Source organism: Dreissena polymorpha, chromosome 10 (assembly GCF_020536995.1).
Source record: "Dreissena polymorpha isolate Duluth1 chromosome 10, UMN_Dpol_1.0, whole genome shotgun sequence".
Lineage (NCBI taxonomy): Eukaryota > Metazoa > Mollusca > Bivalvia > Myida > Dreissenidae > Dreissena > Dreissena polymorpha.
In genome coordinates, this window is record NC_068364.1 from 2,820,562 (window position 1) to 3,108,919 (window position 288,358).

Below are 288,358 nucleotides of genomic sequence, written 5' to 3' on the forward strand. Positions count from 1 at the left end.
CAAGACGAGTTTTTGTACATTTTTTTTCTTATTTTCCTCTGAAAACGTATTTTTTTCTTAAAAACTCACGATGCTCCTTTAATTCGTGAAACAAACGCATTTATTCCGTGAAATTTGCCAAAACGCATCATATCTCACTAAAAAAAATGATGATTTTCTATAAATACAGCACCTTTGTGACTAGGCCTGGTTTTGCGTTTAGGTCATAATACACCAAATAGTTTCCCTATATAATTCAATGTAAAAGCGACAACTTTGAGCGAAAATAAATGCAACATTTTGCACATAGAGACCCCCATAACCATACCTTTTCTTAAAGGCCATTCTAAGCGGAATCGATTTATGCAATAAAAAAGATATGTCATGTACAATGCAAGAAAGAACTTGACACAAATCAAAATCGACTGTTTTTGCAACTTTTTTTTTCGGCCGTTTCTTAGTGGAATGTAACCTTTTCTAGTGCAATGGTTTACTATAGTCTTCAAGTGTATCATATTTCAGGGATTCAGTAGTGAACACCTATTCATGCCCTACCATTATCTCCGCAAGATAACACCTGAATAATGGTAAAAAGTGTAAAACATGCCTTCCTGTCAACTATGATATTTTTTTAGAGAGTACAGCCCTTCATGAAGCGATCATTTAGTGTATTGTAACCTATAAGACAACGTTTACTGTTAACATCGCGAAAAATAAGCACTTCTCGATACTTATAAACCTATTTTCTATGTGCATGCCAATTTTCAGACCGATCTTTCGCGTAGAAGTGCTTGAAAATGCATTTTATTATAACGCCTGATAAGCCATGTGGCTTTCGCGTTCGGAGCTTTGATTTATAACGGGCGGTCAGGCGTAAAACGATTACCCTAAATAATTACAATCGGTCAAAATACTGGAATATTGTTACAAGCTATGTAGAAAAAGAAGTAAACAACTATTAAAACGTGTTCATGAGCTCTTTCAGCACAAATTGTTGCGATTTGAGATGCTCAAGACGAGTTTTTGTACATTTTTTTTCTTATTTTCCTCTGAAAACGTATTTTTTTCTTAAAAACTCACGATGCTCCTTTAATTCGTGAAACAAACGCATTTATTCCGTGAAATTTGCCAAAACGCATCATATCTCACTAAAAAAAATGATGATTTTCTATAAATACAGCACCTTTGTGACTAGGCCTGGTTTTGCGTTTAGGTCATAATACACCAAATAGTTTCCCTATATAATTCAATGTAAAAGCGACAACTTTGAGCGAAAATAAATGCAACATTTTGCACATAGAGACCCCCATAACCATACCTTTTCTTAAAGGCCATTCTAAGCGGAATCGATTTATGCAATAAAAAAGATATGTCATGTACAATGCAAGAAAGAACTTGACACAAATCAAAATCGACTGTTTTTGCAACTTTTTTTTTCGGCCGTTTCTTAGTGGAATGTAACCTTTTCTAGTGCAATGGTTTACTATAGTCTTCAAGTGTATCATATTTCAGGGATTCAGTAGTGAACACCTATTCATGCCCTACCATTATCTCCGCAAGATAACACCTGAATAATGGTAAAAAGTGTAAAACATGCCTTCCTGTCAACTATGATATTTTTTTAGAGAGTACAGCCCTTCATGAAGCGATCATTTAGTGTATTGTAACCTATAAGACAACGTTTACTGTTAACATCGCGAAAAATAAGCACTTCTCGATACTTATAAACCTATTTTCTATGTGCATGCCAATTTTCAGACCGATCTTTCGCGTAGAAGTGCTTGAAAATGCATTTTATTATAACGCCTGATAAGCCATGTGGCTTTCGCGTTCGGAGCTTTGATTTATAACGGGCGGTCAGGCGTAAAACGATTACCCTAAATAATTACAATCGGTCAAAATACTGGAATATTGTTACAAGCTATGTAGAAAAAGAAGTAAACAACTATTAAAACGTGTTCATGAGCTCTTTCAGCACAAATTGTTGCGATTTGAGATGCTCAAGACGAGTTTTTGTACATTTTTTTTCTTATTTTCCTCTGAAAACGTATTTTTTTCTTAAAAACTCACGATGCTCCTTTAATTCGTGAAACAAACGCATTTATTCCGTGAAATTTGCCAAAACGCATCATATCTCACTAAAAAAAATGATGATTTTCTATAAATACAGCACCTTTGTGACTAGGCCTGGTTTTGCGTTTAGGTCATAATACACCAAATAGTTTCCCTATATAATTCAATGTAAAAGCGACAACTTTGAGCGAAAATAAATGCAACATTTTGCACATAGAGACCCCCATAACCATACCTTTTCTTAAAGGCCATTCTAAGCGGAATCGATTTATGCAATAAAAAAGATATGTCATGTACAATGCAAGAAAGAACTTGACACAAATCAAAATCGACTGTTTTTGCAACTTTTTTTTTCGGCCGTTTCTTAGTGGAATGTAACCTTTTCTAGTGCAATGGTTTACTATAGTCTTCAAGTGTATCATATTTCAGGGATTCAGTAGTGAACACCTATTCATGCCCTACCATTATCTCCGCAAGATAACACCTGAATAATGGTAAAAAGTGTAAAACATGCCTTCCTGTCAACTATGATATTTTTTTAGAGAGTACAGCCCTTCATGAAGCGATCATTTAGTGTATTGTAACCTATAAGACAACGTTTACTGTTAACATCGCGAAAAATAAGCACTTCTCGATACTTATAAACCTATTTTCTATGTGCATGCCAATTTTCAGACCGATCTTTCGCGTAGAAGTGCTTGAAAATGCATTTTATTATAACGCCTGATAAGCCATGTGGCTTTCGCGTTCGGAGCTTTGATTTATAACGGGCGGTCAGGCGTAAAACGATTACCCTAAATAATTACAATCGGTCAAAATACTGGAATATTGTTACAAGCTATGTAGAAAAAGAAGTAAACAACTATTAAAACGTGTTCATGAGCTCTTTCAGCACAAATTGTTGCGATTTGAGATGCTCAAGACGAGTTTTTGTACATTTTTTTTCTTATTTTCCTCTGAAAACGTATTTTTTTCTTAAAAACTCACGATGCTCCTTTAATTCGTGAAACAAACGCATTTATTCCGTGAAATTTGCCAAAACGCATCATATCTCACTAAAAAAAATGATGATTTTCTATAAATACAGCACCTTTGTGACTAGGCCTGGTTTTGCGTTTAGGTCATAATACACCAAATAGTTTCCCTATATAATTCAATGTAAAAGCGACAACTTTGAGCGAAAATAAATGCAACATTTTGCACATAGAGACCCCCATAACCATACCTTTTCTTAAAGGCCATTCTAAGCGGAATCGATTTATGCAATAAAAAAGATATGTCATGTACAATGCAAGAAAGAACTTGACACAAATCAAAATCGACTGTTTTTGCAACTTTTTTTTTCGGCCGTTTCTTAGTGGAATGTAACCTTTTCTAGTGCAATGGTTTACTATAGTCTTCAAGTGTATCATATTTCAGGGATTCAGTAGTGAACACCTATTCATGCCCTACCATTATCTCCGCAAGATAACACCTGAATAATGGTAAAAAGTGTAAAACATGCCTTCCTGTCAACTATGATATTTTTTTAGAGAGTACAGCCCTTCATGAAGCGATCATTTAGTGTATTGTAACCTATAAGACAACGTTTACTGTTAACATCGCGAAAAATAAGCACTTCTCGATACTTATAAACCTATTTTCTATGTGCATGCCAATTTTCAGACCGATCTTTCGCGTAGAAGTGCTTGAAAATGCATTTTATTATAACGCCTGATAAGCCATGTGGCTTTCGCGTTCGGAGCTTTGATTTATAACGGGCGGTCAGGCGTAAAACGATTACCCTAAATAATTACAATCGGTCAAAATACTGGAATATTGTTACAAGCTATGTAGAAAAAGAAGTAAACAACTATTAAAACGTGTTCATGAGCTCTTTCAGCACAAATTGTTGCGATTTGAGATGCTCAAGACGAGTTTTTGTACATTTTTTTTCTTATTTTCCTCTGAAAACGTATTTTTTTCTTAAAAACTCACGATGCTCCTTTAATTCGTGAAACAAACGCATTTATTCCGTGAAATTTGCCAAAACGCATCATATCTCACTAAAAAAAATGATGATTTTCTATAAATACAGCACCTTTGTGACTAGGCCTGGTTTTGCGTTTAGGTCATAATACACCAAATAGTTTCCCTATATAATTCAATGTAAAAGCGACAACTTTGAGCGAAAATAAATGCAACATTTTGCACATAGAGACCCCCATAACCATACCTTTTCTTAAAGGCCATTCTAAGCGGAATCGATTTATGCAATAAAAAAGATATGTCATGTACAATGCAAGAAAGAACTTGACACAAATCAAAATCGACTGTTTTTGCAACTTTTTTTTTCGGCCGTTTCTTAGTGGAATGTAACCTTTTCTAGTGCAATGGTTTACTATAGTCTTCAAGTGTATCATATTTCAGGGATTCAGTAGTGAACACCTATTCATGCCCTACCATTATCTCCGCAAGATAACACCTGAATAATGGTAAAAAGTGTAAAACATGCCTTCCTGTCAACTATGATATTTTTTTAGAGAGTACAGCCCTTCATGAAGCGATCATTTAGTGTATTGTAACCTATAAGACAACGTTTACTGTTAACATCGCGAAAAATAAGCACTTCTCGATACTTATAAACCTATTTTCTATGTGCATGCCAATTTTCAGACCGATCTTTCGCGTAGAAGTGCTTGAAAATGCATTTTATTATAACGCCTGATAAGCCATGTGGCTTTCGCGTTCGGAGCTTTGATTTATAACGGGCGGTCAGGCGTAAAACGATTACCCTAAATAATTACAATCGGTCAAAATACTGGAATATTGTTACAAGCTATGTAGAAAAAGAAGTAAACAACTATTAAAACGTGTTCATGAGCTCTTTCAGCACAAATTGTTGCGATTTGAGATGCTCAAGACGAGTTTTTGTACATTTTTTTTCTTATTTTCCTCTGAAAACGTATTTTTTTCTTAAAAACTCACGATGCTCCTTTAATTCGTGAAACAAACGCATTTATTCCGTGAAATTTGCCAAAACGCATCATATCTCACTAAAAAAAATGATGATTTTCTATAAATACAGCACCTTTGTGACTAGGCCTGGTTTTGCGTTTAGGTCATAATACACCAAATAGTTTCCCTATATAATTCAATGTAAAAGCGACAACTTTGAGCGAAAATAAATGCAACATTTTGCACATAGAGACCCCCATAACCATACCTTTTCTTAAAGGCCATTCTAAGCGGAATCGATTTATGCAATAAAAAAGATATGTCATGTACAATGCAAGAAAGAACTTGACACAAATCAAAATCGACTGTTTTTGCAACTTTTTTTTTCGGCCGTTTCTTAGTGGAATGTAACCTTTTCTAGTGCAATGGTTTACTATAGTCTTCAAGTGTATCATATTTCAGGGATTCAGTAGTGAACACCTATTCATGCCCTACCATTATCTCCGCAAGATAACACCTGAATAATGGTAAAAAGTGTAAAACATGCCTTCCTGTCAACTATGATATTTTTTTAGAGAGTACAGCCCTTCATGAAGCGATCATTTAGTGTATTGTAACCTATAAGACAACGTTTACTGTTAACATCGCGAAAAATAAGCACTTCTCGATACTTATAAACCTATTTTCTATGTGCATGCCAATTTTCAGACCGATCTTTCGCGTAGAAGTGCTTGAAAATGCATTTTATTATAACGCCTGATAAGCCATGTGGCTTTCGCGTTCGGAGCTTTGATTTATAACGGGCGGTCAGGCGTAAAACGATTACCCTAAATAATTACAATCGGTCAAAATACTGGAATATTGTTACAAGCTATGTAGAAAAAGAAGTAAACAACTATTAAAACGTGTTCATGAGCTCTTTCAGCACAAATTGTTGCGATTTGAGATGCTCAAGACGAGTTTTTGTACATTTTTTTTTCTTATTTTCCTCTGAAAACGTATTTTTTTCTTAAAAACTCACGATGCTCCTTTAATTCGTGAAACAAACGCATTTATTCCGTGAAATTTGCCAAAACGCATCATATCTCACTAAAAAAAATGATGATTTTCTATAAATACAGCACCTTTGTGACTAGGCCTGGTTTTGCGTTTAGGTCATAATACACCAAATAGTTTCCCTATATAATTCAATGTAAAAGCGACAACTTTGAGCGAAAATAAATGCAACATTTTGCACATAGAGACCCCCATAACCATACCTTTTCTTAAAGGCCATTCTAAGCGGAATCGATTTATGCAATAAAAAAGATATGTCATGTACAATGCAAGAAAGAACTTGACACAAATCAAAATCGACTGTTTTTGCAACTTTTTTTTTCGGCCGTTTCTTAGTGGAATGTAACCTTTTCTAGTGCAATGGTTTACTATAGTCTTCAAGTGTATCATATTTCAGGGATTCAGTAGTGAACACCTATTCATGCCCTACCATTATCTCCGCAAGATAACACCTGAATAATGGTAAAAAGTGTAAAACATGCCTTCCTGTCAACTATGATATTTTTTTAGAGAGTACAGCCCTTCATGAAGCGATCATTTAGTGTATTGTAACCTATAAGACAACGTTTACTGTTAACATCGCGAAAAATAAGCACTTCTCGATACTTATAAACCTATTTTCTATGTGCATGCCAATTTTCAGACCGATCTTTCGCGTAGAAGTGCTTGAAAATGCATTTTATTATAACGCCTGATAAGCCATGTGGCTTTCGCGTTCGGAGCTTTGATTTATAACGGGCGGTCAGGCGTAAAACGATTACCCTAAATAATTACAATCGGTCAAAATACTGGAATATTGTTACAAGCTATGTAGAAAAAGAAGTAAACAACTATTAAAACGTGTTCATGAGCTCTTTCAGCACAAATTGTTGCGATTTGAGATGCTCATGACGAGTTTTTGTACATTTTTTTTCTTATTTTCCTCTGAAAACGTATTTTTTTCTTAAAAACTCACGATGCTCCTTTAATTCGTGAAACAAACGCATTTATTCCGTGAAATTTGCCAAAACGCATCATATCTCACTAAAAAAAATGATGATTTTCTATAAATACAGCACCTTTGTGACTAGGCCTGGTTTTGCGTTTAGGTCATAATACACCAAATAGTTTCCCTATATAATTCAATGTAAAAGCGACAACTTTGAGCGAAAATAAATGCAACATTTTGCACATAGAGACCCCCATAACCATACCTTTTCTTAAAGGCCATTCTAAGCGGAATCGATTTATGCAATAAAAAAGATATGTCATGTACAATGCAAGAAAGAACTTGACACAAATCAAAATCGACTGTTTTTGCAACTTTTTTTTTCGGCCGTTTCTTAGTGGAATGTAACCTTTTCTAGTGCAATGGTTTACTATAGTCTTCAAGTGTATCATATTTCAGGGATTCAGTAGTGAACACCTATTCATGCCCTACCATTATCTCCGCAAGATAACACCTGAATAATGGTAAAAAGTGTAAAACATGCCTTCCTGTCAACTATGATATTTTTTTAGAGAGTACAGCCCTTCATGAAGCGATCATTTAGTGTATTGTAACCTATAAGACAACGTTTACTGTTAACATCGCGAAAAATAAGCACTTCTCGATACTTATAAACCTATTTTCTATGTGCATGCCAATTTTCAGACCGATCTTTCGCGTAGAAGTGCTTGAAAATGCATTTTATTATAACGCCTGATAAGCCATGTGGCTTTCGCGTTCGGAGCTTTGATTTATAACGGGCGGTCAGGCGTAAAACGATTACCCTAAATAATTACAATCGGTCAAAATACTGGAATATTGTTACAAGCTATGTAGAAAAAGAAGTAAACAACTATTAAAACGTGTTCATGAGCTCTTTCAGCACAAATTGTTGCGATTTGAGATGCTCAAGACGAGTTTTTGTACATTTTTTTTCTTATTTTCCTCTGAAAACGTATTTTTTTCTTAAAAACTCACGATGCTCCTTTAATTCGTGAAACAAACGCATTTATTCCGTGAAATTTGCCAAAACGCATCATATCTCACTAAAAAAAATGATGATTTTCTATAAATACAGCACCTTTGTGACTAGGCCTGGTTTTGCGTTTAGGTCATAATACACCAAATAGTTTCCCTATATAATTCAATGTAAAAGCGACAACTTTGAGCGAAAATAAATGCAACATTTTGCACATAGAGACCCCCATAACCATACCTTTTCTTAAAGGCCATTCTAAGCGGAATCGATTTATGCAATAAAAAAGATATGTCATGTACAATGCAAGAAAGAACTTGACACAAATCAAAATCGACTGTTTTTGCAACTTTTTTTTTCGGCCGTTTCTTAGTGGAATGTAACCTTTTCTAGTGCAATGGTTTACTATAGTCTTCAAGTGTATCATATTTCAGGGATTCAGTAGTGAACACCTATTCATGCCCTACCATTATCTCCGCAAGATAACACCTGAATAATGGTAAAAAGTGTAAAACATGCCTTCCTGTCAACTATGATATTTTTTTAGAGAGTACAGCCCTTCATGAAGCGATCATTTAGTGTATTGTAACCTGTATGCCTCGCTACGACAACGCTTTAGCGTGTATGCGTTTCTCCCAGAAGACGTATCGGTTATCTCTAAAATGCGAAAGTCATAAGGTTGTGTTGGAATTAATAGGTTCGAGTCAGAAGAGAAATTCGCAAATTGAATACTTTGTTAGGGGATTTAGCTGAAACGACGTTATTATGCACCATCTTCTACTTGATCTGTATGTTCTGTACTTTGCAGTGTATGTTATGATTTCCATAAGCGTGTGAAGGGGGCGGAACATATATTATCATGGTATTTAACTCCTATGACCATGCAGACGTATCTTTTGCGTCTTGTAGCAGACGTACTTTGAAAAACTTGTGACATTCGTCATCATCATCAATGTGTCTACTATTTTCGAGCGGTAATGATGTCTAAAAGAACATATCCATATTTCAAGCTGCAATTTGATAAAACTGTTACTAGAGTAAATCTGCTAAAGATATATATTCTTGACATTAAGGTGTTTATTTTTAAATACAGAGTCATGGAGTGTCTGGATATTTCATTTGAGGAGGAGGCATTAACAACGGCACAACATGATACGAACAGCACAGTCGACATGGTAATGCACATTATTATTATATAATTAAATTCACGACTAGGCCAAAGCAAACGATCGAAATTGAAATTCCATCTATAAGACGACATTTGAACTTGGCAGACGTTGTGAAATGTCTTAGTATAAACGAGAGTCTTGACCCTTCCCTTCAAAGTACACTCGAGAGCCTAATGTCGTCGGTCTCAATATAAATGACGTATCTTCAGCTTGTGACAATCCCTTATACGTTCTTTTGGATAGAGACCGACGATAGGTTTTTATCATACGGTACTCTTTATCAAATAACAGTCGATTCTCGTAATCTCTCACTCGCTTATCTCGAAACTCTGCTTTTGTCAAAGAAAATCCCATGTCCCAACTTCGATCCTTCTTTATCTATACAGATTGTGATTTTTACATTGTATATATCAAAGCGATTTTCTTGAAAATCGGTTATCGCCAACTAATGTTGAAATGAATTTCATGTTCGTATACATGATTTTACCTGTAACGGCCGTTTGGTGTGGATAGTAGGACCCAAATCCGCAATTGCATAATCAATGTGTTGTTGTAAAGGTGTGGAAGTGGGTATCTGTCACAGGTTATTGTTTACTGCGTACATTACGACCGGTAAATTTACATCTTGTTGAACTGCGGCTACTTTCGGTTTTCCTTTTTCTGTTTACGTCTGCGATTTTTCTCGAATGTTTATCGCCAACTCCGGATATCTCCAACTATTTTTTCGTGTCCTTACAACTTCAAGATAATGAAAGTCGACTGTAAATCAAATCATATTGCATGCGTGCAATTACATAAGCATCATACTTGTAAAAGAGGCCATTTGCAGGTCTTTACCAAATAGGCTCCACATTCACACGATTTGCAGGATACGACTTTAAAAGTGGAGTTGAATCATTGTGTGAAAAATGTCTTGTTTTTTTACAATGTTTCCCTACTCCTTTCATTGAAGGGTCGTTTAAATTTATAATGAACACCTTCGCCCCTGTTACAATTTCAACAGACTGTTTTAATCAGTTAAATTATACTGTAGATAGCAATTTGAATGTGAAGTGCGATAATACGATGACGACAGTACGATAACGCGATAGTACGATGGCGACCATGCGATAATACGATGACGACAGTGCGACAATATGATGGCGACAGTGCGATTGTGCGATAATACGATGACGACAGTGCGACGATACAATGGCGACAGTGCGATAGTACGATGGCGATTTTGCTGAAACGACGTTATTATGCACCATCTTCTACTTGATCTGTATGTTCTGTACTTTGCAGTGTATGTTATGATTTCCACAAGCGTGTGAAGGGGGCGGAACATATATTATCATGGTATTTAACTCCTAACACCATGCAGACGTATCTTTTGCGTCTTGTAGCAGACGTACTTTGAAAAACTTGTGACATTCGTCATCATCATCAATGTGTCTACTATTTTCGAGCGGTAATAATATCTAAAAGAACATATCCATATTTCAAGCTGCAATTTGATAAAACTTTTACTCGAGTAAATCTGCTAAAGATATATATTCTTGACATTAAGGTGTTTATTTTTAAATACAGAGTCATGGAGTGTCTGGATATTTCATTTGAGGAGGAGGCATTAACAACGGCACAACATGATACGAACAGCACAGTCGACATGGTAATGCACATTATTATTATATAATTAAATTCACGACTAGGCCAAAGCAAACGATCGAAATTGAAATTCCATCTATAAGACGACATTTGAACTTGGCAGACGTTGTGAAATGTCTTAGTATAAACGAGAGTCTTGACCCTTCCCTTCAAAGTACACTCGAGAGCCTAATGTCGTCGGTCTCAATATAAATGACGTATCTTCAGCTTGTGACAATCCCTTATACGTTCTTTTGGATAGAGACCGACGATAGGTTTTTATCATACGGTACTCTTTATCAAATAACAGTCGATTCTCGTAATCTCTCACTCGCTTATCTCGAAACTCTGCTTTTGTCAAAGAAAATCCCATGTCCCAACTTCGATCCTTCTTTATCTACACAGATTGTGATTTTTACATTGTATATATCAAAGCGATTTTCTTGAAAATCGGTTATCGCCAACTAATGTTGAAATGAATTTCATGTTCGTATACATGATTTTACCTGTAACGGCCGTTTGGTGTGGATAGTAGGACCCAAATGACCCAAATCCGCAATTGCATAATCAATGTGTTGTTGTAAAGGTGTGGAAGTGGGTATCTGTCACAGGTTATTGTTTACTGCGTACATTACGACCGGTAAATTTACATCTTGTTGAACTGCGGCTACTTTCGGTTTTCCTTTTTCTGTTTACGTCTGCGATTTTTCTCGAATGTTTATCGCCAACTCCGGATATCTCCAACTATTTTTTCGTGTCCTTACAACTTCAAGATAATGAATGTCGACCGTAAATCAAATCATATTGCATGCGTGCAATTACATAAGCATCATACTTGTAAAAGAGGCCATTTGCAGGTCTTTACCAAATAGGCTCCACATTCACACGATTTGCAGGATACGACTTTAAAAGTGGAGTTGAATCATTGTGTGAAAAATGTCTTGTTTTTTTACAATGTTTCCCTACTCCTTTCATTGAAGGGTCGTTTAAATTTATAATGAACACCTTCGCCCCTGTTACAATTTCAACAGACTGTTTTAATCAGTTCAATTATACTGCAGATAGCAATTTGAATGTGAAGTGCGATAATACGATGACGACAGTACGATAACGCGATAGTACGATGGCGACCATGCGATAATACGATGACGACAGTGCGACAATATGATGGCGACAGTGCGATAATACGATGACGACAGTGCGACGATACAATGGCGACAGTGCGATAGTACGATGGCGACAATCCGACAATGCGATAGTTCGATGGCGACAATGCAATAATACGATGACGGCAGTACGATAACGCGATAGGACGATGGCGATAATGCGATAATATGATGACGACAGTGCGACCTTACGATGGCGACAGTGCGATAGTGCGATGGCGACAATGCGATAATACGATGACGATAGTGCGACAATACGATGGCGACAGTACGATAACGCGATATTACTGGAAAATGGCAGTCTGCAGTAACTGCAAACTGCATGGGCTATGTCCTGAAATGGATACAGAAACTTCGTTGAGTAACCTATACATTATATTTGTACTTCGTTGCACTCCCAATACATACTCTGTGCGAAACCTATACATAACGCGACTTGTAATTTCCTTCGAAACAAAGCATTTGAATAATTAAATTATATGTTCGTAACCTGTTTTGTACTTTAAAATGTGTTATGTATACCGAATCAAAGTAACATGTAGTTTTATTTAATTTAAGTTACTGTAATTGGCTATTTTAACAGAATAACCACCTTATGCATTGCTTCAAATCAAAATATTTCGATTTAAATAGCTCAAAATAAATGTAAAAGTTGCAACTACGCGCATTTGTTATTAGTTTGTTATTGAAAATGTACAAACCATTACTGGATGCTCCGTTCTCTAATCCATAAATACCAGAAAAGATGAAACTATCCTGATTAAGTAGTGTATTTACACAATGTTTTCGTAGTAAAACATATACCCGACGTCGAAGAGTCCGCTACGCTTTGACCTCGTCAGCCCCCAGTGTCAAAGCATCGGAAATTAACGTCGCTTATGTTATCCAAGTGTTTTCATTGTTACTGGAAATCGCCAAATCAGGCATTGACTAGTTTAATTGTTTGCATCTGTTTCACGAAAAAGCAAAAAAACAAACAACAACAGGCATTGAATTGTAATCCTATTACACTCTGAAAAGTGGAATGCAATATATTCACAAATCTTTTTATACGAAATGCAAACGGCGATAGAGATTTGCCGTCCCTCCGTACGTCTGCTTTTTGTGTCGCGTGTAATTTTAAAAGTGTAATTACTGGAGTGATGAAACTTTATAAACATATTGATAAGCATATTTGCCTTGCATATGGGTATTTTTTTCTTTTACAACGTGACTTATTTATAGTTTAATTAAAATTAGTTTTTAACATATCATAGTTTTATATGGTACATATGCTTACAGAGGCCTGCGAAAGCTCTGAAAGGGGAACAATACTAGCGTTGTGAAGTGAGTAAGCAAGAAAGGGTAGCATCCCTTAATAAGTATTTATTTTTTGTCAAAATAAGTAAAGGTTGATACGCGAAAGTGCATAATAAATATCAAGATATTGTTTACTTACACTAACAAAAACAGCATAACGTACAGATTCTGTATATATATCGATATTGCACTAATAAATGTATGAAAACAAAAGTGAAACTATGATGAGATAACAATCGTGCGTCTGGGCTTAAAACCGGCAGGCGGGACTTCCTCGTGTCTTTTTTTTTATATAATACAATTTAAAAAAATCAATTACTGTTCAATGCGTTGTTAAAGAGCTACAGTATATGAATCAATTTACAAACGGACAGACTACCAAAACAATACGCACTCAATGAAAATATTTCTAGTGGTCGCCCTTACTTCAGTTAAAAGGGCCTTTTCACAGATTTTGGAATGTATTGAAGTTTGTCATTAAATGCTTTATATTGATAAATGTAAACATTCGATCTAAAAAAGCTCCAGTAAAAACAATAATAAATTTTAAAAAAGAAAAAAAAGTAACCCTCAACCACTGACCCCTGGAGTCCTGGGGTAAAAGACAACCGCTTAGACCACTCGGTCATCCGTGCTCATACAATGAGGGATGTATTTTATACTTTATTTATCCCACTTTTACAGCGAAATCGGTTGATTAAAGCCCCGTTGATTAAATTTCATCTATAATCAACGGCAAGGCTATAATCAATGGCACGAAATGACGTCATCAACTGCCGAACCGGAACTACTTTTTCCCACGCACCTCGTCACCTGTATTTGCCAAGTGCATCAATAATAAAAACAATCTCAAATGTTTGTCAATCTTAATGACCTTAAAACAAAGGAAAGTAGCAAAAACGAGTTTTTTGTCATTTATTGTCATTAAAACCTAGTATTAGGTAAATTTAACACTATGCAAATAGGTTCTGTTGTTGTTGCTCCCCTTTGAAGAAGTCAGTTCGAGTTGCTCCCCTTTGACCGTAGAAAACAATCGTCTGGACCAAGAAATCCTGTGTTCATTTACAAGCTGTACTCGGATATGCGTCCATCTGATTTTTCTTCAAAGCATCTTTTCTACCTGGTAATACGCACAAATGACACTGCATCCCGGTGATTCTTGCGTCAACAATTGGGTGTCAACAAGTTAGGTCAGATGCTGAAGGCCATGGCAAAAGACGCCGGCTTTCTCAAGCACAAGAGAATATCGAACCACTCAGTTCGCAAATTACTGGTCCAAAAACTTCGAAATGCAAACATTCCACCCACTGAAACCATGGCCATAACAGGGCACAAAAATGTCCAGTCCATAACCAATTATTCCAACATATCTGTTGAACAACAGCAAAAGTGATCATTCTTGCTCAGTCCAGTAAATGTTACAATCCAACAGATTCCTCTTGTTTACCTTCATGCACCGAAACTATGGCCGAAATGCAGCCCAGACAACCACTGTCTACCGTCGAACAAGTTGATCTTGATGTTCGCCCCACCCAGTCACTTCACCAGCAAATGTCTTTCTCTAGTTCGAACAACTTTGCCTCACAATTCTTTGGTGCCACTTTCAACATTCAAAATGTTAATGTATATAATTAGCTTAAATCCAAGTAATCTTTGTTATTTCGTCACGAAATAACCACATATTATAACAAAGAAGCAAATATTGTGCACCTCGTGATCGACTCGATAGTTTGATATCGAAAGTGAATTGTGTGTGGTGTTAGGCTACGTTGTAAACAAATGTAGTTCCTTGTATATAACAACTTAATGTCATATTGATATCATAAAACTTAAAGATTTGCAATTCAATATGATTAAAATTGTAATTAATAACGCTCGACACTTTGTTACAGAACGATATTCTGATTTAAAAAAATGATTATTTGATCAGCGGTTATTTTTGGAACGCGGAGTAATACACTGACCTTGGTTACACTACAGTCATTATCAAAGTACGACAAACACTCATGAAAACTTATTTTGTTTAAATAAAAAAGGTTTACTGAATAAAAAGTGGGATAAATAGAATAATAGGTTAGTGTTGATTATAGATCAGGTTTATCATGCTCGGCACGAAAACGAAAAAGCACTCGCCAAGGCTCGTGCTTTTTGTTTTCTAAGCCTCGCATGATAAACCTGATCTATAATCAACACTAACCTATTATTCTCTATATAAGCAATTCTCGTAGTTTCACAAAATGTAACGACAACAACAGAACTCTCCAAATTATTCAATCGTTTTGCATTGCAACGCTTTATAATTTTCAGGGTTATGAATCGTCAAAAGATGCATATAATTGATATTTTAGAGCATGGTAAATGTTCAGTATTACTGTTTCCTCACAAATATCATAACTTATACGAAAATTGGCGAATCTGAAACAACTTTTTTAATTTTGTCAATTTACGTGGAAAGGCCCCTTTAAACTTGAACACCTATATTAAACACACATCCAAAATGTTTTTGTACTTCGTAAACAAAACAAAACAGCTGTGGCGTTTTCGCGGCAACGTCTGTAAACAATGTGTACCGCAGACGTGTGCATCACAGACGTATTGCGTCATTCAAAACTACGTGTGTTTTTTAGTTATTAATAATTTTCTGTCATAAATCACATAGCATTAACGAGTCAAGTCGGAGCCTAAATTTCCCAATAAAATAAGCAATCTTGAGTATAAGCTGAACACTAACAGGCGAGACTCTATCACGGACCCCCCCCCCCCCCCCCCCCGCTGAAATCTGCACTGACATCATGAGCTGAACTCTCACTTACACGGAATACGACCGTATAATAAAGGCAATAACTGTAATGCACAAAAATATCTAGACAGATGTGCATACTTATTGTGTATCATACACAGTTATTGTTATGAACAAAGCATCCATGTTATATCACGTTGCATGATAAAACTCTGGAGGTTATGTACACAGGCTCGGTGGGATCCATATTGGCATCGATAAGTCAGTAGGAAAAACAAGCGCATCTGCCGTCACATTATGACAAAATAAACATGCACTTGTTTTACAGAGGTACTTACAGTCAGATTATACATGCAGCATTGTGCATAACGGCAAAGTCCCGGCAGCTCAATTAGATACAGTATAAGTTTACATGTATAACTATCTTATGTAGTACAAATGCATCAATTGATGAAATGTATATGTAGTCGTTTGTCTTGAACACTTCACACAAGGTTTAGGAGCGTGACTACGTCACACATGCAACATCATTTGAGTTACAGTAAGAGCTCCTGTTTTTTCATCACACTGTTGTTTTCAAACTGTTTTTATGCTCTTTTTAACTATTTTTTTTGATCCGGTAGGAAAAGCATCACGATCATATAGATATATCAAATATGAGGTTTGGAAAAATGGTAAAGGACGATTTAAAAAAATAAAACTTTAATATGAATGCTTGAAACAACAACGTTACAATGTCGCCTCATTGATTCGAAAAAAAACACACACTTAAACGCACTTAACATTATTTTGCACTTCTTCTCCAGACACACTGCCCAGATGAAATAAAATAAATAGTTATATTGAAACAATATCAGAAATATAATGCAAGTTTACATGCTCTGTTTTTTGTGTGTTTAATATTAAACATTGAAAACATCCATCTAATCAATTTTGCTAACGAGTGACATGGCGCTGTATTACATTTAATCACGCAAATAATTATTATGTTAAAAGGTAAAGTAAGTGCAAAGACCCAAACAGTTGTTGTTTTTTTTCCATTGAACCGATTGACCATTTTGTGCCGAATGTAAACATTTTTTTGGTTATCCATAATGGCTATTTAATCAATTTTGCTGAAGTCCCTGAAATATTCATTATTTTCTCCATTTGATTATATTCGCTAATTTAACTTTAAACTAAAAAAAACATATCAAAAGTTGGGTTTATAATGGCCAAGAATGCATATAAGTCGTGTTCTGGGAAAACTGGGCATAGTGCATGTGCGTAAAGTGTCGTCCCAGATTAGCCTGTGCAGTCCGCACAGGCTAATCAGGGACGACACTTTCCGCCTAAATTGGATTTTTGCTAAGAAGAGACTTCATTTATATGAAAAATGTCGTAAAAGCGGAAAGTGTCGTCCCTGATTAACCTGTGCGAACTGCACAGGCTAATCTGGGACGACACTTTACGCACATGCATTATGCCCAGTTTTCTCAGAACGCGACTCATATAAACACGTGAACATGCACGTGATATATAGGCTATTATGACATCACACAGCAGCAATCAACTTTTGTGAATTGAGTAAAAGGGACAATTTTGTGTTGGTATAGAATAGTTCTTTAAAACGTTATTTTCTTATACATATGAAACGTATTGTTTGTATATTGTCGTTTGCAAAAGATGAATAATTGTATTAGACTTGATATTCGGCATTTTGTGTATAAAAATAAGTTCGTTTACAGATCTACGTAATAGATCGCATTGTTGAATTGTTCCGAAACGCCGTTGTCGTTATAAAAAAACAATAGCCTCTTACCCTTGTATTTAAATGTTTTTAGAAACAAAACTAATATATTTGGTATAGTCTAAAATAACAATTAAATCAGAAAAAAGCCCTCATCAGGATTCTAACCAAGAACCATCGGAAGCAAAAATAACGCGCTACTACGATAGCTTGATTGGTCATTTTCGGCTTAGGTTCTACTTAAAGTACCCGGGTACTCTTTAGTAGATGTATACTAAATGTAGCCCGGGTATGGAAAATATGATTAAACAAAACTAAACAAAATCATAGAAATATTTCTGATAATTAACGTCTTTTAAACGCTATATTTGTAATCATTATACGAGTACATACATTTTGTAATCGACGAAAAGCGTTGCATACGCGTTTTCATTATTAAGATTTCGATTGCTGATTATCAATAAAGGAAAATTATTTGTTTATTACATTTTCCTCAGTAAGATGTTGTGTTTAGCTTGTTTAATATAATGTGTACATTCTTTTCCGAATGTATGACACTTATTTGTATAACCGTGTTATTTTGACAAACTGTGAACTAAACACTTTGTTTATGTTAACACATTTGTTGTTCCCGATAAACAAAACGGTGAATCAAAAAGTATTTCTTATCTCCAGGATCGTGTTTTTGCGTGTCAAGGACAAATTGCGCGAACGCCTACGTATGTTTTGTTCAAAGTTGCCTACCGGTATTCAGTGTCTGCGTGTCAACGTCGATCAATGCTAATTCATGCAATACGGTAAACAAAATAATTGTGAACTGGTTAAGAGCGGCTGATCTTTCTGCTGAAGTAGTGTTCGGTTAACGAAGTATTGTAAAATGGTTTCCGGCACAGATCTCGAAAAGTGGACACACACAGATTTTGATACAGGGACGAATATCCCGGTCATGAACTGTTTTGAAGCGCTCAGAGAACGTTTACACCATTCTAATATAAAACGGCATATACTCGTAAAGAATTAGTTTCGTTATTTGGACAGTCATGTATTGGGGCCAATCTCTTTCAAGACGGTTACATTACATTCAGTTCAGTATAAAGAATTTCAGACTACTCCTTGCACGTGCATATGACACATAGACACACATTTTAACCAGTTACAATAACGCGTTATAATCCATCTAGCAGAATATCAGGGTCATTACTTGGTCACTAAATCGTCCGGGGAATACATAATGGACCATCGATAAACATTGATATCACAGTATTAATTTCCATATAAGAAAACAAACACTTCCATAATAGTATAATGTCATGATAAGACGAAAATCGTTTACTTATCTAACCACAAATGTTTGCCGTACTCGGTCAGATCGTGGGGAAATCATTCCTGAAAGCCTTAATATGCTACTACAAAATGTCAATTTGCTATAAATAACACAGTTCGATTTCAATTTTATATCGAAAAGTATTCAGCTTAGATTTTCCATTTACAAGTAGCTATTAACTTTGTAAACACTTGCGTCATGCGAAAATGTGTCTTATGGCATATGCGTCCAGCGTAGCGAGTCAAGCAGTCTGGTCAGGATATACCTAATAAGACCACAAGACCTTTTTTGTGTGATTTTATAGCTTATGACCGAACTGCGCACGCTGACCGGAACGACATAAAACCCATTTTCGCCTGAAGCGGCTCTGAAAGTGTAAGTTGAATGTGTCGAAAGAAAACTGCGTGTAAATAAAATAGTTACATGTCATTTTCTTCGTGTTTGAAAAAAATAACTCATAGTAACCATGTGAGGACACATATGATGTGATCTCCGGTGATATATTTTTTTTTATACAAACAATAGTGTGTGGTTTGAATATTCGTGCACTTAATAACAAATTTCATGCGGTTTGTATGCGACTAACAAGTGGGAAAAAACAGCAACAATTAAATCATTGTTTTCAATTTAATTATATAAATACATTTTTTGTTACTTTAATTCAAAGTCAAGATGTACGCCGAATATCTTAAAAAGCGATATTTCTTGTTTACAATATATACGATGCTAATTGCTAATTCCTGAAATATTGTAAAAAAAGGGATTGAGATAATGCGTGTTATTAATTCAATTAAACCGTGTCTAAGAAATGTATTATTATTTTGCTCTAGTCATTAAACCATTGAGTAATTAATTAGCAATGATATAAAAATTAAACGAATGCATACTCTCCTTTTTTACTTGTTCATTTGATGAACGATGTTATTAGGTTAATTCTTATTTTCCTTAATGATAATTACCCAGTAATTTCGAGCTTTTTGTGAGGTTAAGCATTCTTTGTATCAGGTTTAAATCCCTAGTACTGTATAGGCTATAAGTGACTTGTTTTTAATAAGAGGACGGTGTCTGTATATAAGAATGTTTAGAACTGCTGATAATGTTTTGGAGTATTAGGTTTGCTACACAAGATCATATTCGTAAAATAAACGTATAAATGTGAGGAATGGTATGCAACAATGTGGAACATTACTTGTGTAATGTTGTGTAATTATTAAAGCAAACGAAAAAAAAAGTTTGGCCGACCAACAAACTTGTTGGTGGAAACAATCAACTTATTTTGGCCTGATAGTATTGCCGTTTGAATGGTGAATTCTACAAAAGCTGCATCATGTTGATATCTTAGCATTGACCTTTAAGTTTGCCCTTTAAGTTAGGGCCAAAGGCATTGCACGTCGCAACCCATTCTCCTAGCAGAGTTGTCGTTCGTGCCTCAACATAACGAACCGCAGTGTAAGAGAGTGGTCGCAACAATGCTTTGAACATGCATGGCAAGTTTCAAATATGATGAAATTACATTATCATCTAGCTGTATGATGCTCATATTTGAACATGGATTGATAAACATGAGTACATTGAAAAACGCTAGCTATCCACACCGTCCGGGAACATAGGGCGTCACGACTTGATAACGATTGTTTGCATTGGCAAATCGAACACGCTTAGGTTGGGTCGATTTCATCATCGTGTTTGCAATGGGTCATACAGACCATGACCTAGTGACATCATCGTCTATATATAGAATGCGATTTAATTGGTTACCTTTGACCCTATATGACCAATCGTGATACTTCATTTAATCCTGGAAGCCTCCGTAAGATAGATAGCGATTAACGCTCGATTAACGCTATAATCGTCTGCAGATCCTGACATTAAATCTTATTTACTAAGACACGAACGTTAACAAATATTTTCACGATCGCTGTTTACATTTGCATACATTGTGAGATTTGGAGGTAAATAAACGTTTAGTTTAATTTAATTTTGGCTGTGAAGCAAAGCAGGAGTATAAACTGATTGATTTAAACTTTACGGGTAAAAATGTCGGAAGAAATAATGTACAATCAGCAAGTTTGCGAAGAGCAGACGAAATACAGTGAGAATTCGGATAGCGATATTTCGGATAAATTGTTTAATGAAGAAATGGATATTGAGGAACATGATGTGAATTGTGGAAACGAGGAATGCATACTTAATGGACGATGTAATACAAATGATCTTCCAGCTCCTTCCACGTTGAGTGATCTGATTGACGGTTTGCATAAAATCTTTGCACACCAGAAAATCAATGTTGATTTTGTGCGGAACTATATGTCGATGTATAAAAGTAACCACAGGGACTGGAAGAAGTTTGCCAAGTTTGATCAGCATAGGTAAAGAACTAAATGTATAATATATTTAATAATTAAATATGCTTGCAAATCGTGTGATACATTACAGGGCCCTCAATCTATTAAAGGGATCTTTTCACGCTTTGGTAAATTGACAAAATTGAAAAAAGTTGTTTCAGATTCGCAAATTTTCGTTTTGGTTATGATATTTGTGAGGAAACAGTAATACTGAACATTTACCATGCTCTAATATAGCCATTATATGTATCTTTTGACGATTTTAAAACCTAAAAATTATAAAGCGTTGCAACGCGAAACGATTGAATAATTTGGAGAGTTCTGTTTTTGTCGTTAAATTTTGTGAAACTACGAAGATTGCTTATATAAGGTATAAAATACGTTTAGAATGTGTTCTCGGTGGAATAGCTCAGTAGGTTAAAGCGTTTTTACTTCAGGAATCTGGCAGGACTCCAGGGGTCACTGGTTCGAAACCTGCTCCGGGCAATGTTCTTTTCCTTTTTTTAATTTTATTCTTGATTTTTTACTGGAGCTTTTACGATCCAATGTTTACATTTATCAATATAAAGCATTTAATGAATAAGTTAAAAAATGCCAAAATCTGTGAAAAGGCCCCTTTAAATCTGCCGCCGAAATTCGGCGGCAGTACCCCACCTGAAAAGTATACTTTTTTCCCCTTTTGGGGGGAAAAATTCCCCCTTTAAAAAAAATAAATATTTTTTTTATAGAAAGATGTGTCTCATTATTATTATATCTCAATTTAATTTTTGCAAACATACTAAATTATGAAAAATGCAATGAATATAGTGCAAACATGTACAAATGTAATAAAGAGAGAGTAAGTAAAAAATCCCCCTAAAAGGGAAACGCCGTGAAAATTCCCCCTCCTTAGGGCTGCGGACGCCTTCCCCCCAAGTAGTGTGAGGGCGCTGCATTATTTATGCAAAAACAGTAAAGTTTGTCAACCAGTTCCGGATAATCAGCAGTTCTGATTAATTTGTATTTAATTTTCCATTATACCCCAATAAAAACAAAATGATAAGTGTAAAGGAATAAATTCATAAAGTTTTAGCAAGAAAGTGTTTGTAATATGCTTACAGGGGGGATAAATGCAGCTAAAAGTTAACCGGAACTGATTGAATGAGTAATGTTTTGAAATGTGCATTCGGATTTAGAAGACTTATTTATTTAAAAAAAAACTTTTTCCTGATTGAAAATAAATGCCTTGAAAATGTTTTGATATACTAATTCTAAAAGTTGAATGATTTTTAATAATTTTCCAAATGGTGAGCTTTAATTGGCTATTTTTGACAAAAAACTGCATATGCTGTCTGGCCTAACCTGACCTGTTATCATGCAAAATAAATGTTACCCTTTACGTTTACATCTTCTCGCATTGACACTATATCCCGAAAGAAAATATTGTGGTCAAAAGAATTAACTTTTTTTGCCAGGTGATTCTAAACTGGTTGACTGACTGTACAGTAATAGTTCTACATGCATATAAACAGTGCTTTTCACAGGTTTTTTCAAATGCCCTGTGACAGTTGGGGTGGGTTTGGGAGGGAAGTTTCCTTCATACTTTGATTTTTTCTTTATGCATTTCTTTTGTCAAATGATGATATTAGGTGCGAATAACAGCAATAAAATGATTAATAAAGATAAATCTTAACTTTGTTTTAACCCTTTTGTGCTTAGATACGTAGAATCCTGACTCAATACTGATAGATTCTCCTATACATCTGTATGAACTGGATCATTAACAGTATACTTAGGCCAGAGTTTTTTGATCTTCTGTTTAACGTGAGCGCCGTATCCAATTTTCCGAAAAGTGAAATAAAAATAAAACAGAAAAAAATATTTTTTTTTTATTTTTTTTTCTCACGGAGTGTATATTGATGATATTGATGTAATCTAGAGTCCGTGGTTCTCCGTATCCAAAAAAGTGGTCTTTAAAAAAAATATATTAAAAGAGAAATGTTTTATCTTATCATGCATATAAATTTTATTTCACTATTATTTCATAATGTTAACTAAATATGCTGAGAAATTTATGAGAAGAAATATCGCAACCGAGTCATTTCGGACTACTTGCACCGATATGTGTGTGTTTACACTGCGGATACGTCAAACATCATGAATATTCATGAGATTGACGTCATCTTGTTCACGAATGATTGGACTTTACTACAATGTTTTCGAAATTGACGTAGGACCACCCTTTGTCGAGATAATAGTACCCGACTTTGACGTTGAATAAAATGACTAAAAATTTCGAACGTAGTTCTAAAAACTTGAAAGTCTAACTTAAATAACTAAAATTATTGTCCGCAAATGAGAAATAGGTATCCGCATCCAACGGACTTATCTTCTTCTATAAGGTGGTTTAGGGCAGGTACCAGCCATGCCTAGCCAAGACTTCCTTACCCCAGTCCAGCAATCTAAACGCAGAGTTACCCCTAAGACTTTCTCAGACTTAAAAGCAGATGACATCGTTGAAAATTGCTCTAGCAAAAAACTATGTGCTTCATACAAATCAAGTGTTAAACCCTACTATATAAATACTATTTTTTCCCTAAGACAAAAATAGAGTGGAATAATCTAGAAGAAAGTTAATTGCGCGCAGACACAATTTGCAGTTTTAGGTCAACTGTCCCACAGTGTGACGAACCTGACTCGCCTCTCTACCATTGTGCCGATGCCGAAGGTCCAGGCAAAGTACCCATCCAGAACCAAGCAAGTTGAAAAACCCAGTTCATTGACAAATGGAATCATCATTGAAATATTCAACCGCACAAAGAAGAATGGTTATACCTTAAGACATTTTGTAGAAATGCTCTGTATGTTAAATAATGACTGTAAGAATGTGCTAGCTCCCATCAACTCAGACATCAAAAGTAAACATTGTTATTGAGTGTTAAAAGAAGTTAGTAGTAAGAAGAAAGCTCATAGTTTTTAAACTGTTGAACAATTACTGAGAAAAGACTTTAATGTGTGTGTAAAAATGAAAACTGTTTAAACAATTGGTGAGTCAGTCGACTCAGTGCAAACTGCTAATGGCTCTGTGCAAATATATGCCGTAGAAAGAGGAAGGGTTATTTCTAATTAAAGGAACTAAAAAAATAATTCTCTAAATTGTCCTTGAATGTTTTAGTATTGAAATATTGAGATTTTATTTTATTTTGTTTTATTGAATCCTAGCATATGTAAGCACTTTAAATTATTGCAGTTTACTTGTTTAATGTAGTATTGACTTATTAAAGATGTTCACCATTTACATGTAAAAGCACATGTTGTGATGTTATGCTTTTCGACAATATATTTATGGAAAAAAATTTTTTTTCACTCAATGACAATTAGGGTACTATACCCATTTGTGATCAAGAAAATAATTCTTTTATGGTAATCTACAGGAAAAATGCGATCAATATGCCAAATTTCAACTTTGTACCATGTACCGGTATAGAAAAAAATACAGGAAAAAAACAACAAAAGTTATAAAAACGCGGATCTGCGAATGACTAACAACTTGAAAGCTTAATATAAGGGAAAAAATCACCAACATTGCTATTTTTCCTAATTTTCAAATTACCATACATGTACCTTTGAAAGAAAATGAGATAAATTAAAGGCCCTATAAAGGTGACAAATCCAATTATTATGCATATAAACTTGCCTAATTTTTACCGGATTTCAGTTACTCTTGCATAAAAAATGCTAATAACACAGCTGAGGTGCAATGTTGTCAAGAAGTATTGAAGATATACCCGTTTCATAATTGAAAGAACTGTTAACAACTTTGCAACTAACGTGATGTGTAGCCCCAAAGCGGTGACGTACGTATGCTAAAAATTGTCAAAAGAACATTCACTTTTAATTCTATTTAATACAACTTTTTACCAGCAAAAAGTAACAAATAAGATCACTACAAACGTTTTGACCATTATTAGAAAAGACATACTTTGTGAGTGATACCAGAAAACATTGAAAATCAACGATATATTTTTGGTGACCTGAGTCACTTTCACTTTCCCGAGTAAACAGCGATGTAAATAAACTGATTGATTGTAAACACGATTGACTTGGAGGACACTGTATTTTGAGCTCAAAACAAGTTGTATTGCTCATATTTTTATGGTAATGTCCAATAGCATATACATATTGTTTTTTGATAACCTTTATATATAAAATACGGAAAAAATATATAAAAATCGGTAAATAATTATAGATCTTCACCTTTATAGAGCCTTTAATAATTCAAACTGATCTGATTCTGAGCAGGATTTAATGAGATCTCTAAGTTAGTTAGTATCAAAACATTTAAGATTTTGTGAGTTAAAATTTATATATGGGTTGCTACATGTACTTAAAACATTTAACTTCTTTTTATGTTTTTGAACTTTTGAGACCCCTCACACTTTATACTTACTGGGGACTGTCTGGCAATACCTAGCAAGTTTACATGTAGTTTTTTTTAACTGATTTGAGTAACTTTCAATAATAAAATATTTTGATATTTATTATTTTATTTTTATTTTTTTTCCTATGAAACTTTTATGGGGTTTTATTTATATTTATTTTTCCTCCTCCTACTAAAACTTTCAAAAAAAATCCAGAAAACAGAAAATAATTAAACTCTGGCCTTAACGTCTCTAGTTTATCCATAACTGAAAAATTTCAAATTATCACAATTTTTTTATGTTTATTTAAAGTATCAAGTGAATTTTGGCAAATCATTTTGTTAAGATTAAAGACTTGATGAAATTGACTTTGCATTGTTGCCAGAAGGGCTAGTTTCAATTCCTGAAAATACACTTATCATGACATTTCAAGTTTATTTCAAAATTCAAGCTTTTCAGGGAGGAACTATGGTGGCACTGATAAAAATGAAAAATAAAATTTTCATGTTGTTTAAAATGCATATTGACAGTAAACATATGTGTCATATGCTTGTTTTTAAAGCAAGTTAATGTTTATACTCATTTTCAAGAAAAAAACATGGCAGAAATAGAATATTGATTCGTCAATAACATTACCGGGTATCTGTATTTTATAAAATTCTATATGGATTTATATACTATAATCAGATCTTGAAGCAGAAAACTGACATTGTGATGTCAGAGATAAGCTTTCTGTTCTTCGCACTCTTGTCTGCAAAATAGGCCTAAAAGTGATGATCTGATAACAAACATGCCCTTATGGCATATTTCCACTGGCTAAATCTGCTCCAATAAGTGGACTGTGACTGCCATAAACTGGCTGCTCAATAGAGCTGATTTTGTCTCTTAAAGGGACTGTCAACCACGAATGACGAAAAAATAAAAGTTCTAAAATACCGTAGTTTTTAACAATTATTAGTTTATATTGATTAAAATTTCACGATTGGTATATTACATTACTTCAAAAAAGTTAATATTTTCAGGATATTTGGAAATACAATTTCGCAATGTGAAATTGAAAGTACATCGTGGAAATAGGTGACATAACGATATACACAATATAAATAACGCGAGTAGATTGATCATTTTATATATAAAACATAATACAATTCACTACGCATGCACAATTTGCATTCCTAGGTTTACCATGTGACGATGATCATCAATCTACTGGCGTTATTTATAGTTAACTGTTTAAGTTACCTGGTAGACATACCCAGTAAAATTTATTACGGAATATACTGAAAATATGAAAAACTAACATCTTTTTTCAGTAATGTAATATACCAGTCGTGATATTTTAATCAATATAAACTAATTATTGTAAAAAATACTGTATTTTACAACTTTTCTTTCTTAGTCGTCGCGGTTGACAGTCCCTTTAAATAATTAGTACCCTGACAAAACTTTGGTTTGAAAAATCACAAACCTTGTAAAACTGTTGCAATTTATATGATCTTTTGGCCATTGGCTACAATGGGGATCGACAGCTGGAACTCTTACAAGGATCATTCCTGTAGGTCTTAAGACCTTATAAATATTAAACATTAAATACTTGTCATCTGTTTAAGCAAAACAAAATGATCTTCCTTTGATTGGTAATTCACTGGTATACAATGATTGCATAGTAATTGGTCTTAAAGGCAGAGTGATAGGTATTTTTGCTGGCATAGTGAATTGTTTTTAAGTAAGTGATTGGCTGTTAAGGCATAGTGATAAGTCTTTTTGGCTAAGTAGTTGGCTCGAAGACACAGTGATTTGTCTTTAAGGCACAAACAAAAATTTCAAGCATAAAAAGTGGTTTGTTGTAAAGACAATGTGACTTGTCTTAGCCCTTAACCGCTTAGATACCGTATTTTGATGCATTGGTATTCACTTAGAAAGTTAAATTTTATTAAAGATCTTTTTTACAAGGTTCAAGTTTTAAAGGCTTTATTTCTAACCCTTAGATACTGATGAGTCACTCGCAGGCTGTTCTGGTTTTATGCTGTTTACACATAGCCATTTTTAGCTGTTTTCGGAGAAAACCGGAGATAATTGTCATAGCCAGCTCGTCGTTGTCTTGTCGTTATTTTTGAAAGATCATCTAATAAATGACCACACCCCCACATTATACATCCCTCCCCCCCCCAAGAAAAAAAAAATGGTAACAAAAACCCACAAATATTTATTTATTTTATTGAAGGACAGTCCAACCATCCCTCTCAAGCTATTGCTATCAATAAAATCTTATTAGTTTGTTTTATGTCTTTACAAATGTTCAATAGATTGTGGAAAATATACCTGAAGTCAGAATCGTCTATAAAGTACAACTTCTTTAAACCATAACTTAAGGGATCAATATGTTTCAACTATGGTCCTCTTCAACTTAGAATATGACTATATTACCTTGACCTTATTGAATATGAACAATTTCCCCCATGATGGGTTACGTTATACTGTTAAGCACTGGAATAGTCGAGCGCGCTGTCCTCTGACAGCTCTTGTTTTGATAGTGTTCATATAATGCTATAAAAATGTACTGAACTTTATACTTGTATTCAGTCTTCAGGGGTTTTTCAGCACTGTCTGCGCCTCCGGACAACGGAGGCACTCCCAAAGCAGACGGACCCGATCCCAAACCGAAATTATATTTTTTTTCCGAATTTCCAAAAAAAATATTTTTTTTTTTTTTTTTTCAAAGAATGAAGTGTCTTATAACTTGTGTGACTAACCAGTGTTTGTTATGGTCAAAAATATTTGCTATAAGGTTTTGACTGTTCAGTTCTTATCACAGAGTGTAACTGTAACTGAAAAACAAAACTGCAGTACTTGAATTAACGTTGAACATGCCCAATATTGCATCTGTTTACTTAAAGAAGACAAATTAACAAATAAAAACAAATTTATTTGTTAAACCACTGAATTATTTAAGCATGATTAATTCACAATTTTTCTCAAATGTGCCGTTTCATCGAAACAAAAATTCCCAAAATGACCAATTTTGTCGATAAAAAATTCCCAATTTGGTCAGACTCCTTTTCCCAAAATAGGCAGAAAAACCCCTGGTCTTATTGTACCCAGTCTTCAAATAAGTACTGTTAAGCTCCAATAACTACCATATTTTGCAAAACTAGTTTCAGTGTGTAATTTAATGCTCTGCATTGATAATATGTCTGCTCCACATTGAGGCATAGAATTACTGCTCTGTTATTTTGTTTCTTTCTGAAATTGATATAAAGTAACAAAAGGCTTTACATAATTAACTTATGCAAATCCCAGCAAAAACTGATGCATACATATTTTATCCCACTGAAATGCACAATAAACAATGTTCGCAGATTTTAACTCAATAGAAACTGCAGATATCAAAAAATGAATAGAAGAAAAATGCACCCGAGCAGACTAGCTATGCGTAACCTTATGTTTTACTCATGATCTTGTTCTGTCAAGGTTATCATTTTTCCTTGTGAATATCTGGAAAAAAATATGCCCCCAGTAGGGTGGAATATAGCAGCTGGACTCTCAGTCAATCCATCCGTCCGGCATCTGTTTTCCGGAGGTTTTTTACCAAACACTTTCAAATATTGAGCTGAATTTTGGTATATAAAAAGTCTACCTACATGTACATGTACATGACTTACAGATAAAGTGTGAGTTTCATTCCAGTCCATTGAATTTTGGCAAAGTTATGGGCCTTGGCCTTAGAAATGTTCTCTATAATAACCGTTTTCCAGTGTGTTTTTTACGAAACGCTTTCAGATATTTAGCTGATATTTGGTATGTGAGTCTACCTACATGACTTACAGATGAGGTTTGTCCTGTCATTGATTTGAGGCAAAGTTTTGGGCCTTTGACTTAACAATTTTCTCTAAAATAGCTACTTTAAAGCGCAGTAAGGGGCATTGTGTTTCACAAACATAGATCTTGTTACTAAATCAGTTGGATAATCTTTATTATTATTTTGAGTTTTATTGTAGTTTTATACTAAGCTCATGGGATGTAAATCTTTAATTCTTTTACACATTTTTCCACTTGATAAAATAAGTAAACATTAAACCTTATTATACATAAACTTTTACATTTTCCCAATTTGAAATGTTGAAAATCTCAAAGAGTACAAAGAGTAAACTTGATTGATCCCTCGGAGAGACGTATAAGTTCCCACTGTGAATCCAAAATACCCAGCAAGCTGTTGCAGGGAAATATAAAAACAGCAACAATTTTGAGATAAATAAACAGTTATTAAAGTCCCACCATCTTGGGAAATGTTCCCCATGTAATACCCCATATGGCATTATATAGGGAATAAAACATTATACATTGTAAATGTCATCTGTTGCTGTGATCGAGCAGTTAAGAATTTTACTCATATACTTATTAAGTGTGGCACAAGAAACTTCCAACACCGTAAGAAATAGTTAAAATATTTAACAACTAGGATGTGGTGTCCATAGAGCAACCAGGATCGAGCCAGTGAGCTTCACTGCCCACATTTTGTACAGGTTCTACCCAGGATATGGACTCAAGGGCGTTTTTATAAGACTTACTGAGCTTTCAATACAACAGAGATGAAAGAAATAGGTTTAAAAAAATTCATACAACTAGTGGTGTGTTTGCATGTGTGGGGAGAGTTATTTTATTATTTTGTACTGTTATATGCAATTTATTCACATATATCACCTTATATTTTGCTCTGTGGATCCAATATTGCTGTTGTTTTCCTCCAGATACACAAGGAACCTTGTAGACGAGGGTAATGGCAGATTCAACCTGATGATTCTGTGTTGGAATGAAGCACAGGGGTCCAGCATTCACTCCCATGCCAACTCACACTGCTTCTTAAAGGTGAGTCAATATTCCTAGTAGATTGAACAAACATTAAATTTTTACCCTTTCCCACTCAGAAGAAAAGTGAAAATGGCTATGTGCAAACAGCATAAAACCAGAACAGCCTGGTGTTAAATTGCATTCGGTCCAGGTTTTATGCTCTTTGCTGCTCATCAGTATCTAAGGGTAAGAAATAAAGCCTTTCAAACTAGTGAGAAAGGTCTGTAATTAAAATGAACTTTTTAAGGGACTACAAATGTGTCAAATTACGTATCAAAGTGTTAACAGGTGAACCAATATGTGAAATTCTACATCTTTGTTTTAAATAGAGTTAGAGTTAAATAAAAATTAACGCTTGTTTGGTTGGTCTTAATTTTAATATTTTTATGCATCCCTTCGAAGAAGAGGGGGTATATTGTTTTGCTTAGTCGGTCGGTCTGTCCGTCGGTCGGTCCGTCCGTCAGTTGGTCTGTCCACCAGATGATAGCTCAGTCAAGAATGCTTAGGCCTAGGTTCATGAAACTTCATAGGTACATTGATCATGACTGGCAGATGACCCCTATTTATTTTCAGGTCACTAGGTCAAAGGTCAAGGTCACAGTGACTCAAAACAGTAACATGGTTTCCAGATGATGACTCAAGAATGCTTACGCCTAGGATCATGAAACTTCATAGGAACATTGATCATGACTGGCAGATGACCCCTATTGATTTTCAGGTCACTAGGTCAAAGGTCAAGGTCACAGTGACTCGAAATAGTAAAATGGTTTTCGGATAATAACTCAAGAATGCTTACGACTAGGATCATGAAACTTCATAGGTACATTGATCATGACTGGCAGATGACCCCTATTAATTTTCAGGTCAATAGGTCAAAGGTCAAGGTCACAGTGACTCGAAACAGTAAAATGGTTTCCTGATGACAACTCAAGAATAATTAGGCCTAGGATCATGAAACTTCATAGGTACATTGATCATGACTGGCAGATGACCCCTATTAATTTTCAGGTCACTAGGTCAAAGGACAAGGTCACAGTGACAAAAACGTATTCTTACAATGGCTGCCACTGCAACTGACAGCCCATATGGGGGGCATGCATGTTTTCCAAACAGCCATTGTTTAATCAGCAAAGTTGTGTTTTTTCCAGGTTATTGATGGGGCTGTAGAGGAGGAGCTTTTTCAATGGCCGACAGATTCCGAATCAGAACACGCTATGACGCCTGTACAAATTGGTACAGTCAAAAGAAACGAGGTCAAATATATGTGCGGTATGTAACCTTAGAGAAAGACTTTTTTTAAACCATACATGTAAAAATAGTCCATTTTTAGCTTTATTTAAAGCTTTATATACTTTATTCTATGATTGCATTTCTCCTTTTAATTCTGTTCCAATTTAAATCTTGCTATTCTGAAACTAATTGCTATTACTAGTATCATACATTTGACATACACATCACACTTTAACTTTTATGATTTCAGACGAACTAGGTCTTCACAGAGTCTCCAACCCAAGTCACACTGACAAAGCGGTTACACTGCACTTGTACTCTCCCCCATTTAATGAATGCACAATATTTGATGAGCGAACTGGCCACCAGCAGAAGGCACAAACAACATTCTGGAGTAAATTTGGGAAGAGGACCCCATTTGTGAGTTACATTTTTTATTTTACTACTCTTTACTTTTAAATATGTCAGTTTTAAAGAATGGTAACACATGAGAACTGAAAGCCAATTCATTGATTTCATACTAAGATGTACTTGATTTTTTGTTAGATTTTTTTAAAAGTAACTAAAACAGACTTATTTTTAAGACAAGATGTACTTTTGTGGAATTGATTTTAAAGTCTTTTAGCACTTTGATTTATAAACTTAATGAAGATGCTAAAGAAAACTATACATTATACCTTGTTTTATATATTTTGGCATCAAAGGAAGAATTTTAAAAAAATCTTTGATTGTATAGTTCATACTTTGGCAAGCAAAGCATCCAAAACAGCTGCCAGATGTGTGATAGTGAATGTTAAAACTTGTTGTATGTGTAAACATGAAAAACTGCACATTTCAAAAACAGTTCATTTTCTACAAATTCACTAATATTTTTAATAGAAGAAAAATGTATGTGATAGTTATCCTTTAAATGGAATACATTATCAGACTTTATTCAATGCAATTAAGATATTTTGTTGTTGTTTTTTGGTTTCAAAACTATTTTAGAACTTTTTTTTCTGGCTTTAAAGTAAGACATATTAAAGGCTTAAAAAACAACAACTTTTGATGTCAAATTTTCATGAAACATGGTCAGAACATTTCCCAACTGATATTGAGGCAAAATTTGAAACTGGGTCATTTTGGGTACAATGAAATAGAACCAATACATTTATTGTTTGGAAGTTGATGAAAGTGATAATCAGATTCACTTAACTGTTTTTAAAGGGAAAAACAGGCGGACAATGCACCATTATCGAAGCTGAAAACAACTAGAGGTCATGGGCCAACCACTAGATGTTCAAGTAAAAAAACAATGGTCAAAGGTCAACCACATGACTCTTGATGTCATGGTGAAAAAAAGACAGAGGTCACCAGTGAACAACTAGATGTACAAGAAAAGAAATCCAAGCTCAACAACTAGAAGGCATGCACAGTTCAGCTACTAAAAGTAAAATTTTGCCAACAAGTTGTCAAGGTTGTTCTCTTTTCATATTTTATCATCAATCAAAGGATTTGTGTGTTCTTGTTTTCAAAGGGATACCATCAAAGATTGAATGCCCATGTACATATTTACTGCTCATATACATAATGCTCAAAAATGATTATCTGTTATCTTTTACTTGCTATTTGGTGCAGCATTTGTTGTGTGTGAAAAACTTGAAAAGTGTGAATTTGATTTTTTATTCATTTTAGACAAATACTATCAATGTGCATCTTTAAAGTATGTTCATTATTTGGTCATTTTTTTGTCTTGTTTATTGCCTTTCATGTTATGATTTCTGACATAGGTTTGTTTGTTACTGCTTTTATTGCCTGTGATTTGTCAATGTATTATGCTTGTTATACTGTTATCAAACTGTGTGATTTTTTTTATTTAATTTCATAGTAAATAAGTGTATCGATTTTGTTAATCCTTTAATGTATTTTATGTGTAATGCATGGATTATTAAGAATAAAGAGTCAATACGTTTGATTTTTATTTATCAAAAGCAAATATTGCTGTATTCTGTATTTGTCATGAAATATTATTGTTACTAGGCTTATTGCAGCTGTAAAAGTATTGTAGATTTTTGGAAAATAAAATGTGCGTGTCCCACAACATAAGAAAACATTAAGCGTGAATTTTGTTTTGTTTCTATGTTGTAATAATGAAGCATATATTGATGTTAAGTTGATATATTGCATACATTGTGCATACGATGTCGAATTCAGAAGGATAATTACATAAGATAATACTAGTATGACGTCACGAAAATCAAGATCATTTTGCCGCATACATGAAACAAAAACTAATTAGTGTTCCGATATTGACTGTATTTTATTCACTAAACAATTATTCATTATGCCTGTCATTTTAGGAACATATTGACCATAAAATTCACTAGATGTTAGCTAAAACTTCACTCGTTATTTGAAATTGTGTACGAGATTGATAAGACGGGGTCCAGAGCACTGTATTTTCAAAGCTTTCACAACAAATTAATTTTACGGCTTAATTAACAGCTTACACAAATATAAGTATGACCAACATTTTGCTTTGTGAAAACAGTGCTTAATGCAGTCCGCACGGGAAGCGGACAACGACAGCGAGCGAGGCCTGGTATAGGGGAGATAACCATGGGTTATGGTTATGTAAGGGTTAGGGATCGGGCTAGGGTTAAAGTTAGGGTTAAGGCTAACCCAAACCCGACCCCTTACCCTATCCCTCTACCCCCCCCCCCCCCCCCCATGCGCATTACAATACCATGCCTCGCTCGTTGTCCGCTTCCCAGTCCGCACATGCCAATCAGGGACGACACCTTCCGCTCTTACCACATCTAACGCAACGTGTTTAGAATAGTTCGGTTATTTATCAGCAGATTTCACCAACTTTTGGAATGTCAACAGACAAGAAACAAATCGTTTGTAAAGTCTGTAAGCAATGGAAAAACAATCTCCGCGTTTAAATCCGCTATGGCTTACTTGACAGACATTTTAAGGCAAAGACGCGAACGATTTTATTCGTCATGACGCAACTGGTTTGTAATGTACTTTGATCTGTTGATAATATTTACATGATTTATCGTTACCGGTTTTATCCGCCCTTTTCAAGTTTTAATAAAAGACGGTATGAAAGGGACATAACGCACAATTGTTGGCAAGGAGAAATAGCATTTTAAAACGGTCTTTTCCCGCATATCACATAATATAAATTATATTAATTGCTTTTATTTTTAGGATTTAAAGTCAACCGTTAAATAAATAATTTTGTTTAAAGGGGCCTTTTCACAGATTTTGGCATGCATTGAAGTTTGTCATTAATTGCTTTATATGGATAAATGTAAACATTGGATCTAAAAAGCTCCAGTAAAATATAAAGAATAACATTAAGAAAAAGAAAATAAGTAACCCGTATCAGGGCTCGAACCACTGACCCCTTGAGTCCTGGGGTAAAAATATACCAATAAGACCACTCGGCCATCAGTGCTCATACAACGAGGTATGTATTTTATATTTTATACATTATATAAGCAATCCTCGTAGTGTCACCAAATTTAACGACAACAGAACTCTCCAAATTATTCAATCGTTAAAGCGTTGCAACGCCTTATAATTTTCAGGTATTTAAATCGTCAAAAGATTTATATAATGGCTATTTGAGAGCATAGTAAATGTTTAGTATTACTGTTTACTCACAAATATCATAACTAAAACGAAAATTTGCGAATCTGAACTAACTTTAATTTTGTCAATTTACCAAAACGTGAAAAGGTCCCTTAAGGGTCGCTACATTAACAGCACCGTAACATATAACATATTTTGAAAACATTACACCGTTTTTAAGCACATTATTTTACAAGATAACTGCCTATTTAACAATGAACTTAAAAAAATGACGGTAACGTCTTCAATACAATAAATCCGTTAATTATTGAACACATGTTACGCGTTTGTTATTTAATTTTGTACATATCGATTAATTGCTGCAAAGAGAATGGAGTTTAACAGAACGTGTTGGATTTTTCTTGAAAAAGTAACTACATAACAATATTTTTTAGATTGTATCGATATGGTCGAATCAGAGAAACAATGGACTTTTCATCAAACCTTTACCAACGGTAGGACATGTGTGCGACAAAATTGTCCATGTTAAAGTACAAACATTTATGTAACATGTCTTTTTGCGAGAAAATGCAAACAAAAATCATTTTGGGACTGAGGGCCGCAATAGTTACTACGATGCAACCTTTAATTGCACAGTTTATCATTATGTAGGGATCATTTCGATGAAGGGCCATATCAGGAAAGAAGCACCAGAGTGATTGCCCATGTTCATGCCAAAAATCGTTAAATTTTAAATTTGTCCAACATTATTTTTATTTCGATAGTGCAGAGCAAGCATTAAAAAAATATTCAAAAGCAGTCTTCATAGTACATACACAATATTCATTTCCCCTTGCAAACAAGACAAATACAAAACGGAAAAAATGGAATACACGGAGTCAAGTTTCTGTGACCGTAAAGTCATAGTTTGAAGTAAAAGGTTTGCAAATATATCTCTTTATAAAGCATGTCTATAAGATCTCATCTATGCGTCTTCTTGAACAAGGGCGTGCCCATAGGGTCATAATGGCCCACGTGTTACTGAAGTTACATGAACACGTTAATATGCTCCAAGTACAATATTACGTAATTCTTTAGAGATTTAATAGCGCGTGTACGATATCCAGGGCGTTTCTATTTTTAACTGGAACTCTCAGCATGACGTCACTCGTTTCAGACGAACATTTCGGAATCGCTCTGTGTAATGTACATGTTGCAGCTACACTGAGTGAGCAAGGTTAAATCTGTTTTTGAGATAAATAATACGCTCTCTAAGCCATCGAAAAGTGTGTACGTGGCTTCATGATTGCAGCGCTTCCTCTGAACCGTCAGAAAAGCCGATTGTGCAATGCAAATAAGTCTATAATCAGTTTTTGCTCTACGAGATATGGTTTCCTTCGCGTATTCTGCCCTCCCCTCCCCCTCAATAACAGCACATGATTGTCCACGAATAGAATACATATTTTATAAAATAAGTGTGTCTGTAAAATTGTGATACGTCGACTTGAATTGTACTAGTGCGTCAATCGTTTGAATGTCCTGTACCAAATTGTGCGTCACCAGTAGTTGACGTCAGTCGAACTTTAATTTAATTTAAAGTTTACTCCGCTTAGTATAAACACAACAAATATTCTCGCACTTAGAAGTTGTTGATATTTATCAAAGTTACCCAGGGCAATGCACTATAACATTATCCGATTAGCCGGATTGCTTCACTTCTGTCGAACCCGTGTTACACTTATGCAGTCTGTTTGCATTTGGTATATTGACATAAGGACTCGAAATATCAAACACGTGTTGCCATTGACTATCGAATACTATACTGAACAAAAGGGTTAATACATATGGTGTACGAACTGGTCCAAAACTATTCTAAACTGTCCGGGACAGTTTAGAAACCGTCCGGGACGGTTTGTAAACTGTCCCGGACAGTTTACTAAACTGTCCCGGACAGTTTACAAACTGTCCGGGACGGTTTAGGAAAGTTTTGGACCGTTCGTGCGCATAAACCGTCCGGGACGGTTTAAACTGTCCGGGACAGTTTAGTAAACTGTCCGGGACGGTTTAAACTGTCCGACTATGGTCTTAAGAACCTATGCCGTACTAAAATTTATGCCTGCAAACCGTCCGGGACAGTTTAGGAAACCGTTCCGGACAGTTTCCAGGAAACCGTCCCGGACCAGTTCGTACACCATAATATGGTGTACGAACTAAATACGTCGTAGATCAGTTATTGACCCGATATCTTTTAGAAATGGGACGAGGTTGATAACCTTGCGATCTATCACCGACACATAGATCTACAGGAAATATTTTATGAGGCAATTGTTTCGACATAATGGTTTATAGATGGAATGATACATAAGAAAACTTTGCTTCATTAAATACAGTACGCGTTTCTCTTATGCTGGTGAACTTCACTTTGTGTTTATGTTATTGCTTATATTAGATTCAGTTTTGTCTAGTTTATTTTTCTACATTTTATTGCGCTTGACTTGTTAAACCATGTATACAAAGTTTGAAATCTGGTGATGAATTGTTTTTCGTGGATTCAAAGACGAAGTAGAGATCTATATGCATATAAAATACTACCACAATAAATCATCTTTGGATATGCGCCCTAGTTGCGTTAAAAAAAATCTTCGACTCTCCCTTTTTAATGTATGATTATTTGACAAAGAAAGAAAGGAAGTTTTGACAATATGTTAATATACATATATTATACAAGTCAAATGACCTTTGAATGACGTTATTTAACGACTTATACGTATTAAATTGCTACTATATTAAAAGCTTAATTTTTGCAGCGATGATTATTAAATTATCGAGCGGAAATAACTTATGTTGGAATGAAATAAGAATACTGATGTACTTTTAAATGGACATAAAAAAATTAATGAGCATAGCGTTTTAATGTTCAAATAGTATAAGCTGTCAGATTCTTTAAAAAATCGTGAATGAATGTATATAGTGTATTTATAATTATACTATAAATATACTTAAACTCCAATGCACGTAACTCCGAGTAGAGAGCATAGCGAATACCGGCTTTCATGTTTTCGATTTTTGAACATCAGACTTAAATAGCAAAACTATGAAATTTTAAGCACTTCGAGATGAACGATAATATTTTAGAAAATCTAAAAATAGTGACAGTCGTTTTATTTCTTTACATTTGCTTAACCGAGTTAAAAATAATGATATTGAGAGGTATCATGTGTTTTGAAGGCGATTCCTATGATGACAAAACGACTATTAATCGGGTAAAAAGTTTCGCGAGGTCGAATTTGGTGAATTTTATAATTGACCTTAAATAGCAAAGGGCGTTTTAGTGTTGCAGTGGGCTTATCGTCATATTATTGTATTTATTGGAACACTTTATGGACATTACGTTGGAATATGGTCACGTTGCGATATAGATTAGGCATGGGTTGTTTACATGCCTGCACTAAAACATGGTATACATCGATAACAATTTAAATCAGGCCAAGAAAAAAACGTAATTTGTTTTCACATGCATTGTCCAAAACTTAATATACAAAGGTCGGCTTACTTTTTTGTTAACTTTTTTTACGCTTACCCACTAATAAGAATATGCAAATTTATGCAGAAATCTTCAAATTCTCCATATTACATACCTTTTTTTAAAAGTTACTTTAGTGAATATGATCAAAGACCAGCACAAATAAATAAATAAATTAAGAAACACTCAAACTGGAATATCAAAAAATGGTCGCTCAAAAAAAACAATTGGTCGGATTAAAAAAGAATATAACTTAGTTTACACCTTATAAAGACAATATAGACAACATATCGCACAAATGTTGGCAAGGAGAAATAGTGTTTTAAAACGGTCTTTTCCCGCATGCCATATATATTGATTGTTTTTATTTTAAGGATTTAAAGTCAACCCTTAATGGTATTTTTTTTACTTTTTCAAACTATGCTTGCGATATTTCACTTTTCAGTTAGGCTATTCAACGACAGAAACATAAAAGACCAACTGCTAGTCACATTCTATATATGCAAAATTAATTGAGCGGATTTGACAAAGTGCTGTAAACACAATCGGAAACGAAAACTTGAATGAAATTAAGGATCGGTACAATAACAACACCGTAACATAAAATATATTTTAAAAACATTCTATTTTAAACTATAAACCGTTTTAAACACATTATTTTCCAAGATAACTGCCTATTTAACAATGAACTTCAAAAAATGAAGGGAACGTCTTCAATACAATAATTCCGTTAATTATTGAAACACATGCTACACGTTTGTTATATTATTATGTACATATCGATTGCTGCAAAGAGAATCAAGTTTAACAGTACGGGTAGGATTTCTCTTAAAAAGTAACTTCATAACAATATTTTTAAGATTGTAACAAAATGGTCGAATCAGAGAAAATAATGGACTTGGTGCAATATACTTTTCGTCAAACTTTACCAACGGAAGGAAATGTGTTAGACAGAATGGTCCATGTTTAAGAACAAACATTTAAGTAACATACCTTTTTGCGAGCACAATGCAAAATAATCATTTTGGGGCTGAGGGCCGCAATAGTTACTACGATGCAACCTTTAATTGCACAGTTTATCATTATGTAGGGATCATTTCGATGAAGGGACATATCAGGAAAGGAGCACCAGAGTGATTGCCCATGTTCATTCCAAAATCGTTTAAATTTGTTTAACTTTCTTTGTTTAATTCGATATTGCAGAACAAGCATTCAATAAAAATACTCAAAAGCAACTTCAAAGAACAAACACAATATTTATTTCTCCTTGAAAACAAGACGCATACAAAAAAAGATAAAATGGAATAAACGCATTTATTTTTTGAATTATCACATATAACAGAGAATAGTCAAGTTTCTGTGATCGTAAAGTCATAGATTTATTTTAAATCAAAGACGAAGTACATGCGTATAAAATACCACCACGATTAATAATGCTTGGCTATACGCCCTAGTTGCGTTGAAATAAATCGTCGCCACTCACTATTTAATGTATGATTCTTTGACTAAGAAAGAGAGGAAATTGTGGCAATCTTTTAATATACATATTTTACATTGCCAATGACCTATGAATGACGCAACTTTACGACCAATAAGTATTAAATTGCTACTATAAATCTTATTTTATTGCAGCGATGAATATTAAATTATCGAGCGGAAATAACGTGTGTTGTAATGAAATAAGAATACTGATGTACTTGTAAATGGACTTCCAATTGGTTGCGATTCTGTTAGTCTTCTTTTAGAAAAACAGGTCGTTAGGTTGGAAGATTTCTGACAAGTTGAAAATCATAGTTATAAGTTAGCGGCATGACGGCGGGTGGCGTCATACAGTTTACATGGATATATCTTGATAAAACTTTAAATATTGCAAACTTGCATTAAGATATCTTTGGATTGCAATTGGGGTCAGTCGGATTAATGTCAAGGTCACTTTAACTAAATACAGGAAATCAGTTTTCACTCAATAATGGATGAATTGCACAAAAAAATTGTGGTTAAGTTACTTACATGCTAGCTTCCGATTGCTTATGAGGCCAATCTGGTCAAAGACAGGGTTTTTTTACGCAACAAAAAAAAACCCGGATTCCACCCTATATCTTGAAGTTTGAATTTAGGTATCGCACAGATATTTTGTGTTAGTAGCTTAAATGCATACGTTTTGGGTTGTTTCCAGTCGGATATAGATCACTGATACTTAATATATTTACTTACACGGTTTTCGATCACTGGCTTGAGTTTGAATTTGATATTGTTCTAAAATATATAATTTTTTACAACAGCATTTATGCAGCAATAAAGCCTATACAAGCTCATAGCCTACTTTATATATGCATTATCCAATTTATAAGTAATGTAATATATATGTGGTTTAAATGATAAATTAATGTCGAGATACCGTTAATCAAGAATACACTATAAATGTTTTACAGATATTTTATCTTAAACTGTAATCCTGTTTAACATTGAATAAGTACGCACTCCGTTAAGAATATATCGCGAAATTGTCGTATTTGTTTCGTTTAGCGTATTAAATTCGACAAACTAAATACGAAAATACACAAATATTAATTCGTATCTAATTATTAAATAAACAAAACAAAATACGGAAAATACTGCAGTTGTCCGCTCTTTGAATGTATTTAATATTGCAGTCACAGGAAATTAAGTTCGACTTGTTAAAGTAGGCCAATCAAACGGCCACTAAAAATACAAACATTTAACTTTAATTTTCTACAGAGGTGAGATTTAGCTTCTACAATGGGTGAGATTTTGTAAAAACATCATAGGCAGAAAATGACATTGATTTACAATCTATCATAACTTAAAACAATATTAACACAAACTCCACATGTGCTTAAAAAGATGAAACTTAGTTTTAAAAATACAGCACATTCATATAGGGTAACCCCCCCCCCCCCTTGAGTCGATTCTGTCATTTTGCCATTGAATCGGACATTTGTAATTGTGTTGTTTGCAAAGATCAGTTTTGTTTGTCATGATTTGGGACCTTATGACAAACTCTAGACCCTTGATACTCAAATTTAATACAGTTTCGAAATGGTCATTCAAATGTGCAATTTTAATTGTAATACCAATAATTTTATGTGATATCCACACACAAAAATGAACAAAACGTATCTGACAAGAAAATTGTGATATTCTAAAATACAAAGACGCTGTGATATTGCCAATGTTCTGAGGGATTATGCTCTAATCAACCAATGAAATAAATGAACGTGTATTGAATGGGGTCTGCTGTCGTTATGTATGTCATTTAAGGTAAAAAGCTGGGTTAAGCAGTTACGCCGGATAATGTGAAATAAGAATCTCAATAAAACTGTTTATTATTTGTTTTTTAAGTTTCGTATTTTATTTTCAATAAAACATAATACTTGTATAAACATCATAGCACAATGAACGAGTCTGCACAGATAATGGGGATTTCCAACTATAGTAAATACCTTGCGTACATGAACGGGATTTCTGCTGCACATCATATAATCATGTGCTATTAAAAAAAAGTTACTTCCGTTTATTTTGTGCCCGACTAACATTTGCACTTTTATTATAGTTTTTTATTCTTCATCGTTTTATGTGTTTTGATAAAAAAAGTTATAAGATCGTATATCCTCGCTCAAAAGTCCCAAAACAGTTTGGCAACACATCGATACCGACGAGTTTATCGTCTTCGATGAAGAGCCTAAAATGTGACGATTTGTCGCATGAATATCTGCACCGAATAATGGGAAATCACCGAATAGAGTGCATGTCCATTTATTGTCAATTTCTGTTCGAATTTGCGAAAACTATGCAATAATATAAAGCTGAGATTGCGCCAGTGTTCAGGCATCATTTATTCTGAAGTTTTTTCCCAGCTTTTTATTCATCAAAGTTTAAATTTCTCGTGACTTAATTACGGTAAGACTGTATTACCGTATGTATTAACATTTATGTTGGTTTCAATAAATGAAACATTACGTTGCTTTTATTTTAATTATTTTCAAGCATTCGCTAAAAACGATTTATCAAAAATACATACACACCCTTTAAGAGTCCATACGTTTTTACAGTACATTATCAATCAATCGAAACGACTGACACGAACTCAATGTTGCAGAACGTGAAATCCACGACAGTCAGCAAAATGGAACAATACCGGTTTATAAGTAGCGAAGTACATGCAAACACTTTTAAAACTGATACGTTTTTAAAGTACATATTCACTAAATTGAAACTGCGGACACAAACTCATTGTTGCAAAATGTGAACTTATATTAGTTAAAGCTTTGTTTCGATCATTTATCATAAAAAATATTGTCGAGTATTTTTCGTTTCGTTTTATTGCAACGCTGTATCACATGTAGGTCCTCGTGATTTAGCATGTCGCTAATCTAGGCTACCAAAAATAGTTAAAGCATCATAAAAATAACTAATATAGCGTGTTATGTTTGAATATGATCACCTGACAGATTCTTTAAAATACTGTCTGGTACGAATGTATTTAAGTTTTTGGATACGACTATGGTTCTCAGTACTTATTTTACGAGTGGCCCTCAGATTTAAAATACACCGCTGACTTACTTATCGGAAATCAATCTGAACGCATCGGACAGTGGGCTACACCGCACCGTCTCTCTGATGTACGAAGGCGGCCGTCATATTGGATTTGGAACTACTTTTGAAAACAAGATGGCGGCCCCACGGTTTCAAACCTGACGTAAAGAAGAAACATTAAATGTGTTGTTTGTAGCTCGTCTGTTTCAAGATTACATTCTTTAAATAATATTAAGTGTAAATCTGTGAATTCCCACAACATTATTACACTTGTTTAAATGTAAAAATTCCAGTATTGACAATGAGTACTCCTATAGTATTAATTATCAATAATGACTTCATGTAGGCAATATAAATTGCCGCAATAGTCTTTTGATGATTTCTGCTTTGGCAGACTCTTGGCTCAGATTTATTCTGAACGCGAATACTTTCAGCTATCCTATAAATATGAGGTCTATACATGTATACATCGGTAGATTACGTCTAATTATTTGGACTATGACATTAAGTTAATTTTAAATTTTCACGTTTTTGTAAATTGAGAAAATTTAAAAACAATGTTTCAGATTCGCATATTTTGGTTTTAGTTATGATATTTGCAAGGAAACAGTAATACTGAACATTTACCTTGCTCTAAAATAGCCATAATATGCATCTTTTGACCTCTTTTTGCACCTTTAAATTGACTGTTTTCGTTATAATTTGTGACACTACAAGGATTGCTTACATAAAATATAAAATACATCACTCATTGTATACGCATGGAAGGCCCAGTGGTCTAAGCGGTAGACTTTTACTCCAGGGGTCAATGGTTCTAGCCAAGTTGAGGGTTACTTTTTTATTTTATTTAATTTTATTCATGTTTTTTATTGGAGCTTTTTAGATCGGATGTTTACATTTATCAATATTGCATTTAATGACACAAATAATTTAGAAGAGTTCTTTTTTTATTGTTTGTGTGATATTTCAAGGAATGCTCATATAAAGTATAAAATAAACCACTGACTATGGAAGCACTGATGGCCCATTGGTTTAAGCGCTTGACTTTTACTCCAATGATCAGTGGATTGAGCCCAGTTAAGGAAGACTTCCTTTCTTTTTTTCAGCATAGCTGTTTAACCTCACTTTTGACCTTAGTTTACCTTTAATCATGACCAGTAAAATTCACATAAAAATTCCCGCCAGTAGGTCCCAAATGATTACATCCGAATTGTAGATTAGCTAATAATACAAAAATCACTGTGAACAATGGATGCATATCATTTGAGCAGAAATATGAATATATTGTATAGAACATGTACATGTTAATTACAATAAATTAAAAACATGATTAAAAACATTATCTAAACATTACACCGAAACGTTTTTCCATAGTTTAAGAAGCATTATAGCATTAATCACATGTCTCTAAAATTAAAAGAAGCTATTGTTTACATGCCGTAACGCTCACACTAAACACTACAAAAACACACACACAAAGTGTAGCAAAGGTAGACAAAGTCAAACACATGCTGCAAAGTCCAATAAACCCACTGTAACTCTTGGATTGCCTTTGTTATAACTTGTCTGGAATTATATCTAAACTACTGTAGACCAAATAAAAAAAAATATGTTAAAATCTTTGTTCCTCCTAAATATATTCCCCTAATAATCCCCTTAAATTTATTGAATAAAGGATACACTGGTTAACTTATTTGTGTTTTGATCTGACTTTACTTGTCTTTGTAGCCTTTGCTAGACTGTGTTTGTCTTTGCAGTGTTTAGTGAGACCCACTCTTATCTAAATTTGTAAACAGCATAGTTATACATGTCAATGTATCAAGTCAAAAAATGTTATTTCAAAAAAAAGATTTTTTTTTTTTTTTTTTTACTTTAGGAGGGGATTTTTTCTACAAAATGGGGGAAAAATATATACTATTTTTTAAGGATAATGGGGCCGAATATCGGCCCTGAAATTGCCATAAAAAAAAACACTGGTGTTGAGTACCGGTAAAGTTCAATCGTCCCCAATGTTTATATGTGAATATCTTTAACATTATATATATATATATTGTTAAGTGTTTTTTTTATGAAGCTAAACTTTTCAGCACATTATACTTTCTTGAAGAAATTTAAATGAAATAATCCCAGAACTTTCCAAGCATATGTTCTGTGTACATCTTTTTTTCTTAATCTGTTTCTTTTACATTGAAAATACTAGTTGGAAACTGTGTAGAGCTATGATTGTCCCAATTTTGTTATTCTTGTACATGATCTGATGAACATGACCATTCCAAAACTCTATTTTACTGTCTGTTCATGTCAATCTACTCAGTGCCTTCCCCAGGAATTTTGTCAGGCGCCCCGGGGCCGAGCGGGGGTGGGTTCGGGTTGATTTTTTTTTATTTAACGTGTCAATTCACGTTCTGTGGTGCGTTATAACTCAAAGAAAAACAGCGTCAAAAGACGTCATTTGGTGCACTATGACTCTTCAAAAAAAATCCCCCAGTCATTTAAAAATAGATTTTTTTTATATTGTTTATTGTTTTAAAACTTTTCCGCACAAATAGTAAAATCCCGACTCGAACGATTCCCCAATACATCCGTTTCAACCTGACTCTATTAATTTACTGTATACTTACTTTTTTCAAGTTTCTATTTATTACCCGATAATCCCGTTTACTCCGTTTTTATCAATCTCTTTCTGGTAATTATTTACGATAAAAGCTTTCAGGTATTTCTTTAACACAAACCTTGCCATTTTTTAAGTGACTATTTATAGATTTGATGAAATATTGCCTCTGAATATGGTTCAATCCCCTGACCTGTTGTGCGCTTGTTAAAACGCTCAATACACGCCATTTGTATGCAATAGACGCGACGTTGTACATGCTGCATAATTTTTGCGCTCTTTTTAATTGAGAAAAAGATTCGACACAAAATAAATTTGCACTGCTAATTTTAAGCAAAAATATTTAACGTTGCGGTAACATTTACATTCGGAAGTGTGTTTCGGATTAAAAACGCGTTAACATCGACTTACGGGAATGGGTTTCGCATTGCAAATTTAATTATTCCCATTTGAGATTTCAACAAATATTAACCGTTGCGTTATAAATTCAACGATAATTTGTTCAAACACTTTACGAGTCGAATAAATGTTTTGACGGAATTATGCATGAAATTCACGTTGTCCACGAGGATCACGGCCGGTTGCCATCATCAGTCTTCTAACTATCGATTATCGGACGAAACATTTACAAGTGTGTGTAATTAATTCAACGAAAATTTGTTAAAGCGCATAACGTGTCTAATAAATGTCAGAAAAACGAGGTGAATCAGTTCTATAAATGGACATGTTGAAATATACATGTACTGGAATTAAATAAATTGTTATCACATAATTGTAACCGGGAGTCATTTGCACAACTTACTCGCTATAATAATTAATTGTTTACCACTTGCAATTAATTTCTCGTATTAATTATGAGTCATAGGTAACACTTGTTTACAGTAAAAAGGTGTGATGATGATGCCCGAAACCGTCTTTAATGTTCTGTACTGTACTAATTACCGGTTTTATATTACTCAAATGGTACAACTTCTTGCTAATCAAGCTGCGATAAACTCTTACCGGTACTTCATGCCCGACGTCAATCAAAAATAATGGTCGACAGTTAACCCTGCCCTCATAAGCATTCGCATAACCGATTGGACGATGACCTTCACAGTTTGACGACTGGAAAGTTACCAGATACATCCTTTTCAGCATTTAAATGACCGTGTAATGTGGCTTGAATTATCGATACGCGCGTCATGCTATTCTCTTATCAGTGGATTATCCATTACCCCATGTGGTGTTTATGGCGATTACTTGTGAAAGTAGGTACCGAGTGCTCTTTTATAACAGGGAATATTGATACACTGATAGGGAAACCTTGATTTTTTTTGGACAATCTCCACTTTCTTTAACTGAAGAATACACTGATCGGAAAATTTCAAGCGCCCCGGGGACTCTGATTTCGAAATTCGAGCGCCCCGGCAAGGGGCGCTTAAATGGCCTGGGGAAGACCCTGCTACTGTCTAGTCAATTAATATTTCTGTGTTTTTTGTTTAAACTATTTGGGATTATTTTGATGCATGTTACATCAATTTAAAAGTGTTATTTCTTACCGTACAAGTAATCAAACGTTTTATCTTGTAAAATGTTGCAACTCGGCCCTGTTTGTTTATAAAGTTCATTGAACATTATGTAGATCTTTATAGTTAGTGCAGCCCAAAATGTCATATTTAGATATTCTCATTACTTTGCTACTTAATTGCTAGCATAAGAAACATACCATTGTAGTTATTTGAATATTTGTTTCGATTTAGTTGTTGCAGTTTCTTACCGCCTCACTGTCACATGTACCAACACATGTACTCACAGATGTGAATAAGCAAACACATTTTCAACGAGTTGTTGGGTTTTTGGTCCAGATTTTTATGGGGATCAATAATCTATTGAAATAAAAAAGGCATTTAATTGTTTCTATAACAAAAAAAGTTGTTTTAAATAATCTTTTTTTGATTTCAGGTTCAGTGCTGGTGGAAAAACATGAGTTCCTGATCCAGAGCAGCTTTAAAGGCGAGCCCTTATGATACATGTCATTATCAATGTGACAGTTGCCTTAAAAAATTGATGGAGAATAAATTGTTTTTAAAAAGCTTAAAACGTGTATTTACACATTTTGTGTCAAGACTTAATTAAACAATTAATATAGTTTACAGAAATAATGTAACCAGTATTATTGCTGTTAATTGGAACATCCTTATAGTGTAAGCAAACACACCTTTCTATATGGAGAGGAAATCCAGGTTCAAATCCTGGTGGGGATCCCATATTAACAGCAACTTAGATTATGTTCATATTGATTATACAAACAATACTTTTTGTTGTCAAAGTGTGTTGTATTAAATATGCAAATAAAATTTTCATTGATTTTTGATAATTTTCTCTATCTCACAAACACTTATGCAGTAATTTTGTTTTGTTTTACTTCATGTCATGTATCATTCGTATTAGGGCACCATTATTAGCTTCACAAGATATCAGATGTCAAAAACAAAGGCCCATAATTATGTCCTGGCAATTAATCATAATTATAAAACTTTTACTTTGAAAAGAAAAGGGTTCTTCTTTGTTTCTACTACAGAATCAAATAAAAACGTTATTTTTCGTACTATATTACAAAATCAGGATATACGCTGAATATCTTTTGAGCTCCACTGGCCAAAAACCAGCAGGGCTTATGTCATGGTCCTGTGTTCGTCGTGCGTGCGTGCGTCCGTCCGCGCGTTAACTTTTCCTTTAAACATCTTCTTCTCCTTAACTACTCGTCCAATTCTGATGAAATTTCTCAGGAATGTTCCTGGGGTGAACATCTTTCAAATTTGTCCAAATTATGCCCCTGGGGTCAAATTTGACCCTGCCCCAGGGGTCTCAAAATTGAAAATTTGCTTATATAAGGCCTATTTTGTGAAAACTTTCAAAATCCTATCGTCAATAATCATTGGGCCTAGGGCTATCACATTTGGTATGTCGAGACATCTAATAGTCCTCTACCAAATTTGTTCAAATTATGCCCCTGGGGTCAAATTTGACTCTGCCCCGGAGTCACAAAATTGAACATATGCTTATATAAGGCCTATTTTGTGAAAACTTCAAAAATTCTTGTCCATAACCATTGGGCTTAGGGCTACCATTTGGTATGTAGTGACATCTAAAATAAACCTCTACCAAATTTGTTCAAATAATGCCTCTGGGTTAACTTGGACCCTGCCACGGGGGGTCACAAAATTGAATAAACGCTTAAAAAGCGCCTATTTTGTGAAATCTTTAAAAATCTTCTTGTCGAAAACCATTCGGACTATGGCTACCAAATTTGGTATGCAGTAGCATCTTATCCTCTACCAAGTTTGTTCAAATTATGCCCTTTGGGTCAAATTTGACCCTGACCCGCGGGTCACAAAATTGAACATTATATACGCTTACATCTTGCTTATTTTGTGAAAACTTTAAAAATATTCTTGTCCTTAACTCTAGGACCTAGGGCTACCACATTTTGTATGTAGTGAGATATAGTAGTCCTCTACAAAGTTTGCTCAAATTATGCCCCTGGGGTAAAATTTGACCCAGCCCAGGGGGTCACAAAAGTATCAATGTGCTTAAATAGGGCCTATATTTAAGTATTTGCACATGCAGAGAATATTTGTTTCAGCCTTTTTTCAGCAGTGGAGCGATACAGGGCCATCATGGCCGTCTTGTTTAATAATTAAAACTAAAAATGGTTTAAAGCTTGTGTTTGACGTCCTTTCTTCTGGAAAGCAGAACTGTTTAGGCATAAATGACTACTCTTTTTTTGTTAGAATCAACATTGATGCATTATTACTTAAGCAAAGTTGAACTTTTTAAAAACTTGATGACTGGGGGACTAAATTTTTCATGTTTGTTGCTTACAATTTACTGAATATATAAATGTTAATGGTGAACAAATGCCATCTCTCTTTACAGGGAGATGGTGTTTTTTCATAAATATCCAGGTTTTTTTGTATAGATAAGACCACATAACATATTTATATAGTATAAAATGAATTCTGAGCTATACATCTATGATGATGACATTATGTGTTTCACTGTAAAAAAAAATACAGAGAAAATAGACTACAGCTGCATGTCACAAGAGTTGTTAAAGGGAATTTTGACATTATTGCCCCTGACTTTTGCCCATTTTGAAGGATAATCTTATAAAAAACTGATTCTTGGTTTAGCGTGCATAGGGGATGGAGGAGCATTTATTGGTGCCTTTTAAAAAAGTTGTTTCATATTGTGGAAAATTGAGTTTTAAAATGTATACACGATGCCTTATTAAATTCCAACAAAATCTTTGGTTTTTCATTTAAAAACAAGAGATGTGTTTGTCAGAAAAACAATACCCCCTATTGCGCCGCTTTGAAGCCATATATTTGACCTTGAAGGATGACCTTGACCTTTCACCACTCAAAATGTGCAGCTACATGAGATGCACATGCATGCCAAATATCAAGTTGCTATCTTCAATATTGCAAAAGTTAGGGCAATGTTAAAGTTTTCAGACGGAAGGACAGACAGACTGACGGACAATTCAAAAACTATATGCCACCCTATCGGGGGCATAAAAACTGTATTCTTAATTTGTTTATAGGTGTTATTGGTGTCTCCACAGTATTGGAATAACCAATTTACACTTAAGGCTAAAACAGGGCTGATCCATTATATTCACCACCAGGTTCATTTAAATGCTTACTGGGTCAAACATGCGGCGTGGGGATACGCGTCGGCCTCTGCCGCACAGTTGACCATATTTAGTTTTTTGGTTGCCCAGCTAGAGTATCGGTCTGGCCAGAATAACAACATCTGGAATTAAGTTGCCTAGGCTAAAATATAAAAAATATCTGCCAGAAGTACTATATGGTTGCCATCATCAAATGCACAGAAAGAATTGTTTCTCAAATTCAATCAAGCTCTCCACTTATTTCATCCTGCGAAACCCTTTAGGTGTCTCAATACTGGTAATAGTAAACCCCACTGAGGGCCATATGGCTTTTGTCTGTATACAGTTTGTGACTGCCTGGCTTGTCACTATGTTGTTTTTTTTTTGGGGGGGGGGGGATCTAAGTGGAGTTTACTATTTCTTATATTACACCGAATAGTTTTCCCTGTACCACTGTACAGTGTTGTACGATTGTTTATGGTATAGAACCTAAACATATGGATTAAATCTCAAAGTTTGTCGCCCTGCAGAACATCCGCAATGTTGTACCGGTAATTAATGCAATAAGAAGAAATACTGGTTCTTTAAGTTTGAATAATGGTATTGTTTATACTTCAAGAAACAACTAATTGGCTTTCTAAACATTTAATTAACATTTGAATATTTTGTATGTAATGACAACTAATGTTTAACAATAACATTGGTCCTTCTATATCTATATTATCAGTTAATATAGTGCAAATTTAATGGTGTGTAACCCGAACTATATTTTCGGTGTAATATCTTCCGCCTAGAGGCGTTAGACATATCCTTCCACCAAATACACCCGAGAGACGATCGCCGATATGGCGGAATTGTCCGAGGTGTCCCGATTGATCGGAAATAAGACTGACCATTGTTTTTAACATTGTAAGATATAATATTGAACAATTTAAACGCTGGGCGCCTGGCAGGTAGTTGATTGGAACCCATCGATGCAGCTTGCTGCGTGGTAGGTCAGAACGTGCTCGAACCTTCGAAATCCCGCTCCGTTATCACTAATCACCAGGGAGCGGATACGGTCGACATAATTTCACTAACAGTACTTGTATCTTTGTCATGCTTGTTATTCTACATGGGGTTGTTATTGTTATTTCATTAAAAAAATCCAAATATGCGCGGGCGATTTTCGGTTTAGGGTTACGCTGCAATTTGTTTCGGTTGTAATTATCAAGATGTATGCTGTTTGCATATAATAATATCGGCAGCAAAGGTCGAAGAGCGGTGATGGGAAAAACAGGGCTTATTTTATAATTGACATTGAATAGCAATGGGCGTTGTAATGCTGCAGTCAGCATATCGTCATAGTATAGTATTTATTGGCACACTTTATGGACATGACGTTGGAATATGGCCACGTTGCGATATAGATCAGGCATGGGTTGTTTACATGCCTGCACAAAAACATGGCATACATAGATAACAATTTTATTCAGGCAAACAAGAAAATGTCATTTATTTTCACAAAACATCGTCAAAAACAGGGTAGGTACGTGATGTTATGATTGAAACAATAAGGCTTTAAAAGTACTTGTTCATAGTTTGTCAAATTGACGATTTTAAAAACAATTGCTATAGATTAAAAAAGAATGTATACAGTATATGTCTTAACAAGCGAAATAGCATTCCTGACTTAGAGAAAAATAAATAAATATCGTTTCATGTTTGGATATTTATGATCCGAATCGGTTAACTTATAAAGCATTTGTTACGCTTTTCCTCGATAATATAGAAAATACACGTAGTAATAACACAGCATTTATTATTCGCCGTGGTAGCGTAGTGGCTTTTACTTTCGATGGTTCGGTGTTCGAATCCCGGAGTGGGAAATAACTTTTATTCAACTTATTTACTCGTCTTTTAATTAGTTAATACTATTAAAAACATTACAGATTTGTTAGCAAGCATATTTAAAGCCAAATTAACACTAAAAATCGACAGATATTGCGTAAAATATCTCGTAAAATAATGTTAACCCATTAAAATCACTCCTAATAGCGATAGCTAAAATTTTAACGCTAGATGAAGTGCGGTAACATTGATTCAAAAAGATACAAAATGTGACGCCGCTTATTCGTGTAAGATGTTTACTTATATACGGCATACCGTTAGGACCAACGTGGTAACACATTACAATCCAGAGGGCGACAATGCGATAGTACGATGGCGACAATGCGAAAGTATGATGGCGACAATGCGATAATACGATGGTGACAATGCGATAGTACGATGGCGACAATGCGACAACGCGATATTACGATGTCGACCATGCGATAGTACGATGACGACAGAGCGACAATACGATGGAGACAGTGCGATAGTACGATGGCGACAATGTAACAATGCGATAGTGCAATAATGCGATGATGACAGTGCGACAATACGATGGCGACAGTGCGATAGTATGATGGCGACAATGCGATAATACGATGACGACAGTGCTACAATACGATGGCGACAAGTGCGACAATACGATGACGACAGTGCGATAGAACGATAGCGGCAATTCGAATATTCGATAGTGCAATAATACGATGACGACAGTGCGACAATACGATGGCGACAATGTGTTAGTACGACTGCGATAATGCGATGGCGACAGTACGATATGACTATCGCATTGTCGCCATCGTACTATCGCGTTGCCGCATTGTCGCCATCGTACTATCGCATTGTCGCCATCCTACTATCGCGTTGTCGCCATCGTACTATCGAATTGTCGCTACGTACTATCGCATTGTCGCCATCGTACTATAGCACTATCGCATTGTCGTCCTCTGGATTTTATGTGTAACCACGATGGTATTAACGGTATTCCGTACTTATAATACTAATTAACTGTTTATGCTGGCCGGTTTTATCCGCATTTTGAAGTTGCAATTTAAGACTCTATTTAAAGTAAAGGGACACGTTTAATAATTTTCGGTCGTGAAATCTACTTTTCTAAAACTTAATTGCCCCGCATTTTTTTCAAGGTTTAAATTAAGACGAATATGTATTACTTAAAAATCCTATCAGGTAAAAAGAAAGACCTTTTTTTTTACCGCGTAAGGTCCAATCGAAATGTTTCCATTAAGATTTCAGAAATATAGTCTTTAGTACTACCAATGTCTTTAAATAATTTTAAATAAACGCAAGTAATTTCCAAATTTAATAAGAATGGTCCAGGAAAAAAAATTACAATCCTAGTGAAAGTGTTTGTGTCTTATTTGTTAAAAGATAAAAGAATATGATAGAGGACAGCAAAACATGAACCATAATTTTATCGGGAATAGCAAAAAAGAGTAGGGTCGGCTAGAAAAAAACAACAACAGACACCTGCTTAAATATATTCGACTAACCACTGTCTTAAACAAACAATCCCATTTTACAAATGAGCCTCACTCTAGGAAAACGGTGCTTAATTCATATGCTTTAAGTATCGTCACAGATTAGCCTGTGCAGTGCGCAACAAAATCAGGGACGAGACCTTCCTCTTATACTGGATTTTCGTTTAGAAGGGACTACCTTATTACTAAAAATTCCATTAAAGCGGAAAGTATCGTCGCTGATTGTCCTATGCAAACTTTACCATAGGCGCTCGATGGCAAAGATTTTATTATATTATTTTTTTAGTTACCCGTTATTATAATGCATACACATACTAAATCAATTAAAATCTTCCAACAAAACGTCTTAAAAAAAGATAGTTCGACTATGTAGATAGATATCGACAAGATAAGCCACTCGCCATTTTCTCAATTAACGGAAGTGCGCCATTACCCATAATAAAATCGCTGTCAGCCCGCTCGCATATAGAAATGCGCGCGCAGGCCTGGAACCTCGCTCTTTCTCTATCTACTTTCAGTTTCAACAGACGATGCGATAAATCCCTATAACTATTGTTTCATTCACTTAATGGGGTAATCAACAAACTATAATGTAAATTGCAAAACACATGAATCATTCCTTACCAATTTTTTAACCGGGAACCTCGCTCTTTCTCTACAACAACAGCCAATATGATGCTATAAATCCCTATAGCTATTGTTTCATTCACTTAATGGGGTAATCAACAAACTATAATGTTAATTGCATACACATGAATAATTCCTTACCAATTGTTTAACCGGGAACCTCGCTCTTTCTTTACAACAACAGCCAATACACACTGTGGGCGCCAGATTTAATTTTCGACGCGCTGATTTTTTTCTGGAAATCATCATGGCAGACGAAATTAAGTTTAAAAATGGGTAAGGAATGATCATAGATTGCACTGGTTCAATGACATAATACGTCACTCTACTCAACCACAACCAAATGTTAAACCAATATATGTGCTGGTTAAAGTAAATACCGACATTTTCATCAAGAACACGTACACACTTGATCCAGTAATTATTCCAATATTCATTATATGTGTTCTCTCTATGAACTCTATTTATAATATATGTAACACTTGTGAATCTGTATATCATACTGTCTATGCCTCTCATGGCCTAAGACGGGGGTGTGTACATTATTTGTTATTTAATTCATAAATTCTTTCTTTCATATTTTTCTTCTTTCCTTGTTTTTTCTTTCCGTCTTTCTTGTTTTAAATTAATTAATTTTCTTTCATTTACTTAGAAAGACCGCCACGCCGGCCATCATTAAAGCAAACGAAGTTTTTTTTTATTTTGTAAAATCGCGAAGAGCACAGGCAACTGTATTTGCATCCTTTTTATCAGTGGTTTAATACCACAGACACTGCAGTCGATTGTTTCTTGTCATTTGATATTAAAAGAACTACATAGAATTAACACTACAATATGTAAATGCGTGTAACGTTTGACTTATGATTGACACAACACCTGTATTTCAGGAAAGGTACGCGGAACCGGATATATACACGAGTGCCGCGCCGACAAGCTGTACAATGCACAGGTCGTGCAGTACATACCGAGAACCTTGCCGATACAGTCCCGGACGTATGCCATCCTTGACATTTGCTACGTTATGTTTTTACAATTTATTGCGAAATATATTTTACATTTATTTAAAATGATTGACGAGTGTGGTTAAGTGATGATACAGTCGCGTCGCTTATAGCGCAACACGCTTATGATTGTACTTTTTTTTCCAATCGCTTTCTTATTTTAAGATCTGAATAGGCCGCAACTAATTAATTGAATGTTCGTTGAGTTGCAAAATATATAATTCGTAAAATTAATTATTTTTTTTATTGTATCCATATGGTCCATTTGGCTCCCTTTTTTAAAGCAGAAGTGTTGTGTTTTCTATTTAGGTTCGGTTACACATACATATTTTTACGTCATAGACTGTTTATTTTTCATAAAAATTTTAATTGTTCAAATGGTCCGCAATTAATAAGCTTAATGCGTTGACAGAAATGTTCAACACACATATGTGCTCAATATTATTTCCATTCCACGCTTTGCGTTGGAATATGGCCACGTTGCGATATAGATTAGGCGTAGGTTGTTTACATGCCTGCACAAAATCATGGCATACATAGATAACATTTTTAATCAGGCCAACAAGAAAATGTAATTTGTTTTTTTTCACGAACAACGTCAAAACATAGGATAGGTACGTCTTCTATATTTCGGGGTCGGGTAATCTAAAACATTTTGAAATGATTTAAATAACAAGTTAAAAAAACAACTTGTTCATAGTTTGGTAAAATGACGATTTTCAAAACGATTTCTATAGATTAAAACATAATTTGTTGATCAACAGTATGTGTTAACAAGCGAAATTTCATTCCTGACTACGAGCGAAAAAAAATATCGGTACACGTTTTGATAATCATCCAAATCGGTAAACTAATACAGTGTTTGTCACGCTTTTCCTCGATCATAAAGAAAATTCAGTAGTACTAACACAGTGTTTATAATTCGCTGTGGCAGCGTAGTAGCTTTCACTTTCAATGGTTCGAATCCCCGAGAGCCATTTTTTGAATTAAACTTTTTTCTCGTCTTTTAATTAGTAAAGACTATAAAAACGTTAAAGATTTATTAGTAAGCATATTTTATGACATTTTTCTAAAATACGAAGTTCTGTGAACAAGTCCATTTAAGTCTTCAAATACTTTAGGCAAAGAAAGTGATCGATATTGGTCGTGACGCAGCTTATTTGTTATAAATTATAACTTGTATATATTAATATTAACTGTTTTTGCTGGAGGGTTTCATCCGCATTTTGAAGGTGAACTCAACTCAACTTTGTTTAAAGGTACATGCTTAATAAATTTTGGTCGTGAATACGCTTTTTGTGAAACTTGATTGTCCCGCATTTGTTTCAAGTATTAACGTAAGACAAATATCTGTTATTTTCAAAAAATCAGGTAGAAATACCCTGGTATTTGTTAACACCGTAAGGTCAAACAAACATATTTTCACTAAGATTTCAAAAATATAGAGTCCTTAGTACTACAAATGTTTTTATATACTTTAAACTATACAGAAGTAATATACAAATTTAATAAGAATCATCCACGAAATAATGTTTCGCAATATTCTTGCAAGATTCGTTCATTATTTGTGAAAGTTTAAAATGCGAATATGAAAGAGTGCAAAAAAACATGATCAATATGTCAATCGGGCATTGCAAAGTGTAGGGTCGGATAGAAAAAAAACAACACCAACAGCAATTTAGACACATATTATAATAGATTCGACCAAGCTGTTTAAAAAATCCTATTTTAGAAATGAGCCGCGCTTTGGGAAAACGGGCCTTAATGCAAGTGCGTTAAGTGTCTGCGGACTGCGCAGGCTAATCTGGGACAACACTTTCCACGTAAACTGGATTTTTCGCAAAGAAGAGACTTCCTTTAAACAAAAACACACACACACAAAACGGAAAGTTTCGTCCAATATTTGCCTTTGCCAACTCTTAACCGCATAACTGCAACGTTCAAGACTGTTCTAAAGATAAACAAGGTCTCACACATTTGGACTTACCTTGAAACGTGACACGTCTTGTTATTTTATTTACAGCGTACGGTTTTGCGGGTGTAAACACCTTCATCAAGCCTTTACTAAATCCGCCATCATATTTTTGAGGGTTTAAATAAAGACAGACATATCCCTCGCGAATACTTAACGGGTGAATCTATGTATCACACTATCTATGCCATGCATGTACCCCAGACGTGTTTTTTCTTGTGGCGGGGGAGGGGGGGGGGGGGGGTGTAGTGGTTGTTTTATGTCTTCCGGGGTTTGGTTGCTTCGTTGATTCGTGCGTTTGTTCGTTCGTAGTTCTTTCTTTCGTTCGTTTGTTCTGTCGTTGTTTATTCATTCATTTATTCATTAATTTGTTATATCTTTATTTTATTTTTTATATTTTATTCAATAAATCATTCATTTATTTAGAAAGACCATCAGGTTGACCATCATCGAAACAAACAAAAGTGTGTGTCTTTTGGTCTCGATGCCCACTGGCTACTGTATATATGGACATACTTTTATTTTTGGTTTTAAACCGCAATTCATTGTTTTTTAATCGTTTGTTATTATAAAATATACATGGAAATAACACGGCCTCATGTGCAAGCGTGTAACTGCTGACGTATGCATGACAAAACATGTGTGTTTTAGATTCGTATGTGGAACCCGAAGAAGCAAACAGCAATGCACTTACGCGGAAATTAATAAAAGATAATACATGTACGTCGCGCTGACAAAAAATGTAATCGAGAAAGGTCGTGCAGCATGCACTAAGAGCCAGCCAGATACTCACCCGGACAAATTGCATCCCTGACATTTGCACTCCTGGACACATGGGACAAACGCTATGCTTTCATTTATTGCGAAATATTTTATAAAAATAAACAATAAAATACAACTTTGAGTATTACATAAAGGTTAACATTATAGGATTAAAATAAGATAAATATATGTACTCTATTTTGTTTTGATGTTGTTTATTTTTTTAATTTCGAAGTCCAAACAATATTAATTTATGAGATCATCGTAAAACTGAAACCTATTTACACAGTGGAGCAACTTCAATGTTACGGGACGAATAACAGTTTTATTACATGAACTTTAGAATGTATTTGTTATTTCCCTTGGATTGCAATTTAAAATTACAATTTTTATCTTTGAGAGATCATAGGGATGATACAAATCGGGTTGGTCTGAGAACTCTCGCAGAGACTGGTAGGTTAGTTACTTGGAGAGAAGAGAGACGCCTTTCGATATTGCATTCAACAGGTCATAGGTGAAGGTCACATATTCTTGTAACATAAAATTAATTCGGAACAATAGTATTTGTATGTACCGTTGATATTTATCGAATCCATCTCATACGAAGACTTTCATTTGTGATCAAATACAACTTAGAACATATCTTGGTACCTTTTCCATATTTTTTGACTGAGTATGTAATTATTTCACGAAACATGTAATCCTCTTTTACCAGGAGTTTAATTACCAATACATTGAGATTTATACAGTGCAGATGTCTAACTGTTTGGGTCAGAAATCATTTAAAATTCATATTAGTTAAGGATGGTGGGTGCAGACGGGAGGGGGGGGGGTCATATATATTTTTGCAACTGTCCGTCTGTGCGTCAGCCCTGCCATCAGTCCGTACGTATGTCAGAGTTTTGACCATTGCGTAACTCTAAATGATTTTTTACTAGAGTGAAACATTTTAACGAACATGAAATTAAGTCAGCGCATGCCGGATATTCTGTTTCAGCTTTTATCGACACAACATCGTCAGAATTATGGTCATGTTTACCTCAAAAATAAATTTTCCAACTCGAAAAGTATTGTTGCATTTTCTAGCAAAGAAACTCGCGCAAATTTTTACACATATTTTTTGTCATAAGCGAATTGTTAAACAAAACAGACAACAATTTAAGATATTAATTTACTTTCATTTATTAAATTAAAGTTAGTAATTTTGCATATTGTAAGGTGTGTAATATTTTTGCGTTTGCATTTGTCAATCACTTTTATCGGCTTGTGTCAGGAATTATCCGCAAGCCAATGACAACTTCAGAATCAAGACAGTTTTGAGCAATACGCATTACTTGTGCAGTTTGTGTTGTTTTGTCAAAGTATGAATCAAATGTGATCATAAATAAAGAAATTATCGCAATTTAAGCAAAATTTATTAATTTGACCTTGAGAGCCAATGTCACTCAAATATCAAGGTCAAATTCAACTTTCCAGGTACAGTAACAACATGATAGTAAGAAAGTATTTGAAGTTTGAGAGCTATAGCATTGATTCTTTAGAAGTAAAGTGGATCTTAAAACATAAAAGTTGGTTAATGGTATATAGGTTAAGTGTGGGAGGAAATAAATACCAAGCTCCTGCTGATGGTTGGGATAAAGGTATTATAGGCGCAGTGTTGGAGGACTTGCATCTCGACCTCCTTCTTCCAGTGGTGTTAAGGCTATTAAGCGAAGTGTCGCAGATTACGCGTCTCCACGTCCTGCTGATGGTGAGGTTAAGGATTTCAGGTACAGTGTGGGAGGACAAAAATCCTGCTGTCGTTGGCGTTGAGTGTGTCCGGCGCAGTGTGGGAGGACATGACTCACTAAATTGTGCTTGTTAACCTTGACCCCAGTGACCTCAGTTAGTATCAGCTGTATGTTCTAATCAAACAAAAGTGTTGACACTTAGAGATAAACAAACAATTGAACATCTGTAATAATGGTAGGAAATGAAAAACACATTGACTTGTTAGATATTAAATAAAATTTCGAGATAAATGAAAATGCTTTATATAACATGAACAAGACAATTTACCAGATGAAGCGGACACATATTCAGATCTGTTGTCTGTTCATTGATCTTCCCATCAGGTAGCGTGTTTTTCCATTCATCGATTGTTTTGAATATCTCGCTGTTCTGTGGGCACAAATATGTGAGCAGTGCAATCAAAAGTACTAAAACGGCATGCCTTAAAGGAATATCTCTTTGGAATGAATATGTTTTACATAAAAATGCATTTAAAAATGTACAAGCAACAACTTCACAATACATTGCCAGTTCTTTTCTCGTAACAGTTAAAAAACACCAATTAACAATGATTAACACATCTGTACAGTTTATACTGAAAATATACAAATGATTACCCACATCATACAAATGTCTCAAAAGATGCAGCTCAAATCTTCTTACAGCTGAAAAACATTCATGGCAGTCTTCCCATTGGCCTCTATTTGTTCCCTCTATGTGACATATAATATGAGCACTAAGTTCACCATAATTAATAAATTTCTTGAAGCATGATGTCCACTTGCAACTGAAAGTCTGTGGAAGTAAACATTTGTATTGTTATTAAATTGCTTATTGAATATATAAGATATATATGAGTATAAAAACAAGCAATCATATGGTTTTTTATTTTTAAATATACTACTATGTTAGTAGTATTTGAGAAAATAAAAACAAATATCAGAATGGATTAACATCATTTTTTATATTAATTGACTACCTAAATTACAGAGGAAACAAGAGATGTGTTTGTGAAACCCAATGCCCCCTACTGTGCTTTTATGCCGCACAGCAGCTATTTTAGAAAAAAAGACATTTGACCTTGAAGGATGACCCTGACCTTTCAAAACTCAAAATGTGCAGCTCCATGAGATACACATACATGCCAAATATCAAGTTGCTATCTTCACTATTACAAAAGTTATGACCAAGGTTAAAGCTTTGGGACAGACAGACACACACAATGCCAACCAGACAGGCCAAAAACAATATACTCCGATCATTTGATCTTGGGGCATACAAATAGAAAATGGTCAATATATGAGATAATAATTTCAAACAAGCACCTTCCTCAAATTACCCTAACCACACATATAATATAATATATATATATATATATATATATATATATATATATATATATATATACACATGTGTATATAGAACATTAACAAGGTTATAATTCCTCTGCTTAAGGAACTTGCCCACTAATATTGTTTATTATAAGGCAGGAATATCTCACCGGTCCAGGGTTAAGTTCAACGTCATTTGAAAGAATAAGAAGAAGCTTTGAAGTGTCTACATCTTGTTGGGGCGTCTCGTCAGTGTCTCGTTGGAACAAGAAGTGGGATGGCACATTGACTTGATCTTCATTTGCGGCGTTGTCATCTTGTTGGGGCGTCTCTTCAGTGTCTCGGTGGCAATGGATGTTGGATGGCACGTTGATTTTATCTTCCTATAATAGAATAACCCTTCCTTTAATACAATACTTACTAGACAAACAAGACTATTGCCAAGCAATGTATGTCCCCTACAGGCTCCACCATTATCAGATTTTTTTGGATTTTTTTTCATTATATATATTTGTTGCCATAGCAACCAGAAATTTTGACGTAGGAACAAAATGAAATGACGTACATAATGTCCATATTGCCATATATCCGTGTTTCAAGAAACAATATGAAGAACTTTTAAAGTTATCGCAGGATCCAGAAAAAGTGACAGACTCACAGAATGACGGACACACAGAGTGCAAACCATAAGTCCCCTCAGGTTAAACTGTTAGGGGAGAAAAAGTATTATATTTTTTCATTCAAAATCATAGAGTATATTGACATAACATAAAGCTATACAACAATATGTGTTCCATTTAAAAACCTGATTGTAAAGTGTGTCAGGCCTATCAACTTTCCACGATGATTGCTTCCTTATAAAATGGTCGAGCAGGGCATCTTCAGATGAACAGCACACCATGCAGTTTGGGCAATTGTAGCAAGGGACCTAAAAAAAAACACTCAGCCTGAGGATTCTAATATCGCATCTAAGTAATATTTGTGAAAACCTCATTGAAATTGAAACAAAACAAAAACATGTACCACAATTGGTTCATACTTTAGAACATCTTTACATTATAATGAATTCAATACAGGCCCAGGCCTGGTCCTGAAAAGCTTGCACATGGAAGACTTACATACACCAAAACCCCGCTTAACAGGTTATTGGAGATAATCAATTATACCTGAATTGTAAGAATACCAGCTATTTAGACTAATTTTATAAGGTCCTTTGTGTTGTCTTTAAAGCTTGGTTTTACTGTATTTGTAGAACATCTAAATGACCATACATGAAAGGATGATTGTGTGTTTTAAAGGATCTTCTTGAACAAGTTTTGTTTATCTGACAAGGAACAATACTTTCTGTCATTGATTTACCAGTTTGTTCTTCTTTTTCGTCATGGTAGGTTTCTCCCTTTTAATCTTACCAGTCTTGACTTCCATCTTCATGCGTTTCTGAAAAGTTATGCTATCGGTCCATATTACCAGTACAAATGCTACAAATTACTACCGGTTATATAATTTGAAAAGCGCATACCTTTGGAGATGATTTGAAATAATGTGAATACATCCCTTTCATTAAATTCATTCTTTTTAATGAAAACATAAAATTTGTTTATAGCATTGTGCCATGCTATCAGATCAATTGGCATGCTACAAATATAGTGTCATATAAACAGGGCAATGATTGTCTTTCATGCTTGAACCAATTACTATATTATGATACATAACAAGGGACAAAATTGTCACAAAACCAGGTTTTCATTGTGAAAAAATATCTGATAAAGGGAGGCAACTCAAACTGAACTTTTGAAATGAACAAACAAAATTAACCCCCTTTGTAAGTTTGTTTTAAAATAAATCTATTTTTAGTCGTGGCGACCTTGACATTGGAGATATTGACGTGATTCTTTCGTGCGACACACCGTCCCATGATGGTGAACAAATGTGCCAAATGATATTAAAATCTCATAATGAATGATATAGTTATAGCCCAGACAAGGTCATTTATGTCTATTTTTTACCTTTGAACTCAAAGTGTGACCTTGACCTTGGAGATATTGACGTAATTTTTTCGCGCGACACACCGTCTAATGATGGTTAACAAATTTGCCAAATGATTTTAAAATCTCACAATGAACGAAAAAGTTATGGCCCGGACAAGCTTGTTCCGCCCGCCCGCCAGCCCGCATTCGCCAATCTAATAACCAGTTTTTTCCTTTGGAAAACCTGGTTAAAAATAGGACACAGATGGATCAAACACACATTCTGCCGATTTATATTAAAATCAAAGTAATGAAAATACCTATGAAAGAAATATTTATGTAACTTGTCAAGATGGAAAGTGTTAAAAAGTATGGAGCATATTGTCATAAAATTAGTACCAAGCATAAGCCATTCAACTTGTATGCAGGCAGGAAAACAGCCACATCTTCAGTAATGTCAAGGTAAACAAATCCACTGCAGCATGACCTTTAATGCATGGCGAAAAAACAGGATCATTAATGCAGTGTCTGTGAATGCACAATCATGTAAAATTAATATTCATTCAGGCTAAAAATTGCCATCCAGTAAAAAAGGGAAACTATGTCTGAACTATTTTTTTGTTTTCCTGGACAATATTGGACGACCACTAATTCCAATGACCGTCAATATAAAAGTAACAAAACGATTAAACCTATTTGACATGAAACTAACAAGAGAGTTACTGCAGTAATAGCATTCATGCAGCAAGTTTTAATATGAACAAGAGCACCGCATAACGGGTGCCACGCTCGGCTGCGAAAGCTTGTCAGATTTTTTTTTTAAAGGTCATAGTGACCTAGACCTTTTACCTAGTGACCCAAAATTGGTGTGGTGTGTAGAACTCATCAAGGTGCATATGAAGTTTCAAAGTTGAAGGTGGAAGCACTTTGATTTTAGAGCCAATGATAAGGTTTTAGCACGACGCCGGCGGACGACGAGCAGGCTATGACAATACCTCGGGTTTTCTCCGAAAACAGCCTCGCTAATAAATATTGTTCGTGTGTCTACAAATAAAGCAACAATGAGTGCCTTATGTTGCTATATGTTTATGTTGTATGTAATTCCATTAAGAAAGGTGATTTTTATGTAACTAGTTAAGAATGCATTACATTTATGTACATATAGGTAAACAACAGCTGTCACCATAGGATGACTTATGCCCCCTATAAACGCATGATAGAAGTTATGAGCTTTTTTCGAAACCTAAACACAGATTTTGAAACCTAAACGCAGACCCTAAGTTCAAGGTCAAAGTCACAGGGGTCAAAATTTGTGTGCGCATGGAAAGGCTTTGTCCATATACACATGCATGCCAAATATGAAGTTGCTATCCATGGTTCAAACAGAATTCTCAAACCTAAATTCAAGCACTTTTCAAGGCCAAATTTTCATTTTCAAGGCCGAGAACCGTAGGTTAGTTTCCTTAAAAAAGTGCATTTTCAAGCAAGTTTAACACAGTAAATATCATTTATTTGCTCAAACAAATTCAACTTATTCCACAATAACTCATACATGTTATTTCTAGTTATTACATACATGTTATCCATCCTTAACTCAATGAGTCTCACATACAGTTTGTCAACCAGTTCCCGATAATCAGCAGTTCCGATTAATTTGTATTTAATTTTCCATAATGCCCCAATAAAAACAAAATGATAAGTGTCTAAGGTATACATTAGGTAAAGGAATAAATTAACAAAGTTTTAGCAAGAAATCTTTTGTAAATAGCTTACAGGGTGGAAAAATGCAGCAAAAAGTTAACCGGAACTGATTGAATGAGTTATGTTTTGAAATGTGCATATGGATATAGAAGGCTTTATTATTTTCAAATAAGTTTTTTGCTGATTGAAAACAAATGCTATGACAATGTTTTGAAATACTAATTCTGTAAGCTGAATGATTTTTTAATAATTTTCCTAAGGTTGAACTTTAATTGGCTATTTATGACAAAAAACTGCATATGCCGTCTGACCTAACCTGTTAGCATACAAAATAAATATTACCCTTAATTTTTACATCTTCTCACATTGACACTAAATCCCGAAAAAAATATTGTGGTAAAACGAATAAACGTTTTTGCCGGGCGATTCTAAACTGGTGTACTGACTGTATGTATTTACTTTTTAAAGTTATTACAAACAAACACATTGCTTCTTAATTTCATGTTTTCTTTGTGGGTTTCCCCTTTCTCGTGGCTTTTCAAAGCGCTTTCCCCCATCCCCTGACATCAACGGTCTTCATACAGACTCGACAATGTGCTTTTTGAATGTCATTTGTTTTCTGTACCCAGGAATATTAAGTTAACCATCCTGGTTTGAAATGACACTTCCCCATTGCTGCGTTTTCACTCGCGAAAATTGATCACAATGGAGAACCTCTGACGTAGTACACATAATCTGTGACGTGTACACATAACGTTTCGTACTCAATAGTGTACGAAACTTATATATTTCGTACTCAACTTTTTGCGCGAAGGAATTTATGATAATTTTCGTAATATTTCCCTTAAGAACGATTTAAGATTATAATTAAAGCGATGATAGTACATGTAATTTTGAGCAGAAATAAACATTTTCAAGGCTTTTTTTACATGAAATAAGCACTTTTCAAGCACTTTTTCAAGCACTTTTTCAAGGCCAACCTTTGTTCAAGGGCTTTTCAAGCCTAGGACTCGTTTTCAAGCACTTTTCAAGCCCTGTGCGAACCCTGCTATCTGAAGTGACATAGAAGTTATGAGCATTTTTGAAACCTATACGTAAAGCGTGACAGACAGACAGACAGTCCGATCACTATATGCCCTCCTTCGGCGTCATAAAACAATGTGCCAGAAATTAATGACTTAAAGGATATAATACATGTAAATGTTAACAAATAGATTTTTTCAACGAAAGCAAAAACAACAAAACAAAATGCACCTAACAAGCTTCCTATTCCTTGATAACATGTATAAATCTGCATTTATTTACTGTGCTTTCCCTATCGGTATTTTATGGCTATTTATTTCACACAGATTTCACTACCAGTAACATGATGATGAATAAAAACAAGAGCACCGCATAGCAGGTGCCAACGCTCGGCTGCGGGTGCAGTTTCTTCTTTTTAAGAGTTCACAGTGATCTTGACCTTTGACCTAGTGACACAAAAAAGGGTGTGGCATGTATAACTCATCAAGGTGCAGCTACATATGAAGTTTCAAAGTTATAGGTGGAAGCACATAAAACATTGTGGCATTTCTTTGCCAACTGAAACAATTAACACATGCATGTACATGCAAACAAAATTGTCAACAATAACAAATGCACCAAACAAGCTTTATATACCTTGTGTGGCATTTCTTTGCCAACTACAACAATTTACACATGCATGTACAGGCATGGCATAAGTGCAAAACCTCATCTACCAAAGTTGACCATTTTGAAAAATAACAACAATTATATAATAATATGCAGAAGACAACAGAAAGGAAATATGTCCTAAAAATAATAACACTAATATGGTCTTTTACTTATATTTTACTTTCAAAATAGGTTTGGTTGTGGGGTTTTTTTCAACAAAAAAAACCTAGTTTTAAGAACCAGTAGGACATTTCCACAATGAAACAGTGAGGGTTATCTGAAATTAACGGTATTTTTTACCTTCTTTCCATATCTTTTGACACTTCTGGTTGCAGAACTCTTAGCTCTGGCTGTGACAACCTGAGAATAAATTGTGTGTGTGAAAATATGGAAAACAAAATTATATAAACTAACTAGTTTATCTTTTATACAATTACAGAATGTTATGTTCTGATATAACTGAATGGTTATGACATCAACTCTGTGGTCTGGCTTTCACACAAAGACATCTGTTGAACTTTTCATGTTTACCACTTAATGACAAACAATGCCTTAGATGATTAAAGGCATTGCTTTAGAAGTATAGGACCTGCAGTCCAACTATTGCCTTACAGCTACCAATAATGAAGGGCATTATGGTGCTGATCAGGGGCAAAAAGGCGAGGCTAAAAAAAGACATGACAGGGTGCCCAGCTTAACGGCTCTAGACATAACATTAATTTATAGGCTGTAACAAGCCATATGAGCAATCAATACTGGATTGCAATCACTTTATAAATGTTAATTAAGAATGATGAAATATCTGTACGATTAAATGCATAGAAAAGTTACCTTTATTTTATGTGTCTGAGGCTTAATGTCCCTAGGAACTGGTACTTCACTTGCATCCACCTTGTCTTGAATCTCTGGTTGAGCTCCCTACAATTTATTTAACCATAATACAGGTATTATACTTTTTTTAAAAACGGCTTATTTTATTCAAAAATATGAACATTACAGCAAAATCAAATTGTTATGAATATTTGTAGGTGGAAGCGCTTTGATTTTAGATCCTATGTTAAGGTTTTAGCCTGACGCGGAATTGCAGTTTTGTGCATAAATCACATTTGCTTATGGCTCATAAATGCAGTCCACTTTGTTGTAGCACTAAACTCACAGTCGGCACAATATCCGAAAAGAGTGCTATGGTGCTGTCATGCTCCTGAACCGGTACTTCCGTGGCTGAGAGAGCTGGCCATTCTGTAGGATCTTGAACAGCAGCCTCCACACACAGCTGGTTTGGCAGGTCGTCCTGTATGGATGCTAAACACCTCCTAGCCCCTTCAGCGCTCAGATGTAGTCCATCATGGGACAAGTACAGGGACTTCTTAAAATTAAATTTTGATTATAGATAGTTACCGTACCAATTTGTTTTAAACATAACTAAGATATTAAAGCAGCAAATTCAATGAACTGGTTTCCCTCAACGAATGAAAAAATATTTTAGTTTCAATCAATTAGAGTGTACAACTCTGAACTGACCAAAATGATCATCCTGACCAAACTTATGCAAGAACTACTAAACAAGAGCACCGCCTTGCGGGTGCAGACCGCTCATCTATTTTCTTTTTAAAGGTGAAGGGACTCTCATTTTCAATCACAAAGGAGGGAGGGGTGGAGTGAAGAGGGGTGCATTGTGTGGGGGTGTGGACATTTATTACATTTTCTTCCAAAAATGCGAAAAAAAAGGAAAAAAAAATCAGGGGGTGGGGGTGGGGGGGGGGGGGTGGGGGGGGGGATTCTTGGGTGCCATGGTTGGACGGTATTTCAAACATAAAATATTAAAAATAAATATTTGTGTTTTTTAACCGTTTCATAAAAAAAAATGGGGGGTATAGTGTGAGTCATTTGGTCATTTGTGATATGATCTTAAAAAAAAAAAAAAAAAAAAAAAAAAAAAATAGGGGGGGGGGGGAGGCACGGGCGATGGTTTAGGTGGAGTCTATTGTGGTATGTCAGGTAAGAGTTTTGTCAAAGTATCAATCAAATCTAATCATAAATAAAGAAGTTATGGCAATTTTAGCAAAATTTAATAATTTGACCTTGAGAGTCAAGGTCATTCAAAGGTCAAGGTAAAATTCAACTTGCCAGGTACAGTAACCTCATGATAGCATGAAAGTATTTGAAGTTTGAAAGCAATAGCCTTGATACTTAAGAAGTAAAGTGGATCGAAACACAAAATTTAACCATATATTCAAAGTTACTAAGTCAAAAAAGGGCCATAATTCCGTAAAAATGTCATCCAGAGTTATGCAACTTGTCCTTTTACTGTACCCTTATGATAGTTTGCGAGTGTTCCAAGCATGAAAGCGATATCTATGATACTTTAGGGGTAAAGTGGACCAAAACACAAAACTTAACCAAACTTTCAATTTTCTAAATTCTATAAAGGGCCCATAATTCCATCCAAATGCCAATCAGAGTTACATAACTTTGCCTGCACAGTCCCCTTATGATAGTTAATAAGTGTTGCAAGTATGAAAGCAATATCTTTGATACTGTAGGAATAAAGTGGACCTAAACACAAAACATAACCAAATTTTCAATTTTCTAAGTATAAAAAGGGCACATAATTCTGTCAAAATGCCAGTCAGAGTTACATAACTTTGCCTGCACAGTCCCCTTGTGATAGTTAGTAAGTGTTGCAAGTATGAAAGCAATAGCTTTGATACTTAAGGAATAAAATGGACCTAAACACAAAACTTAACCAAAATTTTCAATTTTCTAAGTATAAAAAGGGCACATAATTCTGTCAAAATGCACGCCAGAGTTATCTAACTTTGCCTGCCCAGTCCCCTCATGATAGTAAGTAAGTGTACCAAGTTTGAATGCAATAGCATTGATACTTTCTGAGAAAAGTGGACCTAAACGCAAAACTTAACCGGACGCCGACGCCAAGGTGATGACAATAGCTCATTTTTTTTTTTCAAAAAATAGATGAGCTAAAAAATGATAATACATGTTTATTTTTTAATTTCATTAACTTCCATATTACAGCACAGATAGATATCTTTAATTATGGGGCTTTACGTCTAGAGCTGAAACCAACAAAACGTGCAAGTGTACCACCACAAAGTAATACATCTATTTTAAAATTCATGATATTTCATGTAAAAGTTATTAAGAAACCAGTAATTGCAACAAAACTGCTCAATGAGTCAATTTTCACCAATTAAGGGGGCATATCTCTTGAGCAAAGAAGGATGTCTGAACAGAATTTGGGATTGGTCCACCGCAGTATAATGATGCATATACTTATTTTAAGTTTCATGATGATGAAATTCCATGCAACAGTTGCTGAGAAACTTCCTATTTCACTCTAAATCTTTCCCTATACCTGTTTAGTTGCTCCATAGTCCATGTATCTCACAGAAGGCACATGGTGACTCAGTTCCCACAGCATGCTGTTTGCGCTCCTTATCCACTGGCAGTAGTTCCTCAACTGTGCCCCTGAGAGTGGCCATCGGGGAAACATTCTCACATCAAAATCACGTGGAAGAATCTCGCAAAGCACCAGGTGTATTTCAGTGCACACACTGAATACAACATCAAGAATCTCTGTCACACAACTAAAAATAACAAGCAAATTCATTGAATTGATATACCCTGCCAATATGCTTCTGGACACAAAAGTGTTATATTTGACACTAAAGAAGCATTTTTTAAGAAACAAATGGCCATAACTCTGCTATTAACAGATGGTGTACGATGCCATTTGGCGTGCATCATCCTCTTATCCATATATATACTCATACCAAGTTTCAATGAAATCCGCCAAAGCACTTCCAAGATATGGCTCCGGACACAAAAGTGCTGGACGGACAGATGGTAAGACGGACGGACAGACAACCCCAAAACAATATCCCTCCTCCTATGGCGAGGAATAATAAGGTAATGGTATTAGTTGCTCATTGTATTATCTTCCCATCACAGACAATTATTAACAAGAGATGTGTTCGTCAGAAACACAATGCCCCCTATTGCGCCGCTTTGTATTATTTTTTTTTACCTTTGACCTTGAAGGATGACCTTGAACTTCCACCACTCAAAATGTGCAGCTTCATGAGATACACGTGCACACCAAATATCAAGTTGCTATCTTCAATATTGAAAAAGTTATGGCCAATGTTAAAGTTTTCGGACGGACAGACGCCATATATTTGACATTTGACCTTGAAGGATGACCTTGACCTTTCACCACTCAAAATGTTCAGCTCCATGAGGTACACACGCATGCCAAATATCAAGTTATATCTCCAATAATGCAAAAGTTATGGCCAACGTTGAAGTTTTTTTCCCGACGGATGGACAGACTGACACACATACTGACTGACAGTTCAACTTCTATGTGCCACCCTACCGGGGCATAAAAAGTTACAAACAACAGTAGAACTACAAAAATATTTGAGAAACTAACTTATTTTATTTCATTAAAATGCCAATCCAAAAGAATCTAATAAGAAAATGATACTAAGTTGATCAAGCTCATTTTTATTCATGCTGCTAAGCTGTTCAGTGGCGGATCCAGGGTTTCTAGTTAGGGGGTTGGTGTGGACATTCAATAATACAGGCCAATGTAAAAGCATAATGGTGTAGTGGATGTGGTGTCCGCCTAGTGATAGGGAGTTAGGAGGTTCTCATTATCTTCTCCATAAACACCAAGTTCTGGTTCTTCCCAGGAACAGACTCGAGTGTCTCGATAAGCATAGTGGGTTCGCTGCAATAAAGCTAAGGTAAATAGGTTAAATAAAAACTAAAACTGAAAAATTACTGTTCAACATACCGGTAGAATTCGCTATCCTTGCAGCAAACATCGTTAGAGCCAAGATGCAGGTACAATATGTCGTAACAACCTGACATCAGCTCTTGATGCAGCAGCTTTCTAAAGCCCTTCCGGTCAGACACATACTTTGCACCTGCATAGTAAAATAAGATCTCCCATTTGGAATTGGTTTTTCATTTGCAATAATTTTTCTTGAGTTGTCATTTGTTATTGAATATTATGAAAAATAGTCATCATCGCTATGTTCGAGACAAGCAAGCTTATCTTTGTTAATATTTATCTCACTTGTTTTATGTTGTGTCAAATTTCTGGATTTGCAATCTTTTTTCCCATTTTGGTTACAGCAGAAAGGGTATTTTTCTTGATTCCATAATACATGTTTTATCAGTGTAATAATATACATGACGTGTACATGTAAATACCATGAAACTGTTAGGGTAAAATATCTTTTTGGGTATTAAAGCAGTATTCAGTGGAGTTTTAAGCATTTCTTTAAAAACAAAAGATGCGTTTGTTGGAAACACAATGCCCCCTATTGCACCGCTTTGAAGCCATCTACATGTATTCAAACTTTGACCTTGAAGGATGACCTTGACCTTTCACCACTCAAGATGTGAAGCTCCATGAGATACACATGCATGCCAAATATCTAGTTGCTATCTTCAATATTGCAAATTTTGACCTTTGACCTTGAAGGATGACCTTGACCTTTCATCACTCAAAATGTGCAGCTCCATGAGATATACATGCATGCCAAATATCAAGTTGCTATCTTCAATATTTAAAAAGTTATGGCCAATGTTAAAATTTTCAGATGGACGGAATATTTGACATTTGACCTTAAAGAATGACCTTGATTTTCACCTTTTACCACTCAAAATATTCAGCTCCAAGAGATACACATGCATGAAAAAAATTTCAAGTTGCTATCTTCAATATTTAAAAAGTTATGGCCAATGTTAAAGTTTTCGGACGGACGGAATATTTGACATTTGACCTTGAAGAATGACCTTGACCTTCACCTTTCATCACTCAAAATGTTCAGCTCCAGGAGATACCCATGCATGCCAAATATCAAGTTGCTATCATCAATAGTGAACAAGTTATGGCCAATGTTAAAGTTTTCGGATGGACGGACAGACGCCATATATTAGACATTTGACCTTCACCTTTCACCACTGAAAATGTTCAGCTTCAGGAGATACACATACATGCCAAATATCAAATTGCTATCATCAATAGTGAAAAAGTTATGGCTAATGTTAAAGTTTTCGGACGGATGGACAGATGCCATATATTAGACATTTGACCTTGAAGGATGACCTTGACCTTCACCTTTCACCACTCAAAATGTGCAGCTCAATGAGATGCACATGCATGCAAAATATCACCGTGCTATGTTAAATATTGAAAAAGTTATGACCATTAAAGTGTTTGGACGGACGGACAGACTGACAGTTCAACTGCTATATGCCACCCTACCGGGGGCATAAAAACAATTATTTGGTACACAAAGCTTCAAATAAATATTAAAATTAGCAACCTTTTTTCCAAAGGCAGCAACAAACACTGCAGGGCTAGATTGAACTTTACCAATATGCAGTTGTTTACAACCATCGACAAAGCGGGGTTTGGGGGCGGTAGCCCCCGATACTAAAGAAATATATAGGATAAAAGGATAATAAGGTGTTGCGTAAGTTGTTATGTGTTAGGTGTTAAGGGTTAGGGAACGCTGTTTGATGTTAAGTGTTGCATACCGGTAAAGTTCAATCGTCCCCACTGCAGTATAAGACAGTAGCTAAAATAATTATGCCAACGCAAAAATCATCAAAAGACTATGGCGGCAATTTATATGGTATCGGGTCCGTTCGCCCTAGTTACACGTTCGCCCTGGGTTCGTTCGCCCTATATTATCATTTCCATATCGGGGTATGAACACAATGTACACAATATAAAGTGCATCATTTATTATTTTATATATAAGCTGTATATATTAAATTTATAAATTATTTGTACATTAATATGTGTATTATAATCATTAAGATTATGAGATTTTGAGTGTAACTTCTTGCGTTGTTTATGGTTCTTTCATTCAGCAATATATAACCACCGTCTGTCGGATTATCTATATTTTTGTAATCTTGTCGATCCCTGCATAGGCAAATAAATTGAAAATTCATATAAACATCATTAAATCTCAATAAAAACATCATCAATATTCAATTTACTAAACTGATCAATTTCCAATAATTCTCGCGTGTATTGCGCTGTGTGAAGTAGCAACTGGCCTTTATTGATCGTTGCCGATTAATTAAGAGATTAAAGAGATAATGGTCTGTGTTAATTGATTGATTGAGTGTCGTTTTAACCTAATTTAGTTAACATTGAGAACAATTACTAAATCATATAGAAATTAGTTATGTAGAATATGATTATTAAGTTGAAACTATTATCCTAAAGAGTATACTAAATATTGATGCATGCATAAATCATGTTTATAAAACAGAACTGTTATTATTATATTTTTTAGAAATTATCTTTAATATGATTATTAGCGTATGATTAAGTAAATAAACATAAATTATGTAAATGAAACAGAGCAGTATATTTTAAATTGTGTAGAAATTGGCCTCAAAGAAAATGTTCAATTATAATAAATACATTAAGGTATAAGATTATTATTATTTAATTATATAAATATTAAAATGGTAAGCAGCGCAACTTAAAGGCCAATTTCGTAAATTATGTAAACGGTCTCCAAACGGAGAGATAAAATGTCAATTTATATTATAACCTTAGTCGATTTCGTCCGCCTTTTCAATTAAAAAGGCCATTCATTGTATAAGCAAACCAAAAAGACCGATATATATGATAAATGACGTCTTCGGTGATAGGTTTCTCTTCCGCAATGAGGCCTATCATCAGGCCCAACGGAATGATGGTTTGCATTTCATATGCAAACAGTGTGAGGAAAGAAACTGGCCAGAAATCACCGACACCGATGCGGATGAAGATGAAAGAGCACTCACCAACACTGGCCAACAATCGAGGGGCAACTCAATTTACGAGAACGCTTCATTAATGATTATGAATTTCATAAAATGAGCTTAACTATATTATACTTGATTGCCATGTAAGATAATAGACATATTTCCAGAATGCTAACAAGAGTTCCACATTCTGGCGGCGTAGCGTGCGAAGTAAAAAAATGCGTTGTCACGGAACAGATCTACAGAAAGGCAGTGACTTCCGTCTATGCTCCAATGCGCACGTGCACCCAGCTGACCCGAAGCTTCCTCTTCGAGCGAAGTCTTCCACCATTGTACGTTATTGTAAATGAAACGTAATGTTTTAACATATTAAAATTATTCATTAAAACATGGGACGACAATTTCAGCTTTTATGGAATTTTTCGTTTAAATGATGTCTCCAGTTAAGTTAACTGCACAGGCTAATCTGGGACGACACTTTACGCACATGCATAATTCCCTGTAAAGGATTATCGTATTTATGTTTTGTTATAGGTCAAACAGCGTATCAAGGAACAGCCTCATGCCCGGGCAATAAAGGTGTAACATAAAGTTTTCATTAATTAATAAAATTCACACTTAGAGAAAATTACTGGCCTTTGACGGCTTTGTTACAAACACGCTTGCACGTTAAAGAGCACCGTCTTGATTTTCCACACATGCTGGCAAGTTTGTAGCTTAAGTTGCCATTTATATATTAAAATGTTTAAAAGATAACAAATTTCGTTATATTTATTGCTTCCCTGCTTTGATAATAAAATTTAGGGCGAACGGACCCAGGGCGAACAGGATTTAGGGCGAACAGGATTTAGGGCAAACAGAAATTAGGGCGAACGGACCCGGATTCAATTTATATTGACTATATAAGACAGTAAAAGGGGTAATATAAAGCAGCATGCCACAGAAACATGTTGGGTCTCACACTCAACTATAAACAGTTAAAAATTATTCACCAGATACGGGCAGAAAGTCAATCCTTGCATTTGGAGGACACGCAGACTTCAAACGATGGACATTGGAATCCACGGCAATAAGAACACGACACCAGACTAGCTGAAATAATTCGCGTTCAGAATAAATCTGAACGCTGAAACTCCGGTCTGTAAAAACCATAACGAAAAATAAATACAATATTATTATGGGAATTACAGTATTTACAATTGTATATATCTGAAATCTACCTTTTGTTTGACAAATATGAACTTAGATCACAAAAATTACCTGTATTACATTTAAAATCAAAGACATGGAGCGATCATTTTCTCAAAGGCAGCCATTTTAGCATTGTTGTTGTTGTTGTTATTTTGTACCATAGCTATTTCGTACCTTTTACTTTTGGGGTATTTTGTTACTGTCGATTCTAATATTTTGAGTTATAATAGTTATAATTCTTTTTTTGCTTCATCTTCTTACTATTTTCAATTTCATTTCTTACTGCAGGGTTTTTTCTCCACTTTTTGGGAAGATAGCCCATGGCTTTGGAATTGGGAATTTTATCGGTATTTGCATGAAATTGGGAAAATAAATTCATTAGCCTTTTTTTCCACACGAAAAGTCCACTGATTAGGGAAATACTAAATTTGATTTAACTCTTTATAATCATTCAAATTAAGAGAAAAAATCATATAATACTTTATTAGATGTAATTGAATTAAAATTGAGATAAAATACACATAAGACTTCTTTCTAAAAAAAAATAATTTTTTTTTTTTTTTTTTTTGGAAATTGGGAAATTTTTTCCACATTTTGGGAAAAAAGTATACTTTTTGGGATTGGGAACATAGCCGAATTTCGGCTATAAAATCGGGCCAAAAAAAACCCTGTACTGTTTTGCGCATATTGCACACTTAATTTTTGTGTTCGAACTCAGTTACAAACATAGTTGAATTTAACCTCCAGTTCAAGGGAGATAACATGAACCTTTTACTATACAAGGATTTATATTGGATGAAACAAACTCGAAATATAGTTTATTAACAGGTAAATTTCGATATATTTTGCTCAATAAATACTATTTAGGCAACGTTCTTTCATAATAGTCACAAATATTATATGTGTGTATTTAAATTCAGGAATGATGCGACCGAAATTCGTGTCGGAACTCTCGCTATTAAAAAGATAGAGTGGACTATTGACGCCAAAAGTCTGCCAAAGCAAAAATCATCAAAAGACTCTAAGGCGGCAATTTATATTGACTAGACACCAGAAATGTTCTTCACCTGAAACAGAATAAACAAAAGGCTTCCCGGCAAAGGACATCGTTCCACGAACCCTGGGGAAGTTTAAAAACTCAAAATACAACACGACAACAAACAAACGGCCGAATTCAAATACAATCCGAACCTGGATTTTCCAAACAAGTTTAACAACGTTCAGTTTTTAAATAGGTAACGTCGCGAAATCAAATTACAAATTCTAAACGAGCACTTACAAACGATTAAATGCCACGGAACGCGGTTCTCTTAAACTGAAACGTAGTCTCTGGTCAACAACAGCTGTTTTATAGTATGTAAGCTTTGGTCATTATAAAATACTGTCGAGAATAAAATTCTCCGTACTCTTTGAAAACCCTTGTTAAACAAGTTCAAATCAGAAAGGGAGATCACCACAACTTACTATGGAAGCGAGACAATTCACCCCCAAGACAATTCACCCCCAGGAGACAATTCACCCCCTAGACAATTCACCCCTGCTCCCTGGACAATTCACCCACAGATATTATTTTTGTTTTGTTTTGCTGTTTGTTTAGGATTTAGTATTATATAACGAATTTCTGTTTTATAAGGATAGTTATTTGTATTCTATTTAAATTTTATAAAGTTCTAATAAAAGCATAATAAGATGTTCTCAGAATTTATTTCTTTTTTTTCCATAAAATTACTTGCAATTAAAACATAACTGTGCTTTTTATCTATTGATGTTTGTTTTTATTATTAACAATATCTTATTATTGTTTTTATGTCATTAAATAATTAATTATATGTTTTTGTTTTATTTAAGATTGTTTTAAAACAGTTAATATTTGTAAAAATTGTATAAATAAATTATAATGGTATTGGATACAATATTTGGAAATAATCCAATGTTTTTTATTTGATAAGTTATGCAAAATTTCAAAATTTTCGTAATATCACTATATTTATTTTTAAATGGGAAATATAATAATAAAATATTCGTCACATAATCAGTCAACAAAGTAACAACACCTAAAACAACCTTTTTTCACACCACTAAAGGCAACAATAATCAGATAATCTGTCAGACGTTCAGAGCTGATGAGGGTACTGATTATCTAGTGGTAGATAAGGCTATTACTGATAGGGGTTGCTTAGAGATAAGGCTGTAGTATGGAGTGAGTTAACATATACTGTATGATTGAAAAGGACTTGAATTGAGTACAATTTTTGTAAAAAATACATTACATTTCAAAACATTTTTAGTAGGACCATACTAGCGGTATTATAGTGGTTTTAATAAATCATATAGTACTCGTGTATAAATAGCATTTTAAAAATAATAACAGAAAATGGTGTGAATTACTGGATTTGAAATGAATACTGATATTTGCAGATTTGAATATGTTGCAATAAACAACATTACAAAACACAACTTCTATCACTAATCCTTCAATGATAGAAAATCCAACAACTTAATGGATAATAAGAATACAAATACTTATTTTTTAAATGAAACACTTATGTTTGCAGGCAGTTAAATAAAAATAATTATCAAAATATCAGGTGAAAAAAAAATGGAATTTTTGATACAGGTATTACCAGGTAATAGAATTGCCCAGCCCAACATAATTATTTGTCAATATGTGTAACTGAAGTCTTTGTTTATCTGTTTTGACACTTTGATTAATCTATTTTGACACTTTGATAAAGCCTAGTCAGTGGTGTGAATGCTTGATTGTAATACCCATTAATGGCACGCTCCCAACCATATTATATTTCCTTTCTTTAATTAAGGTTTTCTTATCAATTAAACCATTGTATTTTATTAAATTAATTATCCCATCTTACATGAATTAATAAGTAATTCAAGAATTCAATCAAACTAATTAATCGACTTCAATATTTGACAAAGTACTAATAATAAAATAGTAACCTAATACTATTATTTAAAACAAATGCACATATATTATTCAAAATACTTAATTTATTTCAATTTTATATGTTGTAACACAGTTTATAGAAAAATATATGGTTGAATTGCATTTGACAAAAATCACAATGTCATCTTTCATTTACATACTACATTTATTATTTTCATGTCAAAATTGTGCTGCAAAGTCAAAATTATAGCCCCAAAATATCTGCTCACAACTTATTTTCAAATATGACAAAAGCAAATGACAATAAAATCTCATTAAAAAAATATGGGGGTGAATTGTCATGGGGGTGAATTGTCTTTGGGGGTGAATTGTCCAAGGAAATCAAATTCTGGGGGTGAATTGTCAAGGTGGTGAATTGTCTTGGGGGTGAATTGTCTGACACCCTTACTATAGCCTATCCTCTCCCCTGATTCAAGATCAGTGTTGTGATTGGCCACATGATTTGGGCGACCGTGGACCAACAGGCCTCTGTCAACTTGCCATTTCCGTCGCATATGGCGAATAAACAGGAATTGTTTTAAAACATTAAACAGTAAGTATCATTTAAACTCGGACTGTCATACATCGTGAACAGAAAATAAACAAGAAATAATTTAGTTTATCATTACCTACAAGCTATCTCATGTACAACGTGACAAGTGGATTATTGTGGATTTGTGGATTTTAAGGTAAGTTTTTATGCATTTAAACTAGCTAAAGAAACTTCAGCGTACATTTTATATAGTATTGACAGACCTGTACGCTGAGGCTAACCCCGTATCGAAAGTCAACCAGACGTCCAGAGTCAGAACATATTTATGTCACGCTATAAATCAAAGAAAGCTCATTTTCTTGGATACATTTCTACATTTATTGGTGAATGAATATAAAATACTGCATCGGGGATTATTTTAAGGTTCAAATGTTTCAAATGCATCTTACAATATACGAAAATAACTCATCAGTCTGAAATTCACGATTTTGACGCCATGGTCGCTTTGTCACGTGACGAGTTTTCATTTGGATACTTTCGTATCGACCTTGACATTATTTGCTGAAATTGTAAACATTACTTTCGTTTTATGAAATCTATTATTTGTGATAAACAACTTACGTCTGGTGGATTATAAGACTGATTTCAGTGTGAATCAGGTAGTTTTAAATAGTATTTACTTTGAGTTTGTATTTACACTACAATTTGTTTACAAAACAAGCCAGAATAATATAAAATACCGGGAAATGTCATTCTGAATTTGAAAACACTTGAGCGCATGGTATGTTACTAAAAATAGAAATAACGTCATATGACCGTGAACTCTCGGGAGATTCGCATTTCAAGTAAGTCTGTCACATCGCTGTTTTTCTCGATATGTAAAAGCAGAATATATACATTTTAAATGTTTAAGATAGTATTTTGTGAAAGATTATATATCAGTTAAATGTGAAAATTGTCAATCTTTCCGATCAAGTGGTTGATTTGGGACAATAATTGCATTTAAAAGCTGTTTTGGACCGGTCTTTATTAACTGTCAACTTTTCGGGAATATCTGGTTGACTTTCCTAATGGGGTCGGTCCATAACTATAAAGTCGCGCCAGTCAAAAATTATTAAAAGCGACATTTAAAGTTATGGTAGCCAGAACTACATTTAAACATGCAAGTTATTGTTTACAATTACCTGTTAAGATGGCGATTGTAGAAATTAGAAATGTAGAAATTTACGTGATATTTTTTTAACGTTAAGTAAATCTTTCAGGTACTATTTCACGTATGTTTATTGTTTGTACTTTTTGCGTGTTTCCTCGTCAACACTGTTGAAATCATACCTCATTCATCAACGCTTTTTAAACCTCTGACCAAGATCCTTTTTGTTTACTTTTTAACGATATTCCTACAAAAAATATTTCCAAGAGGGCGTTTCCTAAGAATTATTTAAATTGCAGAGAAGCAGGATAGTCTCAAGTGTGAGCGGGGCTAAAATTGTGTTATCGGTCAGGGACATGATAATTTTGGAAATGGGCGGAGTTAATAAGTGTTATCGGTCAGGGGTGTAATAACACTTACAAATATTGGGTGAGCGTCTCCAATGTAATTGTCCACTAGTGGCGTAATAAAATGTTCATATCAGGTCAGTAGGCTTTTGTATCAGTCAATGCTGGGAGGTACGTGATATTACACATGACCAACTATAAAGTCATCGTTTTTGCTAAAAACGGACCAGATTCAACAAAACAAACACAATTTAATACCAAGATGTATTTTAAATTAGTCACAAAAAGAAACAAAAACAGCAAAAAAACGTATTTTTTAAAGATTAAGTGCAGATGCTCATGACGTCATAATTAGAACGTCAAACGACATACAACATAATCCTTCCCGCTTACAATTCAGAGTCCCAGTGATAAAATTGTATTATATCTTTAAAAATGGGGGCACGGAGGTTTGATAAACGGAAAGCCTTGCCGTTATTTTATTTTAAACCTCATCTGACATATAAAAAAACGATTGGGCAGTAACCACTTATTCTCTATTTATCTTATCACCAATTGTGTAGCCTATGTATTTTTCAGAGATGAAATATAAAGAGCTTATATTAGCAGTTTTCTCATTATTGTTATTTTTAAGTTAAAACGAGTAAAAGAATCTATGCGTTCACTCAGATCATGGACATTTTATTACATGAAATGCAACTTTGTACTGTAGAACAAAATGAGTGTAAGCTCTATTATGATAACTATCATAATTATATTAGAAATGCATGTTCTAGTTCAAATTTATGTACATATGATACTAGAATTATTTATAATGTATAACAGGAAGATAAGTATCATTTTTGCAATATCGGCTTTGTTAACACGGATGGCTATTTCTTACGTCTATGTAGGCCTATAAATAACATAAAAACAGTATAAAAACGTCAATATATTACACAAACATTATAATGACATAGTGTATGGTAAACACATTAGTACACCTGGACCAACTTTGATGTCAACTTAATCGCGAAAGAACACATTTAACAACTGTACATGCATTTTCAAATAAAGAGTCATTATGAGTACACGTTTGAAAGTAAGACAAATAAATCAAACAAATAATGGTATCATCTCCTGGTCACCATGAATGTACAAAGTCTTTCATTTAAAGGTGCTCTGTTCCAGCTACCTGTTTCAACCGAGGGACGGACGGACAGACGGACATGACAAACCTATAGTCTCCTTGGTGAAACACCGGTAGTGGACAATAAAACGCTGAATGCAACAATCTCGTGCACAGCTACATACAAGGACATATGCGACAAACTTAAACGAAAATATCTTTCCGATTATGTTCTTGATTTGTTATTTGTAGATTTTTTTATTTACCATGGTAAAGAGTCAATACAGATAGAGACACAAGTTAAAATATATATAATATATTAAATAATGTGAATGAAAAAATGTACAATTTTTTATTTAAACTGGTATTATGTATGTTCGAAATCAAACCAACTTAAACGGGTTGGACTCGATCCTGCGAAATATGTACTTAAGTTTATAGATTAAAATGATGAAATCCGTTAAGCATGTTCCTCTGGCTATAACCTTGGGGTGTCTGAAACATAGGTCTTCGATGGGTCCATAGATGTTATAGCATATTAAAAAAATAATAACACCACATTATCTTATTCGTAGGTAAAAAACCAACGCTGACCATTTATCTACCAATGGTAGTTTCAATCAGACAATTATCGTAGATATGGTTTGAAATATTCAAAGGATTTTAAATAGGTCAGCTTGGTTTATACCGACAGAGTTTTGGATTTTTTCAAAATCTTGCCAATTTTCAGGAATAAGTATATGGCCCTCCGTGCCTGTCCTAGTGTGATGTCTAGTATGTGTTAGGGCCGTCCTATGTAGGGCCTTTCAGATACTACATAAGTATATTTTAAGACATTTGTTGAAATGTCTCGTTTAAAAGAAAATGTAAGCACTGTTTCACATTCCACAAAGTATAAATAAATCCATTCTGTCAATATTGACAAGTTAAAAAAAGCGACAAATACATTTGCATGAAAAAAGCTCAGTTCGCTAGCCGGACCTCGCTCATATCGCATAATATCAACACATTTTCCATGATTTGTGTTTGTTAATAGAGACGTAGAGAAGTTAAAGAGATGTTTAGAGATGTCAGATTGTGTATGTGTGTAATATCGATGTTCTTATCTCGTAGCTCTAAGAACCATTGATTTGTTTTCAGTTAAAAATTCTTTGGCTGTGCTTTTCAGGCAGGAAGATTCTTTCTTATGTGGATCCATTTTAGCTACACTGCATTTTTATTTATTTGAGAATTCTATTTATGCATTGAATAAGTAGGTACATGATTAGATCGTTGGCGAGGTAAGGCTGGCACAAGATTGGTCCGTAAAATGGAATGTGCATGCTCTTAGACATTAACACATGTTGCATCATCTGGCTGCGGTCTGAGTTGGCAATTTGCTTGTAAAGGCGTTTGTCTTCCTGCGCCGCTACCGTGTTCCATGCGCTAGACGACATTATATAATTTGTTTGCAGTGAAATTTAAAATGTCCAGTAATAAACAGTATCACATCATACGCACTGCACAAGAGCTCAAACTTGCTTTCTCTGATATATCTGTCTAAAGACAATTGCATAGTTCGCTTATTATTATCAAAATAACGTAATTTGTATCTGAGACTTACTAAATTATCCATATAATCCAGACCTATTTCAGTTTTGTTTTCAGAACACAAATGAAAATGACAGGCAACAGCAGGAAGATTTTGGCTTTCGGTGCTGGAGCCATATTGACAATTATCTTTGTAAAAAGAGTAAAGAAATGGTACATTGAATACCAGGTATGTGTTGCATTTATTTTAAAGTAATAAAATATCAGAATATCACAACAATTATTGAATTATTTAATACAATACCATTTTTTTTACTTTTTACATTCATAATATGCAGATAACTCTTCATATTAGCAATCACAAAATCAAGTATCAATCCATCAACAAACAAATAGTGGCAAGTTTCCATTTGTGTAATATTGCTTTGCATTTTAAAAAACATGACTTGCTTGCCTCACAAAAGGTGAAATATTATTCCAGAAATTGTAATGTGGTTTTGTGGTTTTTTATTGTAATAGTTCTATACTAAAGTACAATATTCATTATTGCAGGTTGGCAAAAAGATTCAGAGGAAGATACAGCATTGCGAGGCAGCTAGAGCCGAAGTGGAGGAGGTCTTACGGGAATGTGGGGTACTGAAATTACTCCATTTAGATGTGTCCAGTGCTTTACTCAATTACTGTTTATTTTCCATCGCTAGGGGCTGTGTATTGGTCAATGTTGTTGAAACATGTACCATGAATGTGGCGTTCTACTAAATGGTTCAGCTGCGATGAAAAAAGATGATCGCTCGATGAAAAACAGCACACAATTTCTTATAATATTAAAATATGTAGGTAAACATACATCCAGATAAGAGGGAATGAACCTGTATACATGTATATTTCCTTAAACCGCGTTTCCAATGATAACAGTTTATGTTCATATCACCGAGAATAGTGTGTACATACATTCACTCCTATTCTTCTGTATGTTGTTCAGATGACACTTAACCAGGCAAAGACGATTGTGGCATTACCATTTATGGAGCTACAGAGACAACTGCAGAATGGTTCCCTGTATGCAGTACAAGTCCTGCATGCCTACCAGATCATGGTATGTGGTGGTAACAATGCTTTATCTTTGACTGTATATAGTACAGGTCTTACTTTCCTACCAGATCATGAGGAGTGGTTGTCGCCGGCCTAGTCAGCCCTTCTTTGGTTAGTGACAAGCAACAAACTTGGTGGTTTCGTTGATTGTATTGTGTGCAGACTGATGATAGTATTATGATCTTTTATGATCTGCAACAATGCACAAATCTTAATATAACATTATAAATATAATTACATGATCAAATGGTAAAGTAGATAAGCCGTTAAACAATACAAAGAATACAAACGATATGACATTCGTTAATTGTATCAAATCAATAATAATAATAATAATAATAATAATCATCATCATCATCATCATCATAATCGTAGACATAATAATCATCATAATAATTATAAAAGACTGTTTAACAATTTTAATAGAGTTTACCAGCAGATATATATATTCATTCCTACATATAACGTTCGCACGAAAAAGGCGTCCGATCGTCAGTGTAAAGCTGGCGTATTTGAAAGTGGCGGCAAGGATTCGGTATCCCGTGCATAAACCGGTGTTAGTATAATTTGTTAGAAAGGCTACACCTAACTATTTATCAATGACTAACTAACTACAATAACTGACTAATAACTAACTACATATAGGTGGCATTTTGACGATATAAAATTATTACTCTATGACATAATCCCCCCCTATTTGAAAAATGTCGTCTCGATATTTAAATGAGTTAAAGTGGATTAAACGATATTGTTGAATTGTATAGATAAACAATAATGACAAGACATACGCGTGAAGTATGCCGATTTCATCATCTTATTTACAACGTTTTAATATATAAAACATACATTTAAGCACAATGAATCGACAACATTGAATAATAAATACTGCGTTACATACATGTTCATTGTTCATGTAACACATATACATTTCAGAATAATATATGATAATTTACACATGTAAGTTGATAAAAAGAATGTTTTCAATGTGGAACACATCGATCACTGTTTTTTCACATTAAAATATCACTAAAATCAGTCACTTCCGATAACTCACTTAACAAGTTTAGTTCCTGTAAACTCATCACTAGTGAACCGTTTTGGTGTGCGGCGTATCCGCGTTGATCTTCGTAATATTGGTGTTGTGTCGGATCTACCGTCGTCATCAGCTAGGGAAATGTTCCGTCTCCTCTGTGGGATAACGTATTTCTGAGTGGTTCCGGTGGCACTTGCCTCTGTTTCCGGTACATATTCGTTCTGTACACCTAGAGGAAGCATGAAATTTCGATGTAATCGACGGATTTGCCTCGCTCTTGGGTTATCTTTTTTGACGTCATAGACTGGGATGTCAACATTGGGCTGACACACCACAATATAAGGTTCATTTTCCCATCGATCGGCAATCTTCTGTTTCCCACGCAACGTAACATTTCGTACTAAAACTATGTCGCCGGGGACTAGTTTTGCTGCGCGTACCTTCAAATCATACTTCCGTTTGTTTATTTCTGCCGTTTTAGACGCAATTTCTTTTGCCTTCTGATATGAAGTTGTAAGACGTTGACATAATTTACGTGTATATTCATTTGCATATCTGGCATTGATATCGTCGCAATGGAGACACAAAAGAGCGTCAATGGCGAGTCTTGGATGACGACCGAACATAAGGAAATATGGTGAATAGCCGGTACTGTCATGTATAGTGGCGTTGTACGCGTGTACCATTGGTCCACATAATCTTTCCAATTATTCTTTTTGTCTTCTTCCAACGTACCCAACATATTCAAGAGTGTTTGGTTAAACCTTTCAACCATACCGTTTCCCATAGCATGATATGGTGTGGTGCGTGACTGGTTTACTTCTCCTAAATGACACAGTTTCGATATTAAATTTGACATGAAGTTAGCTCCCCTATCGCTGTTGATGCGTTCCGGAAATCCATAATGCACTATGAATTTATCAAACAACACACGCGCCGTTTTCTTGGCTGTTTGATTGGTAGTAGGATATGCCAGTGCATATCTCGTTAAATGGTCCGTAATCACAAGAATGTGTTCAAATCCAACCTTTGAGCGATCTAGACTCAGATAGTCTAAACAGATTATTTCCATCTGAGCAGATGTTGTTATATTTACTAGGGATGCTGATTGAGGAATTGCTTTACGCCTTATACATCTATCACAAGTTGCGACCTTGTCACGGATAAAGGTTTCCATTCCAGGCCAATAAAACCTTTGTTTAAACAGGGATGTTGTTCGGTCTCTACCTTGGTGCCCTAGATCGTCATGAAGTGCGCGAAACACTTCATCTCTCAGCGCTTCTGGTAGTATGAGCTGCTTGTAAGACTGATTTCCGACCATGGAGTCTCGATATAATACCCCTTGATGTAGTTCCAGTTTATTCCAATCTCTTTTATATCTAGCAACAGCTGAAGTAGTGCCCGAGGCGCGCAAAGCTGTTGGCCTGGTGCCTTGCTGAATGCATTTAATAAGATCAGAGATGACGGGATCAGTATGTTGAGTTTGATGCCAATCTTTGGAACCTAATGCATATGATTGCATCACTTCCTCGGGTATTGTAGTGGAACAATAGTAGTCTACTTCTGCCAATGTTACAGGGTTAACAATACTGAAAAAAATTATCTTCTACGCTTGAAGTCACACCAGAAGATAAAGCAGTGAAGGTTTCATGGTCAACCGTAAGACGACTTAGTCCGTCGGCGTCGGCATTTTGACGTCCCGCTCTGTAGCGTGGTGTAAAATTGTAGTTCGCCAGGGCTGCCATCCACCTCTGCCATGTGGCGTCTAATTTAGCCGTCGTCGTTACATACGTGAGGGGATTGTAATCAGTTACAACCTCAAATGTAGCACCATATAAATAGTCGTGGAATTTCTCTTTAACCGACCATTTCAATGCGAGAAATTCCAGTTTGTGAGCTGGGTAACTCTTTTCGGCAGGTTTAAGGAAACGACTAGCATAGGCGACAACCCTGTCTTTTCCATCTTGATGTTGGTACAGCACAGCGCCTAAGCCTTGTGAAGAAGCGTCCGTGTGAAAAATAAACGGAAGTTCATAATTTGCATAGGCGAGTACAGGCGGATTAACTAGCTGTTGTTTTAAGTTCACAAAAGCTTTCTGTTGCTCCTCTCCCCATACGAATTTCGCTTCTTGGTAGATGTAGCTTTTTTGTTGCTTTTGCTATTATTATGACCAATCAGCAGGTCATTCAAAGGTCTAGCGATTTTTGAGAATCCCTTTTAAATCGCCGATAATAGCCTACAAATCCGAGGAACTTCCTAACCTCTTTTACGTTAGTAGGTGTAGGCCAATTTCGGACGGCTTCTGTCTCCTCCTGGTCTGCACTTACCCCATCTGCAGAAACAACATGACCGAGGTAAGTGGTTTTGGTTTTAAAGAATTCACATTTGGATGGCCTTATTTTCAAATTAAACGATGCTAACTTCGAAAACACTTGGTCCAGTCGTGAAATATGGGAACTTATATCATTGGAGAAAATAATCATGTCATCTAAGTATATCAAACAGGCTCGTAGATTCAAATCTCCCATGCATCGTTCCATTAGACGTTGAAAAGTTGCCGGGGCGTTGCATAATCCAAATGGAAGGCGGTTGCATTCATAAAAACCGAGACCACCGACCTGGAAAGCCGTCTTTTCTTTGTCCTCTTCCTCTAGTTCAACTTGCCAATAGCCAGCTTTCAGGTCTAGTTTTGAGAAATATTTAGATCCAGAAAGTAAGTGTAATGTATCCTCAATTCTGGGTAAAGCATAGCTATCTTTCTTGGTTCTCTCATTAAGCTTTCGAAAATCAATACAAAATCTGATTTCACCATTCTTCTTACGGGCTTTGACACTATTGGAGGACCATGGGCAATATGATTCGCGTATTGCACCCAGGTCAAGCATTTCTTTCAGATGTTCTCTAACCTCGTTATAAACAACTGGTGGTATTCGCCTATAGAGTTCTTTAAATGGTTCATTGTTTGTAAGTTTGATTGTATGTTTATTTTCTGACGTATGACCAAGATCAGGTGGGGACTTCGGGAATATTGCGTTGTGTTTTTCAAACAATTGGTACACCTTGTTTTTCTATTCTTCTGACAAATCAGTATCTTCCAAATCAGTTCCATATGTATCTTTCATATTGGTTTTATTGTACATGTAAGCGTGTTCATCTGACTTTGTCTCCAAGGAAACAGACGCGTTTGTGGCATGTTCGAAAATAGGAGCTTCTCTCAACACTGTAATTTCTTCAAGTTTACATAAATTCTGCTTTGCCCTAATTTTGATTGGTTTAGATGTTACGTTACAAATACGAACTGGTATTCTGGCTGTTCTTCCTCGCTTATCAACTTGTGCAACCCTTGGACAAATTATAGCACTGTTGCTGTGAATATCATCTACTGGTTCTGTTACTGCTGTCTTTACATCTCTTGGTTTTCGAAAGAAGCCGGTTACTGTTCTACTTTCTCCGGGATGGGGAGTAATTGGTCTGGAAGCTGTCACTAGTCCAACATCTGCGTTGATAGACACGAACCCTGCTTGCCAAACATTACTCAATGTTGTGTTCTCAGCAACTGGTTTTAAGTCTCGTAATATGTTCTGTCCCAATAACACATGAGCTGTACTGTGGTATTCAACCACCGGTACGACAAGCAATATAGTAGACATAGCCTCTGTGGTAAATGCTGTTTCTATATTCGCAACGATGTATCATTTATATGGTATTTCGCTGCCGTTTGCACTTTTCAACGATAAGTTGAATTCGTCCATAGAATGTATATCTGGTTTTGGAGACATCATGTTGTAAAACACTTCAGTGATAGTACTGACCTGTGATCCACTATCAATTAACGCAGTAGTTTCGTGTCCATTGATTCTAATTTGATCTAAATTAGCGTCTCCTATCATTTTCTGTAAAATATCTTCAGGTGTGTATGGTTTGGGGTTGGGTTTAATACTGGTTTTTCCGCTCTCATCTAACCCCTTGATCAGAGCTTCTTCGAGTTTAAAGGAGTCTGGTGTGAATCTTTCTGTTGTGTATCGGTCTAAATAGTACCTCTTCTCGGTTCATATGTACGATTTCCAAGGTTAAATCTATTATTGTGTTGGCGGTATCCACTTCGGCCTCTGAACGTTGAGTTGTGTTGGTATCCCCTGTATGACCGACCTCTATTGTCATATCTAGATGTATCTCTTCTTTCTGTATCCATAGGTCTATGTCTTTCTTCTGTCAATGCATTGAGTTTCGCCTCCATCATCTTTATCTGTTCTTTAAGGTCATTCAACAGTTTTGTTTGCTCATCTATCTGGTGTACATTTATTTGTTGGGAAGTTTCCTTTGTTCATCTTGTCTTATCTTCTTTCTCAGTTCTTCAAACGTTATGTTCGATTCATAATACATTCGTGTTGCATTCTTGAGTTCTGTGTTCCTTAGGTATTTCCAAAACCTTGTTCGTAGCATTTGTTCCCTTCTGTATGTTTGTATTTCCCTCCTATCTATAGCCTTCTGTACCAACTCTTCTAGGCGTATTCCCCATGCAGAAATGTCTTCTTTTTAACCAGGTTTTCCGAAGGAAAAAACTGGTTATTAGATTGGCGAATGCGGGCGGGCTGGCTGGCGGGCTGGCGGGCGGGCGGAACAAGCTTGTCCGGGCCATAAATATGTCGTTCATTGTCAGATTTTAAAATCATTTGGCACATTTGTTCACCATCATTGGACGGTGTGTCGCGCGAAATAATTACGTCGATATCTCCAAGGTCAAGGTCACACTTTGAGTTCAAAGGTCAAAAAAGGCCATAAATGAGCTTGTCCTGGCCATAACTATGTCATTCATTGTGAGATTTTAAAATCATTTGGCACATTTGTTCACCATCATGGGACGGTGTGTCGCACGAAAGAATCACGTCAATATCTCCAATGTCAAGGTCGCCACGACTAAAAATAGATTTTTTTTAAAAACAAACTTACAAAGGGGGGTAATTTTTTTTGTTCATTTCAAAAGTTCAGTTTGAGTTTTTTCCCTTTATCAGAATTTTTTTTCACAATGAAAACCTGGTTTTGTGACAATTTTGTCCCTTGTTCTTGTTTAGCTTTGTAATATTCTTCCATGATGCATTCTCCGCTTTTGATATCTCCGTAATTACTTTCCAATGACTCTAAATTTTCATTAGTTGTGGCTGTAGGCTTTAAGGTTGCTAATACATTCCGGGATTTTCCACCAATTGCATTTCTAATTGCTTGTCTCAATACTTCTGTATTCTATATGTTTGAGCTGAGCATGCCTTCTATCTCTATCTTCCATTCTGGAAAATTGCTTGGTTCTGTAAATTTTGGTATATTTGGTTTAATCATGAAAGTTTGTTTGATGTCTTTGGTCTTACTGTGCTGTGGTTTATTTCGTTCTTGACCATAATCAAGTCATTCTTCATCCAATGAGCTCAAAACGCTATGTTTTTCGAATAAACTCTGGTCTAGTTCATATTTCTCTTGTTTAAGTGCCCTCAATGTGTCTTTATCTTTCTTTCTTTGTTTTTCTTGCAGCATGTCTTTCTGTTTTGTTTCGTTTAACTGCTCCTTTATCTGAATCTTTCTGACTGCTTCCCCTTCATCGACTTTCATTAAGTCAATTTGCTTCTACAAATTTTCAATTTCCATTTTATAGTGAATGTGACTCTTGTTGCCTTTGTTTATTATCTGATGAGAATAGGTTCTTTCTTATTCTCCCTCCATTTTAATTCTGTTCTCAGAATTCGCATGATGTTCTTCTTCATGTTTAATTTCCTTTCCTCTCAACCAATCTAATTCTTTGTCTACCGTGTCATTGCTTACGGCTGAAGAATGGTCAAAATATTCAAAATGACCCAGTTCCTTAGACATTGGCACAATTTGGTCGACATGTCAGTATTCATCAATTGGAATAGGTGACCGATCTGCGTATGTCCTTTCGATATGTCTCTTTTCTTTGTGTTCTATTGGATCGATATCCGAATAGAAGTTAGTATGCCCAAATGCTCCTTTCAATTCATCGTTGTCATATTCTATATCAATCACGGTCTCCTTTAGTCTTTGACTTTCAAGGTCTGAAGTCCTGCTTTGTGTCCTCAAAAGCTCACCTCTTACTTCTGTTCTATGTTCTTTAACAAATCTATGTTGTTCACCCTTTTCTTGTCTTGCTTGTCTCCTTTTTTCTATCAGCTCATTTCTTTGTCGTTGTTATTCTTGAAGTTGTAACATTGCTATGTCTCTGTCCCTTTGTTTTATTTGTTCCAATCTATTCTCATTTCTTCTCTCTAGTATTTCTCTTTCTTTCTGAGCAATCTCTGCCTTAAGCTCTTCTCTCCGGTGCAACCTTTTTTCTCTTTCAGTCAAGCGTATATGATCCATCTTTGTGAGGAGCTCTTTGCTTTTATCAAGTATTATCCTATATGTATATTTTTATTTATATATATATTTATTTATTTTATTTAATCATATGTCAACATTTATTAACACTTTAAATTAAGTGAAACTTAATTCGATATAAATAATTCAATTTCAAAATTTAATTTAATTTAAAAGAATTTTTTAATTAAGATTTCAAGTTACAAGTTAATTTAAAATTCTAAAAAAATAAATCACTCTTAATCTAATTAACAATGATTAAATTCAATTTCGGCTGACGGTTTTTATTAATATTACATCATTAAATTCAATGATTTAATTAAATTAATTCAATTTATTGAATTTAGTTAATACAATTTAAATAAATTCAACTAAATTATGATTTTATTTAGTTTAATACAGTCTTATATAGTTTAATTTAATTCAATTTTTATTTCATTTAATTTTAGTTAATTTAATTTTTAACTCAATTCATTAATTCTATGCAATTAAATTCTTTTTTACGTTAAATAATCCAATTATGACCCAGTAATCAAATTCAACTGGTGTTAAATAAAAAAAATATTTTGGTCTATATGTGTAAGAATATGTAGATCTATATTTTTTTTTTCTTTCGTGGAAAAATGTTGCATTAACTTTCTCCTGTATTAAGTTTATTTATTTAAACTTCATATTGAGCTTTATTACTGTCCGCATTAAAAGTAATTATTTTCCCACATGCATGGGAATTCCGTGTTATCCCGCAATGGTGAATACATATTTAACACATTCAATCATTGATTTTGGTAGAAAATTCCGTTTCAATGATAATTAAACCGGTTTCACGTTGAAACTATCGGGAAACATTGTGACAGATCGCGGATTTTCGTTCAACCGTTATAGTACACTGTGTGTACTATACAATTTTGAACATTGCGCGATGAGCGTAAAGAGTTGTAAAATTTGAAAAGAAAATTTTACGATAGAGTGTATGCGCAGTGCTAATGAGTATGTGCGAAGGTTGTTAATCGGACGCTGTGTATCGCATACAGCAATTAGCGGTAAGCAAAACAGTGACAAGTACTAGTACAGTATAAAGAAGCGAAACTCCAGCTGCTGGAGCAGTATTGAATTTTCATTAAAAAGAATTAGTTGGTCCTTTAAGGCAAGTGACCGATTGCCCAAACAGTACAAAACAGCACAATACAGCACAATACAAACCAACATTAACACAAAATACACAAGAAAATTGCTATTGTAAACGAACAATTTATTCAAATTTCAATCATTTTAAAATGATTGAAATGTTCCAATATTTATATATATCTTCGAAATATATATATCTTCAAAATACCACTTTTCTTTTTTTCTATGCACCAACTTTTGTACAACTACCGAACCTGAACTATTCTAGATACGGATTAATAAATACAAATTGATTGTGTGATGAGCCGTTAGTTTTCATGCAGGGACACTTGATATCCTAATATTAGTGCGGTGGCCTTAAGAGTATTTGCTTTGTTCAATAAAAATTTGTACAAAAATATAAATCACAATATACTCGTATATATACAATGCTACTTATATAAACTTCAGATAAATACCTTATTATGTAATAAACATGCACACTTTTATATTAATAATGAGTCAATAAATTATGAAGCACATACAAGTGTCTTAAGCACTCAATTTGCAACTAATATCAATGACCGATCTTCTATCCAACGGCGAAATTACGGGATCCTCGGGACAAGTGCACTATAGCGTGGTAATCAAGTTAATGTGTATTTAGCTCATTTGATTTAAAGCATGCTATGTGATCACAGTAATGAAACACACACCCGGGTCTATTATGTGTGTCCATGGACAGTTCACTTATAATGGCCATGTAGAATACCTTTCCCTAGGAGACTGTATTCTTTTTGCGTGCGTAGAACTCATCGACGTCTGGGAAGTCAAAACACGTTGGGCGCCATTGTCGCCGGCCTAGTCAGCCCTTCTTGGGTTAGTGACAAGCAACAAACTTGGTGGTTTCGTTGACTGTATTGTGTGCAGACTGATGATAGTATTATGATCTATTATGATCTGCAACAATGCACAAATCTTAATATAACATTATAAATATAATTACATGTTCAAATGGTAAAATAGATAAGCCGTTAAACAATACAAAGAATACAAACGATATATCATTCGTTAATTGTATCATATCAATAATAATAATAATAATAATAATAATAATAATAATAATAATCATCATCATCATCATAATCATAGACATAATAATCATCATAATAATTATAAAAGACTGTTTAACAATTTTAATAGAGTTTACCTGCAGATATATATATTTATTCCTGCATATAACGTTCGCACGAAAAAGGCGTCCGATCGTCAGTGTAAAGCTGGCGTATTTGAAAGTGGCGGAAAGGATTAGGTATCCCATGCATAAACCGGTGTTAGTATAATTTGTTAGAAAGGCTACACCTAACTATTTATCAATTACTAACTAAACTACAATAACTGACTAATAACTAACTACATATAGGTGGCATTTTGACGATATAAAATTATTATCCTATGACATGGTGGTAACAATATTTTTGACTGTATATAGTACAGGTCATACTTTCCTACCAGATCATTGTCAGTGATGGTAACAATACTTTATTTTAGACTGTATATAGTACACGTCCTGTGTGGTACAGGTGCTCCATGCCTGCCAGATTATGGTCTGTGGTGGTAACAATACTTTATGTTTGACTGTATATAGTACAGGTCCCCCATGCCTGCCAGATCATGGTCTGCGGTGGTAACACTACTTTTTTTTCAATTTACTATTTTTGAATGTATATAGTACACGTCCTGCGTGCCTACAAGATTCTGGTCTATGGTGGTGACAATGCTTTATTTTTGACTGTATGTAGTAAAAGTCCTACTTTCCTACCAGAGAATGGTCTGTGGTGGTAACAATACATTATTTTTGACTGTATGAAGTACAAGTCCTACTTTCTTACCAGGTCATGGTCTGTGGTGGTAACAATACTTTATTTTTGACTGTATATAGAAAAAGTCATGCATGCTTACCAGATCATGGTCTGTGGTGGTAACAATACTTTTTTTTGACTGAATATAGAAAAAGTCATGCATGCCTACCAGATCATGGTCTGTGGTGGTTATAATGCTTAAGTTTTTGCATAATGTAGTACAATTCCTGCATACCTACCAGATCATGGTCTGTGATGGTAACAATGCTTTATTTTTGACTGTATATAGAAAAAGTCATGCATGCTTACCAGATCATGGTCTGTGGTGGTAACAATACTTTATTTTTGACTGAATATAGAAAAAGTCATGCATGCGTACCAGATCATGGTCTTGGGTAGTTAAAATGCTTAAGTTTTTACTTAATGTAGTACAATTCCTGCATACCTACCAGATCATGGTCTGTGGTGGTAACAATGATTTATTTTTGACTATATGTAGTACAATTCCTGCATGCCTACCAGATCATGGTCTGTTGTGGTAACAGTGATTTATTTTTGAATGTATATAGTTCAAGTCCTGTATGCCTACCAGATCATGGTTAGTGGTGGTAACAATGCTTTATTTTTGAGTGTATATAGTACAAGTCCTGCATGCCTACCAGATCATGGTCTGTGGTAGTTATAATGCTTTAGTTTTTACTTAATGTAGTACAATTCCTGCATGACTGCCGTGTCCATTAGAGAGAGATCTTTTTCACGGAGTTGACAATTTACAGTTTTAAAATTTATTATCATGATTAGTTTTTATGTTTATTGTTATTTTTCTTATTATAGAATAATATAGAATAATAATAATAATAATAATAATAATAATAATAATAATAATTATTATTATTATTATTATTATTATTATTATTAATTATAATAATTATATTGTTATTATTATATTTTTAGAATTCCTCTTTTTGTATTATATAACTTCGCCAAAAACACTTCGGATAAAGACAAATAGCGGATTATAATGTCATTTCTGAATACTATTTAATAGCTGATATGTATAAATACTATATTGTGAACTCAGTTTTTTTGTTGTTGTAGGCATTGGAAGCAACGGACAGACTCAATTGTGTTACAGAGTGTTTGCCAGACGCAGAAGTAAGTAATATTAGATATATCACCACTGTAATGTCTAAATCTACTTACATGGCTGCCCGCTTGCGCAGTTGTTGATGCACGCGCTTCTCACCTGGGTTCAGTTTTCACTTTCGGTGCAAATGTTGGTGGTCACCATAATGAAGGGGTGAAGTTTTCTCCGGTTATCCGGTTTCCCCCCACAGCACAAGGAAGTGCCAAATTTGATCGTCTTTCAAATAAATAGCTCGAGACTGCAGCTATAATTTAAAACTTGCACCAACTTGTGTGAGTCTAGTAAGTTTATTATGTAGGCGTTCTGGGACAATATTCGAGTCCTACCATAATGGAGCCTCTGGCGCGAAAGAACATGATAAACTCCTAAATAAACATACCCACAATCATTTTATATGGTCAAAAAGCCGTCTTCTTTAAAACCGGGTGCTTAATGTTGTTGTTAGTGACTTTAGTCAAATAGTCAGAGATGACCGAAACAATTATCCCTTGCTTAAAGAAAGGTATTTTTACCCAAGGCTGATATTCTTTTGATCAAAATATACAGATGGAGTAACTCTAAAATAGAAGAACTACTCATTATAATGGAAGGGAATTTCAGTTGATATTAGGTTAATGTAAATGAATATTTTGTGTATAAAATACTAATGTATGCGTATAAATGACATTTCTATTTAAAATTCCAAATCTATATAATGCATTTGACTTCAATGCTTACATTTCGTTACTTCATTATAATAGATTTAATTCAGTATAATTAAATATATATGAGACAATGACAATTCAAATGAACTTTTTACATTGTAGCAATTTTATGTGTTGAATTTCAGTCGGCAAGTTACTTATAAATGAAACAAAGTTTATAAAGTAATGTTCAAACCTATCATTTAATTTCGGTTTTTCCTTTCAAGTTTAGTTTTAAGCAAGACCAATTATACATTAAATAATACAACAGTAATTATTAAAATTGCGTATGTCATTAAGCATTTGCTACTAAGCATTTAGTCTGACGTCAGCGACTCCATTGTTGAATGCCTAAGTGCAATTTACAACATGTTTTTTTACATATTAAAACATATTTGTAATTTATCACACGATACTTAGTAGGGCATTTAAACAAATGTTTTAAATATATATTTATTTTAAAAGACTATAAACCTTATAATATGAACTAATTCCTGAACATTGATCAAAATAAATAATCAAGTGTATGGTGGTATGAACTGCCTTAAGATAAGCAACTACTGAGAAGTTAAGTTCGAAAAAGATTTACTACTTGTTACGAATTTAATACTGTTGTTAATTATGTATTATTATAAATGTTTTACTAGTCTATTGCATAATAGTGCCAACTAGTGATATACGTTACATTTATCATGACTGGTCTATCTCCCAATACCTGAAAAACGTGTTTTTGTTGTTGCTGTTCTTGTTGAATACCTTCTTATGTAAATCATTATACATTATAAGTCAAGTTAACTTATATGTGCGTCGGGTCTTTCGGTGTTTCTCACTTATGCGAATTTCATCTTGATTATAAATTTAGAATGCAAAATATACACTTTTATATTCGTTATAACTCCTTGAGTTTTAAGTGAAGGTTAAATCTTGGTGTCAGTGTTGGGTACTTTTATTTTAGTGTGTCGTTAAGCATATATACTTTACACAGAAAAGCACCGTAAACGCTCTCAACATACGGGTCGGCTAGCTCATTTGGAAGATCGCTGGACTACAAATGCGAGGCTCGAGAGATTAGATTCCTTAACCGTCCACATAACTTTTGTGGGGATTTGTCTTGAAATAATTCTTGCGGCCATTTAGCCCTTACCTTTGATTCAAAAGGGGCAGTTGTCAGTTAATAGCGTAAGCCTGAGAACTTAATAGTGGTAAACCTCTGAAACTAGGAAAATTGTCAGTAGGTCAACACCGACCGCCGTGATATGAGTTAAATACTTAGAATCCGCCTAAAATAGCCTGACCCCCCCCCCCCCCACTCTAAAACACCACTGCTACTAGGGCTTGGCTATTTGTGATTTATTTATTAGTAAGATTTAGAGGGAGATGTGTAAATCATATCGTGTATGTGTCAAAATGAGTAAAGCCAAAGACAGAAGTTAAGCACGAAACATTAACAAAAGGCAATTACCATGTTATTATGGTATCAATATTTAAGGCTCTTGTACACTTAACTTCCTTTCAATAAAATCTATATGCCCTATGAAGTTTCATATTTATACCTATGATAGATTTCGATTTATGTCCTACACAAGCAACCCGAAGTTCAGAGGGAAAACATAATTCCAGTATAAACCCCCTCTTAAATTTGTCTTGTACTGGCAAAAGATATTAAAACGATTTTTATGTAGTCAACAATTACTTTTTTCTCGAACCTAATATGGTTATTATGCGGGATTTGTTCACAGATATTCGTAATTATTGAAAAAATGACATTAAATGAATGTACTAGCAAAACTGTTTGGAATAGTTTTGAATACTCATATTTACAAGTGAAAAAGATAAAGTATTAAAAAAAAATGAAAGCCTTGGGGTTCAAACCCGAGACGTCTAATTAACAAAGCGAGCGCGCTACCATTTTACCATGGTTTTGAATTATATGGTAGTTGAAACGCTATGTCGGTAATACATGTTTTTTAAACTATCGATGAAAAGTGTTACAAACTTCATATTATTTTTCCTACACGCGTAAAATGGGATTCCAACTGACACCTTCCCAAATCTTGAATTTATATAGAAGTTGTATAATACTTTCATTTATACATATCAAAATGAGTATACGTATGTAAAATAACACTCTCGGCTTAGAAAAATGTTTAAAAGACATGTATGTTAATTCATTAGCATCAATCGAAATAGTATGAAGTTTTAAATTAATACCTCTTTTAGATTTCGAGATATGCTCCTGACAAATTAAAGAATTATTCATTTATACACATGACATAGCCATTTATATGAACCTTAATTCTAATATTTACTTAATAAAATTTCTTTCCAAAATTTATAGAATGTCGATATTCTTTTAAGACACATTGTTGCCGGTAAATGAAATACTGTAACATATGTGGATAGATCTGATTGAGGATGTGTGCAGTGTACAAGAACCATAACTTGATCGCCTTATTTTAGAGTTATTGCCTTTTGTTAATATTCGTACTCTAATTTGTCAGGCGCATATCTCGAAATCTAAAAGAGTTATCAATTTATAACTTCATACGTAGGTTAATCTCATTGAGAAGGTTTTCGGTGCATAAGTACAATAACTATTGCTCCTCTAGTTTTAGAGTTATTGCTTTTTGTTACTCTTTGCACTAAATGTTGTCTGGAACATATCTTAAAAAGTAAAAGAGGTATCAACTTTAAACTTTATAGGTAGGGAAATATCATTTAGGGTGTGTGCAATGCACAAGAACCATAACAACTGTTATGAGAGGTATCAACTTTAAACTTCATATGAAGGTAGATCTCATTTAGGGTGTGTGCAGTGCATAAGAAATATAATTGTTACCTCCATATTTTTAGAGTAATTGCCCTTTATTTATTTTTTAATTAAGATTTAGTTCGGATCTTAGAAATATGATTCTATCACTTAAAAGCAAGGTAGATCTAATTGATAGATTTTGCAGTGCAAAAAAAACAACATTACTATTGCTTCCGTATTTTTAGCATTATTTCCCTTTGTCAATTTATTTCTTTTAAATTTTGAGGCATATCTTGCAACAATACGAGGTATCAATTTGACATTTCTTATTTAGATAGATCTCAATAATGTGAAGAGAAATGTACAAGAGGCATAACTCATGCATTCATAATTGTACAGTTATTACCCTTGTGAATTATCATGCAGCAATTTTGTCCAGGGTATATGTCGACTGTAATATGAGGTATCAAGCCGAAGCTTTATATGTATGATCTTGCATTGTTGGGAAACCAGTTCTTTAAACTTAACTGCTTATGCCTTCTGACAAAGCGGTATGCGGGGTCTTCCAGGCACGACAGCGACAGTTCTAGTGTATTATAGAAAGACTATTGTATGTCTTAACGGATATGTTGTGCAAGAATTATTGCTTCCGCTTCTCTTTTGTTGGAAGAAATTACGGGTAATTAAATGAATCGAATTTTCATTTATATGAACTCGATTTTGTTTGTTATTTGTACACATATGTTTATGATTATAGTCGATATTGTTATAATATATATTATGCAAATTACATCAAAGTCTGTTTAATTCAGGCTATTGCACAATCTCTGGACAGGTTGGATAAGAAAGGAGGACCACTTCATGGAATACCAGTTAGTCTTAAAGGTAATGTGCAATCATTCGTCCCCTTACATCATATTGAGTTTTATTTGACTTTTACAATTGGCATCTATTAAAAAATATATGCTTCGTCATTGAATTATTTGGTACATGCAACGTGCATATAACGTCGTTGATAAAATGTAAACACTATTTGTTGTAGTTAGTTTGCAACATTTTTCGTATATGGATATTCCAACATTGTTGGTAGCTATAATGACTAAGTGTCAATATTTATGTGCAACGTATTTTAGTAACTGAACATTTACAGATAGATAATCATTTTAAAATAAAATTGGTACTATTAAATAATGTCATTTGCACATTGCACACTCTTTTCAGAATTGTTTTTTTATATGTTATATTTATATTTATACCCGCACTTGGTTCTTTATTACGTATAATACATTTAGTATGTCAGGGGACCGCTACAGTGGAAGTATTCTGTAGTAAGTATCTACATACCATTTTGTTGTATTCGTTGCGACCCAGAAAGCTTCGAGCTCGCTGGCAACGACTCCTCATGCGGGCTGGGACATTGGCTCGAAAACTACAAGTCACAGGACGCGGTTATAATACAGGTAAAAACTACAGGTGTGCTAAGTTTGAATATTCACCGATTGGTTCGATCTATACTACTCACCGTTTCGTCGGCGTTAGGCTCTGGTTAAGTTTTGCGTACAACGTCCGCACATCTCTGTAACTTCTATAAGTATCGTATTTAACTTAACTTAAGGTCGTGTACAGTCACTGAACAAGGCCATTAATTCTGACTGTAAATTTAGTCGAACTATGCCCGTTTAGAACAAAATCACATTTACCCCACAATTGCAAAATACCACGAAATGGTCAAATTTACATTTAATTGAAATATATTTTCTAGTAGAGTAGACCTTCGCACACGTGCCATTATAAACATAAAATATCAGTAATGATTGAATTTTATCAATTGTAAAACGATTAAAATACTTAACAGCATATGTTGTCGTGTGTGATATTGGATAATATCGAAAATTATCATTTCAAAAAAGGTTAGGAGTTGTAAAAGTTTGTCGTCTTTTAAATCGGAAAGGTATATTGTTGTGGTCAATTAGACGTTCTTTTAGTTTGTGTGTTTTCATTTTTATTACAAACATTATGTTAAGTCAAGTCTTCAGCAATTGGTGTCCGTGAACTCAGGTGAGCGCTTAATCATGGCCCTCTTGTTTTTTTTCAATCATTTTATCGGTCAGATATAATATTCAAACTTTCTTTGTCAAGCTTTGCCGGTTTCACAGGTTTACTAGTTTAAAGCACGTATGAAGAAAACTGGGTAATCCAGTAGTTTAGCGTCGTTATTTTTTTCTTTTTAAACAGCTTAAAATATGGTAATTACTAGGGTTAGGGTTAGGGTTAGGGTTATTGTTAATTGTTACCCAACCTACCATAACCTACCATAACCCTAAACCTAACCCTAACCCTTACTCTAACCTAGGGTTTTTGTTCATTGTTACCCTAACCCTAACAATAAACCTAGGTTACTAAATACGGGATTCTTTAAAATAAAATAACGACGCTATACTACTGGATTACCGAAAACTGATAACTGCCCTCCTTGAAATACATGTAGGGGGTAATGCCCGTAAAATAATTTTATGACAATGTTGCACAACAGTCTTTACTAAATGAGTTAGCAGGACGCATATTGTGTCCGTAAGAAGACCAGAGTAAACATTGACCTTGATGATCGTTTCAGGTCTTGAAGGACCTAGGGGCGGTTCCTTTTGTGAGAACAAATCTTCCAGAGACCCTGATGCTGTACGTATCATATGTTATCAGTTAATGTTCCGCGCTTATTGAAAACTGTCAGAGATTTCTTTTTTCACATAATTAGTTTCAAGTGAGTGTGGGAAAGTTTTCATTTATGTAGTTATAATTATGTACAATTTATGTAATTATATTTGATTAGAGTATTATTTTACGATGAAATAATTTAAAACAAAATAGATGTAGTTAAAGAACTCGTAAGATCACGATTTGTCCTATCAAATCTAGCTGGTTTTATGTATTTAATAAAGACATTAATTCGATTGTACTACAGTTTTAATACTTTACTTAATATTTCACCCAGAGTCGTATTTAATGTGTGCTTTAAACCAATAATCAGATGATTTGCGTGGTGAAAAATGAATTTGATTTTTTTAGCCGGATTTTTTTCGAAAAAATCTCGGCTTATAGATTGATGTTGTCGGGCGGGCGGGGGGGGGCGGGCGGGCGGGCGGGGTGGCGGCGTGCTCGAAAATGTTAAAGTTCTTATTTCATGGTATAACTTTGGTATGCTTGGACCTAGAGTCTTCAAACTTGACATGAAGGTTGGCCAGGATTAACAGATGACCACTGGTCATTTCAAGGTCATTCATTTGAAGGTCAAGGTCACTGTGACCTTCAATATAAAAAATGTTAAAGTTGTTATAACTTTGGTATGCTTGGACCTAGAGTCTTGAAACTTGACATGAAGGTTGGCCATAACTAGTTAGTAACCACTGGTCATTTCAAGGTCATTCATTTGAAGGTCAAGGTCACTGTGACCTTGAATGTAAAAATGTTAAAGTTCTTATTTCATGGTATAACTTTGGTATGCTTGGACCTAGAGTCTTCAAACTTGACATGAAGGTTGGCCAGGATTAACAGATGACCACTGGTCATTTCAAGGTCATTCATTTGAAGGTGAAGGTCACTGTGACCTTCAATATAAAAATGTTAAAGTTGTTATAACTTTGGTATGCTTGGACCTAGAGTCTTGAAACTTGACATGAAGGTTGGCCAGAACTAGTAAGTAACCACTGGACATTTCAAGGTCATTCATTTGAAGGTCAAGGTCACTGTGACCTTGAATGTAAAAATGTTAAAGTTGTTATAACTTTGGTATGCTTGGACCTAGAGTCTTGAAACTTGACATGAAGGTTGGCCAGAACTAGTAAGTAACCACTGGACATTTCAAGGTCATTCATTTGAAGGTCAAGGTCACTGTGACCTTGAATGTAAAAATGTTAAAGTTCTTATTTCATGTTATAACTTTGGTATGCTTGTACCTAGAGTCTTCAAACTTGAAATAAAGATTGGCCAGTACTAGAAGATGACCACTGGTCATTTCAATGTCATTCATTTGAAGGTCAAGGTCACTGATTTTGATAATGAAATTGATGGAAACTTCAAACAATATGTTACTAATTTGCTAATAAAAAAATTGAGATCAAACTTTCCTAATTGTCAATTCAAGTTCATATTTGTGACCTTAAATGTTATTGTTGTTCATGTATATGCATGCATTCAAAACATAACACAAGGTTTGCTCATGCCTTGAAAAGTACTTACATTTCATTTTGACCTTTGAACAATATTTCAGTAATTTAAGTATTGCATTGACAAAAACACGAAAGGTACTTTCCTGTCATTTAAATAAAAAATCCGGCTTCAATGCGGTCATCTCCGACCGCGGAACTCTTGTTACGTGTTTATTTTCTTTTTCATCCAGTGGTGAGACTAACAACCCTATATTTGGGAGGACCTTACATCCCGTTGACCCCAGAAGAACACCAGGTGGATCCTCAGGAGGCGAGGCGGCCCTTATAGGGGCTGGGGCCTCAGTTTTAGGTATGATTTGTAAAATGTACGAGAGTTATGTAGATAGTATAGTTAATATAATTGTGCACTTTTTTTAAGTTTGGAATTTTATTCTTTGTATTTTTCTCAACATTTCTTTGTATGATACGATATACGTGTTTATTATGCCCCCCTTTGAAGAAGAGGGGGTATATTGCTTTGCTCATGTCGGTCGGTTGGTCGGTCCGTCCGTCCGTCCACCAGGTGGTTGTCAGACGATAACTCAAGAACGCTTGGGCCTAGGATCATGAAACTTCATAGGTACATTGATCATGACTCGCAGATGACCCCTATTGATTTTGAGGTCACTAGGTCAAAGGTCAAGGTCACGGTGACCCGAAATAGTAAAATGGTTTCCAGATGATAACTCAAGAACGCATATGGATATGATCATGAAACTTAATGGGTAGATTGATCATGACTCGCAGATGATCCCTATTGATTTTGAGGTCACTAGGTCAAAGGTCAAGGTCACGGTGACCCGAAATAGTAAAATGGTTTCCGGATGATAACTCAAGAACGCATACGCCTAGGATCATGAAACTTCATAGGTAGATTGATTATGACTCGCAGATGACCCCTATTGATTTTGAGGTCACTAGGTCAAAGATCAAGGTCACGGTGACCCGAAATAGTAAAATGATTTTCGGATGATAATTCAAGAACGCATATGCTTAGGATCTTGAAACTTTATAGGTAGATTGATCATGACTCGCAGATGACCCCTATTGATTATTAGGTCACTAGGTCAAAGGTCAAGGTCACGGTGACCCGAAATAGTAAAATGATTTTCGGATGATAACTCAAGAACGCATATGCCTAGGATCATGAAACTTCATAGGTAGATTGATCATGACGCGCAGATGACCCCTATTGATTTTGAGGTCACAAGGTCAAAGGTCAAGGTCACGGTGACCCGAAATAGTAAAATGATTTTCGGATGATTACTCAAGAACGCTTTTGCCTAGGATCATGACACTTCATAGGTACATTGATCGTGACTTGCAGATGACCCCTATTGATTTTCAGGTCACTAGGTCAAAGGTCAAGGTCACAGTGACAAAAGTCGTATTCACACAATGGCTGCCAGTACAACGGACAGCCCATATGGGGGGCATGCATGTTTTACAAACAGCCCTTGTTTGAAATAAGTTGTAAACGACAGTTAAATTTCCACTATAAAGTATTATTAAATATGTTAAACTGAAACTAAATATTGCGGCCATGTTGGTCTTTATCAGGTTTTATTCTTGCTTATGTATTGAATTGGAATACTATTTGGTATTCAAAATATTGATAATTTAGTATAAATGAGATTCCCAAACATATATTCGTAAACAAAACCCCTTACATTTTATTGCACAAGTTCGGCAAAATTGTCAATTGCAGGTTTTGGATCTGATATTGGGGGAAGTATTCGGATACCAAGTCATTTCTGTGGCTGCTATGGACTAAAAACTACGGGGGAAAGAATGAGGTAATTATACTTGGTCAAGGCGACCGTGTTTGCGTGTTTTTAAAGAAAGCGATATATTGTCGTTACAATTTTGTCTGTTTTAAAGTACCGGCAACTGTTGTTTTACAGTTACATATAAATATTCAAATGTGTATACAATTTTCCATTTGTGGTGTAGTGGAAAAATATTGTAAAAGTTTCTGCCTCATTGTCTTTTAATTATAAATTTTATTGAATTTTAACACATCTTTGATATTGTTTACCAGGCCGATGTTTACAGTGACTATTGCTTAATAAAATCCTTATCACACATTAATGCTATAAAACAGTTAAATATAACACAGAGTGAAATGACCGGTTGACGTTCACTTTTTTTCTCCGCTCATTCACCTCATATCTTGATATAAATAAAGCCCGTAAGTACAAAGTATTTAACAAAATATTATATGAAATATATAGGAGTCGCGTTCTGAGAAAACTGGGCTTATTGCATGTGCGTAAAGTGTCTTCCCAGATTAGCCTGTGCAGTCCGCACAGGCTAATCAGGGAAGGCACTTTCCGCCTAGACTAAATTTTTGCTAAGAGGAGACTTCCTTTAAACCAAAAATTCAATAAAAGCGGAAAGTGCCTTCCCTGATTAGCCTGTGCGGACTGCAGGCTAATCTGGGATGACACTTTACGCACATGCAATAAGCCCAGTTTTCCGAAAACGAGGCTCATAGGTATTTAATCTTTAGTGCAATCTTAAGTGTTTTATAAGATCTTGTTTTTTTCAGCCGTAAGGGGACTGCTTCTCTGTCAAAAGGCCAGACACTTGGTATGCATCTTAAAAATATGTTGGTTTTTTTTTTGAGAAAAAAATATCGCATTTCTAGTTATTCAATTAAGTAATTGATACGGAAAACAAATGCTCTTCGCAGGCAACGGCAAAATTATTAAGTTCGATACGTGATGACTTAATATAAAACAAAATACATGTAGTTAAATAACGTGATGACTTAACTGATTTATATTTATAACTGGTTTTCCTTTGTGCTTGCTTGCAATACACATCGGAAATTGTAAGTTTATGATTTATTATAATAAATGATCTTGCAGTATCGGGCACTGTTGGGCCCATGTCACGAGACTTTGATGGCATCTTGGAGTCCTTTAAGCACTGCCTTAGTGATCTGCACTTCGCTCTTGATCCCCAGGTGGCGCCACTGAAATTCAACGATTCGGTATGGTTGCTACGTTTACATTTATTATTAGAATTTGTCGATAGCCGGAGCGTTTGGTACCAAAAATCATATGCAGGTATCGATTTTGATACAGTAATTGCACAATTGAAGTTTTCCAAATTCTCCTGTTTCATTTTTTATATCTTTGGACAACGGAGGACGTTCATTATACGTTAGATGTGTTAAATTAAATAATATAATCATTTGTAACTGTATCTGGAAAACACAATATTTTAATTTGAACACTTTCATTTAAGCGTGCAATATTATGTAGATATTTTAGCACCACCTTTTAACACATCAATTATAAATGGATCAAGTTATCACATATACAAGAAAGTGATATTAACGGTGTGTAATTATTCGTTTAATATCGTTCTTGCAGTAAACATCTGCAGACACAGTAAGAAGATACCTATTGTATCAACATCGTCAAAATTTCTGAATAGCTCTAGTCCCAAGCTGTTGTCCAGTGGCAGTTATTAATTAAGTCTTAATTATCATCCAATGACAATAAGTATCTTTTAATAGCAACTTATGGTAATATATATTCCCAACTGTTGCAGCCATGAGGAAAAAGACATTTGTGTTTCTCCAAATGCTACTGTGAGGTAAACATGTCACGTAAATCTGTCGGCTATTGTTTGCATCTAGTTCTTAGTTCATATATATAACTAAAAAGTCAATATTAATTCAACCTAAATCCCTACTTCAGATGTTCAACTCTAAGAAGCCGCTCCGTATCGGTTTTTACGCTTATGATGGTTACTCCCGTGCTGTTCCGGCCTGCGAGAGGGCTGTTCTGATAGCAAAAGACACGCTGGAGCAACAGGGACATACTGTATGCTATTCCCCTATTGCGTTTGTTAAATCTGCAATAAAAATATTGGGGTTGACATTTATAATAATTTTATTATACATACTGGATTCGAATCAGTGTGCATTTCTGGCAAACTCAGAATGTTTCATCATTACTATCGCAGTGGTACCGGTTACTGTCAAGTCAAGAGAAAATGAGCGTATTTAACAACCGAATTTGTATTTCTTTTCAAATTATATAAATGAATAAATAATTATAAAAACTTATATTGTTTTATTGTACTAAGTGATTTTCATAAATTAGGATGAAAGTCATATATCGGTACAAAAAATACAATATATATTAAACATACAAGAAATGGTGGACAATATTAGTTGACATTTTTAAGTTGGTAGCCTTCACCCCTCCTGGCGTCATTGATGCCATACCTGATTTGTACATGAAAACTATACAAGGAGACCATGGGAAACAGTTCCTGTTACAGTTGTAAGTTCTTTAAATATATCCTTTTACTGTGTTTTAATCTTTAAATAATATTGTCTTCAATTTAGTTTAATTGTCTTGTCATATTGTGTAATTATAAAAGATGTTCTTGTCATTCACTGTGCGTTCTTTAGGCAAAAAGACATCGTTATTCCCGAACTGGCTAGGATAAAATTGTGTTGGAGTATTCCGGGCTGGATGCTTTGGTTATTATCATGGATTGTACAAGCCGTAGCTAAGGTACGAGTTTGGTTCAATTATGACTTCTCGCTTTGTCTCGACTATTCGCCGAAAAATACGAGCTATACTACTCAACAGTTTGTCGGCGCAAGTTAAGGCTAAAGTGCAACAACTCCATATTTCTATGTCTACTACAGGTTTCGCATTGAAGCTACAAAATCGTGTTATGCGTTATTATTTCTGACCAAAAGCCCAAAGCTTTAAAGTTATGTAAGGCCGTTTTTGTGCTTTGATAATTCAAGTTTAAGTTTGCGTGCAACAACTTTATATCTCTATATTTTATACAGATAGTAAATAGAACTTAAAACATGACTCGCTAAGGCCGTCCTTAAAAATGTGTTTGTTTTGGGATAATCCCACCCATTGCAAGGCAGGTGGATCGGTAGGTATGTGATTTTGTTTTTTATGATTTTTTTTTATATACGTAAGCCTTTTGATTTATACAAATTGTGAATCAATTTTTAAATAAATACAATTTATCTAAATGAAAAACAAAAACAACCAACAGAAGGTATTTCCAATTCTGAGAGGTGCATAGTAACTTGTAAACATCGTAACGTTACCAGTTATCAGTTAAACTAAACTAAGGCATCAGAATCTCAAAACATTGTTTATTGGCCAAGAAAATACAATTAATAAAAGTATGTATAGAGCTATAATGCATCGGCGTACTAGTAAAACAAGACCTATACATACATATATTTATTTATAAATCTTTGTTTTAAATAGTGGTGATGAAATATATGCCTTTCAATGAAAATGGAAAATGTGTTGAAAAAAAATAAGCTATTGAATCCTGCGATGCCAGACTGACTATACTTTCGAACTCAATGAACTAAAAAAAAAGGTCAAGTCGCTGCACAATTATAAGTATTTCGAAAACTGTGCCGGGCCGACGAGCAAAACTCCATCAGCCACCGTCTAGCTAACACTGTTATATTTTACCGTTATTTGAAGAAAACGGACGCAATTTTAATTGTGTGTACATCCACGATTTCCATGAGGATTACGCGACGTTGTACATTTAGCATTTTGTTCGCGCGCTTTTCTAGCAGACCAAAGGCTTAACACAAAACTCATGGGCATTGCAATTAGAAATAGAAATAGCGTTTACGGAATGTTGCATGAAGTTCACAATCTGACTCCTCCCACAGATGGATTAAATAAACAGCTTGATAAAGAGGAGCTATCTATGAAATGGTGTGCTGCTAATCGTAGATACAAACGCTAATATTTGTATTTTTTGTGTGAATTTGGCCAAAAAAATATGTTTTATCCAGGCCTCAAAAAAACCTTTTAGGTTGGCGCAATTTGATTGAGTCGGTCGGGGTTTCCCAAACAAACAATATTTTAAGGATGGCTTACAAAAAAGTATGCACTTAAAGCGGCAGAATAGTCGAGTGCGCTGCTGTAGTTTGTCTCTACACCAACTAAGATAATTTGTCAAAAGGAATGTATTGCAAAATATATGAAATAGAAAAAAAACAAGACGGAACTGACACACAGAATATGTCTCAGTTGCGAATTGTTGTTGCAGAAATCAGTAGAACAAAAAATCAATATGTAACAATTTGACAAAGCACGTGTTTCTAAAGCAAAACCATCATTCTTTATTATGCAGACTTAAATCCCATGCTTGAATATCGTATTGCAATATAAGTTGGAAAACGCATATTCATTATTACAATGCAATATAATACAATACAATACAATACAGTACAATGTAATACAATAAAATACAATGCAATAGATCTTTGTTGGCATATTTTTGCAGCCGTAGCAAATGGTGAAATCTGAATACCATTATTTCTAAAGTTCTAATGTTTGCTAAATTGAAAGTTCGCGGAATGATCAGCGTGACATGTTTTAAATTCCGATGGAAAATACTTTTAATTTGTTTATCTTAGGTTATCGGATTTATCAAATTAACTGTCGTGTATATCGTTTTGTCTGATCGTTTAAAGGCGACATATATGGGTAACCTTTGATTGCGGTGGTGCTTTTTTCAGTCTGTGCGGACAATTAATTGAGCGACGTTGTTTCAATCAGCATGAAGCAACTCAAGTTATGCTTCTTTCCGTTCGTTTGCACTAAATGCTACAGCAGCCAATAGGGTTTAAGATGTACATGTATATCATATGTATACTTTATACTTAAGGTAGTTATTCCTCACACTTATGTGTTAATACAAATGTTTTGTCAGGATCCGCAACTAGGACGAGCATTGAGAGCGCCTTTGCAATTAAGGTAAGTTACCTTAATGCAAGTAAACCGAGTAATTATGTCGTTTTAAATTAACATTACACTGCATGTTCTTTAACCCGACCAAGATAAATTTGCTAGCCTAACGAAGTAACAAAACAAGCATAAAACCGAATTTTATATTTCTGCATACCTTGTGATTACACATTTAATATCAATATTTTTACACTGTGCTGTTCAGGTGTGCTCTTTTGGTGCATATTGTAATGTAAATGTGTCCCGTTTGAACTGTCGGACAATATTATTTTGCTGCCCTTTGTTTGGACATTCTTTGTTATCGAAATTGCATTGTGTGGGTATTTTCTACGTTTTTTTTTGCTCCTCGACATAGTCGCTGCTTTGTCCGTCCGTCCAAATTCTAATTTTGATTGAATTGAGTTTGCAATGGTCTTAATTGATTTCCCCGATAATCTCTCTCGTCCTACTTGAACTCCGTCCGTCCGACATTCCGTCTATCCGTCCGTCACACTGTGTTTCCTCGCGAGATCTCAGACATTAATGATCCTAATTCGATGAAACTTTACATGCAGCAGCATCCTTATAATTATGGTGGACATGCACATTCTAATCAGGTCGATTAGGTACAATGGTTTTTCAGAGAGTTATTGCCGTTTGATTATAAATATATCATTTTCTAATGGATTTAAAGTTTACGCGCGAGATCTCGGGAGATTTTTATCTAATTTTGACGAAGCCTTATACACACTATCCTTAAAGGGTGGACATGCGGATATTATTATGTCGTTCCTGCTTCAGTGAGTTAACAGGGAGTTTTGCCCCTTGAAGAATGAATCGTTTCAACACAATTTCTTAAAACACTTAAGTCGTTCCGAGCCAATGATTTTACAGGGACTTATTGCCCTTTTATTAAAGGTAAAACAGTTTCTTTCTAATGAAGTTTTATGTTTCCGCGTGCGATCTCAAGAACTAATGATCCGAATTTGATGACATTTAATATGTGATATTTTTATACGTTTGACGTACGCATATTTTCAGGTCATTCGACATCATTGAGTTTTCAGTGAGTTATTGACATTCTAATGATTTTTTTCGTCGTGAGATCTCGAACACTAATGAATGATCCAAGTTAAAAATCTAAAAATCTAATATGCAGCTGGGCATGCACATATTTTCACATCATTCCGCTCGAATGTCAGGTCAATGCCATTGTTACAGTATATTGATGTTTCAATGAGTGATTTGCTTAATTTCTTGATCCCATGCTTTCAATTAACTCATACATTGACGAAGCGCATCATCGGGGGCATCCCTTAGTTTCAATGATATTCTTGGTTTACCTCATTGTGAGCTTTTGAGATCATCCTTTGTCCATATTTCGTTGTGCGTCGTGCGTCGTGCGTCGAGAACATTTTTATTGTTAACACTCTTGATGACTTTAATTTTCAAGAACGTTTCCTATAATGATATCTCGACGAGTTCGAAACTGGGTCTCGTGGAGTCAAAAAATGAGGCCATTACGTCAAATTATTAAACTAATCTGATGCACACCAAAGAAGTCACATTTTTACCCAATCATAATAAAACATGCTCAGAACAGACCTCCCGATGATGTATCGGCCTAATTCGAAAATGAGTCTGGTCCGTTGAAACCATGCCCGCGAGGAAGCGGGGCAGCTCTCCTTTTTGGCTATTGTGAAACCTTGTTAACACTCTAGAAGTGACCATTTTTTCCAATCATCAAGATACTTGCTCGGAGCATTTGTTTTAATAATATCTCAGCTGAGTTCGAAAATGGTTCCAGTTAGGTGAAAAAGATGGACGCTAGACGGCTGGGCAGTTTTCCTTATATAGCTTGAGTGAAACCTTGTGAACACTTTTACAGGCAGTTTTTTAACAATCTGCATTAAACTTGTTCAGAACATTTGTTCAAATAATGAAATCAGTTAAATTTGAAATGGTCCCAGTCGGTTAAAAACATCAGCGCCAGATGGGGCGCGGCAGTTTTCGGTGTCATCATGAAACTTACTCAAAACAATTAATTTTTTAATAATATCTCGGCTGAGTTCTAAAATGGTTCCAGAAACATCATGAAAGCTTCTCAGAACAGTTAAGTTCAGTATGGTCTCAGGTTAGCTATGTAAAGTAAACTATGTAAAATAATAAAATAACAATACTCGGCCATTTTAATATCGAAAGCGGAATGGTTGTTTCGTGTGTTGTTTTTTGTTAAACACTTCTTGGAATGATCGTTTTAAACTGTTTGTTGACTATAACGATTTATACGGCCGTTTTATATTAAATGACTTAAACAATTACAATTACAAAATGTGAACTGTAAAGCAAGAATAAAACAGGACAAGGTTATAATGTATACGGTTTCCAACATATAAAGCAAAAAACATAATGTAAACCATTGTAATTGTTTTTGTAATGCAAATTTCAAATAACAGTTCTTGTTCTATTCCCAACTGAATATGTAACACTGCAACACAAAGTTTTCTTTCTTTTCTTTGTAGGAGTATCTATGGTTGGTTCCAGCAAGCCTTACAACTACAGGTAAATTAAACAGAAGTTTGAAGACCTTTAACTAAGTTACATAAAAACAAACGTTCCACAATTTGCTTTCAATGGACGTCTTTTGCGTTCGAATTTAATTTTCTGTAACATCATTAATTCCGACACTTTTTTTAATATCAGACATAAAATGTTTCCCAAATATCTCTGAAAAGGTGCGCCTTTAATGTTGCTATATCGTTTTTTCAAGGAATTCAAAGACAAATTCCTAGCGGCGTGGAGGGAACAGAAACTAGACGCGGTCATCTGTCCAGTGGTAGCGACGGTTGCATTGCCAAATAGTGAAACCGTGAATGTTCCCAGTAAGATTGAATATATTTGTGTCGTGATATTTGTCGTATATGCAGTTACATTTTACATGTAACGAATATATATAGTCGTGACCATACATTATGATTTTTCACTTCTTTAGGTGCGTTCAGTTACACCATGCTGTATAATATTCTGAACTATTCTGCTGGCTCGATGCCCGTCACTAGGGTGACCAGTGATGACGTCTGCAACATGGCAAAATACCCCAACAAGACGTCCGAGAACAAATGTGTTATCAAGGTAATATAACAAAATATACACGCTTTACTTACACAAAGTAAAACAACATCAGAAAATTGAATGAACTTAATGAATCATATATGCTCCCGTGCTGATTTAATAACGCCAATTTAATACAGTGCAATTTATTTAATAATATAAAAAAACTAAAAATAAAAAAGCAGATTATTCTGTAGAAAACAGTTCCGAACCATTTGGTAACATTGCAGTTAATCCAATGATTGACAGTATTTGGTAGTTTAACATAATACACTTCTGTATACGGTTTTTTCTTTTATAAGTTTACAAATTAGATGTTCCTTATTTTGTAGTACATGCAGGGTACGGAAGGTTTACCTGTCAACGTGCAAGTTGTAGGCCTCCCGTACCAAGAGGAACTCGTGCTGCGCGTCATGTCAGAGCTGGACAAAAGTCTTAAAGCTGAGCAGGAGAGCTAGGTACATGACTTATACGAGATATGCGTGGGCGACTGTTGCTACCCGTACCTCGAGCAGAATTCAGCATGTATATAGTTATTTGAATACACCATGCTTACTTACGAGATATGCTTGGGCGATAGGTATAATGCGCAGATCTTTGGGGTTTATTTAACCTTTGTATAAGTAATATACTCTGTTATAACACTATAATGTTTTTGTATTCTTGTAGATAATTTATTTTATAATGCATTGATTGATGATGTGTGAAGTACATTTGTGCTTTTATTACTTTTCTGTTTAACTAACACTGCTATATTTAGGACCGGCGGCCTAAAACTAAAAATACTGAATAAAATATTGTATGTGCAACTAGTATATAGAACGTTGTATCGTTGTATTTAGTATGACTTTTAATATGATCATATACTTTGACTTTGGCATCCTATGAAATTATGTGTATAGACCGTTCCAGAATCGATAAATAACCGCCGCCATATTGTCAGTCACGTGACTGTCCGCTATTACACTACTGCCAACTTCTGCGAGTCAGCGATTCCACAAGCCAAAGACGTAGCGAATACCCGCTTCGCCGATGTCGGATAAATACATTACTTAATGAATAATTTTCAGACGATTGTCACATTTTTTGTTGTTAAATTGATTGTTTGTAGTTGAGATTGATTGTTACAAATAAAAAAATTAAAATGTTCTTGTATGTTTGTTTTGTGTGTCTGTGTAAACAAGTGGTAATCATCGGCAAAAATTTGCCGGTTCAGTCGCTCATATTATTTTGATTAGACATTTTACTTATTACTTGTTACAAACAATTCACGCATGTATTGTTGTGTTGATTTTAATAGCCGCAACATCAAGCAGATTATAATTATTAAAGATTCTCGCGCAATTAATTAACGCTAATTGTTTGAAATGGGTAAAACTCTATACTCTAAAATCATAACATATTGTATTAAGTATGGTACTCAGTTTTATATCCAGTAGGGATAAAGATATACATATTTCATAGTAAAAACACTCTTTTATTAATATTTCGCCCAAACGGGCTTTATCAAAGTTTACAAACACGAATTCACTACATAGTTATAACTGTTGTATACACCAATAAAGTAAATGTTTTATAACGTCAAATATGACAGGAAATGACGTCATGACGTCGTACTTTACCATGCGATATACAATTGCGCCAAAATACATAATATACATGACATTTCGTTGTATGGTTCTTATACTTTATCAGAAATTCATGCCCATTGTAATTTTCCAAATTGAATTTGATAATAAAAAGTATTACAATAACATCATATTGTTATATCAATAATAATAACTATATTAATGATAACAATAATTACTATAATAATAATATAGATATTTACTGTACCAACCTAAAAATAATATTCACAAACTCAAAATTCCTATTTTGTAGTCAACACTATTACTATAATATCTCAACACTAATTCTTATTGACTATATTTATCAACATTTAAACAAATTGAAATGATTAATAATTAATTATTTATAATAATTTTAATTCCAATCTTTTAAATGAAGTTAAATTCTAATGTATTGTGTTCATACATATGCACACATATATACGCATTCCTTCACACTTGTACATATTCACTCATATACCTGCACATATAATTACAGGTACACAAATAAACACCTACATGTGTACATACATACACATATACATATATATATACACACCCACACATATACTCATATATACACACATACATATCCACCCTCTCACATACTTACGCTCGCATGCACTATTGTTGGAGAATTATGCATTTTGAAAATAGTTATCGTTACTTAAACTGTCTACACGAATCTCGTATTGGCCTACACTATCGCCTATAATTCTGCCATACTAAATCGGAAGCTGCTTTTGTGTTAAGTCCATTTGGAACTTCTGTCTTTAACAATTGAATCCAGTTAAGTTCTTTTATCTTGCGGTAGTAATCCGAATTGTCTCTAATATTTTGTAAAACACATACTCCCATGTCTTCTACACTATGTTGTCCGGAGTTAAAATGCTCAGCAACAGGTTTGCTTCTGTGGTGCCTTGTATCTGCCTCATGCTCCTTTAATCGTTCTTTTAGTGAGCGTGATGTCTCCCCCACATAAACTATTTTGCCACACTGTATACAGTTTATTCCATAGATGACGTAACATGCTTCACAGGTCTGCCTTTTGCTAATGGTCACTCCACTCACCCCTCCACGGTTGTGCAACCCCCTTGTTAGCATGTCACACACTACACACTTTTTGGTGCATCTTTCTACTGGATTGACCTCCCTTGTCATAGTACGATTGGTTTTTTCATGCACTAATATATCTGCTATGTTCTTGTCTCGTCTGTATGCAACAATAGGCATTTCATTAAAAACTTCCTTCATTCTATTCGACTCGTGCAGTAGAGGTAGGTGCTTTTTCACAATATCGTGTATGCGTGGTAGTTTTTTCGAGTACGTAAGTACAAGTGGAACTCTTTTCATGTTTTTCTTTTTGTCTTCACTTGGTTTCAAAAGAGTATCCCTATCCAGCTTGTCTGCTCGATCAAATTGCCTGTCAATGATCTTTCCGCTATAGCCACGTCTACGAAGATAGTGTTTTAATTTTTTCTTATGGACCTGATAATCTGTATCTTTAGAACAGATTCTTTTCAGTCTAATGGCTTGACTATATGGAATGGCTTCTTTTGTTTTTCTTGGATGGCTTGATTTGTAGTTTAAATACATGTGCTTGTCTGAGGGTTTTGTGTATAAAGATGTTATTACTTTCCTATCTTCTATCTTCACGATAGTATCCAGAAATTCTATTTCTTTCCCACCAACTCTCATTTCTACTTGAATACTTTTATCAATCTGGTTTGCAAACATAAGGAACTCATTAAGTTTTTCCAGTCCATGTGTCCAAAATCCAAATCCATCGTCGATGTATCTTTTGTAAAAGATTGGTATGAACTCATTCTTCATTAGTTCTTCATCCCATTTACGCATATAGGCACATGCAAAATTCCTCCCCAACTTTGAGCCTATGGCAACTCCTTTTCTTTGTTTATACTCAGTTCCATTGAATGTTATAATATTGTTGTCAAGAACGGTGGTTATCATTTCTTCTATTGCTTTTGAAGGGATGGTTTTGTCTGTTCTAGTTTCAAGTGCCTCTCTACATGCCTCTAAGCCTTTTTGTTTAGGAATGGATGGATAAAGTTTGATAACATCAAAGCAGAAAAGCATTGTATTTTCTGGAATTTCATTGGGGATTTCTTGCAGTTTTGTCAGAAAATCTGTTGTATCTTTAATATAACTTGGTGTTGTTTCTACAAACTCATTCAACTCTTTCTCTGCAACTTCTGCCATGTTTTCTGTGGCCGTCCTAATGCCATTCACTATTGTCCGGTATGGATTGTTATTTTTATGGATTTTTGGATTTCCTTTTAACTTTGCTTCTTGGGGGTGTTTTGGTATTAAGTAATCTTTTAGTTCCTGGTCAATAAGGCCGTCTCTATATAATTTATTTGCTACCTTTTTAACCGCCCTGCTTGCTTCATGTTTACACTTTCCGTTGTTTTTTTCATAAGAATCACATTCATTCATTTCCTTCTCCAGATTTTTGATATAGTCCTCGGTATTAACGACCACAACTCCTGATCCTTTGTCTGCGGGTCGAATGATTATACTTGAATCATTCAGCAAGCTTTGTAAGGCCTTTGATTATTTGTCACTTATATTTGACTGAACTCTGTCTTTAAGTCCATATAGTATCTCTCGTTTTACCGCGTCAATATATGTATCAATATAAAGAAGTGAAACTCCAGCTGCTGGAGCAGTATTGAATTTTCATTAAAAACAATTAGTTGGTCCTTTATTTAAGGCAAGTGACCGATTGCCCAAACAGTACAAAACAGCACAATACAGCACAATACAAACCAACATAAACACAAAATATGAATAAAGCTGACTTTTTTCTCTCCCAGGTGTTGGTGTAAATCTACTTTTTTTCTTCATCCATGGTTTGATATTATCTTTTTCCTGATCATTTTGTTTATCATGGAAATACTCTTTAAGACGCATGCGTCTTTCCCACTCACAGAGATCGCTTTGCAGTTTTGTGATGTCATATTTGTTAGTTGTAGGTATGAATTTTAAACCTTTTGATAGAATTTCTTTTTCATTAAATGTTAAATCCCTGGAAGATAAGTTTATAATTGTTGAAAACTGATCCTTTGTTACCAAGTCTCTGTATCTTTGTGTGGATTGTCTTTGTTTATAACCTTCTTTTTGTCCTTAAAACATGCATGTTCCACTTCAGATGGTTTCGGAATTCGTACCATTTCATCATGCGATATTGTTTTGACATGGGGCTTTTCGGGAAGTTGTTCCATATCGAACCAGTCAAACTGAGACGTATCTTCAATTCGGTCATGTGATACTTTTTGTTTACTTTTCACTCTTAATGAATCAAAATGTCCATGTTCCATTTTCAAGAAAAAATATCGCTTTATTTTTGTACTTTTTGTAACCGGTTCGAAATTCAGAATTTGAGTTACACCGTTCGTTACGTTGTAGATCTGTACAACAGCTGAATATACCGTAGCCGCTGCATAAATTTCTGCTTCTGTAGCCCATGAAGACATTCTGCCATCTTTATGACTCTGATTTGTTATATGAATGTTGATGTCCTCATCTATATATACTGAATACAGATTGGTGTTGTTGTGCATATGGTCAACTATCTTATCTCGTATACATGCATGTTTCTCCACAGATCCATAAATGTCTAAAGCAATACATCTGTAAAAACAATTCCCATCTCCTGCTACATTTTTCACAATGAAATCATCTAATGAGTTATTAATGTCTCTGATGTCAAAATTAAGCATACGTGCCTTTTGTAATTTGTTTTGTTTCCGTTCATATAGACTCCTTTGTAAATGATTTGAGTTTTCATTATGAATATCAACATTGTTGCTTTGTAATTCTATTATCTTACTTGTAATAGCCTTTTCAGTAAGGGTAATCAACCGCAATGACGCATCCTTCTTGACTTTGGCACATTTTTCTCGAGTTTCCAGATCCATATCTATTTGTGGTTCCCATTGTAATTTAAATCCATTCGGCACTATTCCTTCAGTGAGGCACTTATTTAAGAAATCCGCATGTGATTTGTAACGAAGCAATTTACTCTGGTGCGATGTTAGGTTTTATTTCAGAATACATTAGGCTTTAAGCCCATGAGTACACAAACATATAATACACAATGTAGTAAACCGTGGTCAATGACATACAGGTATATATATATATATATATATATATATATATATATATATATATACTATTTTAGGCAATATAAGTTAACAATTTGTAACGAAAGAATTGGCAACTCTAAAGACATTCATATTCAAAATAAACAAATATTTTGAACATTTATATATTAAGGTAATTATATAATATGCATATTGTAAAGTCTTATCGTATTCAAAATAAACTTGAATGTTCTAACAATGTGAAAACATATATTTTTTATTGATTGACAACACATAGACAGTAATATGTGGAGAGAGGCTATTGATAATATAATTCAGTTCTCAATTTAGCTGCGTTAAAAATAAATGTTGCAAGATTTTTAATTGTTTTAGCGTTGTCAGTTTGTAAAAGTTCGATAAATTTTATCATATTTGTGCGATTCCAATAATATCTACGTATATATTGTTTTCTAAGACTATTAAAAACTGGACATTCGAGTAAGAAATGGAACTCATCTTCAAGAACGTTACAGTGTTTACATTTTCTGTTTTCATACGGTGTCTTTTCAGGCTTGTGCCATCGCCCTGCTTCGACTTCAAGTCTGTGAGCAGATACTCGTAAACGCGTAAATTCGAATCTTAATTTTGAAATATTTACAACATTGAGATAAGGCTGAAATCTAAAAATTCCGTAAATGCAATAATTTTTACCCCTTGTCGTTTGTTGTAACTCGGTTATCCAATTCTGAACGTATATATCAGATGTGCGTTGTTTAACAATGGATATAAAACAATTAACGTCTCCAACTCCCTGAAAAAACCATGCATCACCAAAACCTAGTGTATTTAATAGATGTTTAACAGATTTTACCCAAGAATTGTTTTCGGGATACATTTCGAGATCATGTACTAGCATATTATAAACAATTTTAATATATTTAACATCATCAGATTGTAATATTTTTATCCAGTATTTTAAAACACAAACAATCCGTTTATTTATAAGAGGGTAACGCCCAAGTTCCCCGTAAATGAAATTATTCTGTGTTTGAGTTCGGACACCCAGCACCTGTTTACAATAACGTAGATGTATTCTTTGGATTTGGATGCTATTGTTTAATCCCCAAACTTCACAGCCATAATTTAAAATTGGTTCGATAAGTTTATCGAATAATTCAAGACTATGGCTAACTGAGATATTTGTAAATTTCACCAAATTTGATTTTAACTTAAAAAGTGCTTTTAGGGCCTGCCCCGAAAGCGCATCATATGTTGCTGAGAAAGATCCCCCCGTTGTGAATATTACTCCAAGATATGTAAATTTATTAACAATTTCTAGCTCATTTCCATGATATGTAAACTTCAAATGTTTTCTATTTTGTCCCCCTTTTTTAAAAATCATTATCTTTGTTTTATTGATATTTACACAGAGTTTCCATTTCGCACAATACTCATCTAACAAATCTAATCCATTTTGTAAACCAACTTCTGATTCCGCAAAGAGAACAATGTCGTCAGCATACAACAATAAAAACAATTTTAACATACCTAGGTCAACACCTTCAAATTTGTTTAGCATAAAGTGTTCCTCGATGTCGTTAAGATACATTGAAAATAAAAAAGGCGATAATGATTCCCCTTGCCTTACCCCTAAAAAGCATGTAAACGATTCATGACTAATTTCGTTATTATATTTTATTTTTGATTTAACAACATTATACATTGATCTGACTATATTCAAAATTTTACCTCTTATGCCTAGTTTTATTAGTTTGTACCATATAATATCTCTCACAACAAAATCAAATGCCTTTGTAAAATCAATGAATGCCGTATACAGTTTCTTCTTTTGGTTTAAAATATGAGTTATTATACCTTGCAAGACGAATATATTATCAACTGTTCCCATACCTTTCCGAAATCCGGCTTGGGCTTCTATGTAAACATTATATTTGTCCCCCCAATTATGTAGTTCTTCATACTCATAAATCTTTTAGGAGTGTAATGTCAATACTCAGTTTTATATCCAGTAGGGATAAAGATATACATATTTCATAGTAAAAACACTCTTTTATTAATATTTCGCCCAAACGGGCTTTATCAAAGTTTACAAACACGAATTCACTACATAGTTATAACTGTTGTATACACCAATAAAGTTAATGTTTTATAACGTCAAATATGACAGGAAATGACGTCATGACGTCGTACTTTACCATGCGATATACAATTGCGCCAAAATACATAATATACATGACATTTCGTTGTATGGTTCTTATACTTTATCAGAAATTCATGCCCATTGTAATTTTCCAAATTGAATTTGATAATAAAAAGTATTACAATAACATCATATTGTTATATCAATAATAATAACTATATTAATGATAACAATAATTACTATAATAATAATATAGATATTTACTGTACCAACCTAAAAATAATATTCACAAACTCAAAATTCCTATTTTGTAGTCAACACTATTACTATAATATCTCAACATTAATTCTTATTGACTATATTTATCAACATTTAAACAAATTGAAATGATTAATAATTAATTATTTATAATAATTTTAATTCCAATCTTTTAAATGAAGTTAAATTCTAATGTATTGTGTTCATACATATGCACACATATATACGCATTCCTTCACACTTGTACATATTCACTCATATACCTGCACATATAATTACAGGTACACAAATAAACACCTACATGTGTACATACATACACATATACATATATATATACACACCCACACATATACTCATATATACACACATACATATCCAAAGTATGGTACTTTTAATACGCCTTCCATTATTTTTCTTGTTCTAACTGATATCAGATATAAAAAAATTGTTGTTTGGATTTAAATTTAATTTTGTGAGCTGAAATTATGTCTCGTACAAAAACCCCAACTTTTGGAAGAGTGATATTGATCTTGACGATCTTTTAGGAGATTATATGGAAGATGACGAGAAAGTGAATATATCTAGTTGAGTAGATTTTCATCTTTGGAATCATTTAACAGCTATAAACCAAAAATCTTAAAAAATGTATTTTATAGATTTTTGCAGTAACGCAAAACATATGGATAACGACGCTTGTTTAGTCAATTAATCGAAACGAAACTCCGAAAAAAAACACCTAAATAATATTTCAAAAATATATTATTTAGTGCCAAAAGAATTTATTAATACATTTATTGGCATCTTAAAAAAACGCGTCATTAGCATCAAAGTAAATATTATCTGAAGACTGAAAGGCCGACAATTTGACACAACAAAGAGCTCTATGCATAAGCCGTATTATTTTTTGCAGAAAAGCTTCAATAAATTACAATAGTAATACATCTTATTATACAAATATACTTATTAATGGCATAAGTACGTTAGTGTGATAAAAAGTGTAAGGGGTGCATTGAATATAAACGTACTACAAAGCCCTATTAAAAGCGAAGTGCATGACAGTATTTACATGTAATTTTAATTTGATGGGTTTTGTACAGAGAATGACGCTATTCAGGAATATTAACATACAACTGAAAAACACAACTTTACATGATGCAAATTGAACTGTATATTCATGTATATTGAAAACTCGTTACTAGTGAGTATGAGTGGCAAATATCTAACATTTTAACATACATATATCTATATACATAATTTGTTTTAAAACATTATTTACCCCCGTTGGTGTTAAATGTAATTTCTTGTTTTTATGATGTCGTTCGTGCATTGCCGTAACATTAAATCTTCATACGAAATGACGTAGTTTTAATTAACCGATACCCGCTAAATACGTTAAATGTTATGTTTTAAGGTAAATTTTATAATTATCAAATACTTTTTTTCATAAATTTAACCAGGGATTAAACGGGCTAGTATCTTTACGGTGTACAATTTCTGATATTCTATATTGGACATAACTTTTAATTTGTACAATCTGTAACATATCTAATGTACGCAACTGTTAAGTATGTCGGAGGTAAACTATTAAACCAAATGACTGCTTGATACCACCAGAAAGAGAAGACATGGTGGCATCATCAATTGTGTTTAATGACCAGACTGTCATCTGCCACCCAGTGTGGTTTATGACACCCCGGGATGACACCATGTTGTTAGTTAAGTCTGGATAATATCTGATCAAAACGAGATAATCGGATTATGCAGAACAAACGGGCAATTCAACACTGGAATGCAAAGGATTTCGCGATTTTAAGATTGATGCAAATAATCAAATGATAAATATTGCATTTAATTTAATTAAATGTTTTTTTTAATGTGTCAACGTGTTTCTTTTCCTAGACAAATACCAAAAAATGCACGTTTTCAAACATTTTTCTGTTATAACACTAGCTTAACATCTCCTCTAGCAGAAAAACTTTATTTCATACAATTTGCATGACAAACAAAAAAGTTTTACAAAAAGAAAGAAATTCATCCGTTGAATAATCGGCGCTCTCTTATATATGTTACCGGTTGTTAGGCAGTAGTGTAATGGCGGACGCGGAGAGTATTCAGGGGAGATAATTGGGTAATTACTAAATCCTGGAACGGTCTATACATATGCTAATGTTGTTTATTCTATGTTTTTACTTTGTGTAGTTCGTGTTCATGGAGAATTGTTCTGTTCTGTTAAAATTATTTGCATTTATCAAGTTCATACTATATCTGGTTTAAGCATACTTCCTCTGTCATTTACTGTAATTAATTGTAAATGGCAATTGATAAAAATGACATTAAGTAGTTTCGTCGGGCCTGGTCAGTTTAAATAATAAATTTAATTATCACACATCTAATATAATTTGCATATTTTCTGTAACTTGCAGCATTAACTTATAATGCGATTTAGAATCTTCTTTTATAAATATTCAGGTTAAACAAACCACTCAATATATAATATTTGAACAATTGCTTTTTAAGTTTCGGGTATCTGTATGTGTTATTGAATTTTTTCTGTTATAATTTGCTTAATAGTTACTGTTAATATTTTTTCGTTCTTGTAAATGTTATTTGAAGATTACTACAAGAATTCCTAGCGCTACATGCAGCTTTACTTTCTCGTTAAATAATAAATTATATATCCATCGCCGAGAAATGATGAAATATATTTTCAAGTCTTGCCTCTGTTAAAGATACTATGTGTTAATAAGTGATTGTGTTTTGTTTTTGCACATACAGTGACTTTTCGGAAAAAGGCCTCCGGCCACTTTATGTCAATTTCACAGCTCGTTAGTCTAATAACATAGAAATGAACTTCATTTTTCGACCGCTGTCGTCATGATGTATATTTTACTGCTGATTTTACCATTGGAAAGACTGATAAAAAATTGGATACTACATGTCAAGACGGGACTACAAGCGTCTGTACAATAATTATTCTTAAATGGAATCTAAGCACTGTCTTAAAATATATGTATTGAAAACAGTTGCTGTTCACTGAATATCGGTATTTGCCGTCTACCAGAAACTTCCCTAATGCTTGATGGATTCTTGGTAAGCGTAAAAGCATATTCGATTCAGCTGCCCTAAACAAATTCTTGCTAGGCGTAAAAGCATATTCGATTCAGCTGCCCTTAACAAATTCTTGCTAGGCGTAAAAGTATATTCGATTCAGCTGCCCTACACATATTAGAATAAATCACCGATGCTTAAGCATATTACTGCGTTTGTCAGATTTTTTTGCTCATCTGTATTGATGTTATTATTAAATTGAAAATACAGTGCACTGTGTAGCTATTGTTTGTGTTAAAACAATTGCCGTCAGCAAGAATTATCAACGATGTCAGTTAGAATGTGTCCACATAACGGGTTTGTTGTGGTTGCAATCTCGTCATTTTCACCTCCTCTTTGTGCCCGTTGTTTTTATGACATTTGGCTAAATATATAATTGGTTTTTGAAACACGTAAAATGTGTGCTTTCATGTCTAATTATCTTATTAGACTCCGTTTAAATAAGATGGTATAGTTCATCGATTTTGCCAGTTTCGTTTAACCGCTGGGTGCCTAGCAAAATTGAACTCAATAATATGTGTTGTTCTAAATAACGAAAGTGCATAAATATCAAAATATGAAGTGCGCTTAAACGTAACGGGTCTCTACTGGATCCTGGACTGTATCCCGAAGAACTAGCAATGTTTGTTTATATGTTGGTAGATGGTTGGTGGTTTACAAATGGTTAGATTAAACGTTTTCAAAATGATTTAGAATAAACCGATCGCCAAATAGCATATGGTGAAAGCCCAGTCATACATTTTGACCATAAGGAAATAACAAAAAGCCCTTTGTAGAGACGACGTATTTTTTGTATTGGTTTATGGTTGATGGTACACTTATTGCACAATAATAATCATACAAAATATACATACCAAAAGTTAAATATTTGGTGATAAACCAATCGGCCATTGACCTATGTGAAACAAAAAACCCAGTTGTTTTGGCCTATAGTTTTAACACACGTTATTCTTAGATGATGTACCGTTTCCGTGTCTACTGCAACTTTGACTGAATCCCGTCAGAACTTAAGTTCATAGTTTTATACATTAGTATGTGGCTAGTGGTGCATAATCTATATGAGAACTATTCTCAAAAGTATGGTGACTAATACATTGGCAAATGGTAAAAAGCTATGTGATACATTTTGGCATTAAGTTATTGGAACTAACTTAATACCGTCAGAACATAAGTTTGTAGTTTTATATATTGGTATGAGGCTAGTGGTACATTTTTGGCTTTAAGTATCTGGAACCGGGAAGTCAGTTTAAACCTATTTATTTATTTTGGCTCAGTTGCACCGAACGTCTAAGGATTGTTGAGATACTCTCGAGTCATTTTCCATGGTAGAACCACCACTTGGTATCTTTGAAGATTCCGAGAATGCCCCCAGATTAGGGATCGAACCAGGTTACTAATTTTATAACGTGGATGTACAAGATTGGTAAATATAGGCGTATATTTCACTTATTAATCGTGGTTATTAAACAAGACAGTCGAGAGCTTGTTATAATGTTCTCTATGTAAACTGAGATGTCTATCTTCAGTAGATGGGGCCGTATTTATTAAGTTGAAGATAACGCTATTAAAGTCTGAATACGATCATACATTATTTAAGACGCTTATCGTAGCTGGTAAATAGTAACTTAAATAATATAAATTCCGGTTTTGCTTTCTGAAACAATTGTTTGGCAAAATATTATATCAAACTTACCCCGCCATTAAGCAAGCGATCTGTTAAGAATAACGAAACGCTTCCATTCAACTTGACAGTCAGTCCATTAAAGGTCAACGTCTATGTCGTTGCTAAAAAGAAAATAACCTGACATAATGTTGTATATTTAATTGTAATGCCCATAACCTACTTGCGTAAGTTGTTTGGGATATGATGGCATGTTCTAAATTTTGATCGGTGGCACTTATAAATTCGGAAAATAATATTGTTTTGTTTTGTAACGCTTTGTCAACGCTGGCGTGTTAATAGCTGCATATGTTGGAAGGTCCACTACCTTCGGGGGCGGAACTTTATGGCCTAGTTCTCTTACAACTCGTCTCGTCGGTCACTGGGGGGCCAAACCTATTTTATTTTTAAAAATTCCTACCGGTCTCGGGTGAACATGTATCAAAGACTTTTGCTAGTAATCATTGTTCCAGCCTTGACACTAATATGCCAAACATAGTATTAAATAAAATCGATGTATTAAAGGTTTTTTTGTCCTTGAATAATATGATTATTTTTAAAATATATTATGTATCCTGCACAAGATTAATTCTATCTATAACAACACTTAACATGCATATTCATAATACAATTACCAAATTAATGTAGGTAAACGAATAATGACGGGGTAAATATTTTCACAATTGTGTAGAAGCATGGCTAAGATAAAGTGCTTGTTATGCTGTTGAAAACATGATTTGTTCCGCAAGACATCAGATCGCTGAAGATATATTACGAGCTATTTTCGCATGATGCAGGTCATCTGTAATAATTCATGACATCATATTAATGTTGAGCACAAATATCTCTGCTGAATAATATAAATATTGATTCAATGCATTACAAAGAAATGAAAAGAAAGCTACCGGTAACAATGATATAATTCTTTGAAATTGTTTAAATGTTATACATTTTAAGCCTAAAATGCACGGAAAAAAACGTACATAGGGTCTGACCAATACATTTTGGGAAGGGAGCATTTGTCCACAATCAAACGCGAAAGATCATTCCAGGTATTTTTTCCAGTTGGAATATCTCAAAATGAAATGCCAAGGTAAATGCCAATTTTGGACACCTAGCTCATCTTTGTAGCAAGGACATAGTATTAGTATATGAACCACGCTAGGGGAAAACTGGGATTAGTGCATGTGGGTAAAGTATCCGCTTGAATGTTTTTTTCGTTTAAACCATTTTAGTTGGAAAGTGTTGTCCCTAATAAGCCTGTGCAGGCTGCAGCTTATTCGTTATAAATGTTTACATATAATATTAACTGTTTATCCGCTTTTTGAAGTTGCAATTTTAGACTCTATTTAAAGGGAAACGCTTAATAAGTTTTGGTCGTGAACTCTACTTTTCTTAAACTTTATTGCCCCGCATTTGTTTCAAGGTTTAAATTTAGACTGATATTAGTTACTTTACAATCATATCAGGTAAAAAGAAATGCCTTTTTACCGCCTAAGGTCCAACCAAAATGTTTCCATTAAGATTTCAAAATTTATATTATTTAGTACAACCAATGTCTTTAAATATTTGTTTACTATACGCAACTAGTTTCCAAATTTAATAAGAATGGTCCAGGAAAGAAATATTCACAATCCTAGTGCAGGTTTTGTTTCTTATTTGTAAAAGTTTGATTAAAGAATATGACAGGACAAAAAAACATGAAAAATAGTTTAATCGGGAATAACAAAAAAGAGTTGGTCGGCTAGAAAAACAACAACATCAACAACAACAGACACCTGCTAAAATATATTCGACTAACCAGTGTCTTAAAAGAATCCCATTTTACAAATGTGCCTCGCTCTATGAAAACGGTGCTTAATTCATGTGCGCAAAGTATCGTCCTATATAAGCCTATGCAGTGCGCAGTGTAATCAGGTACGAGGCCTTCCGCATATACTGGATTTTCGTTAAGAAGAGACTTCTTTATAACTAAAAATTCCATTAAAGCGGAAAGTGTCGTCCCTGATTGACCGGTGCAAACCTCACGGGCTTATCTGTGACGACACTTTACGCACATGCATTAAACACAGTTTTCTCAGAGCGCGGCTCAATTTTTTTTTCGAACTCTAAACTGTATAACTGCCCCTATAAAGACTTTTCTACACAGAAACAAGGTCACATGGGTATCGGCTGACCTTGAAACGTGACACGTTTTATTATTTTATTTACAGTGTACGGTTCTTCTGAAAGCTTAAACAAATACATAAAGTGTATTTGTTGTAAAATCGATCATAGAGTGCACTGGTTCAATGACTTAATCAGTCAATCTCCTCGACCACAACCAATCCGAATGTTCAACCATTTATACTATATGTGCTGGTAAAAGTAAATACCGACATTTTCCTCAAGGACACGTGTACTATTAATCGGGTGATTATTCCAATATTCAATATATGTGTTTTCTTTATGAACTCTATTAATAATATATGTAACACTTGTGAATCTGTATATCATCTGTATACTGTCATCTGTATACTGTCTATTCCTCGCATGGCCTAAGACGGGGGTGGGCACATTATTTGTTATTTAATTCATAAATTCTTTCTTTCATATTTTTCTTCTTTCCTTGTTTTTTTTTCTTTCCGTGTTTCTTTTTTTAAATTAATTAATTAATATTCTTTCATTTACTTAGAAAGACCGCCACGCCGGCCATCATTAAAGCAAACGAAGTTTTTTTTTATTTTGTAAAATCGCGAAGCGCACAGGCTACTGTATTTGCATCCTTTTTATCAGTGGTTTAATACCACAGACACTGCAGTCGATTGTTTGTTGTCATTTGATATTAAAAGAACTACATAGAATTAACAATACAATATGGAAATGCGTGTAACGTTTGACTTATGATTGACACAACACCTGTATTTCAGGAAAGGTACGCGGAACCGGATATTTACACGAGTGCCGCGCCGACAATCTTTACAATGCACAGGTCGTGCAGTACATACCGATAACCTTGCCGATACCGTCCCGGACGTATGCCATCCTTGACATTTGCTACGTTATGTTTTTACAATTTATTGCGAAATATATTTTACATTTACAGTCCACTCTCGTTATCTCGAAGTCGGCGGGAACAAGAAAAAATATCGAGATAACGAGAGTTCGAGATATCCGATTAGGCGTTTTCAAAGAAAAAAAGTGACGAAAATTTACCTTGTTTTTAACATCTTAATACCTGCTAAGTGATCTAACTAAAGCCGTCACCGCTCTTTTCCTGATATATACGCGTTTTACGAGGCACGATTAATTTTGCTATTTAAATGCTTAAAATGACGTTTTAAGTATAACAGAACTGCATGAACACATGCAGTTATAATTTTTCTCAAATGTCGAGTAAACGACGGTGTATATACGCAAAAATATAACTCAATGCATTTTGGAATGTTGTTTGTAAAAACAATTAGTCTTTCGGCCTTTCGGCAGGCTGTGTATTAATTTCAGTTAATTGATGTTAAAGTGACACTTAAAGTGACAGGCCTTAATCAAGAGTTAATGGCTAACGACATTACACACGTGTGATCATTGATGCAATTAACGGATCAATTTCCTACCGCACAGTATCGGGAGCAGCCGGGCGAAGCGGGATGGTGAAGTATCAAAGAAAAAGTTTCTCACCTTTTGCCGACACTGGGAAAGTTATTCGCACTTCGAGATAAACCACAGTAAATACATGTTAAATCGGGACTCGGGACAAAAATTTATATCGACATATCGAATTATTCGACATAACGAAAATCGAGATAAGCGATGTTTATTATATAGATATAAAGAAGGAAAAAAAATGGGACATTGAGCTTACTTCGACATATCGAGAATATCGAGATATCCGATGTCGAGATAACGAGAGTGGACTGTATTTAAAATGATTGATGAGTGTGGTTAAGTGATGATTCAGTCGCGTCGCTTATAGCGCAACACGCTAATGATTGCACTTTTTTTCCAATCGTTTTCGTATTTTAAGATCTGAATAGGCCACAACTAATTGATTGAATGTTCGTCGGGTTGCAAAATACATAATTCGTTAAATTAAATATATTTTTTTATTGTATCCATATGGTCCATTTAGCTCCCTTTTTTAAAGAAGAAGTGTTTTGTTTTCTATTTAGGTTCGGTTAAACATACATATTTTTACGTCAAAGACTGTCTATTTTTCATAAAAATTTGAATTGTTCAAATGGTCCGCAATTAATAAGCTGAATGCGTTGGCAGAAATGTTCAACACACAAATGTGCTCAATATTATTTCCATTCCACGCTTTGCGTTGGAATATGGCCACGTTGCGATATAGATTAGGCGTAGGTTGTTTACATGCCTGCACAAAATCATGGCATACATAGATAACAATTTTAATCAGGCCAACAATAAAATGTAATTTGTTTTTTCACGAACAACGTCAAAACCTAGGATAGGTACGTCTTCTATATTTCGGGGTCGGGTAATCTAAAACATTTTGAAATTATTTAAATAATAAGTTTAAAAAAACAACTTGTTCATAGTTTGGTAAAATGACGATTTTCAAAACGATTCCTATAGATTAAAACATAATTTGTTGATCAACAGTATGTGTTAACAAGCGAAATTTCATTCCTGACTAAGAGAAAAAAAATATCGGTACATGTTTTGATAATCATCATCCAAATCGGTAAACTAATAGTGTTTGTCACGCTTTTCCTCGATCATAAAGAAAATTCACGTAGTACTCACACTGTGTTTATAATTCGCTGTGGCAGCGTAGTAGCTTTCACTTTCAATAGTTCGAATACCTGAGAGCCATTTTTTATTTCAACTTTTTTATACGTTTTAACTGTTTTTTGCTGGAGGGTTTCATCCGCATTTCAAAGGTGAACTCAACTCAACTTTGTTTAAAGGTACATGCTTAATAAATTTTGGTCGTGAATACAATTTTTGTGAAACTTAATTGTTCCGCATTTGTTTCAAGGATTAAAGTAAGATAAATATCTGTTATTTTCAAAAAATCAGGTAGAAATACCCTGGTATTTGTTAACACCGTAAGGTCAAACAAACATATTTTCACTAAGATTTTAAAAATATAGAGTCCTTAGTACTACAAATGTTTTTATATACTTTAAACTATACAGAATTAATATACAAATTTAATAACAATTATCCACGAAATAATGTTTCGCAATATTCTTGCAAGATTCGTTCATTATTTGTGTCGAATAGAAAAAAACAACACCAACAGCAATTTAGACACATCTTATAATAGATTCGGTGAAGCTGTTTATAAAATCCTATTTTAGAAATGAGCCGCGCTTTGGGAAAACGGGCCTAAATGCAAGTTCGTTAAGTGTCTGCGGACTGCGCAGGCTAATCTGGGACAACACTTTCCACGTAAACTGGATTTTTCGCAAAGAAGAGACTTCCTTTAAACAAAAAAACACACACAAAACGGAAAGTTTCGTCCAATATTTGCCTTTGCCAACTCTTAACCGCATAACTGCAACTTTCAAGACTGTTCTAAAGATAAACAAGGTCTCACACGTTTGGACTTACCTTGAAACGTGACACGTCTTGTTATTTTATTTACAGCGTACGGTTTTGCGGGTGTAAACACCTTCATCAAGCCTTTACTAAATCCGCCATCATATTTTTGCGGGTTTAAATTAAGACAGACATATCCCTCGCGAATACCTAACGGATGAATCTATGTATCACACTATCTATGCCATGCATGTACTCCAGACGTGCTTTTTCTTGTGGCGGGGGAGGGGGGGGGTGTGGTGGTTGTTGTATGCCTTCCGGGGTTTGGTTGCTTCATTGATTCGGTCGTTCGTAGTTCTTTCTTTCGTTCGTTTGTTCTGTCGTTGTTTATTCATTCATTTATTCATTCATTCATTCATTTATTCATTCATTCAGCATTCATTAATTTGTTCTCTCTTTATTTTATTTTTTAAATTTTATTCAATACATCATTCATTTATTCAGAAAGACCGTCAGGTTGACCATCATCAAAACAAACAAAAGTGTGTGTCTTTTAGTCTCGATGCCCACTGGCTACTGTATATATGGACATCCTTTTTATTTTTGGTTTTAAACCGCAAAAACCACAGTTCATTGTTTTTTATCGTTTGTTATTATAAAATATACATGGCAATAACACAGCCTCATGTACAAGCGTGTAACTGCTGACGTATGCATGACAAAACATGTGTGTTTTAGATTCGTATGCGGACCCCGAAGAAGCAAACAGCAATGCACATACGCGGAAATTAATACAAGATCATAATGTGCGTCGCGCTGACATAAAATGTAATCGAGAACGGTCGTGCAGCATGCACTAAGAGCCAGCCAGATACTCACCCGGACAAATTGCATCCCTGACATTTGCACTCGCGGACAAACGCTAGGCTTTTACACTTTAGTGCGAAATATGTTTACATTTTAAACACTGACTGGTATAGCTATAAGAAGAAACAATAAAACACAACTATGAGTATTACACAAAGGTTAACATTATACGATTAAAATAAGATAAATATATGTACTCTATTTTGTTTTGATGTTGTTTATTTTTTTAATTACGAAGTCCAAACAATATTAATTTATGAGAGCATCGTAAAACTGAAACCTATTTACACAGTGGAGGAACTTCAATGTAACAAGACGAATAACAGTTTTAGTACTTGAACTTTAGCATGTATTTGTTATTTCCCTTGGATTGCAATTTAAAATTACAATTTTTATCTTTGAGAGATCATAGGGATGATACAAATCGGGTTGGTCTGAGAACTCTCGCAGAGACTGGTAGGTGAGTTACTTGGAAAAAAGAGAGACGCCTTTCGATATTGCCTTCAACAGGTCATAGGTGAAGGTCACATATTCTTGTAACATGACATTAATTCGGAACAATAGTATTTGTATGTACCGTTGATATTCATCGAATCCATCTCATACGAAGACTTTCATTTGTGATAAAATACAACTTTGAACATATCTTGTCACCTTTTCCATATTTTTTGACTTAGTATGTGATTTCATTCACGAAACAAGTTCAGACATGTAATCCTCTTTTACCAGAAGTTTCATTATTGAGATTTATACAGTGCAAATGTCTAAATGTGTGGGACAGAAATCATTTAAAATTCATGTTAGTTCAGGATGGTGGGTGCAGACGGGGGGATGGGGGTGGTCATATATATTTTTGCAACTGTCCGTCTGTGCGTAAGCCCTCCCGTCACTCCGTACCTATGTCAGGGTTTTGACCTTTGCGTAACTCTAAATGATTTGTTACTAGAGTGAAAATTTTTAACGAACATAAAATTAAGTCAGCGCATGCAGGATATTCTGTTTCAGCTTTTATCGACACAACATAGTCAGAATCATGTTCATAATTACCCCAACAATAATTTTTTCAACTCTAAAAGTATGGTTGCATTTTCTAGCAAAGAAACTCGCGCAACTTTTTACGCATATTTTTCGACATAAGCGATTTGTTAAACAAAAACAGACGACAATGTAAGACAATAATTTACTTTTATTTAATAAATTAAAGCTACTAATTTTGCATTTTGTGACGTGTGTAGTATTTTTGCGTTGGTATTTGTCAATCCCTTTTATCGGCTTGTGCCAGGAATTATCCGCAAGACACTGATAACTTCAGAATCAAGAAAGTTTTATGCAATACGCATAAATTGGGCACTTTGTTACGATTATACGTTGTCACAGATACGTTCATTAACATTTCGAATCACGTGTTACATTTTTTTAAGAGTTCGGATACGTTTAATACATTTTTCGTGTGCAATTTTTAGGGTATATTTAAATGAATTCCAGCATTAAAGAGTGACTGAAAAAAATATCATGTACAAAGTCAACACATCATTCATCATTCAAGCCCCCAATACTTTTTCATTTGAAATCAAAACATGTATACACACAAGATGAACAATCTGAAAAAAATATTAGCATGTGTGCGCTAGGATAAATGAACTGCGTAAGGAATACCCGATTAGTAAAGACCGTGATAACCCATGTCTTCTTTCATGAACATGAAAATGAAACCAGGTTAAACAATGTCGAAAGACATGCATTGCGATACAAGCATCTAACGTCGTCTCTAACTGGGGGAAGTATACTTTAAAGAAGTTTTCACGTGATAATCATTATTCAATGACAAAAGGACATAATAACACATTACAGTATATTATCGTGTACATATCCTGTCTTTAAACATAGGTCAGGTTTTGAAAGGTGAAAATATTAAAACTCAAACATTTGTCGTTGTTTTTGAATTTTATTTTTTAATTAAAAAGATATTTGACACACAAACAAACGACACAAATTTCACAATTGTTATACATTTTTATCACATGCCACACCTGTTTCCCATGTAAAATAACCATTATATATTTTTTAAGAACACATGTGTCATACAACATTTTTAAGCGTTTTCATTGGCTTAGTTTTCGTTTATTGACCAATCGCATTTTGATATTTGGCTGAAATGACGTTGCAACGTCAAATGACGTCACGAAATGTAAACGATATTCGGGATTTATCATTATTTTTGCGCAAATATTTATTTAATTTGCTCATTTAAAAGCATGTGATAAAAAAGATCTGACACTCGTTGTCATATCATACCAAGATTTTATTAAACTCGTCCAGGAAATTCGTTAGTAAGCTCGCCAAAGGCTCGCTTACTAACGCAATTCACGAACTCGTTTAATAAAATATGGTATGACATCACAACTAGTGCCAGATCCTATATTCATGTGCTGATCGTCTGTCATGATATTTACAAGAAAATAAGACACATACATGATAAAACAACAATCAAATTGAAATTGGATAATTGCATCATAAAAGCTCATTCTTATACATTCATTCCATTCAGTGTATTAGTAAATACACAAAAAAAAATTCAATACCTAGATACACATAACAAATATATTTGTATTCTTATCATTGAAAGAATTATTTTATTATCAAGATTTTCGCTTATTACACTATGTAAAGGATTATGACAATATTGTAGTGCACCGCTGCCATTTAGTTGTACCCAGCCTATAGTTTAGCCGCTCTTGTCAGGATGGCTTCAAAACAACTGCGGTTCATGTTTTCAACATCTTTTATATGCAATATACCAAAAGTTACTAATATTATCGCATTATCGCATTATAAAGTGTTTCAAAAGGCACTTCAATGTAGACTTTAAACACGGATCTTATAACAAGTATTTTTTTATAGCGCAGATGAATTCTTGAGCTCTCTGGAGTTCATAAGACATTGGATGAATCATTTTTAATGTACTAAATACTGTATCCAAAGATGTAAAGTTAGTTTTAACTTGTAAAATAGCTTACCATTCTCAGAATGGAGAAGATCTGACAATACATATCTGATTTTTATGCCGTAATGAACGGAAATTTTGTGATCATGAAAGATACCAAATGTTGTTTATCCGCGCTATTTATACCTGTGTCGCTCAGCAACTTATGATTCTGCGTGATTCTGCGCACTAACCAATCAAAATGACTTAGGAATTTCCTCAGCCAATCAAATTGACTTCGGATTACAACAACCAATCAAATGCATTTAGGAATCCTAAATCCTAAACAAAGTTCTCTAGCGGTAAACATTCAACAATAATATTATATTTTAACTAGCAAAACATTGTATGAGCATATAAAGATGAGCAAAAGATTCTACATCTAACAATAAACAAATATACTTTTCTCTGACCTAAACAAAAATGCAGTTATGACAGAGAATAAATATTACGGTACAATATATCCGAAATATTTCAACAGCTGAAAATCGCTTTTAGGAATGCGAATTTTACACAAATAACAATACATATGAACATTCAACAACAATGAAATAGTGTCTTAAAGTAACTTGCAGTCGTATTACTATGATTATACAATGTTAAGTCACTTGGAAATGAATATAATCAAAAGATTCATTGCACGATAACGGCTGGACTAGCTTCATTGAAGTTCGGACATTGACAGTAAGTTTTAGCAAATACTTTTGGTTAATGATCTTTTAAATACACATGCCAAATCTTCATCTCAGTTTTTATGTGCTGTCCTTAAACTATATGTATAAACCTGATGAAGGAGTGATAGATGAGTGATTAAAATATTTAACAAATGACAATTTTTTACTTTTGAACTACACAACAATGAACATAGTAGGAGATACTGCAAGGCATTACATTATACAACTTAAAGTAAAAAATCTCATAGATGACCATTTTATTTTATACATATCAAAAGTGAAATGATCACAAACTGCTCAAGAATTGTTTAACGTTAGCTGTTGTGATCACCCGACGTCGTCTGTAGCGCGGTATGCGTCGTCAACTTCAAACTCGCTTACACTCCATAAAGTAATCCACAAACTAGGTAACCAGGTAAATTATTAGAAAAACCTGTTCATATATACATATATATAACAATATCTTTAAGGTTCTTAAATATTATAATAGCAAATGTAGAGTTGTTAAAAATATATTGTCTCCACCGGGATTGAAACCGGTAATGTTTGGTAGTCATATCGATACTATTTTCTAATATATATTCAAGACAAAAAATGATGTCAGTTAAGATTATAATACCTGAAATTCTCAAGGCACGTTGTCATTAGGTAGTTTGTAGCTATTTAAAGTTTGTACTCGGCGACGAAGCATGGTGTACAAGCATTCAAAATGCAAAGAATTACACATAAAACTTTATTTTACATGACACGCTTATTAAATCTACATAATAAGATGTTGTTATTTTTTAATTATACACGTCTATTGTTTGCTTAGAGCAAAGCATGGAACGTAGTTCATAAACAAAGCAAAAAAGACAGCGTTGTATAATAAAAATACAAATAAATTCGATAACTATCAAGTAAAATGCACTGAAAACCAATTAACTTAAAATATAATCAAGTAAAATGCACTGAAAACGCATTCACTAAAAATACGAATGTCTTCAAACGCAAATTCCGTAATATTGTGATAAGCAACCATTAGTGTCTTTCATTGTCTTGTTTTATGACGAATTAAAAAAAATGACATACTTTCTGAAAATGTTCAAGATATGAAGGATGACGCAGCAATATTGCATAAAGATATTGCATATTACAATACTAATGTTAAAGAAATTGGTGCATACATGGAAACATTTTTTCGTCACACAAAACCTCAAGCAGAAGTAAGAAATAACGCAATATTACTGATTATACAGGAGACGCTGAACAAAAAAAACTCTTACAAATTAAAATTTAAATGAACCACAATAGATGACATAACGGTTGAACGTGCTCGATTCTAATAACAGAGAAAAACTGAAACGTGTGTATTTGCTTAAAAAACACCTAGTACGCTAAACGAGATTATTAGAGAAAACATTACATTTATATGTCATCAACGTCATAATATATTTCAGGCTCACTTAAATCTCTATAGTAGGACAATGGCTATATCATACGGATACAAAGCATTTAACGTCAGCAGAGCAGTGAAGGTCGCAACCAAACACATATGATTCTTATTTTTCTATAACTACAATTTACACATACACGCACACAAGCACGCACGCACACGTACATATTTTTTAAATTACTTAACGTAAACAGTCGATCCGTAATTAAATGCATGTACATGTCATGTACACTTAAAAATCAGGAATTTATAAATTTGAGCTTAGAATAATAGTTGACTACATAAATAAATATACGACAAAAATTGAATATTGATCGAATTAAAAAAGCTTCGTAGACAAAGTCAGTTTTTGTTTCAAAGATTCATTATTGAAAGACACGAGTTCTATAACGTTTTGCCTATTTGGACTGTTTCTGTCATATGTTTACATATTAAGAATATAAAGGGTATATATTACTTAAATTGCAGAAGATTACAGACACCGCATGCCATTTGCTCAATATGTGTATGCTGGGGTTTAAATAATTTACCACTTTATATTCTTAATCTATTTAAAGATAATTGTCACCAAGACAGGTTCAATTTTTACTTTCTAGTATTATATACGTATGGTTCAAGTTCAAAATTTGGTATGTTTATATTTAAGTTGTATTTAAACGTTTGTTTGGTGTTTTCAATTTATGAGCTTCTCCACACATTTAACTCCATTTTTCCCGACTAGGAGGGTTGTTTATTAATGTTACTAGCCTGTTTTGCATTTCTTGGAAGGTTATTCTGCTGGAAGGTGTTTTTTCCCAACATTTAAGCATTAGCTGGTAGATACTATCCGGTGTGTTCTGGGGTGCCGGCATTCGGTAACCTAAAAATCGGACAGATAAATACATGAACAGTTTATCGATCTAATTCTTATCTAAGCGTATTTTAACTGAAAATAGGGAAACACAATAAAAGGACGTTAAAACAGGTAGGCGAAACGACCATCTTTTACTTTCTGTCACGAAATATTGGGGGAAAAACATAAAACATGTTTATTGCGAATTATGTTTCGTGTTATTTCTTAAAATTTGACCCAGCATTTATAAAAATATAACAAAATATGTACATTTCCAGAAAGGATATTTATTTCTGCGTTGAATAAGTTCATAGAAATCGCTGCACCATTAATGCAGTCATGGCTGCTTAAAGCGATGCATCCCGTTTTCAGGTCATTTTGCGTTGAATACCTTGTTATATATATTTGATAGTGATTTTTGTTTTCAGAAAAGTTGATTTTTCGTTATAGGTTACAATATACTAAATCTTTTTGGAGTGCAATGCTATACTCTCTAAAAACATGAACATCATTTATTTGAAGACACGGTTCTCTGTAGGGTCACTTGCCATGACTTTATTTTAGTATATTTCTGTGTGCATGTGGCAGGGAAAACATTGTTGTTTACTAGAAATTAACTCTTTTATCTGAAGATTGGAGACTACATAAGACTTTGACAGATGGCGGGAAACCCTCATGAACTGGATAGAAGCCGGTAAATAGATGGCCGTAAAACAGTGACTTTTGATTCGTGACGAGTTCTTTCTTACATACCGCGTGATCTATTTTTTTATTGCTTAAATCAATTCGGCTTGGAATGCTCTTCGAGAAAAGGTATGGTTATGAGGGTCTTTATGCGCAAAAGTTTGACTTTATTTTTCATTAAAGTTATTGCTTTTACATTGAATTTGTGTAGGAAATCTTTTGGTATATTGTGACCTTATAATTTGATTATTTATCATTCAAAATGAAGTTTTCACTAATTAATAATCATAGCCACACGCTAACCAAATGTGCTTTATAATACAATCAGAAAGACGGAAAATGTTTTTTTTCTTGTTCATACCTAAACTTTAATCTCGAAAATATTCCTAACGAATATTCTGATGTGAGTGAATTGCTAAGATATTTATACACCGAAGGTCCATCTTAAGTTTTACATAAGTATGTTGTTTATTTACGGAAACGATACGCACATATTGGAAAGCATAACAATTGCAACCATGGCCTTTATGATTTCAATATTTAACAGTATTAGCAATTTGGTTTTGAAATCATTACATATCTTTAGAAAATAGTTGACCGAAGATAAATACATGTACCTTCTTCAACTTTCTTCAGTGTTTGGGCATCCGTATATCCAAGATATGGCTCTGAACCATTGGATAGTATTTCCCACATCAATACACCAAAACTCCACACATCACTCATTGGGGTGAAAGTCCCTAAAAATACAGGGTTAACACTTTATAAGGAGACCGAGGACACGACGGAAACTTTAACTATGTTTATAAATTAAACAGCAGTTTTGTAGTATGAGCAATTTGTATTTCAAACTTGTCTTCAATAACTGCAAGCATGGCAATAAATATAAAATATGTTTAGTATATAATATGTATTCATTTAAACACAGCGTTTACATGTCACGTCACCCTGTTTAACTTATGAACAAGAAAACTTTTGAGATAATACTCGTCATTTCATGTACAGACCTAGTGAACCAGACGAGTTGTTCCGAGCCTAGAAATAATTTGCGGGGAGGTTAGATTTTTTTCTGACAAATTTCGTAAGTTATCTGAATAAAGTTAGTCTCAAAGAAGATGACCATTTGGAAAGTTAGAATATAGAATTAAATTTAAAATGTAAATGTCTAGTACAAATTTGCAATATTAAGAAGGTTGAAGACTCTTTTGTCACCTTTAATGTGCTTTGATGATGCCTTTTTTAAAACAAATGATTTTAAGGCAATGTTAAAACTTAAATTCATAAAAGAGGTTCCAGACTGTGTGTAAGTCTGTTCGCAAAGTTACAACATGTGATTTTGATGATACTCGAAGTCGTATCATTACAATTGTTTGATTGAAGTCTAAGATGTGTTGAAGATCCCAAAAACTAAAGTGTTTAATTAATCATGCAACAGTCACACTTGTGATTATCATTTCTTTACGGGTACTAAGACGCAAAATTTAAATACTGCCAATTGCTTAGAAGTCTGCAACGGAATAATCTCTACTTTTCTACTGTAAAAAATTATTGCATATATTGATGTGCGGTTTCTAATTAATGTGCATAAAATGTCAATAATAATCTTGCACAAGCCAAACTCCTTAAATGTCACTGAAACAATTTGTTTGTTCAACAAGTTATATATGCATGACGTGAGATGTAAACAGAGGTGTTTCTTTGGCATGGCTTTTTAAAATCTGAAACTGCATCATATTTACTGCAGCAGGTATTACCCAGCAAAGGTAATTGGCATTAAATACTATTATATTGCTTACAATGTATGTGCTGCATGCATGTGTTTAGAGTTTTGGAGTCCACAATATGTGAATCACAAACTTGAATTAATTACGGTTGTCTGTCTTAGCGACATACGTGTCAGAAATATAAAACATTTCCAAATGAAGTGAACACTTGTAACTTTTTGTATTATAAACACAAATATTTAAAATAATTCATTTGTAATATTTTAACACAGAGCAGTAAAGACATAAAGCAAACATCATTCAGTCAGATACATGTTACAAATATGGAGAATCCTTAATCATTAATATGGTTTTCTTAAAACAGAAAATCGAGTCATGTGCGTGTATACTTACAATGCGTGGCATGCACGTATAATTTGTTGATCAGAACATATATTTTGATGAAATATCTAATACAAAATTCATGCCAAACAATTTCTTTATACAAGTATTGGAGGCATAGTGGGAATGGTGTCCTCCAAGCAATGTGGAGGCCCTTGGTCTAATCTGACACTCTTAAAAATTTCTTGCTTAAAAAGTGCCAGTGCAAGTTCTACCGTTGGATAACCCCGAGATCGTCTTAACAAGTGTAAGGCTTTCAATACAACCAAGCTTAAATACATAGATTTAAACTCATGCTGTGAATATATAAATGGAACTTTATTAAGACTACAAATGATACATTACAGTTCAATGGATGGTATTGTGTCCGTTTCTGTTGTTGAGAAATGAGAAAAACTAAATTGATAATTCATCACTTTTAAAAGCATTATAAAGTTGATACTTACAATAATATGGTAAACATTTCAGTTTTCAGTTTAAGCAGAATGATACTGCAAGCAAATAACAATTTTTAATCAAGCACATAATCTTCTGCCCTGCATAATGTTGATTAAATTAATTAACTTGTTTTTCATTAACCATTTTCTGCACTTTACTATGGTGCTTCCATAAACCATAAACACATTAATTACATATTTCAGGACAATATTCCATCGAAAAATACTCAGGATGTTTTCAAGTTTTATTTATTTCTTATTAATCATAATAGTCTACTAATTAAAATCTCATTCAATGTAAATTACGATCATATAATTAGAGTCTATAAATCTCATAATAACAGACACATTATGAACGAGTATATCATATTAACACAATTATATATAAATGTGCTCATATTAAAAATGTGTTGAATTGAGTCTGTCATTATTATGTAGTATCGCTCTTGTTTCATATACATATGCCTACACTAAATAGTTGATGGAGTCGAAAATATAAAGATTCATGCACAGCCTGTCATCGATATGAATATTAATATATATATATATCATTAAATATAGTTTAGAATGTGATTAATATATAAAATTGGTCAACCATTGTACATGAAATTAAGGTCCACGCATGGCTGAACATGTTCACAAATCACATATGCATATACTTGTCACATCCATTCTTCAATAAAAATCCAGATGATAATAATAAAATACATAAATACAATAAAAGACCATTACACTTGCGAATAATTCCTAAAAAGAAAATCCATATTCAGATTGTTTAAATAATGAATTTCAAACATAGGAATACTGCGAAACTTTCTTTTTCAAATATGGGGACTGTCTGATACTGGACTTGTATATGTGCCTGAATTCTTTTTTGCGCAGTGCTTCGATTAATAAATAGTTCGACCACATTGAAATAGCCCTAGTTAATTTCATAAGCACAACTCGCATGTATCCATTGTTTAATATGTATGTATTCGGATTTATTTGTGCATGTTTGGATAAGTTACATGAGACCATTGCAGTAACATGGCGAGTTCAGTTCTTATGTCAAAGGTCTATGGGCAGTGACAATAGTTTGTTTACATATTAAAATATATTTTAATTTATCACGCGATACTTAGCAGGACATTTCAATAACACGTGAAGTTCGAACAAGAATTACTTCTTAAGAATTACTTCTTGTTATGAATACAATACGGTTCTATATTCTTTATTTGTATAAATGTTTTAATAGTCAATAACATAATAGTGGCTGCCGACTAGTGATACACTTTACATTTATCGGAACTGGTAGGTTAACAAATATCTTGTTTAATAAGCTGTGCCCGAGGTCTTCCACAATTCTTGAAATATCTCGTTTTTACGGAATACATTGATAGGTAAATAATTATTAATTCTGAAGCCTGTGTTATTGTATGTGCTTCTGGCCGATGTTTCGATGCATCTCACAAGATTTTAATCTTGTTGTAAGATGTGGGTATCATTCAAGTGTTTTGTTATCCACTTAATATACAATAGACAGAAAAGTATCATGGTCGCTATCAAGATACGGGTCGGCTAGCTCTTTTGGAATATTGCAGGGCTTTACATCCGAGGCTCTTGTGGTTGGATTATTGAACATCCCTCATAACTTGTATGGGACTTCGTCTTGAAATAGTTCTTACAGAGAATTAAACCCTTAACTTTGATTAAAACATGCAGTTATTAATAAAAAGCGTAAACATGAGCACCTTAAAGTCACTATCACGCTCACCAATACATACGGCTACTGTATTATGCTATACAAAAACATTCGACAACAAGTAGTACCATTCGATGGTTAATTAAAATAGGAAGACCCTAAAAACAAGTAACATTTATGTAAAAAGGTTATATTGCAAGCATTCGGCAAGTTTTAAGCATCTAAATATCGTTCCAAGATGTAATCTACTTTCGCTTTTGAGTCAGGATCGGATTCATTCGGGTTGCGTTCATTTGCTTGATTTATACAAGCCATTTTCGCATTCGCTAAGTTCCAGTTACCCAGAATTCATTTTGAGTTCACAGAATGATTATTCATGAGAGCTACGTCATGCTTCCGACGTTTATCGTATCCAATCTCGTGTTCGCCCGTAAATGTTCGGATATTTCACGGGAGATATAAATGGAATTATTTGTGGCCACAAAAAAAAAAAACAAGAGCACCGCCTTGCGGGTGCAGACCGCTCATCTATTTTCTTTTTAAAGGTGAAGGGACTCTCATTTTCAATCACAAAGGAGGGAGGAGTGGAGTGAAGAGGGGTGTATAGTGTGGGGTTGTGGACATTTATTACATTATCTTCCCAAAAAGCGAAAAAAAAAAAAAAAAAAAAAAAATCAGGGGGGGGGGGGGGTTGGGGGGGCGATGGGGGGGGGGGGGTTTGGGTGCGATGGTTGGACGGTATTTCAAACATAACCATTTTTTAAAAAAAAATGGGGGGGGGGTATAGTGTGAGGGTGTGGTGGTAATTTGTGAGATGATCTTAAAAAAAAAAAAAAAAAAAAAAAAAAAAAAAAACATTGGGGGGGGGGTGGGGTGGGGGGGGGGGGGGTGGGGTGGGGGTATAGTGTGAGGGTTTGGTGGTCATTTGTGAGATGATCTTAAAAAAAAAAAAAAAAAAAAAAAAAAAAAATAGGGGGGGGGGGAGGGGGGAGGGGGGGAGGGGAGGGCACGGGGGATGGTTTGGGTGGAGTCTATTGTGGTATGTCAGGTAAGAGTAGTTTCATCAAAGTATCAATCAAATCTAATCATAAATAAAGAAGTTATGGCAATTTTAGCAAAATTTAATAATTTGACCTTGAGAGTCAAGGTCATTCAAAGGTCAAAGTAAAATTAAAGTTGCCAGGTACAGTAACCTCATGATAGCATGTAAGTATTTGAAGTTTGAAAGCAATAGCCTTGATACTTAAGAAGTTAAGTGGATCGAAACACAAAATTTAACCATATATTAAAAGTTACTAAGTCAAAAAAGGGCCATAATTCCGTAACAATGACAACCAGAGTTATGCAACTTGTCCTTTTACTGTACCCTTATGATAGTTTGTGAGTGTTCCAAGTATGAAAGCAATATCTATGATACTTTAGGGGTAAAGTGGACCAAAACATGAATCTTAACCAAATTTTCAATTTTCTAAGTATAAAGGGCCCATAATTCCGTTCAAATGCCAGTCAGAGTTACATAACTTTGCCTGCACGGTCCCCTTATGATAGTTCATAAATCTTGCAAGTATGAAAGCAATAGCTTTGATACTGTAGGAATAAAGTGGACCTAAACACAAAACTTAATCAAATTTTTAATTTTCTAAGTATAAAAAGGGCACATAATTCTGTCAAAATGCCAGTCAGAGTTACATTACTTTGCCTGCACAGTCCCCTTATGATAGTTAGTAAGTGTTGCAAGTATGAAAGCAATAGCTTTAATGCTTAAGGAATAAAATGGACCTAAACACAAAACTTAACCAAAATTGTCAATTTTCTAAGTATAAAAAGGGCACATAATTCTGTCAAAATGCATGCCAGAGTTATCTAAATTTGCCTGCCCAGTCCCCTCATGATAGTAAGTAAGTGTACCAAGTTTGAATGCAATAGCATTGATACTTACTGAGAAAAGTGGAACTAAACGCAAAACTTAACCAAAATTTTCAATTTTTTAAGTATAAAAAGGGCACATAATTCTGTCAAAATGCACGCCAGAGTTATCTAACTTTGCCTGCCCAGTCCCCTCATGATAGTAAGTAAGTGTACCAAGTTTGAATGCAATAGCATTGATACTTTCTGAGAAAAGTGGACCTAAACGCAAAACTTAACCGGACGCCGACGCCAACGCCAACGCCAACGCCAACGCCGACGCCGACGCCGACGCCAAGGTGATGACAATAGCTCATAATTTTTTTTCAAAAAATAGATGAGCTAATAAAAACGAGCATTTTGTATCTCGTTAAATCAATTCGACCAGACAACATCTAACGTTGAAATTTTGCATTTTGCTAAAAGGAACATTGATTTGTTTATGGGTTAGCTTTATTTAACGAAATATTCGATATTATTGAGCGTGATTGTGACTTTAAACTGGTGAACCTGCTTAAACAGGAAAAGTTTGAGCAAGTCAACACTGACGCTGCGATATGCGTATAATACTGTCAAAACCGCCTAAAATAATCTGAACATCCCACATCCCCAATGCACGACTGCTAGTAGAAGGCATTTGTTATTTCCGATGTATTAGTAACATTTAGAAGGAAATTGTGTGAATGTGTCAACACGAGTAAAGCCGCAGACAGAAGTTGAGTATAAGGCAACAAAGGGAAATAAGCAAGCAATTATTGCTTTAATAGTTATTGCTGTTGTATACTGCATTTTTTCGAAAACAATCTATTAAACTATGACGTTTTATGTAGAAAACTCGGATAGATTTCGAGTAATGTCTTGGACAAGCAAAACGAAGATAAAACGGAATGGTTATTATGAATAAGCCCTGAGGTTTGAACCGTGATGTCTTATAAACAAAGCGAGCGCGCTACCACATTTAGAATGCCAGAATGTGTCGAATAAGTTGTTAGATCAAATGAGAGTTTGAACACACGACTACATTGTGACGAGATTTTTAATATTATGGTCTTTATTTAAAGATGGCAAGTGGACATAACGTAAACAGCACAGTATCAAAAAACAGAAATGCGCTGTATTCGATTCGCCTGTCACGTGTAGGCATGTCTGTTTTTACTTTTAAAAAATCTCTCCTGATATAGTTTCTGGAGTTTCATTGTTTACTATAGGTGCGGTAAATTTGAAGTAAACGTTTCGACAAAATGGCATCGACTTCATAAATGTTGATACAAGTAAAGCAATTTTTAAGTATATTTTATAGTAAATCCTATATAGATAGATCGCTGGTGTATAGACAAATAATTTTATCAACAAAGAATGACACTTTAAACTGTTGTGTGCGGGAGAGGATCGTTGCATCAATTGTTTAACCAATGTGTTTATTCGTTCATGTCACTTGCATCTTTTGAATAATGTTTTACATCTATGAAAAGTTAGTTTCACTCCTTTCAATATGCTTAGATAACAAAGATAACACAGATAATTGAATTCTCGTGTCGACAAACACATGTATTGAACGTCTTGTTTAGGATCCTTATTTGTCATCCTCATAACATTAATAATTTACCACATTTTTCAAGGCTTATAAAAGCAGTCGTGATTGGGAATATGAAGAATCCCTGAAAAAATCAACCCAACGAAATTATAACTCGCTGATTATATTTCCTTAATACAAAATTAGTAAATTTCTTACCTTGAACGACAGAATTCGAAACGCCACTATTTTGAAAAAAAAACTGACTTTTTTACGTGGCGGCTCCCTGCGTTATTATTATTCGCTTTTCAGGAGTCTTGTATACGTTCGGAGTAACGACGTTCATAACGAATCGCTAACCAACAAGAATCTTAACAATAGTTTCATACAGCTTAATTACAATAATCGGTTAGTTACCACCAGCACAAGGTGCCTGTACCACGTGATTGTGTATGCTATGTGTGGGAAAATCTAATGTAAACACTTCGTGGCTTCAGGTAACATTTTTCCACGTTTTCTCTATAACAAATATACATGTAATATATTTGCACCAAACAAAGACTAGTGCCCGGTCATAATCGATATTGATGTGCATTAAAAAGTTTCTGGTTTATCAGTAAAGCAATTTTTGCAAAAACTGAAACCGCGCACTTGAATTCAACATAAATTGACATGCTAAGTGTGGTATCTTTTAACTTAATCGTTAATATAGTTCATGATAGTGCTGTTTGTTAATCGAAACATACGGCGGAAATAGTAATTCTTAGCAGAGAAACACCACAATAAGTTTATTTGCTAGAAAACGCCTTATTTTTTATTTCATTGTAACTTATGCGTAATTGCTATGTGTGGGCCACAAAATGAAAATGCTATGTGTGGGATACAACTCTCAACATATCGATATACCTGTATAGTACTTTCCGAAAACATTAAAGAATAACAATTGAGTGTGCAATGCAAAGCCTTCAAAAATGTTTTTTATAGCTCTTTTCAATTCCAATGTCATGGCTTTTCTTTGTTACAGCAGCTCTGCATACATTGAAATTAATACACCCGGAACAAAGTGAAAACATTTGCAGTGTGGAGTTTTGGGTGGCTCTTCTGAGATCGAAGTTCGGACAATCCAAAATCAAGATATTGACCGTTAAAAGAACATGATTAAAATTCTTGTAAATTATTCAATGTAATAAAAAAAATTATATTGCTTATATTATTTAATTTTGTTTTAATCCAGGTTTTTCATAGTTTTGAACTTGAAAATAATGCTCCTGTATAAAATAGTTGTTAACAAGAGATGTGTTTGTCAGAAACACAATGCCACCTATTACGCCACTATGAAGCCATAATTTTGACCTTTGACCTTGAAAGAGGACCTTGACCTTTCACCACTCAAAATGTGCAGCTCCATGAACTACGCATGCATGCCAAATATTAAGTTGCTATGTTCAATATTGCAAAAGTTATGACCAAGGTTAAAGTTTTGACGCCGCTTTGAATCCATATATTTGACCGTTCACCTTGAAGGATGACCTTGACCTTTCACCACTCAAAATGTGCAGCTCCATGAGATACACATGCATGTCAAATATCAAGTTGCTATCTTCAATATTGCAAAAGTTATTGCAAAACTTTAACCTTGACTTTAACCAAGGTTAAAGTTTTGGCACAGAATGACAGACAGAATGACAGACAGACAGACAGGCCAAAAACAATATTTCCCGATCATTCGATCCGGGGGCATAAAAATATCAGGATTATGGTATTCGATTATGAATGCAAATCATTATAATAATTAAAACAATGATTACAGCATATACTCGGTAAAAATATTAACCTGAATTCTTAACAGACGTCCTTTTAAATGTTTATAGATACATTTTATGTAATTTATTGCCAAAAACAAGAGTTCCGCGGTCGGAGATGACCGCATTGAAGCCGGATTTTTGATTTAAATGACAGGAAAGTACCTTTCGTGTTTTTGTCAATGCAATACTTAAATTACTGAAATATTGTTCAAAGGTCAAAATGAAATGTAAGTACTTTTCAAGGCATGAGCAAACCTTGTGTTATGTTTTGAATGCATGCATATACATGAACAACAATAACATTTAAGGTCACAAATATGAACTTGAATTGACAATTAGGAAAGTTTGATCTCAATTTTTTTATTAGCAAATTAGTAAGATATTGTTTGAAGTTTCCATCAATTTCATTATCAAATGTAAGAAAATAAACTTAGATGAAATAATACCAGTGGTCATCTAAGTGTGCTTGCAAACCTTTACGTCAAGTTTGAGATTCTAGGTCCAAGCATACCAAAGTTACAACAATTTTAACATTTTAACATTTAAGTTCACAGTGACCTTGACCTTCAAATGAATGACATTGAAATGAATGACCTTGAAATGACCAGTGGTCATCTAAGTGTGCTTGCAAACCTTTACGTCAAGTTTGAGATTCTAGGTCCAAGCATACCAAAGTTATAACAATTTTAACATTTTAACATTGAAGGTCACAGTGACCTTGACCTTCAAATGAATGACATTGAAATGAGCAGTGGTGATCTTCTGGTACTGGCCAACCTTTATGTCAAGTTTGAAGACTCTAGGTACAAGCATACCAAAGTTATAACATGGAATAAGAACTTTAACATTTTTACCTACCAAAGTTATAAGAACTTTAACATTTTTACATTCAAGGTCACAGTGACCTTGACCTTAGAATGAATGACCTTGAAATGACCAGTGGTCATCTAAGTGTGCTTGCAAACCTTCATGTCAAGTTTGAAGACTCTATGTCCAAGCATACCAAAGTTATAACAATTTTAACATTTTAACATTTAAGGTCACAGTGACCTTGACCTTCAAATGAATGACATTGAAATGACCAGTGGTCATCTTCTAGTACTGGCCAATCTTTATTTCAAGTTTGAAGACTCTAGGTACAAGCATACCAAAGTTATAACATGAAATAAAAACTTTAACATTTTTACATTCAAGGTCACAGTGACCTTGACCTTCAAATGAATGACCTTGAAATGTCCAGTGGTTACTTACTAGTTCTGGCCAACCTTCATGTCAAGTTTCAAGACTCTAGGTCCAAGCATACCAAAGTTATAACAACTTTAACATTTTTACATTCAAGGTCACAGTGACCTTGACCTTCAAATGAATGACCTTGAAATGTCCAGTGGTTACTTACTAGTTCTGGCCAACCTTCATGTCAAGTTTCAAGACTCTAGGTCCAAGCATACCAAAGTTATAACAACTTTAACATTTTTATATTGAAGGTCACAGTGACCTTCACCTTCAAATGAATGACCTTGAAATGACCAGTGGTCATCTGTTAATCCTGGCCAACCTTCATGTCAAGTTTGAAGACTCTAGGTCCAAGCATACCAAAGTTATACCATGAAATAAGAACTTTAACATTTTTACATTCAAGGTCACAGTGACCTTGACCTTCAAATGAATGACCTTGAAATGACCAGTGGTTACTAACTAGTTATGGCCAACCTTCATGTCAAGTTTCAAGACTCTAGGTCCAAGCATACCAAAGTTATAAGAACTTTAACATTTTTTATATTGAAGGTCACAGTGACCTTGACCTTCAAATGAATGACCTTGAAATGACCAGTGGTCATCTGTTAATCCTGGCCAACCTTCATGTCAAGTTTGAAGACTCTAGGTCCAAGCATACCAAAGTTATACCATGAAATAAGAACTTTAACATTTTCGAGCACGCCGCCACCCCGCCCGCCCGCCCGCCCCCCCCTCCCCCGCCCGCCCGACAACATCAATCTATAAGCCGAGATTTTTTCGAAAAAAATCCGGCTAAATAAACACTTATCGAATAAATATTAGAAAATAGATAAAACATCATATATCGATGAAGCGAAGAATGGAGCGTTTTAATTCTGAATCATACGTGTGCATGCATATAAATTGACAGATATAATAAATAACCCGCTCATGACGATTAAAAAACGTCTGCGGGTAGAACCAAAACCTGGTGAGTACATGTCAAAGATGTTTCATCATTTCACAGTGACGAGTTTTTACACGATGTAAAACATGTATATATAATAGAGAAAAACTAGGATGCATTCAGTACTTTGATTACTTTCCAGAGGGGCCGTTTACATTCGAATGAATATGATCGCATAATCATAATTCCATTGATGTGCAGACAAAATATATTAAGTTTGGTAGGTAGCAAGGGTCATTTCCGACAGGACTGTATGCTGAAGCATTTTGCGTTTTTTGGTATGTAAGAATAAATATCATTTTTGTTATTACATAAAACAAGAATATAAATTAACATCATGTTAAAAATATTGTATCAACGTGACATAATTTGAGCATATGACAAGTTGTTTTGCTTACCAATAACAGATGATTTAAATAGTATAACTTTAACTATTTGAATTTGCATATCACACATAGCAGTATAATTTCGTGTCCCACACATAGCATTGTACTATTCTTAAAGGCTCTATAAAGGTCACAAATCCAATTATTATGCATATCAACTGGTCTAATTTTTACCGGATTTCAGTTACTCTTGCATAAAAACTTCTAATAACACAGCTTAGGTACAACGTTGTCAAGAATTATGGAAGATAAACCCGTTTCATAATTGGAAGAAATGTTTACATTTTTGCAACTAACGTGATGTGTAGCCTCAGAGCGTTGACATATGCTAAAAATAGCCGAAAGAAAATTCAATGTTAATTCTATTTTAACAACTTTTTACCAGCAGAAAGTAACTTATTAGATCACTACAAACGTTTTAACCATTTAGAAGAGACCTACTTTGTGAGTGATACCGGAAAACTTTAAGTCATCGTTATATTTTTGGTGACCTGAGTCACTTTCACTTTCTCTTTCGCGAGTAAACAGCGATGTAAATAAACTGATTGTTTGTAAACACAATTGACTTGGAGGACACTTTATTTTGAGCTCAAAACAAGTTGTATTACTCATTTTTTTATTATTATGTCCAATAGGATATATATATTGTTTTTTGATAACCTTTATAAATAAAATATGAATTAAATATTTAAAAATCTGTAAATAATTACATATCTTCACCTTTATAGAGGCTTTAACAAAAATAATCAAGATTTAAGGTTTCTAAAAACAAGCTTATTGCTGTGTTTCTATTGTACAAATTATAGGTTCCGCTCCACAGTTTCACAATATGTAATGCAATATTATTACATTTATTGGCGACAACAGAAAAATATACCACACATAGCTTGTCAAATGTAAATGCGCGGTTGCAGTTTTTGAAAACAAAACGTAATGTCCGCGCAAGATACTTCACGTATGGGTGTATTTTCATTATGATCGAGCACTCCTCTTTGTTTAATTGTATTAGAATGTCCCACACATAGCATACAATGTCACGTGGTATAGGCATCTTGAACATATGCATAACCATTTTACAATCGAGCGTATGGGTCTTAAAAAACGAATTGTAACTTAAATCCAAATGTTTGTAATTGTCAGCGGGTCTTTGCTTTTCTAAGCTGAAAGCCATGTTTGATGTATTGGTTATAAAGGACTGTGTTGATCCTCCCATTTGCGTGCGAGTCCAATGGTCTTGATTTAATTGTCATAGGTATTATTTTCATAACATTATTTAATGGTAACTTATTGTCCAAACGGCCTGAACATATGTAAAAAATAACTCATAGTTTTTAGCGCTTTGTTTTGTGTTTATTAACGCGTCATCGTCTGAAATTAGTAATGGTTAGATCAAATTTAAGTCTTCTCGGTTTAGAAGGGCAGAAGAAGAGCAGCGAACAAAGCGTTCTTAAAAACCCTATAAACGTGAAGTAAAATACAGATTGCATAAAACTGATTTTGATACAATAAACTGCTTTCTAATCGATTCAGTTGTTGATATATAGAATGAAAGAAGAAGCTCATCTTGATCGGCATTAAAATAACAGTTATCAATTATAAAATTGCTTATTTATGTTGCTAGCAGTTGTATTACGTCTAGTTCTCAATTTGAATACAAAATTATCAGCAAATAATTTTAACTTAAGCGTTTATTTATATTAACTACAATTACTTAATGGGGGTAGACACATCCAGCAAAAGGTCAGTGACAACATCAGCATAAGTTTTAGACTTACAAGACTTCTGACAAGTTCTTCTTTATTTAAAGTTCTAATGAATCTAACCACACATAAATGCAACATACAGTATACATATACATGTATATAGAATCAATTACCATTTTTGGCGGCCTCTGGTGCAGTCCACTTCATGTGCTCAAAAGGCATTTTGTATTCTCCATCCTCTCCATTCGTAACAAAAGGAGAGATCTTCACGACCCCATTGTACCAAACCAGACACTTCTTCGCTGATAGCTCCCTGACAGATGGAGAATCCGTATTCAATATACTTATACGAGCAATAAGTATAACAATCATCTGCTATGTTTCTTTTTAAATATCATATAAAATTGAAGTAAATAGACTTTCTACTGATACATTTGTGCTTTTAAGTACTAAAACACATATGTATTGCCGTATCGTACAGCTATTCGCATCAACGACGAGATATTTTCCGGTCTGAAATCAAAGCGCTGAAGGCGATACAGTTGTTCGCTCATTGAATGTATTGAATATTACTTAGAGTCTCAGGAAATGAAGTTCAACCTTTTTACGTATGTTTATCGAACGGCCACGACAAATGCAAACATCAGTATATGTTACTTTTAGTGGTCTACAGTGGTGAGAAATTTGCAAAAATATCAAGGAGGAAAATGACATTAAAATCTCTCATAATTTGATACAGGATTTACACAAACTCCACTTATGATCACACAGATGAAAAAGATATATTGAACGCATAGCTAAGCTGGCGCTAAGGAAAAAAGTAGTAGCCAAGTGTCAGAGTTACGACGGCTACCAGGTTCATAAGCTAATTTGCTCTATTCATACGTGTACCTGAAATTTAATGCAAAACGTAAAATGACATTGGAATAAGCAATTAAATCTAACAAAGTGGGCAATTTAATTTACTGTTATCACTTAATTTTACTAATAACAAGTTTGTTCGTACCCACCTACTATTCATTTCACTTCACTTGTAACACAATTAAAACCCAATTAAAATAGGCATTTCCTTGTAAACTTAATTTTATAGGGAAGTTTCATGCATTAAAGTTGTATAAACACTGAATTTGTTTTTGAAGATATTGGGTAATATTTGTTCGTTATTTTAAAAGTGTTCATTGTCCTATCATTTCTATATATTCAACGCACTTGTCATTTAATTATTTTTTTATTTTCAATCAAATAATACGTTTTACCATTAGACAGAATAACTGAACAATACGTGATCATGTTGGTTTATGCAAGATAACTTGCCTGGATGCTTTTGGTAAGTTGTAATAACTTCGGACGAACGTCTTATTGCAGAATTGTCGAATTACAATAATCGTAGAATACCAAAATATAAGTAATAAAATTGACATTTTTCTGTTCACATCTGAAATAATATCATGATTTCAAAATAACATGTTTGTGGTTTTTAATCAGCATTATTTTTTTGTTAACATGAGTTAGGGTTTTTTTGAGGACTTTTTTTTACATCTAACGAATGTCAGATATTCTGCAAAGACATGTAAAGAAGAATTTCTGACATAACAACTTTTTTTCTTAACGAAATAATCAGGAAAGGAACACACTTGAATTCGCGGAGAATTCACATACATTTTAGCTTATTCCATAAAAATGAATTTAATCTTCATCTTACTTCGACTGTCGTCAATACTATAATCATTATGTGCATCAACATTATTAAACGCTTTTTTACTTTCGACTATCAAAAATCATTTATAATATCACCAATATATCAATCAACCCATAATTGCAAAAACAGCCCGATATTTAAAAATCATTAAACATTAATAATAATCAATATTCATTGAACACAACATGATCGGTTTCCCACCTGTATATATAACCCTTCTCTGAAAGATATGCCATGCCGCTCGCAGCATCCAGACACATGATTGCTGCCAGCAACCGAGACTGCTTCTGACCGTTTTCGTTCAGGTATTTCAACAACGATCCGCCTAAATTTGACAGCCAATTTATAATAAAAATTATAAAATAAGTTTAAAAATAACATAATTTTTATGATACATAATATCTCCAAATACGCTGAAAAAAGTATTTATGACTTTATTTAATGCTCACAATATTAATATACATGTATTGTCGATCCGAATGGAAGGGGAATAAAGTAAGATAAAACTTGCGATTCGAATTGAGTAGCGTTAAGAAAGTTATGACAAAACCCATTTAAAATGACTACATATGTACCAGACATGTATTCCATTATAATCATCACAGGCTCTCGCTGGGCTACAATCCCCAAGAACTTAACGACGTTTGGGTGGTCAAACTGTTTTAATTTCAGTCCATTTTCTAGAAAAACCTTTCGCTGTTCAGCTGATGATGTATCTTTGCATTTCCTAACAGCAACTGAACGCTTGTATACACCCAAGAATACTTCATAGAATTGATTCTGCAAACATATCAAAGTATTTTTTAAAGCATTCAGATCGGCGAAGGGGGCTACAACAAAGGTGATTGTCATGATTTCCGTAATACAGTACCATCAAATGTTTCAGAAATCTTATGCATTGAGTAGAATCGATTGTTTTCTTACATCGCCAATATTTGATCTCAGTGTAATATGGGAGTTTCTCAGTTGCCAAGAGTCTCTCTGAATCGGGTTTGACAGGATGACTCCAGATGTACCCTGGATTGGTTTCTTGTTCTTCAAATAATAGTTCACGAGCTCAATAATAGTTTTAAACACGTCTCCTTGAAAATACCAGCCATTCTGTAAACGCAAACAAAATACGGCAAGTAATATTTTGCATACGAAGAACATACATTGATTTATTATCATTTCAATATGTGGCTCGAACATTCAAAGGAAACATCGAAGTTTAAATTGTATAGCAGTTAGTCGGGTAAACAAGGCCCTGTAAATAAAAAAAAGAAACCACAATTAAGCAAACTTCAGTAATTTTCTCTTTTCGGACACTTGATGCATACATTGAGCCCCAGTCCCATACAAATGCCAGATCAACACGTGTAGTTCCGCGTCGATCCTTGTAGATAACGGGACGTCAGGGAAGGTCCTTGGCGCTCCGGGAGGCAAACACGGTAGTTTTGGGAAGTACAAAACTGCCGTGTTGATCCATGACGATCCGGGATGATAGCACCATATGGGATGGTGCGTGTAGCTGCCGTGTGGGGTCCGGGGACAGCCGTATAGGATCCAGGGACAACCGTTTTTATGCCTTGGTTGTACATGTGCGTCCTTGACAGTCCGGGAACACATTTCAAAACCCTGTCCATCAAGGGCTGTGTAGGCATTTGTACGGTTGTCTTCTGTGCTAGCGACGAAGCAACATGGGCGATGGATGACCACTGAGGACAAGCTGATGCTGATAATATGCCAGCTTCTACTGCAAAAAGCTCAGGTTAAATATAGTCTCCTGATTGCAAACGCGAAGCTACGACAGATAAATAGAAAATTCGCGAAAAATATTTGTCTTAACCAGCAAATAGAATGAAAAGAAGAACCATATGGGTCAAACAAAGGCTCACCAGACGACCAGATCTGGTTGATTACGTACGACTGATGGGCGAACTCAAGACAAAATATGAACAAAGAATCAAACCAAAGAAGTTAAACTGCAGGATGGTTCAGACAGCTGGCATTATGTTTGCAAAAACATTGCGATACCTAACATCGGGGACAGCTACCACTGTCTAATGTATGGCTTTCGTCAAGCAGTTCGGCGACATTTATCAGTTGCATTACTATTTTGTTGTATTGTACAGGAAGCACATCGCCGTACATTGTACTCGGTGTGGTAGCTTCCTTGTACTACAACTATTAGCATTCCATAATCCTCATGGCCTTGTTCGACGCCGACTACAATTTAATTTGGGTTGAATAAGGCAGCAATGCATTTCCACATAGGGTTAACATTGAGCTAATCGGCCATGATGACCTTATTAGTCTCTGAAAGGACAAGGGACGTCTTCCTTTTTTCTTTAGGCGTCAGTTTCTGTGGGTCGTGTTGATGGTTGTTGATCTACACGTTAATGTAATGGCAATCTTGATCTGGGCCTCGAGCTTGGTTCTTCTTGTTTGTGCTGTTATTCATTGGTAGCGGATGCAGCTCATGGTGATCTTATGAGAACTGGAAGGCCCACTTTGGCAATAAGCATCATTTTAGGAGACATATCGACGTTTCTATATATGTATACGAGGTTACAACTTTGAGCTTTCATTGCTTAATGATGGAATCACCGAAAATCAACCTGCTTCCTACAAGTTATTGTCAGTCCGTCGCAGATCGGGTTTTGCCCGTATGGATGCCCGTGTTAGTCCGTATCTCTGCCGGGACTATCCGGGACAATCCGAGTGGGTGCCGTGTTGATGTTGTGTTGCTGCCGGGTTTGGTCCGTGTGGATGCCGTGTTGTCATCGGGGTGATGGTCTTTGGAAGACCGTCGACGCTCAAAAAGACCACGGATCGTCCCGGTTCTTGATCCGGTTGGATCCGTAAATGCCTCGTCTATCCGTGCTCATATGGGACTGGGGCTTTATCAAGACCTAGGAGCTATCGTGGAGATTTTTAATTCGTTTATGTTGATTTCGACTTTTATACAGATGTATTTCAAGTGTTGAATCTTTCTCCACAACAAAATGAAATATCTCTTCGCATCATAACTCTTACTCTTAGTCTACCAATAAATCTCAACCAAAAGCAATATTTATTAATTCATTAAAATCGTTATCGACATAATCAACTTGTGATAATTTTTAGCGCAAAAAGCTCATCACCGCATGATTATATATAAATTTAACTACTTTTAGCTGTATTTAAACTGTTTGCCCTGATAAAATGTATTGTATAGCGTCATCTCATCATGAATTATATACAATTACAGTACATTACCTTTTGAAAACGTGTAATACAATAAAATAAAATATAAAAAACGATAAATTAAAGACCTCTTTTATAATTTATTCCTTACAAAAAGCGGTTTATAAAATTTATTGATACCTCTTTTTTAATTATTTTTATGTGTTGGGGTGGAGGTCCTTTCCAAAACACCGACAGCACGTATTTCGAATCGGTTGGGTTATTGGTACTGCCCCGCACAAGGAAGTCACCGTCTTGGGTTAGCAAAGGCTCGATTTCTTTACGCGGTAGTACACCGAAAAACCAATTTTCTTTCGATAGCCTTTTAAATTCCTTGTCTGAACAACTAGACTAAACAAAATGTTAATATTAAGTCATTTGAATATTCCTGTTGAGCGTTAAACTATTTATTTCTTGTACCATTTGCACATGTTTGCTCTACAGTTAGAAACGATGATTTTCCAGAAACATTATCAGGAGGGAAATATTTTTTACATCCCCTTGTTTTTTTATCTAAGACAAGTGATTTATTACCTGTTCACCACATGAACAAACACGACATTTAAGATAATAAACGATTAAGCTGTTTCAGTGGTCAATGCAAAGTATTTGAGGTTTAAGCCGCGCATAAGCTCACTCAAAGCCCGGCATTAATCTACTAAAGGAAATGTGCATAGTTGAAAAAATACAATTAAACAAACGAAACAATATCACTTAAACATGATTAATTTTGCCATAAGCAATTAACATGCACCTAATCGCAGTGTTATTCATATGTAAAGGCAATACAATTGAATTTATATTTTATTAAATTGTGACTGAATTTCTTATTTGTTTAATGTGCATTTAGAGCATAATAAATACAACTTTCTGTGGCAACATTACATGAAATACATACAAGTATCGGCTAAATTCTTTTTAACACGATATCAGGACGTAGAATCATAAAATAGTAAATAAGACCTGGTTGATATAAATTGATGCCTGAAAGTCTTTTACAGCTAGGAGTAAAACATATACTGTTTCTTCTTAAAAGCGAGATATCCTACTCAATTGTTGGTCGAATCAAAGTAAAATAACCATATGTTGTTAAAAAAATCGATTTTACTCTCTAAATAAGCTTTATACCGATTTTGTTTCGATCACTTTGCATTCTTATTGTAAATTGTTTACGTGCTCTTAATTTTCATCAGTTAAATTGAGGGCAAATCATAAACATCACTGTCGGATTGTATTGCGCTTTATAATTAAAGTGTTTAAATGTTTATGTTTTAAATCCACTGTCTTCGCAAAGAATCATTAAGAAAGAAAATTTACCGATTTTGTAATATAATTAACTTATTAAACGGCCTTACATAACTTTAATTTATAGATACAAAAAGGCTATTTAACGAAGTGACTACATCCTTTTGTTAATTTCTTGTTTCGACTAAAATACTAAAGTTGGTGCCTTTCAGCAATTAATTTTGAAGCCAATGATTTCGCTTTGAATGCAGGTAAAGAGTTTGCTTTCAATACAGATAAAAATGTTAAACATTGTTTATAATTGCCGATAAGCGCTAAATGTTCACTATTTATGTTATGAAAAAGCTGAAAATCCCATATAATTGCTGTATTTACTTTTTGATATGCTTTTTATAGACAACAGTTTCTGCGTTTAGACATATTCTTATTGCAAATAATTTCATTTTGTACAAACGGCTGGTTATCGATGTGTATCTGTCGATGAGGCCGTATTGATCGTGTAATTTTCTGATTCCATGAGTCATTTGCAAGGATTATATCAACAGCATCATAATATAGTTTTACAAATCATAATTCCTAATAAATGCCTCAATTGAGCTGTGATGATCCGATTAAAAGTTTAAACCAGTTAACAATCTTGATATTGCACCATAAATCAAATATAGATCTAGTTTTCTTGAATGAATTTGTAACGTAAAAGTGTAATTCGGTACCGACACGTTAACTCGTATTTGTTGCAGAACCAAAGTAGTGTCCATGTGTCGCATGAGCGAATTCTGCACAGATTTATGGGGTTTTCCCAGCAGTGTACATATGTCTTGCGAACCAAAGCCCGTAAATCCCCAAAATCAACGAATATTTCGTACAATATTTCGCCAATTAAAGTTAACACATACAAAATTAATGTCCCTACAGCAATGGACAACATTTCAACGATAGATGTGGTCTGGTAACATAGATTTAACAAGATACAAAATGCTATTTTTTGCGGGACAATATATTCAACACATGTACCAAGTTAGTTTTCGTGTGTCGAATAGATATCGTTGCGCGAAATTAACATGAAATATATTGTGCCACACCGAGCATTTGTATCTCGTTAAATCTGTGTTACCATATTGCATCTAGCGTTGACATTGTGGCTATTTCTATAAGAAACTTTGTTTTGTGTGTTAACTTTATTTAAGAAATATTTCGCGAAATATTCGTTTATTTTGATTAATTATGTTACTGTAATACGGTTACCTCTCTAGAGCTAACAATTATTTTCAATTAAATCTAACTTAAGTTTTGTTTATTTTCTGGTACTATTTCTTCTGAACTTGTGTTATAGTGTTTTATTTATCAGCGTTTTATATGTCTGAAAAAGTAAAACGATCGTATGTACTCGTTGAATCGAAATAAATGAAAAAAAGAGTAGCACTGATGTTATTAACAATTTTGTTTTTCTTTCCGATTTGTGAATAAATGTGTCCTCACTCTGTAAATATCCACTGGGTAGAAAGTTGTTGCTTATTTCAGTTTAATCGTACTATGGACTTTAAAGATGGCATAGAACAACATATGCTTTCCCTTAAAAATGGCAGTTGTACGTCGGTGCAAAATACCGTTTAATAGTTATCTAAAGAAATATTTACTTATTTTATACACTAGTAAGTTCCGTTTACTAAGAAGTAATCAGTAATTTGATGAAAGATAGTTGAAGATACATCGTTGCTTATGATGTGGATGCTTGGTTTAAAGCTATATTGGTGGCAGTGAATAACTCGTCATGCTAAATAAAGGTATACTTCATTGAAAAGTTAACCCCTTCCAAATCAAGCTTGTAACTTTTCTTATTTTATGCAAATCGGTATTCCGTTGTATACAGTTTTACTTTTTACAAAAGATTTTCATATGAAAATTTAAAGAATAAACAAAGATTTTTATTCATTTAAACAATAATATTTTAAGCAACGTGGTGTGTAATGGCGGCAGGGATATGATGGAGGTTTGCTCGGAACTAGTGAAATACTGCGCGAAGGTTGGATTAGTTGATGTACTTACTACATCAGAAGTGTCGATTCCATTCGATTCCTTATGTAAAGGGCTTGCCAATGTTGTTGGAACTGGATTCGATTGATGTGTTGTTCGCTGCAAAGTTTTCGATGTAAAATACTCATTCAACTGGTCAAGAGTGGTAGTGTCAATAGTGATATCCTGTTCAGCATGCACATTGTCGCGATTTATCTAAAATGATAATGAGCAAAAAAATATTGTTATCAATTATTAATATTTCGTATAATATTTAAAAGCAGTTTCAAAGTTAAACCATAATATTTATGAAGAATCAACAGTGTAAGCCGATACATTGGTCTTTTATTTAATACAAGTTTCTTATTGCCAACGCAATTTAGTACAATACTTTAAACCTACCTAACATTAAATATAAAATGATAAAAGTCATGTACTTAAAAAGTCAATGAGAAGCTTTTGAATTTCAAACAATTTAATTTGAAAGACATGCTGAAACCCACACTCACACCAACTTTAATTGTACACGCGGAGATACCACGCTTCATAGCCTCTTATTAAAAAAACACACACATTGGAATAGAAGATAATTCGATTTAATTTCAATTACACATTGTCAAATATTGCGAACAAAAATAATTGTATCACTGCATGTGTTTAAATTTAACTCGTTCTGTAATTTTGCCAAACTGTGAGCAAGTCAATTTAATCAAATATTTCATATATAAACTAACTGTCCGATGGTCGTATGAGTTTACCGCACGTATAACCAATACAACACCTTTGAATAAAAGTTATATTTCTTTTTTTGATTGGATGTTCGTATTATTCAACAATAAAACAGTTATATCAGCAAGATCAGTTAATCTGCTAATTCTTTGTCTAGGATAGTTTGGCTACTAGTATAGAGTGCAAGTACTTATGTAACTGACAGCTCTCATTTCAGTAGAGGTTGAGGAAGATTTGTCGTAAAATTATTTCATGACTACTCACCACACATTATGTTCTACAAAAGCATAATCTTCGTTATAAAAAATTATAATGTATAAAATAAATATATATAAATTAAAACTTCAGCTTCATCAGAAGAAGAAAAATATATGTCAAGTGGAAACAATAAATGATACTTATTTTTATGTTGAATTAGAACAAAATAGCGGATATTCCTTAAGGGTGACTACAAAACTGTGTACCATAAGCGGGATCTCTCCATCTTCCCTTGACTCTTCTTGCGTAACAGTGTATGTCAGCCGTGTTGTCCTGTCCTATATAATATTATATATATATATATATATATATATATATATATATATATATATATATATATATATATATATATATATATATATATATATATATATTGAAAAGTAAGTGTATTATTTTATAAAATATCATTGAACATGCTATAATAGTTTTATTTGTAATGTTGATGTGTTAATTACAAATGTACCTTAAGAAGCGCTAATAGCAAAATACTTGTCCTATGCATAAACTATCTTACAATCTAACAAGAGGGCCATGATGGCCCTGAATAGCTCACCTGACTAACCTTGCAACATCAACTTAAATTCTATCAGACTATGGCTAGCTATATCATGGCATTCACATGGGCCAAATTTCCTCAGATGATACATATATACAATCCCAAGCCAGATTTCATCAATTAATACATTCTGACAAAATTTCATTAAGACGTGATGAAAAACTGTGACTTCTTTCATCTACACAAGGTTTCACTAGAATTGGCCCGGTGACCTAATTTTTGACCCCAGATGACACATATACGATCCAAAATCAGATATTATCAAGATAATCATTCTAACCATATTTCATTAAGATTGGATGAAAACTGTGACCTCTACTGTCTACACAAGTTTTTTTTTAACTTTGACCTAGTGACCTACTTTTTTACCCTTGATGACCCGAATTCGATACCAACCCAGATTTTAACAAGACAAACATTCTGACAATATTTCAATAAGATCTAATAAAAACTGTGACCTCTATTGTCTACACAAGGTTTTCCTATTATTTAACTTGGTGACCTACTTTTTGACCCCAGATGACCCAAATACAATCCCAACCCAGATTTCATCAAGATAAACATTCTGACCAAATTTCATAAAGATTGGATAAAAACTGTGACCTCTACTGTCTACACAAACAAATTGTTGACGAACGCACGCACAACGGACGCCGGACATCACACGATCACATAAGCTCACCGTGTCACTTTGTGACAGGTGAGCTAAAAACAAACTGACTAATGAGCATTCCACACTCACCTGTAATTCTGAACAGCCCAAACACGTGAGCACTGTAGCGAGAACAACGTTATTGAAAAAAATGTGCTTAATATAATATCCCATAATAAGTGGAAAATCTTGATTAAACGGATTTTGGTTCGTTTAAGCGAATTTCCACTAGACATCAGCATAAAATTTTATTTTAAAATGAACTACTTCTGTGTGTTTTTTTCTTCAATATTATATAAATTTCTGAACGATTTCAATCGCTATTCAATTCACATAAAAGAGCAAATAAGCTTAGATACCAATGTCTGTGTGCTAGTCTGTTTTCATTAAAATCCATAACTTGTTTAAGGTGTTCAGTTGTTCCAAAAATCTAGACTTTTGCAAAGAAAGTTAAAAAAGATTGTTTTTTCATTATCGTTTGCATTATGAATTTGCATATATATGCCCATTAATGACATATAATAATGCTTAAAACAGGGGATTTTTTGTGTCCACTGTGTCCACACTGTAAGACAGACAGGCAGACAGACAGACAAATAAATAAAAACAAAAAATAAACAACTACATAAACACGCCAATTTAGTAACAAGCCCACGAACAGTTAGATTGATTCTTGCAAAAATCCTACAGATCGGCAAAATTAAACACGTGGAGCATGACATAAATGTGAATAGGACGATTAAAATGTGTTTCAACAAATTCGACAAGGTAGGGGAGATTTAATTGCATTTTGTACCAAACATTTGTGAAAGTCTGCGAAGTAGCAAAATTTACCTTGTTTTAACTTTAGAATATAGAAGATCATTCCACAAAGTGCGCATGTAAGTAGCATAATGGCGATTATCAATCCACTTACAATTGCTGTATTTTCTGCAAAAAATCAGAATTTAAACAATATAAACTTACATAAATATATGGTAATAACAATATAAACAAGAGCACCGCATTACGGGTGCCAAAGCTCGGCTGCTGGTACAGTTTTGAATAAATGAAAGCTTGTCAGATTTTTTTTTATGTCACAGTGACCTTGACCTTTGACCTAGTGACCCAAAAATGGGTGTGGCATGTAGAACTCATCAAGGTGCAGCTACATATGAAGTTTCAGAGTTGTAGGTGGAAGCACTTTGATTTTAGAGCAATAAAAACTTACATAAATATATGATAATAACAATATAAACAAGAGCACCGCATAACAGGTGCCATAGCTCGGCTGCGGGTGCAGTTTTGAATAAATGAAAGCTTGTCAGAAATTATTTTTTTTAGATCACAGTGACCTTGACCTTCGACCTAGTGACTTACAAATGGGTGTGGCGTGTAGAACTCATCAAGGTGGATCTACATATGAAGTTTCAAAGTTGTAGGTGGAAGCACTTTGATTTTAGAGCCAATGTTCAAAACCTAAACAAAATGTTAAGGTTTTAGCACCACGACGTCTGACGACGTGCTGGCTATGACAATACCTGGGGTTTTCTCCGGAAAACAGCCGAGCCAATAATATTTATATAAAAGCATGGATATAAAGATATACAAACTAACTTAAATGATAACACAGATCCATTCAACAACAAGAAAATCTATTTATCTTAATATCTTACCTGAACAGTCTTTGGTACATGCCAAATTATCATCAACCGTATCATTCTTGGTTGAGTTTTTTAGCGGCAAATTTATTTTCTCTTTGCAATCAACTGTATCGTTCTTGGTTGAGTTTTTTAGCGGCGAATTTATTTTCTCTTTGCAATCTACCTTTGAGAACATTTCACAGAAAGAGTAAGTCCCACGTGTTTCCTCTACATGGTTCAGGATGATAAACAGTGCCCCATTGCCAGTATAGAAAACCGCATAATGCTTGGCAAAATAAATGTTCGTCAGATAGCATGTCTCCTGTGCAGCTTTGCACTCTACAATGTCAATTCGTTTATCGTCTGTTTCGCCGATAAATTCAATTTTTATATCGACATCGAACTTGCACGTAATCAACGAAACCGTTTTCAATTCTACATTTTCCAGTGACACTTTGCCAAAGTTACCAGATGGTACTGCAATACGAAAAAATGTTCGATTAATTTATTATCAAGAACAAACAAAAAAGTATCATTTAATCTGATTTTTCAGAAACGAAAATTGAAAAACATTTACTGCTATTAGGTTTGGTAAAAATATACATTACATCTTTATATTGGAGAAAGATTTCACAAAACATAAAAACTTATATACTAGTATATAATTTGCATTTACATTTGTGCTTTTATTGAAAACAAGCAAATTCGTTGAATTGATATCCCCCGCCATTATACTTCTGGACACAAGATATGGCTCTGGACACACACAAAAAGCATTTTTTCAAAATACAAAGGGCCATAACTCAGTTACTATTCGATAGTGTACAATGGCATTTGGCGTGCATCATCCTCTTATCCATATATATACTGTCATGACCCCATGTTGACATTTTTTTATTAAATAGGTCACGAGTACATGTTTGTTTTTATGACCATGTTTTACATTTTAACTCTATGTCAAGTTTAATTTCTTATTGCATTCAAAACTAAACATCTTATTATCAATATCTACTATGCTTAATTTACCGTTTGTATGGTTCATATCCGTGTAAAATCCATTTTTGTTGGTCACTTAAATCACGTGTTTGGATAGACGCCATATTTAAAAGAAGTGACTTTTGACCTTTTTGTTGAATTATGGGTAGTGTACATTGACGACCTCTGTCAAACTTTCAGCAGACGGTTTTATCTTGCGTTTTCGCAGTACATTTCTTCATCATGAGGAGGTTTGATTTTTATCAAATAATTACAGTCATGTGTATTTATATGTTCTTAACCTTATTATTATACTAAAAGAAACATTTCCAGTCATTTTAATAAAGATTTTGCTGTTTAAACTTTAGGCAGTAACTCTGTTTATTTTGAGGTGATCGGTTACGCTCGGAAGACGCGCGGATGGTGCACGGTTGAGTTATTGCTCGGATTAATGTTATGACCGCGCAAGGCTCGGACCTGCTCGGAGCCTTAGTATATAAACCCTGTTAATTTCACAGTCAAGGACTCTGATTTTTTTGGAATTAAAGGCACATTCTTATTACTACATTTTTCTCTAATAAATATTATTTTTAGGCATTTTCATTAAAAGTAAGTTAGAAACATTATTCATATTTTTGCATATAATAGAGTTTTTGAATAAGATTTAAGACTAAGGTATAGGGATATTTAATCCTACAGTTTTAAGATTGATTGAGCATTGTAAATGTGAGTTTGAGAATTGTATTATTTATGATAAATTGTTGAATGCATTGATGTACTATTGATGCAAGTTAGTTAAGAATAAAAATTTGTTGAATTTTATTTGGTTGTTTATTATATTTATTATTTAAGAGTCATTAAATGACTCAGGCTATTATCTTCAGTTTATTTTAACAGAGTCCATTTTATTTAAGAATGTTTAAATACAACTTAATGAAAGAAAAGTTGGTTTAACACCAAGAGTAGGCCCGCTATCACATTGCGTTAAGGAAAAGAAAAAGAAGAACCGCTCGGCTCGTTACAATACTCATACCAAGTTTCAATGAAATCTGCCAAAGCACTTCCAAGATATGGCTCTGGACACAAAAGTGCCGGACGGACGGACGGAAGGACGGACGGACAATGCCAAAACAATATCCCTCCGCCTATGGCGGGGGATAACAAGCTTAAATAAATATATAAAACGAAGTTGGTGTTACCGTAAATTAATACAACTACCAGTGCATACTTTGTCAGCAGGTGAAACATCTGCAATTCAAGAAGAATTATAAAAAGAAACAAATCAGAAATGTGTACGTTTCCGCTTATATTTACTCTTACTAGAACCATTCTATATTTATCCGCCTACTCATAGCCTTAATATTGTGTTTGTTTTTTTCCTGAAATAGCAGATTTTCTTGGGACAAATCTTCTGACCAAGTTTCATTAAGATCAGAAAATAAATGTGGCCTCTAGAGTGTTAACAAGGTTTTACTATACCCATATAAGGAACAAGATGTGTTTGTGAAACACAATGTGCCCCTATATGACGTTTGACCTTGAAGGATGACCTTGACCTTGTGGAGGATGACCTTGACCTTTCACCACTCAAAATGTGCAGCTCCATGAGATACACATGCATGCCAAATATCAAGTTGCTATCTTCAATATTGCAAAAGTATTCATAAAATAAGCGATTTGGGCCATATATATTTGACCTCTGACCTTGAAGGATGACCTTGATGTTGACCTTTCACCACTCAAAATGTGCAGCTCCATGAGATGCACATGCATGCCAAATATCAAGTTGCTTTCTTCAATATTGCAAAAGTATTCATAAAATGAACGATTTTGGCCACATATATTTGACCTCTGACCTTGAAGGATGACCTTGACCTTGACCTTTCACCACTTAAAATGTGCAGCTTCATGAGATACACATGCATGCCAAATATGAAGTTGCTATCTTCAATTTAGCAAAAGTTATTGCAAAATGTTAAAGTTGGCGCAAACAGACCAACAGACAGGGCAAAAACAATATGTCCCCCACTACTATAAATGCAACCATTTTCGAACTCATCCAAGATATCATTGAGACCAATCTTCTGACCAAATTTCATGAAGATTGGACAATAAATGTGGCCTCTAGAGTGTTAACAAGGTTTTACTAAAGCCATATATAGCCATTTAAGGAAAAATGCCCCGCCCCCTGGTGGCCATGTTTTTAAAGCAACTCAAACCATTTTCGAACTAATCCAAGATATCAGTGGGACAAATCTTCTGACCAAGTTTCATGAAGATCGGAAAATAAATGTGGCCTCTAGAGTGTTAAAAAGTTTTTACTGTAGCCATATAAGGAAAAATGCCCTGCCCCCTGGCGGCCATGTTTTTTAACCAACTGGCATCATTTTTTAATTTGTCCAATATATTATTGGGATGAATCTTCTCACCAGGTTTCATGAAGATCGGACAATAAATGTGGCCTCTAGAGTGTTAACAAGATTTTACTATAGCAATATATAGCCATATAAGGACAAATGCCCCGCCCCTTGGCAGCCATGCTTTTCAAGCACACGTAACCAATTTCAAATTATGCAAGATATTATTGAGACCAACCTTCTTACCAAATTTCATGAAGATTGGACAATAAATGTGGCCTCTAGAGTGTTAACAAGGCAAATGTTGATGCTGCACGACGGACAAAAGGCAACCACAAAAGCTCACCATGAGCACATTGTGCTCAGGTGAGCTAAAAATAGTAAATAAACTTTTTATCCGATTTTTATATATTGTTTAAGGGTGGCTCATGTTGTACGGTTTATTTGCCCAGTTTGTTTAAAATGGATTTAATGCATTTTAAATAAATATCTATAATATTTTTTTCTGCATTTGATCTCGAAAACTAATGATCAGATTTTTATGAAACTTTACATGCAGTATCCATATTGCAGGTGTTTTTTATCTGATTTTGGGGAAAGGGCCTAACCTTTTTTGAGGGGAAAAAAATCGCCCGAAATGCCTGATTTTGGGGGGGGGGGGAAAAAACGCGAAACGCAGAATTTTGGGGAAAATAAGGAAAGTCTTAAATAATCAATTTAACATATTTTACTGTTTTTAAAACAAATTTAAGGCAACAGATAATTTAATAAGGCAATATGTTCTATTTTCTACACTGGATCAGGTTAACTTATGTATTCAATGTTTAAAAAAAATATATTTTTATTTTGCTGGGGGAAAAAATGAAGTCTGGGGGAAAATTTACCTGCTGAGGGGAAAAAAAATTCGAGGGGAAAGGGCCATTTTTCGGCGGGTCACAAAGAAGGAAGAAAACCTCTGTATTGTGCTTAAATGCGTATATTTTCAGGTTGTTTCAATCAAATTGTTTTATCACGGGAGAATTGACCTTCGATCATTTGTATGACATTTTGTCATCAATTTCATGTTTCTGCGTTAGGTGAAAGTATATAATGATCCGAAATAGATGAAACTTAAAATGCACAATCTCTTCAGGGTGGGCATGCCCATATTTTCAAATCATGCCAATCCAGTGTGTTTTCAGATGTTGTTGGCTCTGGAGAGCGGCGACTAGTATGTAATGCATTTTTTTTTCGCTTATGGGAGGAGAAGATATTTTTGTTTTAAGAATATCTTGCATAGTGGTGATTTTTTGTGTAAATAAGTGTAAATATGTACTGCATTTATGCCTATTACATTTATTACAACATTTATTGCCAATAATGCAAATCTTATTGTTTTAATTAATAACTGATCCACAACTGATCACAGGGGAAAGATCACAGGGACTGGGCAAATACGCGAAACTTTCTGGTTTTGTATAAAAACAAAACATAATTAAAATATATTTATTTTGTGTTTTTTCTAATTTGCTTATCTAGTGGAGAATCAATGTAGTACGATATTAGACGACCTATCGCGCAAGCAAGTTTATTGGAAGGAGTAATGGTACGAAAAACGTACAATGTATTAGTTTATTAATAGACATATAATAACGATCACTATACACAACTTCACGAAATAGCAGTACATAAATGATGTCAGCCGAAATAGCTGAGTTGGGAGAGCGTTATACTGAAGTTGTTTACGCAACAATCATCTAAAGGCCTCCGGTTCAATCCCGGGTTCCGGCACGAACGGAACAGTTCGGCGGCTGACAATTTTTTTCAGTCAGGTTAATAAATATAATAAAGCTTTATTTTATGTAGACATTTTAAAATCCATTTTACTACAATTGGACATTTTTATTTAAATTAATGGATGCCGCGTGGTGACAACGTTAATTAAAATTTCTTACAACACTTAAATATCTTATAAAAAAATACACGTGTTATATTAACAAATAAATGCAAACAACATATCTATTATCCATGTATTTTTATGGTTGTCTATCATAGGCCCTAAGTACTATCCCTACCACATATAGAGCGCGAAGCGCGACATGTATTATTGATTGTTACAATGAGTTGCGATAAAGGAAGCAGCTGCTTATCAAGGAGGAGCTGTGTCCCAGCAACCCGTTTCCCTAGAGTCAAGCACTCCTCGGAGTTTTTTTTTTAAGAACCACATATAGAGCGCGAAGCGCGACACGTATTACTATCCAGGTGGTATGGGCCCTTTAGCATTATCCGACCATTACGTCCATAGTTATCTTCCTTAGAATTTGAGAAATTTTGAAATCGTTGTTCGAAGTCCAAAATTTTCATCTGATTGTTCCCAAACTTGCACAGGTTTTCTTTTATCAATGAGGACCCAACCTAAACTCGATATGAGCAATATCGGACCATAAGTCCAGAATTATGTCTCTTTGAATTTAAAAATAAAAGTGAAAAACTGCTTGGTTAGGTGATTATGTCAACATTTTTCATCAGATTCTTTCCAAACTTACAGTGTCTTCATATCAATGAGCATTTTTACCTCATATAAAATGAGAAATATCGGGACAATAAGTCAAGAATTTTTTTCTATTAAATTTGACAAAATAAACAATTTCCACTTGTTTAAAAGATTTCACAACTTTCGTCTGAATCTTTCCAAACTTGTTAAGTGTTTTTATATCAGTATTACTCGAACCCTATTGAAAATGATGAATATCGGAGCAATAAATTTATTATGATCTTTTACTGAATTTCAAAGTATTCTGAAATGCAGCTTCTTTATGCAATTTACAGTTTTCATTCAACTTTGTTTCAAACTTTTACAGTGTTTTCATATCAATGAGTACTCAACCCTATCGTAAATGAGCAACGTAAGAATAAGTTCAGAATCATCTCCCCTTGAAGATGAGAAATATATTAAATTATGCTAACAAGATGAAGCAGATTTTTTAAAACCTACACAGTTCTATTCCATTAATGAAAACTGCACACGGATGCCAGTAAAAAAAGGAAACCAATGTAAATAAAATGAACTATGAAATATTTGGGGGTTACAACACAAAATCATAGATAATGGTTATTTGGGGGTTATAACACAACATCATAAATAATGGTTATTTGGGGGTTATAACACAAAATTATAGATAATGGTTATACCAGTATCTTTTTCTATTTTGTTTAAAATAATCTGCCAATATATTAATATTTACAGTAGAAAAAAAAACATTCCATGTAACTTCATTGAGTGCCTTTTACACTGAAATTCCCGACGCCCTTTGATGCTTTGCATCAATACTTATCTTGTTGCCCCTTAAATAAAACAAGATCTCGAACACGGACGATCCGAATTTAATGAAAATGTATATGCAGCATCTGTAGGAAGGAAAAAGCTAGCCCAGAAATAAAACGAACACGTGCTCCAGAGAGAGGCCACAAGTAGAGTTGTTAAATGCAATTTTGTATAACTATATTGTATAATCTAAATAATTAAAAAAAATTATTTACTTCAAGGCAATTGTTCAAACAGTCTAAATCTTTATCAAATATTGAATGGTATCGTTGTTCCAGTTAGCAACATGTATTACAAAAAGTATAGCTTGACGATAGCTGAGAATAATCTACCTATCTAGTTTTGAAATATGTGCGTCCACTCAGACGCATTGCTGAAACGAATCCGTTAACGCATACGCGAATCACGATAAGTACGAACCAGTTTGGGTATGAGTTCAAAGTGTAGCAATGAATGCTGAGTTTAACCAAATGAGGCTACAATAATGCAACAAGTCTTTTGGTTGGCTATAGTCAAGCCACTGCTGTATGCGAACCAATTAGAATCGACCTTTTAAATAGAGTGTGTTAGGATATTTTCCGGAGTCCCCGGATTAAGGCCTGTTTTAACTTTTTGTGCAGAAATAATGCTGCCGAAAAAGGTCGAACTTTAATACCGATAATGGCCGGTCAACCGATGTAAACAATATTACTTTCAGTGAACCTGATTCTAACTCTAAAAAAGCACGTACTTTCCAACGCAGTTGGTTGGATACATTTTCGTGGCTTCGTACGTTGAAGACAATGACTATCTGTGATGTCTGGGAGCAGCATGGGGCAAAGAACGGTCTGTGTAAAAAGTCAGAAAACAGAAATTTTCAGAGAACCACGGTCTCTAGACACAGTAACAGGTTACATTCATGTAACAAATTAAACATACACTGTTATAGTTTATTTGAAAGCAAACATTTGTATTTTGTAACTGTTTTTGAGATTATTAAAAGTTTAATGCAAAATGTAGTTATTTAGCTAGTGTCATTTTCTTCATTACTTGGTATCTTTCAAAATTTGGGACTCATTCATTTTCATGGTGGACTCATTAATTATGGCCTGGGACTCCTTGGTCTAAAATCTGCGAGTTCAGGGACCCATAGGTAGTACATTCCAGATTATTCCCTGCAATAGTTTTAAAGCATTTACTAAAAATAGAAACAATTACATTATTTGAGTACCTTTTATTGTACTTGTCACTATAAAGAGTAAGCTGTGTAACATTAACTACTGTGAAACCATTATTATTCGTCAGACATTAATTTTCATCTTTTTCGTCCTTCGACCGATGGACGAATTCAAGATCCTAACGAACAATCATGTCACATATTTGAAACAAATAAGACTGAATTACTGTAGGCATGAGGCATTTAAATCCAGCGTAATCCACGCATATACACAGGGCTCGAAATTAACACTCGCCCACTCGCAAAATGCAAGAAAAAAAAGATTGCAAGGTAAGTTATACGCAACTAGTATTTTTTGCAAGTAAAGAAATAGTAAAAAAAAGAGTTATATTGCTAAATGCGTTCGAGGGCGTGAACGCTAAACCGTAGGTCAATTTTTTTAACGTCCGAATAACCATATGCGGAAGCGCGCACCTTGTTTGTAGACTGGTATGCTTATAGTACAGATACCCGGATGGTATTGATATACAGAACATGAAACAGTCGACTATTCACACTCAAGTTAAATCCGGTTTTGACACAAAGGGGTGTACATTATACAGTGTACTGACAACTGACATTTCCTGTAAAACGCGAATGCAATAAGGCTGTATCGAATGCGTCGACTTCGTTTAGGTAGAATAGTGTTGATTAGCGCTAATTGTTAACAAATTTATTACCCATTGTGTGTATTGAGTTTTTCAGGGGTGTTGCAGATTATACAGCCAACGCGCGGCGAATCCGGGTTAAAGACAATACTATTAAACGCAATTAAAATATGACGATGTGTGATCAACACATGACTGAAATATATTCTGCGCTTTTATTACAAATTAATAAAGAACATATTGATTTGTGTTTGGTTGTTTGGTTTTAACTGCATCTACTATTTTTGTACATATACATAAAAACCCGTACCTTTGTGTTTTTTTTATAACTCGTTAACGGTCATTCAGTCCCACTTATCCGCTAATCATAACAAAGAACGTGTCAATGACATAAAATAATAAGGGACAGTTACTATCACCTGAAATAACAGACTTGTTAAATGGCATATGCCAAACATGGCCCACCTCCTGCAAGTGACTACCAAGTGTCACCCCTCTTTCCCCAGCACGATTTTTTCGCAACCGCGTATTACATGTATTACAAACATTACAAACAAATCGGACGCTTTTTTGTTCAAAACCAGAAATGGACGAATTTAAGTGCTGACGAAATAGTCATTTTTTTAAAAAGAACGAAATTTCGTGCTGACGAAAATAAATGGTTTCACAGTATAAGCTGAAAATACGCATGATTTAAACTAAATTTATGACGCGATTTTTGGTTGCTCGATAGAGAAAAAGATTGTAAACAAGAGATGTGTTTGTCAGAAACACAATGGCCCCTATTGCGTTGCTTTGAAGCCAAAAATTTGACCTTTGATCTTGAAGGATGACCTTGACCTTCTACCACTCAAAATGTGCAGCTCCATGAGATACACATGCATGCCAAATATCAAGTTGCTATCTTCAATTTTGCAAAAGTTATTGCAAAATTTTAACCAAGGTTAAAGTTTTGGGACACACACATACAATGACTGACACAATAAAAGACAGACAGACAGACTTACAGACAGACAGGCCAAAAACAATAAACCCCAGATCTTTCGATCCGGGGGCATAAAAACTTTTGTTATAATTGGGTAAGGAGTCATGCAGTGGTATCAGCCAGGTTTATGCTCCCGCAATATAGCTGTATAAGCTGGCGTTAAATGGATCTCTATTTTAGAATAATTTTTATTTCTAAGTTCACACAGAATAAGTGTTTGAACGGGATAATAAATATATTTCTGAATCGTATAAAAAAACGCTTGATTTCTTACTGTACAATATCTCTCTGGGAATAAGTATTTATACAGAAGAATTATCAAATGGAAAATTAACAGGTCATGTGATGATAATATTGAGCCACGACTGTTTAATAATTTATCGTCAATTAACGCAACGTTCTGTTATAAGCGCTGTTAATATTGCATTGAGCCAATACATCGCTTTTGTATAAATTATATTTTCTAAATTTACAAAAATGTCTTATAGATCGACCAAAAACAAAAATATTTATGTTCACTTTTTATTTTGAAAGCAACTGTTTGAAGACATTACTGATATACTTGGGTAAAAATTGTATTCACATATGGAACTTAATCAAAGTCCAACATGTTACAACTTTTTCATGTTTTCAAATGAGTTGTGACTTTTCATTTCTGAAGCGCACTTTCAATAAAATCTGATGAAAACTGTGACCTCTATAGTCTACACAAGGTTTTTCTATTATTTGACCTAGTGCCTAGTTGCTGACCCCAGATGACCCAAATACAATCCAAACAGGGCTCCAATTGCCCAAAAATTTCTGTGGCCAACATTTTAGCCAAATGGAATTTTGTGTAGCCAAATTTTAGAAACTGTAGCCAAAGTTTTAGCAAAGCATTTGCAGGGGTCAAAGTTGGATATTTTGAAAATCCTGAACTTAAAGCTGGGGGCCAGGGGGCCGCAGGGCCCTCGGTGGGTCCAGGGGACAAGGGGGCCAGAAGCCCCCAGAAGCTCCTGGATTCGACACATTTAAAGGGTGCCTGTACCTGTTCTGGTGATTCTATTTTCTTAAAAAAAAAACATACACATATATTTAAAAATCTTCATGTATTTGATAAGGAACACACAAAACTTAGTCAAAAGGCAATTCATTCACATGCACCCTCTGTCTGGCATGGACTTGACTGCAGGTGTTGCTTTTGAAGAACCAGATAAAACCTGTAACAGTGGTTACAAATTATATTTTTCACACATACTTTAAAAAAGTCAATAATACATGTTTAATTAATGCAGAATCAAATGTCACCATTTATATTCACAGAATCATGCTGCCAGAAGCCTCCACATACACCTAAGAAAATTGGGTATGGTGGCTTCTGCTAAACAGTTAAAATTGAAAATTTCAGCATGGGTTCCCCTAGTTTTTATCCCAATCGTTGTTTGAATGCTAAATAATTGTATCCTGGTGTGACCCAAATTTGACGATGTAACGGTTACATGAAGCAATATTTAGCAAATAATTTAAGAAATAATGAATGTTTAATAGCACAAAATAATAATTTTAAACTCGGCTGCATTACTTTGAAATGATTCCAAGACAATAATCATCCATTTAATCGATAAAAATAGAACATCGTCGAATTAAGGTGTCGGCGAATTTGGATTACGGTAGGTTGCCCGTATTTGTTTTGCAAAAAGTAAAAAAAAACATTTCTTGCTGCTGGGCTCATATGTTGGGGACAATAAAACATTTTATTTAACTAAAAATGACCTGTCCCAGTCAGCAAAAATGGCGTATTTGATCGTATTTTCAATCACTGTTAAAATTCTTTTTCTGATTTATGCTTATTTCAAAGCTCAAAATGTTTTAAAAGCTCACAATCAATGAATCATACTTTATTAATAAAAAAAAATTGGCAAATTTGCTAGATCTATCTTGCCGATTTTTGATGCAAAACAACCTAAACAGTAAACTTTAGCAACAGAAAATACGACCAAATTCGGGGTGTTAAGTTTAAAAAATAAAAACCCTACCTGGTTGGTCTTGATGGTTCTTATATTCTTTATGTGATAAGGGCCCTCTGCGTGGAGACGCAATGCCTTCTTCCCACAAGACTGATAATTCAGGGTTTTCTTACAAACTTCTCAAACCGCTTTTCAACAAGCTTCCACTTTTCTCAACCAGTTCACTACCCGCCCGTAGACTACAGCTGGGAATGGCCACCCATTATAAACTGTACGCTGAAGTTTCTTTAGCTACCCACAGGCAAGTATCTCGTTGCCATTTTTCTCAACTTAAGTCTAAACACAGCTTCCCATTCGGCATCAAATATACGCAAAAAGTACTCAAATTGATTTAAATCGGCAGCAATCTTTAATCTTTAATCAGATGTAATTGTTTATTTAATCCTCTACGATGTACAATTTGTTTTCACATCAGTAATTTGTCTCGATGACCGGTGTTAATGCCGACTGCGTATGAATTTTTCAGGTCAATAACACGGCGATGTATTGATGCACAGTCTACAGCTGAAAGCGGTTAATATCTGGGACGGCATGTCAGGAAAAAAATCAATACCGATAATTCGCATTGTTCATTAATTAAGCAACGATTAATAACACTTATCCTTTATGGATTTTCATGAAAGAAAAACCATAATAAAGAATATTTTATTCTCTTTAATCTGATATATAAACAAGTTTGGAAAGAATTGGATGAAAAATTTGGACTTTATTGCATAAACACCATTTTCTCAATTCAAGGGGAGGTAATTCTGTACTTCATGGACCAATAATGCTCATTTTTTGTAGGGTTCGTGTCCTCATTGATATAAAGACACTGTGCAAATTTGGAAAGGATCGGACAAAAAATGTGGAAGATTTTTGAAAGTTTACACAAAATAGGCAAAAACGAATAAACATGCAAAGTTCAACCAGCTCCTGCGGCCATGTTTTTTGACGAATCAAATTTCTTTACACAACTTTTTCAGGGGATCCTTCAAAGGTCATCCCTGTGAAATCTTTTGAAAATCTGATGAGCGGTTTCTGACAAGAAGATTTTTTAAGGTTGTTACCATATATGGTCATGGCGGCCATCTTGGTTATGTGATCAAATTTTTGTTAACAATTCTTTTGTCCCATGACCTAGGGATGCTCCACATGAAATTTAGTTGAAATTGGCTCAATGGTTTAGTAGAAGATGTTTACAAATTGTTTACAGACAGACAAACAGACGGACGGACGGACGCCGGACGGTGAGTGATCACAATAGCTCACCCCGAGCTATCGCTCAGGTGAGCTAAAAATTGAGGGGGACATTTTAAGCTGAAATAGGGGGAAAAGTATACTATTTTAAGGGGGGAATGGGGCCAAATTTCGGCCCCAAAAACCGCCAAACGAGGGCCCAGCTTGGCAGCCATGTTTTTCAAGCAAACGTAACCATTTTCGAACTCATCTAAGATATCAATAAGACAAATCTTCTGACCATATTTCATGAAGATTGGACAATAAATGTGGCCTCAAGAGTGTTAACAAGGTTTTACAAAAGCCATATATAGCCTTATAAGGAAAAATGCCCCGCCCCCTGGTGGCCATGTTTTTAAAGAAACCAAAACCATTTTCGAACTCATCCAAGATATCATTGGGACAAATCTTTTGACCAAGTTTCATGAAATCGAAAAATAAATGTGGCCTCTAGAGTGTTAACAAGATTTTACTATAGCAATATAAGGAACAAGAGGGCCTGAAAGGCCCAAAGTCGCTCACCTGAAATAACAAGATATTATTGGGAAAAATCTTCTGATCAAGTTTCATAATGATCGGAAAATAAATGTGGCCTCTAGAGTGTTAAGAAAGTTTTACTATAGCCATATAAGGAAAAATGCCCCATCCCGGTGGCCATGTTTTTCAAGCAAACATAATTATTTTTGAACCCATCCAAGATATCATTGAGACCAATCTTCTGACCACATTTCATGAAGATTGGACAATAAATGTGGCCTCTAGAGTGTTTACAAGATTTACTATAGCCATATAAGGAAAAATGCCCCGCCCCTGGTGGCCATGTTTTTAAAGCAACCAAAACCATTTTCGAACTCATCCAAGATATCATTGTGACAAATCATCTAACCAACTTTCATGATGATCGGAAAATAAATGTGACCTCTAGAGTGTTAACAAGGTTTTACTATGGCCATCAAAGGAAAATGCCTTGCCCCCGTGGTGGCCATGTTTTTCAACCAACCAGCATCATTTTTTAACTCTTCTAAGATATTATTAGGATGATTCTTCTGACTGAGTTTCATGAAGATCAGAATATAAATGTGGTCTCTAGAGTGTTAAGAAGATTTTACTATAGCCATATATAGCTATATAAGGAAAAATGCCCTGCCCCCTGGTGGCCATGTTTTTAAAGAAACCAAAACCATTTTCGAACTCATCATAGATATCATTGGGACAAATCTTCTGACCAAGTTTCATGATGATCTGAAAATAAATGTGGCCTCTAGAGTGTTAACAAGGTTTTTCTATAGCCATATAAAAAAATGCCACGCCCCCTGGCAGCCATGTTTTTCAACCAAAGGGCATCATTTTTGAACTCGTCCAAGATATTATTGGGATGAATCTTCTGACCAAGTTTCATGAAGATTGGACAATAAATGTGGCCTCTAGGGTGTTAACAAGATTTTACTATAGCCATTATAGCCATATAAGGAAAAATGCCCCGCCCATTGGTACCCATGTTTTTCAAGCAAAGGTTACCATTTGTGAACTCATCCAATATATCATTGAGACAATTCTTCTGACCAAGTTTCATGAAGATCAGAAAATAAATGTGGCCTCTAGAGTGTTAGCAAGGTTTTACTATAGCGATACAGGCCTTGAAGAATCCACTTGACCGCTTGCATATGCGAGTGAAGTTGACGGTCGGGCGAGTAAAGTTTGTTAAATACTCGACCGACCGGGCGAGTGCTGTGTTTCAAGTTGAGAAATATAAATTCAGTTCCAGAACTCCTGCCACATCAATACAAATTGCGAACATTTTTTCGAACGAACAAAAAATAGTACACAAAGAAACTGCACATTCGTTTTGACAATGAAAAATGACGTCAAGGGCACAGTAAAAATAGTTCTTGAAATTGTCTGCGCTCTTTTCGTAGGTGTCAGTGCTCTTAGCTAATCAATTAAAAGTGAAAAAAACAGTTAAATATATTGGAAGAAAAAATTTCATTTTAATGTAAATATCAATAAAAAAATAATACATAACTGGTTAATTATAATACTTCTTATATTTCATTAAAAATAAACACAAACAACAATTATTAATAAACAGAATAATTCGTGATCAGAAGCCTTAGCCAAAATTTACCATATTGTAACCATTTGTCAATCAAGCGTGTCTTTCAGTAAAAGTTTGTCTGAAATATTAAAACTCAGCATGGAAAAGGGTTCTATTTTAAAATATCTGCAAGGTGGGGGAGACAGGGAACAGAAAGAAAGGTCATCAAAACGAGAAGCGGAAAGTATTGAGAAAAGGAAACAGGTGCAGAAAACGTAAGGAAAGCAAATAAAATCCATCAGATAATGAAGATAATTTGTTTGCAGTTTAGTGTCACTATGTTACGTAGGTTTAAAAGGTTCTGGTTGATCATATCTATAAATATATATATATATTTTTTTTTAAATGCAGGGCGAGTAGATTAAAGTGAAGGGTGAGTGGATTGTCAGGCCTACACGCCCTGCAGGGCGAGCCAGGCTCTGGAAAAATTCTTCAAGGCCTGCCATATAAGGAAAAATGCCCCGCCCCCCTGGCTGCCATGTTTTTCAACCAACCTGCATCATTTTCAAACTCGTCCAAGATATTATTGGGATGAATCTTCTGAACAAGTTTCATGAAGATTGGAAATAAACGTGGTCTCTAGAGTGTTAACAAGATTTTACTATAGCCATATATGGCCATATAAGGAAAAATTCCCCGCCCCTTGGCTGCCATGTTTTCAAGCAAACGTTACCATTTTCGAACTCATCCAAGATATCATTGAGACCAATCTTCTGACCAAATTTCATGAAGATTGGACAATAAATGTGGCCTCTAGAGAGTTAACAAGGCAAATGTTGACGGCGCACGACGCACGACGGACAATGGACAAAAGGGGATCACAAAAGCTCACCATGAGCACGTTGTGATCAGGTGAGCTAAAAATATGAAGAACTTTTAAAGTTGTCGCAGTATCCACCATTTTCAGCAATATTTCTAGTCTATTTGTTGTCATAGCAACCAGAATTCTTGACATAGGTGCAAAATGAAATGACGTGCATAATCTCCATATTGCCATGATCTGTCAATGTTCCCCTCCGGTTTCACCGGTAGGGGACAATAAAACATTACAACAAGTGGGCCTGAAAGACCCAAAGTCACTCACCTGAGATAACAAGATATTATTGGGACAAATCTCCTGATCAAGTTTCATGAAGATTGGAAAATAAATGTGGCCTCTAGAGTGTTAACAAGGTTTTACTATAGCCATCAAAGGAAAAATGCCCCAACTCCTGGCAGCCATGTTTTTCAATCAACCAGCATCATTTTTGTATTTCTTCAAGATATTATTGGGATGAATCTTCTGACCGAGTTTCATGAAGATCGGACTATAATTGTGGCCTCTAGAGTCAGAGTGTAAACAAGATTTTACTATAGCCATATAAGGAAAAATGCCCCGCCCCTTGGCAGCCATGTTTTTCAAGCAAACATAACCATTTTCAAACTCATCCAAGATATCAATAAGACCAATCTTCTGACCAAATTTCATGAAGATTGGACACTAAATGTGGCCTCTAGAGTGTTAACAAGGTTTTACCAAAGCCATATATAGCCTTATCAGGATAAATGCACCGCCCCCTTGTGGCCATGTTTTTAAAGAAACCAACACCCTTTTCAAACTCATCCAAGATATCATTGGGAAAAATCTTCTGACCAAGTTTCATGAAGATCGGAAAATAAATGTGGCCTCTAGAGAGTTTATAAAAACAAGGTTTTACTATAGCCATATTAGGAACAAGGGCTGTTTGTAAAACATGCATGCCCTCGCATATGGGCTGTCAATTGTAGTGGCAGCCATTGTGTGAATACGTTTTTTGTCACTGTGACTTTGACCTTTGACCTAGTGACCTGAAAATCAATAGGGGTCATCTGCCAGTCATGATCAATGTACCTACATGTAAGAAGTTTCATGATCCTAGGCCTAATTATTCTTGAGTTATCATCAGGAAACCATTTAACTGTTTTGAGTCACTGTGACCTTGACCTTTGACCTAGTGACCTGAAAATTACTAGGGGTCATCTGCCAATCATGATCAATGTACCTATGAAGTTTCATGATCCTAGGTGTAAGCATTCTTGAGTTATCATCCAGAAACCATTTTACTATTTTGAGTCACTGTGACCTTGACCTTTGACCTAGTGACCTGAAAATCAATAGGGGTCATCTGCCAGTCATTATCAATGTACCTATAAAGTTTCATAATCCTAGGCGTAAGCCTTCTTGAGTTATCATCCTGAAACCATTTTACTGTTTTGAGTCACTGTGACCTTGACCTTTGACCTAGTGACCTGAAAATCAATAGGGGTCATCTGCCAGTTATGATCAATGTACCTATGAAGTTTCATGATCCAATGCGTAAGCATTCTTGAGTTATCCTCCTGAAACCATTTTACTGTTTCGAGTCACTGTGACCTTGATATTTGACCTAGTGACCTGAAAATCAATAGGGGTCATTTGCCAGTCATGATCAATGTACCTATGAAGTTACATGATCCTAGGCATAAGCATTATTGAGTTATAATCCGGAAACCATTTTACTATTTCGAGTAACTGTGACCTTGACCTTTAACCTTGTGACCTGAAAATCAATAGGGGTCATCTGCCAGTCATGATCAATGTACCTATGAAGTTTCATGATCCTAGGCCTAAGCATTCTTGAGTTATCATCCGGAAACCATTTTACTATTTCGAGTCACTGTGACCTTGACCTTTGACCTAGTGACCTGAAAATCAATAGGGGTCATCTGCCAGTCATGATCAATGTACCTATGAAGTTTCATGATCCTAGGCCTAGCGTTCTTGAGTTATCATCCGGAAACCATCTGGTGGACGGACCGACCGACGGACCAACCAACGGACCGACAGACATGTGCAAAACAATATACCCCCTCTTCTTCGAAGGGGGGCATAAAAATGCCCCGCCCCCTGGCGGCCATGTTTTTCAACCAACCGGCATCATTTTTAATCTCGTCCAAGATATTATTGGGATGAATCTTCTGACCAAGTTTCATGAAGATCAGACAATAAATGTTGCCTCAAGAGTGTTAACAAGATTTTACTATAGCCATATATGCCCATATAAGGAAAAATGCCCCGCCCCTTGGCAGCCATGTTTTTCAAGCAAACGTTACCATTTTCGAACTCATCCAAGATATCATTGAGACCAATCTTTAGACCAAATTTCATGAAGATTGGACAATAACTGTGGCCTCTAGAGTGTTAACAAGGCAAATGTTGACGCCGCACGACGCATGACACACGATGGACAAAAGGCGATCACAAAAGCTCACCATGAGCACATTGTGCTCAGGTGAGCTAAAAACACATAACAGCAATGTGGTATCTCCAATCACACAAAAACATTGAATGCCAAACGACAGAATAAAAGTTAAGGAATGTCACTAGAGTAGAAATCAAAGCGCTGAAGGCACTGAATTTGTTTACTGTTGTATAATCTTAGACGCAACTCAGTTTTCAATATTATGTTATAGCTTTTTATATCGCAAGTTTGAAATGACCACAACCCATTCAAATTTATAAAGAGTATGTCTTAAAGCACAGGTCGAGATGTGTGTTTGTTTCAAATCATTGATACAGCTAATCAGTGTGCCCAGGCTAATCTTATTTGACATGCATTAAGCCCCATTTTCTCTGAAAGCAGCCAATATGTACACATTTCAATGATAAACACTAGACTGGCCAACGTTGTCTTACAAACTATTAAATACACTTTATAGTGTACCAGTGAGAACAGGCAGATGAGGTGGTTAGAGCAAACGCTTTAAGCATTTGTCGTCTGCTAAATTTTACTGCAGTTATCCACACAGGCGGTCATGGGTTACGGTTCCTACCGTAGCTTAGCCATGCTGATTTGCAAAATTGCATCTGCATTATTTGTGAGCTTCTGCTCACAAATAAAAAAGGGTACTTTTGCACATTGTTCAACATCACTGTGTTCATTTATTAAGTGCACTATGCGGTAATTAAGTATTAATTTAAATAAACTAATGGCAACAGATTGAAAAGGGTTAGTATACCATCATTTTAATATAAACAAGGGACAAAATTGTCACAAAACCAGGTTTTCATTGTGAAAAAAAAATCTGATAAAGGGAGAAAACTCAAACTGAACTTTTGAAATGACCAAAAAAAATTAACCCCCTTTGTAAGTTTTTTTTTTTTTTAAAATCTATTTTTAGTCGTGGCGACCTTGACATTGGAGATATTGACGTGATTCTTTCGTGGGACACACCGTCCCATGATGGTGAACAAATGTGCCAAATGATTTTAAAATCTCACAATGAATGACATAGTTATGGCCAGGACAAGCTCATTTATGGCCATTTTTGACCTTTGAACTCAAAGTGTGACCTTGACCTTGGAGATATCGACGTAATTATTTCGCGCGACACACCGTCCAATGATGGTGAACAAATGTGCCAAATGATTTTAAAATCTGACAATGAACGACATAGTTATGGCCCGGACAAGCTTATTCCGCCAGCCCGCCAGCCAGCCAGCCCGCCCGCATTCGCCAATCTAATAACCAGTTTTTTCCTTCGGAAAACCTGGTTAATGATAAAACAATAAAGTGAGTTGCACAATCAAACTGTTTGTTATTATATTCTGGAATAATACAAAAAGGTATTAATTTTGTAGAAAATCATTAAAACAATAAGTCCAGAAATCATGCACTCTATTTTATGCAACTATTGCAATAATTGTGTATTGATTAATTTTGCCATGGCTACATATTGGTTATTGCCCTTGTCTTTTCAAATGCACTCGTTACTTTGAGAACACCGTTGGGAAATATTAAACAATTATTCAGCAATGAAGCAACCTTTATTAGAATTATCAAAGCGCTGAAGGCACTGAAGTTGTTCGCTATTGCATAATTTAAGACGAAACTCATTTTTCAAAATTAATCGTAAGTTTGAAATGAACACACGCCATTCAAATTTATAAAGAGTGTGTCATAACGCACGGGTCGAGATTTGTGTGCATTTTTTATCATCCTATTTATTTTATAGAGATAACTTAGACACAATAACAACAACATGGCCAATTTTTGACGTTCTGAAAGCATAGAAAGCATGATGAAAATGGTAATGTTAAATGAATATTGTTGGAATATCGAATACCTATCTCACTAACTTACTAAGAATATAATTTCATGATGAAAATTCCCTGTACAAAACTTTTGATTTTTTACACCATATACACATTCAAAATATACAATAAGATAATTGATGAAAATAAATAAAAAATATATCTGCGAGCAATACTTTTTACTCACGAATTAAGTAGTCATAAAGACAGCCTTGTTGACCTGTACTTAGTTGTTTATGCATTACTTGTTACCCTAGCATTTCACTAATGCGCTCATTCAGCGTAGCTGTTTTACCAAGCTTTTCAGCTTAAATGACCTTTACATAATGCCAGCAGACACGCGTGAATATTTTAGAAAATTTCATAGGCTGATTCGAGATAAAACCTCTGAACTTTGGCTACATCACCTTGTCTGTGCTCAGCGCAAAGGATGTAAGCACTGTTCAGTGTAAATAATTCCGGACTCTCTGTATGTTCAAACGACACCAATTGTGGCCCAGTTACAATTACGCGTTAAAACCAATCTCGCAGAATTTCAGGGTCAGTACACTTTAAATACATCTTCCGAGGAATATATAATTTACTATCGATAAACACTGTTTTGCTTTCAAAATGAGAAAACAAACATTACCGAAATAGCATAAGGTCACAATACAGGGTTCGACATTAATTTTTTTTACAGCAAGACCGTCGGACCAGCTCCTCTTAAAATGTACTAGCCCGAACCTGATGTCTACTAGACCATAAATGACATAGCAAATGAACACAATTGTGTCATGTAACTGTTTAATCAGGATTTATCAGTAAATAATCAGTGAACACCAGATTTTTTTATGCATAGAGTAAAACAATAAAATAACCCTTTTTTTTTGCTTTTCTTCGTCAAATTCAAGCCATGGAAACTGACGGTCTCAGGTCGTTTCGCCCTAAATCCCGTTCGCCCTAGGTCACCCTGAGTCATTTCGCCCTAGGTCGTTTCGCCCTTACAAGTGGGTTGTTTCGCCCTTATTTCATTCTTCTGTAATATTAGTGAAAAGAGGATGAGAATTATATATCTTTACGGTAGAATTAGGTTTCTGCAGGTGTTTAGTGTATCAAATCAATTTGGTATTTATAAGATGTATTTATTGTGTTAGGTTTTAGAAAAAATGTCTTATGGTTTTGTAAATGATTCTTTAATTATTAAGATTTTTAGTGCAAATTTGATTATTAATTGCAATGGTAATTTAGTATTTGTACATTTATGGGCAATCAAGATTATTTTATTATTACCAATTTGATGATTGCGCAATTATGCTTTTGATGTTAATTGCAATCAATTAACGGAGACATTATGATACATAGTGTTACAAACTAAGTATTACGATTAATTAGTTTGGCAGAGGCATTATGCGTTGATTTGCCAATTAAAATAATTTTGGGACCAACTACAATTATCAAACAAACTTAGATCGGGAAGACGTGTGATCAGATGATTTGCTAATTACTAGCACAGAAACATTAAAAGAAGATATTATAAAGGCGTTATATATAGTTTGTATAAACTTTTAGCTAGTTTGCATCTTTTGATCTCAAGTTATTCGCCCAAAGTGTATATAAAAAGCAACTTGGCCATGGCAGCGTCATTCGTGAATTTATATTTTGACACGTTCTTATGGCAGACGAATTGTGTATTTCGTGTGATCGGATAGTCACACCTCGCCAACATGCCATCACATGTGATTTATGTGACAGATGGCAACATCGGACATGTGATACAGGTACGAGATGCTTATCTATTTTATTTATATTTCAACTTCAATTAGCGTTACGCGCTGACACTATTTGACGTATGAAAGATGTAAATAATTATATAAGTCGGTGATGTAAACAGTCCATTTTATTCTCTGAAAGATATTTGTTTACTGTATTTTTCCTTTACATCTTTATGTTTATTTGTTTATTGATTCTATCTCCTCTTTATTATTAGTTCATGTATTAAATATTGTTAAATATTGTTACATCTTCATGAATAAAATGTATGATGTGACTTAAAAATGGAAAATATGCTTACAAAATAAGTTAACATGAAAATTTAGACATTACAATCATGTCATGTTAATGATATTTACTGCGTTAAGCGTTAGGTTTTTACATAATTTGCCCCATAAACAGTAATTAAAATAATATAATACTGTATTAAACAATATCCCATTCAGCTTCTGACAAGCCTTACTTAGATAAATCCTTTAATATCGCTATACGTATAAAAATTAGGGCGAAACGACCCAGGAATTAGGGCGAAACGACCCAGGGCGAACGGGACTTAGGGCGAAACGACTCAGGGGGGAACGGGATTTAGTGCGAAACGACCCGGATTCGGGCCTGACTCGATTTTCCATCTAGGATAAAATTGACGTTTTTGTGTTTCTTCATATTTACGTTTCGTGTCAGTTAAGCGTCAGATTCTTTTTTATTAACTGATTTGTCGGACAAAAATCCGAACTTGAACAAAGCCATTCTTTAAATTACATTATCTTGTCTCCTACGCAAAAATGTTTACATTGACGATACCGATTTTCGATAGAAGTCGTAAAATCATGCTCTACAGTTTTAAGACACAGCAGAAAATCATTAATATTCATGACAACTTGACCAATTGAAACAAGCAATTTCTGCAGGAAGCTCTCCTTTGCGTCTAAAAATAGCGATGAATCATGTGAATGCTCCGCGTTTATTTAAATATACTAGTTTTGTTTTAATGTAAATAACGGATACAAGAGTAATTTTACACATTAAAAGTAAAGGTTTTCGCAGCAGTTATTTATAGTTATATGAATCAGTATAGATTTTTATGTCCCCCACTATAGTAGTGGGGGACATATTGTTTTTGCCCTGTCTGTTGGTCTGTCTGTTGGTCTGTTGGTCTGTCTGTCTGTTTGCGCCAACTTTAACATTTTGCAATAACTTTTGCTATATTGAAGATAACAACTTCATATTTGGCATGCATGTGTATCTCATGAAGCTGCACATTTTGAGTGGTGAAAGGTCAAGGTCAAGGTCATCCTTCAAGGTCAGAGGTCAAATATATGTGGCCAAAATCGCTCATTTTATGAATACTTTTGCAATATTGAAGATAGCAACTTGATATTTGGCATGCATGTGTATCTCATGGAGCTGCACATTTTGAGTGGTGAAAGGTCAAGGTCAAGGTCATCCTCCAAGGTCAGAGGTCAATTATATGTGGCAAAAATCGCTCATTTTATGAATACTTTTGCAATATTGAAGATAGCAACTTGATATTTGGCATGCATGTGCATCTCATGGAGCTGCTTATTTTAAGTGGTGAAAGGTCAAGGTCAAGGTCATCCTTCAAGGTCAGAGGTCAAATATATGTGGCCCAAATCGCTTATTTTATGAATACTTTTGCAATATTGAAGATAGCAACTTGATATTTGGCATGCATGTGTATCTCATGGAGCTGCACATTTTGAGTGGTGAAAGGTCAAGGTCAAGGTCATCCTTCACAAGGTCAAGGTCATCCTACAATGTCAAACATCATATAGGGGGACATTGTGTTTCAGAAACACATCTTGTTTTAATTTATGTACGACCAGTCGGACAAGCTAGCCCGCAGTTTTACTAGCCTGACCACCGATCTTACTAGACAATGTCTGTCGGACGTGCCTTAGTGAGGAACCCTGCAATAAGAGGAAAATCGTTCAATTATCCAACCACAATGTTTGCCATAATCGGTCAGCACGTCTGGAAATCGTTCCTGAATGCCTTGATAGTCTGCCCTTATTTACAAGTTTGCTGTTTTTTGAATTCAATTTTGTATCTAAGCATTGTTCTAAAACATGCCATTTACAATTCGCTATGAGATTTTTAATGACCCTCGTCATGCGAAAATGGGTCTTATTCCAAATGCGCCCATCATATATATAGCCCATTCAGCCTGCGCATCTCTCAGTCTGGTCAGGAGATACATAATGAGACCATAACACATTGAGTGATTTTATGGCGAACAGCATCGCCTCTGACCAGACTGCGCAAATGCACATGTTGGGTTTAAGATACACTGGCCAAAACGCATAAGACCCATTTTCGAATGACGCGGCTATGAAATTGTGATTTAAATGTGTTGAAAGAAAACTGCGTTTAAATCAAATATTACATGTAACATACGATATATTTCGATAGTGGAGAAATATATTCATCATAAGGCATGTGAGGACACATTTATTATGATGTGCACTCCCGTAGTATAATTTTTATCTACTTACACTAATTTGCGGTTTGACAATGGTAACACACATTTCATGCGGTGAATATGCCACTTACATGTGAAAAAAACAACACAATAGTTAAACGTTTTTTTGTTTTCAGTTTATTTATTTAGAAACGTAAACATTATTTAAGTCAGCATTTACGCCGACTACCTTTTTAGATATTTCTTGTTATATTTAGTTGTTTTTTAATATTCGGTTTTTGCGATTATAAAGCATTTTTGAGGTTGTCTATAGTATACCTGTAGTAATTGGTGAACTCATGTTCAACGTTTTATAAATTGAGAACTGTGAATATAAACAAGCTTAACCTTCTACTATTGCGTTGTTAGATACAAAAGATCGCCACTATTTGTTGAGAACAAAAGAATGTTTCACACAAATATCAAATTTAACCCCGATGTAGAAGCATGAACGAGATTAGGAAACAGATAATTCTTGTTATTTTTTTAATTGTTTTTTATATTCGGTTTAAGTGATTATGAAGCATTTTTGTTGTTGTCTATCGTATCCCTGAAGTTATTGTTGAACTCATGTTCAACGTTTTATAAATTGAGATTATAAACAAGCCTTACCTTGTAATATTGCGTTGTTTTCCCGAATCTATTAATAGCCTCGCATTATGAATGACCTGTACTACGTCATTAAGACGCAGCAGATAGTGGACTGTTTAATCATTCATAAATAATTTATTCCGCGACACGTATAATACAAACATTGTTTATTGATTCTTGTCCATATAAGCTCTGTTAAAAAATATTCCATTTAAGGCCTAAAAAAACATGTTTGTTTCAGGTTACCGGCCCAACCCTGTCAGTTTACCCCCGACTGTAATTTTTTTATCCAAAAAAAAATAAATTTAAAAATCGTGTTTTTCACTATTTGGCCGCGATTAAGATAGCAAATGTGGGTATTGATTAAAATAATGACATTCAAAATATACAAGATAAGTATTGATGCAAAGCATCAAAGGGCGTCGGGAATTTCAGTGTAAAAGGCACTCAATGAAGTTACATGGAACGATTTTTTTCTACTGTAAATATTAATATATTGGCCAATTATTTTAAACAAAATAGAACAAGAGGGCCAAGATGGCCCTAGTTCGCTCACCTGAGAGGAGTCGGTTCATTCAATCTTTACCTTATGTCAAACTTGACCTAGATATTGACCAGACAAACATCCTGGTCAAGTTTCATCATTATTGAACCAAAACTCTGGCGTAGGGAGTGTTTTTGTTTTTGTAAGATTTGAAATGGTGATCTATCATCAAACTTGACCGAGATCTTTCAGCAACTTTGATAAAGAATGCTTGAGAAATGTGAATGCTAGAGTGTTTACAAACCAAATGTGGACGGACGGACATCGGACAAAGACCAATCGTAAAACCTCACCAGAGCAATCAGGTGAGCTAAAAAGTGTGCTTCACCGATCTGAGCCATTTTCCAACTTGTCCAAGAAATTAATAAAACCAATGCATTGACTAAGTTTCACGATGATTAGGCAAAATATGTGACTTCCATAGTGTTCAATCACAAGGTTTCTCTCTATATAGTCACATAAGGAAAACTGCCCCACCCCCCTGGCAGCCATGTTTATTGACCCATCTGGACCATTTGCAAACTCATCTGAGATATATATAAAACCAATCTTTTCACCAAGTTTCATGATGATTGGGCAAAAAATGTGACTTCTAGAGTGTTCACAAGCTTTTTTTTACTATATAAATATAAGAACCCCCCCCCCTGGCAGCCATGTAATTCAACTAACCGGAACCATTTTCCAACTCAACTCTCGTATCAAGGAAACAAATGTTCTAACCAAATTTCATGAAAATTGGGCAAAAAATGTGACTTCTACTGTTCACATGTTTTCACTGTATACATATAGAGAAAAACGCCCCGCCCACTGGCGGCCATGTTTTTTCACGATCTGGACCATTTTTTAACACGTCCGACATATCAATAAAACCAATGTTTTGATTAACTTTCATGATGATTGGGCCAAAATTGTGACTTCTAGAGTGTTTACAAGGTTTCTCTATAGCCATTTAAGGAAAACTGCCCCGCCCACTGGCGGCCATGTTTTTCAACAGATCGGAACCACTTTTGAACTCAACCAACATATCATTAAGACAGACATTTAGACAAAGTAACATGAAGATTGGGCATTAAATGTGACTTCTACAGTGTTTACAAGTTTTTCTTTTTTTTTGACCTAGTGACCTAGTTTTTGACCCGGCACGACCCAGTTTCGAACTCGACCGAGATTTCATTGGGACGAAGCTTCTCACCAAGTTTCATGAAGATCGGACTATAAATGTGGCCTCTAGAGTGTTTACGAACAAATGTTTACGGACAGACGGACGGACGGATGGACATACGATGGACAAAGACCGGTCACAAAAGCTCACCTGAGCAATCAGGTGAGCTAAAAAGATACTGGTATAACAATTATCTATGATTTTGTGTTATTACCCCCAAATAACCATTATCTATGATGTTGTGTTATAAACCCCAAATAACCATTATCTATGATTTTGTGTTGTAACCCCCAAATATTTCATAGTTCATTTTATTTACATTTGTTTCCTTTTTTATGCTCCCCCAAAATTTATTTTGGGGGGAGCATATAGTCGCTGCTTCGCTCGTCCGTCCGTGTGTACGTGTGTCCGTCTGTGCACAATTTTTGTCCGGGCTATTTCTCAGCAACTAATGACCGGAATTCAATGAAACTTTATGGGAAGCTTCACTACCAAGAGGAGATGTGCATATTATCAGCGGGTTCTGGTCGGATGATTTTTCACAGACTTATGGCCGTTTGAAATTTTCTATAAAATAAATTATTGTCCCCCCAACTACTGTGCCCTCAAGACGTTTCCTTTTATCTGAATATATAGTGCAATATTGTGACAAAAAAACACTTTGGGGAGCATCACCCGTCTCCGACGGTTTCTTGTTTTTTACTGGCATCCGTGTGCAGTTTTCATTAATGGAACAGAACTGTGTAGGTTTTAAAAAATCTGCTTCATCTTGTAAGCGTAATTTCATATTTTTCTCAACTTCAAGGGGAGATGATTCTGAACTTATTCTTACGGTGCTCAATTACGATAGGGGTTGAGTACTCATTGATATGAAAACACTGTAAAAGTTTTAATGTGTTTACGAACTCCCCCCCCCACCCTCTCACACATATATTTCGTGGGCATAATAAAAACAACAAGAGTGCCAAACTGTCACAAGATACGCCCGTTTGAAGGTTTTTACCATAACCCATATTTTAACTTGACCTACATATCATCTAGACACAACTTCTGACCAAATTTGGTGAAGATCAGAATGAAAACTACTTCAATTAGAGAGCGGACACCATGCTAAATGCTTGAAATGCACTAAGTGACGACCTCGTGATCTAGTTTTTGACCCGGCATGACCCATATTTGAACTTGACCTAGATATTGTCTAGACACAACTTCTGACCAAATTTGGTGAAGATTGGATGGAAACTACTTCAATTTAGAGAGCGGACACGATGCTAAATGCTTGAAATGCACTAAGTGACCCTGTGACCTAGTTTTTGACCCTGCATGACCCATATTCGAACTTAACCAAGATATTGTCTAGATACAACTTCTGACCAAGTATGGTGATTATCGGATGGAAACTACTTCTATTACAGAGCAGACACCATGCTAAATGCTTGAAATGCACTAAGTGACCCCGTGACCTAGTTTTTGACCCGGCATGACCCATGTTCGAACTTGACCTAGATATTGTCTAGATTCAACTTCTGACCAAGTTTGGTGAAGATCGGATAAAAACTACTTCAATTAGAGAGCGGACACCATGCTAAATGCTTGAAATGCACTAAGTGACCCTGAGACCTAGTTTTTGACCCGGCATATACCATATTCAAACCTGACCTAGATATTGTCTAGATAAAACTTCTGACCAAGTTTGGTGAAGATCGGATGAAAACTATTTGAATTAGAGAGCGGACACTGCTGTGGACGCCGCCCGGCCGCCCGCCGCCAAGGTGAAACTATAATACGTCCCGTTTTTTTTTAAACGGGCGTTTAAAAAATGGTTACAATAAAACAGCATATTTATTTAAACTAAAATGTCTACATCAAAAAAGTTAACATAGAACACAAACAAAATAATTTGATTCTACTGGGGCTCGACCTTGGACCCCTCACATGTGAAGCGAGCGTGTAACCACTACACTACGGAACCGCTTGAAAAATCACCTTCTAACTAAGATATTAACAAGATGTGTTTGTGAAACACAATGTCCCCCGATATGATGTTTGACCTTGTAGGATGACCTTGACCTTGTGAAGGATGACCTTGACCTTGACCTTTCACCACTCAAAATGTGCAGCTCCATGAGATACACATGCATGCCGAATATCAAGTTGCTATCTTCAATATTGCAAAAGTATTAATAAAATAAGCGATTTTTGGCCACATATATTTGACCTCTGACCTTGAAGGATGACCTTGACCTTGACCTTTCACCACTCAAAATGTGCAGCTCCATGAGATGCACATGCATGCCAAATATCAAGTTGCTATCTTCAATATTGCAAAAGTATTTATAAAATAAGCGATTTGGGCCACATATATTTGACCTCTGACCTTGAAGGATGACCTTGACCTTTCACCACTCAAAATGTGCAGCTCCATGAGATACACATGCATGCCAAATATCAAGTTGCTATCTTCAATATAGCAAAAGTTATTGCAAAATGTTAAAGTTGGCGCAAACAGACAGACAGACCAACGAAAGACAGACCAACAGACAGGGCAAAAACAATATGTCCCCCACTACTATAGTGGGGGACATAAAAAGAAACCGTCGGAGACCAGTGATGCTCCCCAAAGTTTTTTTTTGTCACAATATTGCACTTTATATTCAGATAAAAGGAAACGTCTTGAGGGGCATAACTTTGGACAAAATAATACGATGGATGGTTTAGCAACTTAAAAATGTCAAAGGGCCATAACTCTCTAAATAAATCATCTAACCAGAACCCACAAATAACATGCTCATCTCCTCTAGGTAGTTAAGCTTCCCATAAAGCTTCATTGAATTGCAGTCAGTAGTTGGGGAGAAATATCCCGGACAAGAATTGCACTATATGTACAGTTTATAGAAAATTTCAAAGGTCCATAACTCTGTGAAAAATCATCCGACCATAACCGGCTGATAATATGCACAGCTCCTGTTGGTAGTGAAGCTTCATATAAAGTTTCATTGAATTCCCGTAATGTAATAAGTTGCTGAGAAATAGCTCGGACAAGAATTGCACTATATGTACAATGGAAAATTTCAAAGGGCCATAACTCTGTGAAAAATCATCCGACCAGAACCCGCTGATAATATGCACATCTCCTCTTGGTAGTGAAGCTTCCCATAAAGTTTCATTGAATTCCGGTCATTAGTTGCTGAGAAATAGCCCGGACAAAAATTGCACTATATGTACAATGGAAAATTTCAAAGGGCCATAACTCTGTGAAAAATCATCAGACCAGAACCCGCTGATAATATGCACATCTCCTCTTGGTAGTGAAGCTTCCCATAAAGTTTCATTGAATTCTGGTCATTAGTTGCTGAGAAATAGCCCAGACAAGAATTGCACTATATGTACAGTTAATGGAAAATTTCAAAGGGCCATAACTCTGTGAAAAATCATCCGACCAGAACCCGCTGATAATATGCACATCTCCTCTTGGTAGTGAAGCTTCCCATAAAGTTTCATTGAATTCCAGTCATTAGTTGCTGAGAAATAGCCCGGACAAGAATTGCACTATATGTACAATGGAAAATTTCAAAGGGCCATAACTCTGTGAAAAATCATCCAACCAGAACCCACTGATAAAATGCACATCTCCTCTTGGTAGTGAAGCTTCCCATAAAGTTTCATTGAATTCTGGTCATTAGTTGCTGAGAAATAGCCCCGACAAGAATTGCACTATGTGTACAGTTAATGGAAAATTTCAAAGCCCGGACAAAAATTGTGCACGGACGGACGAACACACGGACGCAGGGAAACACAGACACACGGACAGACAAAGCGGCGACTATATGCTCTCCCCAAAAAAATTTTTGGGAGAGCATAATAAGCTATTAATAGTCGGTTTAAATGTAAACCCGGAAGTTTAAACGCTGGATAGTGAGCGGGGTTAAAGGTCCATACCAAAGGGTCCATACCACTGGCAATATACGGGTCAGGCCTGTGGCCTTCTATATGTGGTTCTTTAAAAAAACCTGTAGGAGGACTTGATAGTAATGAGATTGGGGTGCTGTGATGGTGCTCCTCATTGATAAGCGGCTGTTTCCTTTATCAAGACTCATTATTACAATTAATAATACGTGTCACGCTTCGCGCTCTATAGCGCCTTTATTAGTAACTAGGTGGTTGCTAGGATAGTGGAACAAAGAAGTTTTGTTTTTATACAAAACCAGAAAGTTTCACCGGTTCGCGTATTTGCCCAGGCCCTGTAATCTTTTATTATTGCCCAGTCCCTGTGATCAGTTATTAATTAAAAGAATTAGCTTTGCATTATTGGCAATAAATGTTGTAGTAAATGTAATAGGCACAAATGCAGTACTTATTTACACTAATTTACACAAAAAATAACCACTACGCAAGATATTCTGACAACAAAAATATATACATTGATCCGTAAAATAACTTTTCCTCCCATAAGCGAAAACAAGAGTTCCGCGGTCGGAGATGACCGCATTGAAGCCGGATTTTTGATTTAAATGACAGGAAAGTACCTTTCGTGTTTTTGTCAATGCAATACTTAAATTACTGAAATATTGTTCAAAGGTCAAAATGAAATGTAAGTACTTTTCAAGGCATGAGCAAACCTTGTGTTATGTTTTGAATGCATGCATATACATGAACAACAATAACATTTAAGTTCACAGTGACCTTGACCTTCAAATGAATGACATTGAAATGAATGACCTTGAAATGACCAGTGGTCATCTAAGTGTGCTTGCAAACCTTTACGTCAAGTTTGAGATTCTAGGTCCAAGCATACCAAAGTTATAACAATTTTAACATTTTAACATTGAAGGTCACAGTGACCTTGACCTTCAAATGAATGACATTGAAATGAGCAGTGGTGATCTTCTAGTACTGGCCAACCTTTATGTCAAGTTTGAAGACTCTAGGTACAAGCATACCAAAGTTATAACATGGAATAAGAACTTTAACATTTTTACCTACCAAAGTTATAAGAACTTTAACATTTTTACATTCAAGGTCACAGTGACCTTGACCTTAGAATGAATGACCTTGAAATGACCAGTGGTCATCTAAGTGTGCTTGCAAACCTTCATGTCAAGTTTGAAGACTCTATGTCCAAGCATACCAAAGTTATAACAATTTTAACATTTTAACATTTAAGGTCACAGTGACCTTGACCTTCAAATGAATGACATTGAAATGACCAGTGGTCATCTTCTAGTACTGGCCAATCTTTATTTCAAGTTTGAAGACTCTAGGTACAAGCATACCAAAGTTATAACATGAAATAAGAACTTTAACATTTTTACATTCAAGGTCACAGTGACCTTGACCTTCAAATGAATGACCTTGAAATGTCCAGTGGTTACTTACTAGTTCTGGCCAACCTTCATGTCAAGTTTCAAGACTCTAGGTCCAAGCATACCAAAGTTATAACAACTTTAACATTTTTACATTCAAGGTCACAGTGACCTTGACCTTCAAATGAATGACCTTGAAATGTCCAGTGGTTACTTACTAGTTCTGGCCAACCTTCATGTCAAGTTTCAAGACTCTAGGTCCAAGCATACCAAAGTTATAACAACTTTAACATTTTTATATTGAAGGTCACAGTGACCTTCACCTTCAAATGAATGACCTTGAAATGACCAGTGGTCATCTGTTAATCCTGGCCAACCTTCATGTCAAGTTTGAAGACTCTAGGTCCAAGCATACCAAAGTTATACCATGAAATAAGAACTTTAACATTTTTACATTCAAGGTCACAGTGACCTTGACCTTCAAATGAATGACCTTGAAATGACCAGTGGTTACTAACTAGTTATGGCCAACCTTCATGTCAAGTTTCAAGACTCTAGGTCCAAGCATACCAAAGTTATAAGAACTTTAACATTTTTTATATTGAAGGTCACAGTGACCTTGACCTTCAAATGAATGACCTTGAAATGACCAGTGGTCATCTGTTAATCCTGGCCAACCTTCATGTCAAGTTTGAAGACTCTAGGTCCAAGCATACCAAAGTTATACCATGAAATAAGAACTTTAACATTTTCGAGCACGCCGCCACCCCCGCCCGCCCGCCCGCCCCCCCGCCCGCCCGACAACATCAATCTATAAGCCGAGATTTTTTCGAAAAAAATCCGGCTAAAAAACGTATTACATACTAGTCGCCTCACTTCAGTGCGACACCACCCGTCTGTAGATCTGCCATAGTGATTAGCACTTTTCTATGGAATTCTATAGAAAATGATATGGAATTCTATGGAAATCGATGGAAATCTATGGAATTTGATGGAATTCCATCCATTGGCCAATTTTCCATCTGAAGCTGTTTTGGAATTCCATGGAATCTCTCCTAAAATTCCATGCTTTTCTACGGAATACATGGAAAACACTATGGAAAGTTGGACTTAGCCATTTATTTCAATGGGAATCAGATGGAAAATAACATAGATATTTTCTTAGATGGAAATCAATGGAAAATAACTTTGAAAAATTTTGCTGGTTGTCTGAAATGTATTTGTAGTTTAATACATGTATGAATTTATTTGCATCATGTATTTTGTATTTAAAAGAAAATGCAATAAAGATAATTATAAATTTGTTCTAGAAATTGGAACAGTTCTGGAACTGTTCCATATTTGTGTTCTAAAACATATGTTCTGGAATTGTTTCAAAACAGTTTTATTTAGAATAAATCCAGAACATTTGTGGAAAATGGCTTAGGACCGAAACTGTTCCAATAATGTTCAAGAACCTTTTTAGAACATTTCAAGGACAAAATAAGGTCAAGAAATTTCTAAAAATGTTTTAAAATGTAGTTCTTGAACACATCTAGAACGTTTTAAGAACCAGTAAGTTCTACAAAAGTTCTAATGGGAAATAAGAACACATATAGAACACCTTACAATTACAACTAGCCAAATAGACTTCATAGTAGCGACAGCAGCAGCAGCAGTAGTAGTAGTAGTTGTAGATGTAGTAGCTGTATAAGTAGTAGTAGTTGTTGTTGTTGTAGTAGGTGTTGTTGTTGTAGTAATTGATGTAGTAGCAGTAGCAGTTGTGTTTTTTTTATATCAGTAGAGGTTGTGGTGGTAGTAGTAGTGGTAGAAGTAGTAGCATTAACAGTTGCTGTAGCAATAGTAGTAGCAATAGAAGTAGCAGTAGTAGCAGTTGTTGCAGTAGTAGCAGTTGTTGCTGCTGTTGTTGTTGCTGCTGTTGTTGTTGCTGCTGTTGCTGTTGTTGTTGCTGCTGTAATTGTTGCTGTTGTTGTTGTTGGTGGTGTTGTTGATGCTGTAGTAATTAAAGTAGTAGTTCTGCAGAAGTAGTAGTAGTAGTTACTTTCAAGCAATTTCTACAAGTTTAAATTCTTTAATCCTGTCCACGTGGTATACACACTGTTTTTTCTCAATATCAAACTCAGCCAGTCCAGGTTGTCAAATAACAATCTATCTGATAAGCCCAGCGTGTGCTGTGCATCAGATGTTGGGTATGTTTGCTGCAAATCTATTGGTTATAAGATTTAACAGCCTTTTCTAATTGGCTGAATTCAAATACAGAAAGTTTACCTGTTAGATTGAAACACTGGTGGACAATGAACTGGTTTAACTTGTTAAAATAAAGTTAAAGAAATTTAACAAACAGAAGAGTTCATTAGTTTTTCCATTAAAAACACTTTCTTAAAATACTAATGTATTTATATCATTTGGAAAGTGACATGAAATATTGTTAAAGAGTGATGCATACAGTGTTTGAGCAGTCTGTCTAGGAATAGAACAACAACTGAAGGTTTGTGATTTTTATTATTTCTAAATATTCCTTTAAATTTAATTTTCTTATGACATTATTGTAGACCTTTTTATGTGATATTTGAGGTTTTAGTATGGCAAATATTAGTTTAAAAGCAGCTGTCACCCAAAGTTTCACTTAGTGGAGTTTGCAGGTTGAAAAAGGAAGTAATAAGACCTATGTGGAGAAATTAATAATGTTGAATGTAGTATCGGAATTTTATCATGCAAGGTTATGGTACTGAGGCTAAAGGAGTTTTGTACTGTGCATGTTGAGCAATCAATGCTCATTAATGGTGTTAATGTTTATTATTATCCCCCGCCATAGGGGGAGGGATATTGTTTTGGCGTTGTCCGTCCGTCCTTCCATCCTTCCGTCTGTCCGTCTTTCCATCCGTCCGTAGCCATATCTTGGAAGTGCTTTGGCAGATTTCACTGAAACTTGGTATGAGTATTTATATGGATAAGAGGATGATGCATGCCAAATGGCATTGTACACCATTAGTTAATAACAGAGTTATGGCCCTTTGTATCTTGAAAAAATGCTTTTTTGTGTCCAAGGCCATATCCTGGAAGTGCTTTGGCGGATTTCATTGAAACCTGGTACGAGTATATATATATATGGATAAGAGGATGATTCACGTCAAATGGCATTGTTCACCATCTGTTAAAAACAGGGTTATGGCCCTTTGTATCTTTAAACAAGAGGGCCATGATGGCCCTGCATCGCTCCACTGTTTTTTCTTTGCGAAAAAAACGTGTAATGCGCATGGGTTGAAATGTACTCAAGCAAATTGTGACTTTCTCTTTCTATCCCTTGTCCCACTGGGCGCTTAAAGTTGGAAGGATGAGCATTTTTATGTATGGAAAAAGTTACTACCGTGTTAACTAAACAGACAAAAAAGCCTGGGAATTGTTGCACAGGTCCTTTGCTTATAACGTAGGTACATTTATCTCTCCAAAATATATTGTTGTTCTTTCTATTTCACATATTTTTAGATGCTGAAGATCAAATCTACGCATTTGATTTGAAACAGATTCACAAGACCCATAGGAATCAAAATTCCTTAACCCTTTACCAAACAACACATTTTGGACTTTCCCAATTTGAAAGTGGTTGCAGACGTCAATTGAATTAAAATGGAATATGAAGGAAATGATCAGGTAGGGTAGAAATAATTGTGATAAAAGGAGAAATTGCTCATCAACCCACACATCCCTAAGACCAACAAGCCTGAGAATATTATGATAATCTAAAGATTATTTCTTTATATTTATAAATGTATTTAATTAAGTAATACATTTGACTTCTAAGATCAATTCATAACTAATATTAAGAAAATTATAAAATGGTCAGAAATATATATGGATTGTTGAGCAATTGACAATCATTTCAACAATTCATGATCAGTCACGATTCACAAATGGAACAATGAATCATTAGTTATTAAAAAGCAGCATATACGATAGTTAGGACATTGCACTTCATTAATTTCAACACCTTCTCTTCGATACAAAGTTTGAGTTTACCGTGCAGTATCATATATTGACTTTCCTTGAAATAATTATGTTCATGGAAGCTGTGTTTTTACAATCAATAATATATTATTAAATTGGTTTTAACACTATAAAAAAGACATGAAATTAACATGTCATCCAAAATATTTTCATCCGGATATATGGTCACTTTCGACATATTTAAATAAAACCTGACTTTTTTCAGTTTATAAGAAAAACATTCATAACACATGTTTTTACTTCAATGCCTTTGTAAGCAGTCACCATCTGACCTAAAATGGCACTAAATGACAGGGTTTTATCTCATGTTTACAAGATGTTGATGTTGTTGTTGGTCACAGCCAAACAGCCGCAGTAATCTCCACTGGTAAACGTCATATGTTCAGTTTTGTGACCCCCGGGGATGGGTCAAATTTGAGCCCAGGGGAATAATTTTAACAAATCTGGTAGAGGACTATAAGATATCACTACATACCAAATTTAGTAGCCCTAAGCTCTATAATTAAGAATAAGAAGATTTTTAAAGTTTGCACAAAAAAGGCCTAATATTTAAGCATATGTTCATTTTTGTGACCCCTGGGACAAGGTCAAATTTGTTCCTAGGGGCATAATTTGAACAAACTAAGTAGAGAACTATTAGATGTCACTACCTACCCAATTTGGTAGAAATAGGCCCAATGGTTATGGACAAGAAGATTTTTATAGTTTGCACAAAATGGGCCCGATATAAGCATATGTACAATTTTGTGACCCCTGGGGAACGGTCAAATTTGATCCCAGGGGCTTAATTTGAACAAACTTGGTAGAGGACTATAAGATGTCAGTACATACCAAATTTGGTAGCCCTATGCCATACCGTTATGGACAAGAAGATTTTTAAAGTTTGCACAAAATAGGCCTTATATAAGCAAATTTTTGATTTTTTGACCCCAGGGCAGGGTCAAATTTGACCCCAGGGGCATAATTTGAACAAACTTGGTAGAGGACTATTAGATGCCACTACATACCAAATTTGGTAGCCCTAGGCCCAATGGTAATGGACGAGAAGATTTTTAAAGTTTTCACAAAATAGGCCTTATATAAGCAAATTTTCAATTTTTTGACCCCCCGGGGCAGGGTCAAATTTGACCCCAGGGGCATAATTTGAACAAACTTGGTAGAGGACTATAAGATGTCACTACATACCAAATTTGGTTGCCTTTGGCCCAATGGTTATGGACAAGAAGATTTTTAAAGTTTTTACAAAATAGGCCTTATATAAGCAAATGTTCAATTTTTTGACCCCCCAGGGCAGGGTCAAATTTGACCCCAGGGGCATAATTTGAACAAACTTGGTAGAGGACTATAAGATGTCACTATATAGCAAATTTGGTAGCCATAGGCCAATTGGTTATTGACAAGAAGATTTTTTAAGTTTGCACAAAATAGGCCTTATATAAGCAAATTTTCAATTTTTTAACCCCCCGGGGCAGGGTCAAATTTAACCCCAGGGGCATAATTTGAACAAACTTGGTAGAGGACTATAAGATGTCACTACATGGCAAATTTGGTAGCCCTAGACCCAATGGTTATGGACAAGAAGATTTTTAAAGTTTGCACAAAATAGGCCTTTTATAAGCAAATTTTCAATTTTTTAAACCCCCGGGGCAGGGTCAAATTTGACCCCAGGGGCATAATTTGAACAAACTTGGTATGGGACTATAAGATGTCACTATATAGCAAATTTGGTAGCCCTAGGCCAATTGGTTATTGACAAGAAGATTTTTTAAGTTTGCACAAAATAGGCCTTATATAAGCAAATTTTCAATTTTTTAACCCCCCGGGGCAGGGTCAAATTTAACCCCAGGGGCATAATTTGAACAAACTTGGTAGAGGACTATAAGATGTCACTACATGGCAAATTTGGTAGCCCTAGACCCAATGGTAATGGACAAGAAGATTTTTGAAGTTTGCAGAAAATAGGCCTTACATAAGCAAATTTTCAATTTTTTAACCCCCCGGGACAGGGTCAAATTTGACCCCAGGGGCATAATTTGAACAAACTTGGTAGAGGACAATAAGATGTCACTACATACCAAATTTGGTAGCCCTATGCCATACCGTTATGGACAAGAAGATTTTTAAAGTTTGCACAAAATAGGCCTTATATAAGCAAATTTTCAATGTTTTGACCCCCCGGGGCAGGGTCAAATTTAACCCCAGGGGCATAATTTGAACAAACTTGGTAGAGGACTATAAGATGTCACTACATAGCAAATTTGGTAGCCCTAGGCCCAATGGTTACGGACAAGAAGATTTTTAAAGTTTGCACAAAATAGGCCTTATATAAGCAAATTTTCAATTTTTTGACCCACCGGGGCAGGGTCAAATTTGACCCGAGGGGCATAATTTGAACAAACTTGGTAGAGGACTATAAGATGTCACTACATACCAAATTTGGTAGCCCTTGGCCCAATGGTTATGGACAAGAAGATTTTTAAAGTTTGCACAAAATAGGCCTTATATTAAGCAAATTTTCAATTTTTTGACCCCCCCGGAGCAGGGTCAAATTTGACCCCAGGGGCATAATTTGAACAAACTTGGTAGACGACTATAAGATGTCAATACATACCAAATTTGGTAGCCCTAGGCCTAATGGTTATGGACAAGAAGATTTATAAAGTTTGCACAAAATAGGCCTTATATAAGCAAATTTTCAATTTTTTGAATCCCCGGGGTAGGGTCAAATTTGACCCCAGGGGCATAATTTGAACAAATTTGAAAGAGATTCACCACAGGAACATTCCTGAGAAATTGCATCAGATTTGGACCAGTAGTTTAGGAGAAGAAGATGTTTAAAGAAAAAGTTAACGCACGCACGCACGGACGCACACACGACGGACACAGGACCATGACATAAGCCCCGCTGGCCTTTGGCCAGTGGAGCTAAAAATGCTTGTTTGTGTGTCAAATATAATACTTATGCGTCCAGAAGCATATTGGCGGGGGATATCAATTCAACGTATTTGCTTGTAAATAAAAAATTAAACCAATGGAATTGGTTTTTAAGTATCTGAGTGTGAATTTTGATACCAATAGAATTACACATCATTCTAATTATAGCAATAATAAATTTGTACTAATCATACCAACAAATTAAGTTATGCTGAGTGCTTTGCGATGTATTCACTTCGTTTTTAGTTCTCTTTCTAAAGACCATTTAACAACTTTATATTTAAAACAATACATGAATTAGGTTCCCTATACATTTTCATTATGTGCTTAAATTACCATTGACCAGTTGATGGAAGATACTGCAGAGTTTGGCAGGGAAATAATCCAAGACAGCAAAGCGGCTCTTTAGGCGCATTTACCTAGAGGACTTACAGGGCCACAAATTCATGGTAAATATTGTCATGCCCTGGGTTAGATAAGTTATTTAATGTTAACCACCTGAAAGTATTTTGTCTTTTTGGAATTCAATATATTGGTCTAAGTCAGTTACACTTTTCTGGATCCTGGGATAACTTTAAAAGATCTAAATATTTTTTCATGAAACTAAAAACATGAACAGATGACAATAAGGACATTTTGCACGTCATTTCATTTTGTTTATAATGCAAGAATTTTCTGGTTGCTATGGGAACAAATATATTTAACAAACTTAAAATAGTGAAGTTTAATAGGTAGGGGACCATATTGCTTGGCATTCTCTTGTTATAGTTTGAATGTAAATAACTCTTTACTTTTGACATTTTTATGATTTTTTATTCTGTTGAGCACATGTGAGCAGTATACAATGTACCTCATGCCAAAAAGGACCCGGAGACAGTGACTGGTGTTCAATATTCTCAGAAGAAAAGAAAAATGGCAGTGGAAGACTTGGACAAACATTTTTAAAAACTAGTCTCTGTGTTAAGCCTGGCAGTCTGTGGCTGGTGACATGTTTTGGTTACTTCTTGTATAAAAAAGACCAGTTATTTATTTTGTGAATTGTATTTTGTGTTTGTTTTTTGTCTTAATTTATTTGTTATGCCCCCCTTCGAAGAAGAGGGGGTATATTGCTTTGCTCATGTTGGTCTGTCGGTCTGTCGGTCGGTCGATCCACCAGGTGGTTTCCGGATGATAACTCAAGAACACTTGGGCCTAGGATCATGAAACTTCATAGGAACATTGATCATGACTCACAGATGACCACTATTGATTTTGAGGTCACTAGGTCAAAGGTCAAGGTCACGGTGACCCGAAATAGTAAAATGGTTTCCGGATGATAACTCAAGAACGCTTATGCCTAGAATCATGAAACTTGATAGGTAGATTGATCAGGACTTGCAGATGACCCCTATTGATTTTGAGGTCACTAGGTCAAAGGTCACGGTCACGGTGACCCGAAATAGTAAAATGGTTTCCGGATGATAACTCAAGAACGCTTATGCCTAGAATCATGAAACTTCATAGGTAGATTGATAATAACTGGCAGATGACCCCTATTGATTTTCAGGTCACTAGGTCAAAGGTCAAGGTCACGGTGACCTGAAATAGTAAAATGGTTTCCGGATGATAACTCAAGAACGCTTATGCTTAGAATCATGAAACTTCATAGGTAGATTGGTAATGACTGGAAGATGACCCCTTTTGATTTTCAGGTCACTATGTCAAAGGTCAAGGTCACGGTGACCCGAAATAGTAAAATGGTTTCCGGATGATAACTCAAGAACGCTTATGCCTAGGATCATGAAACTAGATAGGTAGATTGATAATGACTCGCAGATGACCCCTATTGATGTTCAGGTCACTAGGTCAAAGGTCAAGGTCACGGTGACCCGAAATAGTAAAATGGTTTCCAGATGATAACTCAATAACGCTTATGCCTAGGATCATAAAACTTCATAGGTACATTGATCATGACTCGCAGATGACCCTATTGATTTTGAAGTCACTAGATCAAAGATCAAGGTCATGGTGACCAGAAATAGTAAAATGGTTTCCGGATGATAACTCAAGAACGCTTATGCCTATGTGGTGTAGGTAACCGCCTGAGCAAGGATGAAAATGTTTCCGAACATGGCCTAAAACAAGCGAATACACGTGTGACTTATTCTGTCTTAAAGGCCCCTAAAGCTATAGGATCATGAAACTTGATAGGTAGATTGATCAGGACTCGCAGATGACCCCTATTGATATTCAGGTCACTAGGTCAAAGGTCAAGGTCACGGTGACCCGAAATAGTAAAATGGTTTCCGGATGATAACTCAAGAACGCTTATGCCTAGGATCATGAAACTAGATAGGTAGATTGATAATGACTCGAAGATGACCCCTATTGATTTTCAGGTCACTAGGTCAAAGGTCAAGGTCACGGTGACCCGAAATAGTAAAATGGTTTCCAGATGATAACTCAATAACGCTTATGCCTAGGATCATGAAACTAGATAGGTAGATTGATAATGACTCGCAGATGACCCCTATTGATTTTCAGGTCACTAGGTCAAAGGTCAAGGTCACGGTGACCCGAAATAGTAAAATGGTTTCCAGATGATAACTCAATAACGCTTATGCCTAGGATCATAAAACTTCATAGGTACATTGATCATGACTCGCAGATGACCCCTATTGATTTTGAAGTCACTAGATCAAAGATCAAGGTCATGGTGACCAGAAATAGTAAAATGGTTTCCGGATGATAACTCAAGAACGCTTATGCCTAGGATCATGAAACTTCATAGGTACATTGATCATGACTCGCAGATGACCCCTATTGATTTTGAGGTCACTAGGTCAAAGGTCAAGGTCACGGTGACCCGAAATATTAACATGGTTTCCGGATGATAACTGAAGAACGCTTATGCCTAGGATCATGAAACTTGATAGGTAGATTGATCAGGACTCGCAGATGACCCCTATTGATTTTCAGGTCACTAGGTCAAAGGTCAAGGTCACAGTGACAAAAAACATATTCACACAATGGCTGTCACTACAACGTAGAGCCCATATGGGGGGCATGCATGTTTTACAAACAGCCCTTGTTTTTTTTTAATTTAGGAATTTGAAACTTGGATAATTGAATAAAGTCCGTGTTCAACAGTACCGAGCATAGTATAATATATAACAAATTTACAACAGTTGTTAATTTGTTATGTATTATTATTAACTATGCTCAGTACTTGAATACTGGCTGTCTGCATGGGAATTTGTTTTCTAGAAAGTTGGTTTCAGACTTAAATATTTGAAGTTAACCTTCGGAACTTTTCTATAATTGTACTGGAACACATCAACTAGAACTGAACTTCTGTTATCATACTAAAAGTGTTCTAGAATTAATAAGGAACAGTTGTTGAACGTTAAAATTTATGAGAAAAAACTCTAGAACAATTGTGCGTAATGTGTGTGTGCATGTAATTGTGTGTATTTATGAACATATGTGAGAAAGGAAGTATACTTGTCATAAGAGAAATGTAAAATTCTACTTCTATGTTTTATATTGTGCCTTTTATAAGTTTTTCTTTTCTCATCTGTATATGCGTGCATGTTTATGGATGTGTTTTTGAATGTGTGTGTGCATGCCTGTGGTTAAGAGAGTTGGTACTAAGTTTTATATTGTGCCTTTTATAAGTTTTTCTTTTCTCACCTGTATATGCGTGCATGTTTATGGATGTGTTTTTGAATGTGTGTGTGTACATGCCTGTGGTTAAGAGAGTTGGTACTCTATGAAAATGTAAAACCACTCATTTTTTAATATGTACTGTGTGCATGTGTACTTTATGAAAATGTAAAACCACTCATTTTTGAATATGTACTGTGTGCATGAGTGTGGTAAATGATTGATGCCAGATCTTGTTCTTGTTTAACTTCTATGATGAAACCTTTAGTTACATTCACATTTGTTTTTCAAAATCAATAAAATGCCTTTAATCTATAATCTGTTTTTTTTCTATTTATTCCAGCTTTTTATTAAATTCCATAGCTTTTTACGGAATTCCATATAATTCTATGGAATTCCATGGCGTTCTATGGAATTCCACGGCAATCTTTGGAATTTCACGGCTTTCTATGGAATTCCATGCCATTCTATGGAATTCAACGGCATTATATGGAATTCCATACCATATCAAGTCCCTCTTCTGTTTTTTTTTTACTTTTCCATTGATTGCATGGAATCAGATGGACAGTTAGTGCCAATACTCCAAGGAATTCCATCTAACAATTTCTATAGAATTCCATATGATTCCACGGCAGATCTACAGACGGGCAATTACTGGAAATTATGGACCAAATTGGCGGAGTGGCATTCACACATGTTAATCTCTTTTGTCCAAACACCACAGACAGCAGTCTACACAATAGGTCAGTAGATGTGCTATGCGTGTTTTCAACACTTAATCCAGTTCCGTACAGATGTTCTCTTGAATCAGCATACAGTACAATTACTGTTTAATTACTCAACTAAAACACCGTAACAATAAAGATATGGCGTGTTTGATTTGAAATTAATTTACAGGAAATATCAAATTATTATTCGCGAAATATAATACCAAAGAAACTTTTAACAGAAATCAACAGAATTCAATGTTCTCTGCGCTACAAAGTTTAAATCGAAAAATCAATGCACGCACCCTTTCCATGCGATTATTGACGCATATCTGATTCACACTGTTGCCACCTGTTAATAAATATCAGATCCTACAGTAAAAAAAAAACAAATCCCGACCTACCAACCCTCATTTTTTTGAGCCCTTAATCTGAAACCAACATGTTTTTTTTAGGCCTAACATGATATTCACATAATGTTTCCATTTGTGAATGAATATAGTTGGAGAACTCAAACCTCTTGCATACATTATACAACTCTTTCTCGCGCGGATACGGCAGGTGTGGCAGGTAGTAGGCTTTCCGTAGATAAGCCGAACTGACTTGAAAATTTCAGTAACAACATTAGCTGTTTGCTAAACGAACAACTAAAAATCATGTACCCGGAAAAGGTTCCACATTAAAAATTACATGTTTTCAATGTGTACTACGTTCATCAACTTACTTTAACACGTGTGTGTAATATCACAAAACAATTAGACAAGAAGAAAGTATCGAAATAGTTTTAGTTTAATACGATACATTGTATAACCAAGTGTGTTTACAATTGGCATACAGGGAAACATTTCATTCTTAAAACAAGATACACCATCGCAGTCTAATTATCATTAATCTGAAAGTAATTATTTACTTACATCAACATTATTATCGAGGTACATGTAATTATAATTATCATTAAGCTGAACAATCAAAAAGTGACTTTTTAATAAGGATTTTTAATATTTATATTTTTAGATAGTATATCTTTAATATTGGCAAAGTGAGGAAAATAAATATTCCATGTTAAATTTATATGGCAAAACTGCCAGTTTAGAACAGTTGTAATTGTCATTGAACATAAGACAACTACAATGGGGTCAATACTAGTCTCATTTATAAGACGCGCAAAGAATTTAGAGATACTTTTTATATGGGCTAAATTCTTTGGAACGTCTCATCGTTGAAGGACCTTTTTAGTGGTGGAAACCAGAAAGTTTAAATTTTCATCAATTTGCGTAAAATTGCAAAATAACATTACCAACTCATTCAGTTTTAATTCAGAAGTTCATTTTTACATCAAATATCGTCGATTCGAAGTTAGAAAGGCATAAATTCTTCAGTTAAACTTCTGCTTAAAGCGCAAAACAATCACTGACCTGTAGCCATGTCATGAAACTGATTTAAATATGAACCAATCTGAAGAAGGCATTACGGTGTAACGTGTACGCGTAATTTTATTTAACATGAGCTTTTAACACCGACTTTTACCTAACTAGATCTAGTATGCTAATCTTTGTCGATTTAATAAGCATATGTTCAAAACAGATATGGTGCAGTTTCTATTCACTGTTCTAAGTTTCAGGAAGTGTTTATGCATGTCTTTTTCGCACCTCTGTCTGTGTTGTTTTATGTACTTACATTCTACGTTACAAAGGACGGTATACTGTACGATCTGTATCAATATTATTTATGTACAGTATAAAAATAAAAGATGTACTTTATTTCAGAACTTTTTGTCAATTTAGAAAAAAAAACAATGCTAAATTAATCCAGAAAAGTATAACATCGGTTTACTATGTAACACGCTGCACCACAACAGACGAACGCAAACTGTATTTTACGCTGTATATTCTTCCACTTTAAACCAGATGCTTTACATCGAGGTCGTGTTATTGATTTATATCTACACAGCGAGCGAATCGAGAGATATTGAAAAATTGAATAGTGGTTGGATTTAAATTGCTCAGGCGTGCAAAATTCAAAGTGTCATTACATAATTTTTACGGAACATTATCGAGAAATGAATTATCTACACAGGTATGTAAATATTATTGCAATCCGTTGTTATTAAGTGTCTTATATCGGGGCTTGAATGTTGCGCACAAAATCCTTGCGCAACAATATAGACAAAGAACAAAAAATTCCCACCACATAATTGGTCTTTCACCCTTTGTACGCTCCAAATATTACCCATATAAAAAGTAGCTTAATATTTAAGAGCGTCAAAAATTTGGACTAGGGTCAATACATGTATATAGTTTGCGACAATCCATAATCTCTTGAAAATGTAGGTCATCATGCGAAGTAGAATATGCATATGAATCTGATAATACACAGACCCACTAACATATAAATCAAACCATGTTTGTAATTTACCATTTTTGACCAAGAATCCTGCCACTGTTCTTTCTTGTAAAGTTGACTTGAAAACGGTCCGCTCGTAAACACACTTTTACTTCAATTATCTATGTTTAACACTGAATGTTTAAAGCTTAAAATAACTCTCCGTGAAAGTTGAGTACACATATTTCGCTAATCCATGCACGTTATACGAATATCTTCATTATTTGTATTGTTATTTGTAATGTTCAGGTTACATAACCCCAAACCGGAACTCCTGTTTGCAGGGTTACATGCAGCCAGTTTGATACTTAGCACAAATTGTTCAGTGCATGCTGCATAGGATTTGTAAAATACATTGCAAATGGTATGTTTTGGTATCAATTTGAAGGTATATTTGTAAGCAATAAGAAAAAAAGCCATTTTTGTGCTCTACTTTTTCTGTTGATGGTTCCCGGCTTTGAAAGTAGGTCATACTATTTGAGCCCAAAATGATCGCCTGCACAGCTGTCAAAACCGGTTTGCCTATTCTAAGGTGAATATTTTGATATACAACATATAGAATGATCGGGACTCGGGACAACATTTTATATCGAGATATCGAATTATTCAACATAACGAAAATCGAGATATGCGATGTTTATTTATATAGATAAAGAAGGAAAAAAGTTGGGACATTGAGCTTACTTCGACATATCGAGAATATCGAGATATCCGATGTCGAATTAACGAGAGTGGACTGTATTTTATATGTAATATAGAAGGAAATCAATTGCGCGTGCGTAACCTTTAAGCACATCCGACCAAGTTAGTTGTCTGCCAGAATTTTGACATTTGACCATCAAAAACTCTCTGTATTGCAAAACATAACTGCCAGATGTCATTTTGACCCAAATTAGGGCTGTTTGCAATTGGGCTGTTGCACTTGGGGTCATAAGTGGGGTAAATGCTGGAAAATCACACCGAAACCTGTTCCGGAGACATATTCTAAGACTACTTAAACACTCGGTATTGTTTTTCAGTGCCATTTTGACATTAATTTGCATCAATCTCAATAATGAACCTAATGCATGTCTTTATTTCATCTGTATGTATTATTATTGTTTACTTTTTGAGCCTTTTACTGTTAAAAATGCCCGCCAATTTTGGACCGAAACTGCTATCTGCCTTCGCCTTCAACCCCGTCAGGCAGATCTACTCAGAATAACACTACTTTGCCTTATTTTTCCTGTTTGGATATCTTGCTGAGTTCAAGTAAAATCAAGTATTTAGCTGAAAACACAAAAATGATAATAATATTATGCTCTCTTTCCTGGAAGAATGTTGTTGTGATAGACCCTGCGTGACAAACACCAGGGAATCTGTATTTTAGTGACCTCAATATTATGCGTAAACCTAAGTGTGCATTTGTATGCAGTGTTGAAATGGGTCTATAGCTCTGCCTGAACTGTCGTCCAATTGGTTTACAAGTCTGTCTGAAGTGACAGGCCATCAAAAACTGTACAGCATGACTGATTCGGAGACGGCCCTCAACACTCGCCCAGTCGTGTCGAGAGGATCGGTGTCTTTGCAGGTAAGTACGCCGTTATTTTCAATTAAATCTATTGTAAAATGATTTTTTTTATATCCTGGCACACTTTTGTCACCAAAAGTAGGAAAATTGGGTGTTTTACATTGACTGCAGCTCTGAAACCACATTTTGTGGCGATAACTTTGCCAGTGTGCCTGACAATGTGAAGCCGGTGTGGTGAATTAACCATTTGCAGCAAATAAAGTAACAAAGACTATTGAAAGCTAACTCTAATTGTATCTAACTTACATTAGTTGGCACCGTAATGGGTGAATGTGCACAAAAAACATTTTTGTTTTCTCAGATTACACGTAATTGAGCACTGGCTGACACTTTCTGGAGCCTGTCCGAGACGGAACTCGAGCCAAGGAATCATAGGTCCAGGTGTGACAAAAGACTTAAAGCTCATGTCTGACGATGACTTTTTTTAGTCAGGAAGTCAAGTGTGTTGTTTTTCCATGCAAGCAAGCCCTTTTGTTGGGTCAAATGACATCAAAAATGCTGCTTCTACATGGATTTTACCTAAAATGTCAAACAAAAAATAAAAAAAGGTTGTTCGAATCCAGTTCAAAACCTGCTTTGATGCACAAATATTGCCATTGATGATTTTTTTCACTTATTAAGTCATATGTTACATCAGCTTTGCCTATTAGAATCGAAAGTGATGCCTTGTATGGAGTTTAAGTGCTGCATGCATGATGTAACCAAGTTTGGCTTTTCTTCCTTAATTCTTGATGCGAAACGCTGTTACGCATGGCTCTTTCAACTGCAACTGTTATGAATAAATCTGTGTGTCATTGTACCGGAACTTTGTGATCTTTCTCAAAACAGATTATACCTGTGGGAAAAGTGCCTTTAATTCAAATTTGAAGGGGTTGGGTTCTCTTAAAGGTCACATAACCACAAACCGGAACTCCTGTTTGCAGGGTTACATGCAGCCAGTTTGATACTTAGCACAAATTGTTCAGTGCATGCTGCATAGGATTTGTAAAATACATTGCAAATGGAATGTTTTGGTATCAATTTGAAGGTACATTTGTAAGCAATAAGAAAAAAAGCCATTTTTGTGCTCTACTTTTTCTGTTGATGGTTCCCGGCTTTGAAAGTAGGTCATACTGTTTCAGCCCAAAATGGTCGCCTGCACATCTGTCAAAACCGGTTTGCCTATTCTAAGGTGAATATTTTGAGTTACAACGTATAGAATTTAATGACATCCATTTTTTTCAAAAGATTATGCATTTATCTTTCCAATGATGTATGATGATAAAGTGGGTCATTGCTTGATCATGGTAAAAATTGATATGGAACTTCAACTATTTTATATGTAATACAGAAGGAAATCAATTGCGCATGCGTAACCTTCAGTAGAAATCGGCATGTGATTTTTCCACTGTCCGCCATCTTGGAATGTCGACTTGTGGGTAATTTTTGCATAGCAACACACAGCGGTGTAAACATAAATCTCACCGGCGCTATATTTAAGCTTTAGGTAAGAAAGCTGCACTATTTTTAGCAGACGTAAGGTCATTATTTAGTTCATATAGTCTGTTTTAAATTGTTTTGTCATTTAAAGTCTATTTTATTATTTATAAGTGTTAAGCGTGCGAGCGTTCCATAATTGGTCCCGGCAGTTATTGTGACCCGTTTTTGGTCACACAGTGACCAATATTTGGTCACAGTGACCAATTTCTGGTTACAGTGACCAATTTCTGGTCACAAGTGGAATGCCGCGGCTATATAAAGTTACCAAATTTTGGTCACAGGGTTCATTCTAGTTAAAATCTAAAGGCAGGCAACATCCTCGCCAATTTTTTTCTTAAAAAGTACTTTTTCTTTTCGTGAGTAATTTAAGTAACTTATAATAACAGTAATACCTTTGTAAGCAGATAATAAGGTGAACATTTAACATATTTTATTAAACTTGAGCATTATTTAAAGTATTCAATCTATTTTGGTTATGATCATTGGCAAGTGTCATTGGTCCTCAAATTCGGCGAAGTCCTGTTTACGAGTGTAATGTTCATTGTAAAATATCATCTATTTTTGACGCGCAGTTAACAGTCGCAAGATTGAAAGTATTGTAAAACCTTAATTAAGGTTGCGAGTCATTTTGTTGTTGGAAATATAACATTTTGTTGAGTTATTCGTGGAAACTGAATAAAAGTTCTTTGAAGTTGAATCGGACTTTGAGTTAAACATTAACCACCATTGATAAGGAGCGCACTAACGGAACGTAATAATATATATATATACAGGGCTTTTTTTCCTGACTTTGTGAAGCGGCCCTGGCCCCTCACTTTGTGAAAAAATGAGTCGCGAACTTGTCAAAATTGTGAAAAATTGAGTCGCGAACTTTTCAAAATTGTGAAAAATTGAGTCGCGAACTTCTTAAAATTGTGAAAAAAACAAGTCTCAAACTTCTTAAAATTGTGAAATTTTAAGTTTAATGCATTAGTATAGTTAAAGCATGTTAAACACTTGAATATTATCAAAATTTCCTTAAATAAATTTATGCAATAAGGGCATATTTTCCTTCTATGAATACTGTATTTGATACAATAACAACACATATACATATATCTGATTTGCAAAACATTCATGTACCAAATGCAACTAAAATACCTGGTCCCAACACTTCTTTTCCACAGGAATAACATTTATAAACATAGAACATTTCAAGGACACATAACTCAGACATGTTTTGGACTTTACAGCTTTAGAACTCTGTTCTTTTTACTCTTGAAAATGTCAATAATTTTCTCAATATCTGAAAGGGAAAATTCCTTCTTCATGATAATTTACATGTTCTGTGAGCCTGACCCTCGCCAGTGCATGATGATCTCCCGGGGAGGTTGTCATTTGATCTGAAACATTAGGTATACATTGAACAACAGTACTTTTGTAAGAAATGTAAACGAGTTATTTTATTTTTCACATTTTTTTACAAAGCATAAATAGACTACAATAGTAACATACAAAGTTTGAATCATGAATATGCGTCATGAATATGCATTTAAATTAAAAAAATATTTATGAAGGGACCACATTATTACTTTGACCAAGATTTACAATCGTAAACAGATACGAATAACAAGTCTCGGCCATCAATACTAGGGGACGTTTTGACTAGGGGCCGCTTTGAATTGCTTCCATCAATACATAAGCCGCGGCAGATGCTTTCACTTTTATCAAATGACTTTCCTTTGAATGTTATCAATGTGCATGTTACTTACCCTTGTGTAGATAGCTATTGTTTCTTCACTGTTACCCCAAATTTCAATAAATCGGGATTATTTTGCAGTTTTTTAATTTTCTTTCTGTATCAACGAGCGTTCCGCGTCGCCATTTTTAGATGGTTGCTTAGCGACCGTCTAAGGTGGTTAGTCTAAAATTCAGGTTGATACACCTTAGCTACTAGGAGCCCAATACCCGCTCCTACGCATATCCGAGTTGTATAATTTATGCAAGAGGTTTGAGTTCTCCAATTATATTCATTCACAAATGGAAACATGATATTAATATCGTGTTAAATGCAATAGTTTCGAACGGTGCTTTTATAGAAAAGAATCAATAAACAATGATCGTATTGTACGTGTCGCTGAGGAGATTGTTTATGAATGAATAAAATAGTCCACTTTCTGCATGAGTCTTCATGACGTAGTATTTTTGCTCAGTCCATTCATAATATGAGGCTATTAATAGATGCGCATGTCAATAAACAAAGGAAAGTCCACGGGGGATAACAACGCAATAGGTTACGCTCTCACATACACCTCAATGACGTAGTACAGGTCGTAAATTGAGGCTATTAATAGATTCGGGAAAAAGTTAACGCTTATTTATATTCTCAATTTATAAAACGTTGAACATAAGTTCAACAATAACTTCAGCGATACGATAGACAAAAACAAAAAAATGTTTCATAATCGCTAAACCCGAATATAACAAACAATTTATAATAATGCGAATGACTTGTTTCGTAACCTCGTTCATGCTACTACAGCGGGTATTTCTGGAAAACGTTCTTTGGTTCTCAACAGATAGCGGCGATCTTTGTATTTAGGGGTGCTAGCAATGCAATAGTAGAAGGTTAGTAGAAGGTTTAGCTTGTTTATATTCACAGTTCTCAATACATAGACAGTTGGATATGAGTTCATCAATTACTACAGGCATACTATAGGCAACCTCGAAAATGCTTTATAATCGCTAAAACCGAAAACAACTAAATATATTATATTAAATATATTTATAACAATAAATATCTTTTAAAAATGTAGTCGGCGTATACGCTGACTTTGAAATAAAGTTTGCAATTTACTTTTCTAAATAAAAAAATACAATTAAACAAAAGTTAAACTATTGTGTTGTGTTTTTCACTTGTAAGTTGCATATTCACCGCATGAAATGTGTGTTAGCATTGTCAAACCACACATTAGTGTGAGTAGATAAAAATATACTACGGGAGAGCACTTCATATGTGTCCTCATATGCCTTGCTATGAGTATCTTTCTTCACTATCAAAATATATCGTATGTTGATATTTGATTTAAACGCAGTTTTCTTTCGACACATTTAAATCACACGTCAATAGCGCCGTCATGCGAAAATGGGTCTTATGCATTTCGGCAAGCGTTTGTTAAACCCAACATGTGCTTTTGGCAGTCAGGCCATAGGCGATGCTGTTCGCTATAAACTCACTCAATATGTTATGTTTCTCCTTACCAGAAGGAGAGATAGCTGAGTGGGCTATTTATATGATGGGCGCATATGGAATAAGACCCATTTTCGCATGACGAGGGTCATTACAAATCTCATTGCGAATTGAAAATGCCACATTTAAGAACAATGCTTTTTGATACAAAATTGAATTCAAAATAGCAAACTTGTTAATAATGGCAGCCTATCCACACATTAAGGAATGATTTCCAGATGTGCTGACCAAGTACGGCAAACATTGTGGTATGATAATTAAACGATTTTCTCTTATCGTGACACTTTACTATTTCGCTAATGATTGTTTTCTCATCTTGGAGGCGAAAGTGAAATTCTGCGAGATGGATTGTAACGCGTAATTGTAACAGGGCCACAATTTGTGTCTTTTGAGCATACAGAGAGTAGTCCGGAATTCCTTACACTGAACAGTACTACATCCTTTGAATTGAGCACATACGCAGTGATGTAGCAAAAATTCAGAGGTTGTATCTCGAATCAGCTTATTAAATATTCGAAAATATTCATGCGTGTCTGTTGGCGTTATGTAAAAGTCACTAAGATGAAAACTGAGTAAAACAGCTACTCCTAAAAGCGCATTAGTGCTCTATAGCTATGTTTATGTCAGCGTTGTTGACACCGTGTGAACTGCTCGGGTAACAAGTAAAGCATAAAAAGCAATGTTTATATACTTTTATTCCTCCATACAGGGCTTGACACTAACTTGTTTTACCTACTGACCCAAAGGACCACCAGCTTTCAGAAATTACTGGTCCTCCAAGATTTCAAGTGGTCCGACAATTTCTATGTTATTTTACCTAAATTTCAACTTACTTTCCGGACTATCCACAATGTATTGTGCATTTATAAAAAGAAAACTATATTGTATCAATTTAATATTTATTTTATGTTTTCCGGTGGTTTATAGAGAAATTTCAGGGAAATAAAACTGGCATTCCTCTGTTTTAAACAGTGAAAAATAACAGTGACAAATATCGATATTTTCCACTGTTTTACTGTAAAATGACGTCATTTTTTCGACGAAATGACATCATAAATCCAGCGAAATTAACAATGTGAATAAATGGTGAAAAAGCATAACATAAAAAGAAAATTTGTTAGATTTGATGGAATATCGATTTTAATTCACTCGTGATCATAAAAAATCCATAGAATCTAACAAATATCCTCTATTTATTGTACACATGGTACAATAACATAACTCTAGCACAAAGGCAAAACACTAATCGGCAGTATTTAAAATTGTCACGACCTTAGAAGGCTTAGCTTCTTCCTTGCTTTTTTAAGCGTTTTCTTTTACGACATTTTGTTGATGAGTATCTGAATTTTGATGGGCTTGAAGAGAAGGCTTCCTAAAATTTACACACTCTGTTACATACGAATGTCCTTCATCATCATCAACACGGGCCTCGGCACAGTACTTTACACAAATTCTACATGTCATGTGTTTTTTAATTGAATTATAATCAACCCAATCGAATTATTTTACCCATGAATCAAGAAATTTTCGATCTCTCTTATCCTTTTCATATTTTTACTGTACTTCAAGCTTCTATTCATTAGTTTAAGTATTTTTAGGCGGAGGTTCAACCACCCCCGGAATAAAATTCCACATCGCGAAAACTTGTTATATTGAAAATACGCACGTTTACTCTCCGGCAATATCAGAACATTATTTGGCGCCCTCCAGTGTAAATTCGCACGGTAAACAAAGTATTATTCTGATGGTATTAAGATCGATAAAATGCGCTGATTATTGCTGCTTTTATTCAAAATAATAAATACCAATTTGTTCATTTCTTTATCCCAACGCTTCGAATTTTATGTTAATTTGAGTATCGATCACGGCGAAGTTCGGAGACATTTGTGGAACACAAATCGAATTTTTGATCCGACAACAGGTTTTTGTCATCCGGGCATCTAGAAAAATAGGAATTTCCAATATGTAGTTATTTTTATCCCGGTATCGAGTCGGCCCATAAAATAATGATGAAATTATTGGTTTAGTATGAACATATAAAGTTGTTTTATTGATGAAAACGGCTTTCCACCAGTATTTCACAATAAGCTGGCAAGGATTTTTAACTGGTCCGACGGATCAACCAAATTTCTAGTTTCACTAAGGTCCTGCCTATTTTTTACTGACCCCGGGTCAACGGACCACCGTAAGTGTTGAGCCCTGCCATATACAAGATACGAAGATTATTGTATATTTTGAATTTGCATATGGTGTCAAAAATCAAAAGTTTTGTACACGGAACTTTCATTATGAATTTATATTCTTCGTGAGATAGTTATTTGATATTAGAAAAAATATTCCTTTAATATGATGGTGACTGCAAATTTTCTTTATATTAAGTTCTCATTACCATTTTCATCATACTTTCTATGCTTTCAGAACGTCCAAAAAGCATGTTGTTTTTATTTTGTCTAAGTTATTTCTATGAAATAATAAGGATGATAAAAAGTGCACACAAAACTCGACCCCTCGCTATGACACACACTTTATAAAGTTTAATGGCGTGTGTTCATTTCAAACTTGCGATTGATTTTGAAAAATGAATTGCGTGTTAAATTATGCAATAGCGAACATCTTCAGTGCCTTCAGCGCTTTGATTTTGATAGTGACGTTGCTAGGCAGAGCTTTTACTATTTACGCCGGTTTCACCGGTTACACAACACTTTAAAATCGATTAAAACAAGCAAACATCAGTAAAGCGAGTCGACAATTTTTTGCAAATTCGGAATTAAATTGGAGAGCAGTGAGTATTTACCTAAAATATCTAATAATTACTCGCTCCCGGATAACCATTGCGTGTTAGGAATCTTACAGAAAGATTAATATGTATAGAAATGTGTATCTATATTGCAATTCTTATTGATGAAGCGTTATTTACTTAGAGGATAATACACGGCTGAGCCGGGCCGGGCAGTGATAATCGGCCAGCAGGGAGCATAACGGCCGGAGGGCCGTTTGCGACCTGGGGCTGATTATCACTGCCCAGCCAGGCTCAGCCGTGTATTAACGTCTATAAAATATATCTTACTTTTATACTAAATTATAGTTGGGCACAGGTTTCGAGTCATAAAATCATACTTTTTTGGTCCTTCACTGAAATTTATGAAGAACCAGCTTCCCATACTTATATTTTCATTGAATTGATTACGCAATTTATGACGTATCTCATGTGTGGTAATTAAATGACGAAACTAGCTAGACGCTTTGGATTTAAGACAACAACAAATCGGACTTGGAGTGTTTTTATTTAACAGTTAAATATTTTTTAAGCATTGAACGATTAGTGTGTGTGTTTACGATGGATTATTATAATATTATGAATGTGAATAACAGTGTTGGGATATAAAACTAGAATGAAACTGGTGAGACTGCATTTTCGATTTCGTTAAAAGTCGAATAACGCGATGTTTGTTGAATAATTAATGGATTAAATTTAAGAAAAGTGTAAGTGAATTGTTCTTTAACTGTTCGAAGGAAATCGATGTTGAATTAAAAGGGTAATTTCTTTGATGAATAAGTCGTTCCTTTGTCAGTCAATCAAAGAATGTCTATCCACAAAGAATTGCCTGCTTACATCCAGTGCTTTAAAATGGAAAAGATGGATGGCGATGAAGAAATGTACGTGTCCAAAATTTTAACTCGTCATGGAAGCAAATTAAACTTTACGAAAATAAACATGGTTATTACACAACTTCGGTGAGTAGAACAATAACCTAGATGTTTTACTTTTTTATGGCTAAGACTGAATGTGGACGCCATTTTTTTCCAGTTGAGCGTCACGCGCACACATTCTGAAGGCCGAATATAAATAATCGGCCCTAGGGCCGAATAATTATAATGACCCCGCAATGGTGATAATGGCATGAACAACTGTACAAATTTGTTACTATATATAGTAAGGTATGTATTATACAAATTTATGACTGCTTGGTACCGGTTTGAAATTGGTACTTCTCGAAGAAACAGCTTTTCATTTATGATTACATGGTTTGTCATCGTTAGAGCTGCAACGATTCACCAACAGCTCGATTCGATTCGATTTCGATTTCAGACACTCCGATACCGATTTTTTCGATTCGATTCATCTTCAAACCTAGTTTTATCATATATTCACTCTTATGCCTAAAAATTAACATTTCTGTTCAAATGTGATTTCAATAAAACACATAAAAAAGAATAGCAAATTAGGACTCAATTTTAATATAAAAACTTCTGATTAGAAGATTGTGTTGATTACACAATAATATAAAAAAAATTATCAGAAGAACGTAATTGGAATCAGTTTAATGGTAGTATTATCACTATTATACTTTTACCCAAAACCGCTATAAGCATGTCTACAATTGTGCCATGACAGCATCACCTGTTACCTGAAGGACAAATCACATTCTCTAATTAACTTAACAAAACTCCAACAGAAATATAACAACTTTTCTGGCTGGCGACTTGAGTAGTTGCACTTGTGCAACCTCTTAGTCTTAGTCTTGCTAAACCAACGTTATATTTGCGTTTGACGTATTGCATTAGATTAGTGGTTGAGCCGGACTTAGCGTACGCCACATCCGTGAAGCACAGTTTACACTTTGCTTTATCGGTAGGGCTACCATTCCGAAACCCAAAATACTGCCACACTTTTGATTTTAGCTTCTTAGGCGCATCTGATAATTTCAATTTGTCGGCAACAACTTGTTCAGCCATTTTGACGCTTTTTCCGAAAGTAGACCGTAACGGGCTTATTGATTGGATGACTAAAATAATAAGCAACCAATCGCGCGCGTCGTAATTACAGGTAAAGATAAAACCTACACCTTCCTGTATCAATAGGCAGAATACAGCGCGCTTTATGTATCTATGTATATATATGTATATATGTTAAAGTATCGAATCGAATTTGGTAGGTTTGGTATCGTAATCGAATCGAAGCATTTCGAATCGATTTTCGATGAATCGGATCGAATCGTTGCAGCTCTAGTCATCGTGTATGGAGTTGATTTCCTATTCTTATAGGCAATATATACCATCTTAACACTATTTCTGGTCTTGGTTTGATAATTGTTCGTGGAAATCTATTAAAATAAAAAAACTGTAGTGTAGGGCGGATAGTTGTTTATGGCAAAAGTCGTGTACGGTGATAAGCTAAGTCATGTAGGGCGAATAGTTGCAGCGTATTGGCATTTTAACACTAGTCTGATAACTGATTATAATCAAATAAATACTAAAGTAAAAATATTCCCGTGAATGTTAATTTATTTGAATGTTTAACACATTAAACCACGCCTTAGCAGTAAACTGGTATTTTTTTAGTGGATGCAAATACCATTTTCAGGCGAAAACTGGTTGTCCGTTCTGATTTATGATCCAAACATACACTGCGGGAACACTGTCGTTACACTTATTTCGCTTTATGCTAAAGAGGAGAAACCAGAATGAAGTATATGCCACTGCAAACCGAATTTTGAATAAGGTTTGAACCCCAGCAGATAAGATGCTTATCAGCTGATCAGTTGGGAATTTCCAATTATTTATATAGTCATCCCAGAAAATTTATTAACTCTTCATTATTAGATTTTGAATCTAAATGAAATTATATAGACATTAATAAGCATTAAATTTGCTTTCCAATGAATATAGTTTCAATAAAGTATCCATTGATGACGACTTGCAACAAGAGGGCCTGAAAGGTCCAAAGTCGCTCACCTGAGATTCAAAGGAACTGACCTGTTCTGTGCAGCCCAAGATGTCATGAACTTTCAAACTTTCCAACTTTCATGAATAGTGAACACCCTAGCGGCCATGTTTTTCAACAGATCGGAACCATTTTTGTACACATCCAAGGTACCATTAAAACATATATTCTGACCAAGTTTCATGAAGATTGTACAATAAATGTGACTTTTATGAGTGTAAACAAGTTTTTACAATAGCCATATAAGGAAAAATGTTCACAAGCTTTTTTAGTATATAAATATAAGGAAATGCCCCCCCCCCCCCCCCCCCGGCGGTCATGTTACTAGATGGATCAAAACCATTTTGAACTCAACCGTCATATCCAGGAAAAGTGTTCTGTTCAAATGTCATGAAGATTGGGCAAAAAGTGTCTTCTCGACTTTTCACGTTTTCCCTATAATATACATAAAGAGAAAACTGCCCCACCCCCTGGTGGCCATGTTTTTTCACTGATCACGACTATTTTCAAACTCAACCAAGATATCCATAAAACCAATGTTTTGACCAAGTTTCATGATGATTGGACAAAAAATGTGACTTCTAGAGTGTTCACAAGCTGTTTTTACTATATAAATATAAGAAAAAAGACCCCCCCCCCCGGCGGTCAGATTTTTTTACCTATCCAAACCATTTTCAAACTCAACGGTTGTATCCAACAAACAAATGTTCTGACCAAATTTCATGATAATTAGGCAAAAAATGTGACTTCTAGAGTGTAAACAAGTTTTTTTACTATATAAATATAAGGAAAAAGACCCCCCCCCGGCGGCCATGTTTTTTTACCGATCCGAACCATTTTCGAACTCACCTGTCGTATCGAGGAAACAAATGTTCTGACCAAACTTCATGAAGATTGGGCAAAAAATGTGTCTTTTAGACTGTTCACATGTTTGCACTATATACATACAGAGAAAACTGCCCCACCCCCTGGAGGCCATGTTTTTCCACCGATCATGACCATTTTCAAGCTCGTTCGAGATATCAATGAAACCAATGATTTGACCAAGTTTCATGATGATTGGGCAATAATTGTGACTTCTAGAGTGTTCACAAGGTTTCTCTATAGCCATATAAGGAATACTGCCCCGCCCCCTGGCGGCCATGTTTTTCAATGGACCAGAACCGTTTTTGAACTCAACCAACTTATCTACCGCATAGAAAGACTGATCGGACATAGACATGAGAGACCAATGGAACGGAATCAACCCTTGACACCGAGGCAGCAAATATTGTAGAGTTTTTACAGAGTTAACAAGAGTAGTGTGGAATACTAGCACTTAAATATCTAATGTTTCAGTTAAGTATACATAGATAAATATATATAGGTATCACAAATTAACGAGTTGAATGACCGAAAATATATATGTTGGCATTCGCATACCTTTCACCTCTTCAATCGTGCGACATGCACGACCACACAGGGTTGGCATAAAACCCGGGTTTTATAGTATTGACCGGCGCGGGCGGGTAATACTGGGAAAACCCGGGTTTTATTGGGCAATAGTGGGCAATACTGGGTCATAAAGATATTGCAATATTGTATAACTTATACGATAATAATGAGTTTGTACATATTAAAAGAACATAATATATTAACAATGTTTAACTTTTAGTAACATTGTCAACTTCAAATTCATGTGAAAACATATTCATAATTCCTTCTCATTTTCATGAAAATGGAAATTCTTTTTCTTTGTCTGTTTGGATGGCCATTACTTGGGTATCGAAGATATTACACAACTATACAATAGCACAACTTGCATAATGATACTAATGATTTAGTACATAACAGAAAATAACTATTAATTTTAGCAATTCTATTCTATTATTCTATTATTAACACTGTTAACTTCTACTTCATCATGTGGGTGCATATTAATAATTTTTTTTTCTGCAAAAAAGTGCAATTCATTTTGTGTTTGTTTTGGATGATTTGGATGGGTTTACTGCGTAATAAAGATATAACACAATTATATAACTTATATAATTATTAGTCTCTATGAAAACATATCCATTAATTATTAATAATTAGAACTATTTGTTACATTTTAACCAACTACATCATGTGGAAAGTTTGTAATCCTAATAATACTTTCTTATTTTAACATAAATGAAATTCAATTTAATGGTCTTATGGACAATACTGGGTATAACTTGGCACCTGTGTTTTATCTGATTTACCTTTTATTAACTCACTTACATAATTTTTCTATAAATATGATATGATATGTAACAGAATGGTATTTATGAAGGAAAAGGGAAATGGGAAGAGACATGAGGGATGATACATGTAATATATATTTTTGTTATCATTTAACTGATTAAGTAGATCTCATGTTGCATTAAGACTCATGCCCCAATTTTAAGGCAATGAAGTTTTTTAAATTATTGACACAGTTTTATGACACACAGTTTGTACAACTAACAATAACACTGGGCCACTTTGGGCCACATAAGGGCCCTATTAGGGCCAGACAAAGGCCCTCTACCTGTTTATTAGGGGCCATAAAAGATACACAGAATAGTGCCAATTAAGGCCCCCCCATAAACTGTGAAAACATGCTTTGATTGCTAAAGTAAGTGAGAGATTCCTGTTAATTGTGTTTCAATATAAAAAAGTATTTCTTCAATGATCCCTCATTATGAATTCTGACTTAAAAGTTCAATGACTGTAATCTGCACAAACATGAAACCTAGCTATCCTATTTGGGGATTTTATGATAAAATCACAGAAGGAAATAAGGCTTAACCAAGTGTAAAACTGTGACTAGATATTGTAATTAATAAAACAACAGTCACTTTGAAGTCTGCAGTAAAATTTTATATATCACACAGTGACAATATGTTACTTCTATTTCAATATAAATTAATTATTGCCAACAATTCTACAGCATTTGCTTACTCTTTTTTCTTTACAATAGAGGCAAGCAGAGAAGTTAGGATTATAAAAAACAATTACAACTGCATGTTTAATGAAGAACAAGATGTGTTTGTGAAACACAATGTCCCCCTATATGACGTTTGACTTTGAAGGATGACCTTGACCTTGACCCTTCACCACTCAAAATGTGCAGCTCCATGAGATACACATGCATTTCAAATATAAAATTGCTAGCTTCAATATTGCAAAAGTACACATGCATGCCAAATATCAAGTTGCTATCTTCAATATTGCAAAAGTATTCATAAAATAAGCGATTTGGGCCACATATCTTTGACCTCTGACCTTGAAGGATGACCTTGACCTTTCACCACTCAAAATGTGCAGCTCCATGAGATACACATGCATGCCAAATATCAAGTTGCTATCTTCAATATTGCAAAAGTACTCATAAAATGAGCGATTTTGTCCACATAATTTTGACCTCTGACCTTGAAGGATGACCTTGACCTTGACCTTTCACCACTCAAAATGTGCAGCTCCATGAGATACACATGCATGCCAAATATCAAGTTGCTATCTTCAATGTTGCAAAAGTATTCATAAAATGAGCGATTTTGGCCACATATATTTGACCTCTGACCTTGAAGGATGACCTTGACCTTTCACCACTCAAAATGTGCAGCTCCATGAGATACACATGCATGCCAAATATCAAGTTGCTATATTCAATATAGCAAAAGTTATTGCAAAATGTTAAAGTTGGCGCAAACCAACCAACCAACAGACCAACCAACCAACCAACAGGCAGGGCAAAAACAATATGTCCCCCACTACTATAGTGGAAGACATAAAAATGCCTCGCCCCCGTGGTGGCCACGTTTTTCAACCAACCAGCATCATTTTTGAACTCTTCCAAGATATTATTAGGATGAATCTTCTGACCGAGTTTCATGAAGATCGGAATATAAATGTGGTCTCTAGAGTGAAAACAAGATTTTACTATAGCCATATATAGCCATATAAGGAAAAATGCCCCGCCCCTTGGCAGCCATGTTTTTCAAGCAAACGTAACCATTTTGGAAATCATCCAAAATATCAATAAGACAAATCTTCTGACTGTATTTCATGAAGATTGGACAATAAATGTGGCCTCTAGAGTGTTAACAAGGTTTTACAAAAGCCATATACATGTACATGTATAGCCATATAAGAAAAAATGCCCTGCCCCCCTGGTGGCCATGTTTTTAAAGAAACCAAAACCATTTTCGAACTCATCCAAGATATCATTGGGACAAATCTTCTGACCAAGTTTCATGAAGATCGGAAAATAAATGTGGCCTCTAGAGTGTTAACAAGGTTTTACTACAGCCATATAAGGAAAATGCCCCGACCCCTGGCGGCCATGTTTTTCAACCAACCTGCATCATTTTCAAACTCGTCCAAGATATTATTGGAATGAATCTTCTGAACAAGTTTCATGAAGATTGGACAATAAATGTGGTCTCTAGAGTGTTAAGAAGATTTTACTATAGCCATAGATAGCCATATTAGGAAAAATGCCCCGCCCCTTGGCAGCCATGTTTTTCAAGCAAACGTTTCCATTTTTGAACTCATCCAAGATATCATTGAGACCAATCTTCTGAACAAATTTCATGAAGATTGGACAATAAATGTGGCCTCTAGAGAGTTAACAATGCAAATGTTGACGGCGCAAGATGGACGACGCACGACGGACAAAAGGCGATCACAAAAGCTCACCATGAGCACAATGTGCTCGGGTGAGCTAAAAACGGATAAATTTAACCAAAGGTTATCTTTTGGATTGGCTAAAGTTATCCATATTTATACAATTGGCTGCAGATCGCTATCTTTTCATTTTAAAGGGATCTTTTCACGGTTCGGTAAATTGACAAAATTGAAAAAAGTTGTTTCAGATTCGCAAATTTTCGGCGCGAAACGATTGAATAATTTGGAGAGTTCTGTTGTCGTTTAAATTTGTGAAACTACGAAGATTGCATATATAACGTATAAAATACGCTTCTTATGTAAGCTTGGCAGGATAGCTCAGTTGGCTAATGCGTTTTTACTTCAGAATTCCGGGGGTCACTGGTTCGAGCCCTGCTGCGGGCTACTTTTTTTTTTACTTTTTTAAATTTTATTTTTGATTTTTTACTAGAGCTTTTAAAATTGAATGTTTACATTTATCAATATAAGCATTTAATGACAAACTTCAAAACATGCTAAAATCTGTGAAAAGGCCCCTTTAAGACGCACTTTTTTGACACGTAGCTTCTTGTTTATTCCTTTTTTCCGGTCACAGAACTTTCATGAATATTAATGATTTGTACATGTTTAGACTCGTATTTGATTGGTCTACAAAAATATACTTGAATCATTGCACTATCTCAGAGACGTATCCTAACTGGTGACAGAGAAAATAGGCCCCGAAGTTGTCGCAAATTAAAATTAATGATGTATAAAAAATTAATCTTAATTTATAACTTTGTTTTGCCCCACGCATTAATATGCAAACACAGCACATGTGCTGAAATTTAAACAATGGCGACGCCATGTGCGTTTGGGGTTGAACGCTATGAACAACGCTGTGAACAGAAAGTCAGCCGAGTTCCAATAATTACACGAGTTGTATATCAAATCCTGATTGGAATCCACTTGTAAGTAAATATTTTATCGATTCATCTTGATTTTTAAACATAACTAAGATGAAATACACTAGAATCATATTAAACTAAAATATGGACTGAACAATGGTCGATCGATGTAGCAGGTGCCAGTAATTCAAAACATCTTTTTTTAAATATACACAATGTTTTAAACCAAGATGGTCACGTATTTGCGAAATTTTCATTTATTTGCCCTTACAAACTCAAAACTATTCGCCGTACACAATTTAATTTTATTTTGTTATACGCCGTACACATCGGTTCCCTGTCTTTTCATTGACTTTGACTTTCATTGCTTCATAATCATTTTGAAATTTCTATTTTACAATTTGGAAATATTTATTTTAAATTCAAAATTAATTATCAATATTCAAAACTTTGGTTGCTACACATTTAAATCACACACTTATTTTAGCAATTTATTTCAATATGCTATTATTTATTGTGTGATCCACAGACTCTAGATTAGGTCAATATACTTCCGTGTGTGATCTACATGTAATCAGTGATTTTTTTTGCTAAAAATTACAGCTGACTTTTTTTTTAAGAAAGAAGTCTCTTATGACTTATGATTTCTTAACTCTAGATCTTAACTTTAAATTTGAACATCCGACAAAATATATAACTTTAATTTAGTCCTTTTTGTCGATAAATAATTTCCAAATTTGCCACTTTTATCAATTAAAGCAATCCCAATTTGACCAGACTCCTTTTCCCAAAATGGCTAGAAAAAGCCCTGAACATGCACTTAAAAACAATTTTAATTCTGTTACTTATAATCATATTTATTATGCTTATTTTTTTCCAATTTCATGGTTTATCGCACTATTTTTCCCAATTGCATGGTTTATCGCGCTAATTTTCCCAATTCAAATGAGACAGGCTGTAACAAATAAAAGCAAAAAAAATCAAAATCTAAATCTTTAGCATTTTAACTTAAACAAGAGGGCCTGAAAGGCCCAAAGTCGCTCACCTGAAATAAAAAGAAATGACCTGTTCTTTGCAGCCCAAGATATCAATGGAACAAATGTTCCAACCAAGTATCATGAGAGTGAACAACAAATGGCCCCTTGGCAGCCATGTTTTTTTAACAGACCTGAACCATTTTTTAACTCTTCCAAGATATGTCCAAATTTCATGAAGATTGGGAAAAAAATGTGTCTTCTAGACTGTTCACATGTTGTCACTCTATACATATAAAGAAAACTGCCCCACTCCCTGGCGGCCATGATTTTTCACTGATCACGACCATCTTCAAACTCGTCCGTGACATCCACATAACTAATGTTTTGACAAAATTTCATGATGATTAGGCAAAACATGTGACTTCTAGAGTGTTCACAAGCTTTTTTTACTATATAAATATAAGGAAAAAGACCCCCCCCCCCCCCTGGCGGCCATGTTTTTTTACCGATCCAAACCATTATCGAACTCAACTGTCCTATCCAGGTGTGATAGTGCGGTCTCCTTAGCTTCACAAATGAACCGGTCACAGGACGGTTACAAGTTATGTAACTTTGTAAGCACTTATGTAATGCGGAAATATTTATTTGACAAACTCTTATTTCCGGTCAGGATGAATATACTGACTGGTTGTAATTCAATTAACTAAAGGCGTTCAGTCAGGGAGGCCTAAATACACTCAAAGAATTTATTTATAAGTGAAAACCAAGGCAGCTTTAACAAAAATAACTAATTTTTATTCCAAGAACTCGGAAAATGAAGAACAATGGCAGAAAATTAAGAACAGGTACAAGCCAAGTCTAAAGAATCTAAGTATCCTTACAAAAATGAACAACATACAGCAAAAACCTTAATGAATGTAAAAAGAAGTTCAAAATCTGTCAAAAAAACTGATATAAGTTACTGTTAGTCTAGAAAGTGCTTCAAAAATCTAGTTTACAAAATAGGTCTAATTTAATCTAAAGAACAATATTTATGGAGATTAGGAAACTTCAGTGAATCAAATGTAAAAATAAGAAAAATTTACTACAGTTATTGAAATAGAATAGAGTCTTTCTAATTTAGAAAATGCCAAATAAAAATAATCTAAATAATAAGAATAATTTAGAAAATAATGCCAAAATGTCTTGATGCTGGTGTTGAAAATAATTTAGAGTTTAATTATTTCAAAATTCCAAACTTTTTCAAGAGCTGTTAACTTTTCAAGAAAGCATCAAGAGGTGTTTAAATCAGCCAAAACAGCTTATTTTATACAGTTCAGAAGAGATCAATGGCAGAGTACACTGTAACTCCAATATAACGCCAGAGCTCCAGATAAAAATTTGGTCAAATTCTTATTTACTCCCTATTTTAAAAATTAATTCTTATTTTACCCCCTATTTATTAAATTAATTCTTAACAATATATTACCAAATATTTTTTTATTCATTGTTTTTGACACATCAACAATTCAACATTTTGGTTTATAGTCTTGGAAAAGCCTGGCTTTCCTTTTCCGTTTCTTGCTTTCCCATAATCGGACAGCTTTTTATGTCCCCCACGTTAGCAGTGGGGGACATATTGTTTTTGCCCTGTCTGTTGGTTGGTTGGTTGGTCTGTCTGTTTGCGCCAACTTTAACATTTTGCAATAACTTTTGCTATATTGAAGATAGCAACTTCATATTTGGCATGCATGTGTATCTCATAAAGCTGCACATTTTGAGTGGTGAAAGGTCAAGGTCAAGATCATCCTTCAAGGCCAGAGATCGAATATAGGTGGCCAAAATCGCTCATTTTATGAATATTTTTGCAATATTGAAGATAGCAACTTGATATTTGGCATGCATGTGTATCTCATGGAGCTGCACATTTTGAGTGGTGAAAGGTCAAGGTCATCCTTCAAGGTCAGAGGTCAAATATATGTGGCCCAAATCGCTTATTTTATGAATACTTTTGCAATATTTAAGATAGCAACTTGATATTAAGCATGCATGTGTATCTCATGGAACTGCACATTTTGAGTGGTGAAAGGTCAAGGTCAAGGTCATCCTTCAAGGTCAGAGGTCAAATATATGTGGCCCAAATCGCTTATTTTATGAATACTTTTGCAATATTGAAGATAGCAACTTGATATTTGGCTTGCATGTGTATCTCATGGAGCTGCACATTTTGAGTGGTGAAAGGTCAAGGTCAAGGTCATCCTTCAAGGTCAAGTATATGGGTCAAAATTGCGCATGTAATGTCACTTCTGCAATATTGAAGCTAGCAATTTTATATTTGAAATGCGTGTGTATCTCAAGGAGCTGCATATTTTGAGTGGTGAAGGGTAAAGGTCAAGGTTATCCTACAAGGTCAAACATCATATAGGGGGACATTGTGTTTCTCAAACACATCTTGTTCTGGTCTGAACCTGAATGTTTTTTGAGTTCTTTAGATTCACAGTCATTTACGCAAGAGCTTATAAGTTGATCAATTATTGACGAAACCATGCTTTGGGCATTTGAATCTAATTAAAAGAATGCATGCAGCGTAGACTTTAGACACTGAAATGGCTTTTTTTGCCTTCCACGCTTCCATACACCGCTTTGGTCGGCCATTTTGATTTTTTTTATGTAAAACGGTTACTGACACTTCGGCTTAGGTCATAATGGCCTTTTGGTCGCCGTTAAAGTCATAGACAAAACTATATAGAACATTTAATTTTCATGACATATTGAATAGGTATACAGTATATTACTTGTGTATAAAAATTACGATAAGTGTAATTAAAAAGGTACAATAAACAGTAATGACTCGCCTGCAATACTAGGAGAACAGAATCGAGACCGTTTGGTCTTTCGACCTTTCTTAGGTGTGGCTCCTCCTCACAGCAAACGCTTGAGTGACGTTGACTTAAAGTTGTAGTTTTAATTGAGCGCTTAGACGAGTCAGAACCGGGATGAAATATTTACCGTATATAATTTGCTACTGGAAGTTTTACGCACGTTCGAAAATTTCGAATTCGTGTTTTATTTTTTCAATGCTTAACTTTACGCAAAGATTTTAAATCTAAATCGTTATTTAAGAAATTCAATTCGTTTTTACGCATATACGCATGTTATCTGGAGCACTGTATAACGCGCTCCGTTATAACGCTGAATCCAATATAACGCGGAGGATGCTTGGATCCCATTTTTTCTCCAACCTTCCATTTGATTTCTGATTCAAATCCGTATTATGCAAACAATGGCGGCAATCACATGTTGATCGCTTTATTCAACCGTCCGTTGAACCGATTATAATCGCCTCAAGGTTAAACAACACCGACAGCTAATTGGTGTTATTCTGTTGTGTAATGTCAATAAAGGTGTGAAAAACTCGCGTGTCAGTGTTTATTACATGTATTCCTCATCAGAGCGGTTCAATGCGATAATTTCCATAAGTTAAGTGCAAGCGGGATAGTTATACAATTAAAGTAATTCAAAACGATTGAAACATTCTTACTTTGATATGGTTGCAGTTTGACTATATTAAATGAGCGGCTGTGAAATATATTGCCTACTGTATAAAACAACTTTTTCTGTCATTTCATTATCATTCTAGTATAATGTCATTTAATCTTTCAGTTCGTGTATAAGAAATTAAATAATGCAGACGATTTATTTACATGCGAACGCAGTGTACCGGAAATTGTTAACAGTTTCACTTTCATTTGCGCTCGGTATCAGAAAGTCCCCGGAAAACACGTTTTTTGCATGCGTATGACGCAATAAAACAATTTTTGTACATGAGTCGTATTGCATTCAATCTAAATTTAAAGTCGCTAGTCCAATAAAAGCTCTGCCCCATAATGCACTGTACTCTTAACACTTCTGAAAATGGCATATATGCGTACGGTTGTGTTTACGAATTTCTTAAACATATATCGTCATTAATGTTCAAGATTATTATTTTTTAAGTGCTGTTGCAATTTTATTGGATTATCGGATAAATGTGCACATAAGAAAAGCGGTATGTATACTGTTATCGATACGATTCGGTTTATATGCATGTGTTTGCGTCAACACAGCATGGCAATATACATGACCTATATTATAGGCTATTCTATACCTGTTTTTTTTATAGCGCCCTGCAGTAAATGAGCTCAAAACCTATAACGCGGATCCGTTGTAACGCTGTTTCGCGGCTTGGACCCCATTGACCGTGCTATATTGGAGTTACAGTGTAGTCAATTTTCCCTAAGAACAGTGCATTTATCAATGGTCAATATCTTCCCAAATTCCAGAGCAGAACTAAAAATAGATTACTGAACCAGGTTAAACAAGGGAGATAAATACTGCATAAATACTGCAAAATCATGTACATGTTGTCTTTCTTTTAGTTATCTCTTAGTTGAAAGGCTTATCATAAGTGTTAATGACTAAAACAGTTATGTTAACTATGAAAATTCTGTGTTATGAAAAATTACATAACACAGTTAATGTCACATAATATTGACATAATAAAATCAAACTTTACTACACAGGAAACCAATGTTCTGACCAAATTTCATGAAGATTGAGCAAACTAAAAAGTTAACAAGATTTTACTATAGCCATATATAGCCATATAAGGAAAAATGCCCCGCCCCTTGGCAGCCATGGTTTTCAAGCCAAGGTTACCATTTTTGAACTTATCCAAGATATCATTGGGACAAATCATCTGAGCAAGTTTCATGAAGATTGGAAAATAAATGTGGCCTCTTAGAGTGTCAACAAGGTTTTACTATAGCCATATAAGGAAAAATGCCCCGCCCCCTGGCGGCCATGTTTTTCAACCAACTGACATCATTTTCGAACTTGTCCAAGATATCATTGGGATGAATCTTCTGACCAAGTTTTATGAGGATCGGACAATAAATGTGGCCTCTAGAGTGTTAACAAGATTTTGCTATAGCCATATAAGGAAAAATGCCCCGCCCCTTGGCAGCCATGTTTTTCAAGCAAACGTAACCATTTTCGAACTCATCCAAGATATCATTGAAACCAATCTTCTGACCAAATTTCATGAAGATTGGACAATAAATGTGGCCTCTAGAGAGTGAACAAGGCAAATGTTGACGTCGCACAACGGACAACGCACTACAGACGACGGACAAAAAGCGATCACAAAAGCTCACCATGAGCACGTTGTGCTCAGGTGAGCTAAAAACAAGAGATGTGTTTGTCAGAAATACAATGACCCCTATTGCGCTCTTTGAAATAAAATTTCAATATATCATTTGGCAGGTTTAGAAATTATCTCCCTTTTAAAGCTTATTACTTCCCTTCGATTGCATTTTTTGACTTTTGACCTTGAAGGATGACCTTGACCTTTCACCACTCAAAATGTGCAGCTTCATGAGATACACATGCATGCCAAATATCAAGTTGCTATCTTGAATATTCATGAAGTTATGACCAAACTTTAACGAAGGGTAAAGTTTTAGGAAATAAAAATACAATGATATTTGACCTTTGACCTTGAATGATGACCTTGACCTTGACTTTTCACCACTCAAAATGTGCAGCTCCATGAGATACACATGCATGCCTAATATGAAGTTGCTATCTTCAATATTGCAAAAGTTATCAAACTTTAACCAAGGTTAAAGTGGTTAAAGTTTTGGGACAGAATGACAGACAGACAAGACAGGCCAAAAACAATATACCCCCGATCATTCCATCCGGGGGCATAAAATAATTCACTTGAATAATTTAGTAACTTTTTACATTTTGTACATTATTACTTTGGCATTAGTAAATAAAAAGTAGCTTAGAATATGTTTAAAATAAATGTACATAATTAATTCAAGTTAATGTATGGATCTATTTGAAATATAATTCTTAGTTACTTTATTGTTAATAATTTTTAAGTATTGGCTTTTAAGTCAAACTGTTCAAACATAAAAATATACTTAAGTCCTCAAGTGGATTTTTTTTCAGAAATGCAAATAAGACTGATGATTTTTTTCGACGTAGCTGTTTAACGTCACTTTTGACCTTAGATGACCTTCATTAGGTCCGAAATGAATAAACCCGAATTGTGCATTGGCTAATAATACAAAAATCACCGTAAACATTGGTAGTCTGGTTCCCAGACTAAAACATTGGATGCATATCATTTGAACTGAAATATGAATATATTGTAAATTACATGTAAATTACAATAAATTAAAAACTGTCATGATACAAAACATCCTCTAAACATTACATCGAAACGTTTGTCCTTAGTTTACGAAGCAGTGTAGCATTAATTACATGTCTCTGCAATTAAAAGAATCTATTGTTTACATGCCGTAGCAGCCACACTAAACACTACAAAAACAGGATAGATTGCACTTTACCGGTACGCAGTTGTTTACCACTATCGACAAAGCGGGGGTTTGGGGGCGGAAGCCCGCGATACTAAGAAAATATATAGGTGTTGGAAATATATTTGTCTTTGATTTATTATAATCTATATTTGCGTTTATTGGTGTAAATATGTTTCTTTGTACTTTGTTTTGTTTTGTTAATAAAAAGTTCTGTTTTTCTGCAAAAAATTCATATCACTATGATGCTTGCAATACTGAGTATTTTATGTTTACATTCTACTAACATCTGTACACATTATAACACATTATCTTTTATTTCATTCCAACATTATGTTCTTAGTATTTCAGTGGCGAATATGTTTTCTTTTCCTATTGAAACTAATGTACTAATACTCGTTCAATTATGAAAACCTAGTCATTACAATACTTATTGACAATAAAACATACAATTTCACCTCTTCTTGTTCTTCATTTTTATTTGTTAATACATTAAAATATATTATCTTATTATCACTCACTACCTTCATTAAAATACACGGCCTCTTCATTCCATCTCCTTTCACTGGTCGCAAACATTACAACATCAACGCCGTATATCTTTTTAAAGATATTTCTTGTTACAATTGTGTCTGGTTATGTAGTATCAATTTTATCTAAATATTTAAAAAAAGATACAACATAAAAACACTCACTTTCAAATAAATGCAAAGACGGTTTAAATTAATTTAACATTATAAAGTTGAAATGACATAAACAGACTCGATCTGTTTCATTGACAAATAATGAAAATGGAGCAATGATAAACTTCCTTTCTCTATTGATGCGCTTGATTGGTCACTGATTGAATTAACATTGACAATTAAATCAGTGACTAATCAAGTATATCAATAAAGTAGTCAATATAAATTGCCGCCATAGAGTCTTTTGATGATTTTTGCTTTGGCAGACTCTTGGTGTCAATAGTCCACTCTATCTTTTTAATAGCGAGAGTTCCGACACGAATTTTGGTGGCATCACTCTTGAATTTGAAATACACAAATATTTGTGACTATTAGGAAAGAACGTTGCCTAAATAGTATATATTGAGCAAAATATATCGAAATTTACCTGTTAATAAACTATATTTCGAGTTTGTTTCATTCAATATAAATCCTTGTATATATAGTAAAGGTTCATGTTATCTCCCTTGGTGAATGTGAGCTCGACATCTAACATCGCTATCGAACTGGAGGTTAAATTCAACTATGTTTGTAACTGAGCTCAAATAAAAAAATTAAGTTTGCAATATGCGCAAAACAGTAAGAAATGAAATTGGAATTAATAATCATACATGTAAGAAGAAGAAGCAAAACAAGAAATGTGTTTGTCAGAAACACCATGTCCCCTTCTGCGCTGCTTTGAATATTTTTTTGACCTTTGACCTTGAAGGATGACCTTGACCTTTCACCACTTAAAATGTGGAGCTCCATGAGATACACATGCATGCCAAATATGAAGTTGCTATCTTCAATATTGCAAAAGTTATGGCAAAATGTTAAAGTTGGGGCAAACAAACAGACCAACAGACAGGGCAAAAACAATATGTCCCCCACTAATAACTAATAACTAATTTATTCGATACAAAATGCCAAAATGGTTGCCTTTGAGAAAATGATCGTTCCATTTCTATGATTTCGAATGAAATATAGGTAAATTTTGTGATCTAAGTTCATCTTTTTCAAACAACGGGTAGATTTTAGATATATACACTTGTAAATACTGTAATTTGCATAATAGTATTGTATTTATTTTTCGTTATGGTTTTTACAGACCGGAGTTTCAGATTATTCAAATTATTTCAGCTAATCAATAAAGGTGTTAAAAGTCGCAGATTAATCCCCCCAGTATGAAATATACTGGGAGGAGAAAAGACTAGGGTATTAGGAGGAGAAAAGACTAGGGGGAAAAATGTACAAGGGGGAGGAAAGACCAGGGGGAGAAACGACTGTACACATAAGGTTCTATTCGTCATACACAACGAAGTTTATATTTAAGCCAAACATTTGCATACTAACTAGATTTTTTTGGCTGAAGCTTGCAAAAACCGATAGTTTTTATAATTCTATTTGCACACCATTGAAAAATTCGAGAAAATTAGTATACTTTCCTCGGACAAAAGGAAAAAAGATGTCCCAATGAACTTAGTCCATATAAACGGACTCCCTGCATAAACATGGGTGCAGTTCAGCGTGTGGGCTTCACTTAACAGAGGTCGTTCGAGACAAATTTCAGGAAAATAATGAATAAACTTCATAAACATGTTAAATTTACCTGAATGGCAACCTACGGATGTTTTCCTTTGCATGCACCCTATAAAAACACGACGATGTTTCAACACACTTTTCTCGCTGACATTTTTATGTTTAAATTTGAAACAGTGTATTCTGTTTCGAATACCACATCGTTATCGACTTTAAAGGGGCCTTTTCACAGATTTTAGCATGTATTGAAGTTCGTCATTAAATGCTTGATATTGATAAATGTTAACATTGGGTTTTAAAATCTCCAGTAAAAAACAAGAATACAATTAAAGGATTTTTCCAAAAAAGTAACCCTCAACAGGGCTCGAACCACTGACCCTTGGAGCCATAGAGCAAAAGTCTACAGCTATATCCACTAGACCATCCGCTCTCATGCCAAATTCGATGTATTTTTTACTTCATATATGCAATCCTCGTAGTATCAAAAAATACAACGACAACAATAGAATTCTCCAAATTATTCAATCGTTTCGCGTTGCAACGCTTTATAATTTTCAGGTTTTTAAATCATCAAAAGATGCACATAATGGATATTTTAGAGCATGGTAAATGTTCAGTATTACTGTTTCCTCACAAATATCATAACTTCAGGGAAAATGTGCGAATCTGAAACATTTTTTTTCAATTTTGTCAATTTACAAAAGCATGAAAAGGCCCCTTTAATAGGCTCCATCACATAATCCGACGTGCAAAATATTGGTGTACTGCGACGGTACCTAACCAATATTGGGTCAATTTTCCAATATGGCGGATACAGCGTACGAAAGAAAAACTAAGTCAATAAAAAGCAATTATTTCTTGCTTTAATGGTAGCATTTGGATGAGTTTGTGGTTTAGACAGGTAAACTTTAATAAGTTCTTGCAGTTTCAGTGTTCCTTAACCCTCGCATTGTTGATGACATTTTGCGGTCCATACAATCACCGAAAAGCACTCAATTTCTCTCTATATATATGCAATATATTGTTTCTAGTGTGTGTTAACGGGTTTAATTAGTTATAAATGGTTATATGAGTGTATGTCGATACTACATTGTGCCCAAAATGGTAAATATCGGCAATATACCGACCGAAAAGCACTTCATGTGAAGACCGAAAAGCACTCAACTTCTCTCTATATATATGAAAAATTGCGTGTCTATTGTGTGTAAACAGATTAAATTAGTTATAAATGGTTTTATTTTATGCATATTTATACTACCTTGTGTTTATTATGAGGTATTAATGCCCAAAATTGGATAAATATCGGCAATATACCGACCGAAAAGCACTTCATGTGAAGACCGAAAAGCACTCAATTTCTTGCTATATATATGAATATTTGCGTTCCTATTGTGTGTAAACGGTTTAAATTAGTTAAAAATGGTTATATTTCATGCATATTTATACTACCTTGTGTTTATTATGAGGTATTTATGCCCAAAAATGGATAAATATCGGCAATATACCGACCGAAAAGCACTTCATGTGAAGACCGAAAAGCACTCAATTTCTCTCTATATATATAATATTTGCGTTCCTATTGTGTGTAAACGGTTTGAATTAGTTATAAACGGTTATATTTCATGCATATTTATACTACCTTGTGTTTATTATGAGGTATTTATGCCCAAAATTGGATAAATATCGGCAAAATACCGACCGAAAAGCACTTCATGTGAAGACCGAAAAGCACTTAATTTCTTGCTATATACATAATATTTGCGTTCCTATTGTGTGTAAACGGTTTGAATTAGTTATAAATGGTTATATTTCATGCATATTTATATAACCTTGTGTTTATTATGAGGTATTTATGCCCAAAATTGGATAAATATCGGCAATATACCGACTGAAAAGCACTTCATGTGAAGACCGAAAAGCACTCAATTTCTCGCTAAATTTCAACAGCTAACATTAAATATTAAATCAAGCGCGTAAACTTCACAAAAAACGATATTTCCTTATTTCCGTTCACATTTTAAAAATGTTTGTATTAATGGGTTACTAACGCTCGATTGGTCCTTGTCGGCTCGGGTACTACCTACATGTACGTTGATATTAGACTGTACCCCAGTTGTATTCCCGCCCAAAATCTGATGTCGTAAAACGCGCTTACAATTATCTTAAACAAACTTCTGTTAAGAAAAACTGCATCAACATGATTTTTGAGTATGAGTTACTTAACGGTACCCGGGGTACATGTAAGTTTTACCCGAGCCGACAATGACCAATCGAGCGTTACTAACAGTAAAATACCCAACAGCGGTATAATGTTTTAGATTTATTTTTGCATTAACATTAATTCAAAACATTTTTAGTTCATAATGTTATTCACGTTAAATAAATACATCAGTTCTTCTTTTCATTTGCATCAAATTAAAGGTCGGATTGTTTAAAAAAAAACTGCTATTTTATGAAAATATCAAGCATGTACACTTAACAAAAACACGTGATGTTTTAAAATTTTGTTAAGTGCGCGTGCCATTGAACGTTGAGTTAAGCGAGAGTTGCGAATTAAATTACACATAATTAAAAACTGATACTATTCCGTCAGGTTGATTAATAAATCATGCTTCATCGCGACAATATGTTCATTGTTTCATTATTATGCAACATAAACACTTCCTGGAGTTGCACTTATTTATTGTAGGATACCGATTACACGGAGCTTGATTACGCTGCGAACTAGAACTCTGCCGCAATATATCTCCAATTAAAGATGTAACATTAATTCAAGCACGTATACTTAACAAAAAAAAGATATTTCTTTATTTCCGTTATCAGTTTAAAAATGATGGTATTAAGGTGTTACTAAACAGTAAAATACCCAACAGCGGTCGGGATTAATGCACTTGGCCGCTAGATGAATAATTTTATACAACTATTCTGGGCAAATTTATAATTTCAAAACATTTTTAGTTGGTGTTGTTATTCACTCTCAATAAATACATCAGTTCTTTTTATCAACCTAATTCCTGTTGTGTGCTACTGTTTCTTATCAGAATTATATATATTACAATACACCATCAGCGGCCGAGCGCAGAATACTGCGCTTGGCCGTTTTAAAAAAATGTGGAATGCATCAAATTGAATGTCAAATTCCAATTGTATTAGAAAAAACTGTTATTATATATAAATAAATCAAGCATGTACACTTAACAAAAAAAAGATATTTCTTTATTTAATGAAGAATTTCGCAAAATTAACAAGCTTTATATAACAATGTTATATTACTTCTTTCTGGTTGAGTAAAAAAACACAAAAAAACATGTATAACATATAATATTTGTACATAATTTATAAAAAAGAAAAATAATGATGCACATGATATTTTATAATTTTGTTAAGTGCTCTTGCCATTGAACGTTGAGTTAAGGGGGAGATGCGTATTAAATTACACATAATTAAAAGCTGATACTATTCTGTCAGCTTGATTTATAAATCATGTTCCATCACGCCAATATATCCATTGTTTCATGAAATGTAACGCCATCAGACCCGAATGAATACACCATTTATTCCAAGCAGGTAAAATAACAATTACTATAATAAAACAGGGGAAGTCCACACTGTGTATTAGCAACCTGCTGTGGTGATCTTATCAGTTCAATACACAGGAACATGGCTACTGTACTGGAATTGGATTTACAGCCAAAATAACTGTTTTCATTTCAGTCTACACTGTGTATTAGCAACCTGCTGTGGTGATCTTATCTTATCAGCTCAATACACAGGAACATGGCTACTGTACTGGAAATAGCGGATTTAAAGCCAAAATAACTGATTTCATTTATTGCTGAAGTGGCGTGTACTTTAACAATTAACAAAGCGAATTGATCCACCTCACCTTTGCACATTTTTATTAACTTAATTAATTTACTGAGTTAATTAAAGACGGCGCTAATAAAGTGTGAAGGTGGAAATTAAGAAATAAGATCTATTTTCGCATGACACTGAATACACATGATACATGGATAAAATATAAATAAGACACATTTGAATCTTTCATTTCTCCAAAAAATTAGCACGTAGTCACATAGATATAAGATAGATTAAAGACCAGAAAACAATATAAGTAAGACACATTTGCATCTTTCATATCTTAAAAAAACAACATGTGAATCTAAAGCAATACATTTATTACTGACACTAGCTATTCTAAAAGTCGGCGGACAACATAATTTCAAGAAGGAACCACAATTAAATAAGATCCATTTTCGAATGATACTGATTGTATAGCATGTAGTCACATATTTATTCTAGCTTGCATTAGTTAAAATAATTTTGTTAATTAAGTTCACATTAATCTGTTCTTAAAATAGAGATTAAAAGGGTTTAAAGACGGCGCTAATAAAGTGTGAATGTGCGCGTGCCTTTGAACGTTGAGTTAAGCGAGAGATGCGAATGCAATTTCACATAATTAAAAACAGATACTATTGTGTCAGCACGTTGAGTGAATACTGCATAAGCGAGAGGTGTGAATTAAATCTTACAAACTGATATTATTATGTCAGATTGAATTGTGCTGACATCTTTAACTCAACAGTATCAACTAATATAAATAAGAACAGCACAATCTAACTGGCAGAATATGTTTCTACAATGGCTAAAGTAGTATTTTTCGGCGATAGTTACATCAAACGTCTACGTTTCTTTTGCGACGTAACATTGTTGTATATATATTTTTTTCATTTTTTTTAATTCTAACTTTCTATCTTTTATTCTAATTTTACTACCTTCTTTGCATATGTCTATGTAGTTTATCAATTTTTTTATTCTATGTTTTTATATTATGTACCACTTATTAGTTATTATGTACCATATATTTATATACACATTGCGTCCCATATGCCGGTGTATGTCCTGGATTTTTTTTACATATCATTACTTTCTATAATCATAATCTATTTCCGGTTATTTTTTTTTATTTCTTACTTAAGTATTTGGGATTATTTCGGCCTTTTTTTTTCAAAATTTGGCTCTTACAAGAGGTGGCCTCCACGTGGCAAGAGCTGGGCAACATATTCATTATGTTGGCAAACTACCTCATGTATATATAAGTCGTGTTCTGGGAAGAAAAAGGAGCTTAATGCATGTTCGTAAAATGTCATCCCAGATTAGCCTACGCAGTCCGCACAGGCTAATCAGGGACGACACTTTCCGCTTTTATGGTATTTTAAGTTTCAAGGAAGTCACTCCTCACCGAAAATCAATTTTGGGCGCAAAGTGTCTTCCCTGATTACCAGTGCGGACTGCACAGGCTAATCTGGGACGACACTTTCCACTTTTATGGTATTTTTAGTTTCAAGGAAGTCACTCCTCACCGAAAATCAATTTTGGGCGCAAAGCGTCTTCCCTGATTACCAGTGCGGACTGCACAGGCTAATCTGGGACGACACTTTACGCACATGCATTAAGCCCATTTTTCTCAGAACGCGCCTCATATATATATATAGTGCTTTATTTTTAAACTTAAATCAATATTTAACGAAGTCATCATTGACTTTATTAAATATAGAGAGAAATTGAGTGCTTGTGCTTTATCTTTAAACTTAACGAAGTCATCATTGACTAAATAAATATGTACATCTTTTCAATCCATTATAAACGGCACTTATAGCTTAGTTTCGTGTATGTATAGAGAAATTGAGTGCTTTTCGGTGATTCTGAGCTGTCGCGGGAGTGCTTTTCGGTGGCCACAAAATAGTAATGAGCTTTATATTTAAACTTAAATCATTATTTAATGAAGTCATTATTGACTAAATAAATGTGTACATCTTTTCAATCCATTAAAATCGGCCCTTATAGTTAACTTTCATGTATATATAGAGAACTTGAGTGCTTTTCGGTGATTCTCTGCTGTCGCGGGAGTGCTTTTCGGTCTTCACATGAAGTGCTTTTCGGTCGGTATATTGCCGATATTTATCCAATTTTGGGCATAAATACCTCATAATAAACACAAGGTAGTAAAAATATGCATGAAATATAACCATTTATAACTAATTTAAACCGTTTACACAAAAAATAGGATCGCAAATATTCATATAAATTATATATAGCTAGAAATTGAGTGCTTTTCAGTCTTCACTTGAAGTGCTTTTCGGTCGGTATATTGCCGATATTTATCCAATTTTGGGCATAAATACCTCATAATAAACACAAGGTAGTATAAATATGCATGAAATATAACCATTTATAACTAATTTAAACCGTTTACACACAATAGGAACGCAAAAATTATATATATAGCGAGAAATTGAGTGCTTTTCGGTCTTCACATGAAGTGCTTTTCGGTCGGTATATTGCCAATAATTATCCAATTTTGGGCATTAATACCTCATAATAAACACAAGGTAGTATAAATATGCATGAAATATAACCATTTGTAACTAATTTAATCCATTTACACACAAAAGAAACGCAATTTTTCATATATATAGCGAGAAGTTGAGTGCTTTTCGGTCTTCACATGAAGTGCTTTTCGGTAGGTATATTGCCGATATTTACCATTTTGGGCAAAATGTAGTATAAACATACAATCATATAACCATTAATTACTAATTAAACTCGTTAACACACACTAGAAACGATACATTGCATATATAGAGAGAGAAATTGAGTGCTTTTCGGTGCTTTTTGGTGCTATTCGGTGCTTTTCGGTGATTGTATGGACCCGACATTTTGCACCCATGGACAAGAGAGAGCGCATTGCAACTCTCAGCAACCCATTGGGTTATAAAGCTGAGAGTTGAATTATTGCAACTACCATGAACTTAACTTTCGGTACCAGGTAGTCAATATAAATTGCCGCCATAGAGTCTTTTGATGATTTTTGCTTTGGCAGGTTCAGATTTATTCTGAACGCGAATTATTTCAGCTAGGTACCAGGTAGCTGTACTCCTATAAATATGAGGTCGATTTACATCGACCTCATATCGTTTAACGTTATTTTGCAATAGCATCGTTCCGACATGAATTCATGTCGGAAGCTTTAACGGCATCAAATTCATATAACAGCACAGAATAATCATGCAATAAATTATTAAACATAAAATATAAACATTATTTTACTAATTGCACTAGAAAAATGTTTATACAAACTTACAAGTAATGATAGTCCAGACCTTAAAACACTACCACTGTTCAAATTCCATATTGTTGCCATAGGGTGCTGGAGGTTTCGGTAAATGACAAGTTCGGTAAATTGATTTATAGAGTAAAAGCCGTGGAGGTTTCGGTAAATTGATTTTATATAAGAAATATACCTACAACGAGGTGTTAATGAAACCTATTATCGGCTTACAATAACATTGGGGGCATTTATTTGCAAACTGTGGATTAATTTTGAGTTGAGTAATTAATGCTATGCCTAAGGTAAAGAATTAAGGGAAATGAATTAGCTACCTCTGAAAATCGAATTCTGTTAGGAAATTTCTAGTTAATTTTACGATTTAAATAACGCAATACTGTTGTTTGTTTTTTAAATTGGTGCTTTTATTTAAATAACATAATAGTAACATAATAGTAATAAGAAATAATGATTTATGGCGGAATCAATGTAAGCTCTTCAATTAAGTTTAATGCTATTTTAAAAAGTTTCTTATGATTTAATAAAAATGATTTCATGTTGAATTTTATATTTATTTATATGTTTTATTATTTCTTTCTGATTGAGAAAAACACAAGAAAAAACAATATATAAAATTTAATACATGTACTTAATTAATAAAAAGTAATATAATGATACGCGTTATGTTTTATAATTATGTTAAGTGCGCGTGTCATTGAACGTTGAGTTAAGCGAAGAGATACACATAATTGAAAACTGATAAAAATGACATCTAACACAACGTCAGCCAAATGAATACACTGTGTAATAGCAAGCTGCCGTGATGATCATTATATTATCAAATTAATACACCTGGCTACTGTACTGGAACAATGGGTTTTACGGCCAAAATAACTGATATCATTTTTTGCCTAAACAAATCGGTTTAATAAAAAAAATAATAACTGATTTACTTTGTAATCCGTTTTATGTACCATATATTATAAATAAGCAACAACTAAACCTTGGATACAATATATATATTTGAATATTTCATGTCATTTAAAAAAAAATGAGGGAGTAATCACATATTTATTAGATACATTTTTGACGCACAACAATATTAATAAGACACTTTATTATCATTCAGATTTTCTAATACAAATGAGATACATGTACGACACTGTTCAATTTAATGTTACATTTCAACCATATCAGTCGTTCATCGTTCAAGACTCGTCGTCGTCGAGCATGTGGTGGACCGCTGTGGATGGTCCAAGGGCATTGATGAGGCTGATGATCCTCAGAAGTTCAGTGGTTGTCAGCTTCTCCTCTTCGTAGTCATCCCATGCTTAATGTAGTCTGCAGTGTATCGTAACATACTTCTTCCGTCTGATCTTCGTGAGAAGGTGCTGGCTCACCAGCCGTATATGTAGATCAACTGTCTCAGATTCCTCTCTGAGAAGGTTGGCCAACTTGTAAAGACCAAGGTTGGCTGAACACGCTCGTGCGTTGATGCGTCTATGCCATCCTGTGGAGGCCACCTCTTGTAAGAGCCACATTATTATATTTTTTTTAACTAATACTCTTTAATTAAGGTTTTTATCAACTAATTGTTTAAAAACATATATAAATTACAAAACGATCATGACCTTAACATATAATTTACCTCCATCGATTAGAATATTAATAGGTTGCAAGCCTGTATAATTAATAATAACACTTTGCAAACATCGTACATTTAAACAGATAATTTAAATAGTGCCAAACAACTCAATTAATGTACATCAAAATTAATCCACAGTTTGCAAATAAATGCCCCTAATGTTATTGTAAGCCGATAATAGGTGTCATTAACACCTCGTTGTAGGTATACCTCCTCTATAAAATCAATTTACCGAAACCTCCACGGCTTTTACTCTATAAATCAATTTACCGAACTTGTCATTTACCGAAACCTCCATAACCCGTTGCCATATAGCACTGTGTAAATTGAAAGTTGCATAATGTTACCTCATTGGTCGGTTATAAATACATTGTTTCTTTATATATAGTATTAGATTTAGACGAAAATAATAATTTACGTGGAATGTCATATAAGTTTTCCATGAAGACTTTGATCTTGCCGTGTGTGTTTATGGACGTTATTAATTATGTTATACTTATTTTTGTATTTCATTAAGAATTAGAACGTGAAGCCCTTTTTGTTAACTGTTTTTAGCAAACGATTCGCGGCTTAATAAGACACGGAAAATAGTTAAAGCGACACTTTCATTTAAAGGTTTCATGTGAACAATATTAAATGAAACCTTTTTTGGTATTAATATATTTTATTGACATGTTAAATTCGATACTTGAAAAGGTGTTTAGTCTTTAAAAAGATGTCGCTGATATTGTTAATTTCAATAACTGTTAATATGCTTAATGTTGTATAAGAAATTGAATAGTTTCACTGAGTTGTATTCCCGCCTAAAATCCGATATCGTAAAACGCGCAACGGTTAAGAATAAGGTTTGAATAAGTTTAGGTATTCAGATCCGAATATCAGCAGCTGTGCCAGCTGGGAAGCCCCGTTTTGGCTTTAACAACCGCAAGCGAAACAACATACTTTTTTAAGTCTTGCACTTAAGACTCCATGATCACAAGTATAGGTCCCTGCTGTAGCGTATGACACCATAGTGTTAATTAGTATTGGTCGGCACAGTATCTGATCATAACGAGATAATTGGTTTGTGCTGAACACAGGGGCAATAAAACCACAGATCTATCAATAAACAAGATTATTGAGATATCTTTTATTGAACACCGCGATAAAAATGCTCAAACCACGGACTCTAGATTACACGGATAAGAAACATGGCAACATTCTCAGAATCATCACTGCTATATGTGTAATCACCTAACAATTCGTCTAAAAATAATTTATATATTTGAGTTGAAGACGATGTACTGTTGTATAAGTCTGAATAAACTATCTGTCTGCCTGTCTAAAGCTAAGCCGTCATCGTCCCAGTGAAAAAAATCTGATTTTGAATAGTTGGACATGATGCCCTGATGTCAAAATACGAAATGACCCGCGTAACACCGACCGTGATTTTCAAGAATCTTTAATAAATTTGTAATTTAAGGTAAATAACATTTCATATAATTATACATAATTCCCTCGTTGATAATTAACAGCAAACGATGAATGTTTTTGACACCCATTTTATTTCAAGTATGCATGCAAAGCCGAATAAAATCGAGAGGGTCCGCTATATACGCTGTTTCATCATAAATTTAACACCCTTTCTGTGTTATAAACAAGAGCTGAAATCGTTTATTTATTAAGATTTATTTATAATAAGCTTTATTGATATGTTTCGCGAACAAAATACTACAATATATTCCATAAAAAATATAATAATCATGGCAAAGAAAATTCAATGGCCGGTTTCTAAACAAAAGCATAATCGCCAAGAACGTAGCATCAGTTCAGTGCGTTTGGAACGCGCGCTACTTTCTTCCGCCTTCATTCCTTAATTACTTTCGTTTTTAAACAATTTTTTTCTATCGTATACAGAATTCTATTCTCCTAAGCAAGATGTAATTTTTAAAACTGAACTCCAAATATAAACGCTACAAATTGGTATTAAGTACGAACATGTCAACCGTAAATCTAGATTCTAAAACTCCAAAACGGTATATATTTGCAAAAGTTAAAGTTATAACTCGCCGGGCTGTCGAAATCAGAAGAACGCCACAAATTGGTATTAAGTACGAACATGTCAACCGTAAATCTAGATTCTAAAACTCCAAAACGGTATGATATTTGCAAAAGTTAAAGTTATAACTCGCCGGACTGTCGAAATCAGAAGAAAAACATAATATATATTTATATATCTGTTTACTACGTAACGTAAGCTTTCTAATGATATATAATTTGTCAAAATCGGCCGAGAAATGAAACTATAATTCAACAAAAGACGTGAGTGGGTACATCAAAATGTATAACCTCGGCGCTTCGCTGTACGCTTATTGTACAAGATCGATAGCCACAACACGGTAAAACGCGCGGTGGTAAAACATAACATGTGTATTTCTTGTGTTTATCTCGCTATAAATCCATTAATAACAACGGGAATATACTAAAACGTATATTTTTTGAAAGAGGAATTAATAAGCAACAAGATAACGTATAAAACAATAAAATCGGATGAATAGTTTTTGCATATGATTGAATATACTACATTAAGGGTCAAATACTCGATTCATTTCCTATAAATATACACGCCGTGATACAACTGGTAGTTTTAACACACACATATAGGTTTCATTGAATTAAAAAGTACAGAAAGCTAAAAAGTGATGTGGTTTGTTTTACAACAACAATTGGTTATGTGTAACCTATTCAAAAAATAATTTCGTTCAAGATAATTCAATGTAATTCTATAAACGACAAACACACTTCGTATGTTGTGTATGTTTATTTTTAAAATGTACATAAGTGGTTTAAAAGCACAAATTTTACACATTTAAGAGGTAATTGCTCACATTTATGTCTAATTAATGATAATTTTATGCATTAGCAAGATTTAACGTAAAAAACTGAAGTTTAAGTTGAACTCAATTTGCTACAGGAAAACGACGGTAGCCGTTTAGACGTAAGCGGGGTAGCTTACGTCTAATTATTTGGACTACAGGTAGCTGATGATTGATCTATTTCAACACTCGAATTTATTAATAAAGAACTCCAATTACTTACGATAGAAGTTTGATATGTCCACTATTAATTTGTCACACAGTTTTTGGAAAACGTTCGCGATAAAAATGGTACAACTTATTCTTTTCACGAGCACTACCCTTTGCGTGATGTTTACTTTCGCTTCGTGGTCATCTAGTTTCCCTTTTGGCGGGGGTATGACTAAAATACGTATATGACTCATATCCGCGGAAAGTACGGATATGAACATATAACGGCTTATTAAATGGATTTTCCTTTATTTTTTTGTATGAAAATCATTCTGGGACAAAAATACACGTCGCTTATGTGTTATGTTACGATCGAACTAATTTAAAAGCGTTTTTTATTGGCATTTTTAATTTCAGTAATTCTCAATTCATATCCGCGGATACAGGGACCTATACAAACTTTGTTTGTATAGGTCCCTGGCGGATATGAACGCCAAGTCAGAAAACCGCTGTTAGGCTACACAACACCAATACCAAAATTGCACCAGTAAAGCCGGTATTTGTATGATTAATAATATAAATTCTATATATTTTATGGTATATATCTTCCGATAAGCACATATTTTATTTCGCATAATATGCCTATTGAATGTACTTTGTTTTTAAATAAAGTCTTGTTAAATTGATGTATAAGCGTAAATCTATGCATATATCTTTATTGTTTATAAATTATTATTTTCCCAAAAAGAATGTTTATCTTATATATAAACTGTATAAAGCTAAAGATTTTTTTATTTTTATTTTACAAATAGCCCTGAAAAAATCTAATATATATTAACACATAAAATTATCTAAAGCGTTTGAAAAATAAGTGTTTTTTTTAATGAACGTAGGCCTGTGTTATATTTTGGACTATTTTGCTCCAAAATGAATACATATATTAATCCTATCGTCCTGCTTCTTGTTTGGATACTGCTCGAACAGTATTGAATGGAATTTAATGACGTTAAGATAACTTTAATATAACAACCGTTATAAAAGCTCATTTGTAACAAATTAATGTTCACGTCGCATGACTATAAACGTGGATTTTAGATGGATATGTCGTATGGTGCATTTGTATATAATTATTATCGCTTGTGAATTATAATCGGGTTGTTGTTTTTCATTTATGTTACATCTCGATGTATACAGACATGATTTGATATGTAATAAATTATCTATGATATTTATCTACATTGTTTCATGTAAGTGCTTGTCATTATGGCTCGATTGGTCATTGTCGGCTCGGGTACTACTAACATGTATCCCGGGTACTCTTAAGTATACTTGCATGTACCCCGGGTACGGTTAATATACTTAATCGTACCCGGTCGTTATTAGACTGTACCCGAGTTGTATTCCCGCCTCAAATCTAATGTCGTAAAACGCGCTACCGATTATCTTAAAAAAACTTCTCTTTAAAAAAAACCTGCGTCAACATGCTTTGTGAGTATGAGTTTCGATAATATAGAGGCCATTTTACAGAAAATTGACATACATGTGTATATAATTAATTTAAAAAAATAGCCGACAACGACCGATTTAGCGTTAAATTTCCCGGGTACGTTTTAGTATATTTACCGTACCCGGGGTACATGTAAGTATACTTAAGAGTACCCGGGGTACATGTAAGAAGTACCCGAGCCGACAATGACCAATCGAGCGTCATTATGTTTTGTCTTTGATTGTATTATGTGATTGTTCAAATCTTGTCTGATAAGTTTATTCTATAAGCTATTATTCGTTAATTATGCTTTTGTAATCTATCCTGAAACATCAATGCACCTGTATCATATGTACTTGTTGACATGTATAATGTGTAATGTATGTGTGTATATGTTTATATGTTTTAATCATTGCACTCAGTATTTATGCATCGATATTTAAAAGCATGATTTGATGTGTAATAAAGTATATATGATATTTATCTACATTGTTTGGAGATGCGATTAGAGAGCTGGTACCCAAATAGAAGAACCCATTACCACCTGTCAATAATACTCTACCGTCAGGGCACGAGCAGGTCGGCAGCCACACACCCAAAAGCCCCGCCGACAGATAGCAATTTAAACACACACACACACACATATATGTGTCAGATATAAACAACTTTTTTGGTTTATACATCAATTATGAATTATAAATACATTATTGTTTAGAGTTATTTATCGGCGAAGTACGTGGTGCAGGTTACGAAACTATTTACTGAATCGAAAATACCAACTTTATAATTGTTATGTTTTTATGGTACAAACAAAATGAATTGGACAATGAAATGTATCGCCTGATATCAGTATCTAGACGTGATAATGTATACTTGCTCATTGCTTTTATGTTTGGCCCATTTACTTACACGTAGCGTTACAATAATTTGCCTTTGAATTAAAACATAATTTGCTATTGTATAATGTCAAAGTAATAAAGCTTGGTCACAGAAAACCTCAAATTATTATCTTTATTTTATATTTACAGACCGATGCTAAAATATACATTCATCGCGATTAAAATAATCTATTGCTTTTGTGAAACAGGCATTGCCAGCCCTTATGCAATATAAATAATCCTGTTCGGGCTACCCTGGTAATGTTCGCTGCGAACCTGCCAAATATTGATATATGGGCCTTAAGAGCCGCAAGACGGTCATAAAATGCGGGAGAAATCTCGGGTTAACTCACATAAATCTGTATGAAATTTCAATTTCCGTGATTGTTGAATGAATGTTTAAATGTTATTTTAAACGATGCATTGGTAATTAACTAAATTTCCATGAAAATGCCGATTCAGTACGGAGAAGTAGTTTTCAATGTTCGTAGACATACGCACTCACATATTTCTCTTTGTTAAAAAATATAAATATACAAACACAAGAGTATTATAGAATAAAAAACAATTTTATTGTCCATTTAACAGTACATGCTTATCGTGATATATAAATTGAAGAACAAAATAAGTGTTAAAGAAAAGTATGCACTATGTTTGGTAGGAATATGTGTGCAATAAATTTACAAACATATAGGCAATATTTCTATTTATTTCCATTTGAATGCGTGAAAAGGAAACACTTTTAAAATGTCGTCATAGCAAACAGGGATATCTTTGTTTAGAAAATATAGTGTTTTCGTTAAATTATGAATGAATACTTTTTTTGTTGTTTTTTTTAGACAGAGCATATCGATGCTTGAACTTTAATAAAACTGCATGATTATTCCTTAACGTATGCAACTTTGAACTTGCTGACTACCGCAGATTACAATTCTTATAAGGAATATGGTTTAAATATCTCCATATCAAAGCATCTAAATGGGGAATAGAATTGATCATACGAAAATTACTAAACAGTTTTGATTAAACATTTTTTTAATTGTGTTGAATGTACATTCTCAAACAATGACTACACATGTTTGTTTCACGTGTAATTATTCATAAATTAAGATTTAGGTAAAATATGTAAATTAAAACATCTATATTATTTTTCTCATAACAAATTCAAAATACATCATACAACGTAGGTAGTAAATTTGTTAATACAATTATTCGATTTAATAATAAAATTGTGTTTTTGTATCATGAAACATAGACACAAGAGTGTTTTCGTCCAAGGACTTTGAGACAAAATGAAAATTGGCGATACATTAAAGTTCATATTGAGATATTGTCATAAATGTTAATAATTCATGTAAGAGTTATAAATCAATATGAATTCCAAAAGCAAGGAATTGTTCAAACCAGAACTTTAAATAAGATATAAAACTAATTATTTTGATAAGAAAAACGTGTAAAATTTTAAGCATACAAATTATTAATATTAAATTGTAAAAAAATAACAGATGTATCTTTGCTGTAGAGGGTAACTTAAGGTGAAGAATATCCTTAAATGATATGTGAATATTACATGTTTTACGATTTTAGTTTGAATGAATTCCATTAACAGAATAAAACTATATATCATAACAGCTTAATATTTCGTAATTTAGCTTTACCATTTCACTGAAATACATTTACGCAAATAATGACGCAGAACATAGAAGCGAAATTGAACGACATTAGGCAAAACAATATTTGAACAGGTAGGCATATATACATATCTTCGAAAGTCTTATCGAAAAAAAACTAATAAAATTCACAAAACTAACAAGAAAACAACGATTATTTGATCAATATAAACCACACTTTTTAATTTATATAAACGAGTCGCTAATTTTCATCACACATTTTAACTGCAATTCCTTATTGTCGCATAGGCAAGACATAAACAGAATAGTAAGAAATTTAATAGTATCCCTTGAGAAAATAGATGTGCATGCAGTATTAAGTCACAGTGCTGTACAAAGTGAGTGCCTTTTTCAAAAAATTGTCAAATATCTGGAGTAACTGAAACAAGAGCGCTTGTATAAACGGTATATGCCGTGTATTCGATATAAATTTGACAGGTAAATGTAACTTAAAAATGAAAACAATAATCATAATTGTTCATAATTGTTCTATAACTGCTGCTGCTGCTGTAACTGCAACTGCTGCTTCTACTGCTGCTGCTGCTGCTGCTGCTGCTGCTACTGCTACTGCTACTGCTACTACTACTACTACTACTACTACTTCTACTACTACTACAACTACTACTACTACTTCTTTTACTACTATTAATACTACTACTACTACTACTACTACTACTACTACTACTACTACTACTACTACTACTACTACTACTACTACTACTACCATCGCCATCACTGCTACCACTAGCTCTACTACTACTACTACTTCTTGGACCGTATGCTGTTAACACACGTGAACAAGCTATGGTCTGAACGTACATAAGCGTAAGCATGTTGTCCGTTTTTTTTTTAAATTACACATTTTGCAGAAGGTGAGTGAGAAAAAACGCGTTATTTTAACTGTAATGCCCTAACGAGTATGTTTAAAACAGCACATAACATACAACACATACTGAAGATTAAAGTACTTCCAGCCAGTAAATGCAAGACTATTTTACTATGTAAATATTAAAACAACATCAATATTTTTCGTTGTATTCTATATTCAGAAAAATTACACGACTATCAGCAGTAATATTATTAATGCAAATGCTAAAATAAAACACCGTGGATTTTAACGGTATACGAGTGCATGCTTTTATTGAAAAACAACGTCGGTGAAATATATAGTATGTTTTGTTGAGTCTGATTTTACTGACAGGACGTTCATTGTGACTGATTTGTTCCAAGCACTAATCGTTTCACAGGTTTGTGCGACTTTTCTGCCATTTTTCTTTTAACTTTGTTTGGTTTTTTGCCTGATGAGGGTGTTCTGTAGAATGTGCGCAGACCATTAGTGGATTGAACCACACCCATATCACGCCACTTATCAGACAAGAATTTTCTTTGCCGAAAATCTCTGCTCTCTTGCGAAATTCCCGACCAATTGATAGTTGCCCATGCCCCTTATAGCTCTGCAATGCTCTGTAGTTTCGTTATTGACTATGCTGCTTATTACCTCTATAAATTTTGGTATCTCTGTTTGTTTCCAATGCGTGGCGGCCTTGAGTATATGATTAGCTGATTAACAATTATTGTTCGTCCATCCGTATCCGATTCTTTTCTTCTTGTATGGTTGCATAATATAATTCGTTAAAGTTGGTACTAGTTTGTCATTAAAGTATGGAAGGAACTTTTTGTCTACGACGTTGTTATCGAATATTTCTATTGATCTTCTTATTTGATTAAGGCGATAATCAAAACTGTCGTCATCATTTGATGACGTCAATCCATCGCGTCCATAAATGGCGTCACATATTTGTTGCCGCACCATCAGTGGAAATCCGATCTTATCTTCCGTGTATTTGTTCGTGTTTTGACGCAAATGCCTAGTGCACAGCGTATGCGTACTTTCTGGAAGGCACCGTTCTATTGCTGCTAGAAAAGCCTTTTCTTCATCTGAACCGATGACCAGATTTTTTATTTCAACATTGGATAGGTTGTCAGCAATGTCGTGAAAAAAAGAGGAATATGTTTTGGTAGAAGAATTCGTATGTATGAATGTCGGTCCAAATGTTAAGGGATTGCTTCCTGTATCTCTTCGTTTTACCGAAAGATCTTTGTAAACAGTAGGTGAGACGTAAAATTCGCCCAGGTTGTAGGTCTTGTCAACACTTAAGATTGTTTTACCGGTCGCACGGAATCGTTTAAGGTCAGTTGTTTGTTGATTGCTCATGAGGGTTATTACAGGTTGGTTTATGCCTTTTAAATGTTTGACGCTATATACTAACTCATGGGTTTTTGTCATTTCCTCAACACACATTATTTGGTCTGCCGGATTTGATGGTACTGAATTGTTTGATTTCATCGATGTGTACTTTATGTTTCTTAATTGTTTTTCGTTGCGTTGCTTAGAAAAATCATCTGTGTGCATTTTGTTCATAGTTTGCTCCACTGATTTAACAGTCTGTGTTTTTAAGCAGGTTTGACAGTTGACTTTGTACCCCATGTTTAGTTCGAATATAAAAGGTGGCGGAAGCACTTTTGGCCGACCCATGTCGTTTTCTTTCCGGAAAAGTACCTATGTATTCTACAATAGCAACGCCCAAAGGTAGTTGTGTTAAAATGGCAGGGCGGCTGACTATCCAAGTGCAGCGTCTTTTAAATTGCTGCGTTCCTTCTTCGCTTACATTCAATGTGTTGTATAACCGTTGTATCGTCAATATTTGGTTTGTAGATGGTTGAGGTTCGATTGTTTCATATATTTTCTGTTTTTCTTTTTTTCGACGCAGTATAACCCTTCTTTCTTATGAATTGTTTGCAGGTTTCCATCAGTGTAAAGAAACGAAAACATAGGAGAAGTTCCCTTCGACCAGGCACCACAGTCATCCCAAAATTGTGATTTTTTTCCAGCCAGACGTCTTTCGTTGTTATTCCCGTTATTAATGATGAAATAGTGTCCAGCTTTCCTACCGGTCGGTATTTCACCAAGAATAGCAAATGGGCCACTAAAAATTCGTATAACGTCATTTACATCTAAAAACTTGTCTAATGGTCCATTTATAAATGTTGACACCTCATCGGTTTCATGAGTGTCATCTGTATTGATTGCATCTTCTGTCAGTATCTCTGTTTCTAAAGTTTTGGTAGGAGGTTCATCTGATATTCTTTTTTCTTCAGTCTGTGTATCTGTTTCTGACGTATTGGTAGGAGGTTCATCTGATATGCTTGTATCTTCGGTCAGTGTATCTATTTCTGACGTATTGGTAGGAGGTTCATCTGATATGCTTGTATCTTCGGTCAGCGTATCTATTTCTGACGTATTGGTAGGAGCTTCATCTGATATGCTTGTATCTTCGGTCAGTGTATCTATTTCTGAAGTATTGGTAGGGGGTTCATCTGATATGCTTGTATATTCGGTCAGCGTATCTGTTTCTGAAGTACTGATAGGATGTTCATCTGTTCTCATTTTATCTTCTGTCAGTTGATCTGTACTTTCAGAGATAGATCCAGTTCCAATTCTGTCAGGAGTGTATTCTTCATTTAAAAATGGTTCTGATGGCAATTGTGTATTCCCCGATTGGCGAACACCAGTTGTAATTGCATAGTCATGATCTCGAATATTCGTTGCAGTAACGTACACATACTTTGTTTCCTTATGTGTTTGTTTTTGAGTCGTGCTAAGTTCTTCGATATGTCTATGAGCATTATTGACATGACCGTTCTTGATCTTTGGCTTTTGTGTGTTAAATGTTCGTTTCCGAGTTGAACTAGCTATTTTCGTTCGTTCGATTGTCAATAAATGTGGGCTGCCTTTGTCAGTATCTTCGTCATGCATCTCGATGACTTCGTGTTTCAAAACATCATATCTATTTTCCGATTGGAAGGAGTGAGGCTTGTCTTGTCTTTCTTTTAAACGTCGGAAATGTGTCTTAGCTACCCATGGCTCAACATCCGTTGGTGGTTTTGTAGGCACACTCATGCTCGTCCACACCAATATTAGATTTCCTTGTTTTGGATCGGCAAATTTAGGTCTGATGAGCGTATTCAGCGTGTTAAAAATGTAGGTGTTTGCACTATTGACTGCGGGATACATGACCTTTATTGGGTGATTTAACAACATTGAAGTTGCTAAGAACATATGCATTGTGGCATCGGTCCCTTGACGTACACACCTTATACAGTCTTCTTCAAATGGTGGACACAGAACGGTGAGTCGTTTGTATTGTGGAAGAATCATAATTTCGTGTTGTTTTTTTCAACACCATTTCAATGCAACATCTGTATCGTAATTCCGTGCTTCGCGTTTCATCTCCGTTTAATAACAGCGACACCGAGTTAAAGAAACAGTCTCCATTTGGGCTGCTGTGTAATGCTGACATGTCAGGAGCATGAAAATGTGTAAGAAGAGTATTTGCTACTGGATCTTGCTTGTGGTTTTTGAAGTAGCTGTGCAATTTTATGTTAAGGGGGGCATATCTCAGGAAGAGCTTCTCTCGTTCCACGGCCTTGGTTAACTTGCGAATTCCACCGGAAGATGACTTAAAAAAATAAACATAACAATTCTTTTAATAGGTTCATCGTCATCATCATGTGTACGGGGTGTTCATATTCAGAATAAAGTATTTTGCTTACACAAATGATAGTTTAATAAACATTCGTAGGTGTGTTTGTGCAATTCCAGTTCCATGATATAAGACACTCAACCATGATTGTCTAGATTCCATATTTTGGCGTCAAACACATACATAATCCTCGCCGTCTTCTTCTTTTACATCATAATTGTAATCATCATTATTATCATCATCATCATCATCATCATCATCATCATCATCATCATCATCATCATCATCATCATCATCATCATCATCATCATCATTATCGTCGTCGTATGTGTATTCCCTGAATTGTGTTCAACGGTGTTTAATAATTATCCATCGAAGCATAAAAGACATACATTTTAAACGTGATTATTAAAGGCTTAATATGGCAATTATGACGTATGTCATCCCATGTAAAATAATTCGAAATAATTCGAAGGTCTTCTTTATCATTTTAACAAACCTGGCGTAAGCGCTCCAGAGCCATCAAATAATCGAAGTTCCCGTCGTCGTCTGTACGGCATCTCAAGCAAATGTATGCCAACCTTGTGTTTCGCCATTGGTCCCTCTCGCTGCGAGATATTTTTTGACAAGTATAATGACTCCATGTTTTGCATACCTGCAACGAGCGATAGTTAAAAGCTATTAAATGGATATCGGCCGATATAACATCATTTGAAGTACATAAACATTAGAAGAATATTCGCATAGATATTTTCTGTATCCGCAATTTTAATCTAAATAAAAGATCCATTTGTTACTGACATAAAGCGTCCTTGAAATTGCTCATTTTATAGTATTAACTTAGGCTATATATGTTTAAAATTAAGTTGTCTTTTTAAAAACAAAATACTTACTACATATAGATTATTAAACGTACATTAGGTGTTAATTTTACTTTATATTTAATATAATTGTCATATAATATGATTATATTGGAATATCAAATGGGTATTAAGTAACGGCACATATGTTTGTACTTGCCTTTACCTGCAACAAGAAAATACTTCTTAAGCAAAATCTTACAATCAGGAAGATACAAGACATATGTTTCAGGCGATATAAAAGTACGGAATACCGTTAGTGCCATCGTGGTTACACATTAAAATCCAGAGGGCGACAACACGATAGTACGATGGCGACAACACGATAGTACGATGGCGACAATGCGATAGTACGATGGCGACAATGCGATAATACGATGGCGACAATGCGATAGTACGATGGCGACAATGCGATAGTACGAAGGCGACAATGCGATAGTACGATGGCGACAATGTGATAGTGCGATAATACGATGAATAAGTGGGCAATACGACGACGACAATGTGATAGTACGATGGCGACAATGAAATGATACGATGGCTACAGTACGATATGACTATCGCAGTGTTGCCATCTTACTATCGCGTTGTCACATTGTCGCCATCGTACTATCGCATTGTCACACTCGTACTATCGCTTTGTCGCCATCGTACTATCGCGTTGTCGGATTGTCGCCATCGTACCATCGCATTTTCGCCATCGTACCATCGCAGTGTCGCCATCATACCATCGCATTGTTAATGTGTAACCACGATGGCCCTAACTGTATTCCGTATTAACTCGAATAAACGAGTATTTAACTAAATGAAAGGTATATCCCCAATTTAAAACATTCGACTATACGTCATGGTTCTAGAACATTCTGTAAACCAGATTGTAGACCAATGATTCAGCAAGAAAAACATCCCTATGACCAAAAAAGAAATATCTAATAATACCAGTCAGCACTTGAATATATAAATTTATCACACGGAGGTTCAGGAGATAAATCGTCTGTCACGATCGAATGCTAAGGAAAAGGTAATTCGGAACCACACCTAGTCCTTTGGGTCAGTATTTAAAGTCGCCCGAAAAACATATTTGATGTCTAGCAAATTACTGGGAAAGTTCGTGACTTACATTGGGGATATATTTTAGTTGTTTGTTTTATTTTACTTAGTGCTGAAATTTATACTAAAGAATTGATATTAGTTTGGTTTGGATTTTATTGTAATGATTAGTAATAATTATATTGTTTAACACTTCAGGGTTACTTGGTATGTAAATAATTACGTAAAATGTATAATAACTGGACCGCAGACTTAAATATAAGATCAGACATTTGAATGATATGCTAATTATTATTTGTTAGTCATGTCTCTGGAAATAACTATAATTATTTTATTCCAATCACATATTATAGTATAATAAACTATGCATGCAAATGCATGTGTATACTAGTTTAATATTATTATAACCATTGTCCTACAAATTACAGAAATAAAACGCCTTTCAAGATCGTTTGTTTTGAATTAATTACTTCAACCACCGGGCAAGGGATATATTTCATAATAGGCGTAAAACGCAGAAAAAGAAATAAGATTTAATATATGAGCATGAACACAATTTAAACACATAATAAATATTGAAATATCCTAACATCATCCGAAAGGTTCTAAGTTTGAAATATAAGTAAATCCATACTACGACCGACCGGAAAATAATAACAATTGTTCATACAGAATATCGTTAATTCAATTGTGCGAATATATATATTCACATACTACCAAAATAGATCAGGAAGAAGTAACTTACCTAAAACTCCGAATGAAATACGTTTTCCATAAGAAAAGATGGTGGACATTTTGTATTGGGGAAAGCAATGACTTGTGAACGCTTTGTGAAGTAGTAAATCACTATAAATTAAATGTCTATGAGTTACCTCTTATAGGCATACGATAGTGGTCGTTCAGTGTAAACAATCTCATTAAAGCGTGCGTTATGTATGCGCCTGAATTTAGTCCCACTGAGGGCATGTTTGATAATGATATTTTTCACATGTGGAAAGAGGTTATATGCATGGTTATATATATATATATATATATATATATATATATATATATATATATATATATATATATATATATATATATATATATATATATATATATATATATATATATATATATCTTAACAAGCGAGTCGAATTGCCCGCCTAATGCTAATGTGTCGAGTAAATATTGTTCAACGACTATAATGTTTGCCATGCATTAGTTATATTTAAAGCTGAAAGTGCAATAAATAATACAAACAATTTCGGGAACTCGTACAAAGAATTTATACACACACACACAGTATTACGTATTAATGTATTTTTTTGTAAGACGTATCTAATAGTGAATACAAAAATCATCGCAGTTATCCAAGCACGCATAACAAGGATATCGAGCCATTTCACAAAAGATAACACTATATTGTTATAAGTAATGTTATTTTTAAGAAAATGAATGGATTCACAGCTTTCGGAAAACAACGCCCGTGTGCGAAGATTGGGCGCAAAGGCCGAAAATTTCTGCCAAAGTCACTCCCAAAGGACCATTAGTCCGGTTCTTACGGATTGTGTGATATACGGAAGACGCCCATTTCCGGGCGACCCGTGGTTTTTAGTGCCCCTAGTAGTGTTGACACATCTATGATCTTGGCTTGGTTTAATATCTCAATCAGAAATATCTTTTTCACTTAATCACATTTGTAGCTTTGCAATTTGTTCCTCAACAAATTGTGCTTTGATTATGTCGCTGGTGACAAACATCCGTGGTCAGATCAAATGTTGAATATCAACGTTATTAGCACAATAACTTTCAAAAGTAAATGTTGTCTCTCAATCCACAGTAATCCACAGTTAAAGTATGAAGCAAATGAGAAATTTCGTCGACTTGTTCTTCCTTGTTTCGGCGAAATTCATGTACAAAATACTATCTATATTATTATTTATAGGTTTTTAATATATCAATAATGTAATTTCCTCGATAATAAAAAAATACGCACACAATATATTGGAATATAATAAATATGCATTATTTTATTGAATAGGAAATTAATAAAATTTGATTAAATTATTGATAATTAGCTCAAATAGATATTTGACGCAAATGCTGAATATGCGTTATTATATGGTGACTTTGATATGTTTACGATAATAATAATATAATAATAATAATATCTTTATTTTCCGAAGGTAACTCATTAAGACAACACATTGATACAAAGTCATGCAAACAGTTTAACAATGGCAATCTTATTTTCAATGAGGCCTCCAAACAACTATGGTTTGTATAATGCATTTCTACATTATAATGCAAACATGTAGACTTCGACGGACATAAGAGTACTGTAACAGTGTAATAGAAGTGTCATAAAAAGCAAGTATATTATATGACTTCTCTTATATTATTAATTTCTCTTCCAATATTGAAATGGTCTCAAGGAACAAATATTTATTAACAGAAAGTATTTAAGAATATAAATGTATTGTTGATTACATTTTCCCATATGCACACACTCTAACGCACCCGCGCACACACGCACACGTGCACACACACACCTATACACAACACACACACACACACACACACCACACACACACACACACACACACACACACACACACACACACACACACACACACACACCACACACACACACACACCACACACACACACACACACACACACACACACACACACACACACACACACACACACACACACACACACACACACACACACACACACACACACACACACACACACACACACACACACACACACACACACACACACACACACACACACACACACACACACACACACACACACACACACACACACACACACACACACACACACACACACACACACACACACACACACACACCACACACACACACACACACTTATACAATTACCATATCTAAATTAACGCGACCAATAACAATAACAAAAAGTTAACAAAAACAGCCGCGTACATTATTGTACAAAGTCAGAGATTAAAAACGTGGAATACATTATACTTGAAATAGTTTACGATTGACAGAAGTGGCTGATTTACACAAATATTATAATTACAGAAAACAATATTCATGACCAGTGTTGTTCACAATAGGATATGAAATTACACAACTGTTATGAAGATGAAGAATAGCCTGCACCTCCTTGCTATATAAGTAGTTTAAAAAAGCAATATGTATATTTGTTTGCAGTAATTTAACTACAATAAACAACAATAGACCGGTATGTGCAAATACATATTTATTTAAATTTTCTTATGTGTTGTCAACTGTAATTACTTTATAGTAAAAGTATAATTATGTGTGTAAATGCCGCTACATGCGTTATATTCATTTTGAAAAAAGAGTAAAATTATCCTTTGTAAATTACTTTGGCAAAACGGGAACTTATCGTAGTAAAATAGATGCACTAAAACAGAATGTGAACAATATGCGCATCATCATGTTCATCGGCAAAGCGACAGATCTCTCTTGTTCTGATCCGATTTGTAGCTATCATACAATCGGAATTATTTACTCGTGTTTAGGTTTCTACGTTTCATGACTCCAAATCTAAATTTAATGCCTGATACGCACGCTTAGTAGAACAGTATTTCGAAGGTGTGAACATGTTACGTGATTTACAGTTCAAGCATTATCAATAATGATATTTTCATAAGACGCGAATCTTCAGAAACGCGCAAAACAAGTACTACGTAAAATGGGTGTCTTCTGCGACATTGCGGAGATGGTATACTTATTAAACATAAATGTGTCAACGGAAATGGAAATTTTAAATGTCTTACCTCGATACTTCCATTTTTTTAAGGTAAATACGGCAGAACGTATTTCGGAAAAAAATGTGGTATTCGAAAATCACGCTTTAAAGAGGCGAATAACTCAAAAGAGTGGTGAAACGGCTCAGCTCATTATCTGAAAGTGTTGCGTCAATATCCTCCGGGAAACTGAATGCCGAACTGACGAACGGACAGCGCGACTGCTATATGCCACGCTACCGGGGGCATAAACACTAAAGTAACGATGGTTCGTAAGGTGGGAGGGTAGGTGTAAACGACAAATGGTTTTATAATTACCAAGAAGTAAAAGTCGTTAAATTTTTCAACTACTATGGGTTGTGCTAACCAGCGGTGGATCATTCGCTCTAGCTACGAACACGTGCAAAAAAAGGATAACGATCCTGATATGCACTATTATTTTATTAAGAATAACAAAATACAAAAAAAATATAATGTTTAATCTGTTTGAATTTTATGTGCTATCAGTCATAAATTACTGGTCGGAAGTTTTGGGTTATGATCAAGGTGATACTTTAGAAAGGGCACACTGTTTTGTAAATGGGTTTTTAATGTAAAAATCCTCTACAAATACGTTTGCATTGTATAGCGAATTGGAAAGATTTCTATTGTATATTGAAAGATACTTCAGAAAGATTAAAGGGGACTTTTCACAGATTTTGACACGTATTGAAGTTTGTCATTAAATGCTTTATATTGATACATTTAAATATTGGACCTAAAATCTCAAGTAAAAAATACAATTTAAAAATGTAACCCTCAACTGGGTTCGAACCACTGAACTCTGGCGTCCTGAGGTAAAAGTCCTCTGATTCGACCACACGGACATCCATGCTCATGTTATCGGGAGATGTATTTTTTACTTTATATATGCAATCCTCGTAGTTTCACAAAATATAACGAAAACAACAGAACTTTCCAAATAACTTTATTTTCAGGATTTCAAATAGTCAATAGATGCATATCATGGATATTTTGGAGCATGGTAAATGTTCAGTATTACTGTGTCTTCACAAATATCATAATTGAAACAAAAATTTGCGACTCTGAAACAATTGTTTTTCTTTTGTCAATTTACCAAAACGTCGTGAGAATGCCCTTTAAATACTTTTTAAAGATTCACTCGGTTAAACGAGAAAATGTTTATTAAATACCATTTTAAATTAACAGTTAAGTAACATAAATGTTAACAATTCTCGTACAATTCTCGTAATATCCGAACGCAGTTAAAATAGAAACATTCATCCCAAAGCTAAGAACCCGCCTCCGCGATTTCTATATTAGTACTTAGCGGAAAAGACTAGAATACGGAATGTCTCTTTATGTATAAAGAATTTTTTTTTTTTAAACAGCATATATAAGCAAGTTGGATAATCAGAAATGCTGAAAATATTGGCCAATTAACATAGAATTATCCCACGGCACATATTAAATATTGCAATCGGTCGTCGTCATGTTAATGTTCCAAGAGAAGATAAAAAATGTACCCTCTAAAATCATAATGAAATTGAAGATGAGTTTCATTTTCTTCTTAAATGCCTCATATATATATCCATATTCGGAAAGATTATTATAACATATTTCTATAACCAATCGAGTATGTTAAATATGTACGTTTAATACAAAGCGAAAATAAAACAACTTATAAAAGAATTGGCAATATAAAGCCTGCAAACAAAGAGACGCGCTAATGTATTCAGTTTAAAGTTATCAATTCGGCCACTTTTATAGTACCCAAATTGTTCACATACCTAATTGTTGTTTAATGTGTATAGTATACCTCACTTTTATTCGCAATGTTAATTCCCATAGGCCATCGTGACATAGAAATACTGTCAGACCCAGCGGGAAAAAATTCGGAAAAATACCCAAGTTGACAAATTTACTTTCACCCTATCACACATGTAATATTTTTATAATGTATGTGCTTTTGGTTGTTATAGTTGTTGTTTTATTTTTCAAACGATGAAGGTATTGTATACTTGTAGATTAAGTAATTTTGTCGCATTTGTTGTCTTAATCGTACGATATTACTAATTTCCTACGAGCATATACATCCATATAGATCATCTATATTTTTCGCATAGATGGTCGACGTTGTGGTATGATTAAATTAAACTAACACGGTTATATAGGTGGAGATTTTACTTGCATACCTTATATATTGTGCTCTAAATAAAATAATAGTATTTACTAATCACTAACGAACCGTATTCCTATTCTGCAACTATAGTTACGTGTTCGTTAACGTGGTCAACAAACGGACAATACTAAAACAACACTTCATTAAGTGTTACATAGATGGAGGTATTATTTAATATCATAGACGCTTTAACGTTATCAACATTTTTCAATCCTATGTTTCTAAAATTTAAATATTTAACAACGAATGAACATAACATCAAAGTATAAATTGGATTTATGTGGTTAATTAGGTCCTGACTTCATATTTTTGTATTTTCCTATTTAAAATCAACTTAAAGCTTTGAATGTTTACACAAGTAAAATTTCATATATATGGAGTTTGAAATGATTATATTTTTCACCAATGAAATTTGGTAAAGAATACTGTAACACGTGTTTCAATTATTCAGAGACGTAGATAACTAGTTATCTACGTCTCTGAATTATTGAACTACATTTGTTCATTATGTGGTAACTTTGTAATTACATTCTCACGAAAACATGTTTATCAATTACATTGTAAATTGATCTTCCTTCGAAATGATATAATTTGGTGTTTAAATAAAATGCATGCTGTTATTTGATATGTAGGTAAATAACGACGAGTTTTACATCCTTGAGTCAGAATTAACTTTTCACTCTCAAATAGTTTACCACCTTCCCAGAGAATTCTGTGATGTCTAGCACAGCGTGATGCCTAATTGTTATCATTAGCCATGGACAGCCTAACCGACCAAATATTTATGATCCAAGATGATAATTCCTTTATCTGCCAGCATGCACATGTTTTCAAACTCTGACAGACCTGTCTGAATTCATTGCTCCACCAGCCCGAAATAAAAGACTCTTAGACAATCAAAGTGGAGCACGACGGAAACGCATACTTACGTCTATTTATTTATTTATTTACATTCTAGGTCAAACGCATAAAACATATCACAATACATAAAACATATTTACACCAATGCCATTTTGACAGCTGTAATTATCAAATATTATAAAAATATTTAAATATAGTAGAGGTCAATATGTGTATTGAATAATTGCATATGAAGAATATAATTAGACCTTTGTACTATAGTCAATAACAACTACACATAATAAACTATCTTGTACCTTTTCTGTGACTTGTATGCTGTTGTTTTTATACTGGTCATTGTATGTCATTCTTATTACTTATAGATAGTCTGTACTTAATTCGTACGTAGTGTTTATAGTCTGTTCCTTTTTGATATGCTCAAAGCCATACATGTCTACTATAGTCACTATCTAATCTAATTTAATCCATCATTTGTTAAGCATTTGTAAATGCGAAGAATGAAAATATACGAAAGTCGAAACAAATCAATAATTTAAGAAAAATACAACCTTGTCAAAAATGTTGCAAGTAATATGCAAAAATACATAATTTTATGTTATTGAAAAGATGGTTATATTTACTTAAGTATCACTAAAAAACATTCTTATTTTTCTTAACATAATAGCAAACTTGAAATAATCAACCCCAACTTGTAATAAATATAAGCAAGTAATCGTTTAAATAATGTCTGGACCTTTTTAGTAAAAAAAATAATAACAAAATCTTGGCATGAATATTTCTCACCTTAGTATATTCAGGCTGAACAACTTTTTCTCAAATACATGTACATACATATAGAGGTCAATTATCAAAACTGTAGTGTTCTTACTCATTTGATATTGTTGCACATTATAACTGATATGTACATTGCTTTACTGCTGTTCTTATATTATTCATGATCCTTAGTATATATTGTTATCAAGACTTTTCTTTTTTCATTTATACGAATACTGTTGTCATGCTATTGGAAATGCTTTTAAAACTGAGCCGCGTATTGCGAAAACGGGTCTTATGTCTTAGGAGTTCCGAGTTCCAACTTGTTTTTTTTTATTTTTTCATAATCTTTGTAATTGTTAACAAGACTTTTCTTTTTCATTTATACAATTACTGTTGTCATGTTATTGGACTTGCTTTTACAACTGAGCCGTGTTTTGCGAAAACGGGTCTTATGTCTTAGGAGTTCCGAAGAGCCTGCCATTCACCTTTGGAAATTTGAAATTGCACAACTTTTGAAACTGTATAATTAATTTTGATGTTATTGTGTTATATATCATGAACACAACTCTTAAATTGCATTGTATTATGTCATTACGCTATGTATTATGGACCGGAGTCATTGATTTACTCAATAAACTGTTCTGTCCTGTTCTGTTCTGTATAAATGATTGAGGATTTTACATACCCTTTCTTCTTGTGCATTATAACTGCGCATTATATCTGATATGTACATTACTTTACTGCTGTTCTTATATTATTCATGATACCTAGTATATATGATTGAGGAATTTACGTACCCGCTCTTCTTGTATATGTATACTGTACTGTATTTTATTAAGATATGAATATAATTGATGGCCACGTGAAGGTTGATGAAAATTCATATTATATATGTGGATGTAATGTTCTTTTTTATTTGAGATGTTTATTACATATGTAATTTTAACGAGCCTGAGTGCATGTTTAACATTTAAGACGTCCGGATATATCATGACTGTCCTTATCCAACATATTTAGTGCTATTTTTTCAGTTGTTTTTTTTTATATTTAATTAAGATCAAAAACAAATACATGTACCATATGCTTATCAGCATTTATATATAACAATAAAATGTATTGTCGAGTGAACTACACTTATATTATTTTTTTAGCTGGGCTAGGTATTATGAAGACTTAAAACAAACACTTTTTTGGTATCTCGGCTGATATTTCAGTTTATCTTAATTAAGATCTACATGTAAGACAATACCATATGCTTCAAAACATTTATATGTAACAATATAATGTCTTGTCTGGAGAACGTTAACTGTATGTACACTTTCGGGTTTGAGAAATTGATACACCCCAAATACAATAATATGTAAAATATATGTTGTAAAATCATGTATTTAGATGTAAATTAGCTTATATGTTTGATTGTTGCCACAATCAATCCTTTTTTGTCAAAACTCCATTTGTACATTTTGTTTCTGTTACGTTGTATGTTTATGTTTAATTTGCTGAATTGCTCGCATCGTAATATGCAGAAGTTAAAAGATAGAAATATTGTATATTGTCTACCTAGATACCTGTTTAGTAATATACATGTTTAAGCACATTTTTCACCATGCCTTTATGTAAATGGATAGTCTAAAATTTATCTCTTACAACTGTTGGGGTCTCAATAACAGTAAAAAACGTAGAGATGTATTTGATTTTTTTAAAGAAAAACAAGCACATATTTATTGTCTCCAGGACTGTCACTTTACTCCTGATATGAAAACTAAAATATACTCAGAATGGGACGGCGAATGTTACTTTAGTTTCGGGCAAACAAATTCAAGAGGTATTTGCATTTTGTTTAGAAAAAACTTACCAATCACAGTAATTAAAATTGAAAATTACTCACTTGGCAACTATCTTTTATTGAATTTGACACATATGACAAACCAGTTTACATTATGATCACTTTACGGGCTTAATAAAGAAACGCCCATCTTTTTTACAGACCTTTTTAAAAAGATTACTGATTTTCAAACTGACCATTTCATCATATGCGGAGACTTTAATTGTGTACTAGACGTTAACTTGGACTATCAAAATTATGCAACCATTAATAATAATAAAAATACAAGAAAAACACTGCAGTCTATTATTAGAGATAATAATATAATTGATACTTTTAGATACCTTAATGGCACTTCTCAACAATATACATGGAGATGATTAACACCATTGCAACAAGCTAGACTTGTTTTTTTTCTAATAGTTTGTAATCAAAAATTAGAAAATCTACAATTAATTCAAGCTATAAATCAGATCACTCCATCATTGACCTAGAAATAAGTTTTGAGGATATAGCACATGGAAAAGGGATATTACATATTTAAACTGCATAAATACTTTGATAGAAAATGTTAAAAAACCATATTGTATTCCAATATACAACATTGAAAATATTGAAAATATTGACAACAGTAACATACAGTTTGTTATCAACGACCAGTTATTTTTAGAAACATTACTTATGGAAATAAGAGGAAAAACTAGTTCTTTTTCATCATATAAAACTAATCTCAACAAAAACCATGAATCTAATTTAATTAAAGAGATTGATATACTTCAAAAATCATTAAATGAAACTAATGCAGACCAACTTCTTGCCTTACAAAATGAATTAGAAAATGTTCGGGAAAATAAGCTTAAAGGGGCATTTATTCGTTCTAGAGCTAAATGGATTGAAGATGGTGAAACACCCTTTTGCTCGCTTGAATCAAACCATTATACAAACAAATCGATACCTTTTATTGAATAAGAAAATGGTGCTAAGTTAAATAAGCAAAATGATATGTTAAATGAAGCTGTTACATTTTATAAAACACTATACAAAAAAAAATGACAACGAAATTGAATATGAAATAAAAGCTGATTTATCAAATGTAAATATACCAAAATTGAGTAAAGTTCAATCTGATGCATAAGAAGGACTGCTTAATATCAAAGAAGTATCTACAACACCTTAAAAATATGAAAAATGACAAAAGCCCAGGCTCGGATAGATTCACTGCTGAATTCTTTAAAGTGTTTTGGAATAAATTAGGTCACTTCATAGTAAGAAGTATAAATTATGCTTTTATGATAAACTCCTTGTCAATTACACAAAAGCATGGCATTATAACTTGCATTCCTAAAGAAAACAAGCCGAGATGTTATTTGAAAAACCTGCGACCATTAACCTTATTAAATGTAGTATACAAACAAGCATCAGGCTCAATTGCAAATAGGTTAAAAACAGTACTTGATATTTTAATCTCTAAAGATCAAACTGGTTTCATAAAAGGTCGATTTATTGGTGAAAACACTAGATTACTTTATGATATATTAAAATATGCTGAAAATAATAATTTACCTGGATTACTTATGACTATCGATTTTGAGAAAGCATTCGATACCTTGTCTTTAAAGTTTATAGAAACAGCCATTAGCTTTTTTAATTTTGGGCCAATGTTTCAAAAATGGATATCTATGTTTTTGCATAATACTATGGCCTCAATACAAATCAATGGATTCTTGTCTAACACTTTCTGTATAGAGAGGGGCTGTCGTCGAGGAGACCCCATCAGTGCTTACATTTTCATTATATGTGCAGAAATTCTTGCTATTGAAATAAGGAAAAACAATGAAATAAAAGGCATTACAATAAAAGACATAGAATATAAAATATCTCAATTTGCAGATGATACATCTCTACTTCTTGACGGGTCAGAATCATCTCTTAATTGTACATTAGATGTGCTTTATGAATTTTCAAGATATTCTGGGTTTAACATTAACTATGAAAAAACTAATTTAATTTGGATATGTTCTATGAAATATAGTACACGATCAATAAAAACCAAATACAAACTGACATGGGGAGCTTCTACTTTTAAAGTTCTTGGAATATTGTTTGATGTTAACTTAGAAAACATGATTTGAAAAATACATGAAAATAACATGGCTTAAAAGATTATTATCAGGCGAGGGAAATTGTTATACACTAGTCAAATCGATAATAGATTTCAAAATTATGTTTAATACTGGCAAAATGTATGCAGAGAAAATATGTTTACACCTGAAAAATAAATTTTGGCTTGATGTTCTTAAAAACTATGTTTTGTATATTGAAAAGCTGCCTATAATAAGTTGTAATGATATTCTGGATATGCCTCCAATCATAATTTTAAAATTAACAACAGTCATATTTATATTAAAAGTCTATATGAAAGAGGTATTCGTTTTGTGAGAGATATTATGACAGAAAGAAATTGCTTTATTTCCAAAGAATCTTTGGACGAACATGTCGGAACAAACATAAATTTCTTGTTATACCAAGGATTAATAAACAATATAAGTAAATATATAGAAAATTTCGAAGATATGGCGATTTTTGACAATAAAATTCAAGGGCCTATATTACCAACATATTTAAAAAAAATAGTAAGCAGCACAAAAGAAGATAAACATATTTATAAAATATTAATAAAAAACAATGACAGTCCAGCATGTCAAACAAAATGGAATTCAGATTTGTTTAATATTGACTGGAAAAACACACATGAACTCGTTTTCAACCTAACTAAAGATACATATATTAGATGGTTCCAGTGCAGAATAGTCCATAGAATCTTAGGAACAAAATCACTTATGTTTAAAATGAGAATTGCTGCCAATAATCTTTGTACTTTTTGTAATAATGAAGTAGAAAATATTGTACACTTGTTTTGGTACTGTCCATATTCCCAAGAAATTGTTAAATATTGTGTTGAAACTATTAATAGAAGAAGACCAAGTGCAAATCTTGATATTACATGTCAAGATCTAATACTTGGAATCACGACTCCAAAAATGAACGATCTAAACATTCTGTGTCTAGAAATTAAACGGTATATTTTTCATTGTCAGAAGAAAAACACAACCCCCTCAACTTTTGGACTTGTAAATAGCATGAAGCACAATTTTGAAATATATAAAACCACACTTAAAACAGATGACGAATTAAGAGACTGGTCCCTTATAAAAATATTTGTAGACATCTCCCATAATGACAACACTAATCATACATAACACATTATTTAGATATTATAAATATTGTTAAACCGCCAAATATTTTGTGAAGTCTGCATTTTTAATGTATTTTACATTATGCAATTCAGCACTTAATTTACTGTTCGAATGTGTAATATATTACAGACAAAATATATACATACCTACAACATAAGTCTTATAATATGTATAAGCAAATTGGTTGGGTATTATGCTTGAAATATTAATCTGTATAAATTGTAAAATGAATGTATGTTTCATAATTTCATGTATGCTATACTCAAATAGCTGAACTTAAATATTCTGTAAATAACATGCTTACATGTATGTATGCTGAATCTTACGGATAGAATAGTTTATGTACCCCTCTAATACATGTTCGTAAAATATTTTTTATAATATATGCTTTGTATGCTTGTATGTATGTTATGTATGTATGCCTGTAATATCTTACGAGGAAAATAAAAGACTTGTTAAAAAAAATATAGTAGATCTATATTTTTATAAACAGTCGTAAAAATTACAAATGCTATATTTGACCTATGGATGACCCATTAAGCTGAGAGCTTATTTTCAATGGGGTCCATAAAAGGTACGAACATAAAATGATCAAGTTGTTATATAATCTAACTTACACACACATATTTTGATGTTTGATTGAGAGAAAACATGTGAATTATCTAGCGTTTTGTCTCAAACCGACAACTAAATCGATATTAACAAAAAATGTATAACATTACCAAACATGAGGCTTAATAAAAATAAATATTATGCAAATATGGAAACATTTCAATTCACATAGTAAATATCACAGATTCCAATTGATATATATATATATATATATATAATTATATATACGTCAACACCAAGGCGGTGAAGAAAACACATTTTAAGGAAACGGCGAAATAAATCCACATACTAGGGTTAAAATGTAATTAATCTGTTATAACAGGACAGAGAGGCTGATATGAATCATTTAATAGTACAACATTAGTAACTGACACAGTTTTAGGGAGCTCTGAATACTTCCTGCAAATGCTTCAAACTTTAAAAACAACATTGATATTGCAACAGACTTAGGAATAGTGCCGCTCGTGTAAGTATGGTAAAACGTATATATATGTCTTTGTATATAATTGTATAATATTTCTGACCCTGATTTTTTGTACTGAAACATTATCTTTATTTAATTGTTAATAACCAGTTAGCATTATGCAAAAAAACAATCAATTCTTTGTAGCTAACACTCATCAAATACCTTGTTTGACTGGTATTTGAAATTACTGTAAATATTGTTATTATCGTTTGATTGTATATATCATTTTAAACATTCTATAGCAGTATGTTTTACGGTAGAAATATAGAAGAATGCAAATGTAACCAAGTTTTCACAACTGCTCAAACTAAGCATTGTACAATTTGTTTCAGTGTTATTGTGTATCATTCATTAGTGTATATCGGTGTTTTTCAAACCTCTAAAATCGTTTTCATACATACAAATTCTGGAAAGCCTGACTATGTTTAAATCTTTAACTCCAGCAATAAGAAATATATATCTTGGTTTCGAGGTTTATTATTTTGTCTTTGAAATAACTTATATTTTAAATTATTTATTTATTACAATATCTTTACACATAAGTAAACTGTTATGAAATCTAATGTTTTGATATGAAGTCCCCATTTAAATAGCATTTTCTTCACTGGTTAAGTGTTATTTAATAAAATGCCAAGAACATACTGTATATATTGGTATTGCGATATATATATATATATATATATATATATATATATATATATATATATATATATATATATATATATATATATATATATATATATATATATATATATTATTTAACATTCTATAACAGTAATGTACTATGCTATTCTTAAATTTATAAGAATTGAAATGTATCAAAGTTTAATACCGTGAAAACTAAGCGTTTTGAATTTTTGTTTCATTGTGCCAACTACGTCTATCACTTATTAGCGTTTGTGGGTGTTTTATCTAACTACATTTTTATCCCTGGTTAAGTGATTTTTAATTACAATACTTTCAAGAGCATAAACACTTTAACACTGTACATATTAGGTATTGCCGTTTACATGTATATACTTTTATAACCATTAACAGAATGCAATTTAATAAACATAAACAGTAGCCTATTTTACAGTAAACAATTTAGAAATATGAAAATGTATCGAATTTTTACATGTACGAGTGTGACAATTTTGTTTCATTAATAGCGTGTATTATTCATTACCGTTTTATTTTCAATTTTCTGACATCGTTTTCATACATAAAGCCTGTAAATGATTTATTCTTGATAAATGAACTCTGCAAATAAGAATGGTAAATCTTGATCTTGAAGGTTTATCTGATTCTGATTTCTATCTCCAGAAACTTATAATAGAACTTATCTCGTTATTGTTTTCATAGAGTTTCCATTTGATCTGCGTTAAAATATCTTTACTATAATTGTACAAAGTGTATCATTATGGAATCTTGTTTTAATATGAAGTTTCCATTTAAATTGTTAAAAACATGCATTTAGTATATCAAACAGTTCAACTAGCTTTTATCACTGACCACTGATACTAACATTTGACATAGAACACAGTTAGAGGGTAATTTATTACCAAGAAATCATAATTTTGTCAGTATATGGTCATTATCAATTTGTTCATGGCAACTCATGCTGTTTTTTTAACTGTATCAGCCACTACCTGGCTGAGTAAGCTGAGTGGTAAAAAGTTACACACTGTATTCTGATCTGGTTTTTTTTAAATCATTTATATATGACGAAATAAACAGCTTTAATCTTTATCATACCACCGCATTTTTATCTGCCTGGTATAACGTTGCCTGATATATTTATTTATATCATGGTCAACAGGAAGTTCTTATATCAGTCATGTGTGGAGGATGGTCATATTACTCGGAATCAACTATTAAGTTATACTTTTTAGTAAAATTGAATCAGATTCAACAAAACAAATAAACAAACAATTTGATACTATAATGTAATATATTTTAAACACAAACAGCAAAACATATGTTTTACAAATATTAAGCCTCGCCGTTTTATTATTCTAAGCCTTGGCTGATATATTACAAAAATATCAGGCAGTAACCCGTTATTCTCTATATATAATACTCAGACTTGTACCAACAAATGCTGTATCAGTATACATGTGCTTTATATATTTCATAATCAGTTTTTGTTGTTAAAACTAGCGGGCTTCCTTTTTATGTTCATAATAAATATAATGGAAATGTTTATGTATGCATTTCCTGAATATTTAATTAGTTTTTATTAAAGGACCCGTTAAACAAACTTCTCTTTTAAATACCTCTTTTTTTAAAGTTTTAAAGTCTCTTTATGAAAGATAACATTTCCCAAATTCGAAATCAAGAATAAGTAAACTTAAACATATATAACACTATTTTTCATTTGCATAAGGCAATTAAATTACAACTTTCAAAGTTACATTTTTATATGCGCATTATGCACACTCCGGTATAATCATATTTTATACACTGTATTACTCAATACATACAAGCAGTTTCCCCAAGGTTGTTTGCATTTCAACAGTGCATATCCTATAAGTAAGAATAAGAAGACTAAGCGTTTAAGTTTAATAATGCAGCTGTTACATTCACTTATAAAATATCATAGTAACGAAAGACATTTCTTTTCAATAACAGCGAAACTGAAATGGTTATTAGCATTCTTGACGTATTTAATGTCTTATTTACTCTACGATATCCTTTATTCATTTAAACAAATGTATACACTTGCATAAATGTACGTACCACAAAACTATAATATATAGCAACAATCAAATATAATAAGCTTTTGCCATGCACAAAGCTATAGTAGCACGACAAATATAGAGCCTCTATTGATTTAACCACATTCCTCGATTTGTCATATCAGGGACCTATAAAACATGTATAGGTCATTGATCATATTAGCGGATTTAAAATCAGCATTTTCTTTGAATTTAATAAAAATATAACCATAACAAATAATATTATTACTTCGTGTCTGGCGTTAACGGTTAAAAATAATATGTTCTAAATGATTCTGTTAATAAAAAAATAGAGAAGATATCAAACATATTAATATATTTAGTATATTATATAAACATTTGTATGAATACAAAACACTGTGTAAACTAACACAAAAAAACAATCAATCGTAACACTTCGTCCATCTTTGGATTCTCCGTAAAGAGTATGCCGGTTGGGTCCAGAGTGCAAACAATTGTGGAGTTATATTGTTGGTGGTGTGTAGCCTTCGTGGTTTACGGAATGTACGGACCATGGACCATACGGCCCGGACCATACGGCCCAGATTTGCGGACCATACGGCCCAGATTTGCGGACCATACGGCCCAGGTTTGCGGACTATACGGCCCAGATTTGCGAACCATACGGACATATTGTTTGATATTAATAATTTCTGTACTTGATAATTGATGTGTAATTAAAGCGGGACTGCACAATTTTTAAACGTGTTAAATTGTAATATATTGATAAAAATATTTCACAATAACACAAAATAGGCAAAAAAAAGTGTACATCGAAGACAAATTTCATAAAATGCAGCAAAGACGAGTTAGCGCCCGAGCTGATTGTGGCGAAGATATTTCGTACATATTTTCCTACAATAACCGAAGCATTCGTCTTTTTATTACAGGATCGGGGTTAGTGTTCGTGTGTCGTATGAATAGATATCGTTGCAGGAAATTAAAATGATCCGTAAAACTAAATTTAGATTCACATCGTACATGCATGATATACATGCTGGCGAATTCGACTGTACAGACATTTTCAATTTCAGATAAATATATGTCTTATTTCGCATTTTCGACACATGTTCTACTTAGTTTTATTTTAATTCATATTGAAATATATGTATAATAAGTTTTTTTTACACATTTTATATAAATTCATAAATATTTGAGAAAACCGTGTATTCCCGCTTTAAACGATGAAATAATACAACTATTGCCGTTTATGGTCACGTCATTTTTATATTTTATATTTTCTCACAATATTAAATGAACATGAATTACTTATTAAGACATGATCCGTATGGTCCGCCAATGTTCAAATTTAAACAAGTATTTTGTCATCAATGTCATTACAGATATTTAATATTTTAATTAATTTATAAAAAATATTGAAATAAGTGGAATACGAAATGAATATTAATATAATAAACAAGTATTTTGTCATCATTGTCATTACAGATACTTTATTTTTTTAATTAATTTATTGATAAAATATTGAAAGATGTGGAACACGAAATGAATATTTATTCAGACATGTTCCATATGGTCCGCAAATCTGGGCCGTATTGTCCGCTAATCTGGGCCGTATAGTCCGGTAATTTTTGGTCGTATAGTCTGGTCCGTATTGTCCGCAAATGTTCAAATTTAAACAAGTATATTGTCATTAATGTTATTACAGCAACTTATATTTAATATTTTATTATATTTATTGATACAAAATTGAAGGAAGTGGAACACGAAATAAATATTAAAATAGACATGGTCCGTACGGTCCGCAAATCGGGGCCGTATGGTCCGCAAATGTTCAAATTTTAGCAAGTATGTTGTCATAAATGTTTTATCAGCCTTCGTCATGGTCTCGGATATGAATTTAGTGTTGGAAACATGATAATGTCTATTAAATTGCTCTATTTTGAGGCAATTTTAACAGATTTATCACAAATTGTGAATGTTTTATTCAATAGTGATTTGTTCATAAAAAAAACTGCAAAAAACGCATAAATATTGCCTATATTCGTTCATATCCGCACTTTTCGTTCATATCCGCGGATATGAGTCATATACGCATTTTAGACGGACCGTTTTGGCGGCGATACGAATTACCCAAATCTACCTAAATCTTCCCAAATCTACCTAAATCTTCCCAAATCTAAATAAATCTTTGTAAAAGTAATTATTTTGCATCATGTTTGTGTGATGGGAACTATTGTTTTGTTTTATGCTTCATCTTTACTCGAGACAATATGTAATTTTTTTCAAAAAATAACTTTAATAAATATAGGTTTCACACCACTTACTTTATGATCTTCCCAAATCTACACCAATCAAAACTAATTCAAGCTACTTTTGTCATAAATTTTGAGACAAATATAACAACCTGTGATTGCTATAGAATTGTGTCGCCAAGACCAACTAATGTCTAACAAATATAGAGCTCAAAAGAAAGAGCTTAATCACGGTACGTAATAAAACAAAGAAAAGCCAATAACAGCGTACCGAAAGCGCAGTGTCAGTATCAAAAGCGAACTGTTAAATGTAAGAACTGGAATAATCAAATGAACAGTTAAATTTTCAATTAAAGAATAACATGACACTTTTTTATAAATTAATTTTTCATAGACTTTATCAGAACAGAACAGAACAGAACAGAACTTTATTTTTCACCCAAGTATATAACATATACAATATGGGCAATATAACAAAGTACAATATTAAGTACAATATTGAGACTTCCGATAACTTTACAACAACAACACATATTGTACAGTGAGAGTGGGGGTATGAACAGTAAAAAATAATAAATATATAAGAAGATATTGAATTTATAGAATGCACCAACACCAATACTCATACATAGTGGTTATTTCCTGCGAAAGATGTAACGGTAGGTAATTAATTATGTAGCCGGACATGTCGATGGTTCTAGGATTATTAGTGATTTTTAACCTTAATTGTGCGGTTGTATCTTGTGCACACGTCGTTTTCTTTTGCACGCGCTGATTCTGGAAGCGTTTGTTAAATGTAAAATTTCTAAATTTTAAGGTGCAAGGTTAATAAGTGAGGTAAAAGCAATATTGCTGCATGCTGTTGATTAATTCAGTTTCAATTGTTAGCATGGTTTGGGTCGTTTGACGTGATATATTCGCTCGACTGCACACGAGGGCGATTTACAATGGGATTTGCCAATGGCGTAAATCATGGCCGATTGAATAATGTTGGGGTTACCCGAGATGTCAGCGGTGCTTATCTAGGAAACAATAGGTAAAACTGTTAGGATTAAGCAAATTGAGTTATTAAATGTACAGCGTAGGAAGAAAAAGCTAAGCCTAAGGGTTATTAAGAGGTGATTTCCAACCACTTAATAATTATCGTTACATACAAAATGGCAGCCCCCATGAAAATAACAACTATGCTGCTTCTACAAGTCGTTTCGGCCTATTTAGGTATTTTCGACGGTTTACATGTTCATAACATGAGAGTCAATGAGGAAGCCAATCTCTCTGCGAGCACGGTCAGTTTGATTGACACGTACCCATTCAAAATCGCTCCAAGTCTGAACTCTTTGGTAAACATACACAGTGAGATGTTTTATCATCTATCGCATACACGCCGGGTTCGATCCAAGGCTGTCAACCTACGGTCATGCTACAGGTTCTATCTACTAGTACTAGCAGGCGACGTAGCCCAAAACCCCGGTCCAGTTGCCAAGGAAAAATATATATGTGGTAGCTCAAGCTGTAAACACGCTAGAAAAACTGTTGCCTCTAACCAACATGCACTTTTATGTGAGGCCTGTTATAGTTGGTTCCATATAAAATGTGCCGACATATCTAAGGCGGAATATACAAAACTCTCGGAATCACCAGACCCTTGGATTTGCTATGACTGCTCAAGGTTTCACTTCTCGGACTCTTACTTTAGTGATTATTCCCTAATCTCAGACTTAAACTCATCGTCTGGATCCAACACAATTTCATCTGTTTTCGAAGAACTTGCTGACGTTCGGAAAAAGCATTCAAATAAATTTATTGTAGCTCACCCAAACAAAAATAGTCTAAAATCAAAATTCTTGGAAATATATGATGTGTTAATTAAATGAAAAGCTTGTTGATCTTTTATATATATCAGAAACTAAAATAGATAACTCCTACCGCAGTGCCATTTTGAAATCCCAGGATATAAATTTGAACGCAGAGATAGAGACATAAATGGGGAGGGTTAGCAGCCTACATTCGATCAGACATTCCATCCAGGAGACGTATAGATCTTGAGTCGGACAATCTAGAAAACATTATTTATGAAGTTAATTTAAATAAATCAAATTGGTGTTTTTTCTGTGTATATAGACCACCAAGCATGAACAACAAATATTTCTCAGAAAACTTTTGTAAAACTTTAGATAAATGTATTAGTGTTTTTGATTACTATGCTGTCATTGGAGACCTAAATTATGATCTTCTCTGTGAAACCAAAAGCAAATTTTTAACAGATATCTTAGAATTTTTTAACCTGACCAATATTATTAAGAATCCTACATGTTTTAAAAAGGGTTGTACTCCATCCCTATTTGATGTCTTTCTGACAAACAGTAAAAAGATATGTATTAAAACTCTCATTTTTTCAACTGGCATTAGTGACTGTCATAATATGATAAGTACTGTAATTAACAATACTGTTCCTAGGAATGAAAGACATAAAATTACATACAGGAGTTTCAAAACTTTTAATATTGAATCATACAATGAAGACCTTTGTAATTTAAATATTGGCGGCTACACATGTAATTCAGAAAACTTAGATTCAGTGTACAACAAATTTGAAAATGATGTTGTTGAAGTTATAAATAAACATGCTCCTCTTAAACAAGCATACAGAAAACCTGTTCAGCTACCTTACATGAATAAGGAATTAAAGAAATCTATCTTCAATAAAAAGATGTCTTTTAAAGATATACTAAAGATAAAAGTTCAAAATCTTGGGAACAGTATCGTAAAAACAGAAATCTTGTAAACATATTGAAACGTAAATCTATAAATAACTATTTACAAGAAAGGTGTACTGGTGGCTGCAAATCTAAGGATTTTTGGGATACAATCAAGCCTTATATGTTTAATAAGTCGAAGAATAACCAGAGTAAAATAATATTGAATGAAAACCAAATATTGTGTCAAATAATAATGAAGTAGCTGATATTTTCAACGATTTTTACGTAAATGTTGCTAAAGATATCGGAAAAGATATTACTTTTGATGAGAATAACCATCATAGTATAGAAAAAATTCTAGGGCAGAATATTTCTCAAGATTGTTTTAACTTTTCACATGTTGAACAATCCACACTTTCAAATATTTTAAATAAATTTAATGCTAAAAAAGCTACAGGCTTTGATAAAATATCTGTCAAACTACTCAAATTAGGTTCGCAGTCACTGGTCCCTTTCTATACACATTTTATAAATAAATCTATTGATACCGGAATTTTTCCGAATAGACTAAAGCAGGCACAGGTAAACCCAGTTTACAAGGAAAACGACCCCCTAGAAAAATCAAACTACAGACCTGTTAGCATACTACCAGCTCCTTCAAAAATCTTTGAAAAAGTACTTGCAAACCAACTTACATTACATTTTGATAAACTTTTCAATAATTTCTTATGTGCCTTCAGAAAAGGACATGGATGCCAAACAACTCTATTGAAACTTGTCGAGGATTGGAAAACTGCATTAGACTCTAACCAATATGTCGCTGCTGTTCTTATGGACCTATCTATGGCCTTCGATTGCCTACCTCATGATATTCTTTTATGTAAATTAAAATGTTACGGCCTCTCTAAAACCACAATCGACCTCTTAACATCTTACCTTTCCCATAGGAAACAACAAATTAAAGTTGGCAGCTCAGTAAGTTCATGGGCACACATTATCAAGGGCGTGCCACAGGGCTCTATACTCGGTCCTCTCCTATTTAATGTATTTATTAATGATATATTTTACTTCATTCATAAGGGTACACTCTATAACTATGCTGACGACAACATATTATCGTACTGTACCTCACATTTTGATGATTTAGTAAATGTTCTACAAGAAGAGAGCAATATTCTAATAGACTGGTTTACTTTTAATTGTATAAAAGCCAATCCCTACAAGTTTCAAGCAATCGCTGTAGGAAAAAGAACTTCTTCAAGAAATCCCTCTTTTGATATAAGAAATGCTAACATAAAATGTGATGATGTAGTCAAACTCCTTGGTGTAAACTTGGACTCCAACTTAAATTTTAATAGTCATATATGCAGTAAGGCAGCTCAGCAACTTAATATCTTGAAGAGAATAGGGAGAACCTCTGTCGCTTAAGTAGACTGACCATTTTTCATTCATTTATTTTATCAAATTTCAGTTTTTCCCCTTTAACTTGGCATTTCTGCGGTAAAAGTAATACAGATAAAATTGAAAAAAATACAGGAAAGAGCGCTCCGTTTTGTATATGATGATTATTGTAGTTCCTATGATCAATTACTTAGTAAAGCAAATCTACCTAGCCTGTATATCAGAAGAATCAGATCTATGGCACTTGAAACTTTCAAAATTATAAATAACATGGCACCACTTGTTTTAAATGACCTAGTTTTTAAACGTGACTCTTGTTACCATTTCAGGTACACCAACTTATTAGAGATTCCCCAGGTTAAGTCATCAAAGTACGGTAGTAGCAGTTTCCGGCATGCGGCTCCAGTTCTGTGGAATTCCTTTCCAGAAAGCTTCAGAAAAGCGAGCAACTTTAATCAATTTAAGAGCTTTATTGCGCACTGGAATGGTAAAGAATGTAAATGCTCAGCATGCAATGTCACATAGGCTCGCATAGCTGGCACACAGATCTGGAGCGGCATGCCACACTGCTTCCTTTGTTTTGTTCTTCGGCTGCTTGTGCTGTCCTTATTTCTGCTTTTGTATTTTATTTTTGCTTTTGTATTTTATTTTGCTTTAATATATTAGTTTGCCTGTGCCTGCTCATAGTTGTGTTGCTCATAGTTGTGTTGCTTTTCGCTATGTTACTTGTTTTATTGTGAGAAAGCTGCTGATCAGTTCACCCAAAATCTGATTTGAGATGATATTCGTTCTTAGATAAGTTTTATCGGGTCGCACTTTTGTGTTTCTTTTTGTGTTGAGTTTTTTTATTTCCTTTTCTCTTATTGCAGTTTTTAGTCCTATCCACAGGAATAGATCAGCAGCTTCCTACACAGCTTTTAAACTCTCATATTGTTTTATTTTTGGTTGCAAATGTACGTTTATTTTTGCTTTATATTGCTTTTGGTTTCCATGCATGCTTTATTACTCCCTGGTCATTATAAATAACTTCTTGCACTGACTCTGCTGCTGGTCCAGCTAATCTACATCCTTACAATGATTTGTTTGTTTTAAATATATTTAACCCCATGCGTGCCACGATGATGATAATATCATGCCTTAAATTGCCCCTCCTAGTGCAATACCAGCAGGAAAGTAAGGAATATGTCTACCGTAGTCTAATTTGTTTTGTATGCCTTAAATTGTATCGACTGTTTGTGTAGTTGTATTTCTTCTGATTATGTATTTGTATTTTAATACCCAAGTAATTGTCTTTCTTTTAACTAGCTTCTTTACTCTTGTTTTACTGTTTACATTTGTTGTATAGTCGGTTCAAAAGCTTCACAGCTTATGTTATTTGTTATTGTCTTGCCGACTCAAAATAAAATTGATTTGATTTGATATGATTTACATTAGACAACTAGTTGAAATATTAATTTTTAGAGAGCTTTAATATCAAGATCAGTAGAAGTAGTGATTTAAAAAGTCTGGGCCATGAGTAGCAAACGAATTTATGTACAGATTTGTTACGTATTACAAAGATGCAGGCCTTTTATTGAATAACTCTTGTAGAGAAAATATGCATAAGTAAAGGGCATGGGAAAATAGTAGGGTACAGTCATGGTATATTACAGTATAAGAAAAAACAAAAACATAAGCAAAATTAATACAATCATACGTTAGCGGATGGAATAATAATATAACACACTTATTTACATTTCGTACACTGAATAACATATGCGTATTCACAGGAAAGTTAAGGGAGAAGAGATTATACAATTTGTATCTATGTTGGTAGAACAATGTAATGTTGAGCATAAATCATTACTCTTAAATCAAATATTTCCCAAATTTGACACATGTTGTGTCAGACCACCTATGCGAAACATGAAATATAGGTGATCTTTGGGAATAAAGTACAAAGGTGTTAAGAAAACTAATTTCTTAGGAATAGTCGTTCAATAATATTATTACTATCATTAAAGGGACACTATGCTTATACATGAAAGAGCGTAAATATTTACTTTTGGTTTTTAATTTAAACCTTTTGTTCCCCTGTAACGACCACCTAGAACGAAACGAAAAAAGATTATAGGTGGTCTATGGGGAATTAACTTGATAGAGAGTGTGTAAATGCACCACAATTTATCTGTATAAAATACTAGACATAACAATATACAGTTAGTAAATTTACATGTATAGTGATAATAATTCAACATTAATTATGGCTAGAAGATATATTCTAAGGCTTCATGAGCGATAAACATTGCGTACGTGTGTTTAGACAAAAATGAGACATAGTTAACGATAAATGGGGTGTCTACACAGGTTTGAAACTGAATTTCATTTATCGTACAAATTCGATCTTAAACGCGCTACATAATTTCAATTAACGATGTCGGCCTATAAAACAACATGCCACACTGATGACGGGAATCAATTGCGTGACAATAAACACATTAATAAAGCAACCAACGAGCACCTTTGTTGTTACAGACAGGTGTTAAGTTTCGAAACTGGGTACCATTCTTATGGTTAAGTCGTTAAAATTTAAATTTAGATATGGGCGGGTAGGGGCGTTTCGCGTAGACGTAAATGGCACGTTCATTAAAAACTATTAAAGGCACTCGATTGAGGCTTTCGTCTGATTATTTGATGTTTTGTAAACCAACTTGCAATACTGACTGCTCGTGTAAACATGTGCATAGAAATAGAAATTGTATCAAGATTATCACTTTTGTTGAAATCATGATCAGTAAACGTCGTATTTGCTCTAGCAGAAATTAATATTATAAGTCGTATAGTCGAACTAATTTGCGTAATCAACAATTGCACCGCAACCGTGTAAGCGAGTTTTAATTAAGAGCGAATCATTAAACAAATTTAGTTACAAACCAACACTCGTTAAGTCATTAAACTCATTACATATAGTATTTATTAAAGTTTCTTACAGTTACAGAATACGGTGACGTAAAAACGGACAATACGCCAGTACCCAATAAATGGAAAACAGATTTTGGAAATTTATATAACGCAGGAGATAATGCAGCAATCCAAAATAATGTTAAGCCATATCATCATGTAAACTGTCATGAAAGCGACATTTTAAATGATGGAATTTCTATCTTAGACGTTAAACAAGCCGTATCTTAACAAAAATCAAGCCTGTGTGGTTGACAGACTTCCGGCGCAATTGTTTTGTTCGGAAATCGCATCGAGTTTTTACATAGACTGTTCTGTGCATGCTTTGAAACGTGGAAAATACGGTACCTATGCATTGGAACTATGAAACGATGACCCCAATCTTAAAAGACCCTAATACAGACCGACGAAATACAACAAATAATAGAGAAATAGCAGTTACATCGTCTGTAGATAAAGCATACTGTAGCATACTAAACAAGCGTCTAACTAAATGGGCAGAGGACAATAATATTTTTATCAGAGCACCAAAACGGATTTCGACCAAAAATTAGCACTATAGACCAATTATGTACATTGACGTTAATAATACAGAGCCACTTGAGTACTCGTAAACGAACGTTTACGGCATACGTGAACTTCAGTGTAGCATATGACAAAATTGAACGTCGTTTATTATGATAAAAATTAAGTGCATACGGAGTAAACGGCAAAGTGATGAAATACTTCCTTGGCGTCGGCAGGTGCACACCGAATGCGGCTGTCAATGGGGACATGGGATGGGAACCTCCGATCGTCCGTCCGTGGAGGTGCATAATGGGACACTACTTCCGCTGGGTGCACATGGACAGCACGCGACTGAACAAACATGTTTTCGTTAATTACAAGATTGTAGTATAGATTTATTTAAAAAAAAATTGATGAATTTGCGATTCTAAGATTAATTTAGTCTTTAATTAAATATTTTTATATGAAGGAAGCTATAAAGGCCGTTTTAATGGATTGAAAAGATGTATACATGTACATGTATGTAGTCAATTATCACTTCGTTAAATATCGTTATGTTTAAATATAGAGCACAATAGTATTTTTATGCCACCGAAAAGCACTCCTGCGTCAGCACAGAATCACCGAACAGCACACAATTTCTCTATATATGCATGAGGTAGTTTGCCAACATAATGGATATGTTGCCCACCTCTTGCCACGTGGAGGCCACTCTTGTTAGAGCCAAATTGTGAATTTCATAAAAGAAATTTAAAAAAAAAATAGGCCGATATGTACAGATGTTGTTGATCAGTTACTCGCCTCCTTATCAACCTGATGCCTGTTGTCTCGTACTGTTCCTTATCATAATTGTATATATTACATTACACCATTAGCGGCCAAGCGCAGAATACTGCGCTTGGCCGCTAAAAAAGTGTGGATTGCATCAAATTAAAGGTCAAATTCTGATTGCGCTTTAGGTATAACAATGTTTTATTATTTCTTTCTGGTTAAGTAAAAAAAAAAAGAGAACGCGGTATAACATATAATATTTGTACGTAATTTATAAAAAGAAATAAAATGACACGCGTGATGTTTTATCATTTTGTTAAGTGCGCGTGCCATTGAACGCTTAGTTAAGCGAGAGATGCGAGTTAAATTACACATAATTAAAAACTGATAAAAATTACCTTTAACAAAACGCCAGCAGACCCGAATGAATACACTTCATGTATTCCAATCAGGTAAATAACAAATACAATAATAAAACAGGTGAAGTCTACACTGTGTATTAGCAACCTGCTGTGGTGATCCCTATCTTATCGGCTCAATACACAGGCACCTGGCTACTGCTTTAAAAACCCGTTGAATACAATAATACGAACTGATTAACCTTTTAATCCGTTTTATTTACCATATATTATTTTATATACACGTTCTATGCTAAATTATACAGGTAAAATGATTACTTGATGTGGATATCAGTACAGTTAATAAATGTCTATATATTCAAATCATAGCATACGCAATTTTATAATCCCGAAGTAATCTTATTTACTGAAATATGATCTACGGTAGCTAGAATGGATCAACATACCGTTGCATATTTTTAGTTCTCAGTTATCAGTTCTTTAAATAGAGAAAGCCTTATTAAAGACGGCGATAATAAAGTGTGAAGGTGTATATTAAGAAATAAGATCCATTTTCGCATGACACTGGCAGTATAGCATGTAGTCTTATATAAATAAGACACATGTAAAGCATGGATAAAATATAAATAAGACACATAAGAATATTTCATTTCTTCAAAAAAAAAAGAGCACGTATTCACATATAAATAAGATACATTAAAGACACCCTTACACAAATTAAAAGGTAGCGGCTGACTAGCCGCTAGGTAGCGGCTACCTAGCCGCTACCTAAAATGGTAGCCGAAATGGGTATCCTGGAGGTAGCGAAAGTCAGCCAGTAGCGGCTAGGTTGCGGCTGAGTAGCCAAACCCTATAGCCGGTACTTGCTACCATAGCCGCTAGCGGCTACTGTAGCCAAAAGGTAGCATGAAACAGAACACGGTGAACTATTCCCATTAATTTGACAAATTTTCAGCCGCTAGCGGTAACTGTAGCCAAAAAAGTAGCCGAAAACAAAACTTTGGTACAATAACCTGTATTAAATGAACAAATTGTCTAGCGGAAACTGTAGACGGAAGAACGAACGGACGGACGAACGGAAGAAGGGACGAACGAACGGACGGACGAAAGAAGAGACGAACGAACGGACGCACGGACGAACTCCA

General features: G+C 34.3%; 4 protein-coding genes across 5 annotated transcripts; 2 read left to right on the forward strand and 2 right to left on the reverse strand.

The window, feature by feature from the left end:
* Positions 1-20,820: 20,820 nt before the first annotated feature.
* LOC127848839 (cysteine dioxygenase type 1-like) lies at positions 20,821-33,960 on the forward strand. Its single transcript, XM_052381496.1, has 5 exons — positions 20,821-21,410; positions 30,535-30,652; positions 31,783-31,903; positions 32,115-32,284; positions 33,071-33,960. Exons 1-5 carry the CDS (start codon positions 21,079-21,081, stop codon positions 33,116-33,118), a joined length of 789 nt encoding a protein of 262 aa, XP_052237456.1. The 5' UTR covers positions 20,821-21,078; the 3' UTR covers positions 33,119-33,960.
* Positions 33,961-59,760: 25,800 nt separating this feature from the next.
* LOC127848831 (uncharacterized) lies at positions 59,761-75,847 on the reverse strand. Its single transcript, XM_052381485.1, has 14 exons — positions 75,757-75,847; positions 71,775-71,907; positions 70,329-70,527; positions 68,109-68,318; positions 67,784-67,870; positions 67,253-67,312; positions 66,938-66,960; positions 63,977-64,064; positions 62,970-63,047; positions 62,416-62,538; positions 61,781-61,993; positions 60,901-61,074; positions 60,568-60,669; positions 59,761-60,413 (listed from the first exon to the last, which is right to left on the reverse strand). Exons 2-14 carry the CDS (start codon positions 71,849-71,851, stop codon positions 60,234-60,236), a joined length of 1,614 nt encoding a protein of 537 aa, XP_052237445.1. The 5' UTR covers positions 71,852-71,907; positions 75,757-75,847; the 3' UTR covers positions 59,761-60,233.
* Positions 75,848-79,405: 3,558 nt separating this feature from the next.
* LOC127848829 (vitamin D3 hydroxylase-associated protein-like) lies at positions 79,406-115,048 on the forward strand. 2 transcript variants are annotated; one of them, XM_052381479.1, is made up of 20 exons: positions 79,406-79,588; positions 83,633-83,756; positions 84,080-84,160; positions 84,510-84,623; positions 96,081-96,137; positions 100,377-100,449; positions 100,936-101,024; positions 102,179-102,240; positions 103,958-104,076; positions 105,475-105,562; positions 106,318-106,358; positions 106,640-106,764; positions 107,480-107,605; positions 107,973-108,070; positions 108,202-108,307; positions 110,511-110,554; positions 113,047-113,086; positions 113,295-113,406; positions 113,517-113,656; positions 113,968-115,048. In XM_052381479.1, the coding sequence occupies exons 2-20, from the start codon at positions 83,652-83,654 to the stop codon at positions 114,091-114,093; spliced, it is 1,746 nt and encodes a 581-aa protein (XP_052237439.1). In that variant the 5' UTR covers positions 79,406-79,588; positions 83,633-83,651; the 3' UTR covers positions 114,094-115,048. The 2 variants fall into 2 exon arrangements, with proteins under 2 accessions (XP_052237439.1, XP_052237441.1); XM_052381481.1 differs by having other exon boundaries at positions 83,645-83,756.
* Positions 115,049-138,479: 23,431 nt separating this feature from the next.
* On the reverse strand, positions 138,480-163,814 carry LOC127847917 (tyrosine-protein kinase Fer-like). Its single transcript, XM_052380147.1, has 10 exons — positions 163,667-163,814; positions 162,575-162,646; positions 161,415-161,597; positions 158,265-158,474; positions 155,841-156,017; positions 155,492-155,696; positions 155,097-155,241; positions 153,391-153,530; positions 140,115-140,237; positions 138,480-138,840 (listed from the first exon to the last, which is right to left on the reverse strand). Exons 1-10 carry the CDS (start codon positions 163,748-163,750, stop codon positions 138,680-138,682), a joined length of 1,500 nt encoding a protein of 499 aa, XP_052236107.1. The 5' UTR covers positions 163,751-163,814; the 3' UTR covers positions 138,480-138,679.
* Between the last annotated feature and the right edge of the window lie 124,544 nt (positions 163,815-288,358).

Bases quoted from the DNA above. Each gene is read 5' to 3' on its own strand.
- LOC127848839 (XM_052381496.1), top strand. From the start codon at position 21,079: ATGTCGGAAGAAATAATGTACAATCAGCAAGTTTGCGAAGAGCAGACG. The intron at 31,904-32,114 runs GTATGTAACCTT...TTATGATTTCAG, and splicing joins CGAGGTCAAATATATGTGCG to ACGAACTAGGTCTTCACAGA. The intron at 32,285-33,070 runs GTGAGTTACATT...CTGTTTTTAAAG, and splicing joins TTGGGAAGAGGACCCCATTT to GGAAAAACAGGCGGACAATG.
- LOC127848831 (XM_052381485.1), bottom strand. From the start codon at position 71,851: ATGTCAGGTTGTTACGACATATTGTACCTGCATCTTGGCTCTAACGAT. The intron at 67,871-68,108 runs GTGAGTTTAGTG...AATAAATTGTAG, and splicing joins TTTCGGATATTGTGCCGACT to GGAGCTCAACCAGAGATTCA. The intron at 63,048-63,976 runs GTACTAATTTTA...ATAACTTTTCAG, and splicing joins AGTTGAATGGCTTATGCTTG to AAACGCATGAAGATGGAAGT.
- LOC127848829 (XM_052381479.1), top strand. From the start codon at position 83,652: ATGAAAATGACAGGCAACAGCAGGAAGATTTTGGCTTTCGGTGCTGGA. The intron at 84,161-84,509 runs GTACTGAAATTA...TATGTTGTTCAG, and splicing joins AGGTCTTACGGGAATGTGGG to ATGACACTTAACCAGGCAAA. The intron at 110,555-113,046 runs GTAAGTTACCTT...TTTTCTTTGTAG, and splicing joins AGAGCGCCTTTGCAATTAAG to GAGTATCTATGGTTGGTTCC.
- LOC127847917 (XM_052380147.1), bottom strand. From the start codon at position 163,750: ATGGGATATTATATTAAGCACATTTTTTTCAATAACGTTGTTCTCGCT. The intron at 162,647-163,666 runs GTGAGTGTGGAA...AATATTATATAG, and splicing joins TGGGCTGTTCAGAATTACAG to GACAGGACAACACGGCTGAC. The intron at 156,018-158,264 runs GTATCAATAAAT...TTGCGTTTACAG, and splicing joins TAAAAATAATTAAAAAAGAG to AATGGCTGGTATTTTCAAGG.